The following is a 288358-nucleotide window of genomic DNA, read 5'->3' on the forward strand; positions in this document are numbered from 1 at the left end:
GAGCTGGTGGTAGGTGGATTTGAGGTCTACCGTTGAGAAGACTCGGTACTGTGCAATCTGATTGAGTAAATCAGATATGCATGGGAGGGGGTACGCATTGAGCTGCGTGTACCGATTGATGGTCTGGCTGTAGTCCTCGACCATTCTGTGTTTCTCCCCAGTTTTAACAACTACCACTTGGGCTCTCCAGGAGCTGTTGCTGGCCTCAATGATACCTTCCCGAAGCAGCCGCTGGACCTCGGACCTGATGAAGGTCCTGTCCTGGGTGCTGTACCGTCTGCTCCTGGTGGCGACGGGTTTGCAATCCGGGGTTCGATTTGCGAAGAGGGAAGGTGGATCGACCTTTAGGGTCATGAGGCCGCACACAGTAAGGGGTGGTAGGTGTGGTATTATCAGGTATTACAGCATTACAGTACCCAAGAGGCTGAAGAACATTGGTTAAACCTAGGAGTTTACCATTGGCTGTTGGTACGTAGCTCCGCCCTGACAGGCGGGGTATAAGAACCGGTGGCATTCCAGCAGCCTTCATTTCTGTACCGAAGCTGCTGGGGAACAGTTCTAGTTGATTAAAGCCTTCAGTTATGTTACTACTTCGTCTTTGATTGTAATCGATCGCGCATCAATTTAATCGACTAGACTTAAGCTGAAAGGATGGATCTCCGAATCAAACCGGAGTGTCTACAACTCAGCACCCACGCGGAGAACTCCGCGGCGATATTTAAGCACTGGCTGGCGTGCTTTAAATGCTACCTCGAGACGGCCGGAGGCACCCCATCAGGAGAACAGAAACTGCATCTCCTGCACTCAGAGATCCGCCAAAGACGTTTAGAAAAAGACACCCTGGGACTTAGAGAGGCACGGGCCCTGGCAGGGTCCATGGATGTTGCCTCCAGAAACATGCAGTCTTTTGCACCCGACCACGCGGCGGCCCCCTGGGCTGCGTGGCATCCCGCAGCGGCAGCCCCACAGACCTTCCCCGTGACCCCGCAGGCCTGCGCTGTAAGACGGCCCGCTAACTCCGTCGGGCCCCAGTTTCTTCTGCTGGCAGGCGAAGCATCCCCGCCAGCGCTGCCCGGCCCGCACCTCCACCTGCAAAGGGTGCGGCAAGAAGGGCCATTTTGTGGGGGTCTGCCAGGCACGAGCCGTGGCCGCAGTCTCCAACGATTCCTGACCGCCACGGCAACCTTCCCTTCGGGCCCCAGGCGGCCAGCACTCACCGCCACCCCCCCTATCCTAAAACCGCGTGCGACCCATGGGCCGGGCCATCTTGCCCCTCGGACACCACGCTGGATGGATGGGTGCCGCCATTTTGTCCATCCCCGCCGCCATTTTGTCCATCCCCGACCACCATGGGCGACCCGTGGGAGACGCCATCTTGGATGGGGCTCCAGGCCCCCAGCACGGCCGACTACACACTGCCCGATCAAAATCTGCAATTGCTTCATCTGGCCTCGGTGACTCTGGACCAAAATTGACCTCGGACACTCGCAACAGCAACGACGACGGTCTTCATCAACGGCCACGAGATGTCTTGCCTGATCGACTCTGGGAGCACGGAAAGCTTTGTGCACCCCGACACGGTAAGGCGCTGTTCACTTGTTACCCACCCTGTAAACCAAAGAATCTCCCTGGCCTCCGGGTCACATTCGGTGGAAATAAAGGGGTTCTGCCTAGCAAACCTCACTGTCCAAGGCAGGAATTTCAACAAGTTCCGCCTTTATGTCCTGCCGCACCTCTGCACGGCTACACTCCTGGGGTTGGACTTCCAATGTAACTTGCAAAGCCTGACCTTTAAATTCGGCGGCCCTATACCCCCCTTACTGTCTGTGGCCTCGCGACCCTTAAGGTCGACCCGCCTTCCCTGTTTGCGAACCTCACCCCGGATTGCAAACCCGTCGCCACCAGGAGCGGACAGTACAGTGCCCAGGACCGGACCTTCATCAGGTCAGAGGTCCAAAGGCAACTGAGGGAAGGGGTCATCGAAGCTAGCAACAGTCCCTGGAGAGCTCAAGTAGTGGTGGTAAAGACCGGGGAGAAACATAGGATGGTCATTGACTACAGTCAGACCATCAACAGGTTTACGCAGCTGGACGCGTACCCTCTCCCCCACATATCCGACCTGGTAAACAGGATCGCGCAATGCAAGGTCTTCTCCACGGTGGATCTCAAGTCCGCCTACCATCAGCTACCCCTCTGTACTAGTGACCGCAAATACACTGCCTTCGAAGCAGATGGGACGCTCTATCAATTTTTAAGGGTTCCCTTTGGTATCACTAATGGGGTCTCGGTCTTCCAGCGAGAGATGGACCGAATGGTTGACCGGTACGGCTTACGCGCAACGTTCCCGTATCTTGATAACGTCACCATCTGCGGCCATGACCAGCAGGACCACGACACCAACCTCCGAAATTTCTCTAGACCGTGAAAATCCTTAACTTAACGTATAATAAGGATAAATGCGTATTTAGCACCGACCGCCTAGCCATCCTCGGCTACGTGGTGCAAAATGGTGTTATAGGCCCCGACCCTGAATGCATGCGCCCCCTTATGGAATTCCCCCTCCCTCACTGCTCCAAGGCCCTGAAGCGCTGCCTCGGGTTTTTCAGTTATTACGCCCAGTGGGTCCCTAATTACGCAGACAAAGCCCGTCCCCTAATCCAGTCCACAACCTTCCCCTTGTCGACGGATGCCCGCCAGGCCTTCAGCCGCATCAAGGCAGACATTTCAAAGTCCACGATGCGCGCCATCGACGAGTCCCTCCCCTTCCAGGTCGAGAGCGATGCGTCCAACGTAGCTCTGGCCGCTACCCTCAACCAAGCGGGCAGACCCGTGGCCATCTTCTCCTGTACCCTCCATGCTTCCGAAATTCGCCATTCCTCGGTCGAAAAAGAGGCACAAGCCATAGTAGAAGCTGTGCAACATTGGAGGCATTACCTGGCTGGCAGGAGATTCACTCTCCTCACTTACCAACAGTCGGTTGCTTTCATGTTCGATAGTGCACAGCGGGGCAAGATAAAAAACGACAAGATCTTGCGGTGGAGGATAGAACTCTCCACCTACAGCTACGAGATCTTGTACCGTCCTGGGAAGCTAAACGAGCCTCCTGATGCCCTGTCCCACGGCACATGTGCCACTACATAAGTGGACCGCCTCCGAGCCCTCCACGAGGACCTCTGCCACCCGGGGGTCACTCGTTTTTTCCACTTCATTAAGACCCGCAACCTGCCCTACTCCATCGAGGAGGTCAGGACAGTCACCAGGGACTGCCAAATCTGCGCGGAGTGCAAACCGCACTTCTACCGACCAGAGAGGGCGCACCTGATAAAGGCTTCCCGTCCCTTTGAACGCCTCAGCATGGACTTCAAAGGCCCCTCCCCTCCGCCGACCGCAACACGTATTTCTTGAACATGATTGACAAGTACTCCCGGTTCCCATTCGCCATCCCCTGTCCCGACATGACCACAACCACCATCATCAAGGCCCTCCAGGGTATCTTTATACTGTTCGGTTTCACCGCGTACGTACACAGTGATAGGGGGTCCTCCTTTATGAGTGACGAACTGCGTCAATTCCTGCTCAACAGGGGCATTGCCTCAAGCAGGACGACCAGTTACAACCCCCGGGGAAATGGGCAGGTAGAGAGGGAGAACGGAACGGTCTGGAAGACCGTTCTACTGGCCCTACGATCCAGGAATCTCCCAGTCTCCCGCTGGCAAGACGTCCTCCCGGAGGCCCTCCACGCCATCCGGTCTCTGCTCTGTACAACTACCAACCAGACACCTCATGAACGTCTCCTTGTCTTCCCCAGGAAGTCCTCCTCCGGGACCTTTCTCCCAACCTGGTTAGCAACACCCGGACCCATCCTGCTTCAGAAGCACGTGCGGGCGCACAAGTCGGACCCATTGGTCGAGAGGGTCCTCCTGCTGCACGCTAACCCCCAGCACGCCTACGTGGCGTTCCCTGACGGCCGGCAAGATACAGTCTCCCTTCGGGACCTGGAGCCCGCCGGAACCCCACGCGCACCCGAACCATTACCCCCCCCCCCACAGCACCTCACTGGAGGGTCAGTCCTCCGCGCCTAGGCCCTCCCACCCACTGTCGCCCCCTACAGGCGCCCCCCTCTCGTGTCAACCGTTTGCCCCACCAGTGCCGTCTAGGGGTGACGAAGCTGCCATGGAGGCCGAAGCGACGCTCCCAGAGTCGCAGACACCCGGACCCCCACCAGAATCACCACAGAAGCCCAGACGATCCAGGAGGACGACCAGGCCACCCGACCGACTGATTGCTTCACTGTAACTCCGATTGTAAACGAACACTGAATGTCCACACTTGTAAATATTCTCGACAACTCTGTAATCATATCTGATCATACCATGTTAGATGAAATTGTAACCACTGGCCACCACACCCGCCGGACTCTTTTTTAAACAAGGGGTGAATGTGGTATTATCAGGTTTTGCAGTATTACAGTACCCGAGAGGCTGAAGGCCATTGGTTAAACCTAGGAGTTTACCATTGACTGTTGGTACGTAGCTCCGCCCTGACAGGCGGGGTATAATAACCGGTGCTGTCCCAGCAGCCCTCATTTCTGTACCGAAGCTGCTGGGGAACAGTTCTAGTCGATTAAAGCCTTCAGTTATGTTACTACTTCGTCTTTGATTGTAATTGATCGCGCATCAGTAGGGGCCCACTGAATTTCAGGGTTAGGCCCTAGAGGTTACACTGGAAGTCCAGACCGAGTAGTAGGGCAGTGCAGAGATTAGGGAGGACGTCGAGGCGGAATGCGCTGAATTCTACGCCCTGGACCGTGAGTGTGACCATACAGTACTCCCGGATCGCCATGGAATGGGATTCGGAGGCCAGGGAGGTTCTTTGATTGGCGGGGTGTACCGCGAGGGGGCAGTGCCTTACCGTATCTGGGTGGATGAAGCTTTCAGTGCTCCCGGAGTCCAGCAGGCAAGAGGTCACATGTCCATCCATTTTAACGCTTGTCGATGCGGTAGCCAGGTTGTGCGGACGAGACTGGTCGATGGTCACTGAGGCAAGTCGTGGTTGGTCGTCGCTGGTGTCGGATGTTGGGGTGCCCGGGGGGCATGGGTCCTGGAATGCTGGTGGTGCCCATTTGCCATGGGGGAGACAAGATGCCTGCGCCTGAAGATCTTGGGGAGGAAAAAATGGCAGCGCCCATGGGCCGCACGTGGCCGGGGTTGAAAATGATGGCGGCGCCCATGGGCCACACATGTTGCGTGGAGGGGAAGATGGTGGCGCCCATTGTCCATAAACAAGTGGTAGGTGGGGGCAATAGCGGCGACTGCGCGGGCCTCGCACATCGCGGCGAAGTGCCCCTTCTTACCGCAAGCCTTACAAAGGGCAGCACGGGCCAGGCAGCGTTGGCGGGGGTGTTTCTGCTGGCCGCAAAAGTAACATCAGGGACTCCCGGGGTTCGGTGGCTGGCGCGTGCTGCAGGTATATTGACTGGGTAAGGCCCCCGCTGGGGCGGCCGTCTGTGGGGTGGGCCACGCGGCTGGGGGTGTAGGCCTGGATATTGCGCGAGGTGACCGTCATAGAGAGCGCTAGCTTCTTTGTCTCTGTGAGATCGAGCATGGCCCCCTCAAGAAGTCGCTGGCGTATGAGGCCCGGCCCAATCCCCGTAACAAAAGCGTCCCGCATAAGGAGGTTTGAATGTTCCGTGGCCGTAACGGCCTGACAGTCACAGTCCCGGACTAGTGAGATTAGGGCCCGCCAGAAGTCTTCTATGGACTCACCAGGGAGTTGAGAGCGAGTGGTGAGTACGTGCCTGGCGAAGAGCATATTTGTCTTCTGGGCGTAATTTTCTTTGAGTAGCGTTATGGCTTCGGTGTAGTTTGCCGCGTCCTGGATCAGCGGAAAGACGTTGGAGCTCAACCTCGAGTACAGTATATGTATTTTCTGAGCCTCCGGAACAGGGTTTGGCGCCGAGTTGATGTACACCTCGAAACAAGCTAGCCAGTGCTGAAAGTCCTTTTTGGCGTCGCTTGATTGCGGATCCAGCTGCAGGCGATCTGGCTTGATACGGAGGTCCATCTTCTGAAAATCTTAGAGCAATAAATTGATGCACGATCAATTGCACAAAGATAAGAGTTGAATACAACTGAGCCTTTATGGCTCTAAGATGTGTGGTCTCCCACAGCAGCTGGCGAAATGGCTGCTGCACGGAGGACACACATATTCATACTCCGCCTACTGTGTGGAGCCAGCAGGCAGGGACTACTGCCGTACCTGTAGTAGAGGTCCTACCATACATCACCTAATATAGGTGCAACAGTGGTTTACCACACTTCCACCTCAAGATCTTGTCATTTTTGATCTTGCCCCGCTGTGTATTATTAAACATAAAGGCAACCGACCGTTGGTCAGTGAGGAGAGTGAATCTCCTGCCGGCCAGGTAATGCCTCCAATGTCGCATAGCTTCCACAATTGCTTGGGCCTCCTTTTCGATATAGGAGTGTCGAATTTCGGAGGCATGGAGGGTGTGGGAAAAGAAGGCCATGGGCCTGCCTGCCTGGTTGAGGGTGGCGGCCAGAGCTACGTCCGATGCATCACTCTCCACTTGTAAGGGGAGGGACTCGTCGCCCGCATGCATCGTGGCCTTGGCGATGTCTGCCTTGATACGGTTAAAGGCCTGGCGGGCCTCAGCCGTCAGGGGAAAAACTGTGGACTGAATGAGTGGGCGGGCCTTGTCCGCCTAATTAGTGACCCACTGGGCATAGTAGGAGAAAACCCCAGGCATCATTTCAGGGCCTTGGGGCAGTGGGGGAGTGGGAGTACCATGAGGGGGCGTATGCGGTCGGGGTCGAGCCCTAGGGGAGGGGGGGGTGCGGTAGGGGTCCACCGAATTTTAAGATAGGCTTTGGAGATGGCACTGAAAGTCCAGGCCGAGTAACAGAGCAGCGCAGAGGTGGGGGAGGACGTAGAGTCGGAAGTTGCTGAACTCTACGCCCTGGACAGTGAGGGTCGCGATACAATACCCCTGGATTTCCAGGGAATGGGATCCGGATGCCAGGGAGATTTTCTGGGTGACGGGGTGTACCAGGAGGGAGCAGCGCCTTACCGTAGTGGGGTGGATGAAGCTCTCTGTGCACCCGGAGTCAAAAAGGCAGGTCGTCTCGTGCCCATCGATCTTCACCCTCGTCGTCGCGGTCGTGAGGTTGCGGGGCAGGGACTGATCCAGGGTGATAGAGGCGAGCTGCGGCAGATACTGTGAGGTCTCGGGCTGGTCAGTGGTGGTGGAGGGAGCGGCAGGTGATGAGCGGCCAGACGAGCAGGGCTCCTGAGATGCCGTCCAAAATGGCGCCGAAGATGGCGGCACCCACGGGGCGCACATGGCGGGCGACATCAAAGATGGCAGTGCCCATGGGGCGCACGTGGCTTGCTGTGAAGAAGATGGCGGCGCCCACGGGCCGCACGTGGTTTGCGAAGGGGAAAATAGCGGCGCCCCTGGGTCGCGCATGGGGGCTGCAGGAACGCCGGGCCTGGAAACAGCGGCGACCGACCGGGCCTGGCAAATGGAAACAAGGTGTCCCTTCTTCCCACAGCCGTTGCAGGTCACGCACCGCGCCGGGCAGCACTGCTTGGGGTGTTTGTTTTGTCCGCAAAAATAGCACTTGGGCCCCCCAGAGTAGGCTGGCTGCCGTGCGGCGCAGGCTTGCGGTGAGCTGGAGTCGGCAGCTGGTGGGGCCCACGAGGGTGCCGCGCGGTCGGGGACGTAGGACTGGACGTATTATGGGAGGCCACTTCTAACGAATTAGCGAGTTGCCTAGTTCCCGCAACATCCCTGCTTTTATATTCCAAGCCTCTTGAGATAAATGACAACATTGCATTTGCTTTCTTAATTACGGACTCAACCTGCAAGTTTACCTTTAGAGAATCCTGGACTAGGACTCCCAAGTCCCTTTGCACTTCAGCATTATGAATTTTGTCACCGTTTAGAAAATAGTCCATGCCTCTATTCTTTTTTCCGAAGTGCAAGACCTCGCACTTGCCCACGTTGAATTTCATCAGCCATTTCTTGGACCACTCTCCTAAACTGTCTAAATCTTTCTGCAGCCTGCCCACCTCCTCCATACTACCTGCCCCTCCACCTATCTTTGTATCATCGGCAAACTTAGCCAGAATGCCCCCAGTCCCGTCATCTAGATCGTTAATATATAAAGAGAACAGCTGTAGCCCCAACACTGAACCCTGCGGGACACCACTCGTCACCGGTTGCCATTCCGAAAAAGAACCTTTTATCCCAACTCTCTGCCTTCGGCCTGACAGCCAATCGTCAATCCATGTTAGTACCTTGCCTCGAATATCATGCTGTCTCAGCAGTCTCCCGTGAGGCACCTTATCAAAGGCCTTTTGGAAGTCAAGATAGATAACATCCATTGGCTCTCCTTGGTCTAACCTATTTGTTATCTCTTCAAAGAACTCTAACAGGTTTGTCAGGCACGACCTCCCCTTACTAAATCCATGCTGATTTGTCCTAATCCGACCCTGCACTTCCAAGAATTTAGAAATCTCATCCTTAACAATGGATTCTAGAATCTTGCCAACAACCGAGGTTAGGCTAATTGGCATATAATTTTCCATCTTTTTCCTTGTTCCCTTCTTGAACAGGGGGGTTACAACAGCGATTTTCCAATCCTCTGGGACTTTCCCTGACTCCAGTGACTTTTGAAAGATCATAACTAACGCCTCCACTATTTCTTCAGCTATCTCCTTCAGAACTCTAGGATGTAGCCCATCTGGGCCTGGAGATTTATCAATTTTTAGACCTCTTAGTTTCTCTAGCACTTTCCCCTTTGTGATGGCTACCATATTCAACTCTGCCCCCTGACTCTCCTGAATTGTTGGGATATTACTCATGTCTTCTACTGTGAAGACTGACGCAAAGTACTTATTTAGTTCCTCAGCTATTTCCTTGTCTCCCATCACCAGATTACCAGCGTCATTTTGGAGCGGCCCAATGTCTACTTTTGCCTCCCGTTTGTTTTTAATGTATTTAAAGACACTTTTACTATCATTCCTAATGTTACTGGCTAGCCTACCTTCATATTTGATCCTCTCTTTCCTTATTTCTCTCTTTGTTATCCTCTGTTTGTTTTTGTAGCCTTCCCAATCTTCTGACTTCCCATTACTCTTTGCCACATTATAGGCTTTCTCTTTTGCTTTGATGCATTCCCTAACTTCCTTTGTCAGCCATGGCTGCCTAATCCCCCCTCTGATAACCTTTCTTTTCTTTGGGATGAACCTCTGTACTCTGTCCTCAATTACTCCCAGAAACTCCTGCCATTGCTGTTCTACTGTCTTTCCCACTAGGCTCTGCTCCCAGTCGATTTTCGTCAGTTCCTCCCTCATGCCCCTGTAGTTACCTTTATTTAACTGTAACATCTTTACATCTGATTCTATCTTCTTTCTTTCAAATTGGAGATTGAATTCTACCATATTATGATCACTGCCTCCTAAGTGTTCCCTTACTTTAAGATCTTTAATCAAGTCTGGCTCATTACATAACACTAAGTCCAGAATGGCCTGTTCCCTCGTGGGCTCCTTCACAAGCTGTTCCAAAAAGCCCTCCTGTAAACATTCAATGAATTCTCTTTCCTTGGGTCCACTGGCAGCATTATTTACCCAGTCCATCTGAATATTGAAGTCCCCCATGATCACTGTGACCTTGCCTTTCTGACATGCACTTTCTATTTCGTGGTGCATTTTGTGCCCCCGGTCCTGACCACTGTTAGGAGGCCTGTACATAACTCCCATTATGTTTTTTTTGCCTTTGTGGTTCCTCAACTCTACCCACAGAGACTCCACATCATCTGACCCTATGTCGTTTAGTGCTATTGATTTAATTTCATTCCTAATTAACAAGGTAACCCCACCCCCTCTGCCCACCTCTCCGTCTTTTCGATAGGTTGTGAATCCCTGGATGTTTAAATGCCAGTCCTGAACCCCCTGCAACCACGTCTCTGTGATGCCTACCACATCATACCTGCCAGCCACAATCTGGGCCACAAGCTCATCTACCTTGTTCCGTACACTGCGCGCATTTAAATATAGCACCTTTAATTCTCTATTGACCGTCCCTTTTTGTTTTCTTAGTGTGGTGGACCTTGGTTTACTGAGCCTTTCCCAACACTGTGTCATATTTTGTGGGGTTGGGACTATCGTAACCTCTCCTGAGTTTTGTCTTTTCGTGCTTTTTTGTATTCCTAAGCAGCTACGCTTCCCACTGATTACTTCACCTCTTGGTTCCCTGACTTTCCCTCCCCCCCCCCCCCCCAATCTCTAGTTTAAAGTCCTGTTGACCACCCTATTTACTCTTTTCGCCAGAACACTGGTCCCAGCTTGGTTCAGGTGGAGACCATCCCAACGGCATAGGTCCCCCCTGTCCCAGAACTGATGCCAGTGTCCCATGAAAAGGAACCCCTCTTTCCCACACCACTCTTTCAGCCACGTGTTAACTTCCCTTATTCTTGCCTCCCTATGCCAATTTGCACGTGGCTCGGGCAGTAATCCGGAGATTATGACCCTTGAGGACCTGTTTTTCAATTTGAATCCTAGCTCTTTATAATCTCTAAACAGGTCCTCTTTTCTAGACTTGCCTATGTTGTTGGTACCGACATGGACCACAACAACTGGATCCTCCCCCTCCCTCTCCAGTATCCTTTCAAGCCGGTCAGAGATGTCCCGCACCCTAGCACCGGGCAGGCAACATACCATGCGGGACTCTTTATCCTGCTCACAAAGGATGCTATCTATTCCCCTGATAATAGAATCCCCTACAACTACAACTTGCCTATTTACTCCCTCCCCTTGAATGGCCTGCTGAACCATGGTGCCTTGGTCAGCTGACTCATCCTTCCTGCAGCCCTGTTCGCCATCCACACAGGGAGCAAGTGCCTCATACCTGTTGGACAGGGTCAAGGGCTGAGGCTCCTGAGTTCCTGACTGCTGGTTCCCTTTACCTGCCTGACTTGCAGTCACACCCTGCTGTCCCTGGCCACTGGCAGGATTTAAACTACTTACTCTGACAGGTGTGACTGCCTCCTGAAACACAGTGTCCAGGTAAGTCTCCCCCTCCCGGATGTGCCTCAGTGTTTGAAGCTCAGACTCCAGCTCATCAACTCTGAGCCGGAGCTCTTCGAGCAGCCAACACTTACTGCAGATGTGGTCGCTGCAGCTCGCAATGGGATCTGCTAGCTCCCACATCAAGCAGCTCAAGCACATCACCTGACCAGCCATCACTAATTAATTAATTAGTTTAATTAAAGTTTACGAGTTTAGCTGTGGTTTTTTAAAATTTGGGGCAGATTTGCTATCAACCAATCAGATCACAGCTTCCCTCCGACGTCACTTTTGGGGGAAAAATCTGGAAAACGAAGTTACCGTTAGGTTTTTATACTCACAGAGACTGCTCCTCCTCCTCCGAACGGCTCCCGAAATTAGCGCAATGCTTACTAAGTGCGCTTTCTGTCTGTCTTTTATAAAGACTTTGGGATGACTCACATTAAAACTTCAAAGAGAAGAATACAATGTGTACCTTTGTGCCCCTTAACAGGCCTCAGGTGACTGCCAGATAACTGCCTCTCAGCAATTAGTGTGGGGGCAGCTTCAGCCAATCAGACACTAATCTACACTGCACTTTTAACTGAAAAACAACAAAATTAGATTAGCCACTTACCTTTCCTGGTTACCTCACTGCACCAAATTCTCACTCTGTCTGTGTCTCACTCACTCAGGCTGTGTCTCCTTGACCAGTGCAATGCTTACTAAGTGCACTTAGAGTAGTGGAATAATCGAGGCTTTACTGAGCAGAGATGTTGTGCCTCCTGTCGCTGCTACCAGAATGGCTGCAGCACCGGCAAGCACACACATTTATATGCCGCCTACTGGGCGGAGCCAGCAGGCAGGGATTTACCCATGTACCTCTACTATACGGGCAGTGCCGTAATACATGTAATACAACTAGTGGTGACTACCACAGTCCCAGTCAATATTGGGGAAGTTGAAGTCTCCCATCATAACAACCCTGTTGCTTTTACTCCTTTCCAAAATCTGTCTATCTATCTGCTCCTCTATCTCCCACTGGCTGTTGGGAGGCCTGTAGTAAACCCCCAACATTGTGACTGCACCCTTCTTATTCCTGATCTCTACCTATATAGCCTCGCTGCCCTCTGAGGCGTCCTCCAGTAGTACAGATGTGATATTCTCCCTAACCAGTAGCGCAACTCCGCCACCCCTTTTACATCCCCCTCTACCCCGCCTGAAATCTAAATCCTGGAACATTTAGCTGCCAATCCTGTCCTTCCCTCAACCAGGTCTCTGTAATGGCAACAACATCATAGTTCCAAGTACTAATCCAAGCTCTAAGTTCATCTGCCTTACCCGTTATACTTCTTGCAGTAAAACATATGCACTTCAGGCCATCAGACCCGCTGTTTACAGCAACATCTTCCTGTCTGCTCTACCTCAGAGCCATACTGGCCCTATTCCCTTGTTCTCCCTCAATGTTTTCACCTTCTGTCCTATTGCTCCGGTACCCACCCCCTGCCATACTAGTTTAAACCCTCCTGTGTGACACTAGCAAACCACATGGCCAGGATATTTATGCCTCTCCATTTAGATGCAACCCGTCCTTCTTATGCAGGTCACACCTGCCCCGGAAGATGGTCCAGATAACGGAAACCCTCCCTCCTACACCAACTGTTTAGCCACGTCTTTAGCTGCTCTATCTTCCTATTTCTAGCCTCACTGGCACGTGGCACAGGGAGTAATCCCGAGATTACAACCCTAGAGGTCCTGTCTGTTAACTTTCTGCCTAGCTCCCTGAACTCCTGCTGCAGGACCTCATGCCCATTCCTGCCTATGTCGTTAGTACCAATATGTACAACGACCTCTGCCCGTTTGCCCTCTCCCGTCAGGATGCCCGCTACTCGTTCGGAGACATCCTGGACCCTGGCACCAGGGAGGCAACATACCATCCTGGAGTCTCTTTCACATCCACAGAAGCGCTTATCTGTGTCCCTGACTATGGAGTTCCCTATGACTATTGCTCTTCTGCGCTTTGACCCTCCCTGCTGAACATCAGAGCCAGCCGTGGTGCCACTGCTCTGGCTGCTGCTGTTTTCCCCTGATAGGCTATTCCCCCCCCACAGTATCCAAAGCGGTATACCTATTCGAGAGGGGGGGCAACCACAGGGGATTCCTGCACTGACAGCCTGCCCCTTCTGGTGGTCATCCATCTCTCTGCCTGCACCTTGGGTGTGACCACATCTCCATAACTCTTATCTATGACGCTTTCCACCACCTGCATGCTCCTAAGTGCATCCAATTGCTGCTCCAACCGAACCACACGGTCTGTGAGGAGCTGCCATTGGTTACACTTGCTGCAGATGTAGTCGACCGGAACGCTGGAAGCGTCACAGATCTGCTACATCTCACAATTGGAGCACTGCACCCCGCTGAGTGACATTTAAGCACTAATTAATTAATTTAAAATAAACACTTGAAGTATTGTTAGATTGAGTTACAATTAACTATATGGCCCTGACGCTAGATGATTTTTACTGTAAAATTAAATGCTAAATACGGATCACTGCGCTCAGGTTTAGTTACTCCACTATCTAGTTAGGTCACAGATCATTTAATTGGAATCTGCCAGTGTTGGATGGCAAAATGAGATGGGCAATAACAGAGCTTCACTAAGATTGGTAAACATTGGTACTCTTCACATGCACACGAGGGAATCCAGTTTCCTTTACAGAAAAAACCCAAAAAACATTGTAATGGGCAGGAATTGCAACTATTTGGTCATGTTTAAGCAATTCCAATGGGATCATTTACCTTAATTCTGGGCTGCTTTTCAGCTGTTCATTGTTTTTGAATTGACAACGTTTCTGAATTTTTTATGCTGATGGGTGATCAAAGACACCTTGCAACACTCAACATATATGACTGATTGCAGTGGGCATGGAATACAGCCATGCAACAGATACTGGTCCCAGTAGTAGATTGCTGTGCCTTGAATATCTGACATCTAACAAATGCTCCTTCAATACACAATTCTTGATGGCAGTGACTAACACTCTACCCCCACCTGTCTTGCCTCAGCTCATCTGCCACATCCATCCCATTGTTACCTCTAGACTATTCCAACATTATCAAATATTACAACGGTGGCTACACTTCAAAAATAGTTGGCCGTAAAGCATTTTGTCGAAGTCCTTGATGCGTTAGGCAGGTCGGTTCGGTGTGGATTGCACTTGATGCAGCGATACGAGAAACAGACCTCTAACACTGTAGAAGATCCAACACAGTTTTATTGAACGATAGAACTAACATACATATTTAACTGTGGGTTACTGAACTGACTGGAGACCTTGTACTTGCCTGACCAGACTTACTAGCTACCGCATGGTGTTTGCACTGTGCTAGCTCGTGGACTCTGACTGTCTCAGTGGCTGGGTCCCGAGAGAGCGGGAAACCTAGTGCCCTCTGGCTTTATCGTGGTGGTGTCCTGTCTGGTGATTGGCTGCACTGTGCTGTGTGCTTACTGGTCATCCTGTGTGTCAATCACTGCCTGTCAGCACTTCATTATATACATGCGTGGATATTATGACATCTCCCCCCTCTTTTACAAAAAAAATACTAAGGTGAGGATGCTTATAAATATGTATATATGTGTGCCTGACTATATACAGAAAGATGACTAAATGAACATATATACATAGGAAGGTTGCGATAGTGCAGATACATGGCAAACAAAACGATATTTACAGAGGTCCAATTGGTGAAGTCACAAAAATGTACAAAAGCTCAGTCTATAGATTTAGTCTTTGTGGTGGGCGACAAATTCTTGTTGATCACCGCAGAGGCGGATTACGAGCCGCCTGCGCTTGGAGAGGCGGGATCGCTGGCATCACGGTGGGCGCGTGGACCGGCAGGATTGCAGGTAGATCGGTGGCCTCGTGGTAGGGTATGTCCGGGGGAGGCATCGTAGGCGGCGGGGCACGCTGGTCAGGTAGCGGGCATGGAACTCTTCACAGTGCCCGTCTGTTGCGCCGTAGCAGGGAGCCATCAGCCATGCGGACAAGGAACGATCTTGGGACCACTTGTTTGAGCACAACAGCTGTGGCTGACCAGCCGCCCTCAGGCAACTATACGCGAACATGATCAGTTCGGGCCAGCTCGGGCAGATCCGTGGCATGGGCATCGTATGTGGCTTTCTGTTGAGCTCGTGACTGCTGCATTTTCTGTAGGACCGTGAGGTGGTCAAGGTCGGGAACGTGGATGGCTGGAACTGTGGTCCTCAGAGTGCAATTCATGAGCATCTGGGCTGGAGACAACCCAGTGGACAGTGGGGTCGCCCTGTATGCCAGCATCGCCAGCTTTGCACAGCAGCCGCTTTACAATGTGGACCCTTTTTCAGCCTTCCCGTTTGACTGCGGGTAGTGGGGACTGGAGGTAACGTGACGGAAGTTGTAGGACTGTGCGAAGTCAGACCATTCCTGGCTGTAAAAGCAAGGACTGTTGTCGCTCATTACCGTGAGCGGTATCCCATGCCTGCCGAACGTTTCTTTGCAGGCTTTGATTACTGCCTTCGACGTGAGGTCGGACAGTTTCATTCCTTCTGGGTAACTGGAGAAATAGTCGACCAGGAGTACATAGTCACGCCCCTTGGCGTGGAAAAGGTCTACACCGACTTTGGACCACGGAGAGGTCACAATCTCGTGCTGCTGCAACGTTTCTTTCGGTTGAGCTGGCTGAAACTTCTGACAGGTAGGGCAATTGAGGACTGTGTCGGCAATGTCCTGGCTGATGCCCGGTCAATAGACCGCCTCCCGAGCTCTGCGTCGGCATTTCTCGACCTCAAGGTGACCCTCATGGAGTTGGCCCAGCATCATAGCACGCATACTCTGAGGAATTACGATTCTGTTGAGTTTCAGAAGGATTCCCTCCACCACCGTCAGGTCGCCTTTTACATTATAGAACTGGGGACATTGTCCCTTCTGCCAGCCATTGCTGAGGTGCTGCATCACACGCTGCAGCAGAGGATCCTTGGCTGTCTCCTCACGAATTTGGACCACCCGTTCATCGGAGGCCGGAGGGTTCGAGGCACACAACTGCACTTGAGCTTCTATGTGGCAGATGAAGTCACTTTGTTCATGCGGTGTGGTAATGGACCTGGACAGGGCATCTGCAACGATCAGCTCGTTACCTGGCGTGTAGACCAGTTCGAAGTCGTAGCGGCGTAGCTTTAGAAGAATACGCTGTAACCGAGGTGTCATGTCGTTTAAATCCTTCTGGATTACGTGGACTAGAGGCCTGTGGTCCGTCTCTACCGTGAATTTCAGCAGGCCACTTTGTTAAAACCCGCAATCTGCGTACTCCATCGAGGAGGTCAGGGCCATAACCAGAAACTGCCAAATCTGCGCGGAGTGCAAGCCGCACTTCTACAGGCTAGAGAAAGTGCACCTGGTGAAGGCTTCCCGCCCCTTTGAACGCCTCAGCATGGATTTCAAAGGGCCCCTTCCCTCCACCGACCGCAACACGTATTTCTTAAACGTGATTGATGAGTACTCCCGGTTCCCTTTTGCCATCCCCTGTCCCGACATGATGGCTGCCACGTCATTAAAGCCCTCCACAGCATCTTTACCCTGTTCGGTTTCCCCGCCTACATCCATAGCAATAGGGGGTCCTCCTTCATGAGAGACGAGCTGCGTCAATTCCTGCTCATCAAGGGCATTGCCTCCAGCAGGACGACCAGTTACAACCCCCGGGGTAATGGACAGGTAGAGAGGGAGAACGGGACGGTCTGGAAGGCCGTCCTGCTGGCCCTACGGTCCAAGAATCTCCCAGTGTCCCGATGACAGGAGGTCCTCCCCGATGCACTTCACTCCATCCGATAACTACTGTTCACTACTACCAACGAAAGACCTCATGAACGTCTCCTTGCCTTCCCGAGGAAGTGCTCCTCGGGACCTCGCTCCCAACATGGCTGCCAGCCCCTGGACCCGTCCTACTCCGCAAACACGTCCGGGCCCACAAGTCGGACCCACTGGTCGAGAGGGCACATCTCCTCCATGCTAACCCCCAGTACGCCTATATGGTGCACCCCGACGGCCGACAAGACACAGTCTCCCTCCGGGATCTGGCCCCCACTGGATCGCCACCATAGCCCGCATGCTCTGAGGAATTATGATCCTGTCGAGTTTCAGAAAGATTCCCTCCACCACCGTCAGGTCGTCTTTTACGTTATAGAACTGGGGACATTGTCCCTTCTGCCAGCCATTGGTAGGGTGCTGCATCACACGCTGCAGCAGAGGATTCTTGGCTGTCTCCTCACGAATTTGGACCACCCATTCGTCAGAGGCAAGAAGGTTGGTGGCACACAACTGCACTTGCGCTTCTATGTGGCAGATGAAGTCACTTTGTTCATACGGCGTGGTAATGGACCTGGATAGGGCATCTGCAACGATCAGCTCGTTACCTGGCGTGTAGACCAGTTCGAAGTCGTGGCAGCGTAGCTCAAGAAGAATTTGTTGTAACCGAGGTGTCATGTCATTTAAATCCTTTTGGATTATATGGACTAGAGGCCTGTGGTCCGTTTCTACCGTGAATTTTGGCAGGCCGTAAACGTAGTCGTGAAACTTGACTGTCCCTGTCTGGAGGCCCAGACACTCCTTCTCAATCTGAGCGTACCGTGGCTCAGTGGGCGTCATGGCCCTGGAGACATACGCCACTGGAGCCCAGGATGAGGAGTCATCTCACTGAAGGAGCACCGCCCCAATGCCGTCCTGGCTTGCATCAGTTGATATCTTGGTTTCCTTGGTTGGGTCGAAGAAAGCTAGGACCGGGGCTGTCGTGAGTTTTGCGTTCAGCTCATACCATTCCTCTTCATGCATGGGCAGCCACTGGAATTTCGTCGACTTCTTGACGAGATGGCGGAGGGCCGTGGTGTGGGATGCCATATTGGGAATGAATTTCCCGAGGAAATTGACCATTCCGAGAAGGCGGAGGACCGCCTTTTTGTCCTCCGGGGTCTTCATGGCGTTGATTGCCGAGACCTTGTCGGCGTCTGGCCGTACGCCCTGCTGCGAGATGTGGTCACCCAGGAACTTAATATCCGATTGACCAAATGAGCACTTGGCCCTGTTGAGCTGAAGACCATGTTCATGGATTCTTGGAATACCTCCTTGAGGCGAGCGATGTGTTCCTGGGGCGTTGTGGACCAGATAATTACGTCGTCAACGTATACTCGCACCCCCTCGATGCCCTCCATCATCTGTTCCATGATGCGATGAAATACTTCGGAGGCAGATATGATGCCAAAAGGCATCCGGTTGTAGCAGTAGCGACCGAACGGGGTGTTGAACGTGCACAGCTTGCGATTGGACGCGTCCAGCTGTATTTGCCAAAAACCCGGGAGGCGTCCAGCTTAGTGAAGAATTTGGAATGAGCCATCTCACTGGTCAACTCTTCTCGTTTTGGTATCGGGTAATGCTCCCTCATGATGTTGCGGTTTAGATCCTTAGGGTCAATGCAAATGCGAAGCTCCCCTGACGGCTTCTTGACGCAGACCATGGAGCTGACCTAGTCTGTAGGCTCTGTGACCTTTGATATGATGCCCTGGTCTTGGAGGACCTGTAATTGCTTCTTCAGACGATCTTTGAGGGGCGCCGGCACCCGGCAAGGTGCATGAATTACAGGGGTGCCGTTCGGCTTGAGCAGGATTTTGTATCGGTACGGGAGCATGCCCATTCCGTCGAACACGCTGTGGTACTGGGTGATGATGTCATCTATGTCGTCTTGCAAGTTTCCATCGGGCGAGGCCGTCGCCGGTGATGATGACATGGTGTGGACGCGTTGAACAAGGTTCAGGAGCTTGCAGGCACGAGCACCGAGCAGAGATGCTCTGTCAGGCTCGACGATTTCAAACCGCAGCGTCACCTTGATCGCCTTATTGTATACCCCTAGTTGACACGAGCCACTGGCAGCTATGGCGTTGCCATTGTAGTCAAGGAGTTGGCAGGTGGAAGAATGCTTGATTTGGGGCGGATGGTTTCGAGGTCGGATTTCGAGATGAGGTTCGCCGATGCGCCGGTGTCCAGTTTGAACCAGATGTGAGCCTTGTTAACTGTGAGGACAGCAGACCACTCATCGTCGGGATCCACACTGAGGATCGAGAGGCGTTTCGCCGTTGTGGTGGAAGGCAGCGCATGTGTAGTTATGATGCCCACCCGGTATGGGGACTTGAGGCACTCAGCATCAGGGTCCGTTGGGGTCATAACCTGGCATGCCTTGCTGTATTGAGCGGACACTTCTGCGCCACAGCTGGGATCGCTGGCTGCTGAGCGGTGAAGCAGATCTGCAAAGGACTGCGTAGTGGCCAAGCTTGCCACACTGTAGACACCGGCGTCCTTTTGCCGACATTGCCACTTTAAATGGGCGGAGCCACAATTCAGACACATCATGACGCCGACGTCCGCGTGTTCCGTGCGCCATCGTACATGCGCAGTGCGGTCGGTCGACATACGCACCTGCGCAGTCGGGTTGTCGGGCTCGTTGTCCACTCGGTCGAGGCAGCATGCGCAGGGACCCGGGAAAAGCGCGCAAAACGGCCACTCTCCTTGATGCTCAGGCCCTGCATCTGTGCAATGGCCTGCACCCATTCCGCCTCGTGGGAGGCCAGCTTCGCAGTTTCTGCCGCCCTGATGTGGGAGTAACGGTTCTTAGCATGCTCATGGACAACGCACGTCTCAATAGCGACAGAGAGGGTCAACTGTTTGACTTTCAGGAGCTGCTGCCGAAGGGAGTCGGAGTGGACCCCGAAAACGATCTGATCCCGGATCATGGAATCAGCCATCGAGTCATAGTTACAAGACTGCGCTAGGATGCGGAGGTGGGTCACGAAGGACTGAAAAGGTTCATCCGTACCCTGAAGCCTCTGCTGGAAAATGTACCGTTCAAAGCTCTCATTCACCTCAATGTCGCAGTGGCTGTCAAACCTCAGCAGGACTGTTTTGAATTTTGTTTTGTCTTCGCCGTCAGCGAACGTGAGGGAGTTGTAGATGTGGATGGCGTGGTCCCCTGCGGTGGAGAGAAATAGCGCAATCTTCCTGGCATCTGATGCTGCTTCGAGGTCGGAGGCCTCGATGTACGAGAGGAACTTTTGCTTGAAGAGCTTCCAATGTGCGCCGAGGTTGCCGGAGATGCGGAGCTGCAGAGGAGGCTGGACGGCGCCGAGGTTGCCGGAGATGCGGAGCTGCGGAGGAGGCTGGATGTTTTCCATGTCACCGGATGGCTGCTTGTTGGTCAATGCTGATTCACTCGAGGTAGGTCCGTCAATTTTCAGTATCACTCCGTGGTACCATGATGCGTTAGGCAGGTCGGTTCGGTGTGGATTGCACTTGATGCAGCGATGTGAGAAACAGACCTCTAACACTGTAGAAGATCCAACACAGTTTTATTGATCGATAGAACTAACATACATATTTAACTGTGGGTCGACACTATACTGAACTGACTGGAGACCTTGTACTAGCCTGACCAGACTTACTAGTTACCGCATGGTGTTTGCACTTGCTAGCTCGTGGACTCTGACTGTCTCAGTGGCTGGGTCCAGAGAGAGCGGGGAACCTAGTGCTTTATAGTGGTGGTGTCCTGTCTGGTGATAGGCTGCACTGTGCTGTGTGCTTACTGGTCATCCTGTGTGTCAATCACTGCCTGTCTGCACTTCATTATATACATGCGTGGATATTATGACAGTCCTGCGATCATGGAAAGGGGATCATGGAAAGGGAATGCATATCTTTTCTATTTTTGACTCCTGGCCAGTCTCTCACCTCACATCATCCATAATAATAATATAATAATCACGTTTTGTCACATGTAGGCTTCAATGAAGTTACTGTGAAAAGCCCCTAGTCGCCACTTTCCGGCGCCTGTTCGGGGAGGCCGGTACGGGAATTGAACCCGTGCTGCTGGCATTGTTCTGTATTGCAAGCCAGCTATTTAGCCCACTGTGCTAAACCAGCCCCTCTATAGGGCTGAGGTCACTAAAAACTCTGGGTGTTTTGTAACTTGCACCAAGTTCTGTTTACCTGCTGTCACCCCTGTGAGCCTACTGATCTAGACTCACCAGCTTCGGTTTTAAAATTCTCAACCTTGTTTTCAGCCTCTGATAAACCTTGCCCTGCTGTTTAGCAAGTCCTCCGAGGTATCGGCACTCTTCCAGACTGGTCTCCTTTGCAACCCTGATTTTAATTGCTCAGCTGGGACTTCAGCTGTCAGGCCCTAAACCCTGGATTTCTCTAAATGTTCTTTGACCAAGCTTTTAGTCTTGCCCTAATATCTCTTAGTATGGTCCGATGATAAATTGTTTGATTACACGTGAAATGCCTTGAGTGCTTTACTAGGTTAAAATGCTTTATAAATGTAAGTTATTGTTTTCTGGATGGTGTTACTCAGAAGTTCATTATCAACAAAACCTCGAATATTGATTTTGAAAGTGCTTGTTTAAAATACCTAAAAGAAAATAATAGGTGGAAAATGTTCTTATTACGTTTCTGTTTCGTTAGGGTGGGGTTCAGGACTTGGACGATTTAAATAAACAGAGAAAAACATGAATAAGGTTTCAGTGGGTGTTCCGGGGGGCGGACCCGGCCCTGTTTGTTGCGACTACACCAGCTGCGGCTCTGCCCGGAAGGCTTGGCGCGGGGACCGGGCGGGTTTGCTGATGTGGGGCTAAGTGTCCGGGTAATTGTGTTCCCCCGGCTCGGATTCTCTGGAATGATGCGGGGTTCGGTGTTGTCGGTGCTCGGTCGCTTTTCTCAGGAATATGCGGCGGGGACTCCGCTCCGGCTGAAGCTGCTAGACTCGTACCTGCTGTACATGGCGCTGAGCGGAATAGCTCAGTTTCTCTACTGCGCGCTGGTCGGTACCTTCCCCTTCAACTCCTTCCTGTCCGGATTCATCGCCTGTGTGGGGGCCTTCGTGCTGGCAGGTGAGGCCGGGGCCCGGGTTATTGCAGGTCTCGAAGAGAAGGCGAGTTCTCTCTTGGCCTGTGTAAGGAGGTATCCCATTGCAGAGCCCAAGGGGAATCTGGACCAAATCAAGGCTGGGTGAGAGTGGCCATTGCCACTGGGAACTGTGTTAGAATAGAACCATAGAGTTTACAGTGCAAAAGAAGGTCATTCGGCTCACCGAGTCTGCACGGCCCTCTGAAAGAGCAACTTACCCAAGGCCCACTCTCTCACCCTATCCCATAACCCCCACTCCCAATCCTCACATTCTGAGTCACCAAGGGTCAAATCAGCATAGCAAATCCACCTAACCTGCTCTTTGCGCCGCGGGAGGAAATCCACAAAGACACTGGGAGAATGTACAAACTCCACACAGACTATTACCGCGAGGCTGGAATTGAACCTGTGTCCCTGGTGTGAGGCAGCTGTGCCACCGTGCTGCCTGTTGGAGTGAATGTTGGGTGTTAGGGATTTGAAAACCTGTCCTTTTTTGTTGTGGGTGGTGGTGGGATGGGGTTGGGGCAGGTGATGGTTTGTTCTGAATTTGATATTTAATTTTTTTAATTAATTTACGGGATGCGGGTGTCACAGGTTAGGCCAGCATTTATTGCCCATCCCTAGTTGCCTTTCAGAAGGCGGTGGTGAGTTGGCTCCTTGAGCTACAATCCTTGAGGTGTAGGTGCACCCACCAGGAGTTCCAAGATTTTGCTCCGGTGGCAGTGAAGAACAGCGATATATTTCCAAGTCAGGGTGGTGAGTGACTTCGAGGCGAATCTCTAGGTGGTGGGGTTTCCAGGTGGCTGCTGCTCTTGTCTTTCTAGATGGTAGTGGTTGTGGGATTGGAATGTGCTGTCTGAGGAACCTTGGTGAGTTACTGCAATGCATCTTGTAGATGGTACACATTGCTGCCACTGTTCATCGGTGGTGGAGGGTTTAATTGTTTGTGGCAGGAGGAGCAATTAAGTGGGCTGGTTTGTCCTGGATTGTATTGAGCTTCTTGAGTGTTGTTGGAACTGCACCCATCCAGGCAAGTGGAGAGTATTCCATTACATTCCTGACTTGTGCCTTGTAGATGGTGGATAGGCTTTCAGGGGGCAGAAGGTGAGTTACTCGCCGTGGGATTCCTAGCCTTTGACCTGCCCTGGTAACCACAGTATTAATATGACTAGTCCAGTTCAGTTTCTGATCAATGGTAACGCCCAGGATGTTGATTGTGGGAGATTCAGTGATGGCAATGCCATTGAATGTCAAGGGGTGATGTTTAGATCCTCTCTTGTAGGAGATGGTCATTGCCTGGCATTTGTGTGGTGGGAAAGTAACTTGCCACTTTCCAGCCCAAGCCTGGATATTGTCCAGGTCTTGCTGCATTTGGAGATGGACTGCTTCATATCGGAGGAGTCGCGAATGATGCTGAACATTGTGCATTCGACCGCAAACATCCTCACTTTTGACTTTGTGATGGAAGGGAGGTCATTGATGAAGCAGCTGAAGATGGTTGGGCCTAGGGCACTACCCTGAAGAACTCCTGCAGTGATGTCCTGGAGCTGAGATGATTGACCCCCAACCACCACAACCATCTTCCTTTGTGCCAGGTATGACTCCAACCAGCGGAAAGCTTTCCCTGATTCCCAATGACTCCAGTTTAGCCAGGACTCCTTGATGCTATACTTGGTCAAATGTTGCCTTGGTGTCAAGGGCAGACACTCGCCTCACCTCTGGCATTCATCTTTTTCCCTCCCCCCTCCCCCCCTCCCCCCCTTCCCCCTCCCCCCCCCCCTCCCCCCCTCCCCCTCCCCCCCCTCCCCCCCCTCCCCCCCTTCCCTCCCCCTCCCCCTCCCCCCTCCCCCCTTCCCTCCCCCTCCCCCCCCCTTCCCCCCCCTCCCCCCCCCTTCCCCCCCCCTCCCACCCTCTTCCCCCCCCTCCCCTTCCCCCCCTTCCCCCCCTTTCCCCCCCCCTTTTCCCCCCCTCCCCTTCCCCCCCCCCCTTCCCCCCCCCCTTCCCCCCCCTCCCCTTCCCCCCCCTCCCCTTCCCCCCCCCTCCCCTCCCCCCCCCCCCCCCCTTCCCCCCCCCTCCCCTTCCCCCCCCCTCCCCTTCCCCCCCCCTCCCCTTCCCCCCCCCCTCCCCTTCCCCCCCCCCTCCCCTTCCCCCCCCCCTCCCCTTCCCCCCCCCCTCCCCTTCCCCCCCCTCCCCTTCCCCCCCCCTCCCCTTCCCCCCCCTCCCCTTCCCCCCCTCCCCCCCTCTTCCCTTCCCCCCCCCTCTTCCCTTCCCCCCCCCTCTTCCCTTCCCCCCCCCTCTTCCCTTCCCCCCCCCCTCCTTCCCCCCCCCTCTTCCCCCCCCCTCTTCCCCCCCCCCTCCTCTTCCCCCCCCCTCTTCCCCCCCCCTCTTCCCCCCCCCTCTTCCCCCCCCCTCTTCCCCCCCCCTCTTTCCCCCCCCCTCTTTCCCCCCCCCTCTTTTCCCCCCCCCTCTTTCCCCCCCCTCTTTTCCCCCCCCCCCTCTTCCCCCCCCCCTCTTTCCCCCCCCCTCTTCCCCCCCCCTCTTTCCCCCCCCCCCTCTTTCCCCCCCCCCTCTTTTTCCCCCCCCCCTCTTTTTCCCCCCCCCTCTTTCTTCCCCCCCCCTCTTTCTTCCCCCCCCCTCTTTCTTCCCCCCCCCTCTTTCTTCCCCCCCCCTCTTTTTTCCCCCCCCCTCTTTTTTCCCCCCCCCTCTTCTTTCCCCCCCCCCTCTTTCCCCCCCCCCCTCTCTTTCCCCCCATGTTTGAATCAAAGCGATAATCAGGCCAGGAGCTGAGTGACCGTGCACCCAAACTGAGTTTCTGTGAGCAGGTTATTGCTGAGTCGGTGCTGTATGATAGCACTGTTGATGACTCCTTCCATCACTTTGCTGACAATGGGGAGTAGACTGATAGGGTGGTAATTGGCTGGGTTGCATTTTTCCTGTTTCTTGTGTACAGAATAATATGTAACTTATTGTACCCTGGTTGTCTGCAGCTGAAGGTAACGGAGAATGACTTTAGAATGACTTGATTTAATTGTTGTCTTGGGCCATCACTTGCTAATGCATTTATTCATTTTGTGTGTTGATTGCCTTGGGTGTAATAGGTTGTGTCAATTGGTGAGTTCATTTAAATTGTACAAGAGTGCAATGGTTACTCGATCATAACCTGAATTTGTACATGGTAGAAACTGCAGTAGTTGTCATTAATTATTTATTCTTGGTTTCCCTCTGTGACCACAGTTTGCTTGCGAATACAGATCAACCCTCAGAACAAAGGAGACTTCATTGGCATCTCACCTGAACGAGCATTTGCAGACTTTCTCTTTGCCAGCACCATTCTTCATCTGGTGGTGATCAACTTCATAGGTTGAGTGTACACATTGGTGAGTATTTTCTGTCACTGTCAGTTGAGGAGATTTTTTTTTCTATTGATCATCAGATGAAATCATCTAATGTACTGGAGATAAAATCATGCTCAGATTAGGTTGTCCTAACTCAGTAATGAGAGGGCGTAACCTCCTTGGTGCTGTCTGTAGAGAAGAGAGAAAGGTGTTTTTTTTTATTTCTCTTTTTTTTTCTCAAGTGTAGGATTGGGAAAAAAGTTAGTGGGACAATTGAATCACTCTTTTAAAGAATGAGCTCTGAGACATGGACCAAACTGCCTCCTATGCTGTAAAATGCTATGCGTTTGGACTGGTCCCGGCCCTTCCCTGATAATGGTACAAATCTTCTCAGTTTTCTACATGTATGATTTAGAAAACAAAATGGTAATTTAATTTTGTTTTGACCTTGTTGATATTGGGGCAGTGTAGAGGAAGCTCAATGCTTGTACTGTTCACAAACATTACAAAGAGCACAATTCACCCAAATGGGAACAAAGTCCCATAGCGAGCGTGTACAGCAGTATGTTTCCCAGCCCTCCATGCTGAGAAACACATGGCTATTAAACGTGACTTGCGTTGTATAAGACGCCTCAATGGGGAATGCACGGCCGAGGCCGCACAGCCCCGTTTTGTACTCTGGGGAGCACCGCTCGCTGGAACTCCCCAGTGTAGCGAGAGACTGGGATGCCATTTTTAAATGATGTCCCGATCTCCAAGGCCCCCAAAGCGATCCCTGACACCCCCCCTCCTCCCCCAGCACGAACGCACAATGAGAAGGTCCCTGGCACCCCCCCCGCCCCTAAACACCCACACAGGGCACCTTCCACCCTCTGTGTGATCGCCCATGTGCAGAAAATGCCAACTTGGCACCTAGGCAGTTCCCAAACCAGCTGGCAATGCCACCTGGGCACCTTGGCTTTCCCATGGTGCCAGGTTGGCACTGCCAAGGTGCCCAGGTGGCACAGCAGTGCCAGGGTACCACTCTGCCAAAAGGGCATTCAGCTGGGGGCCTCCGATCCCCTGGAAGACCCCCACGAGTGTCATTCCATCTGGTCCCCATTTGTGGGGACCACTGCTGAACGGCGTTCGCCCAAGGTATCCAAGGCAAAGGGGATGAATCCCAAAACCTTCGGAATCTGCACGTAAGTCTCACTCTAATATTCAGATTTGTCAAAAGGTGAGCGGGATTTACATTGCAATGTCTCGCAAGATCATGTTTAGAGCTCGAGGCGTTGTGAGCAGGGGATTCCCAGGAGCGGGGTCTCCCGGCTTTTATCAGCCACGCTGGCTCTAGCGAGCTGCTTTTCCGGCGCACCGTGGCCGTTGGATGTGCCCAGCGTTATTTGTTATGGAGGTGTTGTGTGACTTGAAGGGGAATTTGCAGGTGGCGATGTTCCCTTATATCTAGCCCTTGTTCTTCTAATTACTAGATGTTGTGGGTTTAAAAAAACGATAATTCCTGGGATGTGAACATTGCTGGCAAGGCCAATTTTTGATGCCCATCCCTATTTGCCCATGAACTGAGTGGCTTGCTAGGACAGAGAACAGTTGAGAGTCAACCACATTGCTGTGGATCTTTAGTCATGTAGGCTAAGTAAGGATGGCAGGTTTCCTTCCCTAAAGGACATTAACCAAATGTTTTTTTTATGATAATTTCATTGTCATTATTACTGAGACTAGCTTTCAATTCCAGATTAATTAATATAATTTGAATTCCAACATTTGCCATGGTGTGACTTGAATCCATGTCCTGAGAGAACATGAGCCTGGACATCTGGATTACTAGTCCAGTTACATTCCCACTATGCCATCATCACCCCATGATTTGCTGCAGTGTATCTTGTAGATACTACACCCTGCGCCTGCTGTGCGTTGGTGGTGGAAGGAGCGAATGTTTAAGTTGGTGGATGGGATGCTGATCAAGCAGTCGTCCCAACCCCATATCTGCTCTTGTAACCACAGTATTTATATAGCGGGTCCAGTTCAATTTCTGATCAGTGGTGACTCTCAGGATGTTGAAAGTGGGAGATTCACTGATGCTGATGATATCAAATGTCAAGGGGTACTGGTTAGATTCTTATGATGAGACAAGGTCATTGATGAAGCAGCTGAAGATGGTTGGGCATGGGACACTGCCCTAAAAAGCTCCTGCAGTGATGTCCTGGGATTGAGATGATTGACCAACAACCACAACCATATTCCTTTGTATTCGGTATGACTCCAACCAGTGAGAGTTTTTCCGATTCCCGTTGACTTCAATTTTGCAAGGGATCCTTTATACCACACTTTGTCAAATGCTGCCTTGATGACCAGAGCAGTCACTCTCACTTCACCTTAGTTCAGCTCTTTTGTGCATGTTTGGGCATCAGTGAGCAGGTTTTTGCTCTGTAGTGCCGCTTGATAGCAATGTCAATATCATTTTGCTAAGGATGAGAGGAGCACGGATTTGTCCAGCTTTATGTGGACTGGGCATAACAGGTCAATTTTCCAGATTGTCAGGTAGACGCGTGTGAGAGCTGTACCCCACACAAACAATACAATTGCCAGGATGTTGTCAGGGCCCATAGCCATTGCAGTATCCAGTATCTTCAATTATTTCTTGACATCCCATGGAGTGAATGGAATTGACTGAAGACTGGTATCTGTGATGCTGGGGATCACGGGAGGTGGCTGTGATAGATTAAAATATCAGGGATGTTCAAGAGATCAGAATAAGATTGTGCAGCTATCTCAAAAGGTTGTGGGATTGAAGGAAATTAAAGAGATCAAGAGCAATGAGGAAGAATTTGAAAACCAGGATGAGAATTTTAAAATCAAGATGTTGCTTGACTGTAGTTTATTGAGAATAGGGCTGATAGATAAGTGGGACTTGGTGTAAATAAGAACATGGGTAGCAGAGTTTTGGATGAACTCCAAGTGTATGGAAAGTAGAATGTGAGAGGCTGGCCAGGAGTGCATTGGAATACAATAATCAAATCGGTCAAATTATTACCACGCTCCAATACCCGGAAGTGGGAGATGCTATCCAGGAAGCTGTTCCATAACAATGCAAATTCAGTCTGTGGTGTTTCCTTTCTGGATTCTTCTTACACTGGGCCATGTTCACTTATCTTCCAGGTGCTGAGCATAATCCCATCTTCCTGACAAATGCAGCGAAATTGTTTTAGTTAATGAAAAAGATCCAGTTTCTGTGTTGGCAAATAATGCTCTCCTTAGTCATAATGTGTGGTCTGCAGTATCTATGGCTGAGTGGGTGATTAGCAGTCTATCCTCCTCTGCATCTGCTAATCAGATTGTGCTACATGCTGATTATTTTTGATGCTTTTGGTTCATTGCAGCACAGATGTGCTTCTGATCATGAAGCTGAGCCTGGGTATGGAGGGATTTTCTTATGAGGAGAGATTGAGTAGTTTGGGCCAGTACTCATTGGAGTTTAGAAGAATGCTATACGACCCTATTGAGACTTCTTGGATTCTAAGGGGACTTGACAGGGTATATGTTGAGGTTGTTTCTCTTGTGGGAGAATCTAGGACCAGAAGTCATCATCTCAAAAGTAAGGGGCTGTCCATCTAAGACAGAGATGAGGAGGAATTTCCTCTGAGGGTAGTAAATCTGGAAGTTCTTTGTAGAAGCTGGGTTGTTGAGTATGTTCAAGGTTGAGAAAGACAGACTTTTAATCAGCAGGGGAATCAAGAGTTAATGGGGATAAGGTCGGAAAGTGGAGTTGAAGATTATCAGATCAGCTGTTATCTCATTGAATGGAGGAGCAGTCTCGATAGGCCAAGTGGTCTACTTCTATATCTTTTGTGTTTTGACTCTTGCTTGCCTGTCCTTCAGTGATAGTTTAATTAAAAGTGTCTAGTTGAGGCTGGAATACTGTTTAATTGGCATACTGTTTAGTGCCGGGGAGAGGTGCATTTAAATGGGCAGGGGTGACTTGGTGTGAAAGAGCGAGTCTTTATGGTGGGGCTCTCAGTTTGTGACTTTTGATATTTTTTGGGGATGTGGGCTATGCTACTAAAACAGTGCTGTCCATTGGTAGGGCATTAAAAATCAACCATGTGAAGAAGAGAACATGTGACATTTGTATAACGCCTCTTATGACTTCAGGATGCCCCAAAGCATTTTGTGTCCGATTAGTACTTTCGTAAACTGTGATCACTCTTGTAATGTTGTAAATATGACAGTCAATTTTCACATAGCAATGTCCCACAAATAACAAGGTCATAAAGATCAGATAATATGTTGAGTTATGATGTTAGCTAAGAGATAAACATTGGTTAGCACATTGGGAGAACTCCAGTGCATTTCTTCAAATGTTGCCATAGGATCTTTTATGTCCATCTGAGGAGGAAGACCAATGGCAGGATTTTCTGTTGCCCGACGCCGATATCGTGATCGGGTGGAGAATCCCTTCCGACGGCCAAATTGGGTTGGCGCCAGTTTTCTATTCCCGCCCCCCTCCGAAATGCCGTCATCGCGTCATGTGGCGCACGCCATTGGAACGGCGTTGCCGCATCATTGGAAGGCCCACCCCTGTGCTCCGCCCTCGATGGGCAGAGTTCCCGACCCCGCGGGGGAACGTGAGGTCTCGGAGGTCGGGAACACGGCATCGTGGCTGCGGACTGTGTCCAGTGCCACCACAATTGGTCGGGAGCTGAGCTGCTGGGTGAATTGGTGGAGAGTGGCGGGGCGGGGGGGGGGGGGGGGGGGGGGGGCAGTATTTGGCAGATCGGGTCTGTGCATGGCCGGTACCATGTTTTATAGCGTGACCGCTGCAGGCCGGCGCCATACGCGGCCATGGATCCGGCTGTTTTGGCGCCAGGATCATTGAGCGTTCAGCTCCAATTTTGGCACCATAAAACGCCACAGTGCTCACGCCAGCTTCTGCACTTAGCTGCAAAATCGGAGCATCCAGCCCCAGGTATTTGTGTACCTTCTCATTTGAAATGTGAAATAGGAAACTGGAGTCACGGTAAGCCCAGTTGCTCCCTTTCTCTGAAGGATATTAGTGTTCCAATTGGATCTTTTGTTGCTAGCCCATGAAATGCCAGGTTTTAAGAATTGATTCTCAATCTTGCCATTGATGAGATGAAAAACATGACCTATTGGTTGCCAATCTGGTGCCAAATATCATGGATTGAGACTCCTCTATATATTGGTGTGTTTGGTGGAATGGGATTACATATTAAGTTCTACATAGTATGTTTTGAGGGGGTGGGGGTTATTGTTATGTTTGTGTTTTGGGGGAAGGGGAAATTCTTCTTCATTTGAAAGGGACAAGGAAAAATGTTTCCAGTCTTGTTTAACAGCCTTTTCGTGAGAGGATTTAAAGTACGTTAAAGCAATGTGCAGGACATTGGTCATGATTGTTATCAGTCTATCTTTAAACCTTTTCTCTTCTTTTGTAGTCGTGCAGCAGAAATAATGAGGGGAACTGGAACTCGTATTGCCCCATCGATGGATCTGTTTGAACTTTGTTTACACTTTGTTTCATTCCGTATATATGTATAAAAAATAAAACATCTTTTACAAAATGGCTGATTGTATCATAATTGATATTGGAAATAAGAGAAGGGTTCATGGGATCTAAACTGCTTATTGAGGGATTGAACTTGTGTTTTTCTTCCGAGTCTGAAATGAGCCAGTTCTTTACAAACTAGATAGGGTAGATGCCAACACATTAGGTATTTTTCAACTTTAGTGAGGTAATAATCTACATTAGTGTCACAAGTAGACTTACATTAACACTGCAGTGAAGTTACTGTGAAAATCCCCTAGTTGCCACATTCCGGCGCCTGTTCGGGTACACTGAGGGAGAATTCAGAATGTCCAATTCACCGAACAAGCATGACTTTTGGGACTTTAGGGAGGAAACCGGAGCACCTGGATGAATCCCATGCAAACACTGGGAGAACTTGCAGACTACGCACAGACAGTGCCCCAAGCCGGGAAGTACTTGTTCTGGATATACTTGGTATTTGTAAAGGTGCGTTCCTTTATCAACTATGTAACACCTACATACAGCAGGAGACAAAGGGACTCTTCATCTAATGAAGATGAGATTGCAGGGTTGTGTGCCAAATACTTTGTACCTTTAATTTAAATAACCCATTTCAGGCAATTGACCACTGCCAGTTGCACCAATTGCTTTTGATTTAATTGCTTCTTGTGGTCATGGGAATCTTTGAAGATACTAGACTTAATGAGACACCGATAACTTCAAGTTTATTTTAGGGGCAACACGGAGCAGTGGTTAGCACTGCTACTTCACAGCGCTGAGGACCCGGGTTCAATAGCAAGACGCATGGGGTACTCAGTAGGCTGCCTCTCCTCCATGGCATCCAGCAGGGTCTCAAGCCAGGCTGCTGCTCTCCTCGCTGCCATCCTGTTGGCTGGGATGGTGTGTGTGGGGAGTGGTGTGTATATGCAGCTGCAGCTTGTCAGCCTCCTACGTGTCAATTACAAATCCAGCTAGTCCCGCACTATTTCTCATGGGAATCGATTGTGTTCCACGTAGTGCGGGTGCTAGCCCCTCAACAGTCGCTGAATCGGTCCAGTTGCGACACCAGCTCGCTGGCGTGGATGTCCACGAATCCTGCCCCAGTGTCAATACTTAGTCTCAGGAATGGAGAATTCTGCCAGTGGTATGGGGCGGTTCAGGTGAGAAAACAGGTGCAAGTCCCGCCAGTGCCATTGAAATGAAATGAAAATTGCTTATTGTCACGAGTAGGCTTCAAATGAAGTTACTGTGAAAAGCCCCTAGTCGCCACATTCCGGCACCTGTTCGGGGAGGCTGTTACGGGAATCGAACCGTGCTGCTGGCCTGCCTTGGTCTGCTTTCAAAGCCAGCGATTTAGCCCTGTGCTAAACCAGCCATTGGGGGAAAATCTCACAGAATATTGAGCATCTTTAACAATTTTTTTTCTTCTTTTGCCACATGAATCATCCCGCGCTTGTCGTGGCCTCCTGCTGATGCACTCGCCCCGGGGCAACGTAATCTCAGCAATCAGTGGGGAGCTACACATAAACACATTCTTAGTACTTGCTTCAGATCCATTTAAGGGGATGGCTACCAGGAAGGCAGCCCCAGGTTTCTCACGGAGTCCTGACCAGACTCTGAGATGGTGTGCAGCAGAGGAAGGATGCCCTATATCTACGGTTGTGCAGATGCCCATCCAGCAAGATGACCACCCTCTCTTGGGAGGTAGCGGCAGCCCTAGTCAGTGCCAGCTCACTGCAGAAGAGGACAGGGCAGCAGTGCCACAAAAAGATGAATGACCTTTTTTGCACGGTCAAGGATGATCTGCCACCTCCAGTCTCTGGCCAGGGATAGTCTGCCACCTCCAGTCTCCGACCAGGGTAAATCTGCCACCTCCAGTCTCCGGCCAGGGCAAGTCTGCCACCTCCAGTCTCCGGCCAGGGTAAGTCTGCCACCTCCAGTCTCTCGCCAGGGTAAGTCTGCCACCTCCAGTCTCCGACCAGGGTAAATCTGCCACCTCCAGTCTCCAGCCAGGGTAAGTCTGCCACCTCCAGTCTCCGGCCAGGGTAAGTCTGCCACCTCCAGTCTCCAGCCAGGGTAAGTCTGCCACCTCCAGTCTCCGGCCAGGGTAAGTCTGCCACCTCCAGTCTCTCGCCAGGGTAAGTCTGCCACCTCCAGTCTCTGGCCAGGGTAAGTCTGCCACCTCCAGTCTCTGGCCAGGGTAAGTCTGCCACCTCCAGTCTCCGACCAGGGTAAATCTGCCACCTCCAGTCTCTCGCCAGGGTAAGTCTGCCACCTCCAGTCTCCGGCCAGGGTAAGTCTGCCACCTCCAGTCTCCAGCCAGGGTAAGTCTGCCACCTCCAGTCTCCGGCCAGGGTAAGTCTGCCACCTCCAGTCTCTGGCCAGGGTAAGTCTGCCACCTCCAGTCTCCGACCAGGGTAAATCTGCCACCTCCAGTCTCTCGCCAGGGTAAGTCTGCCACCTCCAGTCTCCGGCCAGGGTAAGTCTGCCACCTCCAGTCTCTCGCCAGGGTAAGTCTGCCACCTCCAGTCTCCGGCCAGGGTAAGTCTGCCACCTCCAGTCTCCGACCAGGGTAAGTCTGCCACCTCCAGTCTCCGACCAGGGTAAGTCTGCCACCTCCAGTCTCTGGCCAGGGTAAGTCTGCCACCTCCAGTCTCTGGCCAGGGTAAGTCTGCCACTTCCAGTCTCCAGCCAGGGTAAGTCTGCCACCTCCAGTCTCTGGCCAGTGTAAGTCTGCCACCTCTAGTCTCCGGCCAGGGTAAGTCTGCCACCTCCAGTCTCACAGAGAATGCCCGCCAGGGGCACTGAAGGCCATGGAACATAGTAAGCAGCTGGCTGCCTCCACCTTTTGAGGTGCATCCTGGGGAAACACCAAGACATAGTGGTAGAGCTAGGTGGGCCAAGCATGTCGAAGACCACAGAGCACTGGGGGGAGGGGAGGGGAGGGGAGGGGGGAGGCACCATCGGGAGCGCGGTTTGAACAGCACATTAACTACCTGTTTGCAAAACCATTATGATACCTCTGTCACTTTCTTTTGCAATGCGGGCTGACCCCCCCCCCCCCCCCCCCCCCGGGCCCTTTGCCCATCTCCCCAGCCGCCCCCCACCCCCCCCCCACACAATGGCGGCCCACGCCTGTGGAGGGTGCCCATCCCCCACCGAGCACTGGAGTGGCAAGCCCAACGCCCCCGGGCTCTGCCTGTGAACAAAGATGGCTACTCACCTCCTTGGTTCCCTGCAGAACCCTTCTGCCAGGTTCACATTTTTCAAAAGGAGTACTAATCGGCGCATGCGTGACACTTGCTGGGGAGGCCGCTGAATGATGGGAGGCCGCTGAATGATGGGAGGCCGCTGAATGATGGGAGGCCGCTGAATGATGGGAGGTCGTTGGAAATGGGGTGGCTCCCGTTAATTGTATGGAAATGGGGCTTAAGTAATGATAATTGTTTTCTCGTCACGCTACGGCAACATCCCAACTTTGGCTACTGGAGCGGGCCGGTTGCATCGCAAACTGGTGCTTGGCACCGATCTCATTTTTGGCCTCTCCCGCTATTCACCAGCCTCGTTTTGCTTGAGCGAGAGCGTAACAAAGCTGGAGAATCGCGCCCATAGGTTCAAGATGCATACCAAGTTAATACAGCCATAAAATTCCACAGGTTTGGGACTAAAATTTACTATACAAGTTCAGAAAGATAAAAGAATTTACAACATCTATCTTATATGTTAACATTCAGGGTAAGTATGTGATACATGTGAATTAATAGGCAAACTATAGTCAGGCATACCATGCTATAGAATAGGTTATCGATGTGACTAAAAAGAATCCATGGGTTTCCCAACAACCCACCCAGATGTTGCCACATTGTGAGCCAATCAACTTCACAGGAACTTCACTGTGTTCAAATCTCCAGATCTGAAGATCTTGCTTTGGAATTCTCTTCAAAAGTCACTCCATTGGACATTTTCAATAATGACTCACCTCACAGTGTTTCAATCTCACCTTCTGAGATTCTTTTCCTCTGGATCTCTGAGTACACTCAAACTTCATCTACCAAGCACAATTTCAGATCTTCAGTCACACCAAGCAGAACACCACTGCTCCAAAGGGGTATCTTTCTTCAAGTAGTCCGCAGCACGGAGTCACCAACCTTCGGCTGCCTTCTGGGATCTACAGGGCTTCAGCCCACTTTGTTTAACATTTGCAACTTGCAGCTACATCTTTAGTCCAGAGATTATTACTCTGCCACTTTCTTTTACCTTAACTTAACGAGAGTTAATTCTGTCCCCTGACTTTAATGCCTGACCTGGGACTTCCTTTTTGTACCTTTTCCCTATCCCCATCCCTGGTTTGGGACTTTCTCTCTGTCCCTCTCCTGTGTCCTGTTGCCTGGGACATACTACAATGGTGCTCTATTGCAGGTTATCTGACCTGCCTCTTCATGCTGTTTTCTCTTTTACCTTTTGTGGTGCAAGTCCGCTGTCTGAAGAATGTAAAAATAACCGACCTGCACATCTGTGGCCAGTTACCAGCTGGTGAATACGCAGGAGACCAAAGGTTCATCGGGAATCAATGTTTCCGCCTATGAACTAAATAAGGTAAGAATTCGACTTTCATCGATACTTTGAAATATACTAACAAAGGTAATAAGGTGCTTAAAAAAGCATGCTCTTTAATATGTTGCAGTTCAGTTTCTGGTGACACGGTGGCACAGTGGTTAGCACTGCTGCCTCAAAATGCCAGGGACCTGGGTTCGATTTCGACCTTGGGTGACTGTGTGGAGTTTGCACGTTCTCGCAGTGTCTGCTCTGGTTTCCTCCCGTGGTCCAAAGCTGTGCAGGTTAGGTGGATTGGCCTTGATCAATGCGTGGGTTTACAGGAATGGGGTGGGGGAGAGGGCCTAGGTAGAATGCTCTCTTGGAGGGTTGGTGCAGACTCAATGGTTCTGCACTGTAGGGATTCTATGGATTCAATGGCTTCACTGTGAGCACCCGGAGGAAACCCACGCAGACACGGGGAGAACATGCAGACTCCGCACAGACAGTGACCCAGCGGGGAATCGAACCTGGGACTTACTTGCAGAGGTTCATGAGGCTAATTCTGGGGTTGGCGGGACTGTCCGATGAAGAGAGATTTGTTCGACTGGTCCTGTATTCACTAAACTTGAGAAGAATGAGAGGAGATCGGACTGAAACCTTTGACAAGGCTGGACAGACTAGATGCAGGGAAATGTTTTCCCTGGTTGAGGAATCTAGAACCAGGGGACACAGTCTCAGGATATGGCGTAGACCATTTAGGACAGAGGTAAGGAAAGATTTCTTCACTCAAAGGATAGTTAACCTGTGGAATTCTCTACCACAGAAGGCTGTGGAGGCCAAGTCACTGAATGCATTCAAGAAAGAGATAATTTAAAAAAAAGATTTTAATGGCATCAAGGGGTATGGGGAGAAGGTGGGAATATGGCATTGAGATAGACAGTGGTTAGCACTGTTGCTTCACAGTGCCACGGACCCAGGTTCTATTCCTGGCTTGGGTCACTGTCTGTGTGGAGTCTGTACGTTCTCCCCGTGTCTGTGTGGGTTTCCTCCGGGTGCTCCGGTTTCCTCCCAGAAGTTCCGAAGGACATGCTTGTGAGGTGATTTTGACGTTCTGAATTCTCCTTCAGTGAACCTGAACAGGTGCTGGAGTGTGACGAGTAGGCATTTTCACAGTAACTTTATTGCAGTGTTAATGTAAGCCTACTTGTGACACTAATAAAGATTATTAGTAGTAGTAGTAGATCAGCCACGATCATATTGAATGGCAGACAAAGCTTAAAGGGCTGAATGCCCTTGGACACATTGGACTGAGAGAGAGAGAAAAAAGGAGGATGGGGAGTAATAGTCAGACAAAAGGCTGGGACAAATAGGACAGAGGCAAATTTGCTGCAGATTCACTTGCATTTATTACCTAAGGTCATAGTTTCTATGTTTCATGGGCATTGCCCAACCTGGCAGCAAAGGAGGGACCTGTGAGAAAACAACCCTCTGCCCTTCACAATGACCCTCCCCCACTCAAAGCGACAGCAAAATAAAATCAGTGGGGAAATGACAATTTGGGACATTAGTTGAATTTTAGCCAGTGTTAGAACTGTGCTGTGGATAGCTCATGAATTTGACAGACCCTTCACTATACTCTCAATCATGGTAACTATAAGATTACATTGAGTGTGTGTGTTGTGATGCCCTACAGTTTATTCAACTTATGCAAGAAATTTGTTATGTTGAATTGTCATTCTGCATGAATAGTCAAATGCACACTTGGAGCACAATGCTGGAGATGAATAGCTCCCTTGTGTGGAATAAAATTGAAATAAGAGCTTCTGTAACTGGGCAGAAATATGTTTCACTTGGAATGTCATCCTGACAAATGTAATCTTCAAACACATGACAGTTTAATGTGTCTGACAGACTAGATGTAGGAAAGGGATATCCAAATTGACTGTCGATTTGGAGATTTGTTTAGGATCTTAAGTGCTGGTTTGGTAGCCAGCTTGATATTTATGCCAGTTTTTACTCAGAAAATGTAGAATTTTCCTTATGTTTATTCATGAAAGGAACTCAGTGTATGATGAGTTACTTATTAAATTCTCTTAAAACATAATTAAGAATCAAGTTACTAAGTTGGTTAAGTATTTATGGGCCCCATTTACTCCGGCTCAGTATATTCTTTTTTTTAGGAACCCATGAAGGACTATGGATATTTAAAAATAAATTGGGGAATAAGGACTTGGTGCACTGGAGGAACTGCCTGTAGCGATTAGTGTATTATTTAGTTCTCAGTTTGGCGGACTGTTCCCTATTAAAGGTGAGATCCAGTAGGCTTGGAGTATAAGCTTGGTCAAATCTTTCTCACCCATTAACTTTTAGGGTATTAAGTAAATGGACCCCAACCCGAGAGCCAGGATCTGCATAGGGGAATATCTCAGTGGAGAAAAGAGAAGTAAATGGGAAAGTCTGATTCTCGCATTGGACTGAGACAGAGAGAGAGAGAGCGAGAGAGAGAGAATGAGGATGGGGAATAAAAGCCAGACAAAAGGCTTTTGGGACAAATAGGTCATGGGAAAATTTGCTGCAGATTCACTTGCATTTATTACCTAAGGGCATAGCTGACGGGTGAGGGTATTGTGAAATAGGTACCTGAAATCAAGGATGGTTGAGAAAGGAAGACCTGCATTTGCATAGCACCTTTTAACAGTTAATTAAGTAGTCTTTGAAGTGTAGTCACTGTTGTAATGTGTGAGGATTGGTGAGGGCATGTGTCAGTCAGACAGGAATTGGTGTTGGAGCAACTGAAAAATGGGATGATAAAATGTATTTATTTGTCTTAAGTATTGAATTTTTAATGTGTCTACTCGGTTAGGAACATGTAGTAAGGAAATGAGGAGCTCTTATGGATTAACATGTCACACAACTGTTCAATGAACCAATGTAGTTGGTGATTGTTGTGACTGAATCAATCAGTCAGAAAATCAGAAAAGACACATTAAAGATGATTCTGGGATTGGGCTATAATCTCTCGATCTGCTCTCTTGCTCTGTACACTGATTGGTTGAATGAGCTCTGCAATATCAGATACACACAGACATAATAATGCGATAGTGAACCAATGGAGATAGAAACCAAAGTCTATTTTCAAGTCATCAGTGTGTTTTCTGCGATACAGTGTTACAATTACATCTTCACCGCTATCCTCCAGCGATTATTCCTTGAACATTACACTTTTCAGGAATCCGATTACAAATATGCTTTACAGACATTCGTGTTTTTGTTGACCAGCAGTTGAGCATTATACACAATCTTGATCCGTGAATTCATATCAAACTGAATTTATTTCTGGTATTTTCAATTTTAAAATCACAATGGAATGAAAAACAGCAGGAATTATGGCATTTGATATTTTACACACTGGAAACCCTATGAAAGTAAAATAATGCAATATTGTTTGACAGTGTAATGCTGTTAGGACATTTTCTTACAGATGACAAGACCAAGATACAGTAATTTATTCCAGGCATGAGATCACTATTGGAACAAAAGCTTCTGTTTATTTCAGAAATGCGCTGAAGCCCTCTCTAATGCAATGATAATGAATCTGCAGTCAAACATGTCTCAATGCCACGCATCGTGATAACTAGTCTTACCCCAAAATTTCCATTTGTGAGCTTCTTTTAGAGCTTGTCGGTTACTGTTAAAAGACTTCAACTGTTTTCTTTACTACAGAAAAGACAAGGCACTGTAATATACAATACAGCTTTCAATCATTCGTTAGTCCACAATGTCAGAGATCTTGCCCTGTAGAATGGTTTTCAGTTTTCTCGAGCTCTCCTCTAAAAATCTTTAAAAACATCTATTTTCCTTGTCACATACATGTGTATATTTTCCTTTAATTGCTGTGCACTTTTTCACATTAACAACGGGCGGAAATCCATTGAATAGAAAGTAAGAGTGCTCAGGGTCACAATCATTCCATTCTTGCTCTTAGGGATTTCTGAGTAACTTTTGCACTCACTGAAGTGCACAATTTCTATTTTGTGCACAAAGTTCATACTGAATGGGCCAAGCCCTAGCATTGTTCAGTTAGATGCACAGTAAAGATTCCACTACCCTGCCTCAAAATTAGCACCATAAACCTTCAGGTTTACCAGTGAGGTATTTTTCCATTTCCCACACCACACTGTGACCTCCATGAGATTTCTAATTTAGTGCAAATTAATGTCAGTTTTGCGCACATTTTAAATCCAATCAGTTTGGATCGCACAGGTGAAAGGCCAGTATCTTACTACATTGCTTAACCAATTCTTTCTGGCCTGGCAAATTAACACAGGCATCTGGAAATTAAATGGATTGCACTGAATTTGAGATTTAAATTTTGTCATTGAAAAACTGAGATAACAGAGTCAAAGCACATTGCACGGGGACAAGTTTGAATAACATGTAAAACAAGAATGAAGTACAGTGTGTGATGTCAAGTTTAAGTTATTAAATAAAAATATTGCAGGGGGTAAGAATGAGTGAGGGAGGTAATGAGTTCGACCGCTTTTGAAATTGTGCAAACAGTGAGTTCCAGTAAAAGACTATACAGAGTTTTGATTTCAAAACAGTGCAGATGAAATGAAATGAAAATTGCTCATTGTCACTAGTAGGCTCAAATGAAATTGCTGTGAAAAGCCCCTAGTCGCCACATTCCGGTGCCTGTTCGGGGAGGCTGGTACGTGAAGAGTAACTGCATGTAGGACAAAGAACAATGGAGGGTGGTGGTATCGACAAACTAGAGAAATAAGAAAGGATATGGTAGAGGGCTGAAAGAGCCTTTGGGAGGCTGATGACAAAGGCTACAGCATGTCGAGTCAGAGGACAACCAGCTGATTAGAACGGCCCCGCTGCCATTCGCCCCGAGGAAGTACACAAGTAGCCCTTTGGTGGAGTCATCCATAAAAATCTGGAACCAACTGAGGAGGCACTTTAAACTAGGGCACATGTCGGTGATGACTCCACTGTGTGGGAATCACAGATTTGCACCGGGGGAATGGATGGAATATACAGGAGATGGCAGGAGAAAGGCCAGTACGGGACATGTTTGTGGAGGGCAAGTTTGCTGGGCTAGAGGAACTGCGGGAGAAATTTGAGTTACCACGTGGAAGTGAGTTCAGACACTGGCAAGTGTGGGACTTTGCCCGCAAGGAGCTGCCTTCATTCCCTCAGGTACCGGAATATACTCTTTTGGAGAAAATGATGCTCCTGGAGGAAAGGGGGGGGGGTTGGTAGGATTGGGGACAACCTGGGTGGTTAGGAGAAAAGAGCATGATCTTAGTGAAAAGGATCAAGTGGGAGTGGGAGGAGGAGTTGAGGAGGGAGATTGGATGGGTGCGAAGTAATGTATCGAGTGAACTCAACCTCTTCCTGTGCAAGAATGAGTTTTATACAATTTAAGGTGGTGCACAGAGTCCACGTGACTCAGACCTGGATGAGTGGGTTTTCCCGGAGGTAGTGGATGATGCAAGAGGTGTGGGAGGGGGCCGGCGAACCATGCCCATATGTTCTGCGCTGTGTGGAGTTGTAGAACATTTGGAAGTGGTGTTTAGGGACCTATCGAGGATTGTAGGGTTTGAGATGAAGCCAGACCCAATGGCGGCGATCTTTGGGGTGTCAGAGGTGCCGGAGTTACTGTAGGGGAAGGGGGCCGATGCTCTGATCGCCCGGCGACAGATACTTTTGAATTGGAGGTCGGTTACCGGGGGTCATGGCACAGTTGAGAGACTTGTATGAGTTTCTCAGGTTGCAGAAAGTCAAATTTGCCAGGGGGGGCAGAAGACAGCTTTGAGGTACGGTTGTAGCCATTTATGACTATATTTGAGGAGCTGTTTGTTGCGGGGGAGGGCGGGAAATACATGGGGGAAATGTACAAACTGTATACTCTGTTGGATGTTAAGGTTGTGTTATTACGTTGAATATGTTTGGAATAAAATACCTTTACAAAAAAAAAGCTGCATAGATCCAGCGGAAGATTAGCGAAAAATTAGAAGTAGAGAGCAGGAATAAAGGAAAGGTTTATTCAAATTGGAGTAAGATAGAAAGTGGTATTTCACAAAGATCAGTAAGCCACCATGGTTATTCATAATGATTTGGACTTGGGAGTAAGTAACACAACACCAAACTGATGGCATACAATTAACACTGAGGAGGCAACATCGTTCAAGACATTAGGAATCTTGCATGCTGGGCAATTAAGCAACAAATGAACTTTAACATAGATGAATGTGAGGTGATGCACTTTGTAGGAAAATTTAAAAAAACGTAGGAAATAAAAATCCGGATGAGGTAGAAGAGCAAAGGGAGCTAGTGAACAAATCATTAAAGCATTATCACGGCTCAACAAAACAATTAAGAATGCTAACAGTGCATTAGGATTTATTTCTAGGGGTACAGAATTTAAAAATAGTGAATATTAATTAAGTTTATTTTAAAGCATAGTCAGGGTGCACACTAAATACTGTGCACAGCTCCGGCCTCCTTACCATAAAAAGCACATAGACACATCGCAGGCAAAAGCAAAACAGATTTACAAAGATTTAAAAGGATTTACAACTGAGATATTACGGCTCTTCAGAATGATTGAACAGGAATTTTCTCTAGAAAAGTACATTTTGAGGTGATATTTAAAATTACATTTGTAATTATGAATGGGTTGGGCAGGGTAGGTGTTGATAGCATATTTCCAATTGTGGGGAAATCCAAACTTGGGAGCATAATGAGAGGATTGTTGCTATGAATCCAATGGTGAAAAAAGGAGAAATGTATTTACCAAGAGAGTGGTTAGAATGTGGATTTCATTACCACAGGAAATGGCTTAGATACTTTGAAAAGGAAATTCGATGAGTACATGAGATAAAAAAGAACAGAAAGATAAGCTAAAAGACAGGTTGATGGAATGGGAGGAGACTCGTGTGTAGTATAAAAACCAGCACTAACCTGTTGGGCTGAATAATTTTCTTATATCATGTGTTGGAGAAGTGTTATAAACCCTCCCAGACATGAAAATAGCACTCAAGTCCTGTTTGGACTTGGGTTTATCATTTAAATGGTTATTATTCAGATACTCAAATCATTAGAAGGAGAAAATACAAAAAAGATTGAGATTTATGACAGCAGAATTGAGAGAGTAGAACTATCAGGACAGCCTCAATGGGCTGGATTACTTACTTTAGAAATTATAGGTGACCTATTAGAGGTGTTACAAATTCTGATGATATTTTATAGGGTAGACATAGTGATTCTCCGGTCCCCTAGCCACTTGTTTCTTGGCAGCACACCATTTGCTGGCAGTGGAATTCTCTGCTCCTAATACTTGTCAATGGGATTTCCGTTGGCCGCCGTGAATCCCGCCCCCGCCGAAGTCTCCGCTCCCGGAGATTGGGTGGGGGCGGGAATCCGGCCGCGCCGGTTGGCGGGACCCCCCGCTGGATTCTCCGGCCTGGATGGGCCGAAGTCCCGCCCAGAAATTGCCTGTCCCGCCGGCGTAAATCAAACCTGGTATTTACCGGCGGGACCAGGCGGCGTGGGCGGGCTCCGGGAGGGTCCTGGGGGGGTCGCGGGGCGATCTGACCCCGGGGGGTGCCCCCATGGTGGCCTGGCCCGCGATCGGGGCCCACCGATCCGCGGGCGGGCCTGTGCCGTGGGGGCACTCTTTCCCTTCCGCCTCCGCCACGGCCTCCACCATGGCGGAGACGGAAGAGACTCTCCCCACTGCGCATGCGCCGGGAAGCTGACAGCGGCCGCTGACGCTCCCGCGCATGCGCCGCATTTCCGCGCCAGCTGGCGGGGAAACAAACGCCATTTCCGCCAGCTGGCGGGGCGGAAATCCCTCCGGCGTCGGCCTAGCCCCTCAATGTTGGGGCTAGGCCGCCAAAGATGCGGAGCATTCCGCACCTTTGGGCCGGCGCGATGCCCGTCTGATTGGCGCCGGCTTTGGCGCCAGTCGGCGGACATCCCGCCGTTGGGGGAGAATTTCGCCCAGGGAATCCCAATGGCGGAGAATTCCGGCCAGAGAATATGCTCCCACTTCTGGGAAGATCTAAAGCGAGGGGCCATAAATATAAAATGGTCTTGAATAAATCCAATAAGGAATTCAGGAGAAACTTCTTCACTCAACAACCAGTAAAACTCACTATCATGTGGAGTAGTTGAAACAAAAAGCAAAGTTGCATTTAAGAATAAGCTAGATTGGTATATGAGATAGAAAGGAATAGAAGGATATAAAGGATATCAATTCAAGAATAGATTGCAAAAATAGGGAGGTCATGTTGGAGTCGTATAGAACTTTGGTGAGGTCACAGCTGGAGGACTGTGCACAATTCTAGTCACCACATTATTGCACTGGAGAGGGAGCAGAGGAGATTCACCAGGATGTTGCCTGGGATGGAACATTTAAGTTATGAAGAGAGGTTGGATAGGCTTAAGTTGTTTCATTGGAGCAGAGAAGACTGAGGGGCGACCTGATCGAAGTGTACAAGATTATGAGGGGCATGGACAGAGTGGATAGGGAGCAGCCGTTCCCCTTAGTTGAAGGGTTAGTCACAAGGGGTCACAAGTTCAAGGTGAGTGGCAGGAGGTTTAGGGTGGAATTGAGGAAAAACGTTTTTACCCAGAGGGTGGTGACGGTCTGGAATACACTGCCTGGGAGGGTAGTTGAGGCGGGTTGCCTCACATCCTTTAAAATGTACCTGGATGAGCACTTGGCACATCATAATATTCAAGGCTATTGGCCAAGTGCAATCGCTCATACTTAATATAGTTTTGTACATTTCAAATATTCCCCATTGAAAGTTATTCCTGAATCTGCTTCCATCACTCTCTCAGAAAATGCACTCCATATCATAATTCTGTGAAAAAAAATTCTCATCTCCTCTCTGGTCTTTTGCTAATTAACTTATTTAGTGATCTCTGGTTACCGATCTACATCCTAGTGTCATTAATTACTCTATTAAAACCCGTCACAATTTTGAGCACCTTTATTAAATCTTCCTTTAACCTTCTCTGTGTAACTGGAATCCAACATTCTTCGCACCCTTACAAAGGTTTTGATATCCTACGTAAAATCTGATGCTCAGCATGGACAAAATATGATTTGAAATTTTTAACCTTCAGCAGGGCAGGAATTCTGGCAGCCATAGTTATACACCATAGCTGATTTTTATTTCTATTGGTCTAGCTTTAGTATTGAGTATGCAATACATGAAAGTGAATTGGGAAGACAATTAGTGGCTGTCAGAAAATAGTGTTCCACAATTTTTTTAATGTAATTACTGGTTACCGTTTACAACTTGAAAGTATTTATAGTAATATATTTAAAACTTACTTTGAGAAGTTGGTTACCAAGTACCTGTTTGCCTATGTTTCTTTGAATTCAGTGAGGTTCCCTCATACTTAATATAGTTTTGAGTTCTTTATCTGATGCAACAACATTAATATAGCTTCATAGAGGACTCAAACAAAGCTGCCAGGTCTTCCTCAGTCTGAGGCCGTGGTGCCAGTTTTGTTACTCTCTCCTAAAACAAAAAAAAAAGTTTATTGTTTCTGAATCATTAATGGCAATTCTTTTTTGGTACACATGCTCTACAAACCCTTGGAAATAAGTCAATGGGCCATGTTGATGAGAGAAAATAAATCCCATGAGGAAGAAACTCTCCTTTAAGTTTTGTGATGTCAGGAACACAGTGATATCGTCCTGTCAACTGAAGGATAAACCTCAAGATGCAAGATGGTGTGCTTAGGCTAAATTATTCAAGCAAGTCTCCAGGAGACTGATTGACAGGCAGAGGGCTGAAAGGTCCACATTGGTAGCAGACAGAGTGTGGGTATCTCAGATTTTATTGTTCGGACAACGGGGAGGTCCGAGTGGGGATGGTATGGGAGGCACTGAAGGCGGTGGTGAGGGGAGAGCTGATCTTCATTAGGGCCCACAAGGAGCGGAGGGAGCGGGGGGAGAGGGAGAGGCTGGTGGGGGAGATGGAGAGGGTAGACAGGAGGTATGCGGAAGAGCCTGAGGAAGGATTATTGAGGAAGAGGCGCAGCCTCCAGGCCGAATTCGACCTGGTGACCACCAGGAAGGCGGAGGTGCAGTGGAGGAAGGCCCAGGGGGCCGTCTACGAGTATGGGGAAAAGGCAAGCCGGATGCTGGCGCATCAGGTTCGGAAGCGGGACGCAGCTAGGGAGATCGGGGGAGTTAAGGACAGGGGAGGGAGTGTGGTGCGGAGTGGGGTTGGCATCAATGGGGTCTTCAGGGACTTCTACGAGGAATTGTACCGATCCAAGCCCCCACGGGAGGGAGGGAGGGATGGGCCGTTTCCTGGACCAATTGAGGTTTCCAAAGGTGGAAGAGGGACTGGTGGCGGGACTGGGGGCCCCGATTGGGCTGGAGGAGCTGATCAAAGGGATAGGAAGCATGCAGGCGGGGAAGGCACCGGGGCCGGACGGTTTCCCGGTTGGGTTCTATAAAAAATATGTGGACCTGTTGGGCCCGCTGCTAGTCAGGACCTTCAATGAGGCAAGGGAGGGGGGGGGGCTTTGCCCCCGACAATGTCCCGGGCACTGATCTCCTTGATTCTGAAGCGGGACAAGGATCCCCTGCAATGTGGGTCTTACAGACCGATTTCCTTGCTAACTGTAGATGCCAAGGTGCTGGCGAAGGTCTTAGCCACGAGGATTGAGGATTGTGTGCCGCAGATCATCCATGAAGACCAGACGGGGTTTGTGAAGGGGAGACAGTTGAACGCGAATGTGCGGAGGCTTTTGAACGTTATCATGATACCAGTGAGGGAGGGGGAGGCGGAGATAGTGGTGGCGATGGACGCTGAGAAAGCCTTCGATAGGGTAGAGTGGGGGTACCTGTGGGAGGTGCTGAAGAGGTTCGGGTTTGGGGAGGGGTTTGTCAGGTGGGTTAGGCTGTTGTATGAGGTCCCGATGGCGATTGTGGCCACAAATAGGAGGAGGTCCGAGTACTTTCGGTTGCAACGAGGGACGAGACAGGGGTGTCCCCTGTCCTCCCTGCTCTTTGCACTGGCGATTGAACCCTGGCTATGGCACTGAGAGAGTTGAGGAACTGGAGGGGGTTGGTGCGGGGTGGGGAGGAGCATAGGGTGTCGCTTTATGCGGACGACCTGCTGCTGTATGTGGCGGACCCGGTGGGAGGAATGCCAGAGGTAATGAGGATCCTTAGGGAATTCGGCAATTTTCGGGGTACAAGCTCAATATGGGGAAGAGCGAGCTGTTTGTAGTTCAGCTAGGGGACCAGGAACGAAAGTTGGCGGACCTGTTTGTGGATGGGAAGTTCGCAAGCTTGGGTGAGCTGGAGGAGAGGTACGGGCTCCCCCCGGGGAACACCTGCAGGTACTTACTGGTAAGGGCGTTTGCCAGACGGCAGGTGGTGGAATTCCCGCGGCTACTGCCACACACAGTACAGGACAGGGTGCTCTCGGGGGGGGGGGGGGAGTGGGGAAGATCTCGGAAACTTAGCAGGTGATGCTGGAGGAGGAGGAGGCCTCGGTGGCGGAGTTGAAAAGTAAGTGGGAGGAGGAGTTGGGAGAGGAGATCGAAGAGGGGACGTGGGCAGATGCCCTAGGGAGGGCGAACTCTTCCTCTTCGTGCGCGAGACTCAGCCTCATATAGTTTAAGGTGCTGCACAGGGCACACATGACCGGGACAAGGATGAGCCGGTTCATTGGGGGTGAGGACAGGTGTGTTAGGTGCTCAGGAAGCCCAGTAAATCACACCCATATGTTCTGGGCATGCCCAGCGTGGAGGAATTTTGGAACGGCGTAGCGAGGACGGTGTTGAGGGTGGTAGCATCCAGGGTCAAACCGGGCTGGGGGCTCACAATATTTAGGGTGGCAGAGGAGCCGGGAGTGCAGGAGGCGAAAGAGGCCGGAATTCTGGCCTTTGCATCCTTGGTAGCCCGGCAAAGGATTCTCCTTCAGTGGAAAGATGCGAGGCCCCCAAGCGTGGAATCCTGGATCAGTGATATGGCAGGGTTCATTAAATTGGAGAGGGTAAAATTCGCCTTGAGAGGGTCGGTACAAGGGTTCTTTATGCGGTGGCAACCGTTCTTAGACTTTCTGGCAGAACGCTAGACATTGGTCAATGGCAGCAGCAGCTCGGGGGGGGGGGGGGGGGGTGGTTTACTTTATTTTTGTTTATGTTATTTACACTGGAAGGGTCTGAGGGGGTGTATACACCTGTTGTGTTAAGTCGGGGTGTTAATGTTAATTTATTATTTATGTACGGGGGGGGGAGGGGTTTGGGGAGTTGCTTTTTTAGATTGTGTTTTGTACTTAACCCTGTTGGGTTCTTTTTTCTTTCTCATTTTGTTATTGATATTTTATGAAAACCTTTAATAAAAATTATTTAAAAAAAAAAAGATTTTATTGTTAGGGTTAGTTACCATGTTGACTCAGCTTAACCTTTTTCCTTTACTCCTGGGGAGTTTATTCAATATCTGTTTATTGTACTGGCACATCTCAGGACATGCTGTGTGCATAGATAGACAACTAGCTCCTTAGAATTTTATCTTGGCAGTCCATTTGGACATCAGTCGGACCACAATACACAAAACAGAGTATAGTGGGTCAAGGGGTATGGAAGTGAATCGGGGGCATGAGGGCCATGGGGATGGGTGGGGGGCATAGATTGACATGAGGGACACAGGGAGATGGGTGGAAAGAATGGCCTGACATGGAGGCATGAGGAGTCATGGGATGGGGATGCACAAGGGGGTGCACAGCCCGACACAGGGGGAATGAGGGGCCATGGGAGTTGGGCTTGGGATGTAGCATGGCATAGGGGGCATGAAGGACTATGGTGGGTGTGGGGGCATAGCCTGCCATGGGGGCCATGAGGAGGACCCTTTGAACTCACCTTTCAGAGGGTCCCATCATGCAGATTATGGTTCAAGTCACCTCTGAGGGGCCATGAACCACGACTCTTTATAAATATGGCACGATTCCATGAAAATTGTGGCATAGGACATTCCTACTCCACAATCGAGTCAGCCATGTCGTGAGTGCCGGGTGTCACCATTTGGCCTGAACCAGCCTCTCTCTTAAAAAACACTCCTGAAAATCGCAAAGACTGGGAACAGGCTCAGGAATCCCAGTATTGGAACCCACCCAATTTTTATAGGGTTTCTGAGTAATCCTGACTTGGTGAAAATCTAGGCTATCATCTATGTTGTAACTGGTCAGGATTAATAGGCTTTCATGCTGGTTTTAGGATCACTGTGTGCTCTTTGGTGTTCCACTTCAACCCTGTTAAGTTCCATCCTTTTAGGTTTGGAATACCTGCCTGTTAGATCAGGGACCACAAGACTAGTGGACTTCTTGGAATGACTCTAGCAAATTAAATGCAAAGAAATACAGGTAGTGTTGATGGTTTATCAGCATATGAGATCTGGTTCACAAAAGGTCTGAATGCAGACAAAAATGTTTGGGGATCTAGATAGTAAAACTTGCCCATTGCCAATTGTGATCAGTGACTCTGCTATGTATTTCAGCTAAGGATCTTGCTAGTATTTGTTATAACACATTGTGTAATATCTTATTACTCATTTGCTTTCTGCCAAGATGGTCATACACGCGATGTTCATTCACACTCAAAGTCTTCAAATAAAGCAAATACTGTTTATTGAGTAACGATAACAATTTAGCTATGAGTTTGTTCTCTCTTCAACAATTAAACTATTGATTAAATTAATAAGACTAAATATATATTAACTATGATTAACGACACCTGCACACTAAGCTATCTCTCTCTACCTCTGGTCACTAGCCACTCCAAACACGAAGAGGCGGGAACTCTCCTTGACTTTATCTTTTATACCCATCTCTAGTGCTGCCATCTAGTGGTTATCTAGCTGTTACTTCTGGATATTATCTCTTTACATACACACAGATATGCAGATCACTACAGGATGCACGGGTTTTATTAATAATCTCCCTTTCTAGTCTCAAATCATCCCCCACCATATTAATCTAAATCCTTCCACACTGCTCAACTTACCCTTCCCACATGAACATTTTATTTCAGTTCAGATGAAGGCTGATTTTATCAGGACTTGAATGTCTCAATACTGCAATAACGTAAACATTTCCCTCTTGGACCAGTCCTGCAGCCACACAATAACTGTCACAATGTTCCTTTCCTTCACTTATCCAATGCACAGCATTGGGAGAAATCTGGGAATTACTCCCAATATGTTCCTGTTCCTCAAACTAATACTTAACCCTTCAAACCTCCTGCACACGGCCTCATTATTCTGTCTACATCACTGGTTCCAAAAGAAACCACCAAAGTTGGGTACTTTCAACTTATTTCCTCTATGCCCTTCACTATGGCACTGTGTTGGGAAAACAAAGGTAGTTTTAAGGGATTTATATTTGTATTGGTAAATATTAGAAATCAGGTATAGATTTCAGTGTGTTCAATTTAATGTTTCAATGCTTGAAAGGGTAAAACCTATAGTTAGATTCATGCTGGACAAAGGTGTTTACCTGTGTAGGGGTTGGTTCAGTTCCAACTGTGCTTCTATGGTGGTTAGAAAGGACTATGGTGTGAAGAGTAAATACACCAGCAGTGGTTGCTTAGCAACTTGGGGACGTGTATGGTAGAAAAGCTTTTCAAGTTTTAGTTCAGCTGAATTTGTGGGCCATTGAAAAAAGACACCAGGGAATGCACATCTCTCAACTCTGAAGTTAAAAGAACAGAGACCAAGGTATTGTTCCGAAGAATTCAAGGAAGATTAAACAAAGTATTTTGAATTAATGAGACAATTGCAGTAACCAGGTTTAAAGCAGACGTCAGAGGTAAGTCAAAAGTTTGATACCATTCCAATAGAGTATGGGAATTGAGAGTTAAAGCAATTGTGAAAGTTTGTACAGCAGTCAAAATAATAAAATTCGAAATGTAAAACTTGGATACTGGATCCGTTGTTAAAAGTGGAGTGGAAGCTTTGTTTAAAAGAGTCATTTGGAAAAACAGGACTGCATTTTGGAATGCAAACTGTTAATGGAAAGCCTTATTGTGAAAGAAGATTTTAAAGCATGTTTTGGGAGTGGAGTTTGGAAACTTCAGAGTGGAGAGTGCATTTGACCATAGTCAATTTGTGTGCTTTTGTGTAAATGAGACGATTGTAGCTTAAGATATGCTTTGTAATCTATGTTCACCTTAACGTCTGTGTATAATTGTGAAGATAAGGGGGGGGGGGGGGGAGTGGAGGGGGGAATGTATAGGAGTATTGTACCATAATCCAATGTTTCATGTTTAATAACTGGTTTTTTTCCTTGTTGTTGAACCTAAATAGTGGTTCTGTGACTCTGTTCCGCCACATTTTATAAAAATAAGTAGTTATGTTCTTTTGAGCCAGGGGTCCATTCTGGCATCTTCCCTGTCCAGTCATAACACCAACTGGGATCGTAGTAACTGGAGAAGGTGCATGTCGCGATGGGGGGGGGAGAACACACACGACAACATACCATTTGGGAGTTGTGGTTATGAATGCAAAAAGCCTGTTTATTTTCGTGACTACAGTCTCGTCTAGCATTATCATTCTCTTACCTTGTGGCCCACCCATCTTTCACACCCCCTGCCCCACAGTGACAAAATACAACGGGCGGGATTCTCCGATCGCCGATGCCGAAATCGTGTTCGGCGATCGGCCGGAGAATCCCCGTTTGCGTCGGAATCGGGGGCAGCGCCATTTTTGTGAGGCTCTGCCTCCTCAAAAACGGCATTCTCGGGGAGTACACTGCATGCCGTATGGACAGCCTCGAGACTTCACCCAGGGTCCTCCCCCGATGCTTCACCCTCGATGGGCCGAGTCCCATCATTCGGGGACCTCGCTATGGTGGCTGTGGACTGAGTTCAGTGTCGCCACAGTTAGGGGGGAATCATTCTGCGGGCAGGGGGTGCTGCGGCGGGGGCTTGGGGGGTGATGGTCTGGGGGTGGCGAGGCTGACTACAGGGGAGCAGTTTTAGGTAGGCCGGGTCCGCGCGCAGCTGGCGCCATGTTGTACGCCATGGCCGCCGCAGGCCGTCGCTGTGTGCATGCACGGCCATGCACCTGGACATTTTGCATCCGGGATAACCACAGGACCGGATAATTCAGCCCAACTTCTCTCATGCACATAAATACATTTTCTGTCCAGTGGTTCTGTCCAGAGGATTTGGTGCCCTACAGCAAGGTGATAAACACACTGGCTTGATAGAGTTCGATTTCAGTTTTCAGCTTAATACCATTCTGCTTCCAGACATAATCACGGAGTTGGCCAAACATGCTTCCCTGACCAGTCCCCGATAGTACTGGGCTTCACAGCATGGAGTCCCCCTCCAGAAAATTCAACTCAGATGGGCGGGTCATGTTCATGCACATGGATGATTACAGAAACCCCAAGCAAATCTATGGGGATCTGCCTCAGGGCAAACAATATCAGGATGGTCAGTGCAAACAATATAAATTCACCCTAAAAAAAGCCTTGTAAAAGAATGCAGCTGAACCACGTGGAGATCAAAAATTATATTGTTTTTTGAGGATCATCTATGCCAAACTCACAACACCAGCTGTGCCTAGAGGAAGGCCAGAGATGGCTTGGCTGCAGAGGATCCCCAAGCACCAACAACAACATCACAAACTGCCATGTCTTGGGTGTCCTTGCTATTCCTGCATCAGACACGTCAGTCATAAAAGGACCCACACTAAACGATTAAGTCATTTACAGCTTGGAGATACTCAAATAACGAGGAGTCTCCTATGAATATTGCAGCATAAAAAGTATTACCACAACACTAACATGAACATTAATTTACCATGGAAAAATTCCACTTTGCAATTTATTTACCTCTTGGTTTTAGTTTAGCTCATTTTGTTTTGTAACTCCAATGAATAATAATGTTGTAGACTTCAAAAGTAAACTTTCCTTACTGGAGCAGTGCTTTAAACTTTCATACAAACTAAAATGCGAATTCAGAGCAGACCATTCTACAACAACATTCAGTAAGATCATGGCTGATCTGATTGCGGCCTCAACTCCACTTTTCCTTCCGACCTCCTAAACCCTTTGGCTCGCTTGTCAGTCAAACGCAGTTTAAAAATGTTCAATGACCCTGCCTCCACTGCTTCTCTTCACAACCTCGGAGATGGAAAAATTCACCTAATCTCCACCATAAATGGAAGACCCCTTATTTTTAAATTGTGTCCTCTAGTTCTAGTCTCTCCCACAACGGGAAACATAGTTTCACCATCCACCCTATCAAGTGCCCTCAGGATCTGATATGCTTTAATAAAATTGCCTCTAATTCATCTAAACTCCAGTGGATACAGGCCCAACCTGTTCCACCTTTCCTTGTAGGATAACCCCTCATCCCAGGAATCAGTCCAGTACACACCTGTGGCAGAGTTCCTTTGACTAGAGCTGGAATATCTTCTTTACTGTAACCAACTGCAGCCAGGCCGTCTTCAACATTCAGCTCAAACAGGAAATTGCGAAGAGTATCAGCCAGAACCAATCCTGCATCTTCACGTTTCACAGTCTGTACATCAGTCCCTGAAAGACACAGAACCCAGTCTGTAGTATCAGATAGGAATTCAGTCACAAATACAACTTCATGTTACCCGCCTCTACATTTGATTGCAGTATATATAGAATGGTTACAGGTAAAATGAATGAAATAATCTCTTCAACAATGCTCTCGTTTTCTTTCTAAGCTCTGTTTTGATTATGTCCTTACAAAGAATCTTTATGGAAATCAAACAAATTAAAGTTGTCACCTGACAAGAACTGTTGTTAAATTGCAATGCGTGTGAAGCACGACACCATTTGATGCATTCTTCATCAAGTTGGATCAAATTTACTAATTGCAGGTTGTATAAGTCTTCAAAAGAAATATTACTAATTATATTTTAATATTAATTTAGTCTATTTCACTGGTGAGTTTATAATTCCAAAACAAAGGGCGCAGTTCTCCAGAAAACTTTCTAAGTGTGGCGGCGAACAGGAATTGCCACGAGCTTCCCGGTGCTCGGCCCAGGGAGGCTGGCAACGCAATTCAACGTTAATCGATCCACTTAATGAGGCCTCACGGGCTTCTCACTGCAAATCAAGGCTTGCCAGCTGATTCGCCAGCACCGCACTCACCAGCCCCCCGCTAACAAGGTCGAGTAGCACTTAAGCTGCACTTGCTCAGCCAACCCCAGCCAACTCGCAACAATGGCGCCCAGGAGGCCGGCCCAAACATTCGGAGATACTGACCTGGGGAGGCTCCTACATGCAATAGAGGCCAGGAGGTATATACTTTTCCCCAGAAGATCCCGTAGAATCAACCACAAGGCAGCCAGTGCTGCCTGGGATGAGGTGGCGGCAGCTGTCAGCTCAGGGAATGTGACCAGGAGGACTGGCCTTCAGTGCCAGAAAAAGGTCAACGATTTACAACGGGCGGCATGGGTGAGCAGACACCCTGCCCGCCCCACCAAGGGAGAATACACCCAACTCCCCATGCGACCCTCAGCCGTTCCTCCACCCCCTCCCCCCTCATCCCCTCCCCACATCCCCCTCCCACAACTGTGAACCACGCATGTGGCTAACGATGCCCTCTCTGTGTCTCCTCAGGAAAAGCTCCCCCATAATCGTCGGGAGAGGGCCCAGACTTGTGGAGGGGTGCTGGACTTAAGAACCCTCACCTCCTTTGAGGAACCGGTCACTTCCAGGGCCCGTGTGGCCGAAGACAGATCGGTCAGCCATGTGGAGGCTGGCGGACGCCGCAGAGGTGAGGAATCACTGGGCTTCACCCGGAGGACCTGGCAAACGGGATTAGTGATTGACTCACTGAATGACCCATCCCTCCCACTGACCACATGTCCATTCTCCCGCAGGTCCTATAGCCGACGGTGCAGGCGCATCCCAGGCGGCACCCTCTCCTGGTTCTGAGGAGAACACCTTTGAGAAGCGCTCTGAGGATGCACCTGTCATAGTCGCGGCACTGCTGTCATCCCCACTCCCCACCAGCATAGATACACACACCTCGGTGGGCATGTTAGTGGGCAGGCTTCTGGGCACAATCTGGTGAGCACCACACCACTGATGGTGCACATCAGTGGAGGCAAGAACCCCCTGACCAGACAGCAGTCGGAGGTCTGCTGGATCCCTGGACCCAGCTGGGTCCCAGCCTGATGCTGAGCCTCTGGGACAGAGGTACCTGGAGCTGATGGCGGGTGTGCACCCCCCATGTTAGTCATTGAAATCAGTCAATGAACAATTATAATTACAAAATAATCAAATGATGCCTAATATCTGGTTTAATGATAGATCAGTTGGCAACTTTATTTTTTTGATTTCCATAAACATGTTGTAAGGGCATTCCCAAAAAAGGAATTTATTAAGAAGATAAAAGGCAAATTTAGAATTTCACTTTCAAATTCTCAGTTCTAATACTGGTTCAAGAGAATTCAATCTCCTACCGAGTATCTCAGCTGCTTCCAAATGCCGTTCAGGACACATTGAGCCTGTGAAAGTGAAGACTGCAGGTGAGGTCAAAACCACAGAAAGACCATGGGGCTGTAAAAAGAGAAGATTACCTCTTATGTCAGGTGACAAACCTCTTCGAAAGAAAGAAAATAAATAAAATAAACTTCCTTCCAAATCTCCATATTGATATATTCACCAAAATCTCCTCCTTTAACTGCGACTCATCCCTCCTAATTTCAGCCCATATCCAGTCCTCTCCTCCAACTTTTTCACCCTCTTGTGTTCACTTTGTCTCACCCTTCACATAAATTCTCTCATCCATATCAACGGATACCCTGCAATCGTAGCATTACCACCCTAAGGACTCAATTGCTAATAAGGCAATATTGCCCACGTTCTTGCCTGCCTTACCATCCAACTTTGGCTTCTTCAACCTCATCACTTACTCCAACTGTGCACTCCATCCCTCCACCACCATATCTGTAGCTCTGAGTCTCTGCCTTTATTCCTGCTAAATCGCTCATTATCTTTTGACCCTGCCATTACCCTGAAGTCCCATCAATCTGTTAGGTCCAAGGGAGGACAACTGAGATATTCACTTAACATCATATTTGACCCAATCATATTAAGTACTACCACACCTCCTTCTGTTCAGGCAAACCTTTCTACTACTCCAGGTCATCCGCAGGCAAGGTCAATTCAAAGCTCTTCTTGAAATGCTGTAAAGTGTTTTGAGAAATGGTAGTTCAGAGTGAACAAGTTAGATTTAGAAAGCTGGGCTGGAGCAAAGTTTGGAAAACTGATTTCAGAGTGAGTTGGACAAAAATACGTCTTTTATACATTGATTCATGAGCACTCCATTTTGGATGAGACATTGCCCAGTTCTGATGCGTCGGTACACAGTGTTGTACATAAGGATGAGATAATCGTACCCTCTGCTGACCAACAGCTCTTTCAACTTCTATAGCTGAAATATGCAACTGATCACGGTCTTCAAGCATTAAGTACATATTTTTAAAAATGAGCATTCAATTGAAAATCTAAGTTTAAAATAAAATACTAATCAATATACTACAGGAGCAACATACAAATGTGTGACAGTCAAAACGTCTGCTTCGAAAATTGAAATTGGGGCTGGATTTTCGCAACAATGGAGAACATCTCTGTCATTGCGAAAATAAGGATGCCAAATTTCAGAAACCCCGCTCCCGAACACGGCATTCAGCATTTTTGCAGGGACAGGAATGGGGGCAGATTGGGATTTGTGCACGCACATTCACGGAGGCGGCTGCCGATCTAAAATAGCCAGGAGTGGGGATACAAGACTTGTGCCGATTACACCTGGTAGGAGGTCTTTGCAGAGTCCTTTGGAGAGGCCATTGAAAACCCCTGGGTAGTCGGGGTCAGGGCAGGTTGGCACTCCCACTGGCACTTTGGTGCTGCCAGTTGGCACCTTGGCACTGCCAGAGGTGACTGGGTAGCACTTCAATGCTGGCAGGAGCACTGCCAGAGTGCCAGTGCCAAGGGACAGGGCCTGAATGGGGCCATGCCCATGAAAGGGGGGATGAGGTGACTATGAGGGTGTTGGAGGGGGGGGGGGGGAGGAGTATGAGGGTGTGGGGAGGGGTGAAGGATGGTTATGAAGTAGTCTTATAAAGGTTGGGGGTTTAAAAATGGGGGTCCTGAAAAGAGAGGGGACCCAAATGTGGGAGGCCTGAAAAGGCGGGGGTCCTCAGCAACCCCATAACAGGGTGTCCTCACTTGGGGGGGGGGGGGGGGAGGAGTGGCAAAGCTGTCAGTGTTCTCCCCCTGTCTGCGTGGGTTTCCACTGGGTGCTCCGGTTTCCTCCTACAGTCCAAAGATGTGCAGGTAAGGTGGATTGGCCATGATGAAAATAAATTGCCCTTAGTGTCAGGATGTGCAGGTTCGTTGCGGTTATGGGGATACGGTGGGGAGTGCGCCTAGATAGACTGCTCTTTCAGAGGGTCGGGGCAGACTCGATGGGCCAAATGGCCTCCTTTGGCACTGTATGGTTCTAATGCACGTGTGCGGGAAGTGACATTGTCCATGGGTGGGGTTTGTGCAGGACCTTCAAGCTCACTTCGAGATCGGGGCACCCTTTCAAAATGGCGACCCGATCTCTCAGTAGCCTGTCTCACCGGCGCACTCAGCTCCCCACTGCTGAAAAATTTTCTAAGTGTGGGCCAGACGGGGGAGAAACTCCCCAAGGTCCAAAAAAATGTGGGTGCACTTCTCTGGCCGCGTTGTGCTAGAGCGAGAGACCAAAGCGGCCGGAGAATCCCGGGAGAGCCCTCCCTTGGGTTTCTCGGCAGCCTCCGTGCCTCGTGAGATTCATCCAAGTCCCGCGAGGCGTTGGAATCGGAACTCCACCCGAAAGGGACGGGACCAAACGGCACCCGTCGAAGCGGGAATTAAACCTACTTAAGGCCTATCAACCCAGGATGCACCGGCCTCCCTCGATTCACTGGCCTCTGCAGGGAGGCTGCAGCCGGGCACCGATCAATGTTAGTCCACAAGAACATGGACCAAGCGGGATAGCACCGGGGGTGGAGGGGTATCCCGGGACATTGGAGAACCCTGGGTGGTCAGGGTCAGTGCAGGGTAGTCCCATGCAATGTGGGCAGCCATAGCCACTTGGGACGAGATGGTAGCGACAGTGCGTTCGGGGAATGTGACCAGGAGGACTGGCCTCCAGGGCAGGAAGGAGGTCAATGACCTACAGCAGGCAGCAAGAGTGAGTGGACAGGCCCCCCCCCTCCCCACTCCAAGGGAGCATCTACCCCCCTCAGTCTTCAACCCCCCACAACCCTTCCACTACCCCCTCCCCCCTTTAAACCCCCCAACCACTCCTTCACACACACCCCTTCCACCACTGCGAACCATTCTTGTGGCTAACGATGCCTTCCCTGTAAATGGAAGGACTGTAAGTGTAGTGAATGTATTTTTATGAATGACAGTGGGTGGGATTCTTTGTCCACGCCCACCTGGCGACCAGAAATTCCCCCCAAGGTCAATGGACCTTCACGTGCTCCGTGTCCGTCAGTGGAGACCTGGCGGCAGGCGTGGGCGGAAAATCCAGCTCAGTGTTTTTTTTGAAATAAAGTCTGCAATGCACAATTCGAGTTTCATTTTATATCATCTCAACATGGGTCCTGAGGTTTGCCCATGGAGGATATTGGGTAAGTTGGCATGGATGGTGTAAGGGAAAAGGGTGGTGGGCATGGGTTGGCAAGGTTGGTACCAACTTGGCATACTGTTGCTTCACAACACCAGGGTCCCAGGTTTGATTCCCGGCTTGGGTCACTGTCTGTGCGGAGTCTGCATGTTCTCCCCGTGTCTGCATGGGTTTCCTCCGGATGCTCCGGTTTCCTCCCACAGTCCTGAAAGATGTGCTGTTAGGTAATTTGGACATTCTGAATTCCACCCTCAGTGTACCCGAACAGGAGCTAGGGTATGGCGACTAGGGGCTTATCACAGTAACTTCATTGCAGCGTTAATGTAAGCCTACTTGTGACAATAAAGATTATTATTATAAGGGCTATAAAATACTATGAAGTGGGTAAAGGGACATGGATGTATGGGGGAGGGGGGGGGTCATAGATGGTCTGAGAAGCCATGGAGGTTGGGTAGACAGGGACAGGTTGGAATGGAGGGGTCATGGGGACTGGCAGAATGGCATAGGTTGACCTGGAGGGCTGTGGGCCAATGGAAGATTGGGTGGCATGAGATCGCATGGGTGGGAAGTGTATTAGGGGTGAGGGCTGTTTACTCTTTGTTTAAAACATTTCCCCGTTATGCTGGTACACTGAGGCTTTCTACCCACCTTTGTCTCCCTGCCCGGCAGCCTCTGCACCCACTCCCTAAAATTCCCATCACCCGGGGCACTTTCTCCTGGTTCAGATTTGTGGAGTTGGGAATTGTCCTGTCTCTACTCTCTCAACCTATAAATGCAGGCCTATTGACTGTCTCTGCCTCCTCTCTCAACCCAATCCCAATCTTATCCACAAGAACCTGAATCTTATACACTCTGGAGTTTCTGCACACCTCCCTTCTTCAAACTAGGAGACTGATTTCCTCTACAAAGTCTACCACCTGATCCTTCTAAAGGATCATCCATTTTCTTCTTCTCTTGCTTGTTGATATACACACTGTCCAGACATTATTCCTATCCTCTAATTCTCCCACCCCTTAAAAAGGTTCACTTAACCTGACACACTACTGCTTAATTATGCCTCTTGCAGTCATTTTGCTCTTGAAGTACACACTTCCCTTTTCCATCACTCTCTATTTTCCAACCAGCCCGAACACTGCTGATCAAAGTTATCAATAGTAGTCAGGAAATAGTTTAGAACAGTGGGGCTGAAGCATCTTATGTACATACAGAAGAAAACATTTCTTGTTAACCCAGATTCAGGGTTCAATCTGTATTGTCATCTGTCGCATCACTTGAATCCAAAAATAAGTTACCGTTTTGTAATACACCTCTTACTATATTTCCTGCACTCTTGTATTGCATTCACAATCCAAAAATAATACATACCACCAAAGGATGATCCACATTGTAATCCTTTGCTCTAAAGTTTTTCACCATTCCTGCTATTGGATAAGACATTCCATGGCTAAGAAAAGTACACAAAACACACAGTTTGACTTTCTGTATTTGCTCTTGTGTAACTCAGGAATTGTGAAAATTCAGCATAATTTGTCAAGCCTCATGGCAAAACTAACAGAATCCATAATTGCAGATTCAAATTAGAGCTTTTAGAAGACGATGACAACTCGCGTTTGATAGGTCCTTTGGCTGAGACCTGGTGGTTCCTCACCTCTGCGGTATCCACCATGTTGGTGACCACTCTGTCCTCGGCCAAACCAGTCACCTTCAGGTATTTGCGAGCCAGTATGGATTTTTAAAAAGGCACATTGCATTTGACATATTTAATATTTTTTTAAGAAGTGATGGATGGACAAAGGAGTTCAGTAGATAGATGTATTTATAGGATTTTCAGGAGGCATTAGGTAAATTGGGTAGAATTCAATGTCCTTCCTCGGAGCAGGTTCAGAGGCAGGGGTGGTTTGATCGGGTGGGTTTTTAAAAAATTCATTTACCGGATGTGGGTGTCGCTGGTTAGGCCAGCATTTATTACCTATCCTGAGTTGCCCTTCAGAAGATGGTGGCGAGTTACCTTCTTGAACCGCTGCAGTCTTTGAGGTGTAGGTACACCCACTGTGCTGTTAGGGAGGGAGTTCCTTCAATATTTGATCTCTGTGCATTTAATTAGATTTAGTGCATTTGGGCGTGATTCTCCGGAAAATTTTCTAAGTGTGGTAGCGAGCGGGAACTGCCCAGAATGTCCCGGCACGTGGGCTAGCAAGGCCAGCAACGCTATTAAACTTTAATTGGTCCACTTAACGAGGCCCCAGGGGCATCTCCCTGCAAATGAAGGTTCGGCAGCCAATTAGCCGGCACCGCGCTCGCCAGCCTCCCGCTAACAAGGTCGAGCAGCACTTGGACAGCCAATTTCAGTCAGCTCGCAATAATGGCGCCCAGGAGACCAGCCACAAGATTTGGAGATGCGGATCTGGGGAGGCGCCTAGAGGCAGTTGAGGCCAGGAATGATGTCCTGTTCCCCGAGGGTCAGCCATAGGGTAGCCAGTGCTGCCTGGTGCAAGGTGGCGGCGGCTGTGAGTATGACCAGGAGGGCTGGCATCCAATGCAGGAAAAAGATCAACAAACTACACCGGGCATCACGAGTGAGTAGACACCAACGCCTCCCCAATCCCCCCCCCCCCCACCCCCACACCAACCACGGTGAACCACGCAAGTGGCTAATGATGCCCTCTCTGTGTCTCCTCAGGAAAAGCTCTCCTACAATCGCCACAGGAGAGGGCCCAGACTGGTGGTGGTGTGCCGGACATAAGAATCTTTACCACCTTTGAGGAGCGTGCCCTGAAGGTGACTGGTTTGGCCGAAGACAGAGTGGTCACCAACGTGGAGGCTGGCGGACGCCGCAGAGGTGAAGAACTGCCAGGCCTCAGCCAAAGGACCTGTCAAACGTGAGTTGTTATCGTCTTGCCAGCTGACCAACCCTCCCACTGACCACATGTCCATTCTCCCACAGGTCCTCCAGCCGATGCCGCTGGCCCATCCCAGGTGACATCCTCTCCTGACTCCCATGAAAACACCTCGGGTGGAGAGCTCCGAGGCTGCCACCATAATAGTCGCGACACAACTCCACCACCCTCCACCAGCGCAGATACACTCACCTCGGTGGGACATGTTAGTGGTCAGGCTTCAGGGGCACAATCTGGTGGGCACCACACTGCTGCTGATGTACATCAGGTGGAGGCAGGAACCCCCAGGTGAGACAGCGGTCAGAGGTCTGCTGGATCCCAGGACCCAGCTGGGTCCTAGTCTGATGCTGAGCCTGTGGAAGAGGTCATCCCGGAGATGATAGGGAGCAGCCGGGACATTCAGAGGGAGATGTGAGCGACACTCCAGCAGATCTATAGCCGATTGTAGGAGTCCCAGAGACTACGGGTGCAGGAAATGTCACCGGCAATGCGTTGCACCGAGACCAACACTGCTAGGGTGGTGACCGCAGTGGAGAGCCTGGTGCACAACGTCGGCAGCATGGATGAAGGTGTTCAAGGCATCGCGCAGTCGGTGATGGCCTTGGTTGAAGGTCTCGATAGAATGTCGCTGGGGGATCTGACCCAGTAACAGGCTGAACTTGATGAGGTTCTGCTGGACATGTCCCGCTCTCAGATGGGAATGGTCGAGCAATGCAGAGCTTGTACCAGTCTCAGGTGGGCATTGCTGAGGCACTGCAGAGCATGTCCCAGTCACTGAAGAGCATCAGTGAGGGCGTCGACACGACGATGCAGACCATGGGGAGCCACCAGGCCTGGCAGAGTGAGATGGTGCAGGGGCAGCAGTGTTCGAACCAACTACCTCTCTGTCCCAAGGTGAGCCAGGGCCCAATGGGCACCGAGCGCCAACCCAGACCCGTTCAATGGAGTGGCAACGGTGCCCCCAGCTTCCCTGAGTTCCACCCCTCTGGCTGCGTCTCGGGGTCAGCACATGGGAAAGGGTGGCACGCCTGTGCATGTGCCGCCGACAAGTGTGCTGGGGCCCTCTGGCCCCAGGTCCCCCAGAGATTGCCTGCCAGCGGCATCGAAGGCCACAGGACGTGGTAGGCAGCTGGCTGCCTCCACCTCAGATGTTCATCCTGTGGAGACACCTAGACGTAGTGGTAGAGCTAGGATGGCAAAGCACATCGTGGATCGCTGAGGGCACCTGGGGAGAAGGAACGGGTGGGGAGGTGGTAGGTTGGAGGTGAGAGGGGGTGGGGGGCGCAGCACCATCGGGGAAGTGCGGAATTGTAAAACACAATAAACACCCTTGAGCACAACCAGTATGACGCCTCTGTCACTTTCTTCTGCAATGCGGGCTGAGATCCGAACTCCTGACCCACCTCTCCAGGCATCCCTCTGGGCACCCCGCATGCAGGTGATGGGTGTGAGCGAGCATTCCGTAGGCAGGCAGGAGTCAGACTATGGCATAGATTGAGGAGTACTGGCACTTAGCTCTCTGCGGGTTATCATCAACCCCCTGCCCTCGGCAGTGACCCCCTGACGACGCCGACACAGTCCCAGCACCCTGGAGTGATATTACACATACCCTGCGAGGGTGGGAAATGGGAGTGCGGGGGGGGGGGGGGGGGGGGTGACGGACCAGGCTACGACCTGAGTGAATCGAGCGAGTATGAGGGCCTCCCTGGCCCTCGGGCTTGCCGGACCCTCCCCGCTGCCGCCTGTTGCAGCCTCCGACTGGTCCTCTGGTTCAAACCTAGGCTTGTCCTCCAGTCCCTGCTGGTCCGACGCCACCTCATCATCCTCGTCCTCCACCTCCTCGGAGGTGGAAGCATGTTTCTCATCACCAACCTTCAGCCGGCTTGTGAGCAAAGATGGCTACTCACCTCCTTGGCTCCCCACAGAAGCCCTTCTGCCAGGTTCATGTTTTTCAAAACGAGTACTGATCGGCCCCAGTGTGACCACTTGCTGGGGAGGCTGCTGAATGACTGGAGGCCGTAGGATAAGGGGTGGCTCTCGTTAATTCTTTGGAATTAGGGTTTAAGAGCTGATAATTGGTTTCTCGCCACGCCAAGGCGAGATCCAGATTTTGCCTATGAGAGCGGGCCAGTTGCATCACAAACTGTTTGGCAACTGGCGCGGTTCCCATTTTTGTCTTCTCCCACTATTCACCGGTCTCGTTCGCTCGAGCGAGGGCACGTCGATGCCGGAGAATCGTGCCCTTTAATTAGACTTTGTCCATTTAATTAGACTTGGGCAGAGGGAGCATAATCTCAAATTGTGTTCATTTCACGAAATACTTCAGCACGTCAGAGACACGTTAGCGAAATGGACAAGACAGGTGAAAATGCAATTTCCTGCAGGTAAGTGTGATGTGACTCAAATTGGGAGGAAAAGCAAAGAGTGAGAGTATACACCAAATGGTAAGATGGATTAACTGAGACATGTAAGGGTTGAAATGTGTGTAAGGATGGCATGTTTCTAGATATTATGACCACTCCTTATGGAAAAAATATAATTATGATTGATGTTTGCTTTAAAGTGGTCAGTTTCAGAGTAACTAGGGATGTGACTCTGAAGTCATACCATGGGGCAGCACGGTAGCATGGTGGTTAGCACAATTGCTTCACAGCTCCAGGGTCCCAGGTTCGATTCCCCGCTGGGTCACTAACTGTGCGGAGTTTACACGTTCTCCCCGTGTCTGCGTGGGTTTCCTCCGGGTGCTCCGGTTTCCTCCCATAGTCCAAAGATGTGCAGGTTAGGTGGATTGGCCATGATAAATTGCCCTTAAGTGTCCAAAATTACCCTTAGTGCTGGGTGGAGTTACTGGGTTATGGGGATAGGGTGGAGGTGTGGACTTGGGAAGGGTGCTCTTTCCAACAGCTGGTGCAGACTCGATGGGCCGAATGGCCTCCTTCTGCACTGTAAATTCTATGTAATCTATGTAAAACAGTTCGATGGCCTCAAACAATAGTATTTTGGTAAGAAAGCTTCTCGCTTACATTCGCACTTTAGGGATCAGAGTTTGAATAATAGAAAGAATATTAAAAATATGCATAATATACAGCTTGAGCTCATCAGGATTAAGCCAAGAATGGAAAACTAGAGTGATGAAGAGAGACTCGAGATGTAGGTATTATTTACACTAAATCAGTGAAAGCTAAGAAGAGATTTAATATAAGTTTTGAAGATTATGAAGAATTTTGATCAAGTGAATAAGGAAGGACATTTCCTCTGATTGAAAGTCAGTGATAAGGGGGTTTCCAATTTAAAACTGGCATTAAGGGATTGAGAGGAAAATGGTTAGGATATGTTTCTTTGCCATAAAGTTTGTTTGTGTATGAAATGCTTTCCCATAGGGTTACATAGTATTTTTAAAGGAAAATATGGGTTACAGCACACATATTAAGTAGTTTATTTAGGGTCCCAGGTTCGATTCCCGGCTTGGGTCACTGTCTGTGCGGAGTCTGCACGTTCTCCCCGTGTCTGCGTGGGTTTCCTCCCACAGTCCAAAGATATGCGGGTTAGGCGGATTGGCCATGCTAAAATTGCCCTTAGTGTCCAAAATGTTTCGGTGGGGTTACTGGGTTACGGGGATAGGGTGGAGGTGTGGGCTTTGGTAGGGTGCTCTTTCCAAGGGCTGGTGCAGACTCGATGGGCTGAATGGCCTCCTTCTGCACTGTAAATTCTATGATTCTATTTTCGTGGGCGGCACTGTGTTGCAGTGGTTAGCACAACTGCCTCACAGTGCCGAGCACCCAGGTTCGATCCCAGCCCCGGGTACTGTCAATGTGGATTTTGCACATTCTCCCCGTGTCTTCGTGGGTCTCACACCCACAACCCAAAGATGTGCAAGGTAGGTGGATTGGCCATGCTTAATTGCCCCCTTAATTGGAATTTTTAAAAAAAAGTAGCTTATTTTCTTGGCATCAGAAATTATATTTAGATGTTTAAACGTTACACCTTTGAGACTGCAATAATCTATTGGGAAAGGGCCCTACCTTTTGAGCGCTCAGGTAAATTCTTAATTTAACTGATCTCAGCTAAAACAGCAGTTGGGAGTATCATGATTGGTGTGAATGTATAAAGATAAGATCAGATTTAACCTTGATTTTCTCAAGGTTGAACAGTCTGTTGTTACCTATTGTCCTGATACACATCTGAAAATGACCACCTGGACAAGGTACCAGAGTGGGGCCAGCACCTGTGTGGAACTGTACTCCAACAATAAATGCAAAGGATAATAAAGCTTAAAGAAGATCTCTCTGCAAGTAGTGGTATATATTAATTGTAAGATTTTAAAAACATCCTTTCTAGTGAATCTTGATGGCCCCAGCAAATATTTATTTTAGACAGAATTGAGTAACGCAGGTACACTGCCGTACCATTAGATTGGTAATTCCCTTTCGGCACAGTTGCTGCACAGCCTGAGAACTTCAAAGGCTTGTTATTTAATTCACAGCAGGGAAAGTTAACAGGCACATCAGACTAAAAAACTTTAAAATATTGAGACTCTTTCCATCTTGAACAAGTATATGCATGCTATCTACTCTAGGTTGAGGCTTCATAAAATAAGTGTATCGCATTGCTTACCAGAGATGAACACCAGCATTTCCAAAGCCAATTCCTGCAAAAACACTTGCAAGGTGCATGTTGAATCTAGCCTCAAAGTCATCAGGATGTCTGATAGAACTAGTAGTTGAAGAAGAAATTAATATTTTATATGCGGTATAGCATTCAAAGTAGAATATCTGAACAATCTCCTGCGGCGTTGCGCTAGGGAAGTTAAGGCCAAGGACAGAACTTTAAGCTCCCCTGAAGGCGGGTTCTGAGGAGGGGGGGGGGGGCGGGGGGGGGCACATAAAATTGAACGGACAGGATTCCCCCTGGACGCAATATCATGCTTGGGCGGGCAGGGCCTCAGTGGAAAATCTTGCCATTCACCTATTAAGGTCCTTAAGTGGCCACTTAAGGGCCTAATCCCACCCAGCCTCAATTTATAGGCTGGCAGGAACGGGTGTGGGTATGGGTATGGTGGGAAAGTGACATTTACAGTCAGAGTTGGGGTGCCCTCCCTCAGAATGTTGGAGACCTGGGACACCCTCCTCCCAGATCTTATCTTTTCAAAGGTCCTGGGACAAACTGATTGGCTGGCAGCTCTAATGGGTGGGACTTCCTTCCAAGGGTGGACAGAAGACCCGACTGCCACTGCTAATCAATTCTCAAGTGAGTGTTAAATGGCAGTGGGACTTAGAGTGCCACACTCTCATGATCACAAGCACCAATTGCTCACCATTCTCAAAATTCTACCCCAAGTATAGTCCTTCAGATGATTTGGGGTTAGAGGGAAGAGTATAACTCAGTTATATCAGTTTATAACTATATAGGTTTCAGTATGGGTGTTTGGAAGACACTCAATGGAAATTCTAGGTACTTATGTACACTTCATGTCCATAAGCCTTATTTCCTGCTTTTATGTAAAGAAATGTTGTATGTTAAAATACCACAATGGAAAATTCATGTGTAATCATTCATATTGAGAAAGTCCTCTATAGACAGTCCAACATTCTGCTGTCACTCTTTGATGAACCAATTAATTCACTCAAAATGCTTCCATCTTTTACACCATACCATTCCTCAGTAATAATGTGATCAAATATATCTATTAAATTGTCTTTTCTATCTTTTAATAGATATTTTTTACTTTATTGTCTGAGCCTTTCTCCAAACCTTGAATTTGTCTTAATTTTATCTCAACAATTGGATAGAACTTTCGACCACTTCCGTGCACGGAGTAAGCTCAGTTGCAGAATTTATCCTTCACACAGCCTCTATTGCAGACTGAGTCAAAGGATAAGAAGGGTCCCTTTATCCTTTGAGGATTGGAGAGTTTCTATTTTCTCCAAAAGACCATTGCCGGTGGCTCTATCGCCAAGGAAAAGAGCAATGGGGAGAGTGGGCATCCCTGCCTCGTCCCATGATAGAGTCTAAAATGAAATGAAATGAAAATCGCTTATTGTCACAAGTAGGCTTCAAATGAAGTTACTGTGAAAAGCCCCTAGTCGCCACATTCCGGCGCCTGTTCGGGGAGGCTGTTACGGGAATCGAACCGTGCTGCTGGCCTGCCTTGGTCTGCTTTCAAAGCCAGCGATTTAGCCCTGTGCTAAACAGCCCGAGCTCACCCGATTCGTCCTTGCACCAGCTGCTGGCGCCTGATACAACAATTGGAACCAGCCAAGAAACCCCTGCCCGAATCCAAACCACCCCAGTACCTCCCACAGATATTCCCATTCTACCTGATTAAAGGCCTTCCCCGCGTCCAAAACGACAGCCACCTCCACATTCCACCCATCCAACGGCATCATTATAACATTCAACAAACGCCTAACGTTAGCCGACAGATACCTCCCCTGAACAAACCCCATCTGGTCTTCTCCTATCACCCCCGGCACACAGTCCTCAATCCGCAAGGCCAAGATCTTAGCCAATAACTTGGGTGTCCACATTCAGCAGTGATATCGGACAGTAGGACCCACACTTCTCTGGATTCTTATCCCTCTTCAAAATTAAAGTTATTGAGGCCTGCAAAAACGTGGGGGGAGCTCCCCTTTCTACCTTGCCTCATTAAATGCCCTTACCAGCAGAGGTCCCAGGTCACCCAAAAACCTTTTTAAAAATTCCACCGGAAAACCATCGGGGCCCTGGGTCTACCGTGCCTGCATCTTCCCCGTGCCCTCCATCACCTCCAGCAGTCCAATGGGTGCTCCCAACCCCTCTACCAGTCCCTCCTCCACCTTAGGGAACTCCAACCCATCCAGGAATTGCCGCATCCCCCCCCACACGCTCGGGAGCTCCGATTTATAAAGCCTCCTATAAAACTCCTCAAATACCCCGTTCACCCCCACCGGGTCCAGGACCACTCCACCCCTACCATCCTTCACCCTTCCAATCTCCCTCGCAGTCTTTAAACCCATTAACTTCCAGTCTCCCTCGCAGTCTTTAAACCCATTAAACAGTTAGTCAGTATGTAATAGTTAAAGTTTTCCCATAATAAAAGGCAAATGTGCTCATTTATACCTTATACCTATCTATACCATTTAGACAGTCACTCATTATCTAATAATTGCACATCCCTAATGTTTTCAACTGCACTCCTAAAGCCTTTATAAAGACTGTCAGTATGCCAAGTTTAACTATCTGTGAGACGAAAGTGAAGTTATGCCTTTAAAGTGGTGGAAACCCTTGAAGTAGTTTTCACACAGTCAATTTCATTGCCTTTTGAAATATTGAAGGTAGTGTGTATGGTTAGGAGGTTGAATAATTGTTTACAATGACATTCACACTCTATTGCCTGTTAAAGCATTGTGATTGACAACTCACTGTAATTTCAAAGCGATGAAAGATTGTTTATTGTTATAGCTCTGCAGGGATCCATTAAATCAGGGTGGTAGTTTCACTAACTGCATTTTTAAAAACGAATCTGCCTCTTTGTTCTCCAGGAAAGAACAGCTGTGGGAGCTGATCCCTTCATTTTCTATGAAGAACTCAAGAACAAACATGTCTTCTGAGAGGGCCCAGGAACATCGCGAACAGTTGGGTGCCTGTCACAAATTCCGTTTCAGGCCTCTCCCAGCATATTCCTGACACAATGGGATTTGCGCTGGGAACAACGTGGCTGGAAAATCTCCCCCTATGCCTTACATAGTGTTATAACCTGCCTATTGACGATTGGCTGGGGACTAATGACTATCCCACAATCCTATGGGAGTATGAACTTCCCCAATGAGGGGGGCGGAGAATCTCCTACTATAAATAAGCTGGCCAGTCCAGGAACCAGGAGGAAGGAGAAGGTAGCAAGGGAAGTTACTGCTACTGCTATGTATATATTGTTATAGTAAATAAACTTTATTATTTTGTATCCTTAAAACTCGTGCTGGATTCTTCGGGGCCCTTACAAAACTGGCGACGAAGGTAAAAGTGAATATCTGTCTACACTGCTGAAGCCACCTCCCTGGATTTTTGTTGGATACAGGTTGGAAGTTGTTTTCTATTATACCATGCCTCTGTACGGACGTTTGGATGTTTTTGATGCTGCGCTGGAAAGCTGGAACCAGTACACGCAACGGATGCGTTACTATTTCCGGGCAAACAATATCACTGAAAACGAGCGCCAGGTGGTCATATTGCTCACCGCCTGCGGGCCGCATACGTTTGGGGTGATTAGGAGCCTTACGTACCCAGCTGCGCCGGACACCAAAACGTTTGACGAACTTGTGAATATAGTGGGGCAACACTTTAACCCAACCCCGTCCACGATAGTCCAGCGTTACCGGTTTAATACCGCTGAGAGGACCCCTGGAGAATCCCTTGCCGATTTTTTATCCAGGCTACGCGGGATTGCGGAATACTGTGACTATGGTGAGACCTTGTCAGAAATGTTACGCGACCGTTTGGTTTGCGGTATTAACAATGCGGCCACCCAGAGAAAGTTGTTAGCGGAGCCAACATTGACTTTTCAACAGGCAATACAAATAGTCTTGTCCCGAGAGAGCGCAGAGCGAGGAGTACAGGAGCTACAGGGAATGGAAGTGCATGCCTTGGGGCGAAACCCTTTCCGCCCAAAAACGTCCCCCCGCACTCCTGCGGTACCTTGGGTGAGGCAACGACCAGACCGACGCCAGTGGCCATCGGACATTCCTCCCCGAAGGGAGCCTTCTCCAGAGCCAATGGATGAGGAGCCATGTCCGTGTCAGACTTGTAGGCGCCGACCCCGTCGCGGACGGCGGTCCTGGGGACGCCAGAGGCGCGTTGTTCCGACCGAAACTGGGACCAGCCCAGGGGCCGTAACTGGGACCAGCCCAGAGGCCGTACCTTCCATGTGGATGAACCTGCGGCGACCACTCCTGAGGACGTGGAGACGGAGGACGACTGCCTGCAGCTGCATTGTGTGGCAGCTCCCCGTGTGGCCCCCATTAAGGTGACAGTACGGGTCAATGGCCACCCGCTGGAGATGGAGTTGGATACTGGCGCAGCGGTCTCCGTGATCGCCCAGAGGACATTCGACTGCATCAAGCAGGGTATACAGACCCTTACACTAACTGACTCACAGGCCAGGTTGGCCACCTACACGGGGGAACCACTGAACATTGCAGGAACTACAATGACCCCTGTTGTCTATGGACGCCAGGAGGGGCGTTTCCCACTTATCGTAGTGCGTGGCCATGGGCCCAGCCTGTTGGGTCGGGACTGGTTGCGCCATTTGCGGTTGCAATGGCAGCACATCCTCCAAACAGTTTCTGGAGGGTTGACTGAGGTGCTAGGACGATACCCAGAGGTATTCCAGCCTGGTCTGGGGAAAATAAAAGGGGCCATAGCATCTTCGTTCTTTTCTCGATCTCGTAAACTATTACGGGAAGTTCCTCCCCAATCTGGCAACTACGCTGGCCCCCTTACACCTGCTGCTAAAGAAAAATCACACCTGGGTTTGGGGTCAGCCGCAAGAAACCGCTTTCCGGCGGGTAAAGCAACAATTGTCGTCGTCTGGGTTACTAACCCACTATGATCCGGGAAAGCCTTTGCTCGTCACATGTGATGCATCCCCGTATGGTATTGGGGCTGTCCTGTCCCACAAGATGGAGAACGGGGCCGAGCGACCGATAGCTTTCGCCTCCCGCACATTGACTGCAGCGGAGAAGAAGTACGCGCAGATCGAGAAGGAGGGCCTGGCAGTGGTTTTCGCGGTGAAACGCTTCCACCAGTATGTGTACGGCCGCCATTTCACTATCGTGACTGATCATAAGCCCCTGCTGGGACTCTTCAGAGAGGATAAGCCGATACCGCCCATTGCTTCTGCACGGATCCAGCGCTGGGCTTTGTTGCTTGCTGCATATGAGTATTCTCTGGAGCACAAACCAGGTACGCAGATAGCAAATGCCGACGCACTGAGCCGATTGCCTTTATCGACCGGCCCCATGTCGACCCCCACGACCGGTGAGGTGGTCGCAACCCTAAATTTTATGGACACCTTGCCTGTCACGGCATCACAGATCCGTGAGTGGACCCAGACGGAGCCAGTCCTGTCAAAGGTTCGGCACATAGTCCTGTATGGTGGGCAGCATAGACCGCTCCCAGGCGAGTTACGGGCATTTTCCTCCAAGCTGTCAGAGTTCAGCATGGAAGACGGCATCCTCTTGTGGGGGACGCGTGTGGTTGTCCCGGAAAAAGGCCAGGAGCTGATATTATCAGACTTGCACAATGGGCATCCGGGCGTGACCAAGATGAAAATGTTGGCCCGGAGTTATGTCTGGTGGCCAGGCCTCGACACCGACATTGAGAAGGTGGCCCAAAACTGCTCCATTTGCCAGGAGCATCAGAAGCTTCCGCCGGCCGCGCCCCTACATCACTGGGAATGGCCAGGGCGGCCTTGGGCACGCTTACATGCAGATTTCGCAGGCCCTTTTCAGGGATCCATGTTCCTTCTACTAATTGACGCCCAGTCCAAATGGCTGGAGGTGCATAAGATGCAGGGGACAACGTCCTGCGCAACAATTGAAAAAATGTGTTTATCATTTAGCACGCATGGCCTCCCCGAGGTGCTGGTCACGGATAATGGCACTCCATTCACGAGTGAGGAGTTTGCTAGGTTTACAAAGATGAACGGCATCCGCCATATCCGCACTGCCCCTTACCACCCGGCTTCAAATGGGTTGGCAGAGCGTGCAGTGCAAACATTCAAAAGAGGCCTAAAGAAGCAGTCTTCCGGATCAATGGACACGAGACTGGCTCGGTTTTTGTTTACGTACAGGACCACCCCCCATACAGTGACTGGGGTAGCTCCCGCAGAACTCCTAATGGGCCGGAGACTTCGCACCCGCCTTAGTATGGTCTTCCCGGACATTGGCGCAAAAGTACGCCGCACACAAGAACGACACGGACCGGGATTGTCTCAGCATCGTCCGATTCGGCAGTTTGCGCCCGGTGACCCAGTATTCGTGCGGAATTTTGCTGGTGGTGCCCAATGGGTTCCTGGGGTAATCTTTCGCCAAACGGGCCCTATATCGTACCAAGTGCAAGCCCAGGGTCGTCTCCAGCGAAAACATGTAGACCACGTCCGGTCCAGAAGATCATCCCCGCAAAAGATTCCTCGCCCCCGGAGCTCAGTTTAACAGCGGCAAAGACCAGAAACTAGGGAAGGTAGTCCTCCAAATCTTCCACTGGTGCCTCACTCAAAGCCTGCGCAGGTCATGACGGGACCGAATGGGGACAGAGACGCTGACATGACGGAGGCAGCAGACTCTGACTCCGAGATGGAGACACAGGATGAATCAGAGGGGGAATCCTCGGGTCCACAGGCCGTGGATGTACAACCGCGCCGTTCATCACGGAAGCGCCGGTCTCCGTCTCGTTATACGCCGCCTGATCCAGCGCCGCGTGCAAATGGCGTCCGGCCTGCGGCCAAACGAGTTCGACGCCTTCCTTCGCCAGGGCCTACGGTGGATTCCTTGGACTTTGGGGGGGGAGGGATGTTATAACCTGCCTACTGACGATTGGCTGGGGACTAATGACTATCCCACAATCCTATGGGAGTATGAACTTCCCCAATGAGGGGGGCGGAGAAACTCCTACTATAAATAAGCTGGCCAGTCCAGGAACCAGGAGGAAGGAGAAGGTAGCAAGGGAAGTTACTGCTACTGCTATGTATATATTGTTATAGTAAATAAACTTTATTATTTTGTATCCTTAAAACTCGTGCTGGATTCTTCAGGGCCCTTACAAAACATAGAATGTTTGCCAATACAAATATAAATCCCTTAAAACCACTTTTGTTTTCCTACACTGATCAAATGATCCCTCCCTCCTCAGAACTCACCTTTGGGGTTGGGTGAGGGAGCTACCAGGGGATGGGGCATTAAATTACGCCCAATGTGTGGATTCAATTCATAGATCTGGGCTAAAAATTGTGCCCTATAAATAAAAGAATTGTTCCTAAATTCAATCCCATAGCATTTACCTTGAGTGTAACAAATATTCAATTTTAAAAAAAAGTTTTAAAATAACATTTTCAAAATTATAACCATGTACAGCATAAAACAAACCAGAGGAAAATCTCAAGAGAAGAACACATCTCTGCAAGTCAAACCAAAAGCAACCTGTAAACTTTAGGTTATTCGGCCATGTTACATACTGATTACATCTGAAGGTGCACCACTTCATTTTCCTACATAATGTTGGAGACAAGTAACTCTGAATAATAAGATTCATTGTGTTCCTGGTGACATTTTTTCTAACAGAGGTTCACATTGCTGAAGATGGTGTCTGGAACTACAATGCTGACCTCTGCTGTATATCAGTGTTATGGGCAGCAAACAGGGATTCATTGTAAAGCTGCACCATGACAAAATAACATTACAAATCTTCTGGAAAATATTTTCTTCCTTAAAAATGCAAATTTGACAAAAGTAATTATTTTGTGAGCAGTACTCCTCACTGTACAAGAAGCAATACAAAATTATGAAGGGCTACAGCTTTAATAGTCGAGATCCTTAGCTTTGCATTACCGTTTCATATACTTGGCCACAATTCTTAATGCATGCTTGGACCATACATCACTGATAGGGTTGCTCCCTTGGTAAGCTGGACGATAGATTGGGTTTGTGGGGCATGGTGATCGTAAGTTATAAGGAAGAGCTGTATAGGACTCCAGTGCATGGCTGCAGACAAGAAGAGAGAACATCATGAACTTTAAACATTTTTAACTGCGAGGAATACAGTGAAGGAATTTAATGTTTACTTTTTAAAGGGTTTCCACAATTATTAAAAACATTGAGTTCAGATTTTCTTTGAGTCAGTTGATTCTCTTTCAAATTCTGCAATTCAAGCAATTTGATTGGTTTTGTGGTTCATGCGCCTTTCAGCAATGTGATTGGCTGGTAAAAACCATGGTGAGATTCCAGATTTCCTTTTGGGCAACATTTCTTACACTTTACTCCTTCCAAGTCCCACATCTAGCTTACCGTCAGCAGCCTTGTTCCACAGATGCACCTGTGACGGCCTTGCTAATCTCACTACTGGACACTAAAAGCTACAAAAGAGGGGACAAATTTCGCTCGCATCTACTCTTTGCTGCTAGGCACAAATCTAGTGCTCTTTCAACCTGCTCTCCTGCTCAGACCCTCCCTCCTAAGGGCAACTCAAAATTCTGGCTTCCCACACTCTTTCTCAAGGAAACTCCCTCCAGTAGGTCCAGCTTGTTTTCTCATAACTTCCGTAAGGTCTCCGATGAGGTAGAGTAACAAAGATCTCACTCTCTGGAAATTACCGGAATAAATCTTGCTATTATTGGTGAAGGCTTAAAGCATTCCAGAAAGTCTCCCAAAGTCCATCAAAAGTCCCCTGGTCAGTTTCTCTCCAGTAGCAAGTAAACAGTAAAGACTTTAAGTAGCACTTGCAATCCACATGTTTACTCCAGTTCAGTTGATGGCTGTTGGGAGAGGCGGTTAATTGCAGTATTTTTCGATCAGAAATTATGTGCAATCTTTTTTTTTAAGCATGAGATGCAATTTAATTGGTCACCAGAGCCTTAATCACCTTGGGGTGGGGGAGGGGGGGGGATGTGCGTGTGTGTGTGTGTGTGGGGGGGGGGGGGGGGGGGAGAGGGTGGGTGGGGGGGGGGGGGGGGATGTGTGTGTGTGTGGGGGGGGGGGGGGTGTGGGTGTGTGTGTGTGTGTGTGTGGGGGGGGGGATGTGTGTGTGGGTGGGGGGGAGATGCGTGTGTGTGGGGTGTCATGATATTCAAACACACACATCATGATGGACACACTAACAGGCAAATCAGAGTACACAACACCACAACCAATCACAGACAAGAACACCAACCACATAAAAAGCACGAGCACGACACCTGGTGGTCAGTAGGTCTGGGGAGAAGGGAACAAGAAAGAGCTGTTGAAACACCACAAGCAGGGAGCCCCCCACGTGCAGAGTGCAAAGACCAAACTGTAAATAGTGAGTTTAAATAAAGAAGCGTTGTACCATATGCAACTGTGTTGGCTCATCTGTGTGTCAGAACACCCAACACCACATGGGGGGGGGTGGGGGGGATGTGTGTGTGTGTGTGTGTGGGGGGGTGAGTACGTGTGTGGGGGGGGATGTGTGTGTGTGTGTGTGGGGGGGGATGTGTGTGTGTGTGTGGGGTGGGGGGGGATGTGTGTGTGTGTGTGGGGGGGGTGGGGGGGATGTGTGTGTGTGTGTGTGTGGGGGGGGTGTGGGGGGATGTGTGTGTGTGTGGGGGGGGATGTGTGTGTGTGGGGGGGGTGGGGGGGATGTGTGTGTGTGTGTGTGTGTGGGGGGGTGAGTGCGTGTGTGGGGGGGGGTGTGTGTGTGTGTGGGGGGGATGTGTGTGTGTGTGTGTGGGGTGGATGTGTGTGTGTGTGTGGGGTGGATGTGTGTGTGTGTGTGTGTGGGGGGGGTGTGGGTGGGTGGGGGGGGGTGTGTGTGTGTGTGGGGTCAGATGTGTGTGGGGGGGGTGTGTGTGGGGGGGATGTGTGTGTGGGTGGGGGGAGATGCGTGTGTGTGGGGGGGATGTGTGTGTGTGTGTGTGTGGGGGGGGGATGTGCGTGTGTGTGGGGGGGGTGAGTGCGTGTGTGGGGGGGGATGTGTGTGTGTGTGTGGGGGGGGATGTGTGTGTGTGTGTGTATGTGTGGGGTGGGGGGGGAATGTGTGTGTGTGTGTGTGTGGGGTGGGGGATGTGTGTGTGTGTGTGGGGGGGTGGGGGAGAATGTGTGTGTGTGTGGGGGGGGATGTGTGTGTGTGTGTGGGGGGGTTGTGTGTGTGTGTGGGGGGGTGGGGGGATGTGCGTGTGTGTGGGGGTGGGGGGGGGATGTGTGTGTGTGTGGGGGGGGGATGTGTGTGTGTGTGTGTGGGGGGGGGAAGGTGCGGCAAAAAGCCTCGGAGAACGAGGATGAGACCTTGGGCCTGGCGGTGAAGGTGGAGGCGCATGAGGCGCTGCAAAGTGGCAAGAAAGATTTGAGGACATGGAGAATCGGTCGAGGAGGAAGAATCTCCGGAGTCTGGGTCTCCCGGAGGGAGTGGAGGAGTCTGATGCCGGGGCATATGTGGTCACAATGCTCGACGCGCTGATGGGCGCTGGAGCTTTCCCAAGGCCCCTGGAGCTGGAAGGGGCTCATCGAGTCTTGGCGAGGAGGCCCAAGGCCAACGAACCGCCAAGGGCGGTAATGGTGTGGTTCCACCACTTTGTGGACAGGGAGTGTGTCCTGAGATGGGCCAAAAAAAAACGGCGCAGGAACTGGGAAAACACAGAGATCCGAATATACCAGGACTGGAGCACGGAGGTGGCCAAGAAGAGGGCCGGCTTCAACCGGGCTAAGGTGGTTCTACATCGGAAGGGGATGAAGTTCGGGATGCTGCAGCCAGCGCGATTGTGGGTCACATCTCAGGATTGGCACCACTACTTCGAGATGCCGGAGGAGGCGTGGACCTTTATCCAAACTGAAAAGTTGGACTCAAACTGAGGGTTTGATGGGAGGGGGTGCCTAGGGGGGGTTACTGTGTTTTGGGGGATGTTCTGTTCTGTTTTCTTTGGTGCTGGGTGGGGTTGGGCAAAATGGTTCGATGTGGGGGCTGTGTGATGTGGGCGTCAGTGTTGGAAGGACAAGGCCCCGTGGGGGGGGGGGGTTGGAGGCCCTGGGATGAGGAGTTGAGACAAGGCGGCAAAAAGGGAGCTGCGCCAGAGGGGGCGGGACCTGCTTGGATGGAAAGCATGGGCTTTTTCCCGCGCTAGGGATGGAAGGGGTCGGGGTCGGGGGGGGGAAGGGCGGTGCTGGAGAGGAGCACACACTGATTGCCAGGGGGAGGTGGAGGGATTCTCACACTGGGGGGTCGATGGAGTGGTGAGAGAGACCGGGGTCAGCAGGAGCCAGCTGATTTACGGGAATGCCATGGGGGGGAGCAAAACGGCTAGAGGAGGATCTAGCTTGGAGGGGGGGGGGAGGAGGGGGGGGGGGATGGGGGGGGGGGGGGGAGAGGGGGGAGGGGGGGGAAGGGGGAGGGGGGGGGGGGAGAGGGGGGAGGGGGGGGAAGGGGGAGGGGGGGGAAGGGGGGAGGGGGGGGAAGGGGGGAGGGAGGGGGGGATGGAGGGGGGGGAGGGGGGGGGGAGGGAGGGGGGGGGGAGGGAGGGGGGGGGAGGGGGGGGGAGGGGGGGGGAGGGAGGGGAGGGAGGGAGGGGGGGGAGGGGGGGGGGGAGGGAGGGAGGGGGGGGGGGGGAGGGGGGGGAGGGAGGGAGGGGGGGGGGGAGGGGGGGGAGGGAGGGAGGGGGGGGGGAGGGAGGGAGGGGGGGGAGGGAGGGAGGGGGGGGAGGGAGGGAGGGAAGGGAGGGAGGGGGGGGAGGGAGGGAGGGAGGGAGGGAGGGGGGGGAGGGAGGGAGGGAGGGAGGGGGGGGAGGGAGGGAGGGAGGGAGGGAGGGGAGGGAGGGAGGGGGGGGAGGGAGGGAGGGAGGGAGGGAGGGAGGGGAGGGAGGGAGGGGGGGGAGGGAGGGAGGGGGGGGAGGGAGGGAGGGGGGGGAGGGGGGGAGGGAGGGAGGGGGGGGAGGGGGGGAGGGAGGGAGGGGGGGGAGGGGGGGAGGGAGGGAGGGAGGGGGGGGAGGGGGGGAGGGAGGGAGGGAGGGGAGGGAGGGAGGGGGGGAGGGGGGGGAGGGGAGGGAGGGAGGGGGGGAGGGGGGGGAGGGGAGGGAGGGAGGGAGGGGGGGAGGGGGGGGAGGGAGGGGAGGGGGGGGAGGGAGGGGGGGGAGGGAGGGAGGGGGGGAGGGAGGGGGTGAGGGAGGGGAGGGAGGTAGGGGGGGGAGGGCGGGGGGGAACTGGGTTGCTGCTGCATTGGCCAAAGGGGAGCTGGAGTTAGGAGAGGGAGTCAGGGCGGGGATCCGCCGCCTGGGGGAATGGAGGGTGCGGGAGGCACGGGCACGTGGCTGGCCTAAAAAGGGAGATGGTTAGTTGGCGGGGGGGGGGGGGAACGACGACGCAGGAAGCCCCCTGATCCGGCTGCTAACTTGGAATGTGAGGGGCTTGAACGGGCTGGTCAAGAGGGCCCGCGTGTTCGCGCACCTTAAAGGGACTGAAGGCAGATGTGGTTATGCTCCAGGAGACACATCTGAAGGTGGCAGATCAGGTTAGGCTGAGAAAGGGGTGGGTAGGGCAGGTCTTTCACTTGGGGTTGGACGTGAAGAATAGAGGGGTGGCAATTTTAGTGGGGAAGCGGGTGTCGTTTAAGGCGCTGAACATTGTGGCAGATAATGGAGGTCGGTACGTGATGGTGAGCGGTAGGTTGCAGGGGGTGCGGGTGGTATTGGTGAACGTATATGCCCCGAATTGGGATGATGCCGGATTTATGAAGCGCATGTTGGGTCGGATTCCGGATTTGGAGGCAGGGAGCCTGATAATGGGGGGGGAATTCAACACGGTGCTGGACCCAGCACTGGACCGTTCTAGGTCCAGGACGGGTAAGAAGCCGGCTGCGGCTAAGGTGCTTAGGGGGTTTATGGACCAGATGGGGGGAGTGGATCCATGGAGGTTTGCCAGGCCGGTGGCCAGGGAATTTTCCTTTTTTCCCACGTCCATAAAGCCTACTCCCGGAAAGATTTTTTCATCATGAGAAGGGCGCTAATCCCAAGAGTGGAGGGCACGTAATAGTCAGCCATAGCCATTTCAGATTATGCCCCGCATTGGGTGGAGCTGGAGCTGGGAGAGGAGAGGGACCAGCGCCCGCTGTGGTGCCTCGATGTGGGACTGTTGGCGGATGAGGAGGTGTGCGGGTGGATTTGGGGTGTATCGAAAGAGGCCAATGACAATGGGGAGGTGCAAGTGGGGGTAGTCTGGGAGGGGTTGAAAGCGCTGATCAGGGGAGAGCTAATCTCCATTAGGGCCCATAGGGAGAAGAGAGAAAGGAGAGAGAGGGAGAGACTGGTGGTGGATATATTAAGGGTGGACAGGAGCTCTGCAGAGGCCCCCCGAGGAGGGACTACTTAGGGAGCGACGGAACCTCCAAACGGAATTCGACTTGCTGACTACTAGGAAAGCAGAGGCGCAGTGGAGAAAAGCGCAGGGGGGCGGCGCATGAGTATGGGGAGAAGGCGAGTCGGATGCTGGCACATCAGCTTCGGAAGAGGGAGGCTGCGAGGGAGATTGGTGGAGTTAGGGATAAAGGGGGGAACACGGTGCGGAGTGCGGTGGGAATAAACGAGGCATTCAGGGACTTCTATAAGGAGCTGTATAGGTCTGAGCCCCCAACGGGGGAGGGGGAGATGCACCAATTTATAGATCGGCTGAGGGTGGAGGAGAATCAGGTGGTTGGGCTGGGGGCACCAATTGGGCTGGAGGAGCTGGTTAAGGGACTAGGGAGCATGCAGGCACGGAAGGCCCCGGGGCTGGATGGGTTCCCGGTAGAATTTTATAGGAAGTACGTGGACCTGCAGCGCCCGCTGCTAGTGAGGACTTTCAATGAGGCGAGAGAGGGGGGACCTTGCCCCCGACAATGTCCAGGGCACTGATCTCTTTGATCTTGAAGCGGGACAAGGACCCATTACAGTGTGGATCGTACAGGCCGATCTTGCTCCTCAATGTCGACGCAAAGTTGCTGGCGAAGGTTCTGGCCACGAGAATTGAGGACTGTGTCCCGGGTAATTCATGAGGACCAGACGGGATTTGTGAAGGGTAGGCAACTGAACACCAATGTGCGGAGGCTCCTTAATGTAATTATGATGCCTTCGGTGGAGGGGGAAGCGGAGGTAGTGGCGGCTCTGGACGCAGAGAAGGCCTTCGATAGGGTGGAGTGGGAGTATCTTTGGGAGGTGCTGCAGAGGTTTGGGTTCGGGGAGGGGTTCATCAGTTGGGTTAGGCTACTATATAAAGCACCAGTGGCGAATGTGGCTACGAACCGGCGGAGGTCGGAGTACTTTCGGCTGTACCGGGGGACGAGGCAGTGGTGTCCCCTGTCCCCATTGTTGTTTGCACTGCCAATTGAGCCACTGGCCATGGCATTGAGGGAATCCAGGAACTGGAGGGGATTGGTTCGGGGGGGGAGAGGAACACCAGGTGTCGTTGTATGCCGATGACCTGTTATTGTATGTTGCGGACCCAGTGGAGGGGATGGCGGAGGTCATGCGGATCCTTAGGGAGTTTGGGGACTTCTCGGGCTATAAGCTCAACGTGGGGAAGAGTGAGCTCTTTGCGGTGCATGTGGGGGACCAGGTAAGGGGGATAGACGAGCTACCACTAAAGAGGGCGGAAAGGAGCTTTCGGTACCTGGGGATCCAGGTAGCTAGGAGTTGGGGGGCCCTGCACAAGCTCAATTTGACACGGTTGGTGGAGCAGATGGAGGAGGATTTTAAAAGATGGGATATGTTGCCACTCTCACTGGTGGGTAGGGTGCAGTTGGTTAACAGTTGGTTAAAATGACGGTCCTTCCAAGGTTTCTCTTTGTATTTCAGTGCCTTCCCATTCTGATCCCCAAGGCCTTTTTTTAAACGGGTAAGCAGGAGCATCATGGGATTCGTGTGGGCAAATAAGACCCAGAGAGTAAAAAGGGTTTTCCTGGAGCATAGCAGGGGACAGAGGAGGGCTGGCGTTGCCAAATCTATGTGGCTATTACTGGGCAGCCAATGTGGCGATGATCCGTAAGTGGGTAATGGAAGGGGAGGGGGCAGCGTGGAAGAGGCTAGAGATGGCGTCCTATGTGAGCACGTGTCTGAGGGCGCTGGTGATGGCACCGTTGCCGCTCCCACCGACAAGGTACACGAGTCCGGTGGAGGCGGCGACGCTGAAGATTTGGGGACAGTGGAGGCATCATAGGGGTGAGGTGGGGGCCTCGGTTTGGTCCACGATTCGAGAGAACCATCGGTTCATCCCAGGAAGGATGGATGGGGGTTTCTGAGCTGGTATCGGTCAGGGATGAAAAGAATGGGGGACCTGTTCATTGATGGGACGTTTGCGAGCCTAGGGGCGCTGGAGGAGAAATTTGGGCTACCCCTGGGAAATGCTTTTAGGTATATGCAGGTGAGGGCGTTTGTGAAACGGAGGTGAGGGAATTCCCACTGCTTCCAGCACGCAGGATTCATGACAGGGTGATCTCGGGGGTATGGGTCTGGGAAGGCAAGGTCTCGGCGATTTACCAGGAGCTGCAAGAAGAGGAGGAGACCTCGGTGGAGGAGTTAAAGGGCAAATGGGAGGAGGAGGAGCTCGGGGAGGAGATAGATGAGGGTCTGTGGGCTGATGCCCTGAGTAGGGTTAATTCTTCCTCCTCTTGCGCCAGGCTCAGCCTGATAGAGTTTAAAGTTGTTCACAGAGCGCATATGACAGGGGCGAGGTTGAGTAAGTTCTTTGGGGTGGAGGACAGATGTGTGAAGTGCTCGGGGAGCCCAGCAAATCACATCCATACGTTCTGGTCGTGCCCGGCGCTGGATGGGTTTTGGAGGGGTTTTGCGAGGACTATGTCCAAGGTGGTGAACGCCCGGGTCAAGCCGAGCTGGGGATTGGCATTATTTGTGATATCGGACGAGCCGGGAGTGCAGGAGGCGAAAGAGGCCGTTATTCTGGCCTTTGCGTCCATGGTAGCCCGGCGGAGGATTTTGTTGCTGTGGAAGGATGCGAAGCCCCCTAGCGTGGAAGCCTGGATTAATGACATGGCAGAGTTCATCAAGCTGGAGAGGATAAAGTTTGTCTTGCGAGGGTCTGTGCAAGGGTTCTTAGGGTTCTTCAGGCGGTGGCAACTGTTCCTAGACTTTCTCGCGGAGCGTTAGGAGGAGGTCAGCAGCAACAGCAACCCGGGGGGGGGGGGGGGGGGGGGGTTCTTTTGGGGTGGCGTTTGGGTTAGGGTGAGGTGTTTCCCTATTTGTGTTTTTATTGTTATATGGGGGGTTATTGTAGTTTGGGGAAATTCTATGTATAATTCTTGCGGGTGGTGTTCTTGTTTCTTTTTTCTGTAGGGGGGGGTTTATTGAAAATCTGTTGAAAATTTGAATAAAGATATTTTAAAAAAAAAGATCAATTGATAATTTCAATGACATGGAAGAAAAGTATATGAGAAAACGACTGAAATAACCAGTGTAGTTCTTTAGAGGGCAGGTGTGACAAATGGAGGTGTTTAGGAATATTGGCTTCTAAATATTGGGGCATTTAAGGGTTGCAAACCTGGGTTATAGTGTGCTTGACTGCAGTGATCATATTTCTAAAAAGCATTTTGTTTTGCAGGGCCTGGGAGCTTTTAGGAGCCAGAAGCTTAAATTGACCAGAGGAATGTGGTTTTTAGTCTGGGTTAATGTACTGTGGTTAGAATGGGGAAAGTCCCTGGAGAGTTGATATGCTTTCAGCTTGCAGGGTTTTTCAGCTTTGGGAGATTATATCATTGCTGGGTGGAGCCAAGGGATGCAAGAGACATTTTGGAAGAGCTTTGGAGAGCAGTTGAAGTCTGATCTGGGTGAGTCCACAATTCTCTCACAGTAGGATAGTTAGAAAAGAGTAATAAGTTCTGAAGCAGAGTCATCTTGTCTGAGGACAGGGTTGAAGCTGAAACACGTCGAGTGAAACCGTTTTTTTTAAGACATCGAACCAGAATCTGAAAGGGTTCCAACAGGAGCCACATCTGTTCTGTAAATCAAGTATTATTCTATGCCATGCTGATTTTAAGATGGATTGAGAGCTGTATGTTTATTTTCTTGTTGTTTAATGGGAAATAGAACAGGCGCTGGAATGTGGTGACTAGGGGCTTTTCACAGTAACTTCATTGCAGCGTTCATGTAAGTCTACTTGTGACAATAAAGATTATATTATTACTGTAAACTGTTCTTTTCGGATGTGAAGTTAAAGAGTTTAATATTGTATTCTGAATAATGTTTTGTTTTAAAAATACCAGATCCCTATTTCTTCATGTAATCCTTCCTAGAGTGAATCATTCTTTCCACACAGTCTTACAAATAAACTAAAATACTGGGGTTTCTGTCCAGTATCATGGCTACTGTTGGGATCTGATCTGGGATCAGAATACAAGTGAAAAGAAAACTTCAAAACAACAAATTTCCCTCATGTCATTTACGATAAACAAGTACAAGATAAAATACTTCTATAAGCACTTTATAGTAATTCCCATGGTCTGAGATTTTATCAGCTCAGTTCCTTTACTTTGATTAAGTCGATATAATGGGGACAGCTGTTCCCCTTAGTCAAAGGATCCGCTACGAGGGGAGAGGAGGTTCAGGGGGGGATGTGAGGAAAAACATTTTTACCCAGAGGGTGGTGATGGTCTGGAATGCACTGCCTGGGAGGGTAGTAGAGGCGGTTTGCCCAACATCTGTTAAAAAGTATCTGGATGAGCACTTGGTATATCATAACATTCAAGGCTATGGGCCAAGTGTTGGCAATTGGGTTTAGGTTGGTAGGTCAGGTGTTTTTCATGTGTCGGTGCAGGCCCGTTGGGCTAAGGGCCTCTTCCGCACTGTATTTTCTGTGACTCAAATTTATATCTGGTTTCCACGGGCAGTGAAGTTCAAAGAAGTGGTTAAGTATAACTTCAATCTAGTGTCAGCTTTCAGAATGGCCTGGGATCAGTCAACAACATATTAGTTACTCTCAGACCGCCTGTGACGGAAGGAAACTTTTTCACCTGAAAGAAATTCATGCCACAAATTACCATGTGAAAAATTCCAACGTAGATAACAAAGATTTCATTTTCAAATTAATCTGTCAAACTATGAGGAAAAAACCCAGAGTTCATCAAATTAAGGAAAGCATCAAACCATGTTAAATAATAACAGATAGTTAAATTTCTACAAGGAATTATACTCCTTCGGCAAACTTAGGAATTTCTATTAGGAATTATACTAAGAATATTAGGAATTTCTACAAGGAATTATACTCCTTCTATAAACTTTAGCAACATTGGCTGACGATTTCCTCAGAGCTGCTACTGTCGTAAATCTGCCATGGGTCAGACGGGAAACAGGTTTTCCAGCACATTAGTAGCAAAGCTGTGCTGGCGGAGAGATGGCAGCTTTTAGGAAATTCTTGGCCATGATACATCAATTTTTAACCTGATGAAACTACTTACCAAAGTACATCAAATCCACTGTAAGCTGCCACACGTTCAGGCATGTGCAGTGTGTGTAAAGGGTCCACTATTCCAAGGACTGGTTTCAGAACCCTGCTGGCAATGCCTAAAAAGGAACATTCAGCAGACAGTACCAAAACAAAACTATCTAGCTTTACTGTCAAAAAAATTGGTTCCTTGTGAAATTTTAAAAATTATTTCAGCTCTTATTTATTTTGAGATTTAGTAATATGAACTAGAAAGAAATACAGTAATTGTTGACAGAACCATGATAAAACTCTAAACATAACGGGCGAGATTACCGGCTGCGTTGCACCCGGAAAGCAGCACGGTTCAGCCGGCAGATGCCAGGAAATCCCTCTTCCGGGATCTATCTGGCTCGCCACGCCTTGCGAGATCTACCCAAGATGCATTCCTGAGATCTAACCAAGGCATGGGATCTAACCCTCCCGCCTTGTAGATCTCGGATGAGCACCATTCAGTGCTGGTCTCCACAAATGGGGACCAGACAGAATGTCACTCGTGGAGGTCTCCCAGGGGTTCGGAGGCCCCCAGATGCTTGCCCTCTGGGCTGGGTGTCACCCTGGCACTGCTGGTGCCACCCAAGCTCCCTGACACTGCCAACTGGCACTGCCAGCCTGGCACCCTGATAGTGCCACCTGGGTGCCAGCCTTGCACTGCCAGGGTGCCAACTTGACATTTTCCACCTGAGGGGGATTGGGCCTGGGGGATGGCTTACGTGGGGGTACTGAGGACTCCCTTTTAGGTAAGATTGGGCTTGTGAGATTTCAGGGGTCGCATCGGAAGTCGAGAGATCAGGACACCACTGAATCTCTCCCTGTACTGGTCCCACGCCAGCGCACGGGTTTCCAACGAGCAGAGCTCCTCAGTGCAGAAAACGGGACTAAGTGTGACCTCGGCCGGACGTTCCCTGCTGAAGCCTCCAATCTATCCAAATGGCCGTTCAATAGCAAGGCATTTCTTGGCGCTCTGAATGCTGGGGAACACCCAGCTAATCGTGCGCTATGGGACTCTATTCCTACTTTGGTAGATTGCGCCCTGTAACTCCGAAAGTCCATGGGCCCAGAATTTATGCCACCAGCGTCCACTAGGAATGTCTGCCATGATCATTGCTGTATATTCTGGGCAGAGGGATAGGTTATCACATGACCCTGCCTTTGTTACACACCTTTACAACTAGGATTGTTTTTAGGGGACCTGCCATCGAGAAAAGTCAAAGTCTGATGGAGGGGTCCAGGGTACAACTTTATCGAAGCCCCCAATAGGCGACAGAAAGAAAACTCTGTTGTGGGGATGATATCCAGCATAACTAGGTCCTGGCCTAATTTCTGGCCTTTTTGTCCAGCAGGGTAGGTAACAGGAAAATCAGTGGATGTAGCATATTTGGATAACAGTATACATCCGTTAAGATGTCAGAGCAGAGGTTGTTGCACAAGTTGTGGGCTTGGCTGCGTGGGTTTCCTCCAGATGTTCCGTTTTCCTCCCACAGTCCAAAGATATGCGGTTTAGGTGGATTGGCCATGATAAATTGCCCCATCATGTCCAGGGATGTGTGGGTTGAGTTACTGGGATAGGGCGGGGTGGACATGGGTAGAGTGCTCATTCGAAGGGTCGGTGCAGACTTAATGGGCCAAATTACCTCCTTCTGCATTGTAGGGATTCTATGATTTCTATGTAGTTTGGGGTAATGCATTAACATGGGTTGAATCGGTTATTTGTGGGACGGCATGTAACTCATGGAGTGTCACAAGGATAAGTGCTTGGACCCCACCTGTTTATAATCTACATTGTTGCCTTAGTTGGGGAACTGAGTCCAATTGAGGCATCAAAGCTAGTAATTTTGATAGTTAGCACATGTGCAAGTCCCTAAATTTCAATTAAAAAAAAATAAAATACTTTGTTAAATCTAAAAAGGTGAATTTAAATAAAATCTAATTTATTTAAAGATTTCAGGAAGCTGAACAGATCTTAATATGTGAAATCACATAAATACGTAGAGATGGCTATGCTTTTCAATTTAATAAACATCCTTGAATTTCTGTTTAATCCATATCGCATACCGATATGTAAAAACGTAACGTAACACTGAGGTGATGCGAATCTGAAACTGGAAGCTATGGAGTCAATTCGCAGCCAGCTATACTGAACACACAAATGACAATGTCAATTCTTTTCTTCTCCCCCATCACCACAGATATATTTGTTTTGTTCTTTAGCGAATCCAAGCACATAATAGTTTAAAAATTATCCGGCATTTCTGTTCAAGAGCTCACATTCTTTCTGCCCTTTGCTCATGTTGGCCGCGGTCTACTGGCTTCTCACGCCGGCAGGATATTCTGGTCCCACGCCAGCCCACGGGTTTCCCAGTGACGAGGGGTGCAGTCATCGGGAAATCCCTTTGACATCAGCGGGGTTGGTAAATCCAGCTGGCGGGCCGCCTCCACCACTGAAAAACAGGTGGCGGGTTGGTCGGTAAATCCCGCCCAACATGTTTACTGACAATACAAAGCTATGAAGGGAAGTTGTGAGAAGGACATAATCAGGCTGCAATGAAAATTAGACTGGTTAAGTGAGTGGACAAGAAGATGAATATGGAGTAGCATAAGGGGAAGTGTAAAATTATACCCTTTAGTCAGAAGAATTAAAATGTGACTATTTTTTTAAAAGGTGATCAAGACTAGAATATTATGAAATTCAGAGGGATTTTGGTGCTTTTGTACATGGATCCCAGATAGTTAACATGTAGGTCCAGAAAGCAATTATGAGAACAAATGTCATGTACGCCTTCATTGTCAGGAGGTTGGAGTATAAAAGTAAGGAAGTCTTGCTGATATTATATAGAGTTTTGAGAGGTGCACACCTGGAACACGGTGTACAGCTTTGGTCTCCTTACCTATGGAAAGATATACTTTACTTTATAGGGGGCACAACAAAGTTTGACCAGATTGATTCCTGGGATGAAAGGGTGTACTATGATATCCTGCATTCTTTCATATTTAGGAGAATGAGGTGACCTCATTGAAATGAAGAAATTAATGGCATCTATCCTGTCAAGCCCTGTGCGAGGCTGATTCCCCTGGTTGGAGAGTCTAGATCTGGTGGGTCATAGTCCAGATCTGGAGTTAGCAATTTAAGACAGGGAGGAGAGCTTTTCCTCACTCAGAGGGTTATGAATCTTTGGAATTCTCTAACCCATAGGGATGTGGATGCTCAGTCGATGACCATATCCAGGGAAACGATTGTTAGATTTTTGGGCACTGAGGCATATGGAGGAAAGCGGAGTTGATATTAAAGTTGAATTTTGAAACTATGGAATGGCACAGCAGGCTCAAGGGCTGAATGACCTTGTCCTGTTTCTGAAGTTCCTAAAACAAAGGAGACTTTGAGGACGGTAAATTGGACAGTCACAATAATGGACATGTGGTTCATAGTGCGATTCACACTGTGCCGATTCAATGTTGAGCAGTCAGCATGCCACCTTTGTGCTGTCTGCCCAATATCATGGTTGTAGTCTGCAGCCAATGTCAACCACACTGTTGAATGGTTGCATTTCTCAGTAGTGGGCCCCAAATTATGACTGACCAGCATGAATTAAAGCTAAACCACACTACTCAAAGTCTCACACCTTGATCCCACAGCTGCATACATTGCCAGGTATTCAACTATGACAGCATTATCACCCAAACACATTGCACCGTGCTCACTCCTACTTCCAGGATAAGATGGCTGCATTAGGCAGCAACAGCAGCTAGCTGGCAGGGCACAGGCATGGTTGCATGCCCATGGAGGATACCATACCTGACATCATTGGAGCAATTAATGTTGAGGCTGTGGCTATTGCAAGATACAAAATCCGAGAAAGTGATAGTGCCTCCTACCTACATCCCACTTCTCCCTCATTTATAAGAAAACAAAACGGGCAGCACGGTGGTGCGGTGGTTAGCACTGCTGCCTCACGGCGCCGAGGTCCCAGGTCGATCCCGGCTCTGGGTCACTGTCCGTGTGGAGTTTGCACATTCTCCCCGCGTTTGCGTAGGTTTCACCCCCAGACCCAAAAAAAGATGTGCAGGCTAGGTGGATTGGCCACGCTAAATTGCCCCATAATTGGAAAAAATGAATTGGGTACTCTAAATTTATTTTTTTTAAATAAAAATAAGACCACAAAACCATAAGACATAGGAGCAGAATTAGGCCATTCAGCCCATCTCGTCTGCTCCGCCATTCAATCATGGCTGATATGTTTCTCATCCCCATTCTCCTGCCTTCCCCCCCATAACCCCTGACCCAATAATCTCTTCTGATTTATAAATTGCAGATTGTGTAAGGATGCATCATCTGTTCACCTCCATGCCTCACACAATGCTACCCTCGTGCTTTTCTCCTTTCAGTTACCAAACAACTGTCATCTGGGTGGTGGTGGTGGCGACACGGTGGCACAGTGGCCAGCACGGCGCTGAGGACCCGGGCTTGATCCCGTCCGTGTGGAGTTTGCACATTCTCCCCGTGTCTGCGTGTGCCTCACCCCCACAACCCAAAAAGATGTGCAGGTTAGGTGGATTGGCCACGCTAAATTGCCCCTTAATTGAAAAAAAAAGAATTGGATACTCTAAATTTATAAAAAATAAAAAATCTGGGTGGTGATGGAAGAGAAAGAAGAAATTAATGATGAAGAGATGTCACCATGCAATTTCATACCAGCACACACCAACTTAGACAATGACACTGTGTAATTCAGATGATATAGCATGCAGGCAGGATCTGCACATGTTGGGACATGGGGCACAAGTAGCCTGCAACCAGAGTATCGGGTAAAGAAAGCTTGCCAGAGGGCGAGATCGCCAATGAGTTGTGCTGCAGCAGACTCAGATGAAGACTTTGATGCCACTGGTTACTGGGTGTCTACAATTAAATATTTGGTTAATTGGTAGGTCTACCAGAAAGTCTGTGGCTGCTGTCAAGGAGCATGGAGGAGACCTGCTTCAATTTTGCACAGAGCTTGGAGCCCACCTTTTCAACTTGGACAGTGGGGCTAACTTCATCAGCACACCGAGCATCAAACCAGGTTGCAGCATCTGATGCCCAATGTTTCAGCCTCCACAGGAGAAGCAGAATATACCCGATGTCTGGGTGCTGCAGTGGAAGCTCAGACTAATGTTATGCAAGGTCACCATTCTGCCATGCAAGCTCAGACTGCTGCCATCAAGGCTGTGGGTTACAGTATTCAAAGGGACTTGTAGGGTGTCATAGCAGTCCAGCAATCTTATCTCCAACACAGTACTAGGACTGCTGAGATACTGCTCCGGGTGAGCAACAGTGGTTCCATGTAGCACAGCTTGCTGTCTTCTCTCAGAAAGGCAGAATTCACCGCTTTCACCACTGCCACTTTGTTAGCCAAATAGGCCAGATTCCATTCTAAGATAGTACTGTCCACAGTCAGGCTTTCTAGGCCCCGAGCTGCTTGAGGTCATCCTCCAAGGTCATCTACAGTTTCCCTCACTGACAGTCAGCATTTCATCAGCCATGTTGTGGCCACCTGGGTTACACTGAATAGGAACACCAGGCCTAGCAAAGGTACGTGGAAGACAGGCAGTCAGGGAATACACAAGGGTAAATACTTTACACTTATCTGAGAAGCAGTACGATTTCAAGTAAATAATTTACATTGGAATGGGTATTTTGTGTTTTTTATTTAAAAGAATCATCTTTATTGTCACAAGTAGGCTTACATTAACACTGCAATGAAGTCACTGTGAAAAGCCCCTCGTCGCCACATTCCAGCACCTGTTTGGGTACACGGAGGTAGAAAATTCAAAATTACCTAACAGCATGTTTTTCGGGACTTGTGGGAGGAAAGCGGAGCACCCGGAGGAAACCCATGCTGACTCGGGGAGAACGTGCAGACTCCACACAGGCACTGATCCAAGCCGGTAATCAAACCTGGAACCCTGGCGCCGTGAAACAACAGTGCTAACCACTGTGCTACCGTGCTGCTCGTATATTTGTGTTGTGGCCAAGCGGCTTTGTGATGGTCAGTGCGAGCAGGAAACTGGGACTGTTGGGGAATGGGGATTGCATTTGCTGATTTCCCTGTCAGGTGACGGCCGAACAGAAAGTGGTTGGCTAGGTTGCTTCCTCCCTCCTTCTTCCCCTTGCTCATCAGTTGGTAGCAGCTTTGTGCAGCATGCAGCGGAGCACCACATCTTGACCCTACTCTGCAGAGTACTGAAGGGCTCTTCCAGAGTGGGCCAGGCAGCAAAGACTGTGTTCTCACACTCCACTGGTCTATTCTGTGACTTTTCCTATAACAGCATGGCTTCCATTGTGTACATTCTGTCTGCCTATGCATGGGTTGAGCACCAGGGCCATAAATCATGCCATTAGTGAATAGATGTTGTCACCTAGTAGCCACCTTCCTCGTGCACTGCAGTGGCTCAAATGCGGGTAGCACAGCTGAGTAACAAAGAATGAAGGCACCATAATAGCTGCCAGGGTACTGGGCATTGACCTACATGATTGACTGCCAATCGTCACACACCAGCTGTCGTTGAGCGAGTGGACTCCATTTTGCGTGTAGTACATCTAACAGCTGATAAACGATAATTGCAAAAGGTGCACTAAATGGCCCTCTGTACCTTGGAATGCCTGCAATCCTCCCAAAACGACATGCTTGCCATGCCTGCTGCTCTCCGGCAAGCAAGAATAAAATGCAGCTCGCACTTACTGGATAGAATGTTAGCCTCATTTTCAGGCATTGGGACCATTTGTGGGACCCTGACCCTGCACAGGTCAGAGGTCAGATCTGTGGCATGATCGAGCAGCAGGTGACCAACTAGCATGCCGCCTCCACACTCATCATCTGTGGGGGTTCCTTCTGTAAGATCGTACTGCTGCACACAATTAAGTGATAAATGTTCCTTTACATATCCTGATTGGTTGCCTGCCATAGCAAGCCCACTTCTGGAAATATCTCCTGGAGGGAGCCAACCTGATGTACGGCGTTTCAAATTTCTACACTCCCTCCCAATCCTCCTCCTTAGGGCTAGTAAGATTGTGTCCATTGCGAGCCTCAGTGAGTCCTTTTACAAAACCGGCAAAAAAACTACAAGATTTCAGAAATAGCTCCCAGCTGAAAGGAGCCTCACAGAATCAAAGTTCATTACTATGGTCACCTTCTTTGCCATTTGCAGTGTGGTCCTTGCCTTGCTCTGAAGTTGCAGTTACAACTGCAGCAGGTGGCAGATTTCAGTAAGGACATTGTGAGCAAAATGAAAATATTTCATACATTGCTCCTCGCTGAGATTCAGGTAGAAGATTTGCTCCCTGGCCATCTTGGGAAGACATTACTTTCCTGCTCAGAGCCCTTCTCCCTCTTCCTCTTCCCTCTGTTAGCAGGTTGTCTTGATTTGTGCTGCTCCTGTTAATTGTCCCAGTCAAGCTATATTATAAGGGGGTTACAAACTACCGCATGCATATCTGGGAGCACCTGGTTTGCATAGGCGCCTTGATAAAGTCTTCAGCACCTGCCACACCACTCCCTTTGCACCTTAGCAACTTTAAAGAACTCTGATAAAGCACCAAACACTTGCAACGACCGCAGAAATCAGTCAACAACTAACTTGCAAGGGGTTTCATATATTACTGGTGGGAGGGTCCTTCCCTAGCATTTGAATATATATTCAGTGGCGTTGAGTAATTAAGAGGGGCATTAGTTGGAGCATTGAGCTCCAAAAGGGCAGCAACGGTGATAAATCAGTATTCCAGGTGACACTCGCTGCCCAATAGGAGCGGCGTGGTGGCACAGTGGTTAGCACCGCTGTCTCACAGTGTAGGGTCCCAGGTTCGATTCCTGGCTTGGATCACTGTCTTTGCGGAGTCTGCACGTTCTCCCAGTGTCTACGTGGGTTTCCTCTGGGTGCTCCAGTTTCCTCCCACAAGTCCCGAAAGACGTACTGTTAGGTGAATTGGACATTCTGAATTCTCCCTCTGTGTACCCGAACAGGCGCCGGAATGTGGCGACTAGGGGATTTTCACAGTAACTTCATTGCAGTGTTAATGTAAGCCTACTTGTGACTCTAATAAAGATTATTACATGTTAACAGCCTTACCAATTGAGTCTGGTGTGACTCACATCGAGAGTGTGGGCGCACGGTACTTAGGGCATCTGAGGACACTCCTACTGTCCAAAATACAGGTTCTATAGATCCCATCTGGGTCGTAATAATTTACAAGTACCCTTACTATATTAACATGAACCTCATCACAATTTGCATTGTCATGGTTATTCACTTGTACCTGTTTTAACTTTCATAGCTTCATAGTCAAATATTGCCACACCTGTGGTCTCACTTCCAGTGCCAGCTGTAGTGGGGACTGGGAAAATGACAAAATGTGATTTGTTAAGAATTGCATTTTTGGTTTTCCATACAATTTTAACATTCAATTTCAACATTAAATTCCCTCATTCCAACAATTCATTGATTGGAAAAAGCTTTCGGAGGTCTTTAGGCCATTAAACGCACTATGGAAATGCAAATCTTTCTTTTTACCTTTTAAATCTGTAATGACTACAGAAACATGATATATAAAATATAATTTTGTCCAATCAACAATGAGTGCAATTTTGTAACATTTAGGCCCCGATATCCATTGGTTAGCACTGCTGCCTCACAGCGTCAGGGACACGGGTTAGATTCCGATCTTGGGTGACTGTAAGGAGTTTATACATTCTCCCTGTGTCTGCGTGGGTTTCCTCCTGGTGTTCCAGTTTCCTCCTACAGTCCAAAGATGTGCAGGTTAGATGGATCAGCCATACTAAATTGTCCCTTAGTGTGCAAAGGTGAGGTGCAGTTACGGGGATAGGGTGGGGGAGTGGGCCTGGGTAGGGTGCTCTTTGAGAGGGTCAGTGCAGACTCGATAGGCTGAATGGCCTCCTTCTGCACTGTAGTGGTTCTCTGATTTCTATGATAACCACCAAGATATAAATATGTGCACAGGGGGCAGGTGAGGGGTGGTGGGAGAGACAAGTTATAGATGGGAAACTTGGTAGTTTATAAATACAGGATATATTTTGAAAAATTAAATTATTTAAATGTAAATAAGTTTGTTAGAATGTTTATGCCAGGTGGGAAAGCCTGCAGTCATAGGCACAGCGGAGGAGCAGGCAGGGAGAGATCACAGTTGTAGGTCTAGTGGGGGGATGGGACAAGTCCAGGTGGGGGAGATGGTGTCCAGAGCAGGGTCTGATTTTGGGGTGGTGGGGTGCGGGAAAAGATAGTGGTCGGTGGGCAGAACTTGGTCAATGGGGGTGAGCAGATGGTAGTGGCGGGGCTGAGTGCAGTTGAGGGGGAAGGGTGTTGGAGGGTAGCCGATGGCGGTGAGGGATGTCTGATCATAGGGAGCTGGGAGCAGACAAATCATGTTGGGGAGGATGTGAGCTTTACAGTTTATTCTCATGCCCACATATCTGGCTTTGGCATGCTGCAATGTTCCAGTGAAGTGCACTGCAAACCGGAGGAACATTATCTCATTTTCCTCTGGACTCAACGCTGAACATAAGAACATAAGAACTAGGAGCAGGAGTAGGCCATCTGGCCCTTCGAGCCTGCTCTGCCATTCAATGAGATCATGGCTGATCTTTTGTGGACTCAGCTCCACTTTCCGGCCCGAACACCATAACCCTTAATCCCTTTATTCTTCAAAAAACTATCTTTATCTTGAAAACATTTAATGAAGGAGCCTCAACTGCTTCACTGGGAAGGGAATTCCATAGATTCACAACCCTTTGGGTGAATAAGTTCCTCCTACACTCCGTCCTAAATCTACCTCCCCTTATTTTGAGGCTATGCCCCCTAGTTCTGCTTTCACCCGCCAGTGGAAACAACCTGCCCGCATCTATCCTATCTATTCCCTTCATAATTTTCTATGTTTCTATAAGATCCCCCCGCATCCTTCTAAATTCCAACGAATACAGTCCCAGTCTACTCAACCTCTCCTCGTAATCCAACCCCCTCAACTCTGGGATTAACCTTGTGAATCTCCTCTGCACACCCTCCAGTGCCACTACATCCTTTCTCAGGTAAGAAGACCAAAACTGAACTCAATACTCCAGGTGTGGCCTCACTAACACCTTATACAGTTGCAGCATAACCGCCCTAGTCTTAAACTCCATCCCTCTAGCAATGAAGGATAAAACTCCATTCACCTTCTTAATCGCCTGTTGCACGTGGAAACCAACGTTTTGTGACTCATGCACTAGGACACCAGGTCCCTCTGCACAGCAGCATGTTTTATATTTTATCATTTAAATAATAATCTCTTCTGCTGTTATTCCTACCAAAATGGATAACCTCACATTTGTCAACATTGTATTCCATCTGCCAGACCCTAGCCCATTCACTTAAACTATCCAAATCCCTCTGCTGACTTCCAGTATCCTCTGCACTTTTTGCTTTACCACTCATCTTAGTATCGTCTGCAAACTTGGACACATTGCACTTGGTCCCCAACTCCAAAATGAACAATTGTGGGCCCAACACTGATCCCTGAGGGACACCACTAGCTACTGATTGCCAACAGAGAAACACACATTAATCCCCACTGTTTGCTTTCTATTAATTAACCAATCCTCTATCCATGCTACTACTTTACCCTTAAAGCCATGCATCATTATCTTATGCAGCAACTCGGAGTTCAATAACTTTGGACTGTGAACTCTCTCTTCCATTATGACATTTTTAAAAAATCCTAAATAGTTTTTTGTCCCAACGAAACAACCCCCGTCACAACCCCCACACCCATTGGACCATTGGTCACTTGTTCTTAAGTTTGGCTTTCACAGAGGATTGACCTTTGTTCTGTAATTTAACACATGCTGCTATCTTACCTTTATGCCACTATCAGCACCCCCATGCTTCTTTTTTTCTTGTCCCCAAAACATCTTTGTCCAATCTCTCCTAGCTCACACCTATCCCTTAACTTCTTCTTTGTTCCACCTGTTCCACCCCCTCTATAATAATATAAATTCCATAATTTTCTCCCTCTCTTGAGCTCTGAAGAAGTCTTATGGACTGCAACATTAACTCAGTTTCTCTCACCACAGATGCTGCCCGACATGCTGAGGTTTTTCAACATCTTCTGTTTTTATTACAGGTACGTTTGTTAGGCTAGAGATAACAATCCTGCTCTTCCCAGCCCACAGGAAATGTTGTAAAACAACCTACTGATCAGGGTTAAAAACAGAATTGCTGTTAAAAAAAAGGCACACAGCATCCTGAAAAGGTTTGAACAGCCAACCCGTCTCCTGCAAGTGGATTGATACTGTTCCACCTCTGTTAAATCTGGAAGTGGGTCAATTTGGTTCCTGTTTCAAATTTTTAACTTCCGACTGGAATCAAACCCAGCTGATGTGAGGGTTAGAATCATCCCCTTAATGTCAATCGTGAAAGAAAAAAAAAAGATTTGCATAATCTTTCATGATCTTAGGATATCTCTAAGTGCTTGACTACCAATTAAGTACTTTTGAAGTGTAGCCTCTCTTCTTGTTGGAAAAGCTGCACCAATTTGTCTAATGTCAATTCCCACAAAAGTGATAATAACCAAACAATCAGTTTTTTGTGATGTTAGTCGAGGAACAAATATTGAGCAGAAAACCGGGAAGAACCTCTCCCACCCACCCACCACCCCAGCTCTTCTTCAAATTTGTACCATCCTCTTGAGGGAGTAGACAGGACCTCGGTTTAACATCTCATTCAAAAGACAGCGCTTCCAACATTGCAGCACTCTCAGTATCACACTGGCACGTCAACGTTATGTGTTCAGCTACCTGGAATGGAACCTGAATGCATAATCTTCTGACTCAATCTTCTGCGACCAACAGATAAAACTCTTCATTTGGTAAGTCAGAATCTTTCAAGCCAAAATATAACTTACTTACAACTAGGGGCTTTTATAATCAGCTTTTACTAAATTCCCCCAATTTTTAAACAAGTTACTGCACTGGTTAAAAAAAGCTTTCTTTGCACATTCTCCCCATGTCTGCGTGGGTTTCACCTCCACAACCCAATGATGTGCAGGTTAAGTTGATTGGCCACGCTAAATTGCCCCTTATTTGGAAAAAAAGAATTGGATACTCTAAATTTATAAAAAATTTAAAAACTAAAAATCTGGGTGGTGGTGGAAGAGAAAGAAGAAATCAATGATGAAGAGATGTCATCATGCAATTTCATACTGGCACACACCAACTTAGATAATGCTACTGCGTAATTCAGATGATCTGCATATGTTGGGACATGGGGCACAAGTGGCCTGCAGCCAGAGTATGGGGCAAAGATAGCTTGCTGGTTCTGCCATTCAAGGAGAGAAATTCCTTGCTTTTGGTGGATCCTCAGATGTGCATATTATGCTAGTGATAATTAGCTTGAGAACTAGAAATTAGTTACTCAAGCTTAGCAAGTGATTTGTTTATCCCACAACTAGAGGTGGTAGTTGGAATTATTGCAGACATAGTGAAAACTTAAGTTTGTTTCTTCATACCTCTTCTCCCTCAATCCACTCCTTCCAGTTTTCAGGTCAATGTTTCTCCCTCAACTAACATCACAAAAAACTGATTGTTTAGTTATCACTTTTGTGGGAATTGACATTAGACAAATTGGTGCAGCTTTTTCAACAAAAAGAGGGACTACACTTCAAAAGTACTTAATTGGCAGTCAAGCACTTTGAGGCATCCTGAGGTCATAAAAGGTATTCCTTTTTCTTTAACTATTCACACAAAGGGGATAATTCTAACGCTCAGAGCAGATGGGTTTGATTCCAGTTGGAAGTTAAAAACTTGAAACAGGAACTAAATTTACTCACTTCCGGATTAAATAATTTCAAATTCTACCTCCAGTTGTGAGAAAAACAAACCACTTGCTAAGCTTAAGTAACTAATTGCTTCAAGATAACTATTTTAAATTGCTTAAGGTGAACTCTCATATATCCGACCAGTCACTCTTTAGTGCTGTGGAGGGTAGCATAGTATAGAATGGTTCAGTGCATTATCTTTCTGAAAACTGTTCAAAATCTCCTTCCTACAGCCAGCAGTCCACAATCTGAATGGTCTTAGATTTGCAGCTTGACTAAGATTGGAAGGGAGGTGAAATTGGCATTTAAGAACATATCAAATACTGAATATCAATAATGAAAATAGATTACACACACTAATATTTGTTTTATCAACAGTATAGGTAGGTAGATTTACAACAGAATCAAATATCTGCATTTACCAATGAACTTCTATGATGGTTTAAATGTTCTCAAATGTTTAAATCAATATCATTCTTTTTCAATATTTGCATGTGGTACAGTATTGCTGGGAATTTTCTGCCAATCAACATTTCTCACTTACACTGATTCCTTTCCAAACACAAAAGCCATTTGCAGACTGTGGTCACAATTGTTAATCCACACAGGAAGCTACAATTTGCACCAACTCCAATTAAAAAACATTTGCATGTACCCACCTGCTATCAAAGGACAGAGACTAACAATAACAGGTTTTCCTCTCCCTATTGGTGCATTGACGTAGTCCAAGAATTCAGCATCAGGACTGCAGGCGTAGAGGTTAGCCACTTTGCACGTGTCCATCACAGATCCACCTCCAACAGCTACATATGCATCAAACTGTTCTTGCCGAGCAAATGTAATTGCTTCATTGAAGCTAGTAACATTTCAAAGAGTACAGAATGACCAACTCAAAGCAAAACAGTATGTCAGAATAATACATTTTGAAAGATTAAACCCATGAGACATCTTCTTTAATTGTTTAAAAAAGGTGAGCTATGGGCAAATGCTGATTGTAATGAGCCTTAGAGATCAGAAAGGTTCCAGGTTTAATTTGTGCTGAAATAGATGATCTCAACAAAACACAATCAGCCTCGTATATATTCATTCACCTCATCTCCTCTGGAGATCTTCCCTCCACAGCCTCTAACCTCATAGACCCCAACCTTGAACAACCCACTCTTACATTCTTCCTAAAATCCACCAAAGAGGATCGCCCTGGTAGACCCATCATTTCAGCATGTTGCTGCTCCACTGAACTAATTTCTTCCTATTTTGACTCTACTTTCTTTCCCTATTCAGTTCCTTCCCACCTGCGTCCGTGACTCTTCCAATGCCCTACATCATTTTAACAGTTCCTGGCCCTAGCTCGTCATCTTGGATGTGCAGTCTCTCTACACATCCACTTGGATGGACTGAAGAGCTCTATGCTTCTTCCTTGAATGGAGGCCCAATTTCCAGCTTCTCCGCCTGGCTAAACCTGTTTTCACATGAATAATTTATCCTTCAACTCGACTCGCATTATTCAAATAAAAGGTGTTATTATGGGTACTCACATGGGTCCCACACCTGCCAGTTTGTGGAACATTGCTTTCAGTCCCACTTAGGCCCTGTCCCTCATCTCCTTTTTCTGATACATTGATGATTGCATCAGTGTCATTTCCTATTTTGACCTGAACTGGAAAATGTTCATCAACTTTGCTTCCAAGTTATATCCTCTCTCATATTCACACGATCCATCTCTGATTCTTCCCTCCCTTGACTTCTCTGTCTCTTGTTTTGGGCATAGGCTATAAACAGATATTTAATATAAGCTCACCGACTCCCACAGCTACCTTGACTACACTTTCTTACACACACCTTCCTGTAAGGTCTCTGTTTCCTTATACCATCTCCGTCATCTCTATTCTAATGATTAACTATCCATACCAGCCCTTCCAACATGTCTTCCTTTTCCCTGAACCAAGAATTCCCCCTATTGTGGTTAATCTCAAATGTGTTTGTTCTTTTTCCTGCACTTCTGCCCTCACCCCTTCCCGTCCCTCCCAAAAGCATGGTGGGGTTCCCTTGTCTTCACTATCCACCCCACCGGTCCGCTTCCGTCATATCCAGCATGATGCCTCCGTCAAACATTTATTTCCCTCTCCTCCCCTTTCAGCATATCAAAGAAACTGTTACGTCAACAACACTCTCGTCCACACCTCCTTTACCTACCGCATCTTTTCATGCAAGTGTAGGAGATGCAACCCCTGCCTTTTTACACTTTCCCTTCTAACTGTCCAAGGCTCCAAAATACACCTTCCATGTGAAATAGTGATCTACTTGCACTTCTTTCAATGTTGAATACTGTATATGCTCTTTACAAAGTGGTCTCCTCTACAGACTGGGTAACCGTTTTGTGGAACAACTCCATTCATTCTGCAAGTGTCATCTCGAGCTTCAATTCTCATTTCAGTACTCCACCTTTCTCCCACTCTGACCTTTCTGTCCTTTGCCTGCTACAGTGTTCCAATGAAATTCAATGCCTCCCTGCTCCCATTTTGTTTCATGTTTCTTTGCTGGTTTGTTTCTTTTTTCACACTGCTCTTACTTCCTTTAGTCTACATATACACAACAGTTATTCTGTTATTCTTCCAGTAACATCTTATGTCCTATTACCACTCTTATTGGCCTTGAACCATGAACTTCTGCATCTTCTGTTGCCAATCTAATACGGATCTTCCGCTTTGTTCTTCTCCCCACTCTTTCACTTGCCCTGAACCATTTTTAACTTCTGCCAGTTCTGATTAAAGTTCACAGACCTGAAATGTCAACTCTATTTCTCTCTATCCATTGGAGCTGTCTGACCTGCTGAGCATTCCAGCATTTTCTGTTTTTATTTCAGACTTGCAGCATCCGCTAAATTTTGCTTTTATGTTTTGTGTCAAATATATTCAGTAGAGGGCGGCAGATGGCGCAGTGGTTAGCACTGGGACTGCAGCACTGAGGACCCGGGTTCGAATCCTGGCCCTGGGTCACTGTCTGTGTGGAGTTTGCACATTCTCCCCATGTCTGCGTGGGTTTCACCCCCACAACCCAAAGATGTGCAGGTTAGGTGGATTGGCCACGCTAAATTGCCCCTTAATTGGAGAAAAAAATAATTGGGTATTCTAAATTTATATTAAAAAATATATATTCAGTAGGATCAGCAGGAGTTTCTATACCAGTTACTATACAGAGACTGTAAACATAAAGTAATGTATGGACGTCAGGACTGGCAGCGCATCTTCGACAACTATCAAGACTTATCAATGAAGAAAAGGCATTTTGGTGCATTTTGCCAGTACACAAGGAATTGAATCGCGGTAATGATCACTATTTTCAGGATCATCACATTCCAGGGAATATTTTTATTATTCCACTCCACCCCAAATACCTATTTGCTGGCTAGCTACACAGACCTGTTGGCTGGTCCTATCCTGTATATGACCCTCTGATTCTGCTCCATCCCAATCTATTTGCCTGGGTTAAGTCTTATTATTAATCTTGAATTAGAGGGAGCCTGCATTGGATCTTAGGGTCAGGATAGGAATACTATAACATAGAATTACTTTGAATACACAGCTATACACAGGCTACTCAGGCAAGTCAGTCAGAATGATTCACCTGAGGAAGGAGCAGCGCTCCGAAAGCTCATGACTCCAAACAAACCTGTTGGGCTTTAACCTGGTGTTGTAAGACTTCTTACTGTGCCCACCCCAGTCCAACGCTGGCATCTCCACATAATGCCAATCAGTTAAAGTGGAGCCCGCCCCATTGGTAACAGAAATAAAGAGGCTGGAGTGGCAATTTTGTTAGTCTTGGCATAAGTAAGTCACTGGGGTGGATTCAAAGGAAAGGAAGTTGCTACACGGACCTTTGTTTGAGCTCCCTGTTGCCTGCCCACAATAAGCCACAGAAGCTGCAGTTTCATGGGTGGACACAGAGGAAACCTGTTGAGGACATGGGCCTGATTTGAAGCAGCAGGCAGGAGGTAGAAGCAAGGAATGGGTGCGATGAGCTAAATCCTCATCAAGGTGGTGAAACATCCGCCTTACTGCCCAAATTGTTGTTATTAGCCATTGTCTGGAGGAGAATCCAAATCATCATACCAGTCATTGCATAGAGGAATGTTTATATTATGGAGTCTGTCTAAATGTGACAAGATAGCATGCCCTAAAAGTGTCAAAGCCACTCTTTTAAAAAAAGTATTAATTTTAAGTATTTTTAAAAAATTGACAGATTGCTAATAGTGTAATCACAATATTAGGGATGCCACCAATATTACTAAGGTTTAGCTCTTTAAAAATGCTCTCCCAATGAGTTGTTGCTCACCTTCCATCTGTTGGTTCCACTCTGACCTTGTCAAACACTTTAAAGTTCACTCCATTCTTAACCAATGAATTCAGGACAGCGTTGACAGGAGGGAGCTTGGCTACATTTTTGTCAGTCATGACACAAACGTTTCTGGCACCAATGTTCTGAAGATCCTATAGAAATATCAAAAGCTGTAAGTTTTAATTTGAAAAACATGCAAACAGCAAACAACCAATTACAACAACTATGTATTTCTTCCATTGATAGAATAGGAATTGCTAGTAGTAAAAAAGGCCAAGGCTCCAAGTTCACCTTCTATCATCCTGTGGTGACATGATTTGACTTCTTTTATTTGTTATATATTGCTCAGGGTGATCATGCCAGTTTGTTTAATGAATAGCTGACTGACAAATCAATGTTGATGTCATTGAATGAATAAGGACTTCCTTCTGTACTGAACACATGGTCCTCGATATTAAAATAAAGATGGCTTCAAAGGTGGGGAAGATGTGGAATAACATGGGTAAAACCTGGAAGTCAACACAAAAGTTCTGCAATGACAATTCAAGCACAGTGGGCTAAGACAGTGGGCACAGAGCAAGACCAGCAGCACGGGTTCAATTTCCGTTCCAGCCTCCCCGAACAGGCGACGGAATGTGGCGACTAGGAGTTTTTCATAGTAACTTCATTGAAGCCTACTTGTGACAATAAGTGATTATTATTATTATTAACTTTGACTTCCACATTTTGTGTCTCTCAGCTGCATAATGGTTGTGATGTATACCCACATGATACAGCCTCAGTGTACGGAAACTGGTGTGTGTTCAGGAAGGAAGGTGGACACCATGCATCAATCAGATATAATGATACATCTATACAATTACTCCTGGGTGCAGGACAGACGTACTCATTTCTGAAATGGAAGAAACTGATGACTCTCAGCAAAATAGGCTAGGCTGGAGCAAACTGAGGAGGTGAGCAGTGGGCGCGTTGTCTCCATGTCTTGGATGCAGTACAGGAAGCAGTTTAACGATCTGATTAGAGGGCAGCACGGTGACGCAGTGGGTTAGCCTTGCTGCCTCATGGTGCCGAGGTCCCAAGTTCGATCCTGGCTCTGGGTCACTGTCCGTGTGGAGTTTGCACATTCTCAAAGAACAAAGAAAAGTACAGCACAGGAACAGGAGCTTTGGCCCTCCAAGCATGCGCCGACCATGATGCCCGTCTGAACTAAAATCTTCTACACTTCCGGGGTCCGTATCCCTATACTCCCATCATATTCATGTATTTGTCAAGATGTCCCTCAAACATCACTATCGTCTCTGCTTCCACCACCTCCTCCGGCAGCAAGTTCTAGGCACCCACTACCATCTGTATAAAAAACCTTACCTCGTACATCTCCTCTAAACCTTGCCCCTCGCACCTTAAACCTATGCCCCCGTAATTGACCCCTCTACCCTGGGAAAAAGTCTCTGACTATCCACTCTGTCTATGCCCCTCATAATTTTGTAGACCACTATCAGGTCACCCCTCAACCTCCTTCGTTCCAGTGAGAACAAACCAAGTTTAATCAACCTCTCCTCATAGCTAATGCCCTCCATACCAGGCAACATCCTGGTGAATCTCTTCTGCACCCTCTCTAAAGCCTCCACGCCTTTTATGACATAGCCGGTTCTGTATCCATCTTGCCAGCTTAGCTCTGATCCCGTGTGACTTCACCTTTTGTACTAGTATTCCGAGAGGGACCTTGTCAAAGGCCTTACTGAAGTCCAAATAGACAACATCCACTGCTGTACCTGCATCAATCATCTTTGTGACCTCCTCGAAAAACTCTGTCTAGTTAGTGAGACACGACCTCCCTTCACAAAACCGTGCTGCCTCTCGCTAATACGATCACTTGCTTCCGAATGGGAATAGATCCTGTTCTCTCCAGTAATTTCCCGACCACTGACGTAAGGCTCACCGGCCTGTAGTTCCCTGGATTATCCTTGCTACCCCTCTTAAACAACGGAACAACCTTGACTATTCTCCAGTCCTCCGGGTCATTGGCTATTCTCCCTGTGTTTGCGTGGGTTTTGCCCCCACAACCCAAAGATGTGCAGGGTAGGTGGATTGGCCATGCTAAATTGCCCCTTAATTGAAAAAAAAAAAATGAATGGGGCACTCTAAATTTTTTTTTTTAATGAGTTGATCAGGCCAGGAAAAGTGAGTAATTTGCTGATTCATCCCCATCCTTTCACTCTGTTCTGTTAAGTATTCTCCATCACATCACTCTTCACACCACTTAAACTTTCATCAGCACCCAGCCATCACCATGTCTCCACTTCATCACCTCACCTTCCCCATCCAGCACCGCCATTCAACTCAATCCATTGGGTGACCTTCACTCACTCACAAATCTTTTTTTTCACCTTGTAGAAGAGAGTGCAAAATGCAAGAGAAATGTCTGGAGGTTGGCTGCCACAAGTAGTCCAGCTAACAGATGTAGAGGGGATAAGTGGCAGAATTGCATCTCTTTCAGCCAGAGATAAAGCCACAGGAAGCTTGCAGATAACTGGTGACAGGCCCAGGTACGACATACGGAAAGCCATCAGGGATGCAAAAAGACAATACCGCATCAAACTAGAATCCCAGGCCAACGACACTAACCCATGACGACTATGGCAGGGCCTACACAAGATCACAGGCTACAAAGCAAGGCCAGGCAGAATATCAGGGGCTGGGGCATCCCTACTCGATGATCTGAACAAGTTCTATGCCCACTTTGAGCAGTCAGCCAATACATCAGTGCCACCCGCCCCAACAGACCTGGACACACCCATATCATCTATTACAGCCTCAGAAGTAAGCTGCCTTCTTGAAAGTGAATCCGCAGAAAGCGACGGGCCCCGACGGAGTCCCTGGGTGAGCATTCAGAGCCTGCGTAGACCAGCTGGCAAGTGTATTCGCGGAAATCTTTAACACCTCACTCCTCCGCTCTGAGGTCCCCACCTCCTTCAAGAAGGCCACCATAATACCAGTACCAAAGAAGAACAAGATAGCCTGCCTCAATGTCAACCGACTGGTGACCCTGAAGTCTGTTATCATAGAACATAGAACATAGAACGATACAGCACAGTACAGGCCCTTCGGCCCACGATGTTGCACCAAAACAAAAGCCATCTAACCTACACTATGCCATTATCATCCATATGTTTATCCAATAAACTTTTAAATGCCCTCAATGTTGGCGAGTTCACTACTGTAGCAGGTTGGGCATTCCACAGCCTCACTACTCTTTGCGTAAAGAACCTACCTCTGACCTCTGTCCTATATCTATTACCCCTCAGTTTAAAGCTATGTCCCCTCGTGCCAGCCATTTCCATCCACGGGAGAAGGCTCTCATTGTCCACCCTATCCAACCCCCATGAAATGCTTCGAGCTAGTCATGAGACGGATCAATGCCAGCCTCCCAGACGGTCTCAATCCATTGCAGTTCGCCTATCACCGCAACCGGTCCACAGCAGATGCTATATCCCTGGCTCTACAATCAACACTCGAACACCTCGACAACAAGGACACCTATGTAAGGCTGCTGTTCATAGACTAAAGCTCCGCCTTCAACACCATTATCCCGACAAGCCTAATAACCAAACTCTGCAATCTTGGACTTGACCCCTCCCTGTGCAGCTGGGTCCTTGACTTCCTCACCAACAGACTGCAATCTGTCAGGATAGGCAACAGCACCTCCTCCATAATGGTCCTCAACACCGGGGCCCCGCAAGGATGTGTGCTCAGTCCTCTACTGTACTCCCTATCCACACATGACTGTGTGGCTAGATTTAACTCCAACTCAATCTATAAGCTTCCTGATGGTATGACTATGGTGGGCCGTATCTCAAACAACGGCAAATCAGACAGACTACAGGAGGGAGATAAATCACTTGATTGCAATGTGTACCAAAAACAACCTCTCTCTAAATGTCAGAAAGACCAAGGAACTGACCATCGACTTCAGGAAGCGTAGCACGACACACACTCCGGTCTGCATCAATGGCTCCGAAGTGGAAATGGTCGATAGCTTTAAGTTCCTGGGGGGGTCACCATCACCAACAGTCTGTCATGGTTCACTCACGTTGATGCAACAGTTAAGAAAGCCCAACAACGTCTCTCGTTCCTACGGAAGCTAAAGAAATTTGGCTTGTCTGCATCGACTCTCACAAACTTCTACAGATGTGCGATAGAGAGCATCCTATCCGGCTGCATCACAGCCCGGTATGGCAACTGCTCGGTCCAAGATCGCAAGAAACTGCAGACTGTGGTGACTTCAGCCCAACACATCACACAATGTGTCACCCCCACATTGATTCAGTATACACCTCCCACTGCCTCATGAAGGCAGACAGCATTATCAGAAACCCCTCCCACCCAGGCATTGCCTTCTTCCAGACCCTTCCATCAGGCAGAAGATACAGAAGTCTGAAGACCTGCACATCCCGACATAGGAACAGCTTCTTCCCCACAGCTGCTAGACTCCTCAATGACTCCCCCTCGGACTGATCTGTTCCCTGTAAGAACACTATCCAAGACACCCTATGCTGCTCTTGCTCATGTATTTTCTTTGTTTGGCCCCTTGTTCCGCACTGTAACCAATCATTGTTTGTCGATGTACCATTTGTCAATGTTCTCTGTTGATTATTCTTTTTGGCTACTATGTACGTACTGTGTACGTTCCCTTGGCCGCAGAAAAATACTTTTCACTGTACTTCGGTAAATGTGACACTAAATCAAATCAATTATTGATCATCATCAGAATTACAAATGTCTCGGATACACATGCTGACTTTATTTAATCAATGACTGAACTATGGAGTATGATCTCCAAGATTGTGAATCTGCTATGAATAAATTATAGTCCTTTCTTTTGTCTTCCAGAGCCTTCATGCTTGATGCAGGACATCCATGTAGATGAATTCTCAGAGAATTCCATTTCTTCTTAGGGTGCACCATCACAGAGTGCACAGCCTTTCACCAGTGCAGATACACTTCAATGGATTCACTTTGACATTTCATTAGGTTTTCACCTCGTGATTTACACTTTACAAGTGAGCAGTAGCAAACACTGGCAACAGGGACAACTGTGGAGTGCCTTCTGCTCAGCAGGACACTGATGCTAAATCCAGAGGACTACTGGCGAGAAGGAGAATGCTAGAGGTGCAAAAGAGGCTTAGCCTGGTGGTGGAAACAAACTGCAAGATTTCATTTATTATGTTTCATACAAAGTCAGCCTTTGTGATATTAGGGCAATCCTGACAGCAATGCAAGCAGGAGGTCTTGGTGATAGGTACTCAATTTTCATTCTCTATATTCTCTACATCGAAAGGTGGGCTGTCCTCATCTGGAATACTCTCAGCTTCATAATGTTGGGAAGGATGCCACACACCACTATTATTCTGGACACCCTCACTGGTGAGTATTAAAGAACGCCTCCAGGCCTGTCAAGGCATTTGAAGTGCATCATCAACATTCTAAAGTTTGCTCTGTGAGGCCACAGGTCATGTAGCTCTCATTGTTCCACTCCTGTACTCTACTGATGGGGTTCTTCACTGGTGCCAAGAGGATAAAGGGGGTATTCCTTGGGTGGGACCACCAGGTTTGCTGAATATTTCCCCGGAGAAAATGGCAGCAAGGCATTCACTAAAGCCCTTAACCCCAAATTAACCCAACTCCATCAACACCCATACAGCCTCCGCATCCCTACACCACCCTTTTCCGCATTCGCTGGCCAATAATAATATATCAGGCTCACAAAACTCGTAAAATTCAGACTTCCAAAGCCGGGCCCAATCCGAGCTACCTGCACCCCAGATAACCCAAATGGTAAGGCGCCTTACTCGTCTGCATGCATCCAATCACTGTCTGGACCTCCTCTACCCCCAATGGCTCCTCCAGCCCTTCCTCGTCCTCTTCCTCTATCTTAGGACATATTTATATGTTATCCCCCTCTAGTGCTGTAACTTATAGTAGATAATAAATCAAATTGCATCTACAACGTCTTTGGGGTGAGGTTACTCGCGTACGTTCTGTCCACCTCCAACTTCTCTCCCACCAACTGTTGCCATTCTTCCCTTGCCTCCCTATTCACCTGTGCCTTGTGCGAGATTATCTCCCCTCTCATCGCCGCCTTCAGGGCTTCATGATAGCACAAGTGTATAGCACTGTGGCTTCACAGCGCAAGGGTCCCAGGTTCGATTCCCCGCTGGGTCACTGTCTGTGCGGAGTTTACACATTCTCCCCGTGTCTGCGTGGGTTTCCTCTGGGTGCTCCGGTTTCCTCCCACAATCCAAAGACGTGCAGGTTAGATGGATTGGTCATGATAAATTGCCCTTAGTGACCAAAAAGGATTAGGAGGGATTATTGGGTTACGGGGATAGGGTGGAAGTGAGGGCTTAAATGGGTCGGTGCCGACTCGATGGGCCAATGGCCTCCTTCTGCACAGTATGTATGTTCTAAGTTCCTCCCACAGCGCCAAGGGCAACACCTCTGCACTCTTGTTAAACTCCACATACTCATCAATCACCCTGGCCACCTTCACACAAAATCCCAAATCTGCTAACAGCCCCACATCCAAACTCCATGCTGGCCGCTGGGCCAGCCCCACCTCCAAGACCATATCCACCAGGTGCGGAGTGTGGTCTGAAATCACTATTACGGAATACTCCGCTTTCCTCACACCTGGCAGCAGAGACCTCCCCATCAGAAAAAAGTCGATATGCGACTACATGTTATGTAGTGGAGAAAAAAAAAAGAGAATTCCCTGTCTCCAGGGTGCAAATCCACCACGGATCCGCTCCACCCATCTCCTTCATGAACACCACCAGTATCTTCGCTACTCCCAAAGGAGCCAACAACTTTGGCTTAGATCGATCCAACTTAAGGTTCAGAACGCAATTTAAATCTCCCCCATAATCAACTGGTGCGTGTCCATGTCTGGTATGGCCGCCAGCATCCCCTACATGAACGCTACGTCGTCCCAGTTTGATGCATATATGCTCACTATAATCACCGGCTTACCCTCCAATGTCCCCGTAACTATGATATACCTGGCACTATGGTCCGCTACCGCCTTCCCCACCTCAAACCAAACTCTTTTATTAATTAGTATCGCCACTGCGCAGGCTCTGCTGTCAAAGCCTAAGTGGAACATCTGACTCACCCAGCCCTTAAGGAGCCTAATCTGGTCCCTCACCCGCAAGTGGGTCTCTTGCAAAAGTACCACATCAGCCCTCAAACTCTTCAAATGCAAGAAAACTCTTGCTCGCTTCACTGAGCCTCCCAACCCCAGCACATTCCACCGAAGCAATCGAACCAAGGGCCTCTCACCCCTCCCCCTTTCAAGTCAGCCATTTCCACCACACGGGAATTTCCTCTACATCCCCCATAATTCTAAAACCAGAGACCCCCAAGATGGCAACCAGTCCCACCTCCTGATGGGACAAAGAATAACACCCCCCCCCCCCATCACCATCAACACTCTACTCCCTCCCCACCCCCAATCCCAGAAATCCCCCATCCACTTCCTCTCGAATCAACATTTCTTACCTCCAACTTCTTCCCCCCCCACTATTCACACCTTCTAGGCTCATCAAAACCTGCCCAAACAGGTCTAGCAAGCCGCAGTCCCTCCCCAACTTGCTCCCGTTCACTAACCAACCTCAGCCCGTTACCGAGGTAGACCCCCGCCAGAGCCTTTGGCTTAGATCGATCCAACTTAAGGTTCAGAACGCAATTTAAATCTCCCCCATAATCAACTGGTGCGTGTCCATGTCTGGACACAATCCAAGAAAGAGAGAAACTAAAATCCATTCCACCACACCCAAGAGCCGAAACTCCCGCCACCCACTCCCTTAACCCTGAATCTACCCCACATCCCTTCCCCAACCAAATACTCCATCTAAACCACAAATGGCCTCCAAAAAAAACCACTACAACCCAAAAGGAAAAGCCCCAAACAAACATCAATTTTGATTAACAACAACTCTGTACATCCAAGAAAAAAAGGGGGAAGGAGCGCAGGGAAGAAATAGAACAAATCACACATCTTTGCACCCTTACAACAAATGTCCCCATACAAACCTGTCCCAACCACCAGCAAATTCTCTTGCAAATCCACTCAGTTCAGTCCAAGTCCTTGAGCCTGAATGTAAGCCTTCACTTCCTCTATTGTCTCGAAGAAATGGTCCTTGGCTTTATGTGTAACCCTCAGCCTCACTCGGTACTCCATATCGAACCGCACACCATTCCTAAAAGACGCTGACTTTGCCTTATTAAAGGCCGCCCGCCTCCTTGCCAATTCTGTCGCGACATCTTGATATATTCGAATATTGCTGCCTTCATACTGAATCGCCCAATTCTCCTTGGCCCACTTCAGGACACAAGAGCAGCAGATACCTGGGAACCCCACCACCTAGAGGTTGCCCTCCAAGTCACTCACCACCCTGTCTTGGAAATATATCGCTGCTCCTTCACTGTCGCTGGAGCAACATCCTGTAACTCTCTCCCTATCAGTGGGTGTACCGACACCTCAAGGACTGCAGCGGTTCAAGAAGGCAGCTCACCACCAGCTTCTGAATGGCAACTAGGGATGGGCAATAAATGCTGGCCTAAGGGCAGCACGGTGGCGCAGTGGGTTAGCCCTGCTGCCTCACGGCGCCGAGGTCCCAGGTTCGATCCCGGCTCTAGGTCACAGTCTGTGTGGAGTATTCACCTTCTCCTCGTGTTTGCGTGGGTTTCGTCCCCACAACCCAAAGATGTGCAGGCTAGGTGGATTGGCCACGCTAAACTGCCCCTTAATTGGGCACTCAATGTTTTTAAAAAATAAAATAAATAAATAAATGCTGGCCTAACCAGCGACATCCTGCAAATGAATTTTAAAAAAGGACCCTCTCCTTTGTCCGATAGCTGTGAAAACATGCTATCACCGCTTATGGTGGCTCAATCACCTGTGGTTTTGCCCGGAGCAACCGGTGGGCCTGATCATGCTCGATGGGGGGAGACCTGATCCTCCTCCTCTACCAACTTCAGGAACATCTCCTCGAAATATTCAATCGGCCTCGGACCCTCCACCCCCTCAGGCAACCCCACGATCCTGAGGTTCTGTCGCCTTGAATTATCCTCTGCCGCCATGACCTATTCTCCTAAGTCCTCGAACTTAGCTCTCAGGCCCTTGTTCCTATTCTTCACACTCCGCAGCTCAGTATCCAGCGAGGCCAGCTGAACGCTATGTCATGACAGTGTCTCCTCCACCCTCTTCAACACCTCACCATGCTCCCGCACAGTCTCCATGGTCTTCCTCAAGGCCTCCTTTATTGGGAATAATGGATCATCCACCAATTTTTTCAGGGCCTCCATCATTTCGCTCCCTTGCCTCTCGAACTAATAGCCAAATTCGACAGCCATTAACTCTGTCACCTTGTCCACTGTAATAGGTGTGGCCCCACCCAACAGGCTTGCCTCCATCATCATCAATCCAGCAGGACACCACACCTTACTCAATTCCTCCGAAGAACTGTTGCTCACATCATTCTTTCCAATATTCTTTTTGCGTCTTTTGACATCCTCACATAAAAGGCTCTCAAATGGGACAAAGTTGTCCACTAATTACCCCCAGGAACCAGGTGAAAGGAACCAAAAACGAAGAACTCGAGTGGGACCTACCTTACGTGTGACCTCCTCCTATATGTCGCCACCAGAAGTCCTGAAATCAATGACGTTGACAGCAAGTGGTTTCTGATACTCTAGGCTCTGCGCGGAGTGCGAGTCAACCAAAACATTTCTATTTTCGGTTTCAGGTATGTTTAGCGGGGTCTTTCTTGTTGCTATCCAATGGCACTTTGCCATTTTTTTGGCATCGGAGAGGAACTCCCCATCAAGGTCGACTTAGGTCATTTCTTGCACTGCCGAGCTCCAAACACCTCATCCCGACACTAAGTCGAGCGTGATGAGCCCACTGAATTACGACCTGAATGTTCCTGAGCGTAAAGATCGATTCTAAGTATGATCTGCCACCCCGCAAACCTGCCTGTTCTTCATGCAGGATACCATCGATTCCTGCTTTCAATCTATTGAGGGGCACCATGCTGAGGATCTTGCCAAGTACTGACAGCAGTGTTATGGCCCTTCCAGTTGTTGCAGTCACTGAGGTTCCTTTTCTTTGGCAGCGAGATGTTTACTTCTCACTTCCAGTCATCTGAAATGTCCTCTGCCATCAAGATCTTGTTGGAACAGGCCCGTGAGCTCTGTTGTGATGGTGTTCCAAGATAATGAAGACTGGAAGGCAACAAGACGCTCCCATCACCATCAGGCGACAGATAATCGAAGATGTCAACCATTGCCCATATCAAGGAGGCAAAATCTTCAGGGAGGGCGATGCAGAGGTCAACAGAAGAACACCAGTGGGATGGCATGAATCTCTCTCTGACTTTATTTACTTCCTTCCACAATAAAACATGTGTAATTCTTTTTGCCACCTATATTCGATAGCACTGATGAGATTGATGATTAATTCAACAAAGAACCAAGAGCACTAACATGTCTCTTGCAAAGCTTGTCTGTGGTTCGTTAATACAACAAATCACTAAATTGTCCTCGGAATGTGCTCTGCCTTTTTGTGAAAAAATTATTGCATGAAATTAAAGTAAACTTGCAAAATATAAACCACTTGGACAGAGATAATGAATGATCAAACACACTAATAGGTGTAGTCTACTGACCACCTAATAAAGTTGCCACAGTCCCAGATGACCATAGACTGCTCTTTGAGGGGGAGAGTTGACTGGTGGAGATTCAACCTGAGGATCACCACACCTCAGGCAAGGGGAAAGGTTGAGAAGGCGAGGTCTTCATGAATAACCAGCGGAGGTGGAGGAAGAAATATGCAGACAAATTAGGGAATTGGATATAAAAACATGGAATAATAATCATGTTGAATTTCAATTACCCTGATATTAATTGGTCAGAAGAGGCAATGAGGGTGTGGTAGTCTGTGTTAGGAGGATTATGGTACCTAGTAATGCCGGCAAACCATTGGTGGAGAATGTACTTGTTCCATTGGATAAGCTTGCAAGGCGGGGTACAAGAGCCCGTGCTGCCCCAGCAGTTTTGTTCTGTACCTGCGCTTCTGGGGGAAACATCTAGCGTATTAAAGCCTTCAATTGTCTCCAATCTCGTTTCTGAGGTTATTGATTGTGCATCAATTTAATATGCTAGATTTAAAAGAATGGAGCTCCGAATCAAGCCGGAGTGTCTGCAACTCAGCCCCCACACGGCAAACTCAGCGGCAACCTTCAAGCACTGGCTGGCGTGTTTTAACGGATACCTCGGAACGGCCGAAAACACACCCACGGGAGAACAGAAACTGCAAGTCCTGCACTCAAGGGTGAGACCGGAAACTTACATCCTCATCGAGGACGCAGAACACTTCGATGCAGCAATGGAGCTGCTGAAAGGACATTATATTCGCCCGGTAAACCAGGTCTACGCTCGACATCTGCCAGCGACGAGGCGACAAATCCCTGGGGAATCGCTGGAAGAATTCTACCGTGCGCTCCTGGTGTTGGGGAGAAACTGCAGCTGCCCGCAAATTTCGGCGAGCGATCACACAGAACTTTTGATCCGGGCCGCTTTCGTTGCAGGTATGCTGTCCTCCCAAATCCGCCAGCGATTGTTGGAGAAAGACACCCTAGGCCTCAAGGAGGCACGGGCCATTGCCGACTCCCTGGATGTGGCCTCCCGAAACGCCCCCTGGGCAGCATGGAACCCCCCCGCGGCCGACCCCGAGACATCTCCCATCCCCCCACAAGCGGGCAGGCCAAGCACCCCCGACAGCGCTGTCCAGCCCGCGCATCCACTTGCAAGGGATGCGGTAAAAAGGGCCACTTTGTGGCGGTATGCCAGGCCCGGGTGGTCGCTGTGGTCTCCAGTGGCGAATGCGGACTGCCACCACAACCCTCTCCACTGTCCCTGTGCAGCCTCCGGGCGCGGCCATTTTGTGCACCCCCAGCCATGTGCGGCCAATGGGCGCCGCCATCTTGGATTAGCCCCCAGGACCCCAGCTCGGCTGACCACATACCGCCCAAAGAGAACATTCAACAGCTGCCACGAGTAGCCTCGGTGACCCTGGACCAGTCTCGGCCCCGAACACTATCGGCTGCTACGGCGACGGTGCTAATCAACGGGCATGAAACGTCCTGCCTAATTGACTCTGGGAGCACGGAGAGCTTCATACACCCCGACATGGTAAGACGCTGTTCTCTCCCCATCCACCCCGTTAATCAAAAAATCTCCCTGGCCTCCGGATCTCACTCAGTAGAGATCAAGGGGTTTTGTATAGCTAACCTCAGTCTAAGGAAGGGAGTTCAAAAACTACCGACTCTACATCCTTCCCCACCTCTGCGTGGCCACAGTCCTAGGATTGGATTTTCAGTGTAACCTCCAAAGTCTAACTTTCAAATTCGGCACCCTAAACCCCCCCTCACTGTCTGCAGCCTCGCGACCCTCAAGGTCGATCCGCCCTCCCTGTTTGCGAACCTCACCCCGGATTGCAAACCCGTCACCACCAGGAGCAGACGGTATAGTGCCCAGGACCGGATCTTTATTAGGTCAGAGGTCCAACGGTTACTGAAGGAAGGTGTCATTGAGGCTAGCAACAGCCCCTGGAGAGCTCAAGTAGTGGTGATAAAGACCGGGGAGAAGCATAGGATGGTCATCGACTACAGTCAGACCATCAACAGGTTTACGCAGCTGAACGCGTACCCTCACCCCCGCATATCCGACCTGGTCAACAGGATCGCGCATTACAAGGTCTTCTCCACGGTGGATCTTAAGTCCGCCTACCACCAGCTCCCCATCCGCACTAGTGACCACAAATACACTGCCTTCGAAGCAGATGGGCGGCTCTATCACTTCTTAAGGGTTCCCTTCTGTGTCACTAACGGGGTCTCGGTCTTCCAGCAAGAGATGGACCGAATGGTTGACCGGTATGGTTTACGGGCCACATTCCCGTACCTCAATAATATCACCATCTGCAGCCACGACCAGCAGGACCACGACAGCAACCTCCGAAAATTCCTCCAAACCGCAAAAATCCTTAACCTAACGTATAACAAGGATAAATGTGCGTTTAGCACCGACCGCCTAGCCATCCTCGGCTACATAGTGCGTTATGGACTGATAGGCCCCGACCCTGAACGCATGCGCCCCCTTATGGAGTTCCCCCTCCCTCACTGCTCCAAGGTCCTGAAGCGCTGAATAGGCTTTTTTTCTTACTATACCCAGTAGGTCCCCAATTATGCGGACAAGGCCCGTCCACTGATCCAATCCACAGTTTTTCCCCTGTCGCTAGAGGCCCGCCAGGCCTTCAGCCGCATCAGAGCAGACATTGCAAAGGCCACGATGCACGCCATCGACGAGTCCCTCCCTTTCCAGGTCGAGAGCGATGCGTCCGACGTAGCTCTGGCAGCCACCCTCAACCAAGCGGGCAGACCCGTGGCCTTCTTCTCACGCACCCTCCACGCCTCCGAAATCCGCCATTCCTCAGTCGAAAAGGAGGTCCAGGCCATATTAGAAGCTGTGCGACTTTGGAGGCATTACCTGGCCGGCAGGAGATTCATTCTCCTCACTGACCAACGGTCGGTTGCTTTTATGTTCGATAATGCACAGCGGGGCAAGATAAAAAAACGACAGGATCCTACGGTGGAGGATCGAACTCTCCACCTACAACTATGAGATTTTGTATCATCCCGGGAAGCTAAACGAACCTTCTGATGCCCTATCCCGCGGCGCATGTGCCAACGCACAAGTGGACCGCCTCCGAGCCCTCCACGAGAACCTCTGCGACCCAGGGGTCACTCGATTTTTCCACTTCATCAAGACCCGCCCTACTCCATCGAGGAGGTCAGGACAGCCACCAGGAATTGCCAAATCTGCGCGAAGTGCAAGCCGCACTTCTACAGGCCAGAGAAAGCGCACCTGATAAAGGCTTCCCGTCCCTTTGAACGCCGCAGTATGGCCTCAGTGTGGACTTCAAAGGCCCCCTCCCCTTCACCGACCGCAAGACGTACTTCCTGAACGTGATTGCCGAATACTCCCGGTTCCCTTCCGCCATCCCCTGCCCCGACATGACCGCAACTACCGTCATAAAAGCCCTCCATGGTATCTTTACGCTGTTCAGTTTCCCCGCCTCCATACACAGTGATGGGGGTCCTCCTTTATGAGCGACGAACTGCATCAATTCCTGCTCAGCAAGGGCATTGCCTTGAGCAGGACGACCAGTTACAACCCCTGGGGAAACGGACAGGTAGAGAGGGAGAACGGAACGGTCTGGAAGACCGTCCTACTGGCCCTGCAGTCCTGGAATCTCCCAGTCTCCCGCTGGAAGGAAGTCCTCCCGGATGCCCTCCATTCCATCCGGTCACTGCTGTGTACCACGACCAACCAAACACCTCACGAACGTCTCCTTGTCTTCCCCAGGAAGTCCTCCTCTGGGACCTCACTCCCTACCTGGCTGGCAGCTCCTGGACCCGTCCTGCTCCGAAAACACGTGCGGGCGCACAAATCGGACCCATTGGTCGAGAGGGTCCATTCTCCACCATGCTAACCCTCAGTACGTCTACGTGGCATACCCCGACGGCCGACAGGATACGGTCTCCCTACGGGACCTGGCGCCCGCTGGTTCCTCACACACACCCCCGCCACCAGCACCACCCTCCCTCCCACCTGCGCACCCCACAGCCGCCCCTTTCCCAGGTGGATCGGTTCTTCCACCGGCCCCGTCTAGGCCCTGCCCACCGGAGCATCCCACAGCTGCCCCCTTCCCAGGCCAGTCGGCCATTCCGCCAGCCACGTCTAGGGGCGATGAAGTCGCCGCAGAAGCCAAAACCACGCTCCCGGAGTCACAGATGCCTGAACCTCCACTGACATCACCACCAAAGCTATAACGATCAAAGAGGACGACCAGGGCCCCCGATCGACTAATTGCTTCCTTTTGAAATGTACATTACTGTTGTAAATAGTTAAAAGTTGTAATGAGGCAAAACGCTGTATGGAGGCATTACGGTACCTTCATAACTATAACTTCTACCACGTTGTAGTACGAAGCCACCCCCCCCCGCCGGACTCTTTTTTAACAGGGGGTGAATGTGGTAGTCTGTGTTAGGAGGATTACGGTATCTAGTAATGCCGGAATACTATTGGTGGAGAATGTACTTGTTCCATTGGATACGCTTGCATGTTAGCTCCACCTTGCAAGGCGGGGTATAAGAGTATAAGGTGCCCCTGCAGCTTTCTTCTGTACCTGTGCTGCTGGGGGAAACATTTAGCGTATTATAGCCTTCAAATGTCTCTAATCTCGTTTCTGAGGTTATTGATTGTGCATCAGATGGAATGGAGTTTCTACAATGTGTACAGGGCTCCTTTCTAACTCAATATATAAAAAGCTCAACAAGGGAAAATTCTCTATTTGATCCAGCAATGGTGGATAAACCAGAGCAAATAAGTGACGTAAAAGTAGAGGAACATTGAGGCAATAATGACCATACTATAATATGATTTAAGATTATGACGGAGAATGACATGAGTATGGCAAAAACTAAGTTAATGAGCTGGAGAAAAGCTGATTTTTAGGGGTTGAGAATAGAACTTGGGAAAATAAAGTGGGTGACAATATTGGCAAACAAAGATGTAGGAATTGGAAACATTTAAAAGGTGCAAACTGGAGTGCAGGAAAAGTATATTCCACTAAAGGAAAAAACAAACAGAACATTAGTGAGATGCTATGGATGAAAAAAGACATAAGGGAACTCAGAGCTTGGAAAGAAGCATACATTAAGTACAGACAGCACAGGAGTGCAGGACAAGACAGAATACTAAGAGAGTCTAGGGGAGATGAAATGAAAAAACAATCAGGAGGGGAAAGAGGAACTATTAAATTAAGTTATCAAAGACAATCAAACAAAATAACAAATTATTTTACAGGTAAATCAACAAAAGGAGGAAGGCTGTGATGCAAATAGGATCAGTAAAGGATAGACAGAATAATACCACATATAATTATCGGGACATGGTAGAAATATTAAATAATTATTTTGCTTCAGCATTTACCAGGGATGTAGAAGAGGTAGACAAGACATTGAATGATGAGGAGAATAATGTGATTGGTACTTAAAAAAATTTTTTTTAAGGATATATTGATTAAACTAAACAGACTCAAAGAGGACATGTTAGCTTTGGAACAATTTCTGAATTTGTGGATGGCACCAAATTGGCAGCGGGATAGTCAATACTGAGGAGGACTACAACAAATTACCGTAGGACATTAATAAACTTGCAGAATGGGCAAATAATTGTCAATTGAAGTTCAACACGAGTAAATGTAAGTCAGAGCAAGGATTGGAAAAAAGGAGGTTAAGAAGCGATGCAATGGAGCCATAGAATCATAGAATTTACAGTGCAGGAGGAGGCAATTCAGCCCTTTGAATCTGCACCTGCTCTTGGAGAGATCACCCTACTTAAGCCCACGCCTCCAGCCTACCCCCATAAACCAATAACCCACCTACCCCTTTTGGAAATTACGGGCAATTTAGCAAAGCCAATCCACCTAACCTGCACATCTTTGAACTGTGGGAGGAAACCGGAGCACCCAGAGGAACCCCACACAGACCCGGGGAGAAGGTGCAAACTCCACACAGTCACCCGAGGCCGGAATTGCACCCGGGTCCCTGGAGCTGTGAGGCAGCAGTGCTAACCATTGTGCCACCATGCATTTAAAACTATGAGAGGTTTTAAAAGAGTGGATGTAGTGAGGATGTTACTCTTCCACAGTAAAGCATATCCAGAGGTCAGCATTATAAGATCATCACCAAGAAATCTAATCGGGAATTCAGAAGAAACTTTTTAACCCAAAGATTGGTAAGAATGTGGAACATGCTACCACAGGGAGTAGTTGAAGCAAATAGTGCCAATGTGTTTAAGGGGAAACTAGTCAGTTAATTATTTAAAGCAACAAATAGATTTTGATGAGGAAAGGTGGAAGGAGACTAGAGTGGAGCATAAACACCAGTATGGACTGGTTGGGCTGAATGGCCAGTTTTTGTGCTTTCATTTTATGCTATTTCAGAGGTCAACCTCTTACCATACCAACTTCATTTGTCACCCCTTCTCCGTATCGAATATTTGAACAGGCCATCTGAAACAGAACCAACATACACAGAGATTGTCAGCCTTGCAGAGGGAAAACAACTGTGAATAATAATTTTGATGAAAATATTAAGTTATAAAAGGCCACGACTTATTAAGTGAAATATTTGTACCTCGAAAGCATAGTCTGTTGTCCTGGTTGTAACATTTTCTGGAGCTGGAACATATAAACATCAATACTGAAATGCATTCATAGCTTCCATCACCATACTGTAGAAAAATGGGAACTTCTACGTTTCAACCAATTTAAGGTGACTGTTTCACTAACTGGTCAGACTGTGTAGAATGTTTCTACAGCACAGTAACCAGCACTAACTGGTCAGACGGTATAGAATGTTTCTACAGCACAGTAACTAGCACTAACTGGTCAGATTGTATAGAATGTTTCCACAGCACAGTAACCAGCACTAACTGGTCAGACTGTGTAGAATGTTTCTACAGCACAGTAACTAGCACTAACTGGTCAGATTGTATAGAATGTTTCCACAGCACAGTAACCAGCACTAACTGGTCAGACTGTATAGAATGTTTCTACAGCACAGTAACCAGCACTAAGTGGTCAGACTGTATAGAATGTTTCTACAGCACAGTAACCAGCACTAACTGGTCGGATTGTATAGAATGTTTCTACAGCACAGTAACCAGCACTAACTGGTCAGACTGTGTAGAATGTTTCTACAGCACAGTAACCAGCACTAACTGGTCAGACTGTATAGAATGTTTCTACAGCACAGTAACCAGCACTAACTGGTCGGATTGTATAGAATGTTTCTACAGCACAGTAACCAGCACTAACTGGTCAGATTGTATAGAATGTTTCCACAGCACAGTAACCAGCACTAACTGGTCAGACTGTGTAGAATGTTTCTACAGCACAGTAACCAGCACTAACTGGTCAGATTGTATAGAATGTTTCCACAGCACAGTAACTAGCACTAACTGTTCAAACTGTATAGAATGTTTCTACAGCACAGTAACCAGCACTAACTGGTCAGAATGTGTAGAATGTTTCTACAGCACAGTAACCAGCACTAACTGGTCAGACTGTATAGAATGTTTCTACAGCACAGTAACTAGCACTAACTGATCAGATTGTATAGAATGTTTCCACAGCACAGTAACCAGCACTAACTGGTCAGACTGTGTAGAATGTTTCTACAGCACAGTAACTAGCACTAACTGGTCAGATTGTATAGAATGTTTCCACAGCACAGTAACCAGCACTAACTGGTCAGACTGTATAGAATGTTTCTACAGCACAGTAACCAGCACTAACTGGTCAGACTGTATAGAATGTTTCTACAGCACAGTAACCAGCACTAACTGGTCGGATTGTATAGAATGTTTCTACAGCACAGTAACCAGCACTAACTGGTCAGACTGTGTAGAATGTTTCTACAGCACAGTAACCAGCACTAACTGGTCAGACTGTATAGAATGTTTCTACAGCACAGTAACCAGCACTAACTGGTCGGATTGTATAGAATGTTTCTACAGCACAGTAACCAGCACTAACTGGTCAGATTGTATAGAATGTTTCCACAGCACAGTAACCAGCACTAACTGGTCAGACTGTGTAGAATGTTTCTACAGCACAGTAACCAGCACTAACTGGTCAGATTGTATAGAATGTTTCCACAGCACAGTAACTAGCACTAACTGTTCAAACTGTATAGAATGTTTCAACAGCACAGTAACCAGCACTAACTGGTCAGAATGTGTAGAATGTTTCTACAGCACAGTAACCAGCACTAACTGGTCAGACTGTATAGAATGTTTCTACAGCACAGTAACTAGCACTAACTGGTCAGACTATATAGAATGTTTCTACAGCACAGTAACCAGCACTAACTGGTCAGACTGTGTAGAATGTTTCTACAGCACAGTAACCAGCACTAACTGGTCAGACTGTATAGAATGTTTCTACAGCACAGTAACTAGCACTAACTGGTCAGACTGTGTAGAATGTTTCTACAGCACAGTAACCAGCACTAACTGGTCAGACTGTAAAGAATGTTTCCATAGCACAGTAACTAGCACTAACTGTTCAAACTGTATAAAATGTTTTTACAGCACAGTAACTAGCACTAACAGGTCAGACTGTATAGAATGTTTCTACAGCATAGTAACTAGCACTAACAGGTCAGACTGTATTGAATGTTTCTACAGCACAGTAACCAGCACTAACTGGTCAGACTGTATAGAATGTTTCTACAGCACAGTAACCAGCACTAACTGGTCAGACTGTATAGAATGGTTCTACAGCACAGTAACTATCACTAACTGGTCAGACTGTATAGAATGGTTCTACAGCACAGTAACTATCACTAACTGGTCAGACTGTATAGAATGGTTCTACAGCACAGTAACTAGCACTAACTGGTCAGACTGTGTAGAATGTTTCTACAGTCCAGTAACGAGCACCAACTGGTCAGACTGTATAGAATGTTTCTACAGTACAGTAACTAGCACTAACTGATCAGGCTGTATAGAATATTCCTACAGCACAGTAACTATCACTGACTGGTCAGACTGTATAGAATGTTTCTACAGCATAGTAACTAGCACTAACAGGTCAGAATGTATCGAATGCTTCTACAGCATAGTAACTAGCACTAACAGGTCAGACTGTATTGAATGTTTCTACAGCATAGTAACTAGCACTAACAGGTCAGACTGTATTGAATGTTTTTACAGCACAGTAACTAGCACTAACTGGTCAGACTGTATAGAATATTCCTACAGCACAGTAACTAGCACTAACTGGTCAGACTGTATAGAATATTCCTACAGCACAGTAACTAGCACTAACTGGTCAGACTGTATCGGATGTTTTTACAGCACAGTAACCAGCACTAACTGGTCAGACTGTATTGAATGTTTTTACAGCATGGTAACTAGCACTAACTGGTCAGACTGTACAGAATATTTCTACAGTACAGTAACCAGCACTAACTGGTTTGGAGGAAAATGTAGCTGGTCTGATTAGTGAGTTCGTGGATGACACCAAGGTTGGTGGGGTGGCAGATAATGTTGAGGATTGTCAGAAGATACAGCAGGACATAGATAGGTTGGAGACTTGGGCAGAGAAATGGCAAATGGAGTTTAATCCGGACAAATGTGAGGTAATGCATTTTGGTAGGTCTAACACAGAGGGGAAATATACCGTAAATGGCAAAACTCTTGGGAATATAGAAAGTCAGCAAGATCTGGGCATGCAGGTCCACAGATCTTTGAAAGTGGCAACACAAGTGGACAATGCAGTCAAGATAGCATACGGAATGCTTGCCTTCATTGGACGGGACATGGAGTATAAAAACAAGTCATGCTCCAGTTGTATAGAACCTTGGTAAGGCCGCACTTGGAATATTGTGCACAATTCTTGTCGCCACACTAGCAGAACGATGTGGAGAATTTGGAGAGAGTGCAGAGGAGGTTTACCAGGATGTTGCCTGGTTTGGAGGGTGTTAGCTATGCAGAGAGGGTGAATAGACTCAGACTGTTTTCATTAGAATGACGGAGGTTGAGGGGTGACCTGATAGAGGTCTACAAGATTATGAGGGACATGGATAGAGTGGATGGGCAGGCACTCTTTCCCAGGGTTGAGGGGTCAATCACCAGGTGGCATAGGTTTAAGGTCCGTGGGGCAAAGTTTAGAGGAGATATGCGAGGCAGGTTTTTTATGCAGAGGGTGGTGAGTGCCTGGAACATGTTGCCAGGGGAGGTTGTGGAAGCAAATACATTAACAGCATTCAAAAAGCATTGTGACAAATACATGGATAGGATAGGTATAGAGGGATACGGCACAAGGAAGTGCTGAGGGGTTTGGCAAAGGCTGGTATCATGACCGGTACAGGCTTGGAGAGCCAAAGGGCCTGTTCCTGTGCTGTATTGTTCTTTGTTCAGATTGTATAGAATGTTTCTACAGTACAGTAACTAGCACTAACTGGCCAGACCGCATAGAATGTTCGGGCAGCACGGTAGCATAGTGGTACGCACAATTGCTTCACAGCTCCAGGGTCCAGGTTCGATTCCCGGCTGGATCACTGTCTGTGCAGAGTCTGCACGTTCTCCCAGTGTCTGCGTGGGTTTCCTCCGGGTGCTCCGGTTTCCTCCCACAGTCCAAAGATGTGTGGGTTAGGTGAATTGGCCATGATAAATTGCCCTTAGTGTCCTAAAAGGTTAAGTGGGGGTTGCTGGATTACGGGGATAGGGTAGCTACGTGGGCTTGAGTAGGGTGATCTTTGTAAGGGCCGATGCAGACTAGATGGGCCGAATGGCCTCCTTCTGCGCTGTAAGTTCTAATTCTAAAAAAATATCTCTATAGTACAGTAACTAGCACTAACTGGTCAGACTGTATAGAATGTTTCTACAGTACAGTAACTAGCCCTAACTGGTCAAACTGTATAAAATGTTTCTACAGCACAGTAACTAGCACTAATTGGTCAAACTGTATAGGATGTTTCTACAGCACAGTAACTAGTACTAACTGCTCAGACTGTATCTTGTGTTTTTACAGCACCGTGACTAGCACTAACTGGTTAGACTGTATAGAATATTCCTACAGTCCAGTAACTAGCACCAACTGGTCAGACTGTATAGAATGTTTCTACAGTACAGTAACTAGCACTAACTGATCAGACTGTATAGAATATTCCTACAGCACAGTAACTATCACTGACTGGTCAGACTGTATAGAATGTTTCTACAGCACAGTAACTAGCACTAACTGGCCAGACTGCATGGACTGTTCCTGCAGCACAGTAACTAGCATTAACTGGTCAGACTGTATAGAATGTTTGTACAGCACAGTAACTAGCACTAACTGGTCAAACTGTATAGGATGTTTCTACAGCACAGTACCTAGCACTAACTGCTCAGACTGTATCTTGTGTTTTTACAGCACAGTGACTAGCACTAACTGGTTAGACTGTATAGAATATTTCTACAGTCCAGTAACGAGCACCAACTGGTCAGACTGTATAGAATATTTCTACAGTCCAGTAACGAGCACCAACTGGTCAGACTGTATAGAATGTTTCTACAGTACAGTAACTAGCACTAACTGATCAGGCTGTATAGAATATTCCTACAGCACAGTAACTATCACTGACTGGTCAGACTGTATAGAATGTTTCTACAGCACAGTAACTAGCACTAACTGGTCAGACTGTATAGAATGTTTCTACAGAACAGTAACTAGCACTAACTGGCCAGACTGCATGGACTGTTCCTACAGCACAGTAACTAGCATTAACTGGTCAGACTATATCAAATATCTCTACAGTACAGTAACTAGCACTAACTGGTCAGACTGTATCCTATGTTTTTACAGCACAGTAACTAGCACTAACTGGTCAGACTGTATAGAATATTTCTATTGTATAGTGACTAGCGCTAACTGGTCAGACTGTATAGATTATTTCTACAGTCCAGTAACTAGCACTTACTGGTCAAACTGTACAGAATGTTTCTACAGCACAGTAACTAGCACTGACTGGTTAGACTGTATAGAATGTTTCTGCAGTATAGTAACTAGCACTAACTGGCCAGACTGGAAAGATTATTTCTACTGTCCAGTAACTAGCACTAACTGGTCAGACTGTATCGAATGTTTCTACAGCACAGTAACTAGCACTGACTGGTTAGACTGTATAGAATGTTTCTGCAGTATAGTAACTAGCACTAACTGGCCAGACTGGAAAGATTATTTCTACTGTCCAGTAACTAGCACTAACTGGTCAGACTGTATCGAATGTTTCTACAGCACAGTAACTAGCACTAACTGGTTAGAATGGTGCTACAGCACAGTAACTAGCACTAACTGGTCAGGCTGTATAGAATGTTTCTACAGTACAGTAAGTAGCACTAACTGGTCAGGCTCTATTGAATGTTTCTACAGCCCAGTAACTAGCACTAACTGGTCAGACTGTATAGAATGTTGCTACAGCACCGTAACTAGCACTAACTGGTCAGACTCTATCGAATGTTTCTACTGTATAGTAACTAGCACTAACTGGTCAGATGTGCAGATAAAGGTACAACAAAGTTGATGTTTTTCACTGATGTTCAATAACAATCAACTGTTTTGGAGAGATTAACCAATTTTAAATCCCAGTGATATCATATGCCTGCTAAATACATGGCAAAATGTCAAATTAGAATATAGACCAGCCCTTGAATCCGATTTCAAAGGTGTAGGCACTTAAATATAAATTAAGCTTTACTACCTAAAAAAATAAATCAAACTCCTAATTTTGAACAGCAGGGATAAGTCATTAATGTGTAAAAAAATGTAGGAAAAAACTGTTTCCTTCAAAAGTTACCAAATCTGATGTATAAATCTAATTTTCTGTTTGGAAATTATGATGTTTCCACCGTTGTGGCCTGTCAGCCAGTTTCACATTCTACCACACAGAAAAACATGGGATAGCAAAAAGGCTTACATTTCCCAAACTTTGCAGGAGTTAAAACAACAAATTCCTCTTTCAATTTAACCAGATACACAAAAATACTTATAACTATTTACTTTGCTAAATATGGATCCTGTCATTCACAGCGCACAGCCTTTACACAATGTTATACTCTTGAATTCATGAGTGGATCCTGAGGCATCTGCCTGCTCTTTACTTTTCTACTTGATTGCTGAAGTACATTTTAACTAGAATTAAGGATTATTTCCTACCAAGTTATATTCTATGGTTAACAATTAACAATGTTCTCAGAATAGAGTATTACCTTGTGAGTAAGTGAGAGAGTGAGCAGGACAACGACATCTACAAACAACAAAAGATATTGAAACCATATTATTTTTCTCTACTTAGCACAAATAATCAATACTAAAAATTGCTGCAGTTAATAATCATCCTTCTACCAACATATGGCATTTGCATATGTCAAATATTGTTAAACATTTGATATACTGTGTAAGGACCAGTGATTTTAGGCTGGATTTTCATGTGGGGCTCATGAAATGAAAGCGGCCTCATTTTTCGACTTTGGAAACCCAAGCATGTCACCTCTGCCCATACCCCTCATATTTCCATCTTCTGGAGACATGACGAGCAGAGTTTGGCTTTTCCGAGTCCCAAGACAACATTGAATGATTGCGGATGCCTAGGTGGGCTGGTTAGAAACCCTGCCCTACTTCACAGGAACATCCGTTCTTATACCCACAAACATTCATAACATAAGAACATAGGAACTAGGAGCAGGAGTAGGCCATCTGGCCCTCGAGCCTGCTCCACCATTCAATGAGATCATGGCTGATCTTTTGTGGACTCAGCTCCACTTTCCGGCCTGAACACCATAACCTTTAATCCCTTTATTCTTCAAAAAACTATCTATCTTTATCTTAAAAACATTTAATGAAGGAGCCTCTACTGCTTCACTGGGCAAGGAATTCCAGAGATTCACAACCCTTTGGGTGAAGAAGTTCCTCCTAAACTCAGTCCTAAATCTACTTCCCCTTATTTTGAGGCTATGCCCCCTAGTTCTGCTTTCACCCGCCAGTGGAAACAACCTGCCCGCATCTATCCTATCTATTCCCTTCATAATCTTATATGTTTCTATAAGATCCCCCCTCATCCTTCTAAATTCCAACGAGTACAGTCCCAGTCTACTCAACCTCTCCTCGTAATCCAACCCCTTCAGCTCTGGGATTAACCTAGTGAATCTCCTCTGCACACCCTCCAGTGCCAGTACGTCCTTTCTCAAGTAAGGAGACCAAAACTGAACACAATACTCCAGGTGTGGCCTCACTAACACCTTATACAATTGCAGCAGAACCTCCCTAGTCTTAAACTCCATCCCTCTAGCAATGAAGGACAAAATTCCATTTGCCTTCTTAATCACCTGTTGCACCTGAAAACCAACTTTTTGCGACTCATGCACTAGCACACCCAGGTCTCTCTGCACAGCAGCATGTTTTAATATTTTATCATTTAAATAATAATCCCTTTTGCTGTTATTCCTACCAAAATGGATAACCTCACATTTGTCAACATTGTATTCCATCTGCCAGACCCTAGCCCATTCACTTAGCCTATCCAAATCCCTCTGCAGGTTTCCAGTATCCTCTGCACTTTTTGCTTTACCACTTATCTTAGTGTCGTCTGCAAACTTGGAAACATTGCCCTTGGTCCCCAACTCCAAATCATCTATGTAAATTGTGAACAGTTGTGGGCCCAACACTGATCCCTGAGGGACACCACTAGCAACTGATTGCCAACCAGAGAAACACCCATTAATCCCCACTCTTTGCTTTCTATTAATTAACCAATCCTCTATCCATGCTACTACTTTCCCCTTAATGCCATGCATCTTTATCTTATGCAACAACCTTTTGTGTGGCACCTTGTCAAAGGCTTTCTGGAAATCCAGATATACCACATCCATTCCCCCCCCCTCACACTCTCACCATCCACCCAACCCTCCACATGCCCTCTCCAAGCCTCCTCAAATTGCCTTTGTCCCTTCATGCTTACCATGCCCCCATGCTATCCCAGGCCCCCCTTACATTCCCCATGCCTCTTCCATGGCCCCATACTTCCTCCATAATCCCTCAGAATCCCCAAGCCCCTTCTATGCCCTCATATCCCCCAAGCCTCCTTCAATGCTCCCCATGTATTCTCCATAGTAGCCATCATGGGCGGACCTCAGGATATCTTTGAAACGGACATTAAAAATTAAACATGTAATAATCTAAAACTGCTGTCATCCTCAAAAACACTTCATGCTGAGAAAACTTTCATCCAAAAAAGTTATTCAAAACATGTAAACTCCCTCAAGTGGCCAATCTTTTGTCAAAACAAACACTAGTCCACTTATCGCATTAAAGATAGATAATCCTTGAATAACCTATTTAAACTGTCAATCAAAGTGTGAGCACAAATAGGTGACTCTGAACTGCTTAAAACCCAACCAAATATTAATTATGGGCTCAGCAATAATAACAAGTCCTGAGAAATGTAAACATTGGAGTCCACTGAAACTGGAAAAGAAAGATTAGTCTTTTAAAGCTGCAGATGGTGTTTCATTTCAAAGCAGGTTGTCTCTCAATCAATGGAGTGCAGTAGATGCTTAGTTTTTATATAACCTCAACAGTAGTGTAATTCTTCCAAAGCTGGAACTCACTGGACATTTAAATCACAGTTCAAAACATAACAGGAAAGGTTTGCACCATATCTTTCCACGGGTTTAAATTGATCATACCTAATTCTTCTTTGGATAAAGTACTGTAATGCATGTCAACGCTTACATAATAGTGGTCAAAGTGATGGCCAATTTACCTTTGCAGTACAGAGCCCTATGATCTATCACTGCATTAAAAACACATCCACATTACAAAACAGTATCTAATAGTGACTTTTGAAGGTGTTAAAACATTTAATCCTTAGTTGTCAGAATGTTCCAGACTCCTCAACAGACTCCCCTTAATGGTTACAAATTCTTAGTGGGCTCTTTAGGCCTTCCAAAACCTGCACTAGCACATGAACATAGAATGGGGAAAGAAATAAAAATTTCCCATAGACCTCACAATGGCAACTCGATCTTAGGAAATGCAATCCATACTCGAAGCCTTCCCAATTCACGAAAAAGCAACACATAGCGCTGGGTCAGGAAGGTACTCTAAATTGAAATTTGTGGCCACAAATCTCAGTTTTTCTTTCACGAACCCATTGCCACCTCCATCGGAATGTGAAAATTCAACCCTTAGGGTGCATTTACACTACAATTTCAGTACTAGTGCACAGCACTTTCCGGTTTGCATCAACACTCAGTTTGCTACATGTACATTGAGTATGGAGGTCCACACAACTTCAAGATGAAGTGGAGCAAGACATGTTCTTCTAAGAAATCTCACTTCATTCCAGTTTCAGACTGCATCTACATTTGGTGGGTTTGGCGGAGGGGGGGATTAGGGAAGGTGTGTGTGTGTGTGACAAATAGAAATTTTACAATAAAATTCAAATAGAAACATTATTACTTCTAATAATCTAATCATTGAAATAAATGAAATATAAAAAGGGCTTGTTAAACAAGAATTTTAAAACGCAGAATCAAAATGTATTGCCAGTCTATTAAAACATGGCTATTATTCACCCTGATATCCCAATGGACAATTAAAATATCAATTAAAAGCATAAACTTATGAATTACACTGGAGTAATTGTCTAGTTCTGGAAGATCATTCATTCTTTGTGTTCGACCAAGTTATCTAAAAATTTCAAAATGGAAGGTCACACTTGACAAACTTTATTGAATTCTTTGAAATGCAATAGAGGGAATATATTTAGATTTTTTAATAATAGACTGCATTGCAGACTCATCTCATGACTGAGGTCGGATCACTGTTACCTAATTTCAGGGGTGCCCTCTGCACATTAGGGAACTATCCTTAAGATCATATCCTCCTTTTGTGCTAGGCCTTCAAAGCCTGCCCCCACCTCCCTCCCCAGGGTGCCCAATCTCTCCCCACCCACAAAGCCCAGACTCATCTTATCCATCATCCATGTCAATATTTGTGGGCCTCCTTCCAGTCCCAGCAACACACACTGCTCTCTTCTGGCGCTGTCGGTTGCTGACGCCGAAATCGGCAGGAGAATACTCGTTTCCAACGAAAATTGGGGCGGTGCCGAATTTGTGATGCTCTGCCCCCTCCAAAGCTGCGTACTCTAGGAGTACACCGCACGCCGTATCGACAGCCTCAGGACATTGCCTGAGGCTCATCCTCCCCGATGCTCTGCTCCCAACTGGCCGAATTCCCGATGTCGTGGGCCTCTCATGGTCTTACCGGTCGGGAACTCGGCATGGCGACTGTAGACTCAGTCCACGCCGTCACAGTCGGGGGAAGGCCGATCGGCGGGAAGGGGGGACTTTGGTAGGGGCTGGGGGCACTGTTGGGGGGCGGTCCGGGCTCGTGGGCCGACCAAAGAGAAGGCACTATTTTGTAGGCCGGGACCACACGCGGCCAGCGCCATGTTGCACGGTGCGGCCGCTGCAGACCGTCGCAGTGCGCATGCGCGGCCACGGACCTAGCAATTCTCCGGGCCATATCGGCAGCTAGAACTGGGGATCTCTACGCTGCCTTCCTACTAGCCCCCCACCAAACGGAGGATCGGTGGCCATTTTGCACAGAATGTTCGGTCGTAAAAGGCCACCGTTCCCACGCTGGCGTCAGGACATAGCCTGAGAATCAGAGAATCCAGCCCCAAATCTCAGTTTGGCAAAATTAGCCTGATTGTTCACTCTTAGGCTATCTCCGTTTATGCTCACAGCCACAACATTCCCTTCCATTTGCCCAGCTTCATTTCCTAAAACTAAATCCAGAACTGTCCCTTCTTTCTTGTTGGGGTTCTCTGTATTTGAAATGTTTTTCCTGAATCCATTTAAAAACTTTTGCATCCTCTAGATCTTTGACAATGATTTTATCTCAGCTCGTATTGAGGTTGTTGAAATGCCCTGCCATTACGGCCCCATCATTTCTGTACTTCTCAGCAATTTGCCTACATATTTGCTTTAGTCCCTTCCTCTGACTTTTTGGTGATACATAGTATACTCCCAGAAGTAGGACTACACCTTTTTTCAACTCATCTGGCCTCATTTGATATTTCTGGCACATGACAAGGTCAGAAGAGGGGATATTCGCCGATGATTGCCCAGTGTTCAATATCATTAGTGACTCCTCAGATACTGAAAAAGTCCATGCCGGCATGAAAACAAAACCTGGATAACATTCTGGGCTTGGGATAAGTGGCAAATAATATTCTTGTTGCACAAGTACCAGGCAATTCCCCTCTCCAATAACAGAGAATCTAACCATCTCACTTGACATTCAATGGCATTACCATTGCCATTACAATATTCTGGGGGTTACCATTGAATCATAGAATTTACAGTGCAGAAGAAGGCCATTCGGCCCATTGAGTCTGCACTGGCCTTTTGGAAAAAGCAGCCTACTTAAGCCCACACCTCCATCCTATCACCATAACCCCACCTAAACATTTTGGACACGAAAGGCAATTTAGCATCGTCAATCCATCTGACCTGCACACCTTTGGACTGCACAAGGAAACTGGAACACTCGGAGGAAACTCACGCAGACACGGGGAGAAAGTGCAAACTCCACACAGACATTGACCCGAGGCTGGCATTGAACCCGAGTCCCTGGAGCTGTGAGGCAGCAGTGCTAACCACTACTAACCGTATCTGCCTCACTCTCCTCCTTTAAGATACACCTTAAAATATAAGCTTTTGGTCAGCTGTCCTGATATCTGCTTATGTGGGCGGCTTGGTATCATTTTGTTCATAGATCCAGCTGTTATTTCTCTGTCGTCTTCCTATTCCTGATGAAAGGTGATTGATCTGAAATGTTAGCTCTGTGGGTGCGATTTAACGCACAAAAACAGACATCTGTTTTGGGTGTGTATAGTGGGGTCTTTCTCGGCACTGCAAGTGTCGAGAACCGACTCCACTATCAAACGGGACTCAGTCGGTTTTTTTTTCTAGCCTCGGTCGGGAATGCCCCACCAAGGCCACACTTACCTCACACGTCAGTTCAGGAAGAAAGGTAGCTCCGATCTCTCAACCCCCCTCGGACTCCTCACTGTGGCCTCCAGACCCCACCCCTCCTCCCACTGTCCCAACTTACCTCTTAGGGTGTCCTCGAGCACCCACTCCCCCTCACTTCACTTCTTGACAGCAGGGCACCCCTGGCCCGATCTCTGGCACGGGCAATCTGGCATCCAGGTACCCTGGCACTACCATTGACCAAAAACTGAAGTGGACTAGCGATATAAATACTGTAATACATGCAAAGGTTAGAGGCTGGGAATTCTGTGGCTCGTAACTCACCTCCTGACTCCCCAAAGCTTGACCACTATCTACAAGGCACAAGTGTGTGATTTTTTTGCCTGGTTGGGTGTAGCTCCAACAACACTCAAAAAGTTCAACACCGTTGAGGACAGGGCAACCTGCTTGATTGGCACCCTCCGCCACCAGCATTCAATGCATACCATCTACAAGATGCACTGCAAAGGTTCCTTTGACAGCACCTTTCAAATCTGAAACCTCAACAACCTAGAAGGACAAGTGCAGTAGATGAATGGGGAGACCACCACCTACCTCTAAGATCCCCTCCAAGTCACCATCCTGAGTTGGAACTATATCGCCGATCCTTCACCATCACTGGGTCAAAATCCTGGAACTTTCTCCCTAACAACACTGTGGATATACCTACACCACATGGACTGCAGCAATTCAAGAAGGCAGCTGACCATCACTTTCTTATGGGCAATTAGGGACAGGTAATACATGCTGACATACCCAACAATGCTCACATCCCATAATCAAATTTAAAAAAACATCCCTCCAAAGAGCTGATCATGAATTTTCACGATGATATGAATGAAAGTTACCAATTAAAGATTTAAAACAGTTGTTTAATCTTCTGGTAAAACAATCTACTGTCGATCTTAATATCTATATAATACATATGCAGTACACACACTGTGGGTCCACTTGGCACTGGTAAATTCTTGCACATAAGGCCCAAATTGAGTGTTGAGAGCGGCACAGTGCCCCTCAGTGTCCAAAGATGTGTAGTTGGCTGGGGTTACCGGGATGGGGGGGGTCTCGGTAGAGTGCTTTTCCAGAGGGTCGGTGCAGACCCGATGGGCCGAATGGCCTCCTTCTGCGGGAATTCCATGGAGCCAGTTGTGTGGCTTCTCTATTAGGGATTGCTGCATTGACGCTGCAGGCCCGGGGCCGGGGGCGACAGGTACAAATGAGCGAAATTATAGAACAAGATTGAAAAGCCGGTGTCCTTGAGGACTGACATCTCTGCAGCAGCTGGATTTCGTGTAGCGCCGGCAGCAGCTGCTCGTGGTGCGGCCATTCTGGGTTGACTGTTAGTACAGACACTGTGTCTGCTGATCTCAGCAACACAGATTTACAAAGGACACTGATCGGCCAACAACGCAGCAGTATTAGCAGCGGCGATAAGACTACCAGAAAGATCGATTCCTTTCATTCAAAGTAATTGTTTTGGTCTTGGCCACTTACGATGCCTGTTGCAGCTGCTTCAACAAGTGAACAATTCTCTCCCGACCGGCCATGACTTTGAGACAGCCGACAGTGAAGAACTATGGGATAGAGGGAATAACACACCCAGTACTAACTAAACATATGCTCAGCTTTGCTCTAGTATTTTAAAAATCTCAGCAGCACTTACTGATAGCCAGCTGCAGGCACAAAACAAAAACACAGAACCTGCCCGCACAAAAGGCCACTCTGCCCATCTGGCCTGTGCCAGCTCTTGGGAGTTTTCCAATTATCTGCTCTTTCCCTGTAGCCCTTCAAAAAATTCCTTTTAAACTATATATGACCTCAGCCAAGAACAATAAAAAGAAATAAATCTGAAAGACAAGCCAAGATTCCATGCTTTAAACAAAATAACTGTTACTAAACAAGAATCAAGCAAAACAAATACATAATACTATCTTGGGTACTACGTAGACTCTAAAACATAGACTCAACATAAGGTAAACATGAATTAACAGGCAAATTGTGGTTGGTTATCAACTACAAGTACACATGGCTGATACTACTCAGACAGATTTCACAACTTGCCCCCTTTCAGCATATGGGCCATCATTCTCAGTCACAAAATCCTTCAAAACTCTGTTTACCTCACAAAGATTTTCAGTCCTCTTTCTAAGATTACCTGATCCTCAGCAGACAGCAGGGCACAACCAACCTGAGTTTCATGGGCACAACTTTCAGAATTGGTACATGTTTGCAGAACCTCATTAACTCTGCTTATGGCAGTCTGGGTGGCACAATGTTATCTTTAAGTACAGAAACAGCCTATTCTCAGCTTTTTGATCTAGATTCTTCAGCCTGCTTGTACTGCAGTTCTGGGATCATTATCTTCATCTGAGCTCTGATAGTTCTGTGTACTTTTTTATAGTTTCAACCTGTTACAGTCTCACCAGAAGTTTTGGATCCTGATCTGTGTCAGTCTTACTGAATATATCACCCCCACTCATGAGCCCTTATCCTGTGTATCAATCTTTTGTGCAGCACTTTATGTTTTGGAAATCCAAGTATACTACATCTACTGGTTCCCTTTTATCTATGTTACGAGTTACATCCACAAAAGAAATCTAACAAATTTGTGAAACAGGATTTCCCTTTCATTTAACTATGCCGCCTTGTTCTAATCATACCATGATTTTCTAATCACACTGTTAAGATTTTCTTAATAGATTCCAGACCTTTCCTGATGACTGACGTCAGGCTAACTGGCCTGCAGTTTTCTATTTTCTCTCTTCCTCCTTTCTTCAACAGCAGTGTGACATTTGCTAACTTCCAATCTGCTGAGATGGCTCCAGAATCTAAGGAATTTTGAAAAATTGTAGCCTGTGCATCCACCATCTCTGCAACTATCTCTTTTAGAACTCTAGAATATAAGCCAGCTGGTTCTGGGATTTGTCAAGTTTGAATCTCTTGAGTTTCTCCAGTGCTTATTCTTTGCTGATATTCATTACATTCATTTACTCACTCTTACAACCTTTAGGTTACCCTTTATTTCTGGTATGTAATTTGTGTCTCGTACTGTGAAGACAGGTGCAAAATATTTGTTCAATGTCTTTGCCATTTCCTCATTCCGCATGATAATTTCTCCTGTCTCTGCTTCTAAGGGATCAATGTTAACTTTAGCTACTGTCTTCCTTTATATATACTTGTAAAAGCGCTTAAAACCTGTTTTTCTATTCTCATATTCTACTTTTTCCTTCATCAGCGTTTTGGTGACTCTTTTCTGGTTTCTAAGACACTCCCAAAGCTCAGTCTTACAACTGTCCTTTGCAACATTATGTCTCTTTTTTTAATGCAATACAATCCTTAATAAGCCACAGATGGATCTTTCTCACTGAGGTTTCATCTTTCAACTTAACTCATTTTTGTTGAACAGTTTCTTTAATTTTTCCCGCTGTTTATTTATATATTTATTTATTTTATTTGTTCCTGGGATGTGGCCGTCGCTGGCTGGGCCAGCATTTGTTGCCCATCCCTAATGGCCCATGAACTCAGTACCTGGAGCCACATGTAGCCCAGAGCATATAAGGAAGGCAGATTTCCTTCCCTGAAGACCATTAGAGAACCAGATGGGTTTTTACGACAATCAACAGTGGTTTCATTGGTCATCATTAGACTTTTAATTCCAGATGTTTTATTAAATTCAAATTCCGCCATCTGCCATGGTGGGGTTCGAACCCAAGACCCCAGAGCATTACCCTGCGTCTCTGGATTACTAGTCTGTGGTAATACCAGGTATTGTGGTACCTGAGAGGTGGATGACCATTGGTTAGACCCAGGAGTCTACCATTGGCTGATGTACATAGCTCCGCCCTGAGAGGCGGAGTATAAGAATCGATGCCGTCCCAGCAGCCTTCACTTTCTGTATCGAAGCTGCTGGGGAAGAGTTCTAGCAGATTAAAGCCTATTAGTTATGACTCACCTTGTCTTGAGAGTAATTGATTGCGCATCAATTTAATCTGCTACAACTTCAGTTGAAAGGATGGATCTCCATGTCAAACCGGAGTGCCTTCAGCTCAGCCCCCACGCAGACAGCTCTGCTGCTATTTTCAAACATTGGCTTTAGGGGCTACCTCGACACGGCCGCCGACACCCCCACGGAAGGACAAAAGATGCATCTCCTACGCTCACGGGTCAGCCCTGGGATCTACCCTCTTATCGAGGAGGCGGCGAATTATGATGCCGCGATCGAGCTGCTAGAAGGACATTATATCCGCCCTGTGAACCAGGTCTACGCTCGTCACCTGCTGGCGACTAGGAGGCAAAGCCCCGAGGAAACGTTGGAAGACTTCTACCGGGCGCTGCTGGTGCTGGGCCGAAACTGTGGCTGCCCGCCAGTTTCGGGGAACGAGCACACGGAACTTTTGATCAGGGTTGCTTTCGTGGCAGGTATGACCTCCCCCGATATCCGCCGAACGCTCCTAGAAATGGACACTCTGGGACTTGCAGAGGCACGGGCCCTGGCGGGGTCCATGCACGTTGCATATAAAAACGCGCTGTCCTTTGCTCCCGATCGTGCAGCAGCCCCCTGGGCTGCATGGCATCCTGTAGCGGCAGCCCCTCAGACCTTTCCCCTGACCTTGCAAGCCTGCGCGGCGAGACGGCCCGCTAACATCGCTGGACACCGCTGTTTCTTCTGCGGGCTGGCAAATCATCCCCGCCCACGCTGCCCGGCCCGCACCGCCACCTGCAAAGGGTGCGGCAAGAAGGGCCACTATGTGGGGGTCTGCCAGGCCCACGCCGTGACCGCGGTCTCCAGCGACTATCGGCAACCCCCCTTTCAGGCCCCGACCGCCCAGCGCTCACCGCCACCCCCCTATCCTAAGGCCACGTGCGACCCGCGGGCGTGGCCATTTTGCCCCCCGTACACCACGCTGGATGCCGCCATTTTGTCCCTTGCCGCCGCCATCTTCTTCATCCCGGACACCATGTGCGACCCATGGGTGACGCCATCTTGGATGGGGCCCCAGGCCCCCAGCACAGCCGACTACATGCTGCCCGACCAGAACTCTCCATTACTGCAGCTGGCCTCGGTGACTCTGGACCAGAGTCGGCCCCGGACGCTGGCGAAAGCTACAACGACGATCTCCATCAACGGCCACGAGACGTCGTGCCTGATCGACTCTGGGAGCACGGAAAGCTTTGTTCACCCTGACATGGTAAGGCGCTGGTCTCTTGTCACCCATCCTGTAAATCAAAGGATCTCCCTGGCCACCGGGTCACACGCGGTGGAGATAAAGGGGTTCTGCCTAGCAAACCTCACTGTCCAAGGCAGGGAATTCCACAATTTCCGCCTGTACATCCTGCCGCACCTCTGCGCAGCCACCCTACTTGGGCTGGATTTCCAGTGCCATCTGCAAAACCTGACTTTTAAATTTGGCGGCCCTATTCGCCCCCTTACTGTCTGCGGCCTCGCGACCCTTAAGGTCGACCCGCCTTCGCTGTTTGCGAACCTCACCTCGGATTGCAAACCCGTCGCCACCAGGAGTAGATGGTACAGTGCCCAGGACCGGACCTTTATCAGGTCGGAGGTTCAGAGGCTGCTGAGGGAAGGGGTCATCGAAGCGAGCAACAGTCCCTGGAGAGCTTAAGTAGTGGTGGTAAAGATCGGGGAGAAACATAGGATGGTCATTGACTACAGCCAGACCATCAACAGGTTTACGCAGCTGGATGCGTACCCTCTCCCCCGTATAGCCGACCTGGTGAACAGGATCGCGCAATACAAGGTTTTCTCCACGGTGGATCTCAAGTCTGCCTACCACCAGCTACCCCTCCGTAATAGTGACCGCCAGTACACTGCCTTCGAAGCAGACAGGCGGCTCTATCACTTTTTAAGGGTTCCCTTCGGTGTCACGAACGGGGTCTCGGTCTTCCAGCGAGAGATGGACCGAATGGTTGACCGGTACGGCTTACGCGCAACGTTCCCGTATTTGGATAACATCACCATCTGCGGCCATGACCAGCAGGACCACGACACCAACCTCCGCAAATTTCTCCAGACCGCGAAAATCCTTAATCTGACATACAATAAGGATAAATGCGTGTTTAGCACCTACCGTCTAGCCATTCTAGGCTACGTAGTGCGAAGTGGAGTCATAGGCCCCGACCCTGAGCGCATGCGCCCCCTCATGGAGTTCCCCCTCCCTCACTGCCCCAAGGTCCTAAAGCGCTGCCTCGGGTTCTTCAGCTATTATGCACAATGGGTCCCCAATTACACAGACAAAGCCCGACCCCTGATCCAGTCCACAACCTTCCCCTTGTCGACGGAGGCCCGCCAGGCCTTCAGCCGCATCAAAGCAGACATTGCAAAAGCCACGGTGCGCGCCATCGATGTGTCCCTCCCCTTCCAGGTCGAGAGCGATGCGTCCGACGTAGCTCTGGTGGCCACCCTCAACCAAGCGGGCAGACCTGTGGCCTTCTTCTCCCGTACTCTCCATGCTTCCGAAATTCACCACTCCTCGGTCGAAAAGGAGGCCCAGGCCATAGTGGAAGCTGTGCGACACTGGAGGCATTACCTGGCCGGCAGGAGATTCACTCTCCTCACGGACCAACGGTCGGTTGCCTTCATGTTCGATAATGCGCAGCGGGGCAAGATTAGGAACGACAAGATCTTGCGGTGGAGGATAGAACTCTCCACCTACAATTACGAGATCTTGTACCGCCCGGGGAAGCTGAACGAGCCTCCTGATGCCCTGTCCCGCGGCACTTGTGCCACCGCACAAGTGGACCGCCTCCGAGCCCTCCACGAGGACCTCTGCCACCCGGGGGTCACTCGTTTCTTTCATTTTATCAAGACCCACAACCTGCCTTACTCCATCGAGGAGGTCAGGACCGTCAACAGGGACTGCTAAATCTGCGCGGAGTGCAAACTGCACTACTACCGGCCAGAGAGGGCGCACCTGATAAAGCCTTCCCGTCCCTTTGAACGTCTCAGCATGGATTTCAAAGGCCCCCTCCCCTCCACCAACCGCAACACGTATTTCCTTAACGTGATTGACGAGTACTCCCGGTTCCCATTCGCCATCCCCTGGCCAGACATGACCACAACCACCGTCATCAGGGCCCTCCAGGGTATCTTTACACTGTTCAGTTTCCCCGCCTCCATACACAGTGATAGGGGGTCCTCCTTTATGAGTGACGAACTGTGTCAATTCCTGCTCAGCAAGGGCATTGCCTTGAACAGGACGACAAGTTACAACCTCCGGGGAAACGGGCAGGTAGAGAGGTAGAACGGAACGGTCTGGAAGACCGTCCTGCTGGCCCTACGGTCCAGGAATCTCCCAGTCTCCCGCTGGCAGGAAGTCCTACCGATGGCCCTCCACTCCATCCGGTCACTGCTCTGTACAACCACAAACCAGACACCTCATGAACGCCTCCTTGTTTTCCCCAGAACGTCCTCCTCCGGGACCTCGCTCCCAACCTGGCTAGCGACACCCGGACCCATCCTGCTTCGGAAACATGTGAGGGCACACAAGTCGGACCCGTTGGTCGAGAGGGTCCACCTGCTGCACGTCAACCCCCAGTATGCCTACGTAGCGTTCCCTGACGGCCGCCAAGACACGGTCTCCCTTCGGGATCTGGTGCCCGCCGGAGCCCCACGCGCACCCGCACCATTGCCCCCACCCCCACCCTCCCCACAGCACCTAACTGGAGGGTCAGTACTCCCGCCGCCCCTGCCTAGGCCTGAACACACACCGACGCCCCCTACAGGCGCCTTCCCCCCCGTCCATCTTTCGCCCCATCAGCGCCGCCGAGGAATGACGAAGCTGCCTGGGAGGACAACATCACGTTCCCGGAGTCGCAACCGCCAAGACCCCCATCAGAATCACCGCCGAAGCCCAAACACTCCAGAAGGACGACCAGGCCACCCGATCGACTGATTGCTGCTCCATGAACACCTTGTTATTACCCTCGACATCACGGTACCTCCATACCTGGTCATACCATGCGAAAGGCGACTATTAACGCTGGCCATCACCCCGCCGGGCTCTTTTTTAACAGGGGGTGAATGCGGTAATACCAGGTATTGCGGTACCTGAGAGGTGGATGACCATTGGTTAGACCCAGGAGTCTACCATTGGCTGATGTACATAGCTCCGCCCTGAGAGGCGGAGTATAAGAACCAATGCCGTCCCAGCAGCCTTCACTTTCTGTATCGAAGCTGCTGGGGAAGAGTTCTAGCAGATTAAAGCCTATTAGTTATGACTCACCTTGTCTTGAGAGTAATTGATTGCGCATCATATTCCAGTAGCAAAACCACTACGCCACCGCCTCCCCAACATACATCTTAGCCTATTTCACAAAATTAACCTCAGCTGCTCTCCCTTCACTCTCTTTTTATTGGCTTTGTTTAAAAAAAATTCATTTATAAATGTGTTTGTTTGTGATTGGAGTATGTTGTTTTCAAACGTAATATGAAATGATCACTATTCCTCAATGGATCTTTTACTATGACAGTACTAATTAACTCTGCCTCATTGCACAATGCTGGATCTAAGATAGGTTTATCCCTCATTGCTTCCACAACATATTGCTCCAGGCAACTGTTATGAAAACATTCTACAAACTGATGTTTCAGATCACTTTTGAAAATTTGGTTGGTCCAGTCCATATGAAAATTTAAGTCACATGCAACTATTGTATTGCCTTTGTTCCAAGCTCCAGTAATTACTTGTCACACCCAGTGGTAGACAATTAAACAATTCACTGGAGGAAAAGAATCATGGAGGAGCCCAGCACATCAGTGCAAAAGTTACAACAATCTTTAGCCAGAAGTGCTGAGTAGATGATCCATCTCTGCCTCCTCTAGAGGTTCCCAGCATCACAGATACCAATTTGGTTCACTCCACATGCTATCAAAAAACAGCTGAATAGCCTGAATGCTACAAAGGCTAAGGGACTTGACAATATTCCGGCAGTAGTACTGAAGACTTGTGCTCCAGAACTTGCTGCGCCCCTAGCCAAGCTGTTCCAGTACAGTTACAACACCGGCATCTACCCGGCAACATGGAAAACTGCACAGGTGTGTCCTGTACACAAATTGCAGGGCAAACCTAACCCGGCAAAATACCGCCAATCAGTATATTTTCAACCATCTGTAATGTGAAGGAAGGGGCCATCAATAGCACTATCAGGTGGCACTTGCTTCGCAATCACATGCTGACTCACTGATGCGCAGTTTTGGTTTTGCCAGAGCCACTTCGCTCCTGACCTCATGGCTTTGGATCAAACATGGACAAAAGAGCTGAACGCCAGAGGTAAGTGAGAGTGGCTGTGCTAGAATCCCTGCAGTGCAGAAGGAAGTCATTTGGCCCATCGTGTCTGCACCAACAGTCTGAAAGAACATCCTACTTAGGCCCACTCCCCACCCTATCCCTGTAAGGGACAAGTCTTACAGGTGAGTTAGTCCCACCGAACCTTTGGGCACTAAGGGGTAATTTAGCAAGGTGATGCACGATCAATCACTACTGAAGCGAGATTGTAGTCCAATTGAAGGCTTTAATGAACAAGTAGTTACCCCAGTAGCTCCGGTACAGAATGACTGCTGTGGGTGAAACACAGACTCTTATGCTCCGCCTGCTGGGCGGAACCAGCAGGCAGGTTCCACCACTCATACTACAGTATAAGGTACATCCCACCTAGGTACCACAACACCCCTAACATAGCCTACCACATTCACCCCGTGTTTAAAAAAGAGAGTCCTGCGGGGGAGGGGGGCGGTGGCCTTGCTTTTACAGTGGTAGAGGTTATAGTGGTACCCTTCGGTGCCTTTACATGCACTACACATATTTACAGACAATTATTTACAAGGTTATTTTACAATGAAACTATCAGCCGGTCGGGGGCCCTGGTCGTCCTCTGCAATTGTCGCAGTCCCGGCGGTGATGCTGGCGTCAGCTCAGGCATCCGTGGCTCTGGGAGCGTGTCGTCTTCAGCTTCATCGCATCCGGATGGGGCCAGTGGGAGGACAGTGTCATAATATCCACTCATGTACATAATGAGATGCAGATAGGCAGTGATTGACACACAGGATGACCAGTAAGCACAACACAGTGCAGCCAATGACAGACAGGACACTACCACTATAAAGCCAGAGGGCACAAGGTTTGACGCTCACTCGTGACCCAGCCACTGAGACAATCAGAGTCCACGAGCTAGCAAGTGCAAACACCATGCGGTAGCTATTAAGTCTGGTCAGGCCACCAAAAGGTCTCCTCAGTTCAGTATAGTGTCGACCCACAGCTGAATATGTATATCAGTTCTATCATTGAATAAAACAGTGTTGGATCTTCTCCAGTGTTAGACGTCTGTTTCTAGCTTCCCTGCATCGAGTGCAGTCCACATCGATCCTACCTGCCGAACACATCATGGTACCAGAGTGATAGTGATCTTGACGGACCTACCTCGAGTGAATCAGCATTGACCAGCAAGCAGCCATCCGGTGAAATGGAAAACATCCAGCCTCCTCCGCAGCTCTGCATCTCTGGCAACCTCGGCGCCAATTGGAAAATCTTCAAGCAAAAATTCCTCTTGTACATCGATGCCTCCGACCTCGAAGTTGCCAGGAAGATCGCGCTATTTCTCTCCACCGCGGGGGACCACGCCATCCACATCTACAACTCCCTTACGTTCGCTGACGGCAAAGACAAAACAAAATTCAAAACAGTCCTGCTGAGGTTTGACAGCCACTGCAACATTGAGGTGAATGAGAGCTTTGAACGGTACATTTTCCAGCAGAGGCTTCAGGGTACGGATGAACCTTTTCAATCCTTCGTGACCCATCTCCGCATCCTAGCGCAGTCATGTAACTATGACTCGATGGCTGATTCCATGATCCGGGATCAGATCGTTTTTGGGGTCTACTCCGACTCCCTTCGGCAGCAGCTCCTGAAAGTTAAACAGTTGACCCTCTCTGTCGCTATTGAGACGTGCGTTGTCCATGAGCATGCTAAGAATCGTTACTCCCACATCAGGGCGGCAGAAACTGCGAAGCTGGCCTCCCACGAGGCGGAATGGGTGCAGGCCATTGCACAAATGCACAGCCTGAGCATCAAGGAGAGTGGCCTTTTTGGCGCTTTTCCCGGGTCCCTGCGCATGCGCGCCATGACCGAGTGGACGACGAGACCGAAAACCCGACTGCGCAGGAGCGTACATCGGCCGACCGCACTGCGCATGCGCGATGGCGCACGGAACGCGCTGACGTCGGCGTCATGACGTGTCCGAATTGTGGCTCCGCCCATTTAAAGTGGCAATGTCCAGCAAAAGGACGCCGGTGTCTATAGTGTGGCAAGCTTGGCTACGACACAGCCCTTTGCAGATGTGCTCCACCGCTCAGCAGCCTGCGATCCCAGCTGCGGCGCAGAAGTGTCCGCTCAATACAGCAAGGCATGCCAGATTCCGATCCCGACAGCCCAACAGACCCTGATGCTGAGTGCCTCAAGTCCCCGTACCGGGTGGGCATCATAACTACACATGTGCTGCCTTCCACCACAACGGCGAAACGCCTCTCGATCCTCAGTGTGGATCCCGACGATGAGTGGTCTGCTGTCCTCACAGTGAACAAGGCTCGCATCCGGTTCAAACTGGACACCGGCGCATCAGCGAACCTCATCTCAAAATCCGACCTCGACACCATCCGCGCCAGAACAAGCATTCTTCCACCGGCCTGCCAGCTCCTTGACTACAATGGCAATGCCATAGCTGCCAGTGGCTCCTGTCAACTAGGGGTATCCAACAAGGTGATCAAGGCAACACTGCGGTTTGAAATCGTCGGGCCTGACAGAGAGTCCATGCTCGGTGCTCGAGCCTGCAAGCTCCTGAACCTGGTTCAGCGAGTCCACACCATGTCATCATCACCGGCGACAGCCTCGCCTGATGGAAACTTGCAAGCCAACATAGATGACATTATCACACAGTACCACAGCGCATTCAATGGAATGGGCACGCTCCCATACCGATATAAAATCCTGCTCAAGCCGAACGCCACCCCTGTAATTCATGTACCATGCTGGGTGCCGGCATCCCTCAAAGATTGTCTGAAGAAGCAATTGAAATGAAAATCACTTATTGTCACAAGTAGGCTTCAAATGAAGTTACTGTGAAAAGCCCCTAGTCGCCACATTCCGGCGCATGTTCAGGGAGGCTGTTACGGGAACCGAACCGTGCTGCTGGCCTGCCTTGGTCTGCTTCCAAAGCCACCGATTTAGCCCTGTGCTAAACAGCCCCTACAGGACCTCCAAGACCAGAGCATCATATCGAACGTCACAGAGTCAACAGACTGGGTCAGCTCCATGGTCTGCGTAAAGAAGCCGTCAGGGGAGCTTCGCATTTGCATTGACCCTAAGAATCTAAACCGCAACATCATGCGGGAGCATTACCCGATATCAAAACGTGCAGAGTTGACCAGTGAAATGGCTAATGCCAAATTCTTTACTAAGCTGGACGCCTCCAATGGTTTTTGGCAAATACAGCTGGATGCGTCCAGTCGCAAGCTGCGCACGTTCAACACCCTGTTCGGTCGCTACTGCTACAACCGGATGCCTTTTGGGACCATATCTGCCTCCGAAGTATTTCACCGCATCATGGAGCAGATGATGGAGGGCATCGAGGGGGTGCGAGTATACGTTGACGATGTAATTATCTGGTCCACAATGCCCCAGGAACACATCGCTCACCTCAGGAAGGTATTCCAGAGAATTCATGAACATGGTCTTCAGCTCAACAGGGCCAAGTGCTCATTTGGTCAATCGGATATTAAGTTCCTGGGTGACCACATCTCGCAGCAGGGCGTACGGCCAGATGCCAACAAGGTCTCGGCGATCAACGCCATGAAGACCCTGGAGGACAAGAAGGCGGTCCTCCGCTTCCTCGGGATGGTCAACTTCCTTGGGAAATTCATTCCCAATATGGCATCCCACACCACGGCCCTCCGCCATCTCGTCAAGAAGTCGACGGAATTCCAGTGGCTGCCCATGCATGAAGAGGAATGGCGTGAGCTGAAAGCAAAGCTCACCACAGCCCCGGTTCTAGCGTTCTTTGACCCAACCAAGGAAACCAAGATATCGACTGATGCAAGCCAGGACGGATTGGGGCAGTGCTCCTTCAGCGGGATGACTCCGCGTCCTGGGCTCCAGTGGTATATGCTTCCAGGGCCATGACGCCCACTGAGCAACGGTACGCTCAGATTGAGAAGGTGTGTCTGGGCCTCCAGACAGGGATAGTCAAGTTTCATGACTACGTTTACGGCCTGCCAAAATCCACGGTAGAAACGGACCACAGGCCTCTAGGCCATATAATCCAAAAGGATTTAAATGACATGACACCTCGGTTACAACAAATTCTTCTTGAGCTACGCCGCTACGACTTCGAACTGGTCTACACGCCAGGTAACGAGCTGATCGTTGCAGATGCCCTATCCAGGTCCATTACCACGCCGTATGAACAAAGTGACTTCATCTGCCACATAGAAGCGCAAGTACAGTTGTGTGCCACCAACCTTCTTGCCTCTGACGAATGGGTGGTCCAAATTCGTGAGGAGACGGCCAAGGATCCTCTGCTGCAGTGTGTGATGCAGCACCCTATCAATGACTGGCAGAAGGGACAATGTCCCCAGTTCTATAACGTAAAAGACGACCTGACGGTGGTGGAGGGAATCTTTCTGAAACTCGACAGGATCATAATTCCTCAGAGCATGCGGGCTATGGTGGGGATCCAGTGGGGGCCAGATCCCGGAGGGAGACTGTGTCTTGTCGGCCGTCGGGGTGCACCATATAGGCGTACTGGGGGTTAGCATGGAGGAGATGTGCCCTCTCGACCAGTGGGTCCGACTTGTGGGCCCGTACGTGTTTGCGGAGTCGGACGGGTCCAGGGGCTGGCAGCCATGTTGGGAGCGAGGTCCCGAGGAGCACTTCCTAGGGAAGGCAAGGAGACGTTCAGGAGGTGTTTCGTTGGTAGTAGTGCACAGTAGTTATCGGGTGGAGTGAAGTGCATCAGGGAGGACCTCCTGCCATCGGGACACTGGGAGATTCTTGGACCGTAGGGCCAGCAGGACGGCCTTCCAGACCGTCCCGTTCTCCCTCTCTACCTGTCCATTACCCCGCGGGTTGTAACTGGTCGTCCTGCTGGAGGCAATGCCCTTGATGAGCAGGAATTGACGCAGCTCGTCACTCATGAAGGAGGACCCCCTATTGCTATGGATGTAGGCGGGGAAACCGAACAGGGTAAAGATGCTGTGAAGGGCTTTAATGACGTGGCAGCCATCATGTCGGGACAGGGGATGGTAAAAGGGAACCGGGAGTACTCATCAATCACGTGTTGCGGTCGGTGGAGGGAAGGGGCCCTTTGAAATCCATGCTGAGGCGTTCAAAGGGGCGGGAAGCCTTCACCAGGTGCGCTTTCTCTAGCCTGTAGAAGTGTGGCTTGCACTCCGCGCAGATTTGGCAGTTTCTGGTTATGGCCCTGACCTCCTCGATGGAGTAGGGCAGATTGTGGGTTTGTGGTAGTATGCATTAGGGGTCATGTGGGACTGTGAATCCGTGATGTCATTGGCTGACAGATCCCGGGTCCTGGTTGGCTGTTGACCTCTAGCTCCGCCCTGAAGGCGGAGTATAAGAACCTGGAGTTCTCCCCCGCAGGCCAGTCAGCTACTGAACTGCGGGGAACAAGTTACGCTTAATAAAGCCTCATCGACTTCATCTCTATTCGTCTCTCGTGAGTCTTTGTGTGCTACAATTTATTAAGCGTGCTTAAAAGAACTATGGAGCTCAGGATCATCCCGGAATGCCTGAGGATCAGCCCCAACGCAGTGAACTCAGCAGCAGTTTTCAAACACTGGCAGACTTGTTTCGAGGCCTACCTCAGAACGGCCCCCGGCCGGGTCACAGAAGACCAGAAACTACAGGTCCTGCACTCGAGGGTAAGCCCGGAAATTTTCCCTCTCATCGAAGATGCAGAGGATTACCAGACGGCGTTCGCAGCACTAAAAAGCATCTATGTTCGCCCAGTGAACCAGATCTACGCACGCTACCAACTCGCAACGAGACGGCAAAGTCCCGGAGAATCGATAGATGATTTCTACGCCGCGCTACTAATTTTGGGACGGGCCTGCAGCTGCCCGCCAGTAAACGCGATGGAACACACGGACATGTTGATGCGTGATGCTTTTGTGGCTGGTATGAACTCTTCCCAAATCCGCCAAAGACTTTTAGAAAAAGAGTCGCTAGGACTCTCAGAGGCACGGGCCCTTGCAGCCTCACTAGATGTGGCCGCGCAAAACGCCCGCGCCTACAGCCCCGACCGCGCGGCAGCCCCTTGGGCTCCATGGACCCCCGTCGCGACAAACCCCCCCCCCCTCCCCCCCACCCCACAGGCTTGCGCGGTTCAGACGCCAAGTCGTCCCGGGGGAGCCCGCTGCTATTTCTGCGGCCAGGCGAAACACCCCCGGCAGCACTGCCCGGCCCGCGCAGCGACTTGTAAGAGCTGCGGGAAAAAGGGCCATCTCGCGGCTGTGTGCCGGTCCCGGGAGGTCGCCGCGGTTCCCGGAGAACAAGGATTCCTGCACGCTTCTAACGCTCCCCAACCTCCCCTACTCTGTGGAGGAGGTCCGTACAGTCACAAGGAACTGCCACATCTGCGCAGAGTGCAAACCGCACTTTTTCAGGCCGGATGGTGCGCACCTGATCAAGGCTTCCCGTCCCTTTGAACGCCTTGGTCTGGATTTCAAAGGGCCCCTCCCCTCCACCGACCGCAAAATATACTTCCTGAACGTGGTGGACGAGTACTCCCGTTTCCTCTTCGCCATCCCCTGCCCTGACATGACAGCGGCCACAGTCATTAAAGCCCATAACACCATATTCACACTGTTCGGTTGCCCCGCATACGTCCACAGCGACAGGGGGTCCTCCTTTATGAGTGACGAGCTGCGCCAGTTCCTGCTCAGCAACGGTATAGTCTCGAGCAGGACGACCAGCTACAACCCCCGGGGGAACGGGCAAGTAGAGAGGGAGAACGGCCCTATGGTCCAGGGACCTCCCAGTTTCACGGTGGCAGGAGGTCCTCCCGGACACTCTCCACTCCATCCGGTCGCTACTGTGTACTAGCACTAACCAAACGCCTCATGAGCGCCTCCTTGTCTTCCCCAGGAAGTCCTCCTCTGGAACGTCGCTGCCGACCTGGCTGGCGGTCCCAGGACCCATCCTGCTCCGAAAACATGTGCGGGCGCACAAGTCGGACCCGTTGGTCGCGAGGGTTCGCCTCCTCCACGCGAACCCACAGTACGCTTACGTGGAGTACCCCGACGGCCGACAGGACACGGTCTCCCTGCGAGATCTGGCGCCCGCCGGCAACACACACACCCCCCCGACACCAATCACCCCCTCCCTGCCACCGGCGCACCCCGCGAGCGCCCCCTTCCCGGGGGGATCGGTCCTCCTCCCAGGTCCGACCAGAAGTGAAGCGGAAGCAGAAACCGTAAGGCTCCCGGAGACGACAACACGGGAACAAGCACCACCACCGGGGCCGAGGCGATCGACGAGGACGACCAGACCGCCCGACCGACTTGTGGCATCAATGTAACATTGCTATATTGTGGACTGTAACGAGAACGTTTTTCCTTTTCCCCCTTTTACTGTAAGTAGTTCAAAACACAAAAAAAAACCTCTGTACATGCAAAGGTTTTCCTCCCAGGACCAGCCTTGTAAACCCTTACCACCATACGAAGCACCACCCCGCCGGGTTCATTTTTAACAAGGGGTGAATGTGGTAGTATGCATTAGGGGTCATGTGGGACTGTGAAGCCGTGATGTCATTGGCTGACAGATCCCGGGTCCTGGTTGGCTGTTGACCTCTAGCTCCGCCCTGAAGGCGGAGTATAAGAACCTGGAGTTCTCCCCCGCAGGCCAGTCAGCTACTGAACTGCGGGGAACAAAGTCACGCTTAATAAAGCCTCATCGACTTCATCTCTATTCGTCTCTCGTGAGTCTTTGTGCGCTACAGGGTTTTAACAAAGTGGAAGAACCGGGTGACCCCCGGGTGGCAGAGGTTGTCGTGGAGGGTCCGGAGTCGGTCTACTTGTACACTGGCACAAGTGCCGCGGGACATGGCATCAGGAGTCTCGTTGAGCTTCCTGGGACGATACAAGATCTCGTAATTATAGGTGGCGAGCTCGATCCTACACCGTAAGATCTTATCATTCTTAATTTTACCCCGCTGTGCATTGTCAAACATGAAGGCTACCGACCGTTGGTCAGTGAGGAGAGTGAATCTCCTGCCGGCCAGGTAATGCCTCCAATGCCACACAGCTTCGACGATGGCTTGGGCCTCTTTCTCGACGGAGGAATGGCGGATTTCTGAGGCGTGGAGGGTGCGTGAAAAGAAGGCCACGGGTCTGCCCGCCTGATTGAGGGTGGAAGACAGAGCTACGTCTGATGCGTCGCTCTCAACCTGGAAGGGGAGGGACTCATCGATTGCATGCATCGTCGCCCTGGCGATACCTGCTTTGATGCGACTGAAAGCCTGGCGGGCCTCTGCCGATAGAGGAAAAACCGTGGACTGGATTAGTGGGCAGGCCTTGTCCGCATAATTGGGGACCCACTGGGCGTAATAAGAAATGAAGCCCAGGCAACATTTCAGGGCCTTGGGGAAGTGGGGGAGGGGATACTCCATGAGGGGGCGCATGCGTTCGGGATCTGGGCCTACGACTCTTATCATGCACTACGTAGCCGAGGGTGGGTAGGCGATCGGTGCTAAACACGCATTTGTCCTTGTTATAGGTTAAGTTAAAGATTTTTGCGGTATGGAGGAATTTGTGGAGGTTGATGTCGTGGTCCTGCTGGTCGTGGACGCAGATGGTGACATTGTCGAGGTACGGGTGCGTGACCCGCAGACCGTACCGGTCAACCATTCGGTCCATCTCCCGTTGGAAGACTGAGACCCCATTTGTGACACCAAAGGGAACCGTTAGAAAGTGTTAGATGAGCCCATCTGCTTCGAATGCAGTGTACTTGCGGTCGTCCGGGTGAATGGGGAGTTGGTGGTAGGCTGATTTCAGGTCTACTGTGGTGAAAACCTTGTATTGCGCTATCTGGTTGACCATTTCAGATATGCGGGGGCGATGGTGCGCATCGAGCTGCGTATACCTATTGATGGTCTGGCTCTATGGTCCAAGAATCTCCCAGTGTCCCGATGGCAGGAGGTCCTCCCCGATGCACTTCACTCCACCCGATAACTACTGTGCACTACTACCAACGAAACACCTCATGAACGTCTCCTTGCCTTCCCTAGGAATTCCTCCTCGGGACCTCGCACCCAACATGGCTGGCAGCCCCCGGACCCGTCCTACTCCGTAAACATGTACGGGCCCACAAGTCGGATCCACTGGTCGAGAGGGTACGTCTCCTCCATGCTAACCCCCAGTACGCCTATGTGGCGCACCCCGACAGCCGGCAAGACACGGTCTCCCTCTGGGATCTGCCCCCCCCCCACAACCATTTTTTCACCAGCGCACACCACTGCAGCCCCCTTCCCAGGAGGATCCGTCCTCCCACTGGCCCCATCTGGATGCGATGAAGCTGAAGATAACACGCTCCCAGAGGCACGGATTTTAGAGGACATCATGCCCGCAACAAAAGCATCCCGTATTAAGAGTTTGGTGTGGTCATTGGCTGAGACTTGTGGGCAGTTACAGTTTCTACCTAACACTAATAATGTGCGGTGAAAATCGTCCAGTGATTCCCTTGGGATCTGCCGTCTAGTAGCTAAAAGATGCCAAGCGTATACCTGATTCACAGTGCGGACGTAGTTCTCTTTTAACAAAGTCATTGCGTCCTTGAAACCGTCCACGTCTTCGATAAGCGTGTAGATTTCTGGGCTCACCCTTGAGTGGAGGACTTGCATTTTCTGTTTCTCCGTGGGGGTAGTCGGGGTCGTCCTGATGTACCAGTTGAAACATGCCAGCCAATGTTTAAAAGTTGCTGCTGCATTTGCCGCGTGGGAGTTGATTTGTAGACACTCTGGCTTGATGCGGAGAGCAGCCATTCTTTAATTTTGTTCATTAAATTGATGCACGATCAATCACTATTGAAGCGAGATTGTAGTCCAATTGAAGGCTTTGATGAACAAGTAGTTACCCCAGCAGCTCTGGTACAGAATGACTGCTCCCCTCCAAGATACGCACCTTCTGATTTGGAAATATATCACTGTTCCCTCACAGTAGCTGGATTATAATTCTGGGTGAAACACAGACTCTTATGCTCTGCCTGCTGGGCGGAACCAGCAGTCAGGTTCCACCACTCATACTACATCTCACCTAGGTACTGCAATACCCCTAATACAGCCTACCACACAAGGCCAATCCACTTCACCTGCCAATCCATTCAACATGCACCTCTTTGGACTGTGGGAGGAAACCAGAGCACCCGGAGGAAACCCACGCAGGCACAGGGAGAAAGTGCAAACTCCAGACAGACAGTCGCCCAAGGCTGGAATTGAACCCGAGTCCCTGACACTGTGAGGCAGCAGTGCTAACCACTGTGCCACCATGTACCATCTACAAGATGCACTGCAGAAATTCACCACAGCTCCTTAGACAGCACTTTCCAGACCCACAACTGCTATCATCTAGAAGGAGAAGGGCAGCAAATGCATGGGAATACCACCACCTGCAGGTTCCCCTCCAAGATACGCACCTTCTGATTTGGAAATATATCACTGTTCCCTCACAGTAGCTGGATTACAATTCTGGAAGTCCCATCCTAACAGCATTGTGGGTGTAACTACTCCACATGGACTGCAGCGGTCGAAGAAGGCAGCTCATCATCACCTTCTCAAGGCTAATTAGAGATAGGCAAGAAATGTTGGCCTAGCCAGTGAAGCCCATATCCCACAAATAAATTTAAAACTTGTTTAATGTTGTGTCAAATGGTGAAATTACTGATAGTGGGCCTATAAACTCCTTCCACCCATGTTTTCTGGCACTTGCTATTCCTAATTTCCACCCATACTGATTATACTTCCTGGTTTTCTGAGCCAAAATCCTTTCCCAGTAATGGCCTTACGTTATCCTTTACTATCAGGGCTCCTTTTCCATTCTGCTTGCATTTTTGAAATGTTGCGCACCCTGGAAAATTTATTCCTCAACGCTAGTCACATTGTAACCAAGCCTCTGTAATGGCAATTAGATCATTTATCTCTATTTGTGCCAATGGGCCATCTATCCTATGGATGCTCCAACCATACAGATAAAGTGACTTCAATGTTTTAAAACTATATTTCCTGAATGGACCTTATTCCCTAAAACACTATTACTATTAAACTCTCTGTCCCGTCCTAACTCTCTGTCCCTTCCTAACTCTCTGTCCCTTCCTATCCCATTCAGTTTGTCTTTAGTCACATTCCCCGACTGCCTCAACTTTTCTCTTTATATTTCTGAATCTCCTTTCAACCGAACCCTCCTTCCTCCTATTGAAGAATGAAAAAAAACAGCATATTATTTAAATGGGAGAAATTGCAGAACTCTATGGTGCAGAGAGGGCTGGTCCCTTGGCAAATGAATCACAAAAAAGGTTAGTATGCAGGTACAGCAAGTGATTAGAAGGCAAATGAAATTTTGGTAGTTATTGCTAGGGAAATCAAGTCTAAACATTAAATATTGCTACAGCTCTACAGGGACTTAATGAGATTGCATCTGGATTATCATATATACTTTTAGTCTCCTTATTTAAGAAGGAATATAATTACATTAATAGCAGTTCAGAGGAGCTCCTCACAACTGATTCCTGGAGTCAGCTTATGAGAAAAGGTTGAACAGGTTGTATTTAAACACTGGAGTTTAATCAAATGAGAGATGATGTTTTGAAACATACTTGACAGGATGGATTTGGAGAGGATGGTTTCCCCTGTTAGAAAATAAAGATAGTTTATGTTTTGGTAAACATTAGCAATAAGGTGTAGTTTCATAAAATCATAGAATTTACAGTGCAGGAGGCCATTCGGCCCATTGAGTCTGGACTGGCCCTTGGAAAGAGCACCCTCCTTAAGCCCACACCTCAACCATATCCCTGTAACCCCACCTAACTATTTTGAACACTAAGGGCAATTTAGAATGGCCAATCCATCTAACCTGCACATCTTTGAACTGTGGGAGGAAACCGGGGCACCAGGAGGAAACCCACGCAGACACGGGGAGAACGTGCAGACTCCGCACAGACAGTGACCCAAGCCGGGAATCGAACCCAGGTCCCTGGCGCTGTGAAGCAATAGTGCTAGCCACTGTGCTACCGTGCCATCCTAATCCATGTGGGTTTAATTTAATGTTTCTGTGTAAGGAAGGATAAACCTGTAGTTAGACTCATGCAGCTCAAAGGTGTTTGTACATATCGGGGTTGGTTTCAATTCCAACTGTGCTTCTGTTTGTACTTCTAGAGGTTTACACCGAAGTTGACTTCCGGTTGCGGCTATGCAGAGGTAAGTCACACGTTCGGTAGCTCCCGACAGAAACAGACTCTTGGGCTCTTTTTAGGGCCCCCAGCGGCATTTGTTCGCCGGTTCCCAGTGTGGGAAGGTGATAGTAACATTTCCCCGGCACTGTATGGATTGGACCAGGAGTGGAGCGGTGAAAAAAGTAGTTTTGGAGCAGCGAAAAGTGGGAGGGAGGAAAATCAAGATGGCGGCGGGTGGAGACCAGGCAGCGTGGGCGCCGTGGTCGCAGGAACAGCAGAAGTTTCTTCAGCGCTGCTTCACGGAATTGAAGGCAGAGCTGCTGGAGCCGATGAAGGCTTCGATAGACAAGCTGCTCAAGTCCCAGAAGGCCCAAGGGGCGGCGATCCGGGAGGTGCGGCCAAAGGCCTCGGAGAACGAGGACGAGATCTTGGGCCTGGCGATGAAGGTAGAGGCGCACGAGGCGATGCATAAGAAATGGCAGGAGAAGTTCGAGGACATGGAGAACCGGTCGAGGAGGAAGAACCTGCGTATTCTGGGTCTCACGGAGGGAGTGGGGGGGTCGGATGTTGGAGCATACGTGGTCACGATGTTGAACACGTTGATGGGCGCGGGGGCCTTCCTGGGGCCAGTGGAGCTGGAGGGGGCCCACTGAGTCCTGGCGAGGAGGCCCAAGCCCAACGAGCCGCCGCGGACGGTGCTGGTGCGGTTCCACTGCTTGGTGGACAGGGAGTGTGTCCTAAGGTGGGCAAAGAAGGAGCGGAGCAGCAGGTGGGAGAATGCAGAGGTCCGTATATATCAGGACTGGGGCGCGGTAGTGGCCAAGAAGAGGGCCAGGTACAATTGGGCTAAGGCAGCTCTGCATCGGAAGGGGGTGAAATTTGGAATGTTGCAGCCGGCGAGACTGTGGGTCACTTTCAAGGATCGCCACCACTACTTCGAGACGCCGGAGGAGGCGTGGACCTTTATCCAGGCCGAAAACCTGGACTCGGATTGAGGGTCGATTGCGAGGGGATGTCGAGAGGGGATTGATGTGATTGTTGTGTTTTTGGGGGGGATGTTCTATTCTGTTTGGTACTGTTTTCTTTTTGGGTGCTGGGTGGGGTAGGGTGAAACGGTTCGCAGTGGGGTTTGGTGAGAGTGTGGGCGTCGGTGGTTGGAGGAGGGGGCCCCATTTGGGGGGGGAGGGGAGAGGGGAGGCCCGAGATGGGGGAGCTGGGATTAGGCTGCGAAAGGGAGCTGCGCCTGAGGGGGGCGGGGTCGGCTTGGTGGAAAGCGCGGGTTTTTCTCCCGCACTAGGGAAGGGGGCGGGGTCAAGGGGGAGGGGTGGTGATTGAGAGGAGCGCCCGCTGGCGGACAGGAGGGAGGCGGGGGGGGGAGATTCTCACACTGGGGGGGTCGATGAACTGGCGGGAGCGGCCGGAGTCAGCAGGAGTCAGCTGACTTACAGGAGTGCTATAGGGGGAGCAACGCAGCTAGGGGGGGACCAAGCTGGGGAGGGGAGGAGGTGGGAATTGGGTTGCTGCTGCATTGGCCAAAGGGGAGCAGCTGGAGCCTGAAGAGAGAGTTGGGGCGGAGATCTGCCGCTGGGGGGAACGGAGGGTGCGGGAGGCACGGCACGCGGCTGGCCTAGAAAGGGAGATGGTTAATCGGCGGGGGGGTGGGGGCGGGGGGGGGGGGGGGGGGGGCGGGGGGGGGGGGGGAGTGTGGTAGGGGGGGCAGGCATGTGAGAGGCCTGAACGGGCTGGTCAAGAGGGCCTGTGTGTTCGTGCACCTGAAGGGATTGAAGGCAGATGTGGTCATGCTCCAGGAGACGCATTTGAGGGTGGCAGACCAGGTTAGGCTGAGAAAGGGGTGGGTAGGGCAGGTTTTCCACTCGGGGTTGGACGCAAAGAATCGAGGGGTGGCGATTGTGGTGGGGAAGCGGGTGTCGTTTGAGCCGCTGAGCATCGTGGCAGACAATGGGGGTAGGTACGTGATGGTGAGCGGTAAGCTGCAGGGGGTGCGGGTGGTCTTGGTGAATGTATATGCCCCGAATTGGGACGATTTATGCACCGCATGTTGGGCCGGATTCCAGACCTTGAGGCAGGGAGCTTGATAATGGGGAGGGGACTTTAATACGGTATTGGATCCAGCATTGGACCGCTCTAGATCCAGGACGGGTAAGAGACCAGCGGCGGCCAAGGTGTTGAGGGGGTTTATGGACCAGATGGGAGGAGTGGACCCATGGAGGTTTGTTAGGCCGTGGGCCAGGGAATTCTCTTTCTTTTCCCACATCCATAAATCCTACTCCCGGATAGACTTCTTCGTTTTGAGCAGGGCGCTGATCCCGAGGGTGGAGGACACAGAGTATTCGGCCATAGCCATCTCAGACAATGCCCCGCATAGGGTGGAGCTCAAGCTAGGGGAGGAGAGGGACCAGCACCCGCTGTGGCATCTGGAGGTGGGTTTGCTGGCGGATGAAGTGGTGAGCGGGCGGATCCGGGGGTGCATTGAAAGATACCTAGAGGTTAACGATAATGGGGAGGTGCAGGTAGGGGTGGTCTGGGAGGCGCTGAAGGCGGTGATTAGGGGAGAGCTAATCTCCACTAGGGCCCACAAGGAGGGGAAGAAGAGGAGAGAGAGGGAGAGGTTGGTGGAGGAGATTTTAAGGGTGGATAGGAGGTATGCAGAGGTTCCCGAGGAGGGACTACTCAAGGAGCGACGAAGCCTCCAGGCCGAGTTCGACCTGTTGACTACCAAGAAGGCGGAGGTGCAATGGAGGAAGGCGCAAGGGGCGGTGTATGAGTACGGGGAGAAGGCTAGCCGGATGCTGGCCCACCAGCTTCGGAGGCGGGGGGCGGCGAGGAAGATTGGGGGAGTTAGGGATAAAGGGGGGAACGTGGTTCGGAGTGCGGTGGGGATAAATGGGGTATTTAGAGACTTCTATGAGGGGCTGTATAGGTCTGAGCCCCCGACGGAGGAGGGGGGGGATGCGTTGTTTTCTGGACCAATTGAGGTTTCTGAGGGTAGAGGAGGAGCAGGTGGCTGGGCTTGGGGCACCGGTAGGGCTGGAGAGCTGACTTAGGGGCTGGGGAGTATTCAGGCGGGGAAGGCACCGGGGCCTGATGGGTTCCCGGTGGAAATTTACAGGAAGTATATGGACCTGTTGGGCCCACTACTTGCGAGGAATTTCAATGAGGCGAGGGAGGGGGGGGGGGGGGGGGGGGGGGGGGCGTGGGGGGGGGGGGGGGGGAGCCCTACCCCCGATGATGTCCAGGGCGCTGATCTCACTGATCTTGAAGCGGGACAAGGACCCTTTACATTGTGGGTTGTATAGGCCCATCTCTCTCCTCAACGTGGATGCGAAGCTGTTAGCGAAGGTGGTGGCGACCAGAATTGAGGACTGTGTTCTGGGGGTGATCCACGAGGACCAGACGGGTTTCGTGAAGAGAAGACAGCTAAACACCAATGTGCGGAGGCTCCTAAATGTAATTATGATGCCTGCAGTGGAGGGGGAAGCGGAGATAGTGGCGGCTATGGATGCGGAGAAGGCCTTCGATAGGGTGGAGTGGGGGGTACCTGTGGGACGTGTTGAGGAGGTTTGGGTTCGGGGAGGGGTTCGTTAGTTGAGTTAGGTTACTGTACGAAGCCCCGGTGGCAAGTGTGGCCACAAATCGGAGGAGGTTAGAATACTTTCGGCTGTACCGGGGGACGAGGCAGGGGTGCCCCCTATCCCCCCCTGCTATTTGCGTTGGCAATTGAACCTTTGGCGATGGTTCTAAGGGAGCCCAGGAACTGGAGGGGGCTGGTGCGGGGGGGGGGGGGGGGGGGGGGGGGGGGGGAGGAACACCGGGTATCGCTGTATGCAGACGACCTGTTACTGTATGTGGCGGACCCGGTGGGGGAGGGGGATGCTGGATGTGATGCGGTTCCTCAGGGAGTTTGGAGACTTTTCTGGGTATAAGCTCAACATGGGGAAGAGTGAGCTATTCGTGATACACCCAGGGGACCAGGGAAGGGGGATAGACGAGCTTCCACTGAAGAGGGCGGAAGGGAGTTTTCGGTACCTAGGGATCCAGGTGGCCAGGAGCTGGGGGGCTCTACACAAGCCCAACTTGACGAGGCTGGTGGAGCAGATGGAGGAGGAGTTTAAAAGGTGGGATATGCTGCCACTCTCCCTGGTGGATAGGGTACAGTCGGTGAAGATGACGGCGCTCCTGAGGTTCCATTTTATATTCCAGTAGCTCCCTATCCTGATCCCTGAGGCCTTTTTTAAGTGGGTCAGCAGGAGCATCATGGGGTTTGTATGGGCGAAAAAGATCCCGAGGGTGAGAAGGGTGTTTCTGGAATGGAGCAGGGACAGAGGAGGGCTAGCGTTGCCTAATCTGTGTGGGTACTACTGGGCGGCCAATGTGGCGATGATACGCAAGTGGGTAATGGAGAGGGAGGGGGCGGCGTCGAAGAGGCTGGTGATGGCGTCCTGTGTGGGCACAAGCCTGAGAGCGCTGGTGATGGCATCACTGCCGCTCCCGCCGACAAGGTACACCACGAGTCCAGTGGTGGCGGCGACCCTCAAAATTTGGGGGCAGCAGAGACGCCACAGAGGGGAGGCAGAGGCTTCGGTGTGGTCCCCGATCCGAGAGAACCATCGGTTTGTCCCGGGGAGAATGGATGGGGGGGTTCCTGAGCTGGCACAGGGCAGGTATTAGAAGGATGGGGGACCTGTTTATAGATGGGACGTTTGTGAGCCTTGAGGCGTTGGAGGAAATATTCGGGCTCCCCCCGGAAATGCCTTCAGGTACATGCAGGTAAGGGCGTTTGTAAGACGGCATGTGAGGGAATTTCCGCTGCTGCCAGCACGTAGGATTCAGGATAGGGTGCTCTCGGGGGTGGGGGTGGATTGGAGAAGACAAAGTCTCGGCGATCTACCAGGAGATGCAGGAAGAGGAGGAGGCCTCGGTGGAGGAGCTGAAAGGTAAATAGGAGGAGGAGCTGGGGGAGAAGATAGACGAGGGTACATGGGCGGACGCCCTGGGTAGGGTAAATTCTTCCTCCTCTTGCGCCAGGCTTAGCCTGATACAATTTAAGGTTCTGCACAGGGCGCACATGACTGGGGCAAGGCTGAGTCATTTTTCTGGAGTGGAGGAGAGGTGTGTGAGGTGTTCGGGGAGCCCAGCAAATCATGCCCACATGTTCTGGGCGTGCCCAGCGCTGGATGGGTTCTGGAGGGGCGTTGCGAGGACGGTGTCTAAGGTGGTAAACACCCGGGTTAAGCCGAGTTGGGGGCTCGCACTATTTGGGGTATCGGATGAGCCGGCAGTGCAGGAGACAAAAGAGGCCGGTATTCTGGCCTTTGCGTCCCTGGTAGCCCGGCGGAAGATTCTGCTACAGTGGAAGGATGCAAGGCCCCCGAGCGTGGAAGCCTGGATCAGCGACATGGCAGGGTTCATTGAATTGGAGAGGGTAAAATTTGCCTTAAGAGGATCTGTGCAAGGGTTCTTCAGGCGGTGGCAACCGTTCCTAGACTGTCTAGCGGAGTGTTAGGAGGTGGGCAGCAGCATCAGCAACCCGGGGGCGGGGGGGGTACTTTGTGTTTACTACTGTGTTTATCAGCGTTTAATGGGGGGCTTGTATATTGGGGGAATACGTGACATAGCTATAAGATGTTTATTTATGTGTTCTTTATTTTTTCTTATTTCTGTAAGTTTGTTGAAAATATGTAAAAAATTTGAATAAAAATCTTTTTTTTTTAAATAGAGGTTTACGCCACGTTTGCAGAAGCATATGGTCATTACTTAGCAACTGGAGGCCCTTTTCAGGTAGAAAGGTTTTTTGAATTTAGTTTTAGATTAATTTGTTTGCAGTTGGAGATAGCACACTGTAGAGTAGACATCTCTCAACTCCGTCAGGAAAAGGCAAGCTGAATACGACAAGTGAGCTGAAAAGACTCAGTCTCCCTAAAGAACCAGATATATCCAAATAACTAGGCAATTGGGACAGAAAGAATTCCTTAGGAAGACTGAAGTTAAGAGAACAGAGACCAAGATAATGTTCAGGAGAATTCAAGGGAAAAGCAAAGTGTTGTGAGTAAAAGAGACAGCTGCAGTAACCAGATTCAATGTGGGAAAGCAGACTTCAGAGTTAAATCAAGTGTTACCATTTTAATAAAGTCTGGGAATCGATAGTTAAAGTAATTGTACAACAATCAAGACAAATAAAATCCTGAAGGGGAGTTGTAAAACCGAGACGCTTTGTTAAAAGTGGAGTGGAAGCTGTGTTTGAAAGAATAATTTGGAAAACCTGGACTGTATTATGAATGCAAACTGCTGATTGAAAGCATTGTTGTGAAAGAAGATTTTAAAGCATGTTTTTGTGGGAGTTGAGTTTGGAAGTTCTCATGTGGTAATCATCTGGGGGGAGGGATTCGGAGAAGAAATTCATGGACATTCACTTGGGTTCAGAGCGGAGTATGTGTATGTGTTTTGCAACAGCCAGTCTGTGTGTTTAAAGGGACTTTGTGTTACAGAGACCATTGTAGCTTAAGATATACTTTGTAATCCATGTATATTTGGGAATCAAACTTTTCATGTTTAATAAAATTTTTAATGGTTAAAAATGAGCAGTCCTTTGATTCTGTTCCTCCGCGTTTTCTAAAAAAAAGTAAAGATGACGGTGTTTTGAGTTCGGGTTCCAAACATGGATCTTCCCATCCAGTTATAACACCAACTGGGATCATAACAACCCTTGTTATGATGTTTCCCATATTGAAACTAGGAAACACGGTTTAAAAATTAGGAGTCTCTCACTTAAGACTGAAACGAGGATTTGTTTATCTCTCTCAAAGGATTATTAATATGTGGAATTTTCCTCCCGAGAGTCTGTGTCATATGGTCCTTGCCGTCTTGATTGTGTTTTATTAACTAATTAAGTTTCAAGTTTAAAAATCACTCAACCATTATCTGTAGTTATATTAAGTTGTTTAACTAGCTAAAGTATAAATTTAATGCAATCTCCCCGGGACTGGCTTGAACTGTTTAGAGGGATAAAATCTTAAAACTTAACAATCAATCACCTATCTGCTCACTTAACTAATTCCTGTGAACACTCACCAACTACTGGAGGTTGAAAAAAGATATAAAAGGCAGCACACCTCCAACCCCTCTGCACCAAATTCCCAAGTTAGCACTTGTTCTTTGTCTGCTCAGACCTTATCAGCTCAACTATATGGTCACAAACCTGCTTTTATTTGGCTGGTGACCGACCCCCAAGTGTTCGGTGTTGCTCCTAACTATGTCTGCCTTTTCCATTGGGTGCACGGAACATATTTTGTTCCAGTAATTCTTAGATTCCTTTCCTTACCTCTTTTTCTGGTACATTGATGAGTCTTGGCATCGCATCCTGCTCTTGCCTTGAACTGAAACATTTCAACAAATTTACTTCCAAATTCTGCCTTTCACTCGTCTTAGCGTGGTCCATCTCGGATTCCTCACCTCCCTTCCAAATCCTTTTCTATCTTCATTTCTTGAAATAGGCCAGCGATTAATACCCACTGTAAGCTCACTTCCACAATTATCTTGGCTACACCTCCTTCCTGTAAGGACTCTATTCCATTTCCTCAATTTCTATGTATCTTTTGCTGTTCTGATCGAACAATACTACCTACCTGCCATATTAGTGTTTCCCATTTGTCTTCCCGTTTCCGCAACCGAGGATTCCTCTCCTCAATGGTTAGCAGGGTCCTCAAACATGCCTATCCTATTTTCTGCGATTCTATCACTCCTTATCCAGAATGTTAGGATTCCCCTTGCTCTTATCTTCCTTCCCACTAGCTTCCAAATTCAACTGATCATCCTCCTCGGTTTCTACAACCTCCAGAGTGATGGCATCATCAAACATATCTTCTTCTCTTTCAGTACTCCCAAAGAGCTGTTCCCCCTGTGAAAGCCTGGCCCACTCCATAATCACCCCCAATATCCCCTCCCCTATCCTCTGCACGTGTAGGAGATGCAACACCTGCCCTCTTACCTCCTTCGTGCCCACTTATCCAGGACCCAAACACTACTTTCAAATGAAACAACTTACTTATACTTCACTCAGAATCTGTGGAGAGAGAAACTGAGTTAATGTTGCAGCTTGACAACTTTTCACCAGTACTTTATTGGCTGGAAAATACTTTGACACTTTATGTGGTCATAAAAAGCACTATGAATGCAAATATTTATTTCTTTACACCCCCCCCCACCCCTTCCAGCCGCCCCACGCAACCTCTCTGCCCCACACACGCCCCCTACCTCTATCCTTACTTAAAATCTGCTTGATCTATTTTTCCAGTTCTTTTTAAAATGTTTTTATTGGGTTTTCACATCTCATAGTTTATAGGTTACATATTACCAAAAAATACATGCAACAACAAATGAAAAATAAGAAAGACACATAAAAATCAGCACACATATTTATCGGCAATTGTCTTCCCTCCCAATGTGGCCGTGACCCCCCCCTTTAGTCGGCATATATATGTTACAATCCCCAGTATGGCCAGAGCACGTATTTACAAGGGTCTATTTACAGTTTGGTTTGGGCTTCAGCTTGCTCTCGGACAAACACCCTGCAGCTTTGTCCCTTGTCCCTCTCGTTCCCTTGGAATGCCTTCACCCTCCATTCTCCCTTCCCTCTCTCCTCCTCTTTCCTTTTTCTCTTTGCCTCAGGGCTCATTTGTGTCTCCTCCCACCCCTCAGCCTACTGGGTGCTAGTCTACGAACAGATCTTGGAACAAATTGGTGAATGGCTTCCGCGGATGGCAAATTTTATTTTGCCCAGCCTGAGAAATTCCGCCAGGTCGGAGCCAGTCTGCAGCTTTGGATGGTGCTACCGATCGCCAACCAAACAGGATTCTCCGGCAGGCAATCAAGGAGGCTGGGGCATCAGCCCTCCTCCATGAAGGGTTCTTTCTGGCTGGTCTAAAACCCCGAAGACCGCCACTTTTGGGCATGCCTCCACCCTCACTCCCACAACCCTGGACATTGCCTCAAAGAAGGTCATTCAGTTTCCGAGAAGTCTGGGGCAAGCCCAGAGCATGTGATTGTGGTTGGCCAGGCCTCCCTGGCACTGTTCACATTTGTCATCCACATCCACATCGCCCACTCATTCCGGTTCTGGTTAAGTGTGCTCTGTGGAGACTTCCGGGTACGGCGATGACCAGCTAAGTCGCACGTTTCGGCAGCTCCCGGTGGAACGGACTTTTGGGCTCTTGATAGGAGCCCCAACGGAAATTTTAACGCAAAAAACACTGTGCTATAATCCAGAAGGGAATCCCCCCTGGACATGGATGGAAAAAAGAGAGGAAGGTGGCCGGATTGCGGTGGATCCTCTAGAGCAGCGGCCAGGAAGGCAGGCACAAAGCAAGATGGCATCGGAAGGAGGCAGTTTAATATGGGGCCCTGACCAACAAGAGTTCCTGCGGCGTTGCGTGGAAGAACTCAAAAAGGAGATGAAGAAGGAGCTGTTGGCCCCGATATTACAAGCGATTGAGGGGCTAAAGGAGGAGCAAAAGACCCAGGAACAGGAGCTTCGGGTCGTGAAGGCAAAGGCTGCTGAGAATGAGGACGACATACAGGGCCTGGTGGTGAAAACGGAGATGCACGAGGCACAACACAAAAGGTGTGTGGAAAGGCTGGAGGTGCTGGAGAATAATGCGAAGAGGAAGAATTTAAGGATTCTTGGTCTTCCCGAAGGTGTAGAAGGGGCAGACGTCGGGGCATATGTGAGCACGATGCTGCACTCGTTAATGGGATCGGAGGCCCCGACGGGTCCGCTGGAGGTGGAGGGAGCCTATCGAATTATGGCGCGAAGACCGAGGGCTGGAGAAATTCCTCGAGCCATAGTGGTGAGATTTCTCCGATATAAGGACAGAGCGATTGTCCTCAGATGGGCAAAGAAAACTTGGAGCAGTAGGTGGGAGATCGCGGTGATCCGCGTATATCAAGATTGGAGTGCGGAGGTGGCGAGAAGGAGGGCAAGCTTTAATCGGGACAAGGCGGTGCTGCACAAACGGAAGATTAAATTTGGAATGCTGCAACCGGCAAGACTGTGGGTCACACATCAAGGGAAACACCACTACTTCGAAACGGCAGATGTGGCGTGGACATTTATTGTCGAGGAGAAACTGGAGTGAGCGGGCCATAAAAAGAACGTTTGGGACAAAGTGGGGGGGGGGTGAATATGTGGGATGAAGGGGGGGAAAAGAGGGAAGAGATGACTTCCCAAGTTGTTAATCCTGCGACCCTGTAACTTTTCTCTCTTCCCCATGTCATGGGGGAAGGGAGGATGAGGAGCTGAGGGCGCCGGCCATTGGGGGCGGGGCCAAAAGGGAAGCGCGGGCTTTGTTCCCGCGCTATGGTAATCACGGCGGGAACAGGGAAGCAGGAAGGAGGGGGCCTTGCACAGTGTGAGCCGAGGTCCCGGGGGTAAGCCGAGGTCGGCCAGAGTTTGCTGATTTCTGGGAGCAACATGGGGGGTGCAATTACGCTAGTTTAGGATCTAGTGGGGGGGGGGGGGGGGGGTTAACTGGGTTGCTGCTGCTGGGGAGAAGGGGGAGCTGGTATGGGGGGGGGGGTGGTCGGGGCGGGGGTGTGCCGCTTGGGGGAGATACGACTACGTGGGAACCGGGTGAGGAGCTGGATTGGAAAAGGAGATGGCTAGTCGTCAAAGGGGGGGGGGGTAAAGAGCTCCCCAACCCGGTTGATCACGTGGAATGTGAGAGGGCTGAATGAGCCGATTAAGAGGGCACGGGTAATCGCACACCTAAAGAAACTTAAGGCTGATGTGGTTATGCTTCAGGAGACGCATCTGAAGCTGATAGACCAGGTCAGACTACGCAAAGGATGGGTGGGGCAGGTGTTTCATTCGGGGCTAGACGCAAAGAACAGGGGGGTGGCCATACTAGTGGGGAAGCGGGTAATGTTTGAGGCAAAGACTATAGTGGCGGATAATGGGGGCAGATACGTGATGGTGAGTGGTAAATTGCAAAGGGAGGCGGTGGTATTAGCGAACGTGTATGCCCTGAACTGGGATGATGCCAACTTTATGAGGCATATGTTAGGACGAATCCCGGACCTAGAAGTGGGGAAGTTGATAATGGGTGGAGATTTTAATACGGTGCTGGACCCAGGGCTGGACAGATCGAGGTCCAGGACCGGAAGGAGGCCGGCTGCAGCTAGGGTGCTTAAGGACTTTATGGAGCAGATGGGAGGAGTAGACCCCTGGAGATTTAGTAGACCTAGGAGTAAGGAGTTTTCGTTTTTCTCCTATGTCCACAAAGTTTATTCACGGATAGACTTTTTTGTTCTGGGAAGGGCACTGATCCCAAAGGTGACGGGGATGGAGTACACGGCTATAGCCATTTCGGATCATGCTCCACATTGGGTGGACCTGGAGATAGGGGAAGAAAAACAACAGCGTCCACCCTGGAGAATGGACATGGGATTATTGGCAGATGAGGGTGTGTGCTTAAGGGTGAGGGGGTATATGGAAAGGTACTTGGAACTCAATGATAATGGGGAGGTACAGGTGGGAGTGGTCTGGGAGGCGCTGAAGGCAGTGGTTAGAGGGGAGCTGATATCTATTAGGGCACATAAAGGAAAGCAGGAGGGTAGGGAAAGGGAGCGGTTGTTGAAAGAACTTCTGAGGGTGGACAGACAATATGCGGAGGCACCGGAGGAGGGACTGTACAGGGAAAGGCAAAGGCTACATGTAGAATTTGACTTGTTGACTACGGGTAATGCAGAGGCACAATGGAGGAAGGCACAGGGTGTACAGTACGAATATGGGGAGAAGGCGAGCAGGTTGCTGGCCCACCAACTGAGGAAAAGGGGAGCAGCGAGGGAGATAGGGGGGGTGAGAGATGAGGAGGGAGAGATGGAGCGGGGAGCGGAGAGAGTGAATGGAGTGTTCAAGGCATTTTACGAAAGATTATATGAAGCTCAGCCCCCGGATAGGAAGGAGAGAATGATGTGCTTTCTGGATCAGCTGGAATTTCCCAAGGTGGAGGAGCAGGAGAGGGTGGGACTGGGAGCACAGATTGAGACGGAGGAAGTGGTGAAAGGGATTGGGAGTATGCAGGCAGGGAAGGCCCCGGGACCAGACGGATTCCCAGTTGAATTCTATAGGAAATATATGGACTTGCTGGCCCCGCTACTGATGAGAACCTTTAATGAGGCGAGGGAAAGGGGGCAGTTGCCCCCGACTATGTCAGAGGCAACGATATCGCTCCTCCTAAAGAAGGAAAAAGACCCGCTGCAATGCGGGTCCTACAGGCCCATTTCCCTCCTGAATGTGGACGCTAAGATTCTGGCCAAGGTAATGGCAATGAGGATAGAGGATTGTGTCCCGGGGGTGGTTCATGAGGACCAAACTGGGTTTGTGAAGGGGAGACAGCTGAATACAAATATACGGAGGCTGCTAGGGGTAATGATGATGCCCCCACCAGAGGGGGAAGCGGAGATAGTGGTGGCGATGGATGCCGAGAAAGCATTTGATAGAGTGGAGTGGGATTATTTGTGGGAGGTGCTGAGGAGATTTGGTTTTGGGGATGGGTATATCAGGTGGGTACAGTTGCTGTATAGGGCCCCGATGGCGAGCGTGGTCACGAATGGACGGGGGTCTGACTATTTTCAGCTCCATAGAGGGACGAGGCAGGGATGTCCTCTGTCCCCGTTATTGTTTGCACTGGCGATTGAACCCCTGGCCATAGCATTGAGGGGTTCCAGGAAGTGGAGGGGAGTACTCAGGGGAGGAGAAGAACACCGGGTATCTCTGTATGCGGATGATTTGTTGTTGTATGTGGCGGACCCGGCGGAGGGGATGCCAGAGATAATGCGGATACTTGGGGAGTTTGGGGATTTTTCAGGGTACAAACTGAACATGGGGATAGGTGAGTTGTTTGTGGTGCATCCAGGGGAGCAGAGCAGAGAGATAGAGGATTTACCGTTGAGGGAGGTAACAAGGGACTTCCGGTACTTGGGGATCCAGATAGCCAAGAATTGGGGTACATTACACAGGCTTAATTTAACACGGTTGGTGGAACAGATGGAGGAGGACTTTAAGAGATGGGACACGGTGTCCCTGTCATTGGCAGGTAGGGTGCAGGCGGTTAAAATGGTGGTCCTCCCGAGATTCCTTTTTGTGTTTCAGTGCCTCCCGGTGGTGATTACGAAGGCTTTTTTAAAAAGAATCGAGAAGAGTATTATGAGTTTTGTGTGGGCTGGGAAGACCCCGAGAGTGAGGAGGGGATTCTTGCAGCGTAGTAGGGACAGGGGGGGGCTGGCACTACCGAGCCTAAGTGAATACTACTGGGCCGCCAATATTTCAATTGTGTGTAAGTGGATGGGAGAAGGGGAGGGAGCGGCGTGGAAGAGATTGGAGAGGGCGTCCTGCAGGGGGACTAGCCTACAAGCAATGGTGACGGCGCCGTTGCCGTTCTCACCAAAGAAATACACCACAAGCCCGGTGGTGGTGGCTACATTGAAAATTTGGGGACAGTGGAGACGGCATAGGGGAAGGACGGGAGCTTCGGTGCGGTCCCCGATAAGAAACAATCATAGGTTCGTTCCGGGGAGAGTGGATGGGGGATTTGGAGCATGGCAAAGAGCTGGGGTAGTACAATGAGAGATCTGTTTGTAAATGGGACGTTTGCGAGTCTGGGAGCGCTGACGGAAAAATATGGGTTGCCCCAAGGGAATGCATTTCGGTACATGCAATTGAGGGCTTTCGCGAGGCAACAGGTGAGGGAATTCCCGCAGCTCCCGACGCAGGAGGTGCAGGATAGAGTGATCTCAGAGACATGGGTGGGGGATGGTAAGGTGTCGGACATATACAGGGAAATGAGGGACGAGGGGGAGATCATGGTGGATGAGCTGAAAGGGAAGTGGGAAGGGGAGCTGGGGGAGGAGATTGAGGAGGGGCTGTGGGCTGATGCCCTACGTAGGGTAAACTCATCGTCCTCGTGTGCCAGGCTAAGCCTGATACAATTTAAGGTGTTACACAGGGCGCATATGACTGGAGCACGGCTCAGTAAATTTTTGGGGGTAGAAGATAGGTGTGCGAGATGCTCGAGAGGCCCAGCGAATCACACCCACATGTTCTGGTCATGCCCGGCACTACAGGGGTTCTGGGTGGGGGTGGCAAAGGTGCTTTCGAAGGTGGTGGGGGTCCGGGTCGAACCAAGATGGGGGTTGGCTATATTTGGGGTTGCAGAAGAGCCGGGAGTGCAGGAGGCGAGAGAGGCTGACGTGTTGGCCTTTGCGTCCCTAGTAGCCCGGCGCAGGATATTGTTAATGTGGAAGGAAGCCAAACCCCCGGGTGTGGAGACCTGGATAAACGACATGGCAGGGTTTATAAAGTTAGAACGGATTAAGTTTGTGTTAAGGGGTTCGGCTCAGGGGTTCACCAGGCGGTGGCAACCGTTCGTCGATTACCTCACAGAACGATAGAGGGAATGGAAAAGAAGTAGACAACAGCAGCAACCCAGGGGGGAGGGGGGGGGGGGGGAGAAGGGGGGGGGTGGGTGGGGAGGAATCGAACGGACTCTCAGAGATGTTATTGTATATGTATAATATGTATAGGTAGTTGTTATAGGTAATTGTATATTGGATTGTTGGATTGTATTTTTGGAGAGTATTTATTTTGGACAAGGCAGTTGCCATTCAGTTTTGTTTTTCTTTTTGTTTATATATTATTTATTTATTTGTTTAAAACTGGCCACTGTTATTTATATTGCTTTATTGTTGTGTAAAAGAAACACTACGTACTGTTATGTTTGGCCAAAAATCTTGAATAAAATATATATACTTTTTTAAAAAGTGTGCTCTGTGCACCACCTTTAACTGAGTTATGCTCAGCCCAGCGCACATGGAGGTGAAGTTCGCTCAGTGCAGAACTTTGATCCAGAATCCTCCCCCTAGCTCTATGCCTAGCTCCTCCTCCCTTTTTTCCCTTGTCTCATCCATAGGGGAGCCTACCTCCTCCAACAATCTCCTGTACAGGTCCGCACAGTTTCCCTTCCCTAGGTCACCCACGTCAAATAGTTCTTCTACTAACGAGTGTCCTGGTATCTGGGCGTTCATCATTGTTTCCTTATGGAGGAGGTTTTTGACCTGAATGTATCTCTTGGTAACTGGAACCTCTCCGTGAGTTCCACCAGGGTTGCTACTCTTTCATCACTGTACATGTCCCGAACCGTTAGTGTCCCCTTTTCCTGTCTCCACCTTTTGAAGGCGGTGTCCATTATTGCGGGAGTGAACCTGTGGTTGTTGCAGATGGGGCACTGTGGACATTTTGGTTAGGCTGAAGTGTTGCCCCATTTGGTACCATGTCCGGAGCAGGCTATTACCACTGGTCTCTTCAAATATTTGGCCGGGGGGCGGTGGGAGAGTGGCGGTGGCTAGGGCTCGGAGGGATGTCCCTATACAGGAACTCTTCTCTGTCTTCACCCACTCTGCTCCCTGTTCTTCATCTATCCACATTTATTTTCCTTTGTAGGGCCTTCTTTTGGATCCTTGGGTTCTTCTTCTCTCTTCCCCCCCCCCCCACCCACCCCCCCCCCACCCCCCCACACACACACCCACCCCCCAACCCACCCCCCACACACACAAATGCCGTGATTGGTTTATTGACGTGTTTTAAAAAGGACTTGCAGATGTATATCAGGAGGGATCTATACAGGAAGAGGAGTCTGGGCAATACACTCATTTTGATCGTCTGTATTCTGCCTGCGAGGGAGCGTAAGAGTGGGCCCCACCTTGGCAGGTCCCTTTTGACTTCCTCCACGAGACTGGTCAGGTTTCCAGTCATGGGCTATTTCGATCCCCAGATAGCAGAATTTGGTCTGAGCTTGCTTGAACGGCATTCCCCCCTCCCCCCTGCAGGTTCACAGGGAAGGTCTCGCTCTTGCTCAGGTTAAGCTTGTAACCTGAGAAAGCTCCAAACCCCTTTAGGAGTTTCCTGGCCTGGGGGTTCGAGATGTAGAGGAGCAGATCATCCGTGTAGAGTGAGACTCTATGCTCTCTATCCCCTCCTTTGAATACCTCTCCATCCCTTTGCCTTTCTGAGGGTGATCGTCAGTGACTCGATTGCCAGAGCAAACAGCAGAGAGGATAGTGGGCATCGCTGTCTTGTGCCTCTGTGCTGGTGGAAGTATTTAGAGCTGATGGTGTATGCCCGCCATGGGACCACTGTACAGAAGTTTCACCTAGGAGGTGAACCCTAGTACCCCTATAAGGTACTTCCATTCAACTCTGTCGAAGATCTTTTCTGCGTCCAGGGAGATGATCATTTCTGGTGTTCTCTCCCCGGATAGGGTCATTATCACGTTTAGCAGGCGCCTGTATGTTTGATGTTAGTTGCCTGCCATTGACAAATCCCGCCGGGTCCTCCACGACTACCTCTGGCACGCAGCTCTCCAGCCTCCTAGCCAAGGCCTTCGCCAGGATCTTTACATCTACATTGAGTAGTGAGATGGGCGTGCAGGATCCGGACTCAGTCAGGTCTTTGTCCTTGTTCGGTCACAGTACGAAGTCTTACAACACCAGGTTAAAGTCCAACAGGTTTGTTTCGATGTCACTAGCTTTCGGAGCGCTGCTCCTTCCTCAGGTGAATGAAGAGGTATGTTCCAGAAACATATATGGAGACAAATTCAAAGATGCCAAACAATGCTTGGAATGCGACCATTAGCAGGTGATTAAATCTTTACAGATCCAGAGATGGGGTAACCCCAGGTTAAAGAGGTGTGAATTGTATCAAGCCAGGACAGTTGGTAGGATTTCGCAGGCCAGATGGTGGGGGATGAATGTAATGCAACATGAATCCCAGGTCCCGGTTGAGGCCGCACTCATGTGTGCGGAACTTGTCTATAAGTTTCTGCTCGGCGATTCTGCGTTGTCGCGCGTCCTGAAGGCCGCCTTGGAGAACGCTTACCCGGAGATCAGAGGCTGAATGCCCTTGACTGCTGAAGTGTTCCCCGACTGGAAGGGAACATTCCTGCCTGGTGATTGTTGCGCGATGTCCGTTCATTCATTGTCGCAGCGTCTGCATGGTCTCGCCAGTGTACCACGCTTCGGGACATCCTTTCCTGCAGCGTATGAGGTAGACAACGTTGGCCGAGTCGCACGAGTATGTACCACGTACCTGGTGGGTGGTGTTCTCACGTGTAATAGTGGTATCCATGTCGATGATCTGGCATGTCTTGCAGAGATTGCCATGGCAGGGTTGTGTGGTGTCGTGGTCACTGTTCTGAAGGCTGGGTAGTTTGCTGCAAACAATGGTTTGTTTGAGGTTGCGCGGTTGTTTGAAGGCAAGTAGTGGGGGTGTGGGGATGACCTTGGCAAGATGTTCATCGTCATCAATGACGTGTTGAAGGCTGTGAAGAAGATGACGTAGTTTCTCCACTCCGGGGAAGTACTGGACGACGAAGGGTATTCTGTCGGTTGTGTCCCATGTTTGTCTTCTGAGGAGGTCGGTACGGTTTTTCGCTGTGGCCCGTTGGAACTGTCGATCGATGAGTCGAGTGCCATATCCCGTTCGTACGAGGATATGTCCTGGCTTGATACAATTCACACCTCTTTAACCTGGGGTTACCCCATCTCTGGATCTGTAAAGATTTAATCACCTGCTAATGCTCGCATTCCAAGGCATCTTTGACTCTGTCTATATATATGTTTTTGGAACATACCTCTTCATTCACCTGAGGAAGGAGCAGCGCTCCGAAAGCTAGTGACATCGAAACAAACCTGTTGGACTTTAACCTGGTGTTGTAAGACTTCGTACTGTGCTCACCCCAGTCCAACGCCGGCATCTCCACATCCTTGTTTGGTATCAGTGATATTGAGGCTTTGTGCCAGCGATGGTGGCAGGGTGCCACTTACTAGCGAGTCTGCGAACATGTCCCGCAGGTGCGGGGCCAGTGATGGTGCAGATTTTTTCTAAAGTCCACCGGGAATCCATCTGGCCCCAGTGCCTTCCCTGCCTGCATGGAATTGACACTCTCCATGACTTCCCTCAGTTCTAATGGTATTTCCAGGCCACGGACGGTATTCTCCATCCTGCCAGCCCCGTTTTCCGGCGTGGCTCGCTCCCGCCGGCAGCGGGATCCTCCGTTCCGGCAGCCGGCCAATGGGTTTTCCCATTGTGGCCAGCCCACGCCGTCGGGAAACTCGGGCCGTGAATGCGTTGTCAGCGAAACGGAGGATCTCGCCGACAGATAATCCAGCCCCCCCATCTCTTATCTTCCCCCACGACCGACATGTCGAGTCTGTCGAGGAACTGCCTCATCTCCAAGTCCCCCTTGGGGGGCTCAGAGGTGTATAGCCTCCCGGTAGAAGGATGCAACGGCTTTGTTGATCCTTTCTGGCTTGGGGACTAGCTTACCGTTACTGTCCCTGACCTGGGTGGAGCTGGTGCACTGCTTTCCCGGTGGATAGCAGGTCAAAGTCCATCTGTAGCTTTTTTCTCTCCGCCAGTTGTTCAATGGTTGGAGTCAAGGAGTACCAGCGATCCACTTCCAGTATGGAGTTGACCAGCTGCGGCCTGGCTGCCCTTTCCTTCCTATCTTTGTATGCAATAATTTCCCCTCTTATCACCGCCTTCAGTGCTTCCCAGAACACAGAGGTTGAGACTTCCCCATTCTGGTTGTTGGTAACGTATCCATCTATGGTGTGTAATATCTGTTTACAGAATGCCTTATCAGCCAGGAGGGCTGTGCTCATCCTCCATGGGGGTATTGTTCCCAGCCCACCTCCAACCTCACATGGAACGTGGTCGGAGATTACGATCGCAGGGTACTCCATTCTTACTACCCCCAGAAGCACCGTTTCCACACTATAAAAAAGTCAATCCAATTTATACCTTGTACCTGGGAGAAGGAGAACTCCTTCTCCCCTGGGTGTGTAGATCTCCATGGGTCCACTGCCCCATCTGTTCCAAGGAAATATTCAATTCCTTTGCTATGTTTGATATTTTCCCCCGATTTGGGGTTTGATCTGTCTGTCCGTGGGTCCTCTACACTGTTAAGTCCTCCCACGATGAGTATGTCTATGTTGGGGTTTTCGCCATGGTTTTCTTCATGAATTCCACGTTGTCCCATTTGGGAGCGTACACATTTACAAAGACCATTGGTGTCCCTTCCAGGACACCCCCAGCCCTGATTGAAGGAAACCAGCTATTTCTGATAGGTAAAAGGATTATTGATTTAACCATTTTGATGTAAATATAAAGCCCATGTCAAAATTCATTTTTGAAATGAATTCCATCATAAGACTGCAAACATAACCTCAGATTGCAAAGTGTACAGCTTGCAATAATAAAAGCATAGATTTGAAACATTTGAAACGTTTGCAGCCTAACTAGAAGCAAATGAAACAATTCAATAAAGGTCAAATTGTGCACCATAAGTTAATATGAATCTACCATTGTTTAAAATGTAAATAAGTATAGCAGTCAGCAGAAAACAGATCTGATTAAAAGTGTAAGTCACATTCCAACACACAGCAAACACCCAAAGATGCAACATATTCACATCTATGTTGCACATTGATGATTGACAACTAATCATCCAATCAAATGCATTTCCAAGCCAATCAACACATTACAGGGGTAAGAACTGATGGAGTCAGACAAGATAGAGGTCCGGGCAGCCATTTTCATTCCGGAATCACTCTATACCTTTTATCTAACTATTCGCTATCCTTATTTCTTTTTTTCATATTTCCACTCTAACTCTAAAGTCTGTTTGCTTTGAGCAAGAAACGATTACTGTATTTTGAAAGTTCAATTTGTTTGTAAGCCACTAAGTTAATTATATCTCTTAAAGGCCTTCTGCAGGGGCTTTCTTGAGAACATTTGATTTGTAACCACAAGAAGATCCAAACTCTCAATTATAATCAATAGACACAATAAAATATTTCATTTCGCACCTGAGACATGTAGCTTAAATTTCTACTGAGTTAAAGTGCATACGAGACTACACTTAAACCGCATGGTAGATTTCAACAATTGGCGTAGTATGGCAAAAGGGGAGGAGCGCTGAGTCGGAGGAAATCGGAAGACCGAAGAAAGACCAGAAGGACGGAAGACCCAAAGACATCTATCCGAAGAACGGCTAGACTGGGGTATGAAAATCTTTTTTCACCCATTAAAAGTCTTAAAGCCCCAACGTCTAGTGTTTTGACCCCTTTAGAAAGGACCTTTTAAGAAAGGGTTATTCAGTCGGGTGCAGGCCGTACAACTAAATAAAACACAACTGAATAGTTGTGGTCGTGTAATCTTCAAATTACACAAACTTGTTTACGACCAAAAAAATCAGTTTTAAGGCAGGATTTATGGCGGACAAAAGTCCTAAAATACACCTGGTTCCTTCAAAGGGTAGAGAACAACTTCCCACAACTTCAAAGGGAGGTCGGGCTGTACCAGATGTCTCTGTTGACGATATATTGGGAGACCTTAGATCTTCAATTTATAGACATTTTGGATTGTCTAAAGTAGCTACGAAAATTGAATCAAAATATGACATCCCTAAAGGACAGTGGTCCCTTGACGACATCAAGAGGGTTTGGGGAAAAACCACACGATTGACCGAAAAGAAACGTATGAAATAGTCTTTTGCAGTAATGGCACAGCTCCATAAGCAGCAAGAAACAATCACAAACACAAAACACAATTGCGAAGTTAAAACTGCCAAAGAAAAACTACTGGCAGTCATTGACCAATTAGGAGCTGCAAAATCTAAGCTCGAAAAATCTGATCAAACTGAAACACTATTGGCAGACTCAAAATGCAGAACTCAGCTATGACTATTACAAATTGATGAACTCCAAAAGAGAAATACTGACTCAGAATCCAAACTTCAATAGTTAATATTAGAAAATGATGCTCCTAAAACTCAAAATTGCCAGTTACTTGAGGAAAAAAGTGCTTTGGAAAGTGAAATGAACAACATGAAAAGTCATAACAAAGTGTTGACAGACAAATTAACAGCTCAGAAGCCTTTAAATCTATTTTTAAAACTTCAGCTCAACTCTCCAAAGCAAACAGTTCCGCCCCCGGCGAGAGTTGAAATGATTTTAATTAAGGCCCAAGACGTACTAGAGATATCTAAATGAGATCCTGCATTATTGCAAGCTGCTACTGACGTGACAACAATGAATACTCTGATTGGAACTCCACAAGGGGAGTCTGGCCAAATAGACTGTTTGTCCGTTCCGGGTTCAAGGACCTTTTTTTCTGAGAACAAACCGTTATATCACTCTGAGACCGACCAAGACATGCTACTGGCCCCGATTCAAAAGCCTTTCATGGCAGCTTTAACAGACTCCCAAGATTGTTAGACAAGAGAAGCCTGTTCAGTTGAACAATGAGCCTAGTGGCAAACAAAGTGTAATACAACGTAACCCATTAAACACCAAACAGCTTGGAGTTGAAGTGATTAGAATGGAACTCCAGCCAAGAGAGGAAAACTGTGATATGAGTGCATTAGGATCATTAAAAAAAAACTTTTGTTGCTGGTTTAAGACCAGAACTGTCCACAGCTTTAAACTTGATCCTACTTGACTGGCAGATAATGGGTATCAACCGTAACAGACCTCAGTCCCAGTCCGAAACAGCAACTGCTAAAAATAGCACATCAATCGTAGCTTCTCCTCCTCTGGTAACAACAAATCCGACCCCTGTACTCACTCCGATAAAGAATTCCAGAAAAGATATGAAATTCCTTTATTGTGTTGAAGATGGCCATTTTGCGAATTTGTGCACTATCAGATTTCATGATTACAAAATGGACTCCTACAATCAAGACCCGCCCTCTGGTTACAGGGATATGCCCCAAGTCATGTATCACCAAAAAGGCTAAAGCTACGCAACACAATAGTTCATTTCTAAGAACTGTTAACTTGAGAAAGACAAACTGTCATTATTTTGAATGATGCTTTATTAATCATTATTAAAAAATTAACACATTTTGTTCGTTGTGCTTTCCAACAGATTAACAGAGCCGGCGAATCCATCAATAGAAAAGCATTTTTGCAGACTTTGAACCAAAGACATTCAGCGCAAGATTGATTCAGTCATATTCAATAAGTTATTGTGTTTGATATTTTTAAATAAATGTTTAAAATTAGCTTGGAAATTAAACTTCAGACAATGTGGAAGCTGTTTTGAACTTTGATTTTTTTTAAAGAAAGAGAAATTAAAACCTCTAGGAGACAGAGGCTTGAAAAGCAAATCCATGTTGAGAACACACTGTTCCAAGACAGTTGATAAGGATGAGTTTGGCAGCCATCCAGTCAATTTGGGTTAAAAAAAGTTGAGAGAGATGGCATCATTCCAAGTTACCCACCTCTTTTTGTCTCTGTACAGAAATTAACAAGTTATTGTTTTTTATTGTTTAAAAAAAAAAATGTTGAGAGACAGTTAACAATTCATTGCTCAGTTTTAACAAGCCTACAGAATAATCAGCCTTTTTAACTGCCGACTGAGCCTGCATATTAACTTGAACAAGGATTCCAAAATCCCTTTGTGCTTCTGATTTCCTAAGCATGACCCCGACAAAGCATACCCCGACTTCAAAAATTTTGGTCAGGATCTTGCTATTTAGGATATGCAGTGCAAGCTATCTGTCATTTTGTTCAGTATTGTTGAACTATTATTTACTGCATTATTGCTCATTTATCACTAAAATACATAATCAATTTTGATAATCATTTTACCAATTATTACTAAATCATATACTCAACTTCAGTTATTTTACTGTATAATCATTTTATTTGTATACATGAAATTATTATTATTAATCGTTTATTACTTAATTATCTAATCATGATATCAATTTTTAATCAGTATATCAATGTTTTAAGCAATTTATCAATTTTTACTAAGTCATTTCCCTCATCTCCCTTCTCTATCAGGACTACCCGCTCAAAGAAATAAACGTGCCCTCAGTGCACAAGACGCAATCTATGCTAAAATTATTCCTTTATATTGGGAGACAAAACTTGCCAATTAATTAAATAAAATAACAGCCATCATACAAAACGTAGCTGATTATATCGCCAATGCCCTAAATAAAATCTCTGACGAAATGCGAGCAATTCGAACCGTGGCATTACAAAATCGAATGGCACTTGACTATGTGTTAGCCAAAAAAGGTGACACATGCGCCCTGATTGGTGCGGAGTGTTGCACTTTTATTCCAGATAATTCAAAAGAAGTTAAAGATCTGGCAGCACACATTCATAAAGAAGTCAGAAAGCTTGACACACCCTCAGATATCTCTATCAGGGAGAAACTTTGCCCACAGAAATGTCCCTAGTACAGACAATCTTTTTCTTGTGTCGCAGGATTCATCATCTACATGACATTCCTGGTGATCAAATGCGTTAGCCAACTATTCACTAAACGCAGGGCCCCACCAATCAGAATGATTCACATTAATCCCACTGCATCACCATTCAATGAAATAGAACTAAAATATTACTGTTGAACTGTTACTAACCTATCAATTATTTGATTGTTTGACTATTTGATCAAACCTATAAATTATTTGACTGTATTACTAATATATTGCTAAAAGATTAAAACCGAATCAGTAGAATCAAATTCAATTAATTGATTAATTGTTATTATATAATAATAATTCTTTAAGAATTTTAGCTGTAATGCTTTAACTGCAAAATACCTGCTCTATTGTTGAAGGCTGTTTTCAAACAAGGAAACCATCAAAGACAATGTGAATGAGTTCCTCTTCGAGCTTTTACCTATCCTATCGCATTTCTCCTTCCTTTTATTTTATTATGATACATCTCACTTAATCTTTCGATTTATCAAAGGGAGGACTGAAGGAAACCAGCTATTTCTGATAGGTAAAAGGATTATTGATTGAGCCATTTTGATGTAAATACTAAAGCCCATGTCAAAATTCATTTTTAAAATGAACTCCATCATAAGACTGCAAATATAATCTCAGATTACAAAGTGTACAGCTTGCAATAATAAAACCATAGATTTGAAACATTTGAATCGTTTGCAGCCTAACTAGAAGTAAATGAAACAATTCAATAAAAGTCAAATTGTGCACCATAAGTTAATGTGAATATACCATTGTTCAAAATGTGAATAAGTATAGCAGTCAGCAGAAACCAGATCTGATTAAAAGTGTAAGTCACATTCCAACACACAGTAAACACCCAAAGATGCAACATATTCACGATGATTGACAACTAACCATCCAATCAAATGCATTTGAGACTCATCCAAGCCAATCAACACATTACAGGGGTCGGAACTGATGGAATCAGACTGTTACCATTTTCCTTTAAGATAGAGGTCTGGGCAGCCATTTTCATTCCGGAATCACGCTATACCTTTTTTTTAAAATAAATATTTTATTGAAAATTTTTGGTCAACCAACACAGTACATTGTGCATCCTTTACACAATATTATAACACCACAAATAACAATGACCTATTTTAGGAACAAAAAATGAATAAATAATAAATAACAAAAATGAAAACTAACCCTAATTGGCAACTGCCTTATCACAAGTAACACTCTCCAAAAATATAATTTAACAGTCCAATATATAATTATCTGTCGCAACGACCTATACATAGTATACAGTATATATTAACAACCCTGAGAGTCCTTCTGGTTCCTCCCCCCCCTCTCCCCCCCCACCCCCCACCCCCACCCCCCCCCCCCACCCCCGACCCTGGGCTGCTGCTGCTGCCTTCTTTTTTCCATTCCATCTATCTTTCTGCGAGGTATTCGACGAACGGTTGCCACCGCCTGGTGAACCCTTGAGCCGACCCCCTTAGAACGAACTTAATCCGCTCTAGCTTTATAAACCCTGCCATGTAATTTATCCAGGTCTCCACATTATGTGGCTTCTTTCCACATTAACAATATCCTGCGCCGGGCTACTAGGGACGCAAAGGCCAAAACATCGGCCTCTCTCGCCTCCTGCACTCCCGGCTCTTGTGCAACCCCAAATATAGCCAACCCCCAGCTTGGTTCGACCTGGACCCCCACTACTTTTGAAAGCACCTTTGTCACCCCCATCCAAAACCCCTGTAGTGCCGGGCATGACCAAAACATATGGGTATGATTCGCCTGGCTTCTCGAGCACCTCGCACACCTATCCTCCACCCCAAAAAATTTACTGAGCCGTGCTCCAGTCATATGCGCCCTGTGTAATACCTTAAACTGAATCAGGCTTAGCCTGGCACACGAGGACGACGAGTTTACCCTGCTTAGGGCATCTGCCCACAGCCCCTCCTCGATCTCCTCCCCCAGCTCTTCTTCCCATTTCCCTTTTAGTTCATCTACCATAGTCTCCCCTTCATCCCTCATTTCCCTATATATATCTGACACCTTACCATCCCCCACCCATGTCTTTGAGATCACTCTGTCCTGCACCTCTTGTGTCGGGAGCTGCGGGAATTCCCTCACCTGTTGCCTCGCAAAAGCCCTCAGTTGCATATACCTGAATGCATTCCCTTGGGGCAACCCATATTTCTTGGTCAGCGCTCCCAGACTCGCGAACTTCCCATCCACAAACAGATCTTTCAGTTGCGTTATTCCTGCTCTTTGCCACATTCCATATCCCCCATCCATTCCCCCCGGGGCAAACCTATGGTTGTTTCTTATCGGGGACCCCCCCAAGGCTCCAGTCTTTCCCCTATGCCGTCTCCACTGTCCCCAAATCTTCAGTGTAGCCACCACCACCGGGCTTGTGGTGTAGTTCCTCGGTGAGAACGGCAATGGGGCTGTCACCATAGTCTGTAGGCTAGTCCCCCTACAGGACGCCCTCTCTAATCTCTTCCACGCCGCTCCCTCCTCCTCTCCCATCCACTTACTCACCATTGAAATATTAGCGGCCCAATAATACTCACTTAGGCTCGGTAGTGCCAGCCCCCCCTATCCCTGCTACGCTGTAAGAATCCCTTCTTCACTCTCGGGGTCTTCCCGGCCCACACAAAACCCATGATGCTCTTTTCAATCCTTTTTAAAAAAGCCTTTGTGATCACCACCGGGAGGCACTGAAACACAAAGAGGAATCTCGGGAGGACCACCATCTTAACCGCCTGCACCCTCCCTGCCAGTGACAGGGATACCATATCCCATCTCTTGAAATCCTCCTCCATTTGTTCCACCAACCGCGTTAAATTTAACCTATGCAATGTGCCCCAATTCTTGGCTATCTGGATCCCCAGGTAACGAAAGTCCCTTGTTACCTTCCTCAACGGTAGGTCCTCTATTTCTCTACTCTGCTCCCCTGGATGCACCACAAACAACTCACTTTTCCCCATGTTCAATTTATACCCTGAAAAATCCCCAAACTCCCCAAGTATCCGCATTATTTCTGGCATCCCCTCCGCCGGGTCTGCCACGTATAGTAGCAAATCGTCCGCATACAAAGATACCCGGTGTTCTTCTCCTCCTCTAAGTACTCCCCTCCACTTCTTGGAACCCCTCAATGCTATCGCCAGGGGCTCAATCGCCAGTGCAAACAATAATGGGGACAGAGGGCATCCCTGCCTTGTCCCTCTATGGAGCCGAAAATATGCAGATCCCTGTCCATTCGTGACCACGCTCGCCATCGGGGCCCTATACAACAGCTGCACCCATCTAACATACCCCTCTCCAAAACCAAATCTCCTCAACACCTCCCACAAATAATCCCACTCCACTCTATCAAATGCTTTCTCGGTATCTATCGCCACTACTATCTCCGTTTCCCCCTCTGGTGGGGCCATCATCATTACCCCTAACAGCCTCCGTATATTTGTGTTCAGCTGTCTCCCCTTCACAAACCCAGTTTGGTCCTCGTGGACCACCCCCGGGACACATTCCTCTATTCTCATTGCCATTACCTTGGCCAGGATCTTGGCATCTACATTTAGGAGGGAAATAGGTCTATAGGACCCGCATTGTAGCGGGTCCTTTTCCTTCTTTAAGAGAAGCGATATCGTTGCTTCAGACATAGTCGGGGGCAGTTGTCCCCTTTCCTTTGCCTCATTAAAGGTCCTCGTCAATACCGGGGCGAGCAAGTCCACATATTTTCTATAGAATTTGACTGGGAATCCATCCGGTCCCGGGGCCTTTCCCACCTGCATGCTCCTAATTCCTTTTACCACTTCTTCTACCTCGATCTGTGCTCCCAGTCCCACCCTTTCCTGCTCTTCCACCTTGGGAAATTCCAGCCGATCCAAGAAGCCCATCATTCTCTCCCTCCCATCCGGGGGTTGAGCTTCATATAATTTTTTATAAAATGTCTTGAACACTCCATTCACTCTCTCCGCTCCCCGCTCCATCTCTCCTTCCTCATCCCTCACTCCCCCTATTTCCCTCGCTGCTCCCCTTTTCCTCAATTGGTGTGCCAGCAACCTGCTCGCCTTCTCCCCATATTCGTACTGTACACCCTGTGCCTTCCTCCATTGTGCCTCTGCAGTGCCCGTAGTCAGCAAGTCAAATTCTACATGTAGCCTTTGCCTTTCCCTGTACAGTCCCTCCTCCGGTGCTTCCGCATATTGTCTGTCCACCTTCAAAAGTTCTTGCAGCAACCGCTCCCGTTCCTTACTCTCCTGCTTCCCTTTATGTGCCCTTATTGATATCAGCTCCCCTCTAACCACCGCCTTCAGTGCCTCCCAGACTACTCCCACCTGGACCTCCCCATTATCATTGAGTTCCAAGTACTTTTCAATGCACCCCCTCACCCTTAGACACACCCCCTCATCTGCCATTAGTCCCATGTCCATTCTCCAGGGTGGGCGCCCTCCTGTTTCCTCCCCTATCTCCAAGTCTACCCAGTGTGGAGCGTGATCCGAAATGGCTATAGCCGTATACTCCGTTCCCCTCACCTTCGGGATCAACGCCCTTCCCAGCACAAAAAAGTCTATTCGCGAGTAGACTTTATGGACATAGGAGAAAAACGAGAACTCCTTACTCCTAGGTCTGCTAAATCTCCACGGGTCTACACCTCCCATCTGCTCCATAAAATCTTTAAGTACCTTGGCTGCTGCCGGCCTCCTTCCAGTCCTGGACTTCGGCCTATCCAGCCCTGGTTCCAACACCGTATTAAAATCTCCCCCCATTATCAGCTTTCCCATCTCTAGGTCCGGAATGCGTCCTAGCATCCGCCTCATAAAATTGGCATCATCCCAGTTCGGGGCATATACGTTTACCAAAACCACCGTCTCCCCCTGTAGTTTGCCACTCACCATCACGTATCTGCCCCCGTTATCCGCCACTATAGTCTTTGCCTCGAACATTACCCGCTTCCCCACTAATATAGCCACCCCCCTGTTTTTCGCATCTAGCCCCGAATGGAACACCTGCCCCACCCATCCTTTGCGTAGCCTAACCTGGTCTATCAGTTTCAGGTGCGTTTCCTGTAACATAACCACATCTGCCTTAAGTTTCTTAAGGTGTGCGAGTACCCGTGCCCTCTTTATCGGCCCGTTCAGCCCTCTCACGTTCCACGTGATCAGCCGGGTTGGGGGGCTTCCTACCCCCCCCCCTTGTCGATTAGCCATCCCCTTTTTCCAGCTCCTCACCCGGTTCCCACGCAGCTGTATCTCCCCCAGGCGGTGCCCCCCGCCCATCCCCTCCCATACCAGCTCCCCCCTCTCCCCAGCAGCAGCAACCCAGTAATTCCCCCCTCCCACCCCCCCGCCAGATCCCCCGCTAGCGTAATTACTCTTCCCATGTTGCTCACAGAAGTCAGCAAACTCTGGCCGACCTCGGCTTCCCCCCGTGACCTCGGCTCGCACCGTGCGACGCCCCCTCCTTCCTGCTTCTCTATTCCCGCCATGATTATCATAGCGCGGGAACCAAGCCCGCGCTTCTCCCTTGGCCCCGCCCCCAATGGCCAATGCCCCATCTCCTCCACCTCCCCTCCTCCCCCATCACCACCTGTGGAAGAGAGAAAAGTTACCACATCGCAGGATTAGTACATAAAACTCCTCTTTCCCCCCTTTTTAACCCCCCTCTTCGCCCCCCACATTCGCCCCACCACTTTGTTCAAACGTTCTTTTTAATAACCCGCTCATTCCAGTTTTTCTTCCACAATAAAAGTCCACGCTTCATCCGCCGTCTCAAAGTAGTGGTGCCTCCCTCGATATGTGACCCACAGTCATGCCGGTTGCAGCATTCCAAATTTTACCTTCTTTTTATGAAGCACCGCCTTGGCCTGATTAAAGCTCGCCCTCTTTCTCGCCACCTCCGCACTCCAGTCTTGATAAACGCGGATCACCGCGTTCTCCCATTTACTGCTCCGAGTTTTCTTTGCCCATCTAAGGACCATTTCTCTATCCTTAAAACGGAGGAATCTCACCACTATGGCTCTGGGAATTTCTCCTGCTCTCGATCCTCGCGCCATCACTCGGTATGCTCCCTCCACCTCCAACGGACCCGCCGGGGCCTCCGCTCCCATTAACGAGTGCAGCATCGTGCTCACATATGCCCCGACGTCCGCTCCCTCCGCACCTTCAGGAAGACCAAGAATCCTCAGGTTGTTCCTCCTTGCGTTGTTCTCCAGTGCCTCCAACCTTTCCACACATCGTTTCTGATGTGCCTCATGCGTCTCCGTCTTCACCACCAGGCCCTGTATGTCGTCCTCATTCTCGGCTGCCTTTGCCTTCACGACCCGAAGCTCCCGCTCCTGGGTCTTTTGTTCCTCCTTTAGCCCTTCGATCGCCTGTAGTATCGGGGCCAACAGCTCTTTCTTCATTTCCTTTTTGAGCTCTTCCACCCAGCATTTCAAGAACTCTAGTTGTTCAGGGCCCCATGTTAAACTGCCACCTTCCAACGCCATCTTGGTTTTTGCTTGCCTTCCTTGCCGCTGTTCTAAAGGATCCACTGCAATCCGGCCACTTTCTCCTCCTTTTTTCATCCGTATCCAGGGGGGATTCCCTTCTGGTTTACCGCACAGTGTTTTTAGCCGTCAAAATTGCCGTTGGGGCTCCTATCAAGAGCCCAAAAGTCCGTTTCACCGGGAGCTGCCGAAACGTGCGACTCAGCTGGTCATCGCCGCACCCGGAAGTGACTCTATACCTTTTATCTAACTACTCGCTATCCTTAATTTGTATTTCCATATTTCCACTCTAACTCTAAAGTCTGCGCAAGCTGTTTGCTTTGAGCAAGAAACCATTACTGTATTTTGAAAGTTCAATTTGTTTGTAAGCCACTAAGTTAATTATATCTCTTAAAGGCCTTCTGCAGGGGCTTTCTTGAGAACATTTGATTTGTAAGCACAAGAAGATTTCAAACTCTCAATTTATAATCGATAGACATAATAAAAGATTTCATTTCGTATCCGAGACGTGTAGCTTACATTTCTTCTGAGTTAAAGTGTATACGAGACTACACTTAACCGCATGGTAGATTTCAACACTGATGTATGGTCCCCCCTTGGTCAGTAACCGGCCTCGTCACTATAAATACTGTCCTCTTATTGATCAGTTTCCCCCCCCCCCCCACCCACCCCCCTAGTCCTCGTCCTGTAGCATGATTTGGAAGTCTGTCCCATCCAGTTGTTCCTTACTCGCAGTCGGTCCTTCTCCCTCAGGTGGGTCTCCTGGAGGAAGACTATGTCGGCTCTCAGGCTTTTCAGATGTGCAAAGACTCTGTAACTTTTCACTGGGCCGGTAAGTTCCCTGACGTTCCAGCTGACTATTCTGAAGGAAGGTTTCAGTCCGTCCGTCCCCCTCCCCTCTTCTGCTGGGTCAACCATACTTACCTCGTGGATGCAGCCCTGCATTCAGGGGTTGCCCTTTGTTTGGGGACCATCCAAGATGTTTTCACCATGCGCAGTGCCCCTGCGCTCTGGGTTTTCACTTTGTCCAGGGGCCAATCAAGATGGCCACCGTCATTGTGTATGCCATGCGCAGTGCTCCTGTGTTCTGGGGCTTCCCTTTGCGCGGGGGTCCTCCGAGATGGATGTTTGAGGTGCCCTTGTTTTTGTTGTCGTGTGCAATCTATAGCCAACCTCCTACACCCCCCTCCCCCCCCCCCCCCCCCAATCGACATTCCGCCTGGGCCTTCCCGCCCCCCCCCCCCCTCCCCAGCTATTCCTCTTCTGTTCCCCCACCCTACTTTCCTTCCTTCGCCCCCACTGCTGCCAGGCACTCCCGTTGGGAGTTATGCTGTGGCCCTCCTCTCTCTCATACTTCCCTGTGTGAGCTCACCCGCTAATCTGGTGCTCCCCCCTCCCCCCCAGGATCGATCGACACCTTCCCCGGACAGTGCATTTCTCTCCCCCCCCCCCCCCCCCTCAGCCGTTTCTGTGTCCTACTGATCTCAGCCATTCCTTTCTGAGTCTCATCGACCACTCAAAGATGAGGCAGAGGCAAATCAGTCCATTGCAAATAGTCTCTCCTTTTCTTTTTTTTAAACGATGAGACGAGATATTTGGTTCACTGCTGGTGTCGCTACCTTACCAGCCCGTGCTTGTGCACCGATATGTCTGCTTCTGCTGGTGTGATGAAGTACTCCCGACCCTGGAAAGTCACTCACAGTTTGGCAAGGTACACCATCCCGAACCGCACATTGTTCTGGTAAAGGGCCACCTTGACTGTTTTTGTTGCATCCGGCACTTGGTCAGGCCTGCTCAAATGTCCTGGTACACACAGATTGAGTGCCCCTCTCATTTACAGGACTATTTGTGTCTTGCCCAGTTCAGGATCTTTTCCCAGTCTTGGTACCAGTGCAGTTTCACAGTGTTGTCCAAGGCTGTCCCCCCCCCCCCCCCCCATGGGCTTTAGCCAAAATCACCTGTGGACTCTGTCCACTTCTGGGGGCTTGGAAAGCTTCCCCTCCAACAAATTTGTCCAGCATCTATGCCACGTACTCCGTAGGGTTCCTGCCCTCGATACCCTCCGGTAGCCCACAATGCAGAGGTTTTGGCAGCAACCTTCCCCATTAGCAGCCCTTGCATCGCCACCAACCTTGCCATCTCTGTCTCCATTGAGGAAATCCAGTCGCTCTGGTCAGTTGCGGTCTTCTCCAGCCGCTGCTCCGTCTTTTCCAGCACTGCTTGAAGGGGGACCAGCTCCTCCGCTCCTGCCACTTGCACGGTCGCCACCATTTTGAACTTGATGGCATCTGTGAGGACTTGGAGCTCCTGTGTTAGGAGGTACCTCCAGGGGTAGCCTGGCATATGTTCTGGTAGTGTATCCCGTTCGGGTGGGGCTGGTTTCTCGTTGTCCCACGTGTTCGTCATTGCCCCAATCTTCCTCTGCAAACTTTCTTTTTATTGATTCTGCCTTCTTTTTGGTTTTTCAGCTTGTTGCCTGGCATTCCTTGTTCATTGTGATGGTGTTGGAGGGTGGGAATGGGGGGCTTTTCCCCTGGGTTTAGCAATCTATTTTTGGACTAAAAGTCCCGCATTTCAGGTTTCCAGGTGAGCCACCTTCTGTGCGTCCGCCCAGTACATCCCTGTCACCGGAAGCCTCTTTTCCAGTTCTAATGAAAGGTAATTTTCCTGAAACATTAATGTTGTTTCTCTATTCACAGGTGCTGCTGACCTGCTGAATATTTATAGCCTTATCTTTTTTGGCTCTTTTCTTTGGGGTGAGATAAGTGGCATTCCTTGGGTTAAATTAGTTCCAATATGACAACTAAGGCAGACTCAGTAATCTGATGTCCAATCTTGGCACAAATACAGTATTCCAGGGCAGTTACCAATTCACTATCCAGCCAGTTTCCGTGTTCAGTCACTGACAGGCTGCATGATTTAGGATTTTTTCTTTCACAGCTCCTGATTGATTCTGCAAGGCAAGGTTGGTCATGGTTGGACAGGCAACCACAGGCATTTATACAGTACCATTAACATTAAAAAACATAAAAGGCCTATTGCTGAGGTGTAAGAATAAATGGATGGCAAGTCAAAGGAGCAGGGCTGGAATTCTCCTTTGGGGAGACTGCGGTCACATCGGGACCGAACAGTGTGCAATTCGCACTTCCCTTGGGAGTGCTGTTCGGTAAGTGACTCAAGATGTACAAAGGGACCAGCACTCTGCCGGCACGAGTTGAGAGGAATTCCCGGCCCAGCGATGCTGTAATTGCTGGGACCAGAGTTAGCGCCAAAGAACTTGACAGCTGGAGCTGTTTTTATGTTCTGGCTCAGAGAAGACTTGTCCAGGCACCCTCCTGGGGAGTTTGAGATGGACCCATTGCTCCATGCCACCTCTTCCCCAGGGTGGGCAGCAGGATCATGCCTGCCCTCCTGGACAGCACCTGGGAGGCGATGGCAGGGGCAGTCATTGCTGTCAGCCTCACCAGGAGGAGACCTGAGTGGGGCAGAGAACAAAGGAGGGTTCCAAACACCATGGTGCAGGTGTCCTCCAGTTGGGGAGAGCTCTGCTGAACTCCTGCTGCCTCTGCAGTGGAGCAGTGCTTCTGAGGGCCAATGGCTGCTGGGCCCCTGATAGAGCATGGCCACTCCATGGACACAGAGAGCATTCAGCAGTGAGAGCAGCCAGGAGCCTGTAAGCCACACCAAAGGGGAGCATTTAAAACACTTACTGCAGCAATGGCAGTCTTAGGCAGACCACCCCGATCCCGAGGTCCCCGAGTCCACAGACTTGGCACCAAGTTGTTCCCCATTGGGCAGCCACCTCAGCAAGCCCGAATATTTTTTTTCTCCAGAGTTTATATAGCCTCCCGCTCCCCGTCCGCATCCATGGCACCAAGGCTCTGCTTGTTAATACTTGCACCCGTGGGATTTCCACATAAAAGGGGCATGGCATCACGGAAGGGTGGAACATGAAATTGTCAAGCCAGTAATTATATTAAAATCCATGCAAATGGGTTCTGCATGGATCCACCGCATGGGGTGCAAACATCAATATCGCCGCCAGCACTGGACCGTAGCCTGGCGTTGGAATCGGCAGGGGACTGGGCTCAGGTGGGATGCTCTTTGAGGGTCGTTGCGGACTCGGATGGGATGAATGGCCTCCTTCTGCACTGTAGGGATTCCATGATTTGAACCAAGGTCAACTGTGGTTGAACTGTGAGGAAGCAGTTATAGCCACTGTGCTGCCCCAAGTGCAGGAGATAGGGAGACAGTCATGGCCTGTTAAAAGTGATATCAATCCTGCTTAAATGCACCTAGTACAGTGGGAATCTTATTAGTTTCAGGCTGACTATCAGTGAATTATAAAATTAATTACAGGGTGAAAATGGGGTGCACCATGTGTTACTGGATCACACAAAGCACAGAATTAAAAACTGTGAGGCAAATAATCATGACAATGGTACTACTAGACAGAGCACAAGCAGAGAATAAAGTGATTCCTTTTGCTCCCAGTTAACTAACATCTGGTTCAAAAGTATCAGATGTTCTCTGGCACGGTAGCACAGTGGTTAACACTGTTGCTTCACACCGGCAGGGTCCCAGGTTCGATTCCCGGCTTGTGTCACTGTCTGTGCGGAGTCTGCACGTTCTCCCTATGCCTGCGTGGGTTTCCTCCCAAAAGTGTGCCGTTAGTTGAATTGGATATTCTGAATTCTCCCTTTGTGTACCTGAACAGGCGATGGAATGTGGTGACTAGGGGCTTTTCACAGTAACTTCATTGCAGTGTTAATGTAAGCCTACTTTTGACAATAAAATTATATTATAGTAATTACAACTCAGGAAAAGTGCACTCTCCCCAAGCTATGTACTACCTATCGGCCACGAGGAACTGATCATACAATCCCAATAGTGCAGAAGGCCATTCGGCCCATCAAGTCTGCACCGACCCTCTGAAAGAACACCCCCATAACCTCACCTAACCATTGGACAGTAAGAGACAATTTAGCATAGCCAATCCCCCTAACCTGCACATTTTTGGACTGTGGGAGGAAACTAGAGTACCCGGAGGAAACCCACGCAGACATGGGGAGAACGTGCAAATTCCAGTCACCAAAGTCTGGAATTGAACTGGGTCCCTGGCACGGAGGCAGCAGTGCTAACCAGTGTCACCCCAACTGAGCTTTGGATCCCAAGTTATCTGTCACCAAGATCACATACCTGCATCGTTGCAGCGTCACCTACCTCTGTCAGCCTCCCTACCAAAACCCCTAACCTTATTATTCTATCTAGATGCTAATGCTGTTTTCTCATTATCCATCTTGGAGTAATTCTTATTCATCTCCAGTGCTGCCAGCTGTATTGTCTTGCATAAATTCTCACTTGTCCATTATCCTCATCCTTGCTGCACTTCATTAGCCCCCATGCCCAAATGCATCCACTCAAAATGTTGCAACCCAAATTTTACAACAGTAACAGCAGCGTCACCATCTATTCATTTCAAACAGACTTCTTTAGCGTGCAGTAAAACATAGTAATCCCAAAGTTGCCGCCAGCAGTGCTATGCTTCTCCACCAGGTGAGTTGTAGAGATTCCCATAGATTGCAATCAATTCAAAATCATTGAACAAATGAAAAATTCTCCTTCTACACTATTCTCACTGTAAAAACCTTTGAAATAGTTACATCTTGTCCAATGAGGTGCAGTTGCATTTTTAATTGTACACCAAATTCATAATTATTGCTGAATAACCTTTCAATTTTATATTTGTGGAACACCTAATTTCTCCATTATGCGAAAATAAAGTTTAAAATTAAAACTTAAAAGTCGTTACTTTATATTTCAACATCTAAATCTTATACATATGCTCCAAATTCTCGCAAAATGTTACAAAGTGAAGGATAATCACTGCTTTTAACTTCTTGGTTTGATGCTTTGTGAGAATTCTTCAATCCGAGTGGGTGCATGCTTTGCTTGATAACGGCACTGCGGCTGGACACCTCGTGGTAGCTTTGACCTGGTGTCAGATTCAAATTAAGGGACAATCCATGCCAGAGTTCACCTGAGCTTTTGTGGGTAGCTTTCTTCAAAGTCAACAAATACCATCACAAGTGACTCCAAACCCTAGACCATTGTCCACATCTTCAAATCATCCACTAGTTGTCTCAGTTCTAATATTTGCAATTCACTTTCTAACCTGATCTCAGATGCCACTCGGGATAGAATGGGGGTGGCTAACTGAACTGATCTACAGAGCACTTGATGGATCAAATGGCCTCTTCCAGTGTCTTTTTAAAAAAAATCTGTCACAAGTAGGCTTACATGAACACTGCAATGGAGTTACTGTGAAGAGCACCTAGTCACCACATTCCACTTGTCCGGGTACAGTGGGAGAATTCAGAGTGTCCAAATTACCTAACAGCATGTCTTTTGGGACTTGTGGGAGAAAACAGAAGCACCCAGAGAAAACCCACGCAGATATGGGGAGAACATGCAGACTCCACTCAGACAGTGACCCAAGCCTGGAATCAAACCGTGGACCCTGGAGCCGTTAAGCAACAGTGCTACCCACTGTGCTGTCCCAGACTATGACTCAATCGCCTGCCTCGATTTCATAAAATCTACAGTGCAGAAGGAGGCCATTTGGCCCATCGAGTCTGCACCAGCCCTTGGAAAGAGCACCCAACTTAAGCCCATGCCTCCACCCTATCCCCGTTAACAGCAGCTAACCTTTTGGACCCTAGGGGCCAATTTTGCATGGCCAATCCACCTAACCTGCACATTTTTGGACTGTGGGAGGAAACTGGAGCACCCAGACACAGGGAGAAGGGACAAATTCCAAACAGTCACCCGAGGTCGGAATTGAATCCGGGTCCCTGGAGCTGTGAGGCAACAGTGTTAACCACTGTGCCACCCTCTTGTTACTTCATTGCCCGTTAACATCTCAAACCCAACTTTTCAACCTGCCCCTCTCCCAATGCTCTTTATTTTCTCTGTAAAGCATCTTTTTTTTTGGGGGGGGGGGATTTTACGTTTTCGATTGCTCCTAGATAGACAACTCTATATCCCTCCAGCCATTGTTACTTTTGAAACAGCATGCTGGTACTTCATCACTTCACATTACCTAAACACAGCTTTTAATTTCCCACTGATGCAACTTACAAATAAAATAAAAACTTTGAATGTTTCAAGTTAGAATATTTTACTGTATTTTATACAAGTATCCTTTGGTGACGTACAAAGACACAAAATTCATGAGTAATTAAATTGAAAACTGAACAGAATCTATTTTAAAACATTTTTAGGACATCACAACTGTTTGTTTCAGTCAGCTACATAGGCAATGTACATAAAATAAAACCGCAAACTCCAAATGAGGTATGGTTGTGGCTTGGTCAATAAGACAAAGAAATATGGGTGAAAATCCAAAGAACAGAGTAGAAGATGTTAAAAAAGTGGGAGAGGAGTTGAATTATGGTCAGTTATTAATTGGAGTCAGAATCACAATGATTGCACAGCAGACTAATTATAGACATTGCTGGTGGTGAAGTCAATTTCTTAATTCAATAATAGATTTGCTGTGATATCCTGAAGATATAACGAAGCATTATAGAAATATAACTTCATCTTTTCTATTTGTCCGAGATAGCAATGCTGATCAGAATCATAGGATTTCCAGGGAAGCAAACTCAAAATACTTGGGGTGAGTTGTCAACTGCGACTCAGTGGGGAGCATTCTAACTAACCTCACTCTGATTGTGGACTGTAGATGCACTCCTGGTACACTCAGACCGTTTATCTTCAGAGCTGTGAATATTTAAAAAAATTACCAACATTTTTATACAACATACATACAGCTACCCTGAGGATAAACGGCTACTCCTTATGAAAACAGAGTTGCTATGGATAGTGATCTTGCTCTGTTTTACAAGCTCCTGGTTTAAAACAATCCCGTGGAGTCATTTGTTACTGTAACATAAGTGTCCCACAAGGTAAATCATTTCAATACAGTCCATTTGGTCGCAGCCAACTAAATGTAGGATTACAGTATCAAGTCTTGAGCCACACAAAAGATTGGTTGTGGGTACAAAATAAGTCTTTTGCACAAGTATAATCTTTCACGTGTATAATTATACAGATACACATACCACAGGAATTACAAAATAGTTTATTTTAAGTTCATGAAAAGGCCAAATATCAAAAGGCTAGATATTTCACTCTCAAAACTATAAAGTTATTTGAAGTCAAGAGTACAATATTTAAATAATAGTTTTATGTAGCTCATTTTCTGTTTCCTCGTTGTTTCGTGGTCGGTTTCCGACCCTGGCCTTTCCTTCGGTTTTGATTGTGACCTTTTCCTCCTTGCCTGCCTTTTGGATGCATTTTCCTTCGCTTCGCTGCCTCCTCCTGTTCATCTTCACGAAGTTGCCTATTTACAGCTCTAGTGAGGTCCAGTTTTGGCTTCTTGTTGGACATTATTTTTAAAAGCTCCAGTTGTTTCTGCCTCTCTGCTGAGAAATCTCCAATCAGGGGCTCGAACTTCCTCTTCTTGCCAGCATTCCTCTGTTCCTTTTCTTTGGGCAACTTATCCTGAAATTTGCCAACTGAAGCCGTGGCTGCCTTAGCCACATGGATAGCTTTGCTTAAGTCGACTTTGCTTGGCTGATCGGTGGGGGCGAGTCCCACGCCGGGCACTTTACTCTTCTGAGCTCTGGCGATATTGCGCAGTCTGCTCAGCTCGTTCTTCGCCACCCTTTCTTTTTTGGCTGTTACCCGTTTGGCAAATTGATCCTCGTTGGGATCTGCGGTCGCGGGCACTTCAATTACCCAATCTTTGGTCTCATCGTTGGCCCTCTTGTAGCCCCAGCGGCGCCGCCATTCTTTCTTCTCCTTGTCCCAGGCCAAGTTGCTCTTCTTTTTCTTCTGGATCCCCTTGAGTTTGGCGAACTCTTCCCAGCGGGTGGGCGGCCGGGTTTTGGGCAGTGCTTTCTCTCGGGGGATGCGTGTGGTGGGCTGGGGGAGTTTGGCCACGATGGCCTCGTTCTGCCGCTCACTCGGCAGCTGCCAGATGGCGTTGACTAGCAGCTGCGTGTTGTCCCGGGCCAGTGAGCGCAGGAACTCCTCGGGATCCTGCCGGAAAGACCCGGGCTTCAGGGGGTTGCTGTCCAGCGCCGTTAGGTTGCCCAGATCGAACTGCAGCTCCAGTGGCTTCTCCACGTGGATAGAGCGCAGGCCGCCGGGCCCGGAGCGCTCGGCTTCGGCCAGAACATCCTCAATCAGAGCCGCCATCTTCACAGGGCACAGGTTAAACAATCACTTCCGCACGCGTCATTTCCTCCCCATTTGACCAATCAGAGACCCTCTGTCTCTGAGAACCCGCCCCCTCCCCGGTTCAGTGCTATATCTAACTGCTTCGAACACATAGTGTTTTGGGCTTGACTGCTTTCTGTGTCAGCAAATTCCACAAGCCGACCATTCTGGGGTGGAGAAATTTCTCCTCATATCAGTCCTAAATGGTCTACCCCGTATCCTGAGATTGTGACCCCCTGGTTCTGGACACCCCCACCATCGGGAACATACTCCTTGCATTTACCCTGTCTAGTCCTGTTACAATTTTATAGGTTTCTATGAGATTCCCCCTCATCCTTATGAACTCCAGGGAATACAATCCTAACTGACTCAATCTCTTCTCATACATCAGTCCTGCTATCCCAGGAATCAGTCTGGTAAACCTTCTCTGCACTCTATAGTAAGAACATCCATCCACAGATAAGAAGACCAAAACTGCACACAATATTTCAGGTGTGCCCTCACCAAGGCCCTGTATAATTGCAGCAAGACATCCCTGCTCCTGTACATGAATCCTCTTGCTATGAAGGCCAACATACAATTTTTCTTCTCTAACAGACAAGTTGCCTTCTTACACATTCATACACAAGGGCCCATTCTCTGCAAACTAAAGGAATATATTCAAGTTTTGCACATTTAAAAAAATTCCCCAGGTGCTGGTGGAGCCTTCAGTTCCCCAGTTGCTTTCTCTATGGCAACACCTTAGCCAATCAGAGTAAACTTGACAACTAACCAGCATCTCCTGTCTAAATTGTTGCAATTATTTGTCCTGATAGAAAGCCTCAAGAACACGTCCCCCTTTTCAACAGCATTACATTTCTGTACTACCAAGAAACTGAAAATATGTAAGGATTCCGAAAAGTTTAGAAGAAAGTAATAAGGTATGAGAAAAGGAGTGGGATATGAGAAGAGGCACCCTGCCTCCCATTAATGAGCTGTTGCTAAGTCCTCCCATTTTTAGAATGATAAGGATATATTATTTTATATTTTCAATGTTGGTCTCTCTGAGAAACTTATCAAATCAATGCTACTATTAAAAGGAGGAATTATTTTCCTTAGAATTGCACCATCACAGATGTGATCAGTGCACTCCAGACATTAATCCCATTGGTTATGTTATTGGGGTAAGAAGCAATGTGGAGATTGCCTGCACAAACTGTTTATTTCACTATTGTATCTAATGAGAATGTTTTTAAAATCTAAAAGGTAGCAACAGGAATTGAATGATAAACATTGATAAGCAATTGTTAAATAAAGTCAGTTTTAAAACAGTGGGCGAGATTCTGCGTTTGAGTGACAGAGGGCTGGATTTTCCGGTTGCCGATACCGAAATCGCGTTTGGCGAACGGCTGGAGAATCACATTTCCCAACCGAATCGGGGGCAGTGCCGCTTTTGCGATGCCCTGCCCCCTCCAACACGGGGTGCTTGTAGTGTACGCTGCGTCACGTATCGACGGCCTCAGGCCTTTGCCTGAGGCCCGCCCCTGATGCGCCGCCCCCGACCGGTCGAGTTCCCAACGGCGCGGGACACGTGTGGTCTAATCCGTCGGGAAATCTGGGTGGCGGCTGTGGACTCAGTCGGGGAGGCCAATCCGTGGGCAGGGGGAACATTATTCGGGGCTGGGGGACTGTGGTGGGGCGGTCCAGGGCGCGCGAGCCGGCCAAAGGGGGACTATTTCGTGGGACGGGTCCATCATGAAGCATGGCGAGGCCACGGACCCGGCAATTCTCCCGGGCGTATCGGCAGCTAGAGCTGAGTGCTCTACGCTGCCGTCCTGCTAGCCCCCAGCTTAAATTGGAATACCACACCTGAAAAGCAAAAACAATATGCTCACCCTTCACTGTCTTTAAGTTCACAAAGCCAACCCAACAGATAGACTTTTATCCCCCTCGAGCCCCCAATTTGTTATGGGCCGGGGTTTAGAAAACTCCAAAGTATATCATGGAATTCACCTGGCCCACAACTTTTAATAGATTGTGGTTATGGGGACCACAAGGGCCTACTTTACAGGTGTGATGCAACAGAGATCTAAAGTACTTTTAAATCAAAACCATGTTTATTTATGAATCTAGTTAACACTTTATAAACCCACAGTAAACACCTTAACAACTATCAACACCAATAATCCCCACAGATACAAAATTAAAGTAACCCTTCAAAACTTTCTTAACAACATCCATAAGACAAAAGATCCATTTTACAGAACGACAGCAGGTTTAAATTCTCTACAGAAACAGGTATTACTTTGAAATCCTCAAATGATCTGGAGACAGTCTTTAGATTGCAGAGAGAGATCCTTATACAGCTGCTTGCTTTGCCTGCAGCTATCCAGCTCTGAAAGCAAAACTAAAACATACTGTAGCTGCCTGCTCAAAAACGAAAGTGAAAGACAGCCAGCCCTGCTCCACTCACACTCTGACATCACTGCAGCTATTTGATAAACACCCATTTCTTAAAGGTATATCCACTACAGCTATTTGATAAACACCCAGTTCTTAAAGGTACTCTCACATGACAATAGCATGCAAGATACAAGATTTCACCGTATACTAATACATGTGACAATAATAAATCAAATCAAATAATTAATTAAAACAAGTTTTTTTAAATGTCTTCTGCTATCATTTGTTTGTGCTTTGATTTAACTGGGCTGGAACATCTGGTTATTTGAAAAAAATCCTGCTTCTAAAACCTGCTCCCCCTCCATTAATTGACTGGCTCTTTGCCTGGAAATGGATATCTGTTCTGTAGTGGAGCTGGAAGCATTGTTATGATATTTGTTCCATTATAAATGTTTGCCTGGGGTTCAAAAGCCTTAACTCAGCAGGTTGTCTTACTGGGAACCAATAGTTACAGAAACATTTACAAGGTTATAATAACAGAACATGTCTATGATGTTTTTCTTTTTTGTTTACAAATCTAATAGACACTAAAAGGATTGGAACTTGTATTTCACCTTGGGTATTTTGGTCCAGTGTCAATGATAGCATGTTTGAATTCAGAGTTTTTCAGATTGTCAGAGGCTTAGGATGTGATTTACCATCCGCGTCCAGCCGGAATCTGGACATGTCGCGGCTGGTAGATCTCAGGAGAGGCCTCTCCCGGGATTCCCGATTGTCGTTACGCCTCATGAGATCTAACGAGATCTCGCAAGATGTTGCAATTTGGATCCCGCACCCAGACCTGCAGAGTTAAGTGAGTATAAAAACTCACTTAACCCTGCCGATGCCAGATAAAACTGAATCCCGGGATCTACCGGCTTCGCCGAGGAGACCCCAGCCAGACACTGTTCAGCACTGGTCCCACAAACAGGACAGGTGAAACAACACCGGAGGGGGAGCCTCCCAGGCAATTGGAGGCCCTCCGGTGGATGGTTTCTGGGTAGGGTGGCATCCTGGCACTCCTGATGCCACCTGGACACCTTGGCACTTCCAGCCTGGCACCACCACCTGGGCATCCTGGCAATGCTACCCTGATGCCAGCCTGGCAGTGCCAGGGTGCCCAGGTGACACTGCCAGGATGGCAGGGGCACAGCCAGGGTGCCTGACTGACAGCGTCAGATGCCATGTTGATATTTTGTCTGTGCCGGGGATCTGGCCCAGGGATGCCCTGCCCGTGTGAGATGGGGTGTGGCGGGGGGGGGCTTGAGGACCCCCTTACAGCATTGTGGGGGGTTCAGGGCATCATGTCAGGGGGTCAAGAGATTGGGGCGCCTCCTCAGTGCAGGAAATGATGCTAAGTGCGGCCTCGGAGGGCATTCCTCGCTGGGGCCCAAAACACAACAGAGTGCTGTTAGATAGTGGGGTCGTTAGCACCAGGGATGACCCTCTAAGCCCAGAATGGACTCTGTTTATTTTTGGTTAGATCGTGCCCATAATGTTTTATAATGATTTAAAAATAATTCTCATTGCTATTGCATGGCTCCTGAGAATGGAACAGAATGCATACTGGGTGAGTGGCTGTGGAAGATACATGGGGCACTGAGTTGGCATGGGATGGCATGGGGAATGTGGTGGCATGGGGGAATGTGAGGTGGCATGAGATGGTATGGGCAGTTGGTGGGAGGAGTGAAAGTTGAGATTTAAGGGCCTTTAAGTGACGTTGGAAGCTGGGCTGTTGTGTTGGAGGACCAAGGAAGGCTTCTTCTAACCAGCCTGCCTGTGCACCGACACTCCTGATGCAGTCCATCATAGCTTGCAAACCCACCCTGTGAAAAGATGAAAATCCCTTGTAAAGTCACAGATGGGTCGGGAGTGCATTTTGCAAGCGGGGCAAGTGCACAGGTCAGGTTTCCCGAGTCCAGATAAACATTTGTCTCTGTGTTTCTCTGCACTTTATCCATGCTTTCACAAAAGCCAACCTCTCCAAATTCACAGGGACACCTTACCCCTGTCTGGATATGTTTGTTGATGTGAAGGAATTACTGAGCTGTTTTCCTCACCATTCAAAGCAGTTTTAAGTAAAGCTCAATAAACTGAAAAAAATAAAAGTTGACTTTTCCACATTCTCTATCAATTCAAAAGACAAGCCTACTGAGCTCTACTTTGTAAGGTTTTCGGGCAATTCGGCCCTTTTGGAACTGCCCAAGCATAAAAACTCAGAGACTGTAAACTGACTTTTCAGCCAAGAGAACAGAACCAGTTTTCCCAGCAGGCTTGGTCCGCTGAGCTGAGTAGGGACATAAGTACATAAATATTTACAAACCCCCCCTAGGAGCTACAAGGAAGAAGGAGCCAGACAACGAGATAACATCAAAACACAGACAAAGGGGCACGGGAATACACAGGAGGCTTGCATGCAAGCAGGACAATGGGATGGTCATAGCCCCATGCAAATGTAAATGACCTGGCCTCCACCAGAGCAGAATCCAATTAACACCCCATCAACATAGCGAGGTGAGAATAGCAGCCATCTCCGGAGCAGCTGGAAGACACTGAAATTCTCCACAAGAGAGCCTAACCTCGTTATCCTAGAAAACAGACTGTCTGGGCTCAGTACATTGCGCTGGAAAAGCCCCTAGAAGATAAGCGGTAGAAAAAACCAAGTTGGAGGCGGACCTGGGGGAGGTACTCCAATCTTGACAGAAGCTACCGGCAGAAACTCACTGGGAGGAGGGGGGCGGAGCCAGCGCCAAATTCAAATCGCGGAGCGGTAGAAAAAACCAAGTTGGAGGCGGACCTGGGGGAGGTACTCCAATCTTGACAGAAGCTACCGGCAGAAACTCACTGGGAGGAGGGGGGCGGAGCCAGCGCCAAATTCAAATCGCGGAGCGGTAGAAAAAAACCAAGTTGGAGGCGGACCTGGGGGAGGTACTCCAATCTTGACAGAAGCTACCGGCAGAAACTCACTGGAAGGAGGGGGCGGAGCCAGCGCCAAATTCAAATCGCGCAGGTCTGCCTAGCTGGAAGGGGCGGACCTGCGAGGAATACCCGGAAACATACAGCTCTGACCGGCTCAAAGGGGGCGGGACCAGCGGGAACTTTTAAATCTTACCTTTTTCAATGCAAAAGGGGCTGGCCGATCACAGGACAAAGCCAGGTAAAACAATATAAAAGGGGCTGTGTTTTCGATTGGGGGTCTCTCTTCGTTCTTGGCTCGACCTCTGCACCCCTGACTTGACCTCTGCAGCCTGTGACCGTAAGTACCCTGCAGCAGCTTGCGAAACTCCCTGACTTTAATAGTGGTTGAGGCTTTGGGGAAGGGAACTTGTTTTGTGCCTTGTGATATTGCTAAAAACTGTGTAATCATAAGAATTTTCGTTGTGTCCGCTATATTACTTTTGAATAGACTTAGTTTGTATTAGAGCATAAGATTTTATTGTGTTTCTTCTGTTGATGATTTTGACCTGGGTTTTGCAATAAACCTTGATTTGATGATAATTGGAGTCGTTTAATTTCTTCAATCTTTCACCAGCGATCTCTGACCAAGTCATTGTTAAAATACTCCTCACCTTAATTCCGGGTTCAAGAATCGAGGGTCATCTTGAGCGATTCACTCAGGACAGACTGCTGGTTAGGAAATAAACAGCAGTGTCCTATTCTCTCTCTTGGGAAAGCTACTCTAGTGGAGTAGGAACCGGGTGGGTGTTGCACCACCGGCAAGAGAGAGAATCACCTGGGTATTGGTAGGGGTCTGGAGATCTGTGTGATATAAGTCTCAGGCTGTCGGTTAGGAATAAACGGCAGGCTTGAATCAGTGCTCTCTTCAGTGGAAGTGTCCCAGTGCGACATCCCCTGGCCTCTGAAGTTTCAGTGCCAGCTGGAGAGAGACACACACAGATATTCAAACCCCAGATATCGGCCCAGTAGTGGAGCAGCGGAGATGGCACCCTCTACAATGGCGACCGCGGCAGGACCCTGGTGGTTTGGAGTATGTGACTTGGCAGAGGGGGTGAGGGAACGAAGCAAAATGGAGGAGAGAATATCCTCGTATTTGTGGCAAAAGGTCAACCTCACCAAACCTTGGGTCTCAGAATTAATCAATGCGGAGCAACCGGTAATGGCAGCGGCTGCATGGACAGAAAGCAAGGCGCACAAAAGGCACTTGGAGAAGGCAGTTTGGCTGGTTTGCCTGTCCGAGCAGGTAGTCAAGACAGAGGATAGGGTCGAAGAGTTAGAGCAGGAGTTGAGAGAAGTGAGGGCCAGCGCAGGGGACAGCGCGAGTGTAGCGGAACGACTGCGGGAAGAAATGGCAGAAATGAAACAGGAAAGCGAGTCTAACCGGTGTGAGAAGGACTATCTCCACTGCCAGATAGTGGAGGGTAAAGAAAAGGAACGGAGGCTCCAGGAACTCTATGCTCGGAGTACAGAGCAGTGTAGGAAGCTGGAGGGGAAGTTCCGGGACATCCAGGCAGCGTACCGAGTGGCTCGCGAGGAAGTAGGGGACTGTGCCCATGGGCCGTGCCAGGCACGAATAACGGAGTTGGAGGAGGCCTTGTCCAAGGTCAGGGGACAGGTACACCTGGTAGGTCCAGGGGGGTTCCCAAGGGGCAAGGTGCTCCTCGCAGCGGATGATTCCCCACAGGCCAAGGGGAATAGACCGCCTCCTGAGGCACCGGGATCGTGCCCGGGTCGGCAGGCGGGGAACGGACTGCACGTTCAGGGGCAAGTCCAAGGGGGGTCGGCAGGGTACCCCCAGCTGGAGGCGTGTCCGCCTGGTTTCGTATGTGGGTCCCCATGGGATGGGGACAGACCGCTGCCTGGGATGCCGGTGATGGGGCCGGGTCAGCAGGTAGGGTTTGGACCGCCCGGTCAGGGGCAGGTCCAAGGGGGGTCAGTGGTGTATCCCCAGATAGCGGCGTCTCCTATATGGGTAGCTAGCCCGGGGACAGGGGGGCTACCCAACGGGGCAGGAGAGCTGGACAGTGGGGAGGAGGAGCAGGAACCCCAGGTAGGGCAGATGTGCCCTGTCAGGCAAAGAAGGTATGGTCCCCCGGCGGGGATGGCAAATAGGGGACCGGTTGAGGGCGACATTATCGTTCCTCATGGGGCATCCGCGCTCAGGGGGATGGTGGCCCACGTTCCCAGGCTAACTCCAAAAGGGGATCCGTCGCTTCATTTTATGGAGGTGGAACAGGCAGCCAGCATCAATGACTGCGACGAAGGGGAGCAAATAAAGATGCTCCTGATGACCCTAGATGCACAGCTATGCAGGACAGTGACCTCTGGGAATGGGGGAAGACCTGACACATGGGCGGCAGCACAGACTGCTGTTCTGGAGGCGATGGGCTTGAATCTGGGGAGCCCTTTCATGAGGGTGGGGGAAACCAAGCAGCAACCAGGGGAATCTCCCACCATGTTCGCAGACAGACTGTGGACTGTCTATATGGAGGCATGCGGGGTTCCCGCGGATAGACGGAATTTAGGGGAAAGAACCGCCCACTGGCTGAAGACCCTAGTTGCCAATTGTCTCCCTAACGTTAGGGCAAAAGCCGAACACTGGTTCGACCCGCAGACCCCGGCCCTTAACGAGGAAGAGGTCCTCAGGAAACTTACCCTCGCATATCGTAATGGGGAGAGGGGTGAGGACAAGCCCCTTAAGGGTAAAGTGCACGAAATCGCGCCAGCAGCCCCTAAGAGAGAGTGGAAGCATGAGGAATACTTATGCTACGGGTGTGGGAAGGCCGGGCATTTCAAGAGGGAATGTAAAAACCCTAGCAAGGAGGAGAGGGCTCCCGCAGTAGAGAGTCAGACCCCGGCGGCAGGAGCAGCTGCCCCGGAAACCTTCGAGGTAAAGAAACTTTTAGCCTTTTTGCAGAGCCTAGCAGCTGGGTCGGGACAGGTGGCAATGGCAACGGGCCAGGGCCTGCCCGCACCCACACCACAAGAACCCGTATGACTACCCAGGGAGCAGCCTCAGGAAAAAGGGAGCGCAGGGGTAGTTCTAGCCCCAGACCCTGGTCCGGTCCAGGTGCAGGGTCCCATTCTGGAGGCTGCCTCAGGGGCTATTTGCAGTTTAAATCCCTTAAGGTGGGACCCATGCGAACGCCACATCAGTCAATTTAAATTGTTCCACCCCATAAGGACAAGAAAGAGCAAGGTGGGGGGAAGACTGGGGGTGGTAGTGGAGAAACCCCCCGTAGAATTAACGACGGTGGGGGAGGTCCCTAACTCCACGGTCACACAACCGGTGACAAGGTGCTGTCCCGAAGGGGCAGTCCCAAAGAGACCGACAGTGCTGCAAGCACCCAGCCCAGGGACAGGAACGATTCCCAAGCCCTTACCTGTGGGTCAGGTGGCCTGCCTTAGTATAGAGGCTAAGGAGGCGGAGGAAGTGGAGGTATCACCTTGGGTTTGGGAACCAGTCAGGGGACGAAGGAGCAATCAGGTCTCCAAGCCCCCGGTAAGATGGTCCCCATCACACCTCCCTAGAACCCGGTCCCGCAGTAAGGGGGCCCGAGTAGAAGGGAACGATGAGGGATCACCGAACCCTGTTGGGAAAGGAGAGGCAAGGGGCAGCCCGAACCCCCGGGAGGGGACGGTCTGGCCCGAGCCGTTGGACCAAACAGGTGAACTGCCCCAGTTTAGCGGGGCACAGTTTTAATTTGGCCACCCGGAGACGGGTGGCATTGTATATATCATATTCCTTTTTTCTTTCCCCCTGTTAGTTCTAATTAGTCTGTAGTTGTGTGTGAAGTATTTAGGATCGTGGGAACACAGAAGCGCCTGGTGCAATGGTAAAATGATGAAGCACCAGGCACTAGGACCCTGGTGCAGCCGGGCTGTAAACACAGAATCACAGACAGGCTGCGGCAACTTCAAAGCGGGAGCTGCTGCTGCCGCCGGATAGCGGCAGGCACTAGGACCCTGGGGAGCCGGGCTGTAAACACAGAATCACAGACAGGCTGCGGCAACTTCAAAGCGGGAGCTGCTGCCGCCGCTGGATAGAACCCATGCACTTTAAGGTAGGTAGGGCTGTAGAGGCAAGGATGTGTTTTGTTTTTTACAGATGGGGCACCCGACGATGTGGAGTTTGATGATCTTGGCGATGGTGGGACCGGGAGAACTCCGCAGAGGCGAGACAGAAGAGTCCTTCGACTGACCGGGTTAGGGTGACTGAGGGCAGGCGGGTGTGTTTAACCTGTGAGGGGGACGTTCCTTTGGGGAGATGGTGGTGGCCCAGGAAGCTGAGGCTGGACATGAGGGATCGGTCCTCGGACTGGGAACGCCTGGACACCAACACCTAACGGACCATCACGGGGTCACCGGGTAGGATCACCGTTTGCTGGGATGAATGGTGGGCTTCCGACCAGGGCATTTATCTATGTTTGTGGGGGTTGGCCAAGGCATGTCCACAAGGGGCATTAATCACTTTTGTAAGGTGGTGGCAGAACCCAGGGAACGGGATGAATTGACCGCAGTGGGGAGGGATGTGTAACGCCCAGGGAAGGGATGACTGTAAAAGCTACCGAACTGCTGGTTCAGGTAAAGCGACCCCTGCCCACAGCCCAACCGATCGACCCTCACAACTGTCCGATCACCACCAGGGGGGGGCCTGAGAATGGTTTAGTGTTTGCCCCCACAAAGGAAATGTTGTACAGGGGGTACATTATGCTGTCGCCTCAGTTGGAATAAACCTCTCAGCTGCAGGTATCGACGATGGAGGATAAATGAAGAGCCCTCAACGGGAAGAAGCGAAGTGCAGCCAAGAAAGGAGGATCCTTGGTGAAATAAACAGATGCAATTGTAAATAGTTGTATGGATTCGCGGGTTTCACTTACTTGATTGTGATATATGTACAGGGACCCTTACGTTTGGGGTTCCGGTGAAATGTGTACTTGATTATGATATATGTACAGGGACCCTTACGTTTGGGGTTCCGGTGAAATGTGTATATGTTACTGTCTGCTTGAATTAAGTATGGTCTTGTCTTTCCCTTTCATTGAAACCAGGGGTAGCCTAGATTAAGGGGAACTGTCTTGGGAATTGTAACTTCGCATGTTGCTGAGGGGGGGGACCTACGGTCCACACAAAAGGAAATAATTGCCCTTCACCTGTGTCGATACGGTCCAAGCAGGTAGGGACGTATCGAAGGGGCATCTGTAAGGTTTTCGGGCAATTCGGCCCTTTTGGAACTGCCCAAGCATAAAAACTCAGAGACTGTAAACTGACTTTTCAGCCAAGAGAACAGAACCAGTTTTCCCAGCAGGCTTGGTCCGCTGAGCTGAGTAGGGACATAAGTACATAAATATTTACAAACCCCCCCTAGGAGCTACAAGGAAGAAGGAGCCAGACAACGAGATAACATCAAAACACAGACAAAGGGGCACGGGAATACACAGGAGGCTTGCATGCAAGCAGGACAATGGGATGGTCATAGCCCCATGCAAATGTAAATGACCTGGCCTCCACCAGAGCAGAATCCAATTAACACCCCATCAACATAGCGAGGTGAGAATAGCAGCCATCTCCGGAGCAGCTGGAAGACACTGAAATTCTCCACAAGAGAGCCTAACCTCGTTATCCTAGAAAACAGACTGTCTGGGCTCAGTACATTGCGCTGGAAAAGCCCCTAGAAGATAAGCGGTAGAAAAAACCAAGTTGGAGGCGGACCTGGGGGAGGTACTCCAATCTTGACAGAAGCTACCGGCAGAAACTCACTGGGAGGAGGGGGGCGGAGCCAGCGCCAAATTCAAATCGCGGAGCGGTAGAAAAAACCAAGTTGGAGGCGGACCTGGGGGAGGTACTCCAATCTTGACAGAAGCTACCGGCAGAAACTCACTGGGAGGAGGGGGGCGGAGCCAGCGCCAAATTCAAATCGCGGAGCGGTAGAAAAAAACCAAGTTGGAGGCGGACCTGGGGGAGGTACTCCAATCTTGACAGAAGCTACCGGCAGAAACTCACTGGAAGGAGGGGGCGGAGCCAGCGCCAAATTCAAATCGCGCAGGTCTGCCTAGCTGGAAGGGGCGGACCTGCGAGGAATACCCGGAAACATACAGCTCTGACCGGCTCAAAGGGGGCGGGACCAGCGGGAACTTTTAAATCTTACCTTTTTCAATGCAAAAGGGGCTGGCCGATCACAGGACAAAGCCAGGTAAAACAATATAAAAGGGGCTGTGTTTTCGATTGGGGGTCTCTCTTCGTTCTTGGCTCGACCTCTGCACCCCTGACTTGACCTCTGCAGCCTGTGACCGTAAGTACCCTGCAGCAGCTTGCGAAACTCCCTGACTTTAATAGTGGTTGAGGCTTTGGGGAAGGGAACTTGTTTTGTGCCTTGTGATATTGCTAAAAACTGTGTAATCATAAGAATTTTCGTTGTGTCCGCTATATTACTTTTGAATAGACTTAGTTTGTATTAGAGCATAAGATTTTATTGTGTTTCTTCTGTTGATGATTTTGACCTGGGTTTTGCAATAAACCTTGATTTGATGATAATTGGAGTCGTTTAAATTCTTCAATCTTTCACCAGCGATCTCTGACCAAGTCATTGTTAAAATACTCCTCACCTTAATTCCGGGTTCAAGAATCGAGGGTCATCTTGAGCGATTCACTCAGGACAGACTGCTGGTTAGGAAATAAACAGCAGTGTCCTATTCTCTCTCTTGGGAAAGCTACTCTAGTGGAGTAGGAACCGGGTGGGTGTTGCACCACCGGCAAGAGAGAGAATCACCTGGGTATTGGTAGGGGTCTGGAGATCTGTGTGATATAAGTCTCAGGCTGTCGGTTAGGAATAAACGGCAGGCTTGAATCAGTGCTCTCTTCAGTGGAAGTGTCCCAGTGCGACATCCCCTGGCCTCTGAAGTTTCAGTGCCAGCTGGAGAGAGACACACACAGATATTCAAACCCCAGATATCGGCCCAGTAGTGGAGCAGTGGAGATGGCACCCTCTACAACTTTAACCTTGTTAAATTGAAACAAAAATCCTTCTCTTGTTTTGAACTCGTGCTACCAATTCAACTTTTCTTCTGTCAAATCACTAAAACACAAGCTACAATACTGAAACTAAATGCCTGTCTCAGGTATGCAATGTATTGGTTGTGGTGCTGAACTTGAAACCTGGAGGCCGTGAATTCAAATGCCGCCAGGGTAGATTTAAAATTGAATTCAGTAAATCTGGTAATTTGTGGACTAGCATTTTACTGTGTCAATGGGTGAGGGTGGCATTTTTTCTTCTTCTATACCTATGATAGCTTCTTAAAAACATATAGACAACTTTCTTTGTTTCTACTCTTGGTGCACATAATAAAATTCATTTCACAGATGCATGGGAAGAATTAGAAGGAGCACTGCTGAGGGAGTGCAGCACTGTTGGAGGTTTGGTCTTTGGGTGATATATTAAACTGTGTCCAACATCCCATTACTCTATTTTGAAGAATAGCAGGGTATCCTGAGTCTCCTGACCAATATTTATCATTCAATCAATATCACACAAAACCACTTATTTGGACATCATCACATTGCTGTTAATGGGAGCTTGCTGTGCATACATTGGTTGCTGTGTTTCCTACATTTCAATACTTCAAAATACTTTAATGGACTGTAAAGCACTTTGGGACATCCTGGGTTGTGAAAGGCACTATGTGCAGGCTGTTCTTTCTAGTAGCTCTATCTAGTCTCACAGGTAATTTGAATGAGGTATCAAGAGGTTTGGGGGTAATGGAAGCCTATCACAGCATGCCAATAACTTAAGGAAAGGAAGGAAAAGTAACAGGGAGAAAAATGTGGCATATGGTTTATATGACGATACATTATATAAGCAACGTGGATTGAGTATTTGTTTTGTTTTAGTGTAATTATTATAGCCAAAATGTCTAACATTTCTTCTATTCATTTTATTGCATTCAATGCAGGAACGAAATACAGGCCGGAATTCTTTGGCGATTGGGATTCTCTTTATCCACTGGTAGCGCAACACCACCTGTGGATTTCCCGGCAGCATGGGGTGGCTTCAATGGGAAATTCCATTGCCAAGCGGCGGGAGTAGAGAATCCTGCTGCTACAAATGGCACGCTGCTGAGAAACATGTGGCTGAGTGTCCGGAGAACCCAGCCCATAGAATGCATGATGGTAACTGGAATACATCCGAAATACAGCAGATGGCAGTGTACTATGCTGAAATTAACCAATGAGCCAAATTTTAAAGTAATTCAGAAAAGAAATGTGATTACTGGTAATCATCTATTTTCTATACGGTCACAGGAACTGTAATTTCCCAACCTCAGTAGCACATATTTGAAATTTGGGCATGTTCTCTACATGTTTAACTATGTACACTAATCACAACATGCAACACTCACTAAATGTGATTCAGCATAGAAATATATGAAGCAGCGATAATAAATTATATTCCAAATATAAATTAATAATAATCTTTATTATTGTCACAAGTAGGCTTACATTACCACTGCAATTAAGTTACTGTGAAAATCCCCTAACTGGGCTTTTGTGTATACATGCATATAGCTAAAATTATAGCAATTCATAGCTTTGCTCCTTTCACTTAGTTTGCACCACGTGGAATTATCTTCCTTTTTTCTATAGCTTAAAATTTACTGTGAGTGATATTATTAGATGAATATTACTCCATTGTATGATACTGATGTGACTGCTACTAACTTTGGGTGTCTGAATTTTGCATCTGTTGGGCACATGCACTCGGCGGGCCTGGAGGCGGATGTGAAATGCGCTTCCGATTGTGATCGGTCCTGGAACGCGATTTCACGCTGGCTGACCAATTAACGAGCAAACAGTTGAAACATGTGTTGAGAAAGGCTCAGCGGTGCTGAGAGGGGGGAGGAGGGCAGGCACCAAGAAATGAGAGGGTGTGTTGACACTTCTAATGTGCTCCCCCAAGGCAGACAGTTGTTGTGGAGCTGTGTCAGGGAGCTGACGACTTGTGTAAATTAAATGTGATGAGAAAACACAGCAAGCTATATCTAGACAACATGTTCAAACACCTGACAGCTGAACTCAGAAAATCTCAGTCCCCAGACGCCTTTTAAAATTTTATTTCACCCCAGACAATTCATTCTGACCTGGTTCGAGATTGCAGCTAAAATGTGAAGGCCGCCTGCCCAATTGGCCTACCCGCCAACTGTAATGGATGGGTCATGTGAAATCGCTTTAAATTGCTTCTGGCTCCGGCCACTGACTAAAATATCACGGGTATGTGATGACGTCAGGATGCATGCCTGAAATCTCATGCAATTTCACACACTTCTGGGTCTTGCGTGTGTCCGCCCGAGAAATGTTAAATTCTGGCCTTAATGTCGGTGTTAGAATAATGAACAGAGGATTCTGTAGACTCTGGACCAGTCCCTGCAGATTGGAGCGTAGCTAATGTCACTCCAATATTCAAAAAGGGAGGTAGAGAGAAAGCAGGGAATTATAGACCAATAAGCTTAACGTCGGTAGTGGGGAAAATTCTTGAATCCATTATCAAGGACTTTATAGCGGAACATTTAGAAAACTGTGGCAGGACCAGACAGAGTCAGCATGGATGTATAAAGGGGAAAATCATGCCTGACAAATCTATTGGAATTCTTTGTAGATGTAATTAGTAGAGTTGACAAGGGGGAGCCAGTCGATGTGGTATATTTAGACTTTCAGAAAGCATTTGACAAAGTCCCGCATAAGAGACAATCGTGCAAGATTAAAACGCATGGGATTGGGGGATAGAAAACTGGTTGGCAGAAAGGAAACAAAGAGTAGGAATTAACAGGTCCTTTTCAGATTGGCAGGCAGTAACTAATGGGGTGCCACAGGATTGGTGCTGGGACTCCAGCTATTCACAATATATATAAACGATTTGGACGAGGGAAAAAAATGTAACATCTCAAAGTTTGCAGATGATACCAAGTTGGGTGGGAGGGTGAACTGTGAGAGGATAGAGAGATCCTTCAGAATGATCTGGAGAGATTGGGTGAGTGGGCAAATCAATGGCAGATGGAGTATAATTTGGATAAGTGTGAGGTTATTTACTTTGGAAGCAAAAACAAGAAGGCAGATTACTACATGAATGGCTGTAAATTGGGAGGGGGAGTGTGCAGTGGGACCTGAGTGTCCTTGTGCACCAGTCGCTGAAGGTAAGCATGCAGGTGTAGCAGGCGGTAAAGAAGGCTAATGGTATGTTGGCCTTCATTGTGAGAGGTTTTGAGTACAGGAGCATGGCCTCCTCCTGCTCCTATCTTCTATGTTTCTATAATATGTAAATTGGGAGGGGGAGTGTGCAGTGGGACCTGAGTGTCCTTGTGCACCAGTCGCTGAAGGTAAGCATGCAGGTGTAGCAGGCGGTAAAGAAGGCTAATGGTATGTTGGCCTTCATTGTGAGAGGTTTTGAGGACAGGAGCATGGCCTCCTCCTGCTCCTATCTTCTATGTTTCTATAATATGAAAATGCTAAGCTAGGGCAGCACGGAGGCACAGTGGTTAGCACAGCTGACTCATGGCGCCGAAGTCGCAGGTTCGATCCCGGGTCACTGTCCACGTGGAGTTTGCACATTCTCCCCGTGTTTGCGTGAGTTTCACCCCCACAACTCAAAGGGTTGCAGGGTAGGTGGATTGGCCACGCTACATTGCCCCTTAATTGGAAAAAATGAATTGGGTACTCTAAATTTATTAAAAAGAAAAGCTAAGCTGCTGTTATCACGAACAATAATTTTTAAGCCTCTATCTTTTTTTTCTCCATCTCCGTTTGTTTTGATTTCTTTCTCTTGCAGTTTCCGTTTCACTGTTTTGGTTCAATCAGCAATGGTTCTCCTACTTTGATACTCCTGAAGTGGCCCAGTAAATTGTTTCAAACTGCTACAAAAATCTATAATAAGAATAACCACCCAGCATCAATCTAAACGCCTGATTACAGACATGACACAGGTATATCCTGCCCAATCAACCTTGAAAACAGGAATGGTCAAGCAACATTCTGACGTCACCATGCTCACAGAATACATTACCAGACTCCTATATCACCATCCCGGTGTGTCTCAACGGCAGGACAAACTCACTAGAGCTGGCAGTGCAGTCAGGAGGGAGTCGCTTTGGGAATCCTCAACATTGACTCCTAACTCCATGGAGTCACAGGGCATCAAGTAAAACATAGACAAGTGGACTTCCGGTGGCGGCCATGGAGTGAGTGGTCACATATGTGGTAGCTCTCGCTCGTGGTGCTGGCAACGCACGCGGAGGGGCAGGGGCCAGCCCTGCCAGCTCAGTGGTCAATGGATCAGTTGGTGAGCTTCTTGAACGAGAAGTTCACCCAACAACTGAAGGAAAGTTTGGAGGACCTGGCCTGGGTGGTGAACTCGATCAAAGCGGTGGTTGACCGCGTTGAAATGAGACTGGCAGCCCAGGGACAGGCGATCCAGAAGTTGGAGGAGCTGGCGGGGGAGCATGAAGAACAGTCCATCGCGATGGCAGCGAAGATGGGACTGATGCAAGACCAGCAGAAGCGCCTGCTGGAGAAGGTGGAGGATCTGGAGAACCGGTCTCGCAGACAGAACATCCGGATCGTGGGTCTGCCAGAGGGGAGTGAAGGAATGGATGCTGGTGCATATGTCGGGAAGATGCTTGGGGAAGGTGCGATTGACTGGCCGTTAGAGGTGCATCAAGCCCATAGGGCGCTGATGCGCAAGCGCCAAGGGGGAGGGCCGCTGAGAGCGATGGTGGTACGGTTGCATTGGTTCCTTGATAAAGAGCGTGTCATGAGGTGGGCCAGGCAGATGAGATGTTGCGCCTGGGAAGGTGGCGAGATCGGGCTTTGGGACATAATAGAGGGGATGGGGGCGATGCAATCGAGCAAAGCCCCGGGACCAGAAGGATACGCGGTGGAATTTTATAAGAAGGTTTCTGGGGTGCTCCCCCCAATGTTATCGCAGGCATCGATTTCTCTATCTTGAAACGGGATAAAGATCCGGAAAGCTGTGGGTCATATAGACCAATCTCCTTAGTAAATGTGGATGCTAAACTGTTGGCAAAGATCCTGGCCCCATGGATCGAAGACTGCATCCCAGGGGTAATAGGGGAGGACCAGACAGGGGTTGTTAAGGGATGACACCTGGCGACCAACATTAGGCAGCTCCTAAATGTAATAATGATGCCTACGGAGGGTCGCGAGGTCGAGGTGGTGGTGGCCATGGATGCAGAGAAGGCCTTTGACCGGATGGAGTGGAAATATTTGTGGGAGGTCCTTGGACGGTTTGCGTTTGGGCAGGTATTTGTGGATTGGGTCTGGTTGCTCTATCAGGCATCGGTGGCAAATGTAAGGACGAATCGGGTGCAGTCGGAATATTGTAGATTGTGTCGGGGAACGAGGCAGGGATGTCCACTCTCCCCACTACTGTTTGCCCTGGCCATAGAGCCTTTGGCAATGGCACTGCGTGTGTCGAACGTTTGACGGGGATAGTGCGAGGGGGGGATGGAACACAGGGTCTCGCTCTATGTGGACGATTTGCTCCTTTATATAACAGACCCATTGGGGGGGATTAAAGGGATTATGGGGATATTGGAGGAATTTGGTTGGTTCTCAGGTTATAAATTGAATATGGGCAAAAGCGAGGTTTTTGCAATCCAGGCAAGGGGACAGGAGAGGAGATTGGAGGAGATGCTGTTCAAGTGGATGGGAGGGAGCTTTAGATATTTGGGTATTCAAGTGGCATGGGACTGGGATCAGCTTCATAAATTGAATCTGGGTAGATTAATAGAACAGATGAAAGAGGACTTCCGAAAGTGGGACGTGCTCCCACTGTCATTGGCGGGGAGGGTACAGACTGTGAAAATGACAGTCCTCCCGAGATTGCTGTTTATATTTCAGTGTCTCCCAATTTTCATCCCTAAGGCGTTTTTAATAAGATGAATGTGGCGTTCTTGGGTTTTATTTGGGCTGGGAAAACCCCGTGGGTGAAGAAGGTCCTGCTTGAGCGCGGGCGCGGGGAGGTGGGGCTGGCTCTTCTAAACTTTATCAATTATTACTGGGTGGCTAACATATTGATGGTCAGAAAGTGGGTATTGGGGGAGGGCGTGGGAGCGAGTGGAGGCAGCCTCTTGTAAAGGCATGAGCCTGAGGGCTTTGTTGACCTCTGCTGTTCTCACCGGCTCGATACTCCAGAAGCCCGGTGGTAGTGGCGGCCCTGAGGGTGTGGGGGCAGTGGAGGCAACACATGCGGTTGGAGGGGGCATTGGTGTTGTTACCAATCTGTGACAACCATTGGTTTGCTCTGGGGTGGCTGGACGGTGGTTTTAAGAGGTGGCAATGGGCAGGGATCGGGAGGTTTGGAGATCTTTTTATTGAGGAGGGCTTTCCGAGTTTGGAGGAGCTAGTGGAGGAGTTTGAGATGCCAGGTGGGAATGGGTTCTGATACTTGCAAGTGCGGGATTTTGTTTGGAGGCAGGTCCCGAGATTCCCGCGCCTCCCACAAAGGGGGATACAGGACAAGGTAATGTCAAAAAGAGGAGTTGGGGAGGGGAAGGTCTCGGAGGAGCTCCAATAGGGGAGGTGAAGAGGAAGTGGGAAAGCTGGGAGGCATGGAAGTGATGAATCAGGGTAGGAAAACCAATGAAGGGAGGGCTGTGAGACGCAGTGTTTATATGAACCATGTGGTTGGGGTCTGTGTTTGGGGGGGGGCGGTGGCTGTTATTTTTTTTTTGTCTTTGTTGGATCGTTCAGTTTAAGTGTTAAAATCATAAATGCCGTAATAAAATATTTTCTAAAAAAAAACATAGACAAGTGAAGCTTCTGCTGATTTCCACCTACCACCCTTCCTCAGCTGATGAATTAGTACTCTGTGGGATAGTTTTCCAATTGAACACCACTTGGGAGAAGTATTGAGGATAGCAAGGGAACTGGAAGTATTTGTGATGGGGATTTCAATGTCCGTCATTGTGGACTTGGTAGCACCACTGTTGACAGAGCTGGCTGGCTTGGTACCAGACCGGGTTTGTGGTGCAAGAACCAACATAAGGGAAAATATTACTGACCGTATCTTTTAAAAAAAATAATTTAAATTAAAGTTTCCACAAAATATCAACAACAAAATGTAAAAGAAACCCAATAGTATTAAATACAAAACAAAACAAATCAGCCCAGTGCCCCCCCCCCCCCCCCCCCCCCCCCCCCCGGTTGCTGCTGCTGCTGACCATTGTCTACCGTTCTGCCAGGAAGTCCAAGAATGGTTGCCACCGCCTGAAGAACCCTTGCACCGATCCCCTTCAGGCAAATTTCACCCTCTCCAATTTAATAAACCCCGCCATATCGTCGATCCAGGATTCCACGCATGGGGGCCTCGCATCCTTCCACTGAAGAAGAATCCTTCGCCGGGCTACCAGGGACGCAAAGGCCAGAATACCGGCCTCGTTCACCTCCTGCACTCCTGGCTCCTCTGCCACCCCAAATATTGCGAGCCCCCAGCCCGATTTGACCCTGGATCCTAGCACCCTCGACACCGTCCTCGCTACGCCCTTCCAAAATTCCTCCAGCGCTGGGCATGCCCTGGAACATATGGGTGTGGTTTGCTGGGCTCCCTGAGCACCTAACACACCTGTCCTCACCCCCAAAAAACCGGCTCATCCTTGTCCCGGTCATGTGTGCCCTGTGCAGCACCTTAAACTGTATGAGGCTGAGCCTCGCGCACAAAGAGGAAGAGTTCACCCTCCCTAGGGCATCTGCCCACGTCCCCTCCTCGATCTCCTCCCCCAACTCCTCCTCCCACTTACCTTTCAGCACCTCCATCGAGGCCTCCTCCTCCTCCTGCATCACCTGGTATGTTGCCGAGATCTTCTCCTCTCCAAACCACGCCCCCGAGAGCACCCTGTCCTGTACCGTACGTGGCAGCAGCCGCGGGAATTCCACCACTTGCCACCTGGCAAACGCCCTGACCTGTAGATACCTAAAGGCGTTTCCCGGGGGGAGCCCGTACTTCTCCAGCTCACCCAGGCTCGCGAACTTGCCATCCACAAACAGGTCCCCCAACCTTCTTATCCCTGCCCTGTGCCACCACGAAAACCCTCCATCTATTCTCCCTGGGACAAACCGGTGGTTCCCCCGTATCGGGGTCCACACCGAGGCCCCCACCTCCCCCTGTGCCGCCTCCATTGCCCCCAATTTTGAGGGCAGCCGCCACCACCGGGCTCGTGGTATACCTCATTGGAGGGAGCGGCAGCGGCGCCGTTGCCAGCGCCTCCAGACTCGTACCCTCACAAGACACTGTCTCCAGCCTCTTCCATGCCACTCCCTCCCCCTCCATCACCCACTTGCGCACCATCGCCGCATTGGCGGCACAGTAGTACCCACAGAGGTTGGGTAGCGCCAGCCCCTCCAATCCCTACTCCACTCCAGGAACACCCTTCTCACTCTCAGAGTCCCTCGCGCCTACACAAACCCCGTTATGCTCCTGTTGACCCGCCTAAAGAAGGCCTTCAGGATAAGAATGGGGAGGCACTGGAACAGGAACAAAAACCTTGGGAGCACCGTCATCTTGACTGACTGCACCCTACGCGCCAGGGACAGCGGCAACGCGTCCCACCTCGTAAACTCCTCCTCCATTTGCTCCACTAGCCTCGTGAAATTAAGTCTATGCAGGGCCCCTAGCTCTTCGCCACCTGGACCCCCAAATACCTGAAGCTCCTCTCCGCCCTTTTTAGTGGGAGCTCGCCAATCCCCCTCTCCTGGTCCCCTGGGTGAACCACAAACAATTCGCTCTTCACCATGTTGGGCTTGTACCCTGAGAAATCCCCGAACTCCCTGAGGATCCTCATACCTCCGGCATTCCCCCCATCGGGTCCACCACATATAGCAGCAAGTCGTCCGCATAGAGCGACACCCTATGCTCCTCCCCACCCCGCACCAGCCCCCTCCAGTTCCTCGACTTCCTCAGTGCCATAGCCAGGGGTTCAATCGCCAGCGCGAAGAGCGGGGGGGACAAGGGACACCCATGCCTCGTCCCTCGATGCAACCAAAAGTACTCAGACCTCCGATTGTCCATGGCCACACTCGCCATCGGGACCTCGTACAACAGCCTAACCCACCTGACGAACCCCTCCCCAAACCCGAACCTCTTCAGCACCTCCCACAAGTACCCTCACTCTACCCTATCGAAAGCCTTCTCAGCGTCCATCGCCGCCACTATCTCCGCCTCCCCCTCCCTCGCCGGCATCATAGTAACGTTCAGGAGCCTCCGCACATTCGCGTTCAACTGCCTCCCCTTCACGAACCCCGTCTGGTCTTCGTGGATGACCTGCGGCACACACTCCTCAACTCTCATGGCTAAGACCTTCGCCAGCACCTTGGCATCTACATTTAACAATGAAATCGGCCTGTAAGACCCACACTGCAGGGGATCCTTGTCCCGCTTCAGAATCAAGGAGATCAGTGCCCGGGACATCGTCAGGGGCAATGCCCCCCTGCTCCCTTGCCTCATTGAAGGTCCTAACCAGCAACGGGCCCAACAGGTCCACATATTTTTTGTAAAATTCGACCGGGAAACCGTCCGGCCCCGGTGCCTTCTCTGCCTGCATGCTCCCTATCCCTTTGGCCAGCTCCTCCAACCCAATCGGGGCCCCTAATCCCGCCACCAGTCCCTCCTCCACCTTTGGGAACTTCAGTTGGTCCAGAAAGCGGCCCATCCCTCCCTCCTCCAGAGGGGGCTCGGACCGATACAGTTCCTCATAAAAGTCCCTGAAGACCCCATTGATGTCAACCCCACTCCGCACCACACTCCCCCCCCCCCATCCTTAACTCCCCCAATCTCCCTAGCTGCATCCCGCTTCCGAAGCTGATGCACCAGCATCCGACTTGCCTTTTCCCCATATTCATAAATCGCCCCCTGGGCCTTCCTCCACTGCTCCTCCGCCTTCCTTGTGGTCAACAGGTCGAATTTGGCCTGGAGGCTACGCCTCTCCCTCAACAATCCCTCCTCCGGCACCTCCGCATACTTCCTGTCTACCCTCACCATCTCCCCCACCAGCCTCTCCCTCTCCCTCTGCTCTCTCCTCTCCTTGTGGGCCCTAATGGAGATTAGCTCTCCCCTAACCACCGCCTTCAGCGCCTCCCAGACCATCCCCATTCGGACCTCCCCGTTATCGTTGGACTCCAGGTATCTCTCTATGCTTCTTCGGACCCATTCGCTCACCTCCTCGTCCGCCAACAGCCCCACCTCCAAGCGCCACAACGGGTGCTGGTCCCTCTCCTCCCCCAGCTCTAGGTCTACCCAATGCGGAGCGTGATCCGAAATGGCTATCGCCGAGTACTCGGTATCCACTACTTTCGCAATCAGCGCCCTGCTCATAACAAAAAGGTCGATCCGGGAATAGTCCTTGTGAATGTGCGAGAAGAATGAAAATTCCCTAGCCCCCGACCTTGCAAATCTCCAAGGGTCCACCCCTCCCATCTGGTCCATAAACCCCCTCAGCACTTTAGCCGCCACCGGCCTCCTACCCGACCTAGACCTGGAGCGATCCAGTGCCGGATCCAACACCGTGTTAAAGTCCTCCCCCCCCCATTATCAGGCCCCCCACTTCCAAGACCGGGATCCGACCCAACATGCGCCACATAAAACCCGCATCATCCCAGTTCGGGGCGTACACGTTGACCAGCACCACCCTTTCCCCCTGCAGCTTACCACTTACCATTACGTACCTACCGCCATTATCTGCCACAATGCTCGACGCCTCAAATTACACCCTCTTTCCCACCAAGATCGCCACCCCCCGATTTTTGACATGCAGCCCCGAATGAAACACCTGGCCTACCCACCCCTTCCTCAATCTTACCTGGTCTGCCACCTTCAGGTGTGTCTCCTGGAGCATGACCACATCCGCCTTCAGCCCCTTCAGGTGTGCGAACACCCAGGCCCGCTTAACCGGCCCATTCAGCCCCCTTACATTCCAGGTTATCAGCCGGATCAGGGGGCTACCCACCCCCCTCCCCCGCCGACTAGCCATAACCCTTCCTCGGCCAGCCACGCGCCCGCGCCCCACGCCCGGCCCGTTCCCCACGGCGGCAGAGCCCCGTCCCAACACCCTCCACTCGCTCCAGCTCCCCCTTGACCATACCAGCAGCAACCCGGTTCCCCCCCCACCCCCAGCTAGGACCCCTCCTAGCTGCATTACTCCCCCCATTGCACTCCCGCAAGTCAGCTGACTCCTGCTGACCCCGGCCGGCAGTGTATGGCTTGGACCAGGGGCGGGGCGACTAAAAAAGTGGTGGTGAAGCCAAAGAAAGTGCGAGGGAAGAAGAGCAAGATGGCGGCGGGCGGGGACCAGGCAGCGTGGATGCAGTGGGCACAGGAGCAGGCTCTCCGCCTCCCCCTTCCATCCCAAGCGCGGGAAAAAACCTGCGCTTTCCACCAGCCCGGCCCCGCCTCCTCTGTCCCAGCTCCTTTTACAGGCCCAGTCCCCTCACCCCCGACTCGGGCCTCCCCCTCCCCCGCGGGGCCCCAACCCCCTACCGGCCATCCACCCCCTACTCCGTTTACTTGCCCCCCTCCAAGAGCCCACCCGGCAGACACAACCAAAACAGTGCCCAACCCACCCTAACCACCCACACCGAACCAAAACTGAACAAGAACAAAGAACCGCCCACTCAAAATGTAACACAACAGCAATCCCCGACCATCCCCATGCTCGACCCCCCATCCCGACCCTCAGTCATCCAGCTTCTCGGCCTGAACAAAGGCCCACGCCTCCTCCGGGGACTCAAAATAATGGTGCCGGCCCTTGTAGGTGACCCACAGATGCGCCGGCTGCAGCATGCCAAACTTCACCCCCTTCCTGTGCAGCACCGCCTTCGCCCGGTTGTACCCGGCCCTCTTCTTCGCCACCTCTGCGCTCCAGTCCTGATATACTCAAAGCTCCGCATTCTCCCACTTGCTGCTCCTCTCTTTCTTGGCCCACCCGAGTACGCACCCCCGATCAGCGAACCGATGATATCGCACCAACACCGCCCGCGGCGGCTCGTTAGCCTTGGGCCTCCTCGCCAGCACTCTATGGGCCTCTTCCAGCTCCAGGGGCCCCTGGAAGGACCCCGCTCCCATCAGTGAGTTTAACATGGTGACCACATAGGCCCCCACGTCCAGCCCCTTCGGGAAGCCCAGGATCCGCAGATTCTTCCGCCTCGACCGATTCTCCATCTCCTCGAACCGTTCCTGCCATTTCTTGTGGAGCGCATCGTGCACCTCCACCTTTACCGCTAGGCCCAAGATCCCGTCCTCGTTATTTGAGATTTTTTGTCAGACCTCGCTTATCGCCACCCCCTGGGCCATCTGGGTCTCCAGTAGCTTATCAATAAAAGCCTTCATCGGCTCCAGCAGGTCCGCTTTGAGCTCCCTGAAGCAGCGCTGGATAACCTCCTGCTGCTCCTGTACCCACTACATCCACGCGGCCTGGTCCCCGCCCGCCGCCATCTTGCTGTTCTTCCCTCGCACTTTCTTTGGCTTCACCACCACTTTTTTAGTCGATCCGCTCCTGGTCCAAGCCATACACTGTCGGGGGAATGTTGCAGTCTTCTTCCCACACCGGGAAATGTCGAAAAAATGCCGTTGGGGGCCCTGAAAAGAGCCCAAAAGTCCGTTCCAAGCGGGAGCTGCCGAACGTGCGACTTAGCTCCGCATAGCCGCAACCGGAACTACTGACCTTATCTTTAATCTATCTGTTGTAGATACATCGGTCCATGACAGTACTGGCAGGAATGGACACTGCACAATCTTTGTAGTCCTAGCATCTCAAAAATGGGCATTCATGATGTACAGTGAGCCATGAGAAGCAACAGAATTATACTCCACCACATTATGATTGCCTGGCATGTCCCTCACTTTATCACTACCAGCAAGTCAGAGCACTAGTACTGGTTCAATAAGGAATGTGGAAGAACAGAATCAGGCTTGCCTAAAAATGAGGCAACAGTCTGGTGAAGCTACAACACAGGACTGCATGCTGAACAGTAAAAGCAGCAAAAGCGGCATGCTCTATGGACAGAGCTAGGTGATCCCACAAAGCTCTGTAATCCTCCCACATCCAGACGTGAAAGGTGGTGGACGATTAAACAATGAATAGGAGCAGGAGGCGCCATCAACATCCCCACTCTCAATGAGTCCACCCCAACAGCTGTTCAACCATTGAAACAGCATGTGCAACTTCACAGACTGTTATTACAGGCACAGTTGTCCTATTCTACAGTAATGCATAAATTACACTGAAAATGGTGATCATTATATTTGATTTGAGGAGCATTTTTAAATGGTTGAAAATATTTCAAATCCCACCCCTAGTTACTGCTGCAGTAAAGCAGTGGGTGATAATAGATTGCCATATGCTGCAACAGATGCATATCTCAACTGCTGTGTGTAGATTATGAAAAATGGTAATATAAATAGACAATAAAGAATATTTCATTCTCCTAAATTAAATGAGCTATAACTACTATTAGTAATATTAGTGGACAAATGCTTAATGTACCAGTAATACATCCCATTTTCAGCCATCTTAGTGGAGATTTAGAATAAGGCAAGTTCATAATAAAGGGACTACCAGTAGCTTTAAAATAGCAGGCAGACAAATGCCATATGAATGTGTTAAATTCATTGTAAGTGGCAACCATTGGGAATTACAGCTGGAAAAGGTAAAAAGATAAATATGGATATTGAAGAATGGTAATTAGTTGAAAGTTACAGTTGAATCCACCAGAGCATTGACAATTTTTCAGCTCTTCAATATATAAGCTGAAAAGTTTTACATTGCTGAAAGCAGCAAATTGTTTTTGATAGGAGCTGCTGTGAGATTTTCTTTCCCTCTTGAATCTAGTTTCTACTCATGACTTTACGTCATTGTAGAGATCTACCATGCGGATCTAGTGAAGCCTTGCAACATTAAAACTCAGTAGAAATTTGAGTTACACTTACACAATTTAACTTTCAAAATAATACAGAAATGGTTTCTTGCTTACGGCAAAACAGTTTGCATTTACTTCAAGAATTAGAGTGAAAAAGAGAAAATATGAAAATAGAGATAGCGAATAGTCAGATCAAAGTATAGAATGATCCCAGAATAAAGATGGACCATCATGTTTAAGGAGAATTTTATCAGTCTAAAACCATCTGTCTACATCTCTATGTTGCCCTAATTGGTTTGGATGAGAATCAAGTACATTTGATTTGATGGTTAACTGTCAATCCTCAATGTGCAAGATAAGTTCTGAATGTTTCATGTTTGAATATTTGTGTATGCTATGGAATGCGATTTTGTGCTATTATCAAAACTGGGTTTTGCTGGTTTTCTGCTGACTGCTTTATCCATATTCTGGACAATCGTGCCTTCATATTACTATGGTGCTTACTTTGACCTTGATCTCGATTACTGGTACAGCTTATTTCTTAATGTCAAACTGACTTTGAAAATCTGTTCATTAGGACAATAGCTTATTCATTTTGTCAGCAAAAATGTTGTTTTAATCTACACCGAGTTTGTGCATGTGTCAGGCTTTTGTGCTTCTGTTGAAGTTATGTGTTTTGTCATGACTTGAGGTTATGAGTGCTGAAATCCTTATTTTAAAATGGATATTAAAACTGGGCTTTAATATTTACATTAAAATAGCCTTTTTACCTCTCAGAAAATAGTTGATTCCCTTCAGTCGTGGAAACTTTTACCTTTCAAATGAGGGAATTGGATGTGTTTTCAAACCACCAAGCCATTTATGATTGGCATGAAGATTGACTTCTTAATAATCTAATAATCTTTATTGTCACAAGTAGGCTTACATTAAAATTGCAATGAAGTTACTGTGTAAAGCCCCTAATTGCCACATTCTGGCGCCTGTTCGGGTACACAGAGGGAGAATTCAGAATGTCCAAATTACCTAACAGCATGTCTTTCGGGACTTGTGGGAGGAAACCGGAGCACCCGGAAGAAACCCATGCAAACACAGGGAGAACGTGCAGACTCCGCACAGACAGTGACTCAAGCGGAAAGCGAATCTGCGACCCTGGAGCTGTGAAGCAACAGTGCTAACCACTGTGCTATCGTGCGGCCCATTGTTACATTGTGATAACCGCACATGACACATCCAATTGAGGATGATTTTTCCCTGTGCTCATTGGGAGTGCAAGCTCCTGGGGTAGCTTACTAGCACTGAGATAAAAGGTCAGCCAGTGTGAGGCTGACTAGAAAGGACAGAGGACCCAGTAAGCTGCAGCTGGGCTTCATGTATATAATGTTGTGCTAATAAATGTCTCTACAATTATTTATAAATGCCTTAATAAAATATTTTTAAAAATAAATGTCTCTACAACTTGCCTTGGACTCCCTATGCCTTTATTAAACTGCGATGAGGGTAAAACTGGAGCTGTCGACATGCAATATGGGCTGAAGCGTGACACATTCAGGGTGAAGGTAATGACGGAGGATCTGCTCCATCAGAACAACTTAATTTATGTGGCAGGCACTGAGAAAGCTCAATGTAACTAAGGCCCATTGTGATGGACAGCATGAACTGAGATGTCAACCTGTGTAATATGACTAATAAATATACCCCTTTGTTTCCAACCCTCAGATAAGCCTTCCACCAAAGTCAACCAACAGGCAGATAACACCTCCTTGACACCCGAGACAACAGGGGATGCACACGTGGCACACCGGTTCCCAGCACCCAACATTATTACAGATACATTCATGCCAGTGGCCTGTACCGTGTCGGGAGAGTTGTGAGGGCACAGCAGTAAGGGCACCTCACACTCACATGGGTGGATGGCAGAGACAGGGAGTGTCCAGAGTGCCAGCAATTGGAGGACTGTTGGGGACAAGGACCATGCTGAGTCCAAGGAAGATAATGAACTCTTGGAGTCGTCCATATGGCACCGAATGCCACAGGATGTGATAAGCAGCTGGCTGTCTCCACCTCATATGTGCATCTTGGGGACACACCTAGACAGTAGCGGTAGATCAAGCAAGGTTAAGCACGTTGGAGAATGTCAGCACCGGGGAGGGGGTGGGAGAGGGTGGGGGGTGAGAGTGTGATGGGAGAGTGGGGCGGCACCATCGGGAGAGTGGGGCATTGCTGGACACCTGTGACACATTAAAAACCCTTGACAACAAGCAGTATGACGACTCTGTCACTTTCTTCCCAGAATGGGTACACATGATCCAGGGATTGGCATGGTGGTGCCGTGTGCGGTTGGCCCCCCCAACGGATCCCCACCCCACCCACCATTGCAGAGGGCGCGCCACCCCTCCGTCGAGCACTGGGGTGGCAAGCCCAGCACCCCGGGCTTTTGCCTGTGAGCAAAGATGGCCACTCGCCTCGTCGGTTCCCCACAGAAGCTCTTCTGCCAGGATCACGTTTTTCAAAAGGATTACTAATCGGCACCAGCGTGACCACTTGCTGGGGAGGCTGGTGAATCACATAGAAACTTGGAAAAGAGAAGCAGAGGAAGCCATTGACCGTTCAAGCCAGCTCCGCCATTCATTATGATCATGGCTGATCATCAAGTTCAATATCCTGAACCCGCCTTCCCACATATCGCTTGATCCCTTTTTGCCCCAAGAGCTATATCTAATTCCTTCTTGAAATTACACAACATTTTGGCCTGAACTATTTTCTGTGGTAGCAAATTCCACAGATTTGTCACTTTCTGGGTGAAGAAATATATCCACACCTCAATCCTGAAAGGTTTACCCCTTTTCCTCAAACTATGACCCCAGTTCTGGACTCCCCCACCAATGGGAACATTGGCCGAGATTCTCCGAAATCCCGGGCAAGTGTTGACGCCGGCGTAAACACCGGAGTGGTGCACGCCAGCGATCACGGGCCTCCTGGCCCAGCGATTCGGCGGCTCTCGGGGCCAGCAGGGCACCAGAGTGCTGCGCTCTGCTCCGGCGCCGATACAAGGCCCTGCACTGTCGGCGCAGGTCCGCGCATGCGCGAAACGGCCATCTTCGCGCCGGCGCCGTGCAACATTGCGGAGCCCTACAGCAGGCCCGCGTAGAAGGAGGTAGGCCCCCATCAGATCGCAGGCGCCCGCCGATCGGTAGCCCCCGATCGAACGCCTGGACGCCATGGAGGCCCCCCCCTTGGAGTCTGATCCCCCCGGCCTCCCCACCAGGATGGCCACCGCGGCCGCGGGTCCGAGATCCCGCTGGGTGGAACCAGGTAGGAAACACGCCAGTGGGACTCGGTGGGACTTTGGCTGGTCGATCGCAGAGTATCGCCGCGGGGGGCTCTTTCAGCGGCCCCCGACTGGCGCTGCGTCGACTGCGTGGTCACGATTGGCGGCGATTCTCCGGTCGGCGGAGAATCGCGCCCCGGCGTCGGAGCGGCGTGGCGGGAATTTCCCATGTCACCTGCGATTCTCCGACCCGGCGTTGGCTCGGAGAATCCCGGCCATTCTTTCTGAATTTACCCCGTTTAATCCTGTAAGAATTTTGTAAGTTTCTATGAGATCCCCTCTCACTCTTCTAAAATCCAATGAATATAATCCTAACCGATTTAGTCTCTCCTCATATGACAGTGGCGCCATCCCAGGAATCAGTCTGGTAAACCTTTGCAGCACTACAAAAACATCCTTCCTCAGATAAGGACACCAAAACTGCACACAGTACCCCAGGTGTAGCCTCACCAATGCCCTATACAATTGCAGTAAAACATGTCTATTCCAATACTCAAATCCTCTTGCTATGAAGGCCAACATACCCTTTGCCTTCTTTACTGCCTGCTATACCTGTGCGCTTACTTTCAGCGACAAGGACACTAAGGTCTCGCTGAGGATCCACCTCTCTCAATTTATACCCATTTAAATAATAATCTGCCTTCCTATTTTTGCTACCAAAGTGGATAACCTCACATTCATCCACATTATACTGCATCTTCCATGGATGTGCCCACTCACTCAGCCTGTCCAAATCACACCGAAGCATCTCTGCATCCTCCTCACAGTTCACCTTCCCACCCAACCTTGTACCATCTACATATTTGGAGATGATACATTTAGTTCCCGCGTCCAAATCATTAACCTGTAATGTGAGCAGTTGGGATCCTAATACAGATCCCTGTAGTATCTCACTAGTCACTGTCTGCGATGCAGCCGGGCGGTGCCAACCTGACACTCTGGGGTAGTGCCCATGCCAGCTGGCAGTGCCACCTTCGCATGGGTACCATATTCTCCAAGCCTGTGTGATACTCCGGTCCCCTGGGCCAGTATTCACGTGGGCGAGAATTGGTGTTTCTATGAGATCCCCTCTCAATCTTCTAAACTCCAGTGAGTACAAACCCAGTCTTTCTCCAATTATCAGTCCTCCCATTCCGAGAATTAAACTGGTAAACCTTCACTGGACACCCTCAATAGCAAGAATGTCCTTCCTCAAGCTAGACGACCAAAACTGCACATAATACTCAAGATGTGGCTTTACCAAGGCCCTGCATAACAGCAGCAAGACATACCTACTCCTATTCTCAAATCCTCTCGCTAATGAAGGCCAGCATGCCATTAGCTTTCCTCAGCGCCTGCTGTACCTGCATGCCAACCTTCAGTGACTGTTCCACCATGGCACCCAGGTCTTGTTGTACTTCCTCTTTTCCTGAACTGCCACCATTCAGACATGATGTGGAGATGCCGGCGTTGGACTGGGGTGAGCACAGTAGGAAGTCTTACAACAGTAGGTTAAAATCCAACAGGTTTGTTTCGAATCACTGGCTTTCTGAGCACTGCTCCTTCCTCACCTGAGGAGTGCTCCGAAAGCTAGTGATTCGAAACAAACCTGTTGGACTTTAACCTGCTGTTGTAAGACTTCTTATCATTCAGCCAATAATTTACCTTCCTGTTTTTGCCACCAAACTGGATAACCTCACATTTACCCACACTATATTTCATTTGCCAAGTATTTGCCCATTCAGCCAGCCTGCCAAGTCACCCTGCAGCTTCTTTGCATCCTCCTCACAGTACACACTGCCACCCAGCTTAGTGTCGTCTGCAAATTTGGAGATATTGCATGCAATTCCTTCGTTCAAATCATTAATGTATATTGTGAACAGCTGGGGTCCCAGCACTGAACCTGCGGTACCCCACTAGTCACTGCCTGGCACTCTTAAAAGGACCCATTTATTCCCACTCTCTGCTTCCTGTCTGACAACCAATTCTCTATCCATGTCTATATATTACCCCCAGTATCATGAGCTTTAATTTTGCTCACTAATCTCTTTGTGACCTTATCAAAAGCCTTTTGAAAGTCCAGATACACAACATCCATTGAATAACCCTTGTCCACTCTACTGGTCACATCCTCAAAAAAGAAGATTTGTGAAGCACTATTTCCCTTTAGTGAATCCATGCTGACTTGGACCGATCCTGTCTCCACTTTCCAAATGCTCAGTTATTTCATCCTTAATAATTGACTCCAGCATTTTCCCCACTACCGATGTCAGGCTAACCGGTTTATAATTCCCCTTTTTCTCTCTCCCTCCTTTTTCAAAAAGTGGGGTTATGTTAGCTACCCTCCAATCCATTGGAACTCGTCCAGAGTCTATAGAATGCAGGAAAATGATCACCAATGCGTTCACTATTTCTAGGGCCATTTCCTTAAGTACTCTGGGATGCAGCACATTCAGGCCGTGGGGACGTATCGGGTTTTAATTCCATCAATTTCCCCAATACAATTTCCTGACTAATAAGGATTTGCTTTAGTTCCTCCTTCATGCTGGACCCTCTGTCCCCTAGTATTCCCGGAAGGTTATTTGTGTCCTCCTTAGTGAAGACCGATCCAAAGTATTTGTTCAACTGGTCTGCATCTCTTTGTTGCCCATTATGAATTCACCTGATTCTAACTGTAAGGGACCTACATTTGTCTTCACCAGTCTTTTTCTCTTCACATATTTATAGAAGCTTTTGCAGTCAGTTTTTATGTTTTCTGCAAGCTTACTCTCCTATTCTATTTTTCCCTTCCAAATTTGAAATTTCTCCCAGTCCTCAGGCTTGCTGCTTTTTCTGACCAATTTATATGCTTCCTCTTTGGCCTTAATACTATCCCTGATTACTCATGTTAGCCATGGTTGAGCCACCTTCCCTGTCTTACTCTTGCGCCAGACAGGGATGTACGGATGTTGAAGTTTATCCATGTGCTCTTGAAATGTCGACCATTACCTATCCACCATCAACCCCTTAAGTATCCTTTGCCATCTTATCCTAGTCAATACACATCTCATACCATCAAAGTTAGCTTTCTTTAACTTCAGGACCCTAGTCTCAGACTGAACTGTGTCACTCACCATCTTAATGAAGAATTCTACCATATTATGGTCACTCTTCCCTTTAGGATCTCGCACAACAACGTTGCTAATTAATCCTCTCTTATTGCACAATATCCCAGTCTGGATGGCCTGTTCTCTAGTTGGTTTCTTGAAATATTGGTCGAGAAAACCATCCCTTATACATTCCAGGAAATTCTCCTCCATCCCATTTCTACCAGTTTGATTAGCCCAGTCAATATGCAGATTGAAGTCACCCATAATAATTGCGGTACCCTTACTGCACGCATCTCTAATTTCCTGTTTGATGCCATTCTCAACCGCACAATTACATTTGGTGGTCTGTACACAACTCCCATTAACGATTTTTCGCCCTTTGGTGTTCCGCAGCTCCACCCATACAAATTCCACATCGTCTAGGCTATTGTCCCTCCTTACTTTTGCGTTAATCTCCTCTTTAACCAGCAACGCAATCCCTTTCCTTCTATCTTTCCTGAATATTAAATACCCCTGGATGTTGAGTTCCCATCCCTGGTCACCCTGGAGCCAGGTCTCTGTGATCCCAATTACATTGTATCCATTAATGATTGTCAGCGCAGTTAATGCATCAACCTTGTTACAAATGTTCCTCGCATTGAGACACAGAGCCTTCAGGCTTGCATTTTTGACATTTATTTAGAAGTATGATGTAATGTGGCCCTTTTTGATTTTTGTCCTTGGTTTGTCTGCCTTCCACTTTTCCCTTTGCTGCCTTTTGTTTCTGTTCCCACCTTACTTCTCTCCGACTTCCTGCATCAGTTCCCACCCCCTGCCATATTTGTTTAAACCCTCCACAACAGCACAAGCAAACACTCCCCCGAGAACATTGATTCCGGTCCTGCCCAGTTGCAGACCATCCGATTTGTACTGGTCCCACCACCCCCAGAACCGATTCCAATGTCCCAGGAATTTGAATCCCTCCCTCTTACACCATCCCTCAAGCCAAGTATTCATCTTAGGTATCCTGCCATTTATACACTGACTAGCACGTGGCACTGGTAGCAATCCTGAGATTACTACCTTTAAGGTCCTACTTTTTAGTTTAACTCCTAACTCCCTAAATTCAGCTTGTAGGACCTCATCCCATTTTTTACCTATATCGTTGGTGCCTATATGCACGATGACAGCTGGCTGTTCAGCCTCCGCTGCCAGACATCCTTGCCCCTTGTACCAAGAAGACAATGCACCATCCTGGAGTCTCGTTTGCTTCCGCAGAAACGCCTGCCTATTCCCCTTACAATTGAATCCCCTATCACTATAGCTCTACCACTCTATTCCCTGCCCTCCTGGGCAGCAGAGCCAGCCATGGTGCTATAAACCTGGCTGTTGCTACCTTCCCCTGATGAGCCATCTCCCCCAACAGTATCCAAAATCGTATATCTGTTTTGGAGGGAGATGACCGCAGGGGACCCCTGCACTGCCTTCCTACTCTTCCTCTGTCTGGTGGTCATCCATTCCCTATCTTCCTCAATAATTTTAATCTACGGTGTGACCAGTTTACTGAACATGCTATTCACGATTTCTTCAGCATCGCGGATGCTCCAAAGTGAATCCACCTGCAGTTCCAGAGCCATCAAGCGGTCTAACAGGAGCTGCAGTTGGACTCACCTCCTGCACACAAAGGAGCCAGGGACACCGGAAGGCTCCCTGAATTCCCACATTGCACAGTAGGAGCAAGAGATGGGTCTGGGGTCTTCTACCATGACTTAACCCTTAAGTTAACTTTACAACACTATCAAAAGAGAATAAGAGAAAATAAATAGAAAATAAAAATAAAAACTACTTATCAGTTACCAACCAATTACTTACCTGCTGGCCATGATATCCGTCTTTACCCTTGCTTGTCCTCCTCACAGTGCTTTTTTTTGGTTAGAGTGGCGGGAGGGAGAAAAACACTGATGTATTTTTCAGGCTTAACCGCTCCTTGACACCAGTTCTTCAGCTACCCTCAGTACAGTCGAGGTAACTGAGTTGATTTCTCCCAGAGTCTGCTTCTGATGCCTCTACTGGATGAACTTCCTCCTGTTTGTCACTGGAGGGGTTCTTCGGCTACCCACAGTACTGTCAAGGTGGACTTCCGGTGGCGGCTATGAAGGAGTAAGTCGCGCATTTGGTGGTTCCCGCTCGGGTCGGACTTTTGGACCTTTTCCCCTGATTTTCTAGTGGACTTGAATTGTAAAACTGATGACAGAGGCAATTGTGTCCTGAATTCCCACATCGGTGCATGGAGAGAAGGACTAGAAGTGCTCGTAAAGAAACAGAAAGACAGAGAAGGCTTGGGCTGAAGCTGCAGCGGGAGACAGCATGGCGGAGGACCGGACCTCTGGTTTGTCGACCAAGCGGTCAATGGAGCAGCTGATGCAAGTCATTCAGGGAGGCTTTGCTACGCAGAAACGGGACTGCTTGGACCGATAAAAGAGTCAATTGAGCAGCTGGAGCTTAGATTGGACGCCCAAGATCGGGCGATCCAGACGGTAGAGAAGGCGCTGGCTGAGCAGGAGGAACATCAAACTGCGGTGGAGTTGGAGGTGGGGGTGCTGAGAGACCAGCAGAAGAAGCTCCTGGAGAAGGAGGAGGACCTAGAGAATAGGTCCCGCCGGCAGAACTTGAGAATCGTTGGGCTCCCGGAGAGGTCCGAAGGAGCCGACGCTGGGGCATACACCGCAGACATGTTTGAGAAGCTGCTGGGGGATGGGGCATTCTCCCGGCACTTGGAGGTGGACAGGGCTCACAGAGCACTCGCGAGGAAGCCACGAATGGGAGACCCCTGAGGGCAATGGTGGTGAGATTCCACAGGTATTTGGATAAGGAGCACATTCTACAGTGGGCCAAGCAGACATGGAGCTGTAAGTGGGACAATAGTATCCTGCGGGTCTACCAAGACCTGAGTGTGGAGGTGGCCAGGAGAAGAGCAGGCTTCAACCAGATTAGGTCGATCCTTTTTAAGAAAAAGGTGAAGTTTGGACTGTTGTATCCGGCCCGTCTCTGGGTCACGTACGAGGAACAGCATTTTTATTTCGAGTCGCCTGAGGACGCGCTGGTCTTCGCGAAAAGGAAAGGACTGGTGGTGGACTAAGAACTTTTGAACTTTGCTGCAACATTCTTGTTTTTTTGTTTTGTTCTTCTGTTCTTTTAAAAAAAAAGTTTCTTGTTTTTCGTTTTGTGGAAGCTGTTTGTAATGCCTTTTGCATTGATCTGGGACCAGCAGTAGTGCTGAGTGAGTTAAGGTTTAAATTTGCACTGTTGGGGGATGGATGTGTGCTTGTTTAGATCTTGGTGTTTTTCTGTCGGGCAATTGTGTGGGGATTGTTTGATGATGGAGTATGTTTGTATAAGCCGGGGGGAGGGTGGGGAGGGAACAATAGGTGGGAGACTATCCGGCGCCAGGGATGGGGGCCACCAAGCTAGCTGGGCGGGCTAACTCACGGAAGCGCAGTGGGGGGTGTGCATATGTTCGGTTTATTAAAGGGGTTGGGTTACAGTGCGTTGTTACTAGGGGGGGAGGGGGGTAAATGTTCTGCTGACGAGGGAGGGACTTGGGATAAGGGACAGAGAGGAGGTTGGGGGCGGAGGCTGCCTGGGGGTGGACCGATGGAGGGGCGGAGCATGGGCTGGAGGCGGGCCCAAAAAAGGGGGCGCCAGATCGGCGAATGGGGGGTGCAATGAGCCCCCGAACTAGGCTGATCACCTGGAATGTTCGAGGGTTAAATGGGCCGGCCAAGAGGGAATGTGTGTTTGCGCATCTTAGGGGACGAAGGCGGACGTGGTAATGTTGCAGGAGACGCACCTTGAAGTAACCGACCAGATTAGATTGAGGAAAGGCTGGGTCAGCCAGGTCTTTCATTCTGGACTAGACTGAAAGACTAGAGGGGTCGCGATCCTGATTAATAAGCGGGTGGTGTTTGAGGCGGGTAGAATAGTTTCGGATGTGGGAGGTCGGTGTATTATGGTCAGTGGGAAACTGGAGGGGGTGCAGGTGGTATTAATAAATATATATGTGCCAAATTGGGATGATGTGGAGTTTATAAAGAGGATGCTGGGGAAGATACCGGACCTGGACTCGCACAGGTTGATCATGGGAGGGGACTTCAATACAGTTATTGACCCTGGCTTGGGCCGGTCAAGCTCGAAAACGGGCAGGGTGCCAGCAATGGCAAAGGAACTAAAAGGGTTCATGGAGCAGATGGGGGGGAAAGATCCATGGAGATTTGGGCAGCCGAGGGTGAAGGAGTTCTCCTTCTACTCACACATGCATAAAGTGTACTCCTGGATTGATTTCTTTATTTTGAACAGTGTCTTGCTGACAGGGGTGGTGGACACGGGGTACTCGGTGATTACAATCTCAGACCATGCTCTGCACTGGGTTGACCCTCAGGTTAGTGAAGACAGTAACCAGCGCCCGCAATGGAGGTTAGATGTGGAACTTTTGGCTGATGAAGGGATGTGCGAGCGGCTGAGGAAATGTATTCAGAACTACCTGCAGGTCAACTTTCCTTTCTATGCAAGAATTGACAGGTGCTGCTTCCTCTGCCTAATCCAGCAGGTATATTGCCCAGGTGAGTTTTAAAGCAGTGATATTTTTCACTGCCTCTGTCTGAACTGCTCGATAGACTCCAAGCAGTGACCTTCTTATGGGGAGGGGGCATGGATGCTTCCAGGCAGTGGTTCCTCTTATGGGGGGCCCTGTAATTGGGAGTCTCTGGTGGGTGTCCCTCTTATGGGGGGTCACTGGTGGGTGTTTCTGAAATTGGGGTCTCTGGTGAGGGTCTCTCTTTTGGGGAGTCTCTGGTGGGAGTCTTTGTATTTGAGGGCTTCTGGTGGGAGTGGCTGTAATTGTGGTCTCTCTGTTGATGGTTTCTGTAATTGGAGGGTCTCTGGTGGGGGTTGTAGTGATCTGTACATCTATACATACATCTGCACATACACCAGGGACTACAGACAGATGTAACAGCCACAGCATCACTAGAGAGCAGCATCAGAGATGGGTATAAAGGGTTCAGCCCAAGGGAGGATCCGACTCTTTCAGAAGCACAAGGCTAGTGAGCAGCAGCAGACAGAGACAGCTCAGCATAGGCAGTTTACCTTAGCTTCCTCGGTCATACCTCTTGACTGTATTATATCTTGTTAAGCTCTGGAAACAGAACAAACCCACTGAATAAAGTATTTGTGTGAACTGGAAGTCCACAATCTTTATTCAGACTTAGAGAATAACATAGGGGTCTCTCTCATGTGGGATCTCTGGTGGGGTGGGGGGGGTCAACCTCGTACTGTGGGGGAGGGGTGACCCAGAAAATCCTGGGTGAGTGGTAGAATTACGTTGTAGGGGGGAGGGGGCCCAGCTGCTGACCTGACTATCGGGCCGCCTGTTCAAAATGGCAGTCTGATGGGGGATTCATGGGAATGCTTCGTAATCCACGCCATGCATAAATCTGCATGGCAAGCGGATTGTGAATTGCGTCCAGCTTTACGCTCCCAGCGTGAGCGCAAATCACTTGTGATTCATCTCCGGCTGGAGAACATAACCTCCCAAATGGAGATTTCCAGCTCAAAGTTGGGCCCCGTATCTAAGGAAGGATGTGCTGGCCAGGGGAGGTTCACAAGAATGATCCCTGGAATGAAGAGCTTGTCGTATGAGGAACGGTTGAGGACTCTGTGTTTGTACTCGTTGGAGTTTAGAAGGATGATGGGAGATCTTATTGAAACTTGCAGGATACTGCAAGGCCTGGATAGAGTGGACGTGGAGAGGAAAACTAGAAGCAGAGGACACCATCTCAGACTAAATGGACGATCTTTTAAAACAGAGATGAGGAGGAATTTCTTCAGCCAGAGGGTGGTGAATCTGTGGAACTCTTTGCCAAAGAAGGCTGTGGAGGCCAAACCACTGAGTGTCTTTAAGACAGAGTATGGTGAATGTATTCACCATTGTATAAACTGTCTGTTTAGTACTGTGGCCTATGGCCAGGAAATGGTAATACGATCTACCACCATGTACTGTGCAGGAGCCCCGGTGGGCTCCGCCTCAGGCTCTGCCCCCCCGGGGCTGTATGTAGACCTGGCCACCTGTGGGCGGCACTCATTGTTACTGAACTCACAGGCAGGCAAGTTCTCGGTTAAAAAAGCCTCTGTTCACTCGTTCTCATCGTCTTGCAGTGAATTGATGGTACAACAATTTATTAACTGAAGACATCACCATGGAAGCCGCTCTAAAGCCTGATAAACTCGAACTCGATGCACGAGCAACAGCAGCTAAGGAGATCTTCTCCCACTGGCTCCGCTCTTTTGAGGCCTACCTTGACTCTTCTGAAACGCCTCCCTCCGACGCCCTCAAGCTGCACCTCCTCCACGCCCGGGTGAGCCATCGAATCTCCGTGATGATTGAGAAAGCCGACACGTACGATGAGGCTGTCGCGACGCTGAAGGAGTGTTTCGTGAAGCCCGTAAACGAAGTGTTCGCGCGGCACCTTCTCACTACCCACCGTCAACGCGCCGGGGAATCGCTGGACGAGTACCTGGAGAACCTGACCCTACTCGCCAGAAACTGCAACTACCAGGATGTGAAGGCCGAGGAGTACATGAAGCTGCAGATCCGGGACACCTACGTGGCTGGGGTCCGGTCTAACTACGTCAGGCAGCGACTGCTGGAAAACAGAGCCTCGGACCTGTAGGGCACAGTAAAACTAGCCACGTCTTTAGAGGTGGCCTACTAGAGCCTCAGTGCATTCCCCGCAGACCCAGCGAACCCCTCGTGACCACACTGACTAGGTCTGACTACGTCACAGGCCTGTGCCGCGCGGCTGCCCATCCAGACCGGGGGTCCACCGTGCTACTTCTGCGGTCAGGGCCAGCATCCCCAGGAGCGTTGCCCAGCCCGCACCGCAACATGCAGCAACTGCAGCAAAATTGGAACATTTTGCCAGAGTCTGCCTGGCCCGACATAAAGCACCGAAGTCTAATGCGTACCAGGCCTGATCCATGGACTCACAGGCCCACAGACCCCGCAATGTGGCTGCGTGTCGGCCGGGAACGCCCCCTTCAATTGTGTCATCCACCTCGGGCAACTCGTCGGGGGCGCCATCTTCCATGCAGCCCGACACGTGCGACTCATGGGGTGGCCATCTTGGCCGCCATCTTCAGAACCAACCGACACGTGCGACCGATGGGGGTGGCCATCTTGGTCGCCATATTCAACTCAGCCCGATACGTGCGACTCGTGGGGGCCGCCACCTTGTGACTCCGATACCTCCGACCACGTAAACTCCCCGCAGCTCGGCGCAGTCACCCTCGACCAGTCGCAGCCAAAGCACCTGAATAATTCAATGATGGTCGTCCGGTCAACGGGCATGAGACCCCCTGTCTTTTCGACTCCGGGAGCACAGAGAGCTTTGTCCACCCAGACACGGTAAGGCACTGCTCCCTCCGCACCTACCCCGCGTCCCAGACAATCTCCCTTGCCTCCGGATCCCATTCGGTTCAGATCCGGGGGTACTGTGTCGCGAACTTCGCGATACAGGGCTCAGAGTACACCCAATTTAAACTATGTCCTCCCTCACCTCTGCACCCCCCTACTGCCTGGACTAAACTTCCAATGCAGTCACCGAAATCTGACCCTAAAGTTCAGCGGACCCTTACCCCCCCCTCACGGTATGTAGCCTCGTGACCCTTAAGGTCACCCCCCCCTCCGCTCTTCGCGAACCTCACCCCCGACTGTAAACCCATCGCCACTAGGGGCAGACGGTACAGTGCACAAGACTTGACTTTTATCAAGTCAGAGGTCCAGCGACTCTTGAGGGAATGGGTCATCGAAGGCAGCAACAGCCCCTGGAGAGCACAAGTGGCAGTTGTCAGGACCGGGGAAAAGAATCGGATGGTTGTGGACGACAGCCAAACCATAAACCGGTTCACGCAACTGGATGCGTACCCCCTCCCCCGCATTGCGGAGATGGTCAACTAAATTGCGCAATACCGGGTTTTCTCCACGATAGATCTGAAGTCAGCCTACCACCAGCTCCCGATCCGCCCGGAAGATCGCCACTACACTGCCTTTGAAGCAGCCGGCCGGCTTTTCCACTTCCTCAGGGTCCCTTTCGGCGTCACTAATGGGGTCTCGGTCTTTCAGAGAGCGATGGACCGAATGGTAGACCAGTATGGATTGCGGGCTACATACCCGTACTTGGACAATGTCACCATCTGCGGCCATGATCGATGAGCTGCTTCAGTACCTGTTCAGTAAGGGCATCGCCTCGAGCAGGACTACGAGCAGGGAAACGGGCAGGTGGAGAGGGAGAACGCGACGGTATGGAAGGCCGTTCTACTTGCCCTCCGGTCCAGAAGTCTCCCGCTTCTCCGCTGGTAGGAGGTCCTCCCCGACGCGCTCCACTCCATTAGGTCGCTCCTCTGCACAGCCACGAGTGAAACCCCCCACAACCGTGTGTTTGTCTTCCCTAGGAAGTCCATCTCCAGGGTCTCGCTTCCATCCTGGCTGACAACTCCGGGGCCCATCCTTCTCCGGAAGCATACGAGGAGCCAAAAGACCGACCCCCTGGTCGAGAGGGTCCAGCTGCTGCATGCCAACCCTCGATATGCCTACGTCGCGCACCAAGACGGGCGGCAAGATACGGTCTCCCTATGGAACCTGCCGCCAGCTGGTTCCCTGGCCAACGCCCCCCCCCCCACCCCCCTGCCGCCTATTGCCGTCCCCCACGCTCCTTGCACCCCCCTGGGGCTCCTGTACTGTCCCGCGCCTACACTGCCGCCATCCACTAGCCCCCTGCCTACCCCCACCCCTCAACCAATTGCGACACTCTGGACTGAAGCTCCAGACAACACGCTCTTGGAGTCATCAACTGCAACGCCCGTACCCGCCGCACTGCCAGAGCTGAGGAGGTCAAAAGAACAATCCGGCCTCCAGACAGACTGAATATATGATGACCCCACTTCATCCCCGCCGGACTTCATTTTTTTAACAGAGGGTGAATGTTGGGAATGTATTCATCATAGTATAAACTGTCTGTGTAGTACTGTGGCCTATGGCCAGGAAATGGTAATACAATCTACCCTGTCTGTATGGTACTGTGGCCTATGACCAGGAAATAGTAATACGATCTACCACCATGTATTGTACAGGAACCCCGGTGGGCTCTGCCTCTGGCTCTCCCCCCCCGAGGGGCTGTATATAGACTTGGCCACCTGTGGGCGGCACTCATTGTTACTGAACTCACAGGCAGGCAAGTTCTCGGTTAATAAAGCCTCTGTTCACTCGTTCTCATCATCTTGCAGTGATTTGATGGTACAACACAGAGATAGATAGGTTCTTGATCAATAAGGGGATAAGGGGTTATGGGGAGAAGGCAGGAGAATGGGGATGTGAAAATATCAGCCATGATTGAATGGCGGAGCAGACTCGATGGACCGAGTAACCAAATTCTGCTCCTATGTCTTGTGGTCTTATGGTCTAAATCTTGAGCCATTCTGACAAAAAAAAATCAGAGGCGTGGTTTACGCCGTCAGTCTGGCGGGGCAGGAGACGCGAGAGCCGGCAATGCTGGCTCCTCAGACATCTGGGCACCATTTTTAAAAGGCACTCTGATCGACAGAGAGTTAAAACTTTCCTTGAAGGTATCGGGATTCGCCCGCCACAATGGGATAATCATCAGGGGCTCTTGCAACACCCCACCTTCCACGGCTAATGACTACCACAGTAGCATCGCCGGCGCTACCCGCCTCAACACCCACTCCCCTCCCACTGACTGCCATGTCCTCCCCTCAATGGCCACTCCCCCGTCACTGCCATGTACCCCTCTTCAAAGGTCTCAGCGCTTCCCCCCCCCCCACCACAAATAATGGGAACCCCTCCCCCATTGGGCTCCCCAGAAGGAGTGTACCATGCAGTGCCAACCTGTTCTAAGGGTCACTGCCCGAGCATGTCTCTCGCCCACCCCGTCCCCCGAGCGCCCCCGGGGGATCCCCTTGAATGATTCACCCCTTTGAATACCTGTTGTAAACCTCACCGACATGAGGTATGTTAACTGAGTAACGGAGATCAGATGGCGGGGACTCGTTAATAATTTATTTAAATGTATCTAAATGCGTCATTGGCGAGGGGTTATGAAAATCGGGAAACACGAACTCACCGGCAGGAGTCTCATTTCCCGACTCCCGCGATATTTTGCGCCCTTGTTGCAGTTCTCAGTGACGGCTAACGCTAGCGCTAAATCACCCTTGTGATACCAAAAGGTAGCATGCATTTAGTCTTTTCAGTTTGAGGATTCTTTGTCACACTTGCTTTTCCCTGGGGTGAAGGCTTGAAAACTATGCAGGCTTGTAATCTTTTTGCTCCACTGGTGAAGAGTTACTAGGGGACATGATTTGGCAGTCTGGGTCCGCGCCTGCAGCCGACACCATGTTGCACGGCGCAGCCGCCGCCGTGCGCATGCGCGGCCATGGAGCCGGCAATTCTCCGGCTGTATCCGTAGGTAATGCCGGGGGCTTTACACTGCGCGGCTGCTTGCTCCCACCACCTTTTCGCCAGAAGCTCCACTGTCGGGGCCTCGGAGTATCTTCTGTCGACCTCCAGTTTGGAGCTGATCAGTTGCTAGCTGCCCTCTCTCCCCTATCTCTACAAGCCTTGTCAGCTGTAATCTCTCCCCTAATCATCGCCTTCAGTGCCTCCCAGAACGTGGAAGATGAGATTTCCCCGTTCCGGTTGTTAGTGGTGTACTTGACTATGGCCTGTGATGTGTTCTGGCAGAAGACCTTGTCGGCCAAGAGGGCTGTGTCCAACCTCCATGTAGGACATTGGGCACGGCCCACCTCCAATCTCACATCCAGCCTGGCCAGAGGTGGCAATCGGGAGTAATTTTTTTTTTTTAGAACAATACAGCGCAGTACAGGCCCTTCGGCCCACGATGTTGCACCGAAACAAAAGCCATCTAACCTACACTATGCCATTATCATCCATATGTTTATCCAATAAACTTTTAAATGCCCTCAATGTTGGCGAGTTCACTACTATAGCAGGTAGGGCATTCCACGGCCTCACTACTCTTTGCGTAAAGAACCTACCTCTGACCTCTGTCCTATATCTATTACCCCTCAGTTTAAAGTTATGTCCCCTCGTGCCAGCCATATCCATCCGCGGGAGAAGGCTCTCACTGTCCACCCTATCCAACCCCCTGATCATTTTGTATGCCTCTATTAAGTCTCCTCTTAACCTTCTTCTCTCCAACGAAAACAACCTCAAGTCCATCAGCCTTTCCTCATAAGATTTTCCCTCCATACCAGGCAACATCCTGGTAAATCTCCTCTGCACCCGCTCCAAAGCCTCCACGTCCTTCCTATAATGCGGTGACCAGAACTGTACGCAATACTCCAAATACGGCTGTACCAGAGTTCTGTACAGCTGCAACATGACCTCCCGACTCCGGAACTCAATCCCTCTACCAATAAAGGCCAACACTCCATAGGCCTTCTTCACAACCCTATCAACCTGGGTGGCAACTTTCAGGGATCTATGTACATGGACACCTAGATCCCTCTGCTCATCCACACTTTCAAGAACTTTACCATTAGCCAAATATTCCGCATTCCTGTTATTCCTTCCAAAGTGAATCACCTCACACTTCTCTACATTAAACTCCATTTGCCACCTCTCAGCCCAGCTCTGCAGCTTATCTATATCCCTCTGTAACCTGCTACATCCTTCCACACTATCGACAACACCACCGACTTTAGTATCGTCTGCAAATTTACTCACCCACCCTTCTGCGCCTTCCTCTAGGTCATTGATAAAAATGACAAACAGCAACGGCTCCAGAACAGATCCTTGTGGTACTCCACTTGTGACTGTACTCCATTCTGAACATTTCCCATCAACCACCACCCTCTGTCTTCTTTCAGCTAGCCAATTTCTGATCCACATCTCTAAATCACCCTCAATCCCCAGCCTCCGTATTTTTGCAATAGCCTACCGTGGGGAACCTTATCAAACGCTTTGCTGAAATCCATATACACCACATCAACTGCTCTACCCTCGTCTACCTGTTCAGTCACCTTCTCAAAGAACTCAATAAGGTTTGTGAGGCATGACCTACCCTTCACAAAGCCATGCTGACTATCCCTGATCATATTATTCCTATCTAGATGATTATAAATCTTGTCTCTTATAATCCCCTCCAAGACTTTACCCACTACAGACGTGAGGCTCACCGGTCTATAGTTGCCGGGGTTGTCTCTGCTCCCCTTTTTGAACAAAGGGACCACATTTGCTGTCCTCCAGTCCTCTGGCACTATTCCTGTAGCCAATGATGACATAAAAATCAAAGCCAAAGGTCCAGCAATCTCTTCCCTGGCCTCCCAGAGAATCCTAGGATAAATCCCATCAGGTCCCGGGGACTTATCTATTTTCAGCCTGTCCAGAATTGCCAACACCTCTTCCCTACGTACCTCAATGCCATCTATTCTATTAGCCTGAGGCTCAGCATTCTCCTCCACAACATTATCTTTTTCCTGAGTGAATACTGACGAAAAATATTCATTTAGTATCTCGCCTATCTCTTCAGACTCCACACACAATTTCCCATCCCTGTCCTTGACTGGTCCTACTCTTTCCCTAGTCATTCGCTTATTCCTGACATACCTATAGAAAGCTTTTGGGTTTTCCTTGATCCTTCCTGCCAAATACTTCTCATGTCCCCTCCTTGCTCGTCTTAGCTCTCTCTTTAGATCCTTCCTCGCTACCTTGTAACTATCCATCGCCCCAACCAAAACTTCACACTTCATCTTCACATAGGCCTCCTTCTTCCTCTTAACAAGAGATTCCACTTCCTTGGTAAACCACGGTTCCCTCGCTCGACGCCTTCCTCCCTGTCTGACCGGTACATACTTATCAAGAACACGCAGTAGCTGATCCTTGAACAAGCCCCACTTATCCAGTGTGCCCAACACTTGCAGCCTACTTCTCCACCTTATCCCCCCCAAGTCACGTCTAATGGCATCATAATTGCCCTTCCCCCAGCTATAACGCTTGCCCTGCGGTGTATACTTATCCCTTTCCATCATTAACGTAAACGTCACCGAATTGTGGTCACTGTCCCCAAAGTGCTCTCCTACCTCCAAATCCAACACCTGGCCTGGTTCATTACCCAAAACCAAATCCAACGTGGCCTCGCCTCTTGTTGGCCTGTCAACATATTGTTTCAGGAAACCCTCCTGCACACACTGTACAAAAAATGACCCATCTATTGTACTCGAACTATATCTTTTCCAGTCAATATTTGGAAAGTTAAAGTCTCCCATAATAACTACCCTGTTACTTTCGCTCATATCCAGAATCATCTTCGCCATCCTTTCCTCTACATCCCTAGAACTATTAGGAGGCCTATAAAAAACTCCCAACAGGGTGACCTTTCCTTTCCTGTTTCTAACTTCAGCCCATACTACCTCGGAAGAAGAGACCCCATCTAGCATCCTCTCCGCCACCGTAATACTGCTCTTGACTAGCAGCGCCACACCTCCCCCTCTTTTGCCTCCTTCTCTGAGCTTACTAAAACACCTAAACCCCGGAACCTGCAACATCCATTCCTGTCCCTGCTCTATCCATGTCTCCGAAATGGCCACAACATCGAAGTCCCAGGTACCAACCCATGCTGCCAGTTCCCCTACCTTGTTTCGTATACTCCTGGCATTGAAGTAGACACACTTCAAACCACCTACCTGAACACTGGCCCCCTCCTGCGACGTCAAATCTGTGCTCCTGACCTCTATACTCTCATTCTCCCTTACCCTAAAACTACAATCCAGGTTCCCATGCCCCTGCTGCATTAGTTTAAACCCCCCCAAAGAGCACTAACAAATCTCCCCCCCAGGATATTTGTGCCCCTCAGGTTCAGATGTAGACCATCCTGTCTGTAGAGGTCCCACTTTCCCCAGAAAGAGCCCCAGTTATCCAGAAATCTGAATCCCTCCCGCCTGCACCATCCCTGTAGCCACGTGTTTAAATGCTCTCTCTCCCTATTCCTCATCTCACTATCACGTGGCACGGGCAACAACCCAGAGATAACAACTCTGTTTGTTCTAGTTCTGAGCTTCCATCCTAGCTCCCTGAAAGCCTGCCTGACATCCTTGTCCCCTTTCCTACCTATGTCGTTAGTGCCAATGTGGACCACGACTTGGGGGTATTCCGCCCTGACTATTTCTGGAAGAACCCAGTGCAGGTGTAGATCTTATGTACTGGTGAGAAGAACTAGAATTCCTTCTCACCTGGGTGCCAGAACCGTCATGGGCCCCCTGCCCCCATCTGTTCCATTAACGTTCCCAGTTCCCGAGCCATGCCTGTCATTTTCCCCATTCTGGGGTTTGATCGGTCCATAAATAGGTCCTGTACACAGTTAAAGCTCCCCCCCATAATCAGTCGGTGTGTGTCGATGTCGTGGTCTTCTGCCATGGTCCACTTTATAAAATTTGTGATGTCCCAGCTGGGCGCGTACATGTTTACCAGAAGTACCGGTGCCCCCGTCTAGGACACCGCTGATCATGATATATCGTCTCCCTTGGTCCGTTACCGTTTTTGTCGCCGTAAACACCGTCCTCTTGTTTGTCAAAATAGCTTCCTCCTAGCCCTTGTCCACAGCAGGAATAGCAGGTCTATCCCACCCAGTCCTTCCTTACCTGCAGTCGGTCCTTCTCCCTCATGTGCACCTCTTGGAGGAAGACTATGTCGGCTTTCAAACTTCTCAGATAGGCGAAGACTCTGGAACTTTTCACTAGGATGTTAAGTCCCCTAACGTTCCAGGTGACTATCCTTGTGGGGGCTTCCGCCCTCCCCTCCCGTGGGATCAACCATATTTACCTTGTGGATGCACCCCTGCACTCCGAGGTTTGCTTTGTTAGGGAGCCATTCAAAATGGCTGTGGGCACCGTTCTCACCATGAGGACAGGCCCCTGCACTCTGGTGTTTCCCTTATTTACGGACCCTCCACAGTAGCTGCTTACGGTTCCATCTTGTTCCTCCAACCCGAGTGATACACCATCAATAATAGACGACGAGTGATAAACGTAACTGAGGCTTTAATACACTAAACAGCAACTGGGTCCGGAGGCAGAGACTTGCCACTTTTATACACTTTTATACAGTTTATAAAATTCAATAGGAACGATTGGGAAACGGCCCAATTAATTGGGGCCTGAGGGGAGGGGCCACAGGCGGAGCCAGCCTGGACAAGCCCAGACATGTACAATACAGCACTATACATATAATACAATAACGTGGTTTACCACATTCACCCCCTGTTTAAAAAAAGTCCGGCGGGGGTGAAGTGGTCTTAAAGATCAAGTCTGTCGGGGGCCTTGACCTTCCTCTGTGACCGCCTCAGTCCCGGCTGTGGTGTGGGCGCTGGCATCGAGGCCTGCACGTCCGTGAGCATGTTGTTTTCTTATTCTTCACCCAGATGTTGAGTCGGCGAAGGGGTGTGCGGTGTATGGGCGGTGGTGGTGTTGCTTGTCGCCGGTGGGCCTGCAGGTGTCAGTTCGTGAGGGAGGTGGGCAGAGGTGGGGGAAGACGGTGTAGGGTGGGGGGTGGTGGTGATGGTCGCTGGGGAGCCTGCAGGAGCCAAATCCCGAAGGGAGACCGTGTCCTGCCGCCCGTCCTGGTGTGGCACGTAGGCATATTGGGGGTTTGCATGGAGCAGCAGGACCCTCTCGATGAGGGGGTCAGTTTTATGGCTCCTTGCATGCTTGCGGGGAAGGACGGGCCACGGGACTGTCAGCCAGGGCGGAAGCGAGGCCCCGGAGGTGGACTTCCTGGGGAAGGCAAACATACGCTCATGAGGAGTCTTGTTAGTGGCTGTACAGAGGAGCGACCGGATGGAGTGGAGCGCATCGGGGAGGACCTCCTGCCAGCGGGAGACTGGGAAACATTTTGACCATAGGGCCAGGAGGACAGCCTTCCAGACTGTTGCGTTCTCCCTCTCCACCTGTCCATTTCCCCGGGGGTTATAGCTGGTAGTCCTGCTGGAGGCGATGCCTTTGCTGAGCAGAAACTGATGCAACTCGTCGCTCATAAAGGAGGAGCCCCGATCGCTGTGGATGTAGGCGGGGAACCCGAACAGGGTGAAAAGACTGTGCAGGGCCTTGATAACGGAGGCAGAGGTCATGTCAGCGCATGGGATGGCGAAGGTGAATCTGGAGTACTCGTCAATGATGTTGAGGACGTACACGTTACAGTCGGTGGAGGGGAGGGGCCCTTTGAAGTCCATGCTGAGGCGCTCAAAGGGGCGGGAGGCTTTTACCAGATGTGCTCAGCCTGGCTGATAAAAGTGCAGTTTGCACTCTGCGCAGACCTGGCAGTCCCTGGTCACAGACCTGCTGGCTTGAGCTGTTTACAGGATAGCAACTAGGAGCGTCTATCTTGTAGCATGCGTTGACTTGGAACTTACTTGGTCTGGAGCAGCTTTGGCGGGTCTCTCCTCGCTGAGAGCCAAGGCCAAGAGAGCGATTCTCTCTTGGGGAATCCTTTTTATACCCAAAAGGGCTTGGCCGCTTTTGGGCGGGCCTTGAACTTGGCCCCAATTAATTGGGCCGTTTCCCAATCGTTCCTATCGATTTTCCTCCAATAGAGGGGTGAGTTCCCTGGTTGCTTGGCGTGTCCTAGGTGGCCGTTGGTTTGCTTTGTTTTAGTCTCCTCTGGCGCCGGGATGTCTGTCTTAGCATTGTTTACCTAAATGTTGCCTTTTGTTCCCGGGGATGGCTCATTAGTATGTAGATGGGTCTGCAGTACCGGTCCTGTCTGAGAGCTAACAGCTCTAATCAACAGACAAACCTTGCACCTGCTTGCTTTTTCGGTATTGTCCAATTTTCCCTGCATTCTTTGCAAGTGTCCATTTTGTAATCGGGACGTGGCCATCCCAGATGGCTACACTCCCTCCTTGTGATCCTCAACGCGAAGCGTGAAGGATCACATTACTGCGTCGTCTTCGTTCTCTGACCAAACGGGGCACCCATAATCAGGCTCTACTCTGCCCGATCCTATGAAGCACAATTTTACCGAGATCATTTTAAATACATACATTATTATAAAACTCTATGGGGCGCTATGACATTAATGCATGCATTACAGAAAAATAAAAAAACTGGAACCTCTAACTATCCTTAATAAACTATCCTTACTCAAACAATCCCAAAAATTGTACATTTTAAACTGTACAAAATAGCAGCACACAAATTTCTCTGGCCTGGCAGTCAGACACAGAGGTTTACATTTCTTTATTTAACAGAATACATAAAGAAAAACGGATGCACTTTAATTCATGTCAAGGGGTTTGGTGGAATCCGAAAATAGGGGACCTAATCCTGTATACCGGGGTGAGAGCGCGGTAGGTTCTCTTTTGCCATTTCCTGACTCTAAGTGTCTGCACGACACTGCAAAGTATCGCCAGTACTAAGAGGGCTTCTACTACATACGATAGTGAGTACCAGGTGATAAACGTTTCACACCAGGTCGGGGTATTGTTAGCTGTCGTGGGGCTAGCTATCTCGGGGTTCTGTGTATTGCAGGGGTGGGAATCATTCACGGCTTGTGTGGTAGGGGTCAGGGGGGTAGCGTCCGCGTGCAACTGAAGGGATCCGGCTAAGATCCAGGTGAACAAGATGGAGGTCGTCTTCATCTTTTCATCTTTCTGTCTTCTTCTTTGTCTTCCTCTGGGTTTCCTGAGGTTCCGGAGTTCTGTGAACACAAGCATAATATCTGTTATTATCTTGCTTAAGATCTTGTGTGCCTGTCTGTCTGTCCTTTGTTGCCAATCTCCCTTTATAATTGGTCACCATCTGTGACTCCCTCGTTTTTTTTTAAACAAAATATTTGGGACAAGACATCCGAGAAAATACTGACATAGTGTGGGCTGTCTCGCAGCCTGTGCGATCTACCATCCTAGTGTTTTAGGATGTAAATAGCATACGGAAGCAACCTAAGGGTTGCCGAAACAATACAAAAGAATTTTGAACTGTAAATGCCAAAATGGGGTGTGTATGGGCCGCGGCGGGTAAGAAATGGGTGGAATCCCCGGGTAGGACGGTGATCAATGCCGTTTGTGCTCTACCCGAGCATAGCTGACCAGAGGGGGGTCCTCAGGCAGGGCGGGGCCCAGTGTCGTTTCTCCACTGCCTGAGCAACCGGCAAGAACGGGTAAGAATGTGGTCGTCGTGGGGGGCTGCCTCTCGTGATCGAATCAGGAAAGTAGCTATGAGTAGTGTCTGTCGACAAACTAGTTCCCCTGAATGGTTGTCTGTCGACAAACTAGTTCCTCTGAACTGGTTTCTGTTGACAAACTAGTTCCTCTGAACTGTTGTCTGGGGACAAACTTGTTCCATTAACAGCCAGGGGGCGTTAAAGGAGTGGTGACGTGGGGCCGTGAAAACTTTCGAGTTTACGAACAACACTTAACATTAACACTGACGAACAAACATACAACAAACATGGTGCAGGTTCCATCAGAAAGGACACCGTATCTCTCCATTGGCTCCTTGTTCTCCATCATCTGGACACCTCACTGCTCAATAGCGAACAGGGTCGCAAAGGGATTTGTTTGGTGGGGGTCAGACTCTATGTCATCATCTTCTCCCGGCTGCCAAACTCGTGACTGGAGTAGTCGTGCTAAAGCTGCTTGGGGCGAATTGGGGTCCATCTCATCATTCCGGATGAGCCTGAACGAATTGTCTCAGTGCCAGAATCGTGTGTCGAGGTTGGAGCTACTAGGTTTCAATCCGTAATCGTCGGGCGGTGGGTCTGGGTCAGGGGCTTTCATATATGTAATCTCGAAGGGGTCAGTGGAATCATGCTCGGATTCGCTGGGAGTGGGGCCTGGTACAGGGGTATAGTCATAACGTGGTGTGCTGTGGCTATCATCATTGTGATCGCTATCACTGTCGCTGTCGCTGCTGGTTGAAGGAAGGGAGAGGCGGAGTCATTCCTCTGGGGGTGGAGTTGAAGATGTGTCTGAAAACTGGCTGAAGTGGGTGGGGAGGGTAGGAAAACGTCATCTGTGGGCGGGGCGTGCTCGTCTGCTGCTGCGAGCAGGATGTGGTGTGTGTGGCTTTGCTGCGAGCCATAAGCCTTGAGCTGGTTTATGTGAAACCATGCAGACTTACCATTGGGATATGTAATTTTGTATACTGAGGGGCTGACTTTATCCGAAATGGAGTACGGTCCGGAGAATTTAGGGGAAAGGAATGAACTGGGGTTGTATAGGGAAAGTATCACTTGCTGCCTGACTGCAAACTCAGTGGCATGTACTGTTTTGTCAAAACAAGCCTTGCTCTGTTTCTTCCTGGTTCTAAGTCTCACAGCTGCTGCGAGTTGGGCCGCCTTTATGTTCTCTAACAATTGATGAACCGCATTTTCATGCGTGAGGGCTGTAACTGCGGGGCTGGCCAAATCCAGTCCGAATAAATACTCAGTGCCTTTCATGGGGCGTCCGGTCATGAGGGTGTGGGGGGTGTATCCTGTGGACGTGGATAGCATGTTCCTTATAAACATGAAAGCAAATGGGAGAACTGAATCCCAGGTGTTGTTATTCTGTTGAACCATTTTCCTGAGGGTGGCTTTTAATGTCCTATTCATCCGCTCTACAATACCACTTGACTGGGGGTGGTATGTAATGTGAAACTTTTGTTGAATGCTGAAAATCGTGAGGACGTTTTTCATTGCACGGTCTGTGAAATGGGAGCCCTGATCGGATTCTATACTGCGGGGGAGTCCCCATCTTGTAAAGATGTGGTGTGTTAATATTTTAGCCGTTGTCTTGGCCGTATTAGTTCGTGATGGAAAAGCTTCCACCCATTTTGTGAAGGTGTCTATGACCACCAACACATACTTATAACCATTTCCGCAAGGGGGCAGGGGTCCTATATAATCTATCTGGAGATTTGTCCAGGGTCCATTAACGGGGCGGGTATGACTAAGTTGAGCCTTTTTCGCATATATGTCCGGATTGTTCTGGGCACAGATTAAGCAATTCTCTATGTAGTGGGTAACATCGGCTTTTAAATCAGGCCACCGGCAGGGCAGTCTGAGGTGGGCTTGGGCGGGTTCAAGGATTCTATGGGAAGCAAGAGATGAAATTGCAGAGCCGTTGGCAATGATCTTTTCGTCCTCACTGTCAACAGGGCTGGTACCAGGGGATTGGAGATTGGCAAACGTCCTGCCACTGTTCAAAAAAGGGACTAGGGATAACCCTGGGAATTACAGGCCAGTTAGTCTTACTTCGGTGGTAGGCAAAGTAATGGAAAGGGTACTGAAGGATAGCATTTCTGAGCATCTGGAAAGACACTGCTTGATTCAGGATAGTCAGCACGGATTTGTGAGGGGTAGGTCTTGCCTTACAAGTCTTATTGAATTCTTTGAGGAGGTGACCAAGCATGTGGATGAAGGTAAAGCAGTGGATGTAGTGTACATGGATTTTAGTAAGGCATTTGATAAGGTTCCCCATGGTAGGTTTCTGCAGAAAGTAAGGAGGCATGGGATAGTGGGAAATTTGGCCAGTTGGATAACGAACTGGCTAACCGATAGAAGTCAGAGAGTGGTGGTGGATGGCAAATATTCAGCCTGGATCCCAGTTACCAGTGGCGTACCGCAGGGATCAGTTCTGGGTCCTCTGCTGTTTGTGATTTTCATTAATGACTTGGATGAGGGAGTTGAAGGGTGGGTCAGTAAATTTGCAGACGATACGAAGATTGGTGGAGTTGTGGATAGTAAGGAGGGCTGTTGTCGGCTGCAAAGAGACATAAATAGGATGCAGAGCTGGGCTGAGAAATGGCAGATGGAGTTTAACCCTGAAAAGTGTGAGGTTGTCCATTTTGGAAGGACAAATATGAATGCGGAATACAGGGTTAACGGTAGAGTTCTTGGCAATATGGAGGAGCAGAGAGATCTTGGGGTCTATGTTCATACATCTTTGAAAGTTGCCACTCAAGTGGATAGAGCTGTGAAGAAGGCCTATGGTGTGCTCGCGTTCATTAACAGAGGGATTGAATTTAAGAGCCATGAGGTGATGATGCAAGAACAAAGAACAAACAAAGAAATGTACAGCACAGGAACAGGCCCTTCGGCCCTCCAAACCCGTGCCGACCATGCTGCCCGACTAAACTACAATCTTCTACACTTCCTGGGTCCGTATCCTTCTATTCCAAAGAACAAAGAACAAAGAACAAAGAAATGTACAGCACAGGAACAGGCCCTTCGGCCCTCCAAGCCCGTGCCGACCATACTGCCCGACTAAACTACAATCTTCTACACTTCCTGGGTCCGTATCCTTCTATTCCCATCCTATTCATATATTTGTCAAGATGCCCCTTAAATGTCCCTATCGTCCCTGCCTCCACTACCTCCTCCGGTAGTGAGTTCCAGGCACCCACTACCCTCTGCGTAAAAAACTTGCCTCGTACATCTACTCTAAACTTTGCCCCTCTCACCTTAAACCTATGCCCCCTAGTAATTGACCCCTCTACCCTGGGGAAAAGCCTCTGACTATCCACTCTGTCTATGCCCCTCATAATTTTGTATACCTCTATCAGGTCGCCCCTCAACCTCCTTCGTTCCAGTGAGAACAAACCGAGTTTATTCAATCGCTCCTCATAGCTTATGCCCTCCATACCAGGCAACATTCTGGTAAATCTCTTCTGCACCCTCTCTAAAGCCTCCACATCCTTCTGGTAGTGTGGCGACCAGAATTGAACACTATACTCCAAGTGTGGCCTAACTAAGGTTCTATACAGCTGCAACATGACTTGCCAATTCTTATACTCAATGCCCCGGCCAATGAAGGCAAGCATGCCGTATGCCTTCTTGACTACCTTCTCCACCTGTGTAGCCCCTTTCAGTGATCTGTGGACCTGTACTCCTAGATCTCTTTGACTTTCAATACTCTTGAGGGTTTTACCATTCACTGTATATTCCCTACCTGCATTAGCCCTTCCAAAATGCATTACCTCACATTTGTCCAGGTTAAACTCCATCTGCCATCTCTCCGCCCAAGTCTCCAGACAATCTAAATCCTGCTGTATCCTCAGACAGTCCTCATCGCTATCCGCAATTCCACCAACCTTTGTGTCGTCTGCAAACTTACTAATCAGACCAGTTACATTTTCCTCCAAATCATTTATATATACTACAAAGAGCAAAGGTCCCAGCACTGATCCCTGTGGAACACCACTGGTCACAGCCCTCCAATTAGAAAAGCATCCCTCCATTGCTACCCTCTGCCTTCTATGGCCTAGCCAGTTCTGTATCCACCTTGCCAGTTCACCCCTGATCCCGTGTGACTTCACCTTTTGTACTAGTCTACCATGAGGGACCTTGTCAAAGGCCTTACTGAAGTCCATATAGACAACATCTACTGCCCTACCTGCATCAATCATCTTAGTGACCTCCTCGAAAAACTCTATCAAGTTCGTGAGACACGACCTCCCCTTCACAAAACCGTGCTGCCTCTCACTAATACGTCCATTTGCTTCCAAATGGGAGTAGATCCTGTCTCGAAGAATTCTCTCCAGTAATTTCCCGACCACTGAAGTAAGGCTCACCGGCCTGTAGTTCCCGGGATTATCCCTGCCACCCTTCTTAAACAGAGGAACAACATTGGCTATTCTCCAGTCCTCCGGGACATCCCCTGAAGACAGCGAGGATCCAAAGATTTCTGTCAAGGCCTCAGCAATTTCCTCTCCAGCCTCCTTCAGTATTCTGGGGTAGATCCCATCAGGCCCTGGGGACTTATCTACCTTAATATTTTTTAAGACACCCAACACCTCGTCCTTTTGGATCACAATGTGACCCAGGCTATCTACACCCCCTTCTCCAGACTCAACATCTACCAATTCCTTCTCTTTGGTGAATACTGATGCAAAGTATTCATTTAGTACCTCGCCCATTTCCTCTGGCTCCACACATAGATTCCCTTGCCTATCCTTCAGTGGGCCAACCCTTTCCCTGGCTACCCTCTTGCTTTTTATGTAAGTGTAAAAAGCCTTGGGATTTTCCTTAACCCTATTTGCCAATGACTTTTCATGACCCCTTCTAGCCCTCCTGACTCCTTGCTTAAGTACCTTCCTACTTTCCTTATATGCCACACAAGCTTCGTCTGTTCCCAGCCTTTTAGCCCTGACAAATGCCTCCCTTTTCTTTTTGACGAGGCCTACAATATCACTCGTCATCCAAGGTTCCCGAAAATTGCCGTATTTATCTTTCTTCCTCACAGGAACATGCCTGTCCTGTATTCCTTTCAACTGACACTTGAAAGCCTCCCACATGTCAGATGTTGATTTGCCCTCAAACATCCGCCCCCAATCTGTGTTCTTTATTTCCCGCCTAATATTGTTATAATTAGCCTTCCCCCAATTTAGCACATTCATCCTCGGACCACTCTTATCCTTGTCCACCAGTACTTTAAAACTTACTGAATTGTGGTCACTGTTACCGAAATGCTCCCCTACTGAAACATCGACCACCTGGCCGGGCTCATTCCCCAATACCAGGTCCAGTACCGCCCCTTCCCTAGTTGGACTGTTTACATATTGTTTTAAGAAGCCCTCCTGGATGCTCCTTACAAACTCTGCCCCGTCTAAGCCCCTGGCACTAAGTGAGTCCCAGTCAATATTGGGGAAGTTGAAGTCTCCCATCACCACAACCCTGTTGTTTTTACTCTTTTCCAAAATCTGTCTACCTATCTGCTCCTCTATCTCCCGCTGGCTGTTGGGAGGCCTGTAGTATACCCCCAACATTGTGACTGCACCCTTCTTATTCCTGATCTCTACCCATATAGCCTCACTGCCCTCTGAGGTGTCCTCTCGCTGTATAGCTGTGATACTCTCCTGAACAAGTAGCGCAACTCCGCCTCCCCTTTTACATCCCCCTCTATCCCGCCTGAAACATCTAAATCCTGGAACGTTTAGCTGCCAATCCTGCCCTTCCCTCAACCAGGTCTCTGTAATGGCAACAACATCATAGTTCCAAGTAGTAATCCAAGCTCTAAGTTCATCTGCCTTACCCGTAATGCTCCTTGCATTAAAACATATGCACTTCAGGCCACCAGACCCGCTGTGTTCAGCAACTTCTCCCCGTCTGCTCTGCCTCAGAGCCACACTGTCCCTATTCCCTAGTTCTCCCTCAATGCTCTCACCTTCTGACCTATTGCTCCCGTGCCCACCCCCCTGCCATACTAGTTTAAACCCTCCCGTGTGACACTAGCAAATCTCGCGGCCAGGATATTTATGCCTCTCCGGTTTAGATGCAACCCGTCCATCTTATACAGGTCACACCTGCCCCGGAAGAGCTCCCAGTGGTCCAGATAACAGAAACCCTCCCTCCTACACCAGCTGTTTAGCCACGTGTTTGTCTGCTCTATCTTCCTATTTCTAGCCTCACTGGCACGTGGCACAGGGAGTAATCCCGAGATTACAACCCTCGAGGTCCTGTCTTTTAACTTTCTGCCTAGCTCCCTGAACTCCTGCTGCAGGACCTCATGCCCCTTCCTGCCTATGTCGTTAGTACCAATATGTACAACGACCTCTGCCTGTTTGCCCTCCCCCTTCAGGATTCCCTCTACCCATTCGGAGACATCCTGGACCCTGGCACCAGGGAGGCAACATACCATCCTGGAGTCTCTTTCACGTCCACAGAAGCGCCTATCTGTGCCCCTGACTATAGAGTCCCCTATAACTATTACTCTTCTGCGCTTTGACCCTCCCTTCTGAACATCAGAGCCAGCCGTGGTGCCACTGCTCTGGCTGCTGCTGTTTTCCCCTGATAGGCTATCCCCCCCGACAGTATCCAAAGGGGTATATCTGTTCGAGAGGGGGACAACCACAGGGGATTCCTGCACTGACTGCCTGCCCTTTCTGGTGGTCACCCATTTCTCTGCCTGCACCTTGGGTGTGACCACACTTACATAACTGCGATCTATGACGCTTTCCGCCACCTGCATGCTCCTAAGTGCATCCAATTGCTGCTCCAACCGAACCATGCGGTCTGTGAGGAGCTGCAGTTGGGTGCACTTTCTGCAGATGAAGCCATCCGGGACGCTGGAAGCCTCCCGGACCTGCCACATCTCACAGTCAGAGCACAGCACCCCTCTAACTGACATTGCGTCAATTAATTAAAATTAAAATTTGTCTTTTTTTTTTTAAATACTTTTTTTTTTTAAATTACAAAGTTACTGTCAACTATCTGTTTCCTAGCACTAGATTTCTAATAGAAATGCGATAGCTAACTATAATATTCTCCGATCTCTGGCTTAGATATCCTCTAAATTATAATTAAGTTATTATGTTTAATTAGTTCCCAAATACTCAAAAAAATTTAGGTTAGAATCCCAACCAGCCACTCAGGTCACAGCTTTTCTGTGATGTCACTTCAGTTTCCCCCCGACACACACAATTTGAAAAAAAGGTATAAAAGTAAAAATCACTTGCTTACCTTCTGAGATGTTCTCAGGTTCTCTCGCTGACAGAGACTGCTCCTCCACCTCCAATCCTTGACCTGCACAATGCTAATAATATAATAATATAATATGGCACTTACCTTACACCAATGGGTCTTATTATTAGGTTAGAGGAGGAGGGTGGGTGGGAGACACTACACGTGTAGTGTCTCGGGTTTCCTCTCCACCAGAATTTATTGGTTGGGGGGGGGGGGGGGGGGGGGGGGGAACTTGCCAGAGGTCGAACTTCCGGTTCCCGCCGAAATCCAAAGGGCTGCTCCTGTAAAGGTAAGGTTTTTAAACACACTACTCACCTCCAAGAAGGCCCCTGCGCACCGCTGCCGCCGAAATCCAAAGGGCTGCTCCTGTAAAGGTAAGTGGTTTTAAACTCACTACTCACCTCCCAGAAGGCCCCTGCGCACCGCTGCCGCCGAAATCCAAAGGGCTGCTCCTGTAAAGGTAAGGTTTTTAAACACACTACTCACCTCCAAGAAGGCCCCTGCGCACCGCTGCCGCCGAAATCCAAAGGGCTGCTCCTGTAAAGGTAAGGTTTTTAAACACACTACTCACCTCCAAGAAGGCCCCTGCGCACCGCTGCCGCCGAAATCCAAAGGGCTGCTCCTGTAAAGGTAAGGTTTTTAAACACACTACTCACCTCCAAGAAGGCCCCTGCGCACCGCTGCCGCCGAAAATCCCATCCTATTCATATATTTGTCAAGATGCCCCTTAAATGTCACTATCGTCCCTGCTTCCACTACCTCCTCCGGTAGCGAGTTCCAGGCACCCACTACCCTCTGCGTAAAAAACTTGCCTCGTACATCTACTCTAAACCTTGCCCCTCTCACCTTAAGCCTATGCCCCCTAGTAATTGACCCCTCTACCCTGGGGAAAAGCCTCTGACTATCCACTCTGTCTATGCCCCTCATAATTTTATATACCTCTATCAGGTCTCCCCTCAACCTCCTTCGTTCCAGTGAGAACAAACCGAGTTTATTCAATCGCTCCTCATAGCTAATGCCCTCCATACCAGGCAACATTCTGGTAAATCTCTTCTGCACCCTCTCTAAAGCCTCCACATCCTTCTGGTAGTGTGGCGACCAGAATTGAACACTATACTCCAAGTGTGGCCTAACTAAGGTTCTATACAGCTGCAACATGACTTGCCAATTCTTATACTCAATGCCCCGGCCAATGAAGGCAAGCATGCCGTATGCCTTCTTGACTACCTTCTCCACCTATGTTGCCCCTTTCAATGACCTGTGGACCTGTACTCCTAGATCTCTTTGACTTTCAATACTCTTGAGGGTTCTACCATTCACTGTATATTCCCTACCTGCATTAGACCTTCCAAAATGCATTACCTCACATTTGTCCGGATTAAACTCCATCTGCCATCTCTCCGCCCAAGTCTCCAGACAATCTAAATCCTGCTGTATCCTCCGACAGTCCTCATCGCTATCCGCAATTCCACCAACCTTTGTGTCGTCTGCAAACTTACTAATCAGACCAGTTACATTTTCCTCCAAATCATTTATATATACTACAAAGAGCAAAGGTCCCAGCACTGATCCCTGTGGAACACCACTGGTCACAGCCCTCCAATTAGAAAAGCATCCCTCCATTGCTACTCTCTGCCTTCTATGGCCTAGCCAGTTCTGTATCCACCTTGCCAGCTCACCCCTGATCCCGTGTGACTTCACCTTTTGTACTAGTCTACCATGAGGGACCTTGTCAAAGGCCTTACTGAAGTCCATATAGACAACATCTACTGCCCTACCTACATCAATCATCTTAGTGACCTCCTCGAAAAACTCTATCAAGTTAGTGAGACACGACCTCCCCTTCACAAAACCGTGCTGCCTCTCGCTAATACGTCCATTTGCTTCCAAATGGGAGTAGATCCTGTCTCGAAGAATTCTCTCCAGTAATTTCCCTACCACTGAAGTAAGGCTCACCGGCCTGTAGTTCCCGGCTGCAGCTGTACAAAACTTTGGTAAGGCCACATTTGGAGTACTGTGTACAGTTCTGGTCGCCTCATTTTAGGAAGGATGTGGAAGCTTTGGAAAAGGTGCAAAGGAGATTTACCAGGATGTTGCCTGGAATGGAGAGTAGGTCTTACGGGGAAAGGTTGGGGGTTCTAGGCCTTTTCTCATTAGAACGGAGAAGGATGAGGGGCGACTTGATAGAGGTTTATAAGATAATCAGGGGAATAGATAGAGTAGACAGTCAGAGACTTTTTCCCCGGGTGGAACAAACCATTACAAGGGAACATAAATTTAAGGTGAAAGGTGGAAGATATAGGAGGGATATCAGAGGTAGGTTCTTTACCCAGAGAGTAGTGGGGGCATGGAATGCACTGCCTGTGGAAGTAGTTGAGTCGGAAACATTAGGGACCTTCAAGCAGCTGTTGGATAGGTACATGGATTACGGTAAAATGATATAGTGTAGATTTATTTGTTCTTAAGGGCAGCACAGTAGCATTGTGGATAGCACAATTGCTTCACAGCTCCAGGGTCCCAGGTTTGATTCCGGCTTGGATCACTGTCTGTGCGGAGTCTGCACATCCTCCCCGTGTCTGCGTGGGTTTCCTCCGGGTGCTCCGGCTTCCTCCCACTGTGTGGTTATTGCATTCTTGTATTTATCATACGGGGCTGAGAAGGTACCCTTTAAAATTTCCCTGAGTTTCTCATCCTCTTTCTGTGCCTTCGTTAGATCCTGAATATTAGTCTGTGAGACCTGAACTGCTTATACTGGGGTGGTTTTGGGAGGGGGGGATTCCAAAACTAACCATGCCTGGAGCCTGCCTTCGCTAGGGTGTCTGCTTTAACGTTACATGAGGGGGAAGAACGGTGATGACTGCGAACCTTAATTATTCCATATTTTCTATCCTTCGTTGTCGCTAAGATATGGCGGAGTAATGGGGCTGAGGGTAGGGGTTTACCGTCCGCGTAAACAAATCCTCTCATTTCCCACAGGGGTAGGAATTCCGTCAAACTATTGCATACATACAAGCTGTCCGAATAGATGTCTGCTGGGGTCGGGAACGAGTCAGGGTGGTCTACAATGTAACCGATCACTGCCAGCTCTACTGCCTGCTAGCCTAAGTGTCCTGGCAACTTTAATGCAATCTCATCTAGGGCGCATCCCTCCGCGTCCTCTACGTAAATACCGCAACAGGTAATTCTCTTTCCATTTAACACTGTGGAGGAGCCATCCACATAAATCTTCAGGGGTGCGCACGTGTCTGGGGGCTGGAGTCTCTGGGGTGTACTACCTGTTTTCCTGGGAGGTATTTTGGGAATAAATGGGCCTGTATTCTGTTTTGTGGTGATGATCTCACACTCATGAGGGGTGCCTGTAGACTGCAAATTATCGGCAAGGAAGGCTTGGGTCTTGGTTCTTTTTACTGTAATGTCCCATCCCTCTAAAAGAAGGGTCCAAAGGGCTGCGTGGATTTGGCTGACTGTGCCATCCTTAAGTCGGCCGTCTAACAATAGCTGTGTTGGGTGTGTTCTGTGAGGATGGTGATGGGGTTGAGTCCTGTAATGTAGGCGAAGTATTGTACTGCCCAAAAATCTGCGAGCAGGTGCCTTTCATCGGCAGAAAATCCTTGCTCTAACACGCGTGAGGTGTATGCTACGGGGCGTAATTGGTCATGGTTCCTGGAGGAGCACGGCCGAAAGGGTTCGGTCGGTGCTTGTTACTTCGATAGCGTGCGGGGAAAGTGGATCTGGGACCTGTAGTGCGGGGGCTGTTCTGTGCTGAGTGCTCTTTTCAAAGCATCCACGGCATCCGTATGCTGTGGAAGCCATTCCCAAGGTGCCTTTTTCTTGAGTAGTTCGGATAGGGGCGCTGCTTTAGTGGCGAAACCGTCAATATGGTTTTGGCAGTAGCCAACCAGTCCTAAAAATGACCGGAGGGCTGAGACATTGTGGGAAAGGGGCAATTTGACGATCGAGTCAATTCTCTTTTGCTCGATCTCGCATTTACCATGTGTGATCACTGTTCCCAAGTAAATCACTTTCTCTTTCAAAATGTGTAAAGGAAATCTGCGTCTCCTTCTGCTGTGGCCCTGCGGTGTGTGGTTACAGGGTTCATGGGGGTGTGTTCTGCCTGTTCGGTTGGGGGTTGGGGCGCTTTCCTTTTCTGGGTTTTTTCCTGCGTACATGTCCCATGTACATATCTATGGGCAGTCTCGTTCAATTCCTGCCAATCGGGGCCGTTTTCCTGATCTAACTGGGGCCAAATGTGCTTTGAAACCCATTTTGAACGGAAAGCAGAGATTGCAATTCTGCAATTTGCTTCCGGCACTTTGCGTGGTCTACTGAGCTCTGCCTTTGTTCCGTCGTGGAAGTATGGAGTGCTCGTAGGGCTGCTTTCAAATCATTGCACTGTTTCTGCAATTTCTCAACTTGTTGCTCGGTCTCTTGTCTTACCAAGACCGCACGTTGCGTGTCCTGGTAGGCCTTATCATATTGCGTTTGGAAACTACTCAAATGCGCGAGACAAGACTGGTGTGCTCTCTTGGCATCATCCACCTCTCTGTCCCTTGCTGCTAACTGCTCTCTCAAATCTCTATTCTCCTTTTCTACTTCGCTCACGTCTACCTCACTACTTCTGGCTCTCTCCTCTATCTCTCTACGGAGCATCCTAATGACCTCCTTTGTGCCTCGCAATTGTGCCAAACAGGATACGATTGCCATCGGCTTGCGAGCTTTCCCCAAGCTCTTCTTGTGTATCTCTGACAGGTTCTCCCACCAAGTATGTCCTATACTCCCGGGACCTGCTTCGTCATTCACGCAGAATTCGCTCCAAAGGGGCCATCCTTTCCCTTTGAGGTACTTTTTGATTTCCTCTTCCCATAAGGGACACTGTCCTACTCTACTGGTGGCTGCGACCTCGAATTCCTGGGGGTTCATAAGGCGTTCCATTGCCTTCATTGCCATTTTCTCTATCTAGGTTCTCTACTGAATTTGGAACAGGGGGTGATAAAGTGGTGATGTAAACACAGGTACGGATTACGTTAATTTCCAGCCTACAAAACTCCCGACAGTTTTACACAACAAAATCTCTCAGGTTTACCTTACATCTCTGTTAGTACGCATGCATTAACACACTTCCGAATCTCGGAGGCTTGATCAGCACTATTTTTACGCTTGTGGTTTTTATGTTTCCAATTGGATTCTCAATTCAAATTTGGGTTCTCTTGGAGTGGTTAGGCCATTTCTAAGTCGGGTCCCGTCAGATGTTGATAGTAAATGTTGCTAACTTGCTGTTGTCTCTTAATTTGGCTCTGTTTAATTACGTTTGCTCAAGAGTCGCCAGGTATCTTTCGATACCGCCACAAGTTTCAAAACCGAATACTGATCAAAGACTCGATACACCAGTTAGTAAGTTCAAAAGCAATGCTTATTTATTTACACACAGTCAAATCTACTCATGCATAAAACTCTACAACCTAAACTATCACTGTTACTAAAAGCCTATACTTAGCTTCGGGTGCCCACTCAGTCAGAGGAACAATGGCCGTTGCTCGGTTCTGAGGTTGCTGGGTTGAGCTGTTTACAGGATAGCAACTAGGAGCGTCTATCTCGTAGCGTGCGTTGACTTGGAACTTACTTGGTCTGGTGTAGCTTTGGCGGGTCTCTCCTAGATTGGAGCCAAGGCCAAGAGAGCGATCCTCTCTTAGGGAATCCTTTTTATACCCAAAAGGGCTTGGCCGCTTTTGGGCGGGCCTTGAGCTTGGCCCCAATTAATTGGGCCATTTCCCAATTGTCCTTATCGATTTTCCTCCAATAGAGGGGTGGATTCCCTGGTTGCTGGGCGTGTCCTAGGTGGCCATTGGTCTGCTTTGTTTTAGTCTCCTCTGGCGCCGGGATGTCTGGCTTAGCATTGTTTACCTACTGTTGCCTTTTGTTCCCGGGGATGGCTCATTAGTATGTAGATGGTTCTGCAGTACCGGTCTTGTCTGAGAGCTACAGCTCTTTATTCTTTTTTAAAATATGTTTATTCAAAAATTTTCAACAAACATTTTCAACCATTTAAACCCCCCCCCCCCCCCACCCCGTAACAAAAAAGAAAAGAGAAGTAACAGAACAAAACATAAACATATCAATCCAACATAATACAGAACTTGTACAATGGGTTCCTCCCGCACATATTGACTTTCCCATGTTTATGTTTTTCCTTTTTCAAATAGTAAGCAAGATCCTCCGCCGGGCTACCAGGGACGCAAAGGCCAGGATACCGGCCTCTTTCGCCTCCTGCACTCCCGGCTCGTCCGCCACCCCAAATAGTGCCAGCCCCCAACTTGGCTTGACCTGGATTTTCACCACCTTCGACATAGTCCTCGCGACACCCCTCCAGAACCCATCCAGTGCCGGGCACGACCAGAACATATGGGCGTGATTTGCCGGGCTTCCTTAGCACCTCCCACATCTGTCCTCCACCCCAAAGAACCTACTCAGCCTCGCCCCTGTCATATGCGCTCTGTGAATAACCTTAAACTGTATCAGGCTAAGCCTGGCACACGAGGAAGAGGAATTAACCCTACTCAGGGCATCAGCCCACAGACACTCTTCAATCTCCTCCCCCAACTCCTCCTCCCATTTGCCCTTCAGCTCCTCTACCAAAGCCTCCCCCTCCTCTTTCATCTCCTGATATATCGCCGAAACCTTGCCCTCTCCGACCCATGCACCCGAAATCACCCTGTCCTGAATCCCCTGTGCCGGGAGCAACAGGAATTCCCTCACCTGCCGCCTCACAAACGCCCTCACCTGCACGTACCTGAACGCATTTCCCGGGGGTATCCCAAACTTCTCCTCCAGCGCCCCTAGGCTCACAAACGTCCCATCAATAAACAGGTCCCCCATCCTCCTGATCACTGCCCGATGCCAGCTCCGAAACCCCCCGTCCATCCTTCCTGGGACAAACCGATGGTTGTCTCTGATCGGGGACCACACCGAGCTCCCATTGCACCCCTGTGTCGTCTCCACTGCCCCCAGATCTTTAGCGTTGCCGCCACCACCGGACCCGTGGTGTACCTTGTCAGCGAGAGCGGCAGCGGTGCCGTCACCAGCGCCCTCTGGCTCATTCCTTTGCAGGACGCCATCTCCAACCTCTTCCATGCCGCCCCCTCTCCCTCCATCACCCACTTACGGATCATCGCATGTTGGCTGCCCAATAGTAGCCACCCAGATTCGGCAACGCCAGCCCTCCTCTGTCCCTACTACGCTCCAGAAACCCCCTCCTTACCTTCGGGGTCTTGTTTGCCCACACAAAACCCATGATGCTCCTGCCTACCCTCTTAAAAAAGGCCTTGGTGATCATAATAGGAAGGCACTGGAACACAAAAAGAAACCTCGGGAGGACCATCATTTTAATCGACTGTACCCTGCCCGCTAGCGAGAGTGGCAACATATCCCATTGTTTGAAGTCCTCTTCCATCTGCTCCACCAGCCGCGTCAAATTAAGTTTGTGCAGGGCCCCCCAACTCCTAGCTACCTGGATCCCCAAGTACCGAAAGCTCCTTTCCGCCCTCCTCAACGGTAGGTCGTCTATCCCTCTTCCCTGGTCCCCTGGATGCACCACGAAGAGCTCACTTTTCCCTACATTGAGCTTATAGCCCGAGAAGTCCCCAAACTCCCTTAGGATCTGCATGACCTCCACCATCCCCTCCACTGGATCTGCCACATACAGCAACAGGTCGTCCGCATACAGCGACACCCGATGCTCCTCTCCCACTCGGACCACACCCCTCCATTTCCTGGACTCCCTTAATGCAATGGCCAAAGGCTCAATTGCTAATGCAAACAACAGGGGGGACAGGGGGCACCCCTGCCTCGTCCCTCGATACAGCCAAAAATACTCCGACCTCCGCCGATTCGTAACCACACTCGCCACCGTGGCTCTATATAGGAGCTTAACCCAACTGATAAACCCTTCCCCAAACCCAAACCTCCGCAACACTTCCCAGAGATACTCCCACTCCACCCGGTCAAAGGCCTTCTCCGCGTCCATAGCTGCCACTATCTCCGCCTCTCCCTCCACCGATGGCATCATTATCACATTTAGGAGCCTCCGCACATTGGTGTTTAGCTGCCTGCCCTTTACAAATCCCGTCTGGTCCTCGTGAATCACCCCCGGGACACAGTCCTCAATCCTCGTAGCCAGCACTTTTGCCAGCAACTTAGCGTCCACATTAAGGAGCGAAATAGGCCTATACGACCCACATTGCAGTGGGTCCTTGTCCCGCTTCAGGATCAAAAAATCATCGCCCCGGACATTGTCGGGGGCAGGGTCCTCCCTTGTCTCATTGAAAGCCCTCACCAGCAACGGGGCTAACAGGTCCGCATACTTCCTGTAAAACTCAACCGGGAACCCATCTGGTCCCGGGGCCTTCCCCGCCTGCATGCTCCCCAGTCCTTTAACCAGCTCCTCCACCCCAATTGGCACCCCCAAACCAGCCAGCTCCTGCTCCTCCACCCTCGGGAACCTCAGTTGATTCAGAAATCGTCACATCCCCTCTTCCCCCGCTGGGGGCTGGGATCTATACAGCTCCTCATAAAAGGCCTTAAATGCCTCATTTACTTTCTCCGCACTCCGCACCGTAGTTCCCCTGCCATCCTTGACTCCACCTATCTCCCTCGCTGCCATCCTCTTAAGGAGCTGATGTGCCAGCATCCGGCTCGCCTTCTCCCCACACTCGTACGTCGCCCCCTGTGCTTTCCTCCACTGTGCCTCTGCTTTCCCTGTGGCCAGCAGGTCGAAATCCGTCTGGAAACTTCGCCTCTCCCCAAGTAGTCCCTCTTCAGGGGCCTCTGCATATCTCCTGTCCACCCTTAAGATCTCCCCGACTAACCTCTCCCATTCCCTGCCCTCTCTCTTCTCCCTGTGAGCCCTGATGGAGATTAACTCTCTCCTGACCACCGCCTTCAGCGCCTCCCACACTACCCCCACCTGCACCTCCCTGTTGTCGTTAACCTCCAAATACCTTTCAATGCACCCCCGTACCCTCCCGCACACCTCCTCACCTGCCAGTAATCCCACATCCAAACGCCACAGCGGGCGTTTGTCCCTCTCCTCTCCCAACTCCAGTTCCACCCAGTGCGGGGCGTGGTCTGAGATGGCTGTGGCCGAATACTCCGTTCCCTCCACTTTCGGCATCAGTGCCCTGCTCAGAACTAAACAAATCCATCCGTGAGTAGGCTTTGTGCACGTGGGAAAAAAAAAAATTCCCTGGCCAGGGGCCTAGCAAATCTCCACGGATCCACTCCCCCCATCTGGTCCATAAACCCCCTAAGCACCTTGGCCGCAGCTGACCTCTTCCCCGTCCTAGATCTTGAACGATCTAATGCTGGGTCCAATACCGTGTTGAAACCCCCCCCATTATCAAGCTTCCTACCTCCAGGTCCGGAATGCGCCCAAACATACGCTTCATAAATCCAGCATCGTCCCAGTTCGGGGCGTATACGTTTACCAATACCACACACGCCCCCTGCAGCCTACCGCTCACTATCACGTATCGACCTCCATTGTCCACTACTATATTCTTGGCCTCAAACGACACCCGCTTCCCCACCAGTATTGCCACCCCTCTATTCTTCGCATCCAGCCCGAATGGAATACCTGTCCTACCCATCCCCTTCTTAACCTGACCTGGTCTGCCACCTTCAAATGTGTCTCCTGAAGCATGACCACGTCTGCCTTCAGTCCCTTTAAGTACGCGAACACTCGGGCCCCCTTAACCGGCCCATTCAGGCCCATCACATTCCACATTATCAGCCGGATTGGGGGGCTTCCCCCCGCCCCCCCCCTGCCGACTAGCCATCTCCTTTTCTAGGCCAGTCCCGTGCCCGCGCCTCCCGCACCCTCCAGTCCCCCAGACGGGGGAACCCTGCCCCGACCACCTCTTCTGTTTTCAGTTCCCCCTCGGCCAATGCAGCAGCAACCCTATTTCCCCCCCCTCCTCTTCCCCCCCCCCCCTTCCCCCTCCCCCTGCTAGATCCACATCTAGCTCTTTTGCACCCCCCATAACACTCCCGTAAGTCAGCTGACACCTGCTGACCCCGGCTTCCCCCGCCTTCCCGTTGACACCCCCGTGTGGAAATCCCCCCTCCTCCTCCTCCCCAGCAATCGGTGTGCGCTCCTCCATCCCCCACCTCCGTCCTTCCCTGATGCGGGAAAAAGCCCGCGCTTTCCTGAGCCAGCCCCGTCCCCTCTGGCGCAGCTCCTGTTGCGGCCTTATCCCAATTCCCCCATTCCCGGGCCACCCCTCCCTACAGCACCAGCGCCCACATTCCCTCACAGTCTCCCCATCAGATCTCTTCCCCCATTCCCATCCATCGCCCAACCTGTGGAACATTCCTTACGCATAGTTAAAACCCTGTATACAACCGACATCCCCCCACAACCACAGACCCTCAGTTTGAGTGCAACTTTTCAGTTTGTATAAAGGTCCAAGCCTCTTCAGGCGTTTCAAAGTAGTGGTGTCGATCCTGAAATGTGACCCACAATCGCACTGGCTGCAGCATTCCTAATCTCACCCCCTTCCTATGTAGCACCGCCTTGGCCCGATTAAAACCAGCTCTCTTCTTTGCCACCTCCGTACTCCAGTCCTGATAGATTCGGATCACCGCATTCTCCCACCTGCTGCTCCGCTCTTTCTTGGCCCATCTCAGGACACACTCTCTGTCCACGAAATGATGAAACCTCACCACTATCGCCCTTGGCGGCTCGTTGGCCTTGGGTCTCCTCGCCAGGACCCGATGAGCGCCATCTAGCTCCAGGGGACTCGGAGAGGCCTCCGCACCCATCAGCGAATGGAGCATCGTGCTCACATATACCCCGGCACGGCCCCCTCCACCCCTTCAGGGAGACCCAGAATCCGAAGATTCTTCCTCCTCGACCTGTTCTCCGGGTCCTCGAATCTTTTGGCCCACCTCTTGTGCAGCGCCTCGTGCGCCTCCATCTTCACCGCCAGGCCCAAGATCTCGTCCTCGTTCTCGGTGGCTTTTTCCCGCACCTCTCGGATCTCTACCCCATGGGCCTTCTGGGTCTCCTTTAGCCCCTCGATCGCCGTCAGCAGTGGCGCCAGCACCTCTTTCTTAAGCTCCTCCACGCAGCGCCTGAGAAACTCCTGCTGCTCCGGCCCCCATGCCGCTCGATCTCCGCCCTCCGCCATCTTGTTTTCTCTCCCTCGCTTCTTTCGCTGCTCCAAAACCGCTTTTTTGACCACTCCACTTCTGGTCCACTCCATATACTATGGAAGGGGGGCCTTGCTCTCACCTTCCCACACGGGAAGACGTCGAAAAATTTCCGTTGGGGCTCCTCTGGAGAGCCCAAAAGTCCGTTCTAGCGGGAGCCACCGAAATGTGCGGCTTAGCTCCGCATCGCCGCAACCGGAAGTGGTGGGCTACAGCTCTAATCAACAGACAGACCTTGCACCTGCTTGCTTTTTCGGTATTGTCCAATTTTCCCTGCATTCTTTGCAAGTGTCCATTTTGTAATCGGGACGTGGCCATCCCAGATGGCTACATTGGGGACCCACTGGGCATAGTAAGAGAAGAACCCCAGGCATCTCTTCAGGGCCTTGGGGCAGTGGAGGAGGGGGAGTTCCAGGAGGGGGCGCAGGCGGTCGGGGTCGGGCCCTAGGACTCCGTGTTCCACGACGTAGCTGAGGATGGCCAGGCGGGTTGTGCGAAAGACACATTTCTCTTTATTGTAAGTTAGGTTCAGGAGTTTTGAGGTGTGGAGGAAGTGCCGGAGGTTCTTGTCATGGTCCTGCTGGTCACGGCTGCAGATGGTGACGTTGCCTAGGCACGGGAACGTGGCCCGCAGCCCGTACTTGTCAACCATTCAGTCCATTTCCCTTTGGAAGACCGAGACACCGAAGGGAACCCTGAGGAAGGATAGAGGCGGTCATCTGCCTCGAAGGCAATGTATTGGACGTCCTCCGGGGGGATAGGGAGCAGGTGGTATGCAGACTTCAAGTCGACTGTAGAGAAGACTCGATACTGCGCAATCTGATTGACCATGTCAGATATGCGAGGGAGGGTGTACGCATCAAGCTGTGTGTACCGGTTAATGGTCTGACTATAGTCGATGACCATCCGGTGCTTCTCCCCAGTCTTGACGACCACCACTTGGGCTCTCCAGGGGCTCTTCAGGTCGCAGGAGTCGTTGGACCTCTGACCTGATGAAGGCCCTGTCCTGGGCACTGTAGCATCTGCTCCTGGTAGCGACGGGCTTACAGTCCGGGGTGAGGTTTGCGAAGAGGGAGAGTGGGGTGACCTTAAGGGTCACGAGGTTACAGACGGTGAGGGGGTGCAGGGGTCCGTTGAATTTTAAGGTAAGGCTCTGGAGATGGCACTGGAAGTCGAGCCCCAGTAATAGGGCAGCGCAGAGATGGGGGAGGACGTAGAGCCTAAAGTTGGTGTACTCTATGCATTGCACAGTGAGGGTCGCAACACAGTACCCCCGGATTTCCACTGCGTGGGATCCGGAAGCCAGGGAGATTTTCTGGGTCGCGGGTAGGACGGGGAGGGAGCAGCTCCTTACCGTGTCTGGGTGAATGAAGCTGTCTATGCTCCCGGAGTCGAAGAGTAAGGCCGTCTGGTTATAGTGGACTTCGCGAGGTGGTGTGGCCTCGAGTGTGATGGAGGTGATAGTCGGAAGGCGATCGGTAGGCCGGTCGGAGGTATCGGCGGCCAGCGTATGGTCGGATGAGCAGGGCTCCCGGGAGGCTGCGGAGTGGTCCCAAGATGGCGGCCCTCATGAGTCGCACGTGGCGGAGGAGGTGCAAGATGGCATCCAAGATGACGGCCCCCGTGGGTCGCACGTGGCGAGTGAGGTGTATGATGGCGTCCAAGATGGCGACCCCCGTAGGTCGCACGTGTCAGCCGAAATGAAAGATGGCGGCACCCAAGAGTCGCACATGGCGGGTGGCGCGGCAGCTGGGGGTAGCCCCGACAGGCAGCAGGCAGCGCTGCTGGGCTTAGAAGATTTAGGGGGGGGGGTCGGGCCTGGCAGGCATTTGCGAAGTGGCCCTTCTTCCCACAGCCGTTACAGGTTGCGTTCCGTGCCAGGCAGCGTTGTCGGGGGTGATTACTCTGGCCGCAGAAGTAGCACTTCAGGCCTACGGCGTTGGCGGGCCGCTGCGCGGTGCAGGCTTGCGTCGCACCCGGGTCGGTTGATGGCTGCGCCCACGAGGCCCATGATGGTGCCGCACGGTCGGAGGTGTAGGTCCCCATGTTGTACTGTCTCTGGGAGGCTGAGTGTCCCCCCTTCTAATAATCGCTGGCGGATATAATTCGAGTGCATGCCCGCGATGTAGGCGTTCCTGATCAGCAGCTCCGCGTGCTGGGTAGCTGATATCACCCGGCAGTCACAGTTCCGGCAGAGGACGCGCAAGGCACACAGGAATTCTGCGAGTGATTCCCCAGGGCCTTGGCGTCTCGTGGCGAGGAGGTGCCTAGCATATACCTGGTTAACGGATTTCACGTCATGTCCGTTTAGCAACGTTATAGCCTCCGCGTGCGAGGGAGCATCCCTGATGAGGTTAAAGACTCTTGGGCTCACCCGTGCGTGGAGGTCCTGCTTCTTCTGGAGGTCTGTGAAGTCTTCGTTGAAAGATGCGACGTACGCCTCGAAGCAGCTTAGCCAGTGTTCAAAGGTCTCTGTAGCGTCGGCTGCTTGTGGGTCCAGTTGCAAGCGATCATGCTTGATTGAGGAGTTCATCTTGAGTGAAGAGTCCATCTTTTGAAGTTTAGTGTATTAAATTGATACACCATCAACAATAGACGACGAGTGATAAACGTAACTGAGGCTTTAATACACTCAACAGCAAGCCTCCTGCCTCTGGACCCGAACTGGGTCCGGAGGCGGAGACTTGCCACTTTTATACAGAAGCCTGAGGGGAGGAGCCACAGGCGGAACCAGCCTGGACAAATCCAGGCATGTACAATACAGCACCATGCGTATAATACAATAACGTGGTTTACCACACCGAACCTGACCTCCTGACATCAATCTAAAACCCTTCCCCCCTTCCCTTCCTTCTCATTATGTTCCCCCCTCTCTGTCCCCCTTTTTACTCTCCCCCACCCTCCCAATTCTTTTTTTCCAAGTTAAGGAGCAATTTTGCGTGGTCAATTCACCTTAACGGCACGTCTTTTTGGTTTGTCAGATTAGGTCTGCGCAGACATGGGAAGAATGTGCAAATTCCACACAGACAGTGACCCTATTCACCCCCCCTACCTTCCCCTTCCCTGCTCCTGTGGTCCGCCGCCACCCCGCCAGATGCTCTCTCCCCGCTGGGAGATGGACCACAGACCTATTTGCTATCCTATCTCCTGCCGCTACCTTTCCCCGCTAGTGTGGTGGCCCCCCTCCCGGGGCTGATTTTTCCCCCTCCTTATGCCTGCTCAATTGACATCTCCTCTGTCTCCTCGTCACCCTTTTTTGTGCTCCGCTGCCCTCACCCCCTTCCTCCCAGGGGTGCTGGGAGCTGGTGCTTTTGGTCAAAGCGGGGCAGTATTGTCCCGCACAAGCATTGTTCATGTCCATCACTCTTCTTTCTCCTTTCCCTCTCTGCATCTTCCTCATCGGTGCTTTGTCCGCGTTTATTCTAGGCCATTTGCCCGCACAAACTCGTCTCCCTCTGCCGGGATGATAAAATAATGTTCTTCGTTCTGGAATGTCACCCAGAGCCTGGCTGGGAATAACACCCCAAATTTTATTCTGTTTTTGTACAAGGTCAATTTCGCTTGGTTGAACTCAGCCCTGCGCATTGCCAGGTCTGCCCCAATGTCCTGGTATACCCGTATTCTGTGTCCTTCCAAACTGCTCGCTTTTGTCTGCGAGCCCAATGCAGGATCCTCTCCCGAGCCTGGTCCCTGTATAATTTGGCGATTATAGCTCTTTGCTGCTCCCCAGCCTTGGGCTTCGGTCGAAGTGACATGTGTCACCTTCCAACCAAGTTGCATCTAGGCCACATAGTCGTCGGGTCCCTGCCCTCGATCCCTCTCTCGGGGGTGCCGGGGACCCCTCGCCTCGTGGGTCCTCCGACTCGCTCACTCGCTGTTCCTGTCCTTTCCCACCACTTCTACCTTCCCTGCAGTCTCTTGACCTCACACTTGCTGGCATATTGCTCCTTTCCTCTTCTTTATCTGTTTATGGAGAGAATGAGTCTGGATTTGTGGGCTAAATTCAGCCAAAAGTGCCTCTTTTACTGTGTTCTGGAGGAGAGCCATCTGATGTGTGACTGCTCAGCACATCCCCATCACCGGAAGTCCCTCAAAAATAGTTTTTGATGGTTAGACCATTGTCAAACAATGACATCCAACTTTCACCCATTCACACACTTTCTTGATAGGATAGGCTTTTTACAAGAAAGGGCTAATGCACGATCAATTACCACAAAGACGAGAGTAGTGGAATAATCGAGGCTTATTGAGCAAAGATGTGTGGCCTCCTGTAGCTGGAACCAGAATGGCTGCAGCACCGACGAGCACACACATTTATATGCCGCCTACTGGGCTGAGTCAGCAGGCAGGGATTGACCCATGTACCTCTATCTCTACATCCTCCCCCACCTCTGCGCTGTCCTGTTACTCGGCCTGGACTTCCAGTGCCACCTCCAAAGCTTAACCTTAAAATTCGGCGGACCCCTACCCCCCCCTCACCGTATGTGGCCTCAAGACCCTTAAGGTCGATCCACCTTCCTTGTTTGCGAACCTCACCCCGGATTGCAAACCTGTCGCCACCAGGAGCAGACGGTACAGCGCCCAGGACAGGACCTTCATCAGGTCGGAGGTCCAATGGCTTCTACGGGAGGGGGTCATTGAGGCCAGCAACAGCCCCTGGAGAGCTCAAGTGGTAGTAGTAAAGACTGGGGAGAGGTACAGGATGGTCATTGACTACAGTCAGACCATCAATCGTTACACGCAGCTCGGCGCGTACCCCCTCCCACGCATATCTGATATGGTCAATCAGATTGCGCAGTATCGGGTCTTTTCCACAGCGGACCTGAAGTCCGCCTACCACCAGCTCCCCATCCGCCCGGAGGACCACCAATACATTGCGTTCGAAGCAGATGGCCGCCTCTATCACTTCCTTAGGGTTCCCTTCGGCGTCACTAATGGGGTCTCGGTCTTACAACGTGAGATGGACCGAATGATTGACCGGTACGGACTGCAGACCACCTTCCCGTACCTAGATAACGTCACCATCTGCGGCCACGATCAGCAGGACCATGACGTTAACCTCCAAAAATTCCTCCAGACCGCCAAACTCCTTAACCTCACCTACAATAAGGAGAAATGCGTGTTCCGCACCAACCGCTTAGCCATCCTTGGCTATGTTGTGGAAAATGGAGTTCTAGGGCCCGACCCCGGCCACATGCGCACCCTCATGGAACTCCTCCTCCCCCACTGCCCCAAGGCCCTGAAATGATGCCTGGGGTTTTTCTTGTACTATGCCCAGTGGGTCCCTAATTATGCGGACAAGGCCCGCCCACTCATTCAGTCCACAGTTTTGCCCCTGACGGCTGAGGCCCGCCAGGCCTTCAACCGCATCAAGGCAGACATCGCCACGGCCACGATGCACGTGGTTGACAAATCCCTCCTCTTTCAGGTCGAGAGCAATGCATTGGACGTAGCTCTGGCCGACACCCTCAACCAGGCAGGCAGGCCCGTGGCCTTTTTTTCCCGCACCCTCCATGCCTCTGAAATTCGGCACTCCTCTGTCGAAAAGGAGACCCAAGCCATTGTGGAAGCTGTGCAGCACGGTAGCATTGTGGATAGCACAATTGCTTCACAGCTCCAGGGTCCCAGGTTCCATTTTCGGCTTGGGTCACTGTCTGTGCGGAGTCTGCACATCCTCCCCGTGTGTGCGTGGGTTTCCTCCGGGTGCTCCGGTTTCCTCCCACAGTCCAAAGATGTGCAGGTTAGGTGGATTGGCCATGATAAATTGCCCTTAGTGTCCAAAATTGCCCTTAGTGTTGGGTAGGATTACTGGGTTATGGGGATAGGGTGGAGGTGTTGACCTTGGGTAGGGTGCTCTTTCCAAGAGCCGGTGCAGACTCGATGGGCCAAATGGCCTCCTTCTGCACTGTAAATTCTATGAATTCTATGACATTGGAGGCATTACCTGGCCGGCAGGAGATTCACTCTCCTCACTGACCAACGGTCGGTTGCCTTCATGTTTAGCAATACACAGCGGGGCAAGATCAAGAACGACAAGATTTTGAGGTGGAGGATCAAACTCTCCACCTATAACTACGAGATCTTGTATCGCCCTGGGAAGCTCAATGAGCCCCCAGATACCCTTTCCCGCGGTACATGTGCCAGCGCACAAGTAGACCGACTCCGGGCTCTCCACAATGACCTCTGCCACCCGGGGGTCACCCAGTTCTTCCATTTTATCAAGGCCCGCAACCTGCCCTACTCCATCGAGGAGGTCAGGACCGTGACCAGGGACTGCCAAGTTTGCGCCGAGTGCAAGCCGCACCTCTACTGGCCAGACAGAGCACATCTGGTGAAGGCCTCCCGCCCCTTTGAGCGTCTCTGCATGGACTTCAAAGTACCCCTCCCCTCCACTGACCACAACGTGTACTTTCTCAATATAATTGATGAGTACTCCTGTTTCCCATTTGCCATCCCATGCCCCGGATATGACTTCTGCCACGGTCATTAAAGCCCTCCACAGCATCTTCACACTGTTCGGTTTCCCCACCTACATCCACAGTGATCGGGGATCCTCTTTTATGAGCTGCGTCAGTTCCTGCTCAGCAAGGGCATCGCCTCGAGCAGGACGTCCAGCTACAACCCCTGGGGAAACGGACAGGTGGGGAGGGAGAGCAGGACGGTCTGGAAGGCCGTCCTGCTGGCCCTGCGACCCAAAAATCTCCCAGTCTCCCGCTGGCAGGAGGTCCTCCCCGACGCGCCTCACTCCATCTGATCGCTCCTCTGCACTGCGACTAACAAGACCTCTCATGAACGTCGCTTTGCCTTCCCCAGGAAGTCCACCTCCGGGGTCTCGCTCCCAACATGGCTGACAGTTCCTGGACCCGTCCTCCTTCGCAAGCATGTGCGGACCCATAAGTCGGACCCTTTGGTCGAAAGGGTCCACCTCCTACACGCGAACCCGCAGTACGCCCATGTGGCACACCCCGACGGGCGCCAAGACACAGTCTCCCTCTGGGACCTGGCACCCGCTGGATCCCCACCCACGGCCCCGACCTGACACGGCACCCCCCCCCCCCCCCGGTTGCCTCATTCACCCCTGCGCCACTCCCCCTCCCCCCAGCGAACCTCACCGCAGCCCCCGCCCCAGGAGGATCCATCCTCCCATTGGTTCCACTCAGGGGTGACGAAGACGAGGACAACACGCCCCCGGAGTCGCAGGTGACCAAGTCGGTGCCCACATCACCACCAGGACTGAGGCGATCGCAGAGGAGAGTCAAGGCCCCCAACAAACTTAACTTGTAATGTTTCCACCACCCCCGCCAGACTCTTTTTTAACAGGGGGTGAATGTGATAGTCACCACTAGCAGTATTATATGTATTACGATAAGACATGTATAATAGAGGTACATGGGTAAATCCCGGCTTGCTGGCTCCGCCCAGCAGGCGCCGTATAAATGTGTGTGTTCGCCGGTGCTGCAGCCATTCTGGTGGCAGCTACAGGAGGCACCACATCTTTGCGCCGCCTACTGGACGGAGCCAGCAAGCAGGGATTTACACATGTACCTCTATTATACGTGTCTTACCGTAATACATATAATACTGCTAGTGGTGATTACCACAAGGACATTTGCATTTTAATTACTTATCTAAACATGAATGTCACGGTTCAGCAAACACGTTACGCCCTGTGGAGGAGCCTGGAGGTATAACAGGTGAATCCTGGGAGAGGCCCAAATCGGGCTTTGCGTTGGGCACCGGATTGATCACGAGTCTCCCAACTTGCTACACCTGCATTGATCTACAAAGAACAAAGAACATTACAGCACAGGCAGGCCTTTGGCCCACCAAGCCTTCGCCAATCCAGATTCCTTATTTATACCTACTACGTATTGCCCATATGATCTATATCCCTCCATTCCCCGCCCGTTCATGTGCCTATCAAATCGATCTCAAACCTTGTTATCATGCCTGCCTCCAGCACCTCCACTGGCAACGCATTCCAGGCACCCACCAGTCTCCCCACACATCTTCCCTAAATTTTCCCACTCTCACTTGAATCTGTGCCCCCTCATTGGGCGTAATCCAGATAATGATATTTAAATGAGCCTAGAGGCTATTTAAATATCTGGAGCAGGATTCTCCCCTGTCCGGCGGGGCGGGGGGTCCTGGCGGGATGGAGAGGTGTGAACCACTCCGGCATCGGGCCGCACCTTTAGGGGCCATGCCCTCACCTTTAGGAGTTGGCCCGCGCCGGAGTGGTTGCCGTCCCGCCGGCTGGCGTGGAAGGCCTTTGTCTGCGCATGCGCGGGAGCGTTAGCAGCTGCTGATGTCATCCCCGCGCATGCGCAAGGGGGGGGGTTACCTACGCGTCGGCCATCGCGGAGACCTACACGGCTGACGCGTAGTAAAAGAGTGCCCCCACGGCACAGGCCTGCCCGCAGATCGGTGGCCACTGATCGCGGGCCAGGCCACTGTGGGGGAACCCCCGGGGCCAGATCAGCCCGTGCCCCCTTCCAGGACCCCGCAGCCCGTTCGCGCCTCCTGGTCCCGCTGGTAAGGGAGGTGGTTTAATTCACGCCGGCGGGACTGGCATTACAGCAGCGGGACTTCGGCCCATCGCGGGCCGTAGAATCGCCAGGGGGGGGCGGCCAACCGGCGCGGCGCGATTCCCGCCCCCGCCAAATCTCCGGTGCCGGAGAATTCGGCGGCCGGCGGGGGCGGGATTAGCACTGGTTTAAACAATCGTGGACCAAGTATGATGGCACCTCAGAGAGGGGTGGGGTGGGGGGGGGGGGGGGAGGGCGGTCCCACCGGCCATTAGAACCCCCCGGGTGACAGGGTAGTACCCTGTTACTCCCCCCTGTCAGAGACACTGTCAGGGTGCCAGGATGTGGAGATGCCGGCGTTGGACTGGGGTGAGCACAGTACGAAGTCTTACAACACCAGGTAAAAGGGGCACTGACAGGGTGTCCGGGACTTTGCCAAGGTGTCAAGTCCGCAGTGTTATGGTGCCCAGGTGCCAGGTTGGAAATGCCTGGGGTTGGGGACTTGGGGGCCATGCCCATGAAAGGAGGGGGTGAGGGGTTGTTTGAGGGGGCCAAAGAATGGTGGGGAGGGGTGAATGGGTGGCATCCTGAAAGTGGGGGCGGAGGAGGGAGTCCTGAAAGTGGGGGGAGGTGCAGAGATAGGGGCAGCTGTTAAAAAAGTCACCCTGATCTGTGAGGAGCAGCTCCTGCTGGCAAGTCCAGCTCCCCAGTGGAGGAAACCTACCTAAGTGGGGCCTCGATGGGCAAAAGCTTCCTGAGGCCCCAAAAAATGGTGAAGTGCCATTGAGTAGTGGTGTCAATCTCAGCACTGCAGCTGCTGAGGAACAGCCCACCAAACGAGCCCGAAACTGGACTTGGAAATTTTGGGGTGAATCTCGCCCTAAGTTTATCTCGAGGGCATTGAAGTTCCTTATGTAAAAGGTCACCTCACCTCTTAACTCCATTCTCTTTCAAAGTAGTGTCCATTTTTACTTCAGAAGTCTATATTGCATAAACATGACATGTAGGGGGAGGCATTTGCGCCCTCACTCGTTAAGATCGCAAATGGCAATGTGGCCACAAAATCCCATGACAGCTGGACAATGAGAATCTTGCTGGTGAGGTCACGTTTTCAGATTTTCGCCACCACCGCCAGTGACGTAACAAGGTTCCTGTCATTCCAATAAATTAACATATAATTAGTGGGCTTCCCATCTGTACCCTCCCCCCAAATTGGGAATTCCCCAGAGGAAGGGAACCTGCCAGTAGCACAGGTAAGTGCAGCCTTTGAGGGGGGTGGGGAGAGGAGCAGGGGGAAATGCCAGGGTGCCAGTGGGCAGTGTCATGGAGCAGTACCAGGCAGTGCTGGAGAGGGGTACTTCACTTGGGAAGGTCCATGTGGGGGATTCCCTGTGTGAAGGGGCCTCGGTGCCCTGATGGGATGCCATGTAGTGATGGGGAGGTTGTCTCCGTCTCCCTTGGGGGAGGGGGGGTTATTTATTTATTTTAACAGGGTGTTCTGGAGAGCTGACTTTGCCACTTTATTAGGCCCCGCCCCGCAAGCTGCACACTGGTTTAATCCCCTGGTCCAACACTTGAAAAAATAAAATTGTTTCTCAAGACAATGATGTGCATTTCCCAAGTAAATAGGTTGTACGTTAGTTGTTCAAGGTTTTACAGATACAACTGCATAATTTTCTTTGAGTAAGCTTAATTCTTGGTTTTATTCAGCAAAATTGAGCCAGCCAAAGTGGATAGGTTGCATGTTTTGTTTATTGGGTTTTGGCACAAGTTGGGACCTGGTTCTTTGTTATGCAATATTCATTATTCAGTTCTGTGCAAAACTGGCCAGGGTTTTCCAGCCCCGTCTGCAGCATGAATCAGCACGGGAGGGACTGGAAAATTTGGAGAGCAACCAAAAGTCCATTGACTTTGGTGAGACCAGAAAATCCCATCTACTATCTCTCTCTGATGATGAGGAAGTAGTCAAGTTTTATGATAGAGTTGGACTAAGGGGACACAGGATCCTGGTACAATAATAGTCTTTTTATGAGTCAAAATAATGTTCATTGGTTTTAAAGAGAATTCATTTGAAAAAAGAAGGACAAATGTACAACACCAAGTTTCAAAATGAATCAATTGTGGCCTTTATCGGCTTCCTGAAACAAAGTATGTTGAAATGGATACAAAAAAGGAAATGAAATCATTGTGAAAGGCATTCCTTTTAAAAGTTCTTCAATTGATGGTTACAAAATAAAGGTTGCCTTTCAATTTGGGCTATTGAATAGAATAAACTTTGGAGACCATCTTATTTGTAACCTTTTTGCTTCCAGTATTCCTGAATGAATTGTGGCAATTGTAATACATGAATCATTTGAAAGCTTGTATCAGCTTAATTGATGTTAAGTGCACTATAATGGACAGATCTTGCATGACCTTCATTGACATTCTATTGTAAACCTGTCATAAGAGACAGGAAAGACTAAGTGGCATAAAATAATAATATAGGGCTAAAGTGTATCCTATTAAGATAATGGTAGGATATATTAATTCAAATTATTTAAGCATATCAACATTTCCAATCTACTTTCTTCACCATGGATTTCAAAAATACAAGAGACCATGTTGTATTTTATATATATTGACGTATTCTTGTACCCACAACCCATTTTAAAATCACAGTGGAACTAGGCAGTGTCAACATGGTTCTGTGAAAGGGAAATCACGTAATTCTAATTTATTAAGTATTGAGGATGTAACAGGTAACATGGATAAGGGGAAACATGTAGATGTGGTTTACCTGGATTTCCAAAAGGTATTTGATAAGATACCACATTAAAGATTACTGCACAAAGTAACAGCTCATAGTATGGATCGAAGATTGGTTAGCTAACAGGAAGCAGAGAGTAGGGATAAATGGATCACTTTCAGGTTCAAAAGCTGTAACCAGTGGAGTGCCACAGGAATCAGTGCACAGACATCAACTATTTACAATCTATATCAATGATTTGGATGAAGAGACCAAAGGTATGTTTACTTAATTTGCGGTTGTCATGAAGGTATGTCGGAAATTAAATTGTGATGGTCGCAGACCCGCAATGGCTGCCAAATATCGTGAGGAGGCCAAAATGTGTTTTGCATTGGCGGGATTTCAGAACCTGATCTTCCCCACCTTCCTTCGAAAACGTGATCAGGTTCACACCCACGGTGGCACAGTGGTTAGCACTGCTGCCTCACAGCACCAGAGACCTGGGTTCAATTCCGGCCTTGGGTAATTGTCTGTGTGGAGTTTTCACTTTCTCCCAGTGTCTGTGTAGGTTTCCTCTGGGAGCTTTGGTTTCCTCCCACAGTCCGAAGATGTGCAGGTTAGGTTACAGGGATAGGGCGGGGGAGTGGGCCTGGGAAGAGTGCTTTTTCGGAGGCTTGGTGCAGACTCGATGGGCTGAATGGCCTCCTTCTGCACTGTGGGGATTCCATGGAACCTGATTAGCATCGAATATAATAAATGCAAATGTCATGAGGGGGCTTAACGCTGCAACTTCCACCTTCTCCTCATCATCCCAGCCAGCCAGCATGGCATCAGACTGGCACAAATCACTACTGCTTTGCAAAAATGAAAACCTGTTGTGATGACCACGCTGTGGGTGCACAGGTGAGTGTAGCCCCAGGGTGGTGAGGGACATGCCTCTTGGCACTGCCCTGTGGCTGCTCTGCCAGTGTGATGGCATAAACCGTGCCCCCAGATTTTTTGTACACTAAGTGCCAGAAAATATGGAATGAAACCTCGGCTGTACAGCTGGAGATACACGTCAGCCTTCAGTCTGAACCTGAAACTGACAAATTTTGGAAAGATTACACCCATCGTGTCAACAAAGGGATCTAGGAAAGTTAAGTAAGTTGGCAAAAATTTTGGAGATGTGGAATGTGGGAACATTTGCACTTTGGAAGGAAGAATAGAAAAGCAGTATATTATTGAAATGGTGATTGTGGGGAACCCGATGGTACATGAATAAGATTAATATATAGGTGCAGCAAGTGATTGGGAAGGCAAATGGAATGTTGCAGTTTATTGCAAGGGAAATAGAATATAAAAATAGGGAAATTTTACTGTGGCTGTACAGGGTCTCGGTGTGACCATCACATCAGGAATACTCTGTGCAGTTTTGGTTTGGTATAATTGCATGAGATGTGGTTCAGAAAGGTTCACTCAACCCGTTCCTAGGATGAAAGGCTTATCTTCTGAAGAAAGGTTGAACAGGTTGAGCCTATAGCCATTGGAGTTTGGAATGATGAGAGGGCTCAATACAAGAAGGGATTTGATAGGGTGGATATTGGATGGTTGTTTCTTTTGTGAGAGACTAGAATTAGGGGACATGGTTTACATATAAAAGATCCCCCTTTTAAGATAGAGATGAGGCGAATTAAAAAAAATATTTAACATTTCAGGGCTTTTTATTGTTGAATACCTTTATTGTACAATAGCAATTTTCCCTCATTATTTACAAATCATGTCCTGGAGAGGAAAATCTGTGGGAAGTAACGCATGGTGTGTGTCCACTACTTTCACATCTTAATAGTTTCTTCAAGATCCATTTTACCCTTAATCACCAGAAAGTCAATAATCCAGGGGTCGGTAACGTGGGCATTTTTCATGAACATTTCCCGCACTTCATCCTGCCCCTATTTCACCTGAGTTATCCAGGTTGAATTTCGGTATGGTATTGGGCACCTCTTGGTACCAGGTCCAGAAAAGCTCCTGAACCCGCTGCTTGGCTTCACTCCGGCTCCAGAACAAAAACTTCACAACCTTGACCGAACCCATCACATGTGCCCCCCCCCCCCCCCCCCCCCTCCCCAGCTTACCCATCTCTCAGAGTTGTAGGTCTGAGGAAACCTCTTCCGCAGAAAATAATGCAGGCTGAGTCATTGAATTTATTCAAGACAGAGAAGATTTTTGAGAGACAAGGAAGTCAAGAGTCTGGTGAGGGGGGAGACAGGAAAGTGGAGTTGAAACCATAATCAGATCAGCCATGATCTTATTGAATCGCAAAGCAGACTCAAAGGGCTGAATGGCCTACTCCTAAGTCCTCTGTTCCTTTAAGTGCCATGAAGTCAAATAACAATTAGTTTCCAAGGGCAGCACGGTGGCGCAGTGGGTTAACCCTGTTGCCTCACGGCGCCGAAGTCCCAGGTTCGATCCCGGATCTGGGTCACTGACCGTGTGGAGTTTGCACATTTGCCCCGTGTTTGCGTGGGTTTCACCCCCACAACCCAAAGATGTGCAGGCTAGGTGGATTGGCCACGCTAAATTGCCCCTTAATTGGAAAAAATGAATTGGGTAATCAAAATTTATTTAAAAAAACAATTAGTTTCCATATTTGGCTTATAAGAAACTACTGAGACAAGCAGTAGCTAGTTGGAAAGAATATTCCAGACTTGATAGCATAGTTTTATCATGCAGTATGAAGTATACTGTAACAACAATCAGTAAAGTTCTAGTCTTGCCAAATTGCGATATCTGGATCAACAGATGCAATGACTGTTGCCTTACTACCATAGATACTACCATAGATTACTACGGTAGCATAGATTTGTATTGCCTTGAGGAAGGATTCCCTCCTCTCTCTTTAATAATGAATTCTGCCATTTTCCCAGTGACAGATGTTTGGCTAACGAGCCCTAGAGATTTCTGCTTTCTGTCTCTCTCCTTTCATGAATAGAGGTGTTACATTTGCGATTTTTCAATCTGTTGGGACCTTTCCAGAATCTAGGGGTGACTTTTGGAAGATTACAACTCATATATCCACTTTCTCGGCAGCCATTTCCTTAAGACCCGCGGATGCAGGTCATGAGGTCCAGGGGACTTGTCAGCCTTTAGTCCCCATTAGTATTCCTCGTGCTTTTTCTCCAGAGATTGTGATTGCTTAAGTTCCTCTTTCCATTTTGCTCCCTGTTTTCCTATAACATCTTTAAAAAGTAACTCTTGATCAAATAAATGGGATATTTAAAAATCTAATAAACCAAAGTTTTTACTTTTCAACAAGATTCAGCAGCCTTTCAAAAGGCTTCATGTTAAAAAGAATCAATTCATATTAACTTCTGAAATGTTTGGGCCTCTTTATTAGGTATTCACAACTTGAGAGAGGCCCTTTACATCTGGAAATATTTCTCCCACCAAAGGAGAATTGCACCTGTTTTATGATCCCCCTGGGGGCACAAATCGGGATGCAATTCAGTATCCCTTGCCATCGGGAATCCGGTTAACATGCCACCAATTTGAACGGGTGGCCCGATAAGGAGGTCACGCGACCGGCCCCCCTCACCACCCCCCCCTTCCTGGCACCACAAATCAGTCTCAAACCCCCAGGTTGCCTGGGTTCCCCCCTTCCCCCAAGTACGGGAATGATCCTGCAATAGGGAGACTCCCAGGCCCCCGCACTAGGGAGACCCCACCCTATTACAGGGGTTCCTGGAGGGTCTCCCTATACATGGGATCCCGGGGGTGGGGGTTGGGGCTTGGGGGGAGGTCTAGTGGAGGAGGGGTGGACAGGTAGTGCATTGTGGTGGGGAGGGAGGATGGCCGTCGAATGAACTCTGGCGGCAACTCCCCTATGGAGTTAACCCCTTGGCCCACCACACCAGGGCCATACTGGTGGAGAGCACAAGTGATCCGTGCCCACGTGATTCCCGGCCCCGGGGACTGGAGAATCACGGCGGCCTGCAGCATAGGGAGCTGGGCCCGCTAAATGGATGCAAATAGTTCATTAAGACACATTTGAATTCATTTATATCCTCCTACTTTCGAGAGGCCGTGGACCTCAATTCCGGTGCCAGCAGGGGGTCGGAGTATCCCATTCGGATCCGCTGACATCTGGCGCCGATCCTGATTTTGCGATTCTCCGCTGCATCGTGGACCCTGGTACCGGCATCTGCCGACGGAGAATCCAGCCCATAGTTCTGAATTTTAAAGTGCAATTAATTTGGAATTAGCGGGCAATTCATCCAAATTTGTGCAGGTTCCTTACTTGCCATTTGAAGTAGCTGATGTTATGTTTCAAGACCTGGTAGCATGTTATATTACTCTTGGTGGTAATATGTCGTGTTCTTTGTTTTTTGTTCCAGAATGGTCCGTTGAGTTGATGACAAAGAATCCACCAATCATTAGATTGAAACAAAACTAATTTATTGTTTAACGATTAATTAAATGAAGTTCACACACGCTACTGAGCTATAGTTCATAATCAAGTAATATTGAATCTGTCTAGCAGTAATCAATAATCTAAATAGTCACTAATAATAACCTTGTGTTAACTCTCTCTAATCTAATCTTCTCCCAGTGCTGTTCTCAGGTTTTCTCCTTCACTAACACTACCCTGAGCATTCCCTGAGGTCTGATTTATAAACAGAGAACTGGTGGTGCCCTCTAGTGTTTGATTTACACTGAGATGCAATAATTAACCCTTCACTAACTTGTCTATATACATATATATATGCAGCACGGTAGCATTGTGGATAGCACAATTGCTTCACAGCTCCAGGGTACCAGGTTCGATTCCGGCTTGGGTCACTGTCTGTGCGGAGTCTGCACATCCTCCCCGTGTGTGCTCCGGTTTCCCCCCACAGTCCAAAGATGTGGAGGTTAGGTGAATTGGCCATGATAACTTGCCCTTAGTGTCCAAAATTGCCCTTAGTGTTGGGTGGGGTTACTGGGTTATGGGGATAGGGTGGAGGTGTTGACCTTGGGTAGGGTGCTCTTTCCAAGAGCCGGTGCAGACTCGATGGGCCGAATGGCCTCCTTCTGCACTGTAAATTCTATGATATCATTACAGATGACTGCTTCTCCACTGCTGGCAGTGCAAACTCTGGCGATATGTGCGTACCCTCTTACCAGACCCTCGAACATCATCCCTAAGCCATGCCAGAATAGTAACTCGGTCAGTTAACAGTGTAAATCACCTTTCTGTGCAATTAATAACATTTCTGTCAATGGGTCCAATCTGCTAATAATCGATGTATTGACCCGAAGAGACCTTAAACAAACCATCAGTGCAGCAAGCATGTATCAAATAATGTTGGACACCATGGGGTATAGAAAGGTGTAAGCTCAGTTCTTAATACAATGCAGAAATATTTCACCAATAAAATTAAAAGACGAATAAGACTGAAGGTTTAATCTGTTCCCAAGAACCAGAAAATGCTCTATGCATCCTCCTAATTCATCTGTAACTTTCCATCAGTTATCCATAGATATCATTGCTGTTGATTTTGTATGAGGAGAGATGTGTATAATTTGAAAGAAGCAGAGGTGCACCTGGGCTGCTGTTCATCGTTCCTTAACTTTCAAAAATGTACAAAAGCTGAAACACCAAGCTCGATTTGATTCAATTCATTTAGAGACTCAATGGACCGAATTTTCCCAAAATTTGGTTAAGTGTCACCCTTGGCACGAAGACTAATGTGAACCCCGCCAGCCCAGGCAGTGAGATCCGGAGCACAATTATTTAGGCACTTTGAAAAAAAAATTCACCGCGCCTGTGACGTCAACTGTGTGATTCACCTGCCCTGGAGAATATCTGAGTGCTTCAGCCAAGGGAGCGCTGCATTTAAACTGCTCCACAGCACTTGTTCTCATTCAAGCCAGGAAGATGGCAGTGAAGAAACCTGCTCACCACTTCACAGAAGAGTCCCTAACCAGAATATTGGATATTGGGAGGAGAGAAGGGAACCAATCTACCCTCAAGCTGGCAGGAGAGCCTCCAGTAAAATCATGAACCCCGCCTGGGAGCGGTGGCAGCACTGGTCAGTGCCAGCAGCCTCCACAAGAGGACAGGAGTGCTATGCCGCAAGAAAGTGAATGATTGATGCACGATCAATGACCAGTAAAGCGAGGTTGTAGTCCAACTGAAGGCTTTAATAAGCTAGATGTTTCCCCAGCAGCTCAGGTACCGAAAGAAGGCTGCTGAGGCGGCACGGGCTCTTATTCCCTGCCTTGCAGGGCGGAGCTACCATACTGCTTGACCAATAGGACACATACAATATCTACCAATGGTGTTCCAGCATTAACAGGTACCGTAATACCTCTACACAGACTACCACATTCACCCCCTGTTAAAAAAGAGTCCAGTGGGGGTGGTGGCTTGATATTACAACATGGTAACGTGGTAGAAATTATAGTTATGGAAGTACTCTAATACCTCCGTACAGCGTTTTGTAACTATTTATGGATTCACAATTAACTATATACACTTTAAAATGAAGCAATCAGTCGATCGGGGGCCCTGGTCGTCCTCTGTGATCGTCGAAGCTTTGGTGGTGACGCCGGTGGAGGCTCGGGCGTCTGTGACTCTGGCAGCGTGGCCTCGATCTCTGTGGCAGCTTCAACACCCCTAGACGGCACTGGTGGGGAAAACGGTTGACCTGGGAAGAGAGCGTCTGTGGGGTGCGTCGGTGGGTGGGTGGGGCCTAGACGGGGCCGGCGGAAGGACCGATCCTCCTGTAAGGTGCACCGGTGAGAGGGAGGGTGGGACTGGTGGCTGGGGTGTGCGTGGGGACCCGGCGTGCGCCAGGTCTCATAGGGAGACCGTATCTTGTCGGCCGTCGGGGTACGCCACGTAGGCGTACTGGGGGTTAGCGTTGAGAAGATGGACCCTCTCGACCAACGGGTCCGACTTGTGCGCCCGCATGTGTTTTCGGAGCAGGATGGGTCCGGGAGCTGCCAGCCAAGTCGGGAGCGAGGTCCCAGAGGAGGACTTCCTGGGGAAGACAAGGAGACGTTCGTGAGGTGTCTGGTTGGTCGTGGTACAAAGCAGTGACCGGATGGAGTGGAGGGCATCCGGGAGGACTTCCTGCCAGCGGGAGACTGGGAGATTCCTGGACCGTAGGGCCAGTAGGATGGTCTTCCAGACCGTTCCATTCTCCCTTTCTACCTGTCCGTTACCCCGGGGGTTGTAACTGGTCGTCCTGCTCGAGGCGATGCCCTTGCTGAGCAGGAATTGACACAGTTCGTCGCTTATAAAGGAGGACCCCCTATCACTATGTATGTAAGCGGGGAACCCGAACAGTGTAAAGATGCTATGGAGGGCCTTGATGACGGTGGTTGCGGTCATGTCGGGGCAGGGGATGGCGAATGGGAACCGGGAGTACTCGTCAGTCACGTTCAGTAAGTGCGTGTTGCGGTCGGTGGAGGGAAGGGGGCCTTTGAAGTCCATGCTGAGGCGTTCAAAGGGACGGGAAGCCTTTATCAGGTGCGCCTTCTCTGGCCGGTAGAAGTGCGGTTTGCACTCCGCGCAGATTTGGCAGTCCCTGGTGGCTGTCCTGACCTGCTCAATGGAATAGGGCAGGTTGGGGGTCTTGATAAAGTGGAAAAAGCGAGTGACCCCCGGGTGGCAGAGGTCCTCGTGGAGGGCTCGGAGGCGGTCCACTTGTGTGTTGGCACATGTGCCGCGGGACAGGGCATCAGGAGGCTCGTTCAGCTTCCCGGGACGATACAAGATCTCGTAGTTGTAGGTGGAGAGTTCGATTCTCCACCGCAAGACCTTATCATTTTTTATCTTGCCCCGCTGTGCATTATCGAACATGAAAGCAACCGACCGTTGGTCAGTGAGGAGAGTGAATCTCCTGCCGGCCAGGTAATGCCTCCAGTGTCGCACAGCTTCTACTATGGCCTGAGCCTCCTTTTCTACTGAGGAGTGGCGGATTTCGGAGGGCACATGAGAAGAAGGCCACGGGTCTGCCCGCTTGGTTGAGGGTGGCCGCCAGAGCTACGTCAGACGCGCCGCTCTTGACATGGAAGGGGAGGGACTGCTTTGATGCGGCTGAAGGCTGAAGTAAGAGAAAAACCCTCGGCAGCACTTCAGGGCCTTGGGGTAGTGAGGGAGGGGGAACTCCATAAGGGGGCGCATGAGTTCAGGGTCGGGGCCTATAACTCCATTTCGCACTACGTAGCCGAGGATGGCTAGGCGGTCGGTGCTAAACACGCATTTATCCTTGTTATACGTAAGGTTAAGGATCTTTGCGGTCTGGAGGAATTTTCAGAGGTTGGTGTCATGGTCCTGTGGGCGGGGCCGCAGATGGTGACATTATCGAGATACGGGAATGTTGCCCGTAAACCGTACCGGTCAACCATTCGGTCCATCTTGCGCTGGAAGACCGAGACCCCGTTGGTGACACCGAAGGGAACCCTTAAGAAGTGGTAGAGCCGCCCATCTGCCTAGAAGGCAGTGTATTTGCGGTCACTAGTGCGGATGGGAAGCTGGTGGTCGGCGGACTTAAGATCCACCGTGGAGAAGACCTTGTAATGCGTGATCCTGTTTACCAGGTCGGATATGCGTGGGAGAGGGTACGCGTCCAGCTGCGTAAACCTGTTGATGGTCTGACTGTAGTCAATGACCATCCTATGCTTCTCCCCAGTCTTTACCACCACTACTTGAGCTCTCCAGGGACTGTTGCTGGCTTCAATGACTCCTTCCCTCAGTAGCCTTTGGACCTTTGACCTAATAAAGATCAGATCTTGGGCACTGTACCGTCTGCTCCTGGTGGCGACGGGTTTGCAATCCAGGGTGAGGTTCGCAAACAGGGAAGGCGGATCGACCTTGAGGGTCACGAGGCTGCAGACAGTGAGGTGGGGTATAGGACGGCCGAATTTGAAAGTTAGACTTGAGATTACACTGGAAGTCTAAACTTAGGAGTGTGGACGCGCAGAGGTGTGGAAGGACGTAGAGCCAATAACTTTTAAACTCCCTTCCCTGGACCGTGAGGTTTGCTACACAAAACACCTTTATTTCTACTGAGTGGGAACCGGAGGCCAGGGAGATCTTTTGATTAACGGGGTGGACGAGGAGAGAACAGCGCCTTATCGTGTCGGGGTGTATGAAGCTCTCTGTGCTCCCAGAGTCGATTAAGCAGGACGTCTCGTGCCCGTTGATTAGTACTGTTGTAGCAATTGAGAGTGTTCGAGGCCGGGACTGGTCCAGGGTCACTGAGGCTAATCGCAGCAGTTGACTGTTCTCTTCGGGCGGTGGGTGGCCAGCCGAGCTGGGGTCCTGGGAATCCAACCAAGATGGCGGCTCCCATTGGTTGCACATGGCTGGGGGTGCTCAAAATGGCGCCGCCCATCCATCGAACGTGGCGGCCGCGGGACACGTTGGCGGCGCCCGGGGGCCGCACATGGCCCTGGAGGAGGAAGATGGTGGCGCCCACTGGCTGCACGGGGACCGTGGAGAGGTTTGTGGTGGCAGTCCGCATTCGCCACCGGAGACCGTGGCGACCGCATGGGTCTGGCATACCACCATGAAGTGGCCCTTTTTACTGCATCCCTTGCAGATGGATGCGCAGGCCGGGCAGCACTGCCGGGGGTGCTTGGTCTGCCCACAAAAGTAGCAGCAGGGCCCCCCGGGGTTGCCAGGCGGCCTTGCAGCACAAGCTTGTGGGGGGATGGGAGATGTCTCGGGGTCGGCTGCGGTGGGGTTCCACGCTGCCCAGGGGGCTGCCGCGCGTCGGGAACGTAAGCGCGGGCGTTTCGGGAGGCCACATCCAGGGAGCCTCCTTAAGGCCTAGGGTGTCTTTTTCTAGACATCGCTTGGGAGGACAGCATACCTGCCACAAAAGCGTCCTGGATCAAGAGTTCTGTGTGGTCGCTCGCCGAAACTTGCGGGCAACTGCAGTTCTGTGTGGTCGCTCGCCGAAACCTGCGGGCAACTGCAGTTTCGCCCCAACACCAGGAGCGCACGGTAGAATTCTTCCAGCGATTCCCCAGGGATTTGTCGCCTCTTTGCTAGCAGATGTCTGGCGTAGACCTGGTTTACCGGCCGAATATAATGTCCTTTTAGCAGCTCCATTGCTGCATCAAAGTCGTCCGCGTCCTCGATGAGGGTGTATATTTCCGGGCTGACCCTCGAGTGCAGGACTTGCAATTTCTGTTCTCCCGTGGGTGTGTTTTCGGCCGTTCTGAGATATCCTTTAAAACACGCCAGCCAGTGCTTGAAGGTTGCCGCTGAGTTCGCCGCGTGGGGGCTGATTTGCAGACACTGCAGCTTGATTCGGAGCTCCATCCTTTTACATCTAGCTTATTAAATTGATGCACGGTCAATGACCACTAAAGCGAGGTTGCAGTCCAACTGAAGGCTTTAATAAGCTAGATGTTTCCCCCAGCAGCTCAGGTACAGAAAGAAGGCTGCTGGGGCGGAACGGGCTCTTATACCTCAAATTGCAGGGCGGAGCTACCATACAGCTTGACCAATAGGAACCATACAATATCTACTAATGGTGTTCCAGCATTACCAGGTACCGCAATACCTCTGCACAGACTACCACAATGACCTACTCTGTTCTGCCAGTGTAAGTGTTCCCTGTCTCCTCTCTGCACCCCTCGGAATGTGACTGTGCTAAACACCACTAGTAACATTGCATGTATTACGGTACTGCGCCTGTATTACAGGAACCACAGTAAATCCCCGCCTGCTGGCTCCTCCAGCAGGCGGCGTATAAAAGTGTCTGCTCTCTTGCGCTGCTTCCTCTCTGGTTCCAGCTGCAGGAGGCACAACATCTTGTGCAATAAAGCCTTGATTGTTTCACCATTCTCGTCTCGTGGTAATTAATGGTACATCAATTTATTGCACAAGATTTTAAAAGATGAACATCTTAATCAAGCCTGATCGCCTGGAGCTGAGCCCTCACGCAGCCAACACCACGTCCACTTTTAACCACTGGCTAGCCTGCTTCGAAGGCTACCTCTGAGCAGCCACTGAAGAACTCTTGGACCCACAGAAGTTCCAAGTCCTCTACTCACGGGTGAGCCCTGAAAATTTTCCCCTCATCCGGGATGCGCCCACCTACAAAGAAGCGAAGACGCCACTAAAGGGACATTACGTTAAGTTGGTGAATCAAGTGCGGCCCCTTATATACGGCTCCCAGGTGGGCGGAGCCAGAGGCGGAGTCCCCCCAGGGTTCCAAGCCCGGTCTTAAAGGGGACATCACCTTAAATGATTACAGTAACCGTTCATCACATTCACCCCCTGTTTTAAAAAAAAGTCCGGCGGGGGTGAAGTGCCATCATAAGTCCATTCGTCTCGGTGGCCTGATCGTCCTTATCGACCTCCTCAGCTCGGGCAGTGGTGCGGCGGACATGGACGTCTTAGTTGAGGGTACGTCCGGGAGCACGGTGGTCGGAGTAGGGGATCGGGGCGCAGGGGGAATAGGTGGGGCCAGGGGTAGCGGTGCCGGCGGGGTGTGTAGAGGGGGCGCGCGTGGTAGGTGCCCACCAACGGGAAATGGGGCCAGGAGGGGGTGTGTTGTAGTGGGTACCGGGTCCTGCAAGGGAGCTGCATGGGAAGGGGCGTTTGTAGTGGGGGAACCAGCGGGTGCCAGATCCCGGAGGGAAACCGTATCTTGCCTGCTGTCGGGGTACTCGACGTAGGCATAACTGGGGTTTGCGTGTAGTAATCGGACCTTCTTGACCAGGGGTTCCGTTTTATGGCTCCTCGTGTGCCTCCGGAGAAAAACAGGTCCCGGAGCCGTCAGCCAAGGTGGAAGCGAGACCCCGGAGGTAGACTTCCGTTTCTGGATGAATAAAGCTCTCCGTGCTCCCGGAGCCGAAGAGGCATGCAGTGTCGCGCCCGTTGACTTGGACCTTCATCATCGAGTTTTGCAGATGTTTTGGCCGAATTTGGTCGAGGGTGATCGCTTCCACTCTTGGGTAGTCCGAGTCCTCAGCCGAGTCGGACTCGTAAAATGGCCACCGCCGTCGGTTGCACGTGTCGGGTCGAGAAGATGGCCGCCGACATGATGGCCGCTCCCATGATTCACACGAGGTGGGTGACGCGTCAGAAGGGAACGTGTTGGGTCAGTGCGCAGCCACATTGCGAGGCCTGTGGGCCTGAGAGACTGATTTTCGGGCCGGCTGTTCTTTGTTTTTCTGGCCCCTGGGCCTGGCCCCTTCTTCCCGCAGTTGTTGCAGATCGCGGAGCGGGCTGGGCAGCATGGGCGTGGATGCTGGCACGGTATGCCCCCAGGATGAGCGGGTCGCCGCGCGGCGCAGGCCGGTAATGTGGCTGAGTCTGAGGAAGTCCGAGGGGGACTCGCAGAGTCCGCGGGGTATGTACCCAAATTATGTCGGGCCACCTCCAGCGAGGAGGCGAGTGTTAGCCTGTACTGGAGGTCTTTTGTCCCATTTTCGAGTAGCCGCTGCCGGATGTAGGTCGAGCGGATGCCGGACACGAAAGCGTCTCTGATGTGCAGGTTCATATGGGTTTCCCCTGTCACATCCTGATGGTCACAGTCCCTGGCAAGCGCGGTGAGTTTTTCAACAAATTTGTCTAGCGATTCCCCCGAACACTGCCGGCATGTAGAGAGCAGATGCCTGGCGTGTACCTCGTTGATGGGTTTGACGAACCGCTTGCGGAGTAACTCGACCGCCTCTTCATAAGTAGTCGCCTTTTTGAGCGTGGTGAAGATTCTGTGACTCACCCGGGCGTGGAGTAGGCACAGCTTGCGTGGCCCCAGGATGGGGGTCTCTGAGGAGTCCAGATAGGCCTCGAAACATCAGGGCCAGTATTAAAACAATTATTTTGCCTCCGGTGTCCGTGCTTCCAGGTTGAGCTTCTCTGGTTTTAGGCCTGCGTCCATCCTGATGTAGTTTAGCTCATTAAATTGTTGTATTCTCAATAACGACGCTTAGCGAGTAAAACGGTAAAGAAGGCTTTAATAAGCTAAGAACTAGCCTGGTGCCGAGACAGGTGCTAACTGAGGTGCCGCCAACAAGGCGGCCCCTTATATACGGCTCCCAGGTGGGCGGAGGCGGAGGCGGAGTTCCTCAGGGTTCCAAGCCCGGTCTTAAAGGGGACATCACCTTACATGATGACAAGGGTAAAGTATTACAGTAACCGTTCATCACACTTTGAAATTCAGCAGACCCCTGCCCCCCCTCACCATCTGCGGCCTCACGACCCTTAAGGTCGAGCCACCTTCACTGTTTGCCAACCTCACCCCGGACTGCAAGCCCGTCGGCACTCGGAGCAGATGGTACAGTGCCCAGGACATGACCTTCATCAGGTCGGAGGTCCAACGGCTTCTGCGGGAGGGGATCATTGAGGCCAGCAACAGCCCCTGGAGAGCTCAATTGGTGGTAGTGAAGACTGGGGAGAAGCACAGGATCATCATTGACTACAGCTAGACCATTAACCGGTACACGCAGCTCGACGCGTACCCCCTCCCACGCATATCTGCCATGGCGAATCAGATTGTGCAATATCGAGTCTTCTCCACAGTTGACTTGAAGTCCACCTCCCACCAGCACCCCATCCGCCCAGAGGACCGCCAATACACTGCGTTCGAAGCAGACGGCCACCTCTATTACTTCCTTAGAGTTCCCTTCGGCGTCACCAATGGGGTCTCGGTCTTCCAGCGAGAGATGGACCGAATGGTTGACCATTACGGGCTGCGGGCCACCTTCCTGTACCTAGATAATGTCACCATCTGCGGCTACGATCAGCAGGACCACGACGCGAACCTCCAGAAATTCCTCCATACCGCCAAACTCCTTAACCTCACCGACAATAAGGAGAAATGCGTGCTCCACACCAACCGCTTAGCCATCCTTGGCTACGTAGTGGAAAATGGAGTCCGAGGGCCCGACACCGACCGCATCCGCCCCCTCCTGGAACTCCCTCCCACCCACTGTCCCAAGGCCCTGAAACGATGCCTGGGGTTTTTCTCGTATTACGCCCCGTGGGTCCCGAATTATGCGTACGAGGCCCGCCCACTCATCAAGTCCACAGTTTTCCCCCTGACGGCTGAGGCCCGCCAGGCCTTCAACCACATCAAGGTGGACATCGCCAAGGCCACGATGCACGCGGTCGACGAGACCCTCCCCTTTCAGATGGAGAGCGATGCATCAGACGTAGCTCTGGCCGCCACCCTCAACCAGGCGGGCAGATCCGTGGCTTTCTTTTCCCGCACCCTCCATGCCTCGGAAATTCGGCACTCCTCTGTCGAAAAGGAGGCCCAAGCCATTGTGGAAGCTGTGCAACATTGGAGGCATTACCTGGCCGGCAGGAGATTCACTCTCCTCACTGACCAACGGTCGGTTGCCTTCAATACGCAGCGGGGCAAGATCAAAAATGACAGGATCTTGAGGTGGAGGATTGAGCTCTCCACCTATAACTATGAAATCTTGTATCGCCCGGGGAAGCTCAATGAGTCCCCTGATGCCCTATCCCGCGGTACATGTGCCAGCGCACAAGTGGACTGACTCCGGGCTCTCCACTATGACCTCTGCCACCCGGGGGTCACCCAGTTCTTCCATTTTGTCCATTGAGGAGGTCAGGACCGTAACCAGAGACTGCCAAGTCTGCGCAGAGTGCAAGCCGCACCTCTACCTGTCAGATAGAGTGCACCTGGTGAAGGCCTCCCGCCCCTTTGAGCGCCTCAGCATGGACTTCAAAGGGCCCCTCCCCTCCACTGACCGCTATGTGTACTTCCTCAACGTAATTGATGAGTACTCCCGGTTCCCTTTCACCATCCCATGCCCCGACATGACGTCTGCCACGGTCAGCAAAGCCCTGCACAGCATCTTCACCCTGTTCGGTTTCCCCACCTACATCCACAGCGATCGGGGATCCTCCTTCATGAGTGATGAGCTGCGTCAGTTCCTGCTCAGCAAAGGCATCGCCTCGAGCAGAACGACTACCTACAACCCCCGGGGAAACGGGCAGGTCGAGACGGAGACCGGGACGGTCTGGAAGGCTGTCCTGCTGGCCCTTCGGTTCAAAAATCTCCCGGCCTCCCACTGGCAGGAGGTCCTCCCCGACGCGCTCCACTCCATCCGGTCGCTCCTGTGCACCGCCACTAATGAGACCCCTCATGAACGTGTGTTTGCCTTCCCCAGGAGGTCCACCTCCGGGGTCTCGCTCCCAACATGGCTGACATTACCTGGGCCTGTCCTCCTCCGGAAGCATGTGCGGAGCCATAAATCGGATCCCTTGGTTGAGAAAGTCCACCTCCTCCATGCAAACCCGCAGTACGCCTACATGGCACACCCCAACGGGCGACAGGACACAGTCTCCCTCCGGGACCTGGCACCCGCTGGGTCCCCACCCACAAACCCTGACCTGATCCGCTACCCCCCCCCCCCCCCCCCCCCCGGTGGCCTCATTCACCCCTGCGCCACCCACCCTCCCACCAGCGAACCTCACCGCAGCCCCCGCCCCAGCAGGATCCGTCCCCTCACTGGACCCACTAAGGGGTGACGAAGCAGAGGACAACAGGCTCCCGGAGCCGCAGGTGACCACGTCGGCACCCACATCACCACCAGGACTGAGGCGATCGCAGCGGAGGGTCAGAGCCCCCGACAGACTCAATCTGTAATGTTTTTCTTCACCCCCACCGGACTCTTTTTTAAACGGGGGTGAATGTGGTAAACACCACTAGTAACATTGCATGTATTACGGTACTGCCCCTGTATTACAGGTACAATAGTAAACCCCCGCCTGCTGGCTCCTCCCAGCAGGCGGCGTATAAATGTATCTGCTCTCCTGAGCTGCTTACATTCTGGTTCCAGCTGCAGGAGGCACAACATCTTGTGCAATAAAGCCTCAATTGTTTCACCATTCTCATCTCGTGGTAATTGACGGTACATCAGTAACCTCCACCCCACATGCTGTCATTGAGCAGGCCTCCAGCACTCGACCTCCCACAAGCTTACTCACACTAA

At 49.6% G+C, this 288358-nt stretch overlaps 3 protein-coding genes across 5 annotated transcripts; 1 reads left to right on the forward strand and 2 right to left on the reverse strand.

The window, feature by feature from the left end:
- The first annotated feature begins 21709 nt into the window (after positions 1-21709).
- On the forward strand, positions 21710-68601 carry LOC140385464 (dolichyl-diphosphooligosaccharide--protein glycosyltransferase subunit DAD1-like). Of its 3 annotated transcripts, none has more exons than XM_072467649.1 (3): positions 21710-22030; positions 25281-25423; positions 68584-68601. In XM_072467649.1, exons 1-2 carry the CDS (start codon positions 21817-21819, stop codon positions 25409-25411), a joined length of 345 nt encoding a protein of 114 aa, XP_072323750.1. In that variant the 5' UTR covers positions 21710-21816; the 3' UTR covers positions 25412-25423; positions 68584-68601. The 3 variants fall into 3 exon arrangements, 2 of the variants coding, with proteins under 2 accessions (XP_072323750.1, XP_072323749.1); XM_072467648.1 differs by lacking the exon at positions 68584-68601 and adding an exon at positions 30835-30962 and having other exon boundaries at positions 21711-22030; XR_011933386.1 differs by lacking the exon at positions 68584-68601 and adding an exon at positions 23515-23641 and having other exon boundaries at positions 21895-22030.
- adhfe1 (alcohol dehydrogenase iron containing 1) lies at positions 38573-132747 on the reverse strand. Its single transcript, XM_072467647.1, has 14 exons — positions 132659-132747; positions 125333-125370; positions 118708-118751; positions 118530-118583; positions 101384-101538; positions 97711-97907; positions 92504-92581; positions 84191-84296; positions 73642-73794; positions 65678-65776; positions 59532-59610; positions 54964-55060; positions 52896-53053; positions 38573-45010 (listed from the first exon to the last, which is right to left on the reverse strand). Exons 1-14 carry the CDS (start codon positions 132709-132711, stop codon positions 44927-44929), a joined length of 1395 nt encoding a protein of 464 aa, XP_072323748.1. The 5' UTR covers positions 132712-132747; the 3' UTR covers positions 38573-44926.
- Positions 132748-189626: 56879 nt separating this feature from the next.
- On the reverse strand, positions 189627-191759 carry rrs1 (ribosome biogenesis regulator 1 homolog). Its single transcript, XM_072467650.1, has one exon. It carries the CDS (start codon positions 191728-191730, stop codon positions 190723-190725), a length of 1008 nt encoding a protein of 335 aa, XP_072323751.1. The 5' UTR covers positions 191731-191759; the 3' UTR covers positions 189627-190722.
- Positions 191760-288358: the final 96599 nt, after the last annotated feature.

The sequence above is a fragment of the Scyliorhinus torazame genome, chromosome 11, assembly GCF_047496885.1.
Source record: "Scyliorhinus torazame isolate Kashiwa2021f chromosome 11, sScyTor2.1, whole genome shotgun sequence".
Lineage (NCBI taxonomy): Eukaryota > Metazoa > Chordata > Chondrichthyes > Carcharhiniformes > Scyliorhinidae > Scyliorhinus > Scyliorhinus torazame.

What these genes read in the sequence shown, in the direction of transcription:
- LOC140385464 (XM_072467649.1), top strand. Translation starts at nt 21,817, where the DNA reads ATGATGCGGGGTTCGGTGTTGTCGGTGCTCGGTCGCTTTTCTCAGGAA. An exon ending in GGGGGCCTTCGTGCTGGCAG is followed by an intron (nt 22,031 to 25,280) that starts GTGAGGCCGGGG and finishes CTGTGACCACAG; the next exon opens with TTTGCTTGCGAATACAGATC.
- adhfe1 (XM_072467647.1), bottom strand. Translation starts at nt 132,711, where the DNA reads ATGGCCGGTCGGGAGAGAATTGTTCACTTGTTGAAGCAGCTGCAACAG. An exon ending in AGTGGATTTGATGTACTTTG is followed by an intron (nt 73,795 to 84,190) that starts GTAAGTAGTTTC and finishes TCTTGTCTGCAG; the next exon opens with CCATGCACTGGAGTCCTATA. An exon ending in AATGCTGGTGTTCATCTCTG is followed by an intron (nt 59,611 to 65,677) that starts GTAAGCAATGCG and finishes TACTTTTCTTAG; the next exon opens with CCATGGAATGTCTTATCCAA.
- rrs1 (XM_072467650.1), bottom strand. Translation starts at nt 191,730, where the DNA reads ATGGCGGCTCTGATTGAGGATGTTCTGGCCGAAGCCGAGCGCTCCGGG.